Raw genomic sequence first — 251,597 nt, 5'->3', positions numbered from 1 at the left:
CTCTGCTGGGGCATGAGGAATGCTGCGGGAAGGCTGCTGCGTCCCGCGGGACCGCGGTGGCTTCTGGCTGGGGGTGGCAGCCCCGGGCCCCAGCGCAGAGCCGGCAGCACGCACGATCCATTTTTGTCCAGTGCAGCTGGGAGAGGAGTCGCCATCGTCATGGCCATATTGGGACAAATATTCTCTCACTGGCAGCGAAATGCCTGGAGGAGATGCTGGGCGGGAAGGGGCAGGGGGCTGGACTGTGGGGAGGGCCAGGGTGGCACTTTGGGGCTTCCCCCTGCTCCCCCCAGGGAGGTGGCAGGCGTCGGGGACAGCACGGCTGGCTGCCGTCGCACCTCATTTCTCCGGGGACTGCGTTTGCGACCCTGCTGCTGCCTTTGAGGGCATGTGGTGGGGGCTGCGGGGGTCCCCTGGGCAGCCCTGCACCGCACCCCACGGCACGGGAGCTCCATCCGCGAGGTGCGCCGAGCCGGGACCCGCTCGGACTCGGCGCTGGGGCTTCAGCAGGCACCTCCAGAGGTCCCTCCAAGCTCAGCCATGCACTGCCGGGCTGGCAGTGGCGCAGCAGTCGGGGGGAGCGGCGGGCCCGGGGGCTGCGCGGGGGCCTGTGCCCATCGCCGTGCCCGAGAGGCGAGGGGTGACGAGCCCCACGGGTGCTGGGCAGGGGTTGTGGGAGGGGAAAGGCGAAACGTACGGCTGCTGCCGCTGCCGTTGCTGGCACCAAGCGCTGTCGCTGACCCAAGGGGGGGTCACAGGACTCTGGGGGCTTCCCACAGCTGCTCCCCACCACCTTCCCCTTGCTGATTAATGCCACCAAACCGAGGGAAGGTTGGCGGTTTCCTTCTTGAAACATCAGAGAGGAGATGAGATCCTCAAATCCTCCCTGTTCCTTGATCCAGGAGAGTTAAACAAACGCCAGCTCACCCACTGAGACAGGGTTTCAACTCTCCCAAAAAAAAACCAACCCAAAGAGTCCAAACTTCAGTGAAGACACAATGAATTTATTAAAACCAGGAAAAAGCGATCCCAGTCTTCCCCCTCTGGGGTGGGACAAAGCTGGACAGTTTGGATTCGTGGCAACAGACCTGTTTTGTCAACACCTCGGTGCTGCTTTTGCCGATAGAGGTGTATGAAGCAGGGGAAGCTGCTGGTGGCCTGAGCCGGGCCCCTGGAAGGAGCTGCACTGAGGGACTCAGGCTGCCTGGCAATGTCGGTGCTGCATACGCCAGATTAGGTGAGCAGGCTGGTTCTTTCCACCTGGGCATTCTGGAGCGACTCCTGACCAGAGGGAAGCAGGTTTCTGACAGATGAGAAGTACCCACCAGTGACTCCATCTGCTGAATCGACTGGCACATCTCCTGGGTGCTGCTTGAGATCCACTGCCCTGGAAAAGCACGTGTTGGAGAATTCTTTGATTGGCCAAGAGATACAAGAGACAAATAAACCAGAAACTAAATAATTTCCTGAATTTTCTGGAGCCAAGAACTTCCAGCCAAAAGGGAGAAATGCAACAGTCGGTGAACCAGGGATGTTGGGGTTTGGTTTTCCTGAGCTAAACTTTTCCCCATCCAAAGCTCACAAACAGATCCTGGGACAACACTGAAACTTATCGAAACCAACTGAAACAACACTCCTCCTGCCCAGGGAGGCAAAAGCTGAACTTTTAGCCATACAAACTGGCATAGAGACTACAAGTGAGAAACAGAGTAAAGCCTCTGGCCACGGAGATATTATTACATCTCTGTAGTTGAAAATTTTACAGATCCCATCAGCTCTCCAAGCCAGGGGAGAAGTTCTCCCCCCTCAGATCCCACGTAGTCCCTGACAATGCAGCAATAACACTTTCAAACAGCTGGGTGTGAGCCTTGTCTCTGACTAAGCAGGTAACACACCTGAACTGCCACCAAGATGGCCAAGCCCTCGCTGAGGACACTGCCAAACCAAACCCCTCAATCAGAATAATCACTATCTAAAACCAAAGAGCAGCTGGCTGTGTTCTGCTGAGCCAGCACAGCGACAGAGTGTGGCTTCTTGGGGGCTGCAGGGCTCTGGAGACTGAAGCAGCTCATCTGCTTTTCACCCCTCGTGCTACACAGAGAAAATATATTCTCCTGGGGAGAGGAATCCCAGAGATTCCTTTTTACACTGGAAACATTTGGTCTTTTTTTAATCTCCAAACTTCTCTTTCTTCTGTCCGCAAGCTGGTGCAGGCTTTTGTTGGAGCACGGCACTGGTGGGAAATTCTTCCTCAGCCTTGGCTGGATCTGCTGACTGGGAGCTGCTGGAGCCGGGGTAGAGCTTCCTGAACTGAGAGCAACTGGATAGGAATTTTTTCTGGAGCTTTCCAACTCAATAACCCTGTTTGCCTTCCTTTGCTTCAGCCCACTGTCAGCACATCGAGAGAGCTCGCCTTTCCTCAGGGCAGGGCACATTTTCTTCCTCCCCATCACTTTGTTCCAGGGGATCCTTCCTGGCCTCTGTTTTGTTTTGTTCCCTCCTGCTGCGCTCTGCACCTCACAGTCTGTGTCCCAGTTACTGCTTCCTTGCCCAGGTGTATCTGTTTGTACAGAAAGGTGGGAAACCTGAGGCTGCCTCTGTCGCGACAGAACCATGGATTCAACCCCCCTGGCACTTCTCCTGACCGCCTTCCTCAGCGGGGTTGGTAGAGGCCCCTCCTGTGGTTCAGGACAGTGTCTCTTCTGACTGCTCCCCCTAGAATGACACTTGGTGCAGCACACACAAAGGCGGTTACCACAGCTCTCTGTTCCCAAGCTGTATTTCGCCTCCTGCAAAGAGTTTTCCCTGCCACACACCACTGTGTGTGGGCTGACTTTCCCACCTGAAGCTATATTTAGGTCACCCAGAGATGTGCCATCCCCAGCCACCTGGTTCCACACAGGGGAGTCTCCGTGCTGCTCCCCCACTGCCATGCAGGGGGTCTGACACTGACCCAAGGAGCTACAACCCCTCCCTGCTTGGCAGCGCGAACAGTGTGTGTTCTGCTCAGCCAGAGCACGGCCTTGGCATGGGCCAGGGGAGGTCTGGGAAGAGTTATCTGCCACTTGAAGGGGGGCTCTGGCACTGGACATGACCTTGTGCAGCTCAGCTAAGGTGTTGGGGAGCTTCAGCAAGCCGAGTTCTTCACGCAGCTTCTGATGCTGATCGCTCAGCTGAGCTGGCAGGGACTCCAGACCCTCCTTCAGCAGCTGGACACTGGATTTCACATCCAAAAGCTCCATATCTTTCTGGGGAGACAGTGAGCAGAGCAGAAGCCAGACACAAGACATTAAAAGGTGCAATAACAGTATTCAAACAAGAAACTTTTAGGTACCGTGTGACAGTTTGATCCCTTAAGTTGGGTATTGACCCAAAGACCAGCAATTTCTATCTCCCTGTGTAATACCTGTTCTCAAACTGTCCCACTGAAGTGGGAGGTTTGGGATTGTAGTGCACCCCTAGCCCACTGTGTGCCTCCTCTCCTGGGAGTGCTGTCTTCTCACCTGCTGGTGGGATACAAAGGCAAGTGCCAGGTGAGGAAGCAGTGCTTCATGAGGGCACCATTGGGCTCCCCTCCCGCTGACGAGGGTTTCATCAGAGCTTCCAGCCCTTTTAACCAGCACTTGGGTGAGCGTTGGTCAGCATCTGGCCTAGAATTAGCATTTTAATATATCTTTCCCCCTTGCTTACACCAGAAGCAGTCTGCTTTGTAACCCACCATTCGAAGGCAATTTAATATTCAGTTAATATTTTGAAGAAGCAGGAGAAATTCAGCACAGAGGTTCGGAATAAAAGATTAATTTGGGCACTTACGGCTGCGAGCCTCCGCTCCATCTCCAGCAGCGCCTGCTCCACTTGGCTTTTATCTGTCAGAGCTTTCAGCACCGAGCCACAGTGACTTTGAAGAGCATCTTGCACTAAACAGGGAAATCAATAAAAACCACATTTGGTCTTTCATTTGTGAATGTGAATAAAGGACTGTCAATACTATTGCTGCTTCCTCCACGGCTTGGCATGAAATGCTTCACTGTCCGGCGCAGCCATAGTGATTCTCCCACTGAGATCTCCCCGGGCCCCAAGCGATGAACAATAGGGTGGATGTTTAATGCAAAGCACTTGAGATTTATAAGATGCTGAGTATGAGGCCAAACCTCATTTACTGTGCTCTATTAATACGGCAGCTGGAGATGAAAGGCTACGCGAAGCTGCGAAACTTGGTTGGCTCAATAGACGGAGGGCTGAGGCTTGGTTGCCTGCCAGCTTCACAACAGGTATGGCCAGGGGAGGGGGATTAAAATATATCTGGCCCTCCCCAGTGTAACTGATCCCCTCTTGTAACCAGCTGATGGTGAACAGGAGCTTGAATGTGTGCTGGGAAGAATAGCGCTACTGGTAATGGGAGGGAGATGCTGAGGTTCACGGCTAAGGAGCGCAGCCACAGGCAACATGGCAGAGGTGCACAGGAGGCTGGTAACCAAAAGAAAGCTGCCTGGAGGAGCAGCAGGAGGTTATAAAGGAGTGTGCAAAGAATGGGGACTTCCAGTTACTGGGAACAAGCTCTTGGCTTCAGTCACTCTGGTTGAAAAACTATAAAAACTCAGAATTTTTGCTGTAAAATTGGACAGTAACATCCACACACCCCACACCCCTCCAGTGGTTCGTGTAAGACCTGCTGCTGTGCCTAACACACCAGAGCACGGGCACACAGTCTGCAGAGTACGTGGAGATGAAAACCCCCCAGCAATTTTAAGAAGTCTTCCTTTAAAATAGTAAATCTAAGGCAGAGAAAGAGCTGTTGGCTAAACGTGCCCGGGTTCCTGGAAGGTGTGTACAGATGGTGTGGCTGGCTAGAACAAAACAGGATGCAAAACACTCCTGATAAAACAGAGTGTTGCCAAGCCAGTGGGCCAGGATAAACTCCAGAGTCCTGGAGTAGCACCGTGTGCCCGAGAAAAAGTGAGAATTAAGCCTCCATTCCAACAAGTGGCTGCAAGAGCTCTGCCATCAATTAATCCTCTTTTGCTACAGATCCAACACATTTGATTGACTTTGGTGTCAGTGGAGCCGAGATCCTGGCTGAAGCTGTTCCTGCACGTGGAGTATTTATCTCAGCTCTTCAATGCAGCACCTCTTGCCCCAGAGAGGTGTGCTCACAGGCTGCGGTGCCGCACAGCACTTGGGATCTCTCCTCCTCCTGCCCTGCTATTTTCATTAAGCTTGCAGGGACTTAATTATCTCAGTGAGGTGTGCCCTTCTGTCAAATTCTAGATGGAATCGGTCAAAGAGTTAAAAACTATGAGGGAGAGACAGGCAGAGAGTGATGGTGCAGGCTTTGTTTCTGTAAAAACCAGGGAGGTTTTGCAAAGTTTGGGATGGAAGAAAGGAAAAAGATCTGAGCAATTATGGGCTTACTAGTTTGTTCTCATATTGTGCAAGGTTTAAAATAGACCTTAAAGGAAAGAGTACTCAGAGACATGGAGGGAAATGGAATAAAATGGAACAGGATTTTATAAAAGGCGGATTGTGCCTGACTAATGTAATAGGCTAGGATAAGGTAGATGACGTTAAAAGGCAAGGCAGTGCCCTTTCTGTAGATTCAAACAAAGCAAATCAGTGGAAGTTGTCATCCAGTATGAAAAAAGCTGAGAACAAGTAGGTGGATGAGCCTCAATTAAAGGAAAAACATCAGAGGGGTGGCATGAGGGGACAAGGCAGCTCCCGAGGGAGTTCCTCCCCAAGACCAGCTCACAGATCGCCGTAGTCACGGGGTGCAAAAGCCAGGGGGCATTTCTGTAATTAGCAGGTGACACAAAGACACAAATGTCAGCACCAGGGGCTACAGGTGAGATGGCAGCACAGCGTGTGGCGGTGTGCGGGGGCTCTGACTGACGGGAACTGCTGAGTCCCTTGGGGTGGCTGGAAGCCTGTGCACAGCCGTAGCCATCTACGTCCAAGGGAAAAATGAGATTGAACTGGGACGCGTGCAGAGAAAAGCTACAAGATAATTAAGTGCTTAGATGATAATCTCCTCTTATGAAAGGAGATTGAAAGCGTTTGGCTTATTCAGCCACGCAAACCAGAGGTGTCTGGTGGCACAGGGCTGGAGGTGCTGCTTAGGTGACGCTTGAGGGACAGGGTACTGGCTAAGAGCTGGTTCCCAGCAGGGAACTCCTCTGCCAGGCTGTATTTTTGTCATTGTCTGATTTCCTCTGAAGGAGCGATGCTTGGGCACAGCACACACTGCTGTCTGCAAGAAGGAACCCTGCCATTGCCTCAGCTGTCCGTCTTCCTCACACACCACTGTGTTAAACCACCTCCCAGACCTTGGCTTGGGGGCATTTCTCTGTTTCTTCAGGATGCCCAGCCTTTGCCTTGCTCTGCGTAGGAGCATGGCTGATCTCTGAGGATTATCTGCACATGATTTCAACTAACAGGCTCTCTGCTGTTGCAGGCAGTTTGGTTGTCCTCTCTCTCTCACTGCTGTTTTTAAGCTTTCAGTCTTTTGCTCTGACAGATTCAGACGTCTTTACACAAACCACGGGGGGAAAGCCACAGCTTGCAGGGTGTGTTTGTAACGGTGGAGTGGATGTTTGAGGGAGCAAACCCTTTGGGACTCTACATCTCCCTGGTTAGATCTAAGGGCTACCTGCAATCCAAAAGCAGGTTTCACATCACTTCCTCACTTTCCATCTCCACATAGTGAGGAGAGAGGAAGGCCGGCATCAGGAAGCTTACCTCAGCTTGCAGCTCTTCCCCATATGCTTAATTTTAGTTGGGAATTATTTTTAAAACTTTCTGATTCCCCTAGCCTGTCTGTTCTTCTACAACATGGTATCCTCAGCCTAAAAATAGCACTGCATCCACTGGGCTTGTGATCTGCACATACGTTTGACTCAGCACAGCGTGCTGCAGGCAGGCAACCAACAGCCAGCCTTTTGAACGCGTTTGGTTTGTAGGTGTAGGAGTATTCTGCAGGAAAAAAACAACCCTGGGTACAGGGGAGGGGCATTCACCTTCCCTCTCTGGCTTCCATGCCAGAGGAGTGTTCAGACTTGTCAAACACTATTAAACAAAATAACAATGGGAGTTAATCTAGAGTTAAAACCAAAAAAGGCATCGAGGTGGCCAAACATGATCAGACCAAGGACCCCGTCAGTGGAGCCTCTTGTCTTTGAAAATGATGAAGAATGGCTGCTTCAGAGAAAGTTTTCTTCAGATAAACCCCAGAGCAGATAGTTACTGAATAACCTGATCACAGAGGGGAAATCGTTACTCGGCTAATGGGTGGATTATGCACAGACTTGTGCCTGTCTTAACAAACCAGTTTTTGCCCCCTGGAACACCACTGTGGTTTGATTTGCTGTGCCGTTGTCTCTGGATGCTACTTATTTATAGTAATAACATATGGAATGTGAAACCTGGCACGAGATGAAAGGCTGCAGGGCCTCAGGGTAGGTGCTAGGTGGGCCTGCCAAGTGGGCTGCTCTGCCACCCTGTGCTGCAGAGGGTTCCCCACAAATCAGCCCGCACTGGGGTGCAGCCACAGCTGCAAACTGCAGCCTGAGCAGCTGAGGGAGGGAGTGGCAGCCTCCCAGTGCAGGAATATTAATCAGTGAATGCTTCTGATGCCAGCCTGTCACTGTGTACACAGCCCGTCCTGAGACTGGCACTGACAGAGCAGAGGCTTTAAATAACGCTTCGGAGGAAGGCTGGTTCCTCCATGCCTGGGTTTGGTAGGGGAGATAAAAGCTGGTGAGGCACGAGCTCAGCAGAGTGCTGAGATTTCTCCCTGGGCAGTAACTGAGCTGTGCCACCAGGTGAGACATTCAGGACATCGGACATATGCTGAGCAGGCAGTTGGCAGAAGATATTTGTGGGGGGTGGATCGTGGGATGAGCTGTCTCTGATCTCAGCCTGCGCTACGTCAGATAGTGCCCGAAACCCTGAAGTGTGACAGTGAGGGGGTTTCAGTATTCACCACAACAACCACACATCCTCTCACCATCCATGCTGAGGTGTTCTGGAGCCTGGTAAAGCCCTCACCTCAACAACTTCCAATGCCAGTTACCCCATGGCTCGTGAGCAGCTGCATGGAGCAGCACATTTCCTGTATCCATTTTAAATCTTTTGACTTTTTGGTCCCTACAAATGTAGAATGTAAAGGGGACAGCCTGGGTCTCGCAGTCTGGACCATACTGTTCACAGCAAACAAGCTTGAATCCCACCATTACAAACACAGCGAGTTCCCCAAGAAGCCTTGCCAGCAACAACCAGCCCTCGGGACTCTCAAAGCAAGTCATGTTTGAAAACTGCCCACCAGGAACTAGATTTTGTCAGAGAATTGCATCAGCTGGTACCTCTGTAAGGGGCATATTACACATTATTTTGTCACCCTTGCTGGCAGGACCGTTAGAGGATCGCCTGTGGTTTGCTGGCTGGGAATATGCTCCTCATCTGCAATGAAGGCAAGGTGGTGCGGAGGATACGGCTGTTGTGAGTTGTCACAGCTGGAACTACCAGATAGCAGCAAAGCTAAGCAGTTCAGAGAGGGCTGAGCTGTGAAAATCAGGATTTCTATTAAAAAAATGAGAAAGTTTTGATGGAGGTGTGGGTAGAGAAATAAAAATGAGAAAAATGTAAGTAGAAACAAGTTGCAGGAGCTGAAACCAGATGGGGAGAGCAAATGATGATCAGGCAAGAGAGAACCTCTATATAAGGTGTAAGAATGCAGGACATAGGATCTGCCTGCCCCTTTACATCTCTGCTCAGCATCCCGAGATGTGTGTGAGGAGCAGAGCAGCTGTGCCTCTGTGGAAGCTGCTCAGGCAAATGTTCTCTCACCTCCAGTGCCAGACACAGCCCCATCCACTCTGTGCAAGCACATATGGGCAGCCCTCAGAAGAGAACATTTTTTAAAATCATACTCCACAGAGCATGCCAGCCCAACAGCACTTGGGAATGCTTTGGAAATATGTTTTGAAAAATATTTTCTGTTTTGTTCTCGCCCGGTGGCTACGCAGCCCCTGCCAAATGTGCTTGCCACCCGCTGCTGGAAATGAGGCCTGTGATATGCCTTATAAGCTTTTAATGAAGACAGACTCCATTTCAAGTTCCACCTTCCTTTGCTTTTCAGAGCTGTTTGCATGTCCTGGTGCACTGCTTCACTCTTTGAAGAGAGCCTCTTCGCCTCCTGCATTCCTCTCCTACATGTGAAAGCCTCCACTCCCAATGACTTCACACATCTCTACCATGTCACCCCCATCCCAAGGTCCTGTGTGGTCAGCCACTGGCATTCAGTACTTTATCAGCTCTGAATTTAGCCCTTTGTCCCCTGAGTTTAGGAATTTCAAACCAGTTTTTCAAGTAAATTGCCTCAGTTGGGATCTTTTCAAGGCACTAGTACAGGTATTTATTTAGTGGGAACTTAATTATCCATCACTGTGATACCAGTCAAATGGCAGTGTTTATCAGCAATTAACCAGTGATAGATGAACCTCCCAGAAATATAAAAAGAACAACATTGTGGAGTGTGTGATGATTTTCATTATATATTCAACATTCTGCAGCATGATACATTACAGAAAGTGCCAATTTTTCTTTTCAATTGCTTTGAAAATCTAGCAGCAGGCACCTCTGGGAGGTTTCTCATTTAATTCAAGGCACATTTATTTAAAAAGGGTATGGAGAAGAAACAGGACAGCTGAGCAAACGGTATGGAATGAAGAGGGGGAATCGTGAACAACAGATTTGATTTGCAGTGCCATGAAAACGATTTCTGTGTGTGAGGTATATGAAATTAGACAAAGTTCTGCTGCAGAGTGGACAAGCTGAGGCACTGAAGTAATTAGGAGATGGGCAGAGGTGTATGTAATAGGATGCTTGTTGTACTGGCCAAAGCAGACAGATTCTTGCTTATGTTGAGGGCCCACCAAAAGTACTTGCCAAGCACAGCAAGGGAGTGTTCTTAGTATAACAAGGCTGGTATTTTGAACATACAGGCTATCACAGCCTCCAGCACAATATGCCAGACACAGCTCTCCTTGTCTGAGAGGGGTGTGTTGACTCAAAGGGTCATGCTGTCAACGCTGTGCTTTGTGGAAACCTCGTTTTATCACACAGTAAATATTACAGTGCTTTTGTGAAGGCCTGTTACCTTGAACTAAGGTATAAGGCACTTCACATTTCTTGTATGTATTGGATCTGGCCTCTTCTTCTGGCACGAAGCAGGGCAAGGACAGAGCAGAGTCCTGACAGGGCATTGATAAAAAATAATGCCAGCTTTAAAAATTACCACATTCTCAAAGGTTCAGATCTACACCAAATTAGAAACAATTTCTCTGAAGCACTTTCCCTCAGTAAAGGCTGCTGTGACTATCTGCTTCAGAGATGGAGCTGTTCAAAAGTATTTTACATTGTTGGCCTTTTTGGGAGGTCACTTTTTCATGACAATGGTGTGCTTCTCTGTGTGCTGCTTCCTTAAGGAATGTGCTGTACTACCTTTGCTCCTATCTAAAATACAATCACTTCAAGCACAGAGGAGAGACAGAAGACTTCATACTAGGAGATGCAAATCTGAGAAAGCCCCAAAAACTGAAACTGGATACTCAGGATATAAATATCTAAGTTATTTTTACTGTGTATTCCATTAGTGCATATATAGCCTAAAAGTGATCGTACTCCAGGCAAAACAAAACCATAGAGGTGCATTTATCCACACGTGCATGGCGTCTAACCACGCCACACTGGAGCTCTCTGACGCAGTACAAGAGAGCAAAGGAGGATATAACAGAGTGAGAGTGGAAAACCAGCCAAGTCCCCACCACGGGTCACTCTCATTTGCTTTTCTCCCTTAAGAAGAGCAGCTGTGGGAGGCAAAACTTGGCTGGTTCACCCCAGCTTGGAGACAACACGCTGGCGTTCAGCAGTTTGACTGTGCCCTCTGCTGTTAACAGCAGTTCAGAAAGGACTTACGTGTCTTGGAAAGGGTCTCCAGGTGAACCAGAATGGATTGGTTTCTTGAATCAATCATTTCTCCAAACTTGTCCAAGTATGCTTGAAGCTGCAAAAAACAAAGGTAAATGAGAAAATTAGTGCATTGCCCTTCCTTTGCTTGCAAAAACATGGCCCCAAATGCCACAGAACTGCAAGTCGTGCAGTGGAGCAGCCTGAAAATGGGATTTTATCTGTCACTTGAACCTATTTGCCCAGCTGTTGGTTGCAGCCCCAAAGGGGGTCTGAAAAGATATAGGAAACATTGCAAAAAGCTTAACACATTTTTAAACAGAGTTAGTAATCTATAAAAAAATTGCATTAGTAATAACTTTAATCAAACTAGGAAAGTGTTGGGGGAGAGGCCTTCACCTTCAGACAGTAAGACCACATTGACTTACCCCTGAGAATGAACTACTTTCTTCAGGCAGAATGAAAACAGACCTGATATTTGCAGACAGACATTACAGCCTGTTCTTGCTCCTGAGACGCAAAGAAATTCCACTGCTGACACTGAGGCAAGGTCCTAAGGCCCCTGGCCCCAGGGACGGGCCACAAAGACAATGGGGTACGCAAAAAACACCCCCAATCTTTGTTGAGATCATTTGAGTGCTCATGACAAACAGTGTCATCATTCAGACACAGTAAGTGAGAGAAGGTGAATGCTGTGCAGCAGCATTTCTAACTCTTCATTATTCTCCATTCTGAATTTGGATTAACTTACCCCTTGGAGCTTGTCTTTGATACTGGAAATATAGGTGCTTAAAACCTCACTAGAAGGAAAACCAAAACAAAAACAAGTATAAACCAGACATGTAAGTCACTGAAACAGGCAGAAATAGAAGAGATCACAGTAAACATGAGACATGGAATGCTGCAAGGCATAGGGTAGTGTGGAATGTAAGCCCAGAAAGGTGCTTACTTCAGGGGGCATAACCCTTTGAAGTCACCTCACTTGTTTTAGGAAAGCATGGATTCTGCTGTGTAGGGCAACAAAAATATGTAACACATGCACATGTATATCATATACATTAAATGATTGTTTTCTTTTAAAGCTCTCCTGGTTTTGGCCCAGCATCTGTGCCTCTCTCAACAGTTTTAACTGGCATTTCTGCACCTGTGCATTAGCTGCTGGGGTGCCACCACAGCAGTATCTGCTCCAGAAGGACCCGGCCTCGGCAGAGGTGACGTGCCAGTTGCTGGGGTACGTGGGTGTTGTATTTGAACTTAAATAACTGTGGGCGCAATATGGGAAAAGCTTCAGCAACGACAAAGCCCAAGCCAGGAAGAACAAACACTGCAAATCCTTTTCTCCTGAGATTATGCCTGTGGTTTCTGTTATCCATCCTTTTAAGCTGAGCGAGCCTATCGGGAGCCAGGCTCTATTCACCATTGCCCTATCAAACCAAAACGCAAGGACGGTTGCTAAGCGAAGTGATAACCTATTTCCTCTCTGAAGATTTGGGTCATTTAAAAATCAATCATTTTGGTAATCCAAATCACCACCACCAAAAAGGTGGAGGTCAGGTAGAGGCTAGTTATGAGCATTAGGCAGGGTTTCTGCCATCTTTCTAGCCTTATGGAAAGGAAGGCAGTACTTTTTTTAGTCAAACTCGCGTGGGATACGAATTGACAAACTCCACGTTTGTCTTTGTAAGGATGATAAAGCTATTTCTATAAACAGCTTTCTAAGCTGGGAGTGAGTCTGGAGTGTAGGAAGGAGCAGAATTCATTTAAAGAAGGAATACAGAATAATTAAGAGCTCTGCCTAACATTTCAAAGTATTTGTTAATTTTTCATAATTCCCTGACAAAAATCCTCCTCTTCTCCAACAGGCACTGGAGACTCACATTCTGCACTGGCAGGAGCACAGTGCCCAGTGCTGAAGGGAAAGAGATACACAGCCTGATTTGATCAAAGGCTTTTAACAAAAGCTTGTTTCACTCTGGATGCTACATTACAAAATGTACAGACCTAGGAATTATTTATTAGGTGCACTGGGGAGTTTGCCATCTTTCATTTTTGAGCTTAAAACTGTTAGCGTGTTCCTCAGAGTCCTTTAGGACCTACACCAATGTTTAATTCTTAACATCTGGCAAAGAGCAGATGTAAATTACAAGTGAAATCACACTTGTCTGTTACCAAAACCACAACATACTGAAATCTTGTATACAAGTAAAATTCTAGAGCTACATGCAGATTTATAAAGGTATAATCATTGCATCTTTCACTGCACTCATGTATGAGTCTCCTCATCTGTCCTAAATGTAAAGGCCATCCTTGGGGTCCCTTTAAATAGCCTACAATACTTTGAGAAACATGAGCTTTCACAGAGAATCTATACAGGAAAACCCTGCTGATTAGATAAAGACAAAGATAAATTCAGATTAAAGTTTTGTTGTTCCTTGTGGCTTATGGCTGTGTTACATAAATCACACTGCAAATAAACCCTATTCTCTTATTCTGTGACTTTTTCCAATCAGGGATTATATAAAACCTGAAAATATACTTTTCTTGGAGAAATACATCATGTGTGATTTTGAAGAGGGGAAGAAGGAGCTGCAGGGACTGGTAACCACCAGCACGGAAAAAAACTTCCAATAGATGTCTACATACCGATCATATTTGTCCTTTATTTTGTTCTTATTCACTTCAAAATTTTCCAAGATGCTTTTCACTCTTCCTGCACCAAAATTAAGTAAACCTTTTTCTTTTGTTTCTTCATCAAATAACTGTGGCTTTGTCTGGTATTTGGTAAAAATGCTGGGCTCGCTCTGTTGCACAAAAGAAAGAAAAATGTTGAAGTATAAAAATATTCAGAACATTAACTAGCAAAAAACATTTGTGTGCCAAGCACTTTTCAGACAGAGAATCCAGTGATTGGACGTGACAGATTATATTGGATGAGGTCATAAAGAATTTCGTGAGACTATGGCTCAATTAGTGTGCCTAGATAGATCGACTCCCTGTGGAACTGAGATCCAGCCCAAATTCCTCCAGACTCAGGCTTTTCTTTCACCTTAAGAATTTTCAATTGGCTGTGGTCATCAGGTGCACAGATTTTTTTCCTGTATGCTCAAGCATAGAGACTGTAAACTAACTCCAGTGTTCTTGGAATTGTGGACAGGTAAAGATGCCAGTGGGAGCTCCCTGTACACCAATCTAAAGAAAATCCTATTGAAGTTCCTGGTGGATGACATAATGTTGTTGCCAATTAGCAACATCACCAGACTGTAAATCAGTTTTTCACGTGCTTCAATAGACATTTTGGAACCAGAAACTTAATATGAAAGCTGTAAAGGCCTTCTTCATTCAGACTTCCCAGACACTACGTGACCAAAATGGAAAGGCCTCTTCCTTAAAATGTAAGAAACTACAAATTCCATGAAATTGTCTTCTTTCATCATGAAGAATTAACTGCTTTTTTGTGTCTGTGTCTGATGAGAAGTTACTGGAGTTAATGGACAAGATCTCCAGCAAAATATGAAGACAGCAGATAGGATCTGGAACTGAAGCACAGCCGAGGGCCACCGAGCTGCCACCACTTTCCTAATCTTTGCTCTCAGGTGCTTTTATTCAGATCTGGTGCTGTTTGTTAGCGGTGCAGGAACTATTTCAGTGAGGTAACATCAGAAACCATGTGCTGTAGGGAGCGTAGAAGCTCTTAATCCAAAACCACTCAAGCATCTGCCATAGCAACAACACAGCAAGGTAATGTCCAGCCAATGGAAGTAAATACTGGCTACCCCTGTCATTCCTGCAGAAAGCTAACGAAGAGAAAGCAGCACGGTGTTTTTCAAAGAAGGAATAGATGGAGTATTTTACTTTAGCTAGGTGGCCTAAAGATATAATTTTGCATTATTTTCATAGTTAAGCAATGCAATTAAAGAACACAACCCCTATCCCAATAGCAATGGTTATAAATATTAGGTTTTCAGCCAAGCAGGCTGCTCTTTTGCCCAGTCACAGTCCATATGTGTATGTATCAAGCTGTTAACTGCATTTCAGCAGTTACCAACACTTGCAAATGTTTCCACCTGATTTCAGCACTCTCTGAAGGGTGGCAACATGCCTGACCAAGGACGAGACTCACGTCCTGGGAGTTGTGCTGTCCCAGCTGTGTGCCCAGGTCCAGCGGTGCCGCTGCCAACTGCACGTTCTCTGGGCAGAACTGGGAGCTGAAGAGTAGCTGAGAATCGCTCAAGCTCGAGTAGTCACTAGGAGCGCTGCTCCGGATGGAAAACTTGTTAGGCCTGGAATGGGGCAGAGAGGGTTGTGAATGGGTCTGGAGCAATTAAACAGCCAAACACAATTCCTTACACGACAGGCTGAGACTGTTCAAGCATGGCCCAGCCCAACACCTTCATTTTCACTCTCCATTTAGAGAGTGAAATCTCCATTTTTATAAGTGCATAATGTTTAACAGCATGTGCTTTTGCTACACAAAGCCAACTGACTTACCTTAAACCCCTGCAGCCATACAAGCCCAGAGCAGTAGCTCTGCATGCCCCTTGTAAGGGTGAAGGTGTTTCTCCAGCATGTCCTGCTGACAGACCAAAACTAGGACTGGCCACCTAACTCAGTGCATCCTACCCACCTGGTTGGTCAGTCCTAGTTTCAGGGACACCTTGGGGTTTGCCCTGAGTAAGTGCTGTGTCTCCCCTTTTTCACTGCTCTGATTAATAATTTCTGTTATAAATCAGATCCTGCCTGGCTTATTTGAAAGCAGTTCCAACAGAGTAAACCTTTCTGAGTGATAGTTGACATTTCATGGGCATTTATTCTCCAGACGCCTTAAAGTCTGACACCCTGGAACAACAAATAAATAGGTAGCATATGGCTGGACAAATTGATCTGAATTGCTCAAAATATTTCAAACAAATAACAGGCTACTCTGAAGTTCTTGTTTCTCCTGAGTGTTGCCCAAATAAACATTTTCCAGCCAGCTTTGACTTTGTGCTCTGTTGCTCTATTTCTACTCCTCAGAGACACGGCTTCTGCTGCTTTATGGACTAGGATTGCGGCATGGCACCAGTTCCCCTCAGCCCAGGGTTTCTCCTTCTGTCAGAGACCAGCATCAATTACTTGCTGACAACGATGCAGACCTCTTTTAATTTTTCAGATTATCCCTATTCTAATGCTGTACATCCACAAGGTCTGTGGAAGTGCTTAGGCTCGTCCAAATGTACGAAAAGCTGGGCCAAATTTCTACTCTCGGTTCTTGCTGGTTTTTAAGCTGCCAAACAGAGAGATGTGTTGCTGCCCTTGGAACAGGGAATTACAGACCAAAATAAATGAAAGAGCTTCTCATGCAAAATTTTCCTCCCATATCAAATCATATAACTAAAGGAGAAGGAACAGGAGACTAATTAATGCGTATAACAAGAGATGATCACCCAACATTTATTAGCAGTGATGTGTTTGGTTAATCCCCAGTTTTGGAAGGAGCCCAAACATCACACACACAACAGGGAAGGGATTTAGTGGAAGTACTTGAACTGCTCAGTCTTCCCTTTTCATTATACAGTGGTGTTGGTGACAATATTGTATTAATACTTTTGGCTTTGAGCTCACTGAATATACTGAGCCTCAGGCAGAAATAGATGAGGTATGGGTTTCTGGAGTCTCAAAAAGCCTGATTAATCTGTCTGAATTCAAACCTTCTCCCTTGGTCTGTCTGCGGACCCCAAATCTACTAAGAAAGAAATCTGAATACAACTTTCACTAGCATTAGCTAAGCTTTGTTATTAAAAATAGAATAAAATTCTTCATCTCCAGCCAGCACGTCGGGGCGAGACGCACTCACACAGCCTGCTGTGATCCCAGAGGGGAGGACCCCTGCTTGCAATGGGAGTATCCCATCTCCTGCACCAGTTTTCTAAATTTTCCTTGCCTTCTAGCTGAAAAAAAACTCCCTTTTAGTTTTACTGTCCTGTCAACCCCCCTTTGAAAGTGTCCCATACAACTGGTGACTATCACATCCCATAATCAGCTCATTTTCTCAGTGCCTTCACATTACTTAATGCCCAAGATACAAGATGCCTGTGACAAAGAGCTTTGTGACTGGTATTTCAAGGAGTATCCAGCTGAGAGGACCTGACAAGCAGAAAGTCTTCCCAGGCTCTCTCTGCACTGACTACAGCCACAGGCTGCTCTGGAGCCTAACTCTTCTGCCTTAAGTCCACTGTCTCTCAGTGGCTGCTTTAGGAACGATGGCACTTCTGCCAATTAGAGGGGAGATGAAACAGTTGTCTCTCAAATACACTCATTCCCCAGGGTAACACATTTATTTCTCCTTTGCTTAACACTGCTGGCAATTAATTTACTAACAAGAGCATCTGGGCAAGACAACAGCCTGGCCACACTTGGCCCAGGCCTATCTGTGATGGCAAGATCAGACAACCATGATCAGATCACATCCATGATCAGGCAGCCCCAGCTCTTCTCACCACCTGAACATTCCCTACAGGATCACAGACTCACAGAATCACTGAGTTGGAAAAGACCTTCGAAGATCAGCAAGTCCAACCAACCCCATCCTAAGCTAAACCATATCCCTAAGTACTTCGTCTACCCTTTTTTAAACACATCCAGGGAAGGTGACTCAACACCCTCCCTGGGCAGCCTGTTCCAGGCCCTGACCCTGTTCCAGGCCCAGACTGTCTGAGCTGCAGGGGTACATGCTCCATCCTAAATATAAACCCTTCCTTATAAAGAGCAAGGAAACACCCTAGATATTTAATCTGAGTTAGAAGTCCCTTCTAGGTGATGCAATAGTTTATCTCAGGAATACTTTTAGCTTTCTGCTAACATGAGCTCTTCCCCAAATAATTGGTGCACTTGTGCCCATGGTGTTCCTATGGCATTTGCACTAGCACAGGTGTCCAGAGCAAAACCAGCTTTAGATGTGCAAGACGAGTACCATTGTAAGTTCTTGTCAGTGCCAAAAAAACACTAAATCACCCTCTGCTGAGCAATGGAACTGTTTCTTTTCCCCACCTAACTTTACACAAGGTATTGCAGTATTGGCACCTCCAGTGCTTTCTGTAATACGAGTGTGACCTAAAAAATCTGCAGCCGTCGGCATATCTGGAGAGTCAGCTGGTTCTCTGCGGTCTCAGTTTCCCCGCTGTCAGTGGGAATTCCCCCTCCACCAGAGAGGTTAGATCTCGTGGGAGTCTCTTGCATTTTTCTAAGTTTCAATTTCCACAACCATATGCAAACGTTCACCTTCGAATGAAAGGTTCTGCCTGGCCCCCAAACAGCTGTCAGACGAAACACACCGCGAGACACACGGCATGTGATAAATAGCCTCCTCTTCTTGTGCTGCCTGGATGTTTCTAGGGGCATCAACGGGCTCACAGTTCATAACTATAAATTGTCATAGGCCTAATCAGTCTTCTTTAAACTTGGTAATTTTTCCTCTGTTGTTTGGATCCCTCCTTATGTGCCAAGCCCAAGGCTTAAGGGGCAGCAGGAAAAGCAAACTGAGTCTTCTGTCATTTGCAAAATACCATTTTGCTGCTGTAAGTGATTTTATTTGGTTCTGTGATGCCGGCTGAACCGGTGCCAACATCCCTCTTCTTCCCAAGCGCTGTGGGTGAAGCTCACTTACACCTTCCTGACACATTTCTTCAAAGCAGGGTAAAGCCTCTTTCCCAGAGAAGAGATCTCTTTCCCCTGCTAGTAATCTTAACCAGGATCAGTGCCATGAAGTTCCTCTAACCCCAGTTCCCCTCCAGAAAATCTCCCAGCCCTTTCTGCTCCTCATTTAGTGACCAGGGCTGCACCACAACAAATCCAATCGAAATCCTGGGAGCTGCTGTTCACCTGCTCTTCCTCCTGGCTTTACTCTGTATCTATAGGAACTGTCTCCAGCTCTGCTATGCTGCTTTCATCATCACAATTTGCTGCCTGCCAATGTGTTCAGCAGAAGAGCAAGGATCTGCCTTGGCTTTGGGTGCAGGGGAATTTCAGCATCCAGGGGCCAGAAGGAGTTTAAATGGAGGGGTTTTAGCTGCTCCTGCAGCTCCCAGCCATTTCCCAGTTCTTCATTGGGAATGGCCACAGCATAAAATTCTTTGTCTGCTTTTGGGAACAGCAGGACCCACTTGCTGCAAATCATTTCCACCATATCCTAAAAGGGATTTCTACAAACAGATTTTGGCACTGGCCATAATGCATTAACCATAAAAATATCCTTCTTGGTTATTCAGCCTCAGCGCTGCCTCCAGTTACCGGATTGTTGCCTCAAAGTCCTTCTGGTCTTGTTTTAATTCCTCAGGGTCATTTTAACTTTCTATGAGCCACTCCATTATTCATTCAGCTGTGATTCAATACAGCCCAGACACTCCTCACCTTGGAAACCGTGTTAGCCCTTTGTGCTGAGCTGGTTGCAGGGGCTTGCAGGGTCTTTTCCTTAGGAGGAGATTGGGATTTCCATGGAGCAGCCCTGTTTGCTTACACAAAAACACATCCCTGACTGTATTAAGAATTTGACATCTGGAGAGAAGGGGGGTTGCCCTCACCCCCCCAGTCTGAAGCCGTCTTCCAGCCTTCACACAGCCCCAGTTCCTCATCCCTCCAAGGCTCAGGATTTTTACGGGTGCTCTCTTGGTCTTTTTCCTGTCTCCTTAATTTTCTGCCTATTCCTGGACCTTCAGGCAACCTCAAAATGTGTGGCCCTGCTTTGTGGGATGGAATTTCATGGGATAATGGATTGAATGAGGTTGTTAAATCTGGAAGTTTTTTCTCAACAACAGAAATAAGCCATAGAGATTGGTGGCCTGAGCAGACCTTAACTTAGAGTATCCCTTCTGAATGCTGCTTTAATATTTTCATCGTATATATACCAGCAGGCTTCCTGCTTCTGCTGTCTTTGGGAGTAGGTATATTTGTAGCTTTTATGCCTTCAGCAAGTTGCTGCTTTACTCATGAAACAAGAAAATTCTGGTAACTTCAATTTAAAAACATAATATATTGGTTCCTGTCTCTCTCTTTTTATTGCCTTTCATTTCTTGAACGGCCCCTTCTCATTTCCAGTACTCATTTTTGCCATGTCAGTCTATTACTGGTCCTCCTCCTGCCTGTTCTGATAGCTGGTATGCATTTGTTCTGAGCTTCAACATGAGGTCTAAATAATCTCTGTGCCTCAGGCAAGCATTTAACCCTTCCTGGCTGTCCAGTTTAATTTATCTTTAATGAGCTTCCTCATTACTACATTACTGTCTTTTTTTGGAAATTAAACAGTGGAGGGGGTTTTAGCTTCTGTTGAGCAATGTTGACTTGGGCTCACTGCTGTCACTCCGAGCGTAGCACTACAAGGGTAACAATCCTCTGACTGTGGGTCTGGTGCTCAGCTCAGTTCTGAGGCAAGATGCATCTCTTCCCTGAGGAGTTCCCTGTCTGAGGCAGGTGTTTCTGCTGTCTGAAAATGGCTTTTCAGCATCATGCCCCAGTGACACTTCCCCAGTCGATAAGAGGCTGATTGAAGCATCCCTGCTCTTGCGGCTGCTATTCTTACGCTCTCAGGGCTCTTTCTTCTCCTGCCCTTCTGGCTGGGCAGGCAGCAGTGCTGCTCTAACACAGGCACTTTCCCTAATTAAGTCTGGCACTTCAATCCACAAAAATTGTGCCATTTGTCCATAGACTTAAATTGGGTCTAAGTTTTCTCCTCCCTATAGCTGTCATTCTATCCACGTGACCCCCTCCCACCTCCTTAAATAATTGACACCCTGATATTGGTGTCCAACTCGATAATCTGCCTTCTCCTGGGTTTCTAGGATCTCTATTACACCAATATTCATACACAAGAACAGCAAAAACTGAGGTTTTGGTTCCCCCACCCTATTTCTCTGGCTGCTGGGGGTTACAAAGAAGCACCTATGTGTCTGGAGGGCATCGTGTCACTGGAGCTCTGTGTTTCCTGGGACCTGGTGGCAGCTGCTCTCAGAAGTAACACCCGGTCTCAAACTTGCAAATACTCCCAGTGTGATTCACACCCTGCCCAGATTATATGCTGATTTTATGTTTCATTTTTAAAGCTCCTTGAAAGACAGTATTCAGGGGATTAAACAGCATACCCTGCTGTGGTGGGAACGGGTTCTAGCAACACAAGTGAGACAGGAAAAAGTGATCAATACCCTTCCCCCTGTTTCAAATGCACTCACACACAGGTGCACTCCTGTAAGTAACTTTGTTCTTCTTTCAGAAAAAAAGTTAACTCTCCTCCTGAGAACCTTCTTCCCCTTCTTAACTCCTCCAAAATCCCAGCTGTATTTTCAGTAACTTTATGCCCAATTTGACCCTTTTGAACTCACAGAAAAAAAAATCAACCAAAAAACCAACTGGAATGCTGGGGAGTGGGTGTTAAAATCTTGCCTGTAGTCTCTTGCTGCATTAATACATGAGTTAAAAGGGAAGACTTTGTAGCTGACAGGACAGTTTGGAGGAGGAAGGAATTTGAGTGATGCCTTTCCAAACAGTCATTTGTACTTTGTCCTCTCATGTCCTTACCTATTGCACAATTCCACAGAATGTGTTAGATATTTTAAAAAATATATATTATATAATATAAAAATAGAATAATCTGTTATTATATGTAATATTATAACTTTTTAATATATATTGTCTAAATTTCCCCTCTTCAGCCTCTGACCAGAAAGAAACTCACAGGTCTGCAAACTACTTAAAAGCAACTTAGTGAAAACAAATTTTTTAAAAAAACCAATAAAATCTGCTGGTACCAAGAAGACAATAGAATTATTGTCTATGCATATTATAATGCATATTTATAAAGACAAACTCATGACAGATATAAACATGTTTTCCCCTGAATTAGCTCCCCTTTCCCCCCTGCATCTGTGCATAATTCAATTAATTCATATATATATGACAAGTATTTTTATAATGGGCAAGAAAACTACTATAATGTTTTCATCCATCATTGTGGTAACATCAGGCCAAAGAGACAGTATGACTAAAACTGTGGATTTGAACAACAGTTAGTTATGTAAGTGGGTTATTTAACTAACAGAGGCCCAGAGGACCAAATTCATCAGTTAGCTTCTACAGACTCACACAAGGGATAAATCTTGCTCTGTTTTTTTCACCATGTGATGCAGAAGGTGATACTCTGCCATAAAAAAAAAGCAGCCTGTCTTATGTGTTTGCTCTCCAGGTGCTTACATCCAAGTAATACTTCTTGTCTCACTACATACTGTGGATGGGGGGAGTTGTAGCTGCTCTTTGACTTCTGCTGGGAACAGAATAAGCCATGCGTATAAATGTGGGATATGGAATAATTTGAGAGTTACATAACGTGTGTAACAATATTGCAAATCACGATTCATTTTATCTACCCTCTGCACAAGGCGACAGGGAACATTTAACTTATCTAATTAGACGTGTTGTGTAAGACAGGCCACAGGACTTTCCCTGAACAAACCCGGAATAGACCAGAGAACAGCTCTCAGCCAACGGTGGTGTTTAAATTCCCAGCAATGGCGGATCTATCATGGTGCCTGGCAGGCTGGGAGCTATACAGGCTCAAACAGGATCACAAAGTTGGCTAATTAACCACGGTTAACCAGACCGTAATTAACCAGAACATAATTAACCATAAATCAATTCTAGACGTGTTTCGCCACATCGCTATCAAACATCCCAAGTGTTTAATTTTATGGGCAATTTCCTCTCTATCCATCCTCCCCACCCTGCGGCCCAGGCTTACCCGGTGGCAGTTGGTGTGTTCAACATCTCCTTGATGTTCCAGACGTTAACGTTCATGGCTTTTTTTCACAGCTGACCCCCTTGCTGGGAGCTCTTGTCCCTCACCATGGCCCCAGCACTCACAGCCTCTCCTACCCTGTGGCAGCCATGCCACCACGCTCCCCTGCAAGGATGGGGAAAAGGGAGAGAGACAGATAAGCCTCACTCAGGGGGGAGCGTCCCCCTGTGCCCCCTCACTGTGGGGAGACCCTGGCAGGGGGCATGGCCCTGCAGGCCAAGGGCAGGCCCAGCCAGCATGGCCACCCGTGGGCTGGGCCCAATGCCTCCCCATAGGCCCCGGGGTACAGCCACCTGCTGGGCCTACCAGTCCCATGGAGCCTCACGGGAGCCTCACGGCCCAGGGCCGGGGTTCTCCATGGTCACCTTGGGGCTGGGGGTCCCTGGATCTCACCCTGAAACTGCAGTCCCTGGGGTCAGCCCCAGCTGCAGGCTTCCCCTGGGCTGCCCATGGCAGGCACCCAGCCAGCCCCTCTGCCTGGAAGCAGCCCCCCAGGCACATGGGGGCTTGGAGCCTGGCATGCAGAGGACTGGTCCCTCAGGAGCACAGCAGCCATGGCGCCCTTTTATTTCATGACCAGAGGCTGTGTGGTCTCTCATGTAAATACCTCTTGCAGAAATGCAGTGACGGTTTAATTTCATTAGAAGTATGACAAAAATAACTCATCATCTAAACACTCCCCGGAGAAAGATTCTCAAGTATGGTTTTACTGGAATTTTTTTCCTTGTACTTCTGTATCCTCTGTCTTCAGGAATGAAAAACAGGCACTCTTACTTGCCTATTTTTTTTTTCTCTTTTAATTCAAACCAGTTTCAATACTGGTTAAAATGTTTGGTTGCTGGTTCTGAAGATACTCTGTAAGCACTAAACCACTGTAGAAATATGGTTGATATAAATTCATGTCTAGATTAGAGGAACTACCCACATTCCCCCTTACGCTTTTTTGGCTTTAGCATTGAAGGCAGCCTGGAGCTCAGAGGTGTCAAAACAATGGCTTTCTTGATGTATATATCTGGTTTCCTAATCAAATCCTACAGAAATAAAACTTTCACTTTAAAAAAATATATAATTCTGGATTTTTGCCCATAAAAAACTTCTTGGAGTTACTTTGCTGCATTGTTTTCGCTTGTCACTACAGCGCTAGGGCTGGTATAAATAGCTTAGATTTATCACGGTGGCTTGTTAACTCTCAGCTGCACAGTGAGCCTCTAATGGGTTGATTTTGTAGGACCAGAGCAAGGAATTTCAGTCTGGATCGTGTTCCTGCTTCAGGGATGGGATAATGGCCAGGCTGTCCAAGGCAGCCGTGGGTTGGAAGGCAAATCTTTCTCCAGAGAGCCATACTGATGGGAACATTAACGTTTATTGTGCTTATTGAGTAAATAAAAGCCTTGTTCCACTCCTGAACTGCCTACAGCTCCGTTATACAGCCCGGTGCACGGCACTGCTGTCAAAAGCTTGGCTATGCATCCAGGTCCTATATGGCCCTGCGTCATAAATGGTGATTTTTCATCATTTTAGTTCTTATAATTGGAAAGTTTACCCTGAACTCCCTTCAGAGAGACTGTAGAGCCCTGTACCCATTCACAGCACTTCCACTGCCCTCAGGAAAGGATTTGCTGGTGCTTTGCGCACCGTCAATGAGGCTCAGCACATTATTTTAGGTTATTGTACAGAGCTATTCCTATTTCTGGTCTGGCTTGGGCTTTCTGGTTTGAGTGTCTACCAAGTTTGTGGAATATGATGAATGAGATTTTTGTATTTCCATCTCTCCTGACAACGGAAATAAATTTCTATAAGGAAACACATTTTTTTAATTATAGGTCTGACAGCTACCTCCACTTCCAGTCTCCCCCATCCATAACACGCTCTGGGGAGATTAGCCACGCTGCCAGGCACTGGCTCGTAGCTCTCCTTATATCTGAAGTAACAGACTGTGCTTCTAGCATTAGGGAGTGTGGCCAGATACTTGAAGCCTTCCATTTAGCAAAAATTAGCAGAAACTGACAGGAGATAGACAGCAATATATTTGGTATGTCCCTCAACTTGTTTTTTTCTTCATTAGAAAATCACAGGAGCTCTTCAGTTGGCCTTCAAGGGCAGTCAGGACCATCATCCCTTTGCCTGAAGTTCTTTCCATCTAGCCTGAGATGTCCATGGTCATGTTCCTGGCTGCTCTCCTACCCCCTCATTTGCATGGGATCCTGCTCCTGTGCCCAACAGTGGAAAAAGAAAAGAATAAGAAATCCACACTTTTAGGAAAGGGATCATGGATTTTTGTTTGCCTTGGGTGGAAATGCCAAGCCAGACAGCACAGCAGTGGGTCAATGTGCTGGGCAGTTGTGTGCATGAGGCAAGGTGCGGCTGAGAAAGGGGCAAACCCCTTGCAGGACAGGGACCACCAGCCTCACTGTTGGAAATGCTGCAACACTGAGGGGCTCCCGAGCCATGACTTCCCCCTCCAGCATCTGCAGGTACTTGCAGCCAGCGTTGCCTTGAATTGCATAAATGCAACACTGGGCACCCCATCAGCAACAGGGAAAGCTGTGAAGTTGGCACACAGGTATGTCAATTTGCCAGTGACTCAGCGTCTGATTTATCCCATCCATGTAATGCTCTTGGGGGAAAAAGCTTATTAATCAGGCCTGTATTTCCAATGCAGCTCCATGATTTAGTGTCCCCTGTGACTAAAGTTTTGGTGACAGTGAAGTTATGATGTTCCTTGGTGAGTTCTGGAAAGGGTTGCTAGGCTGGGGGGAGGTACTTCCCCAGTCTGTCACCTCCTAGGACCCTGGGAAGGAAAAGCCCACCAGGTTGGGGAGTGCTGGGAAAATGGGGTGCTGCTGCAATATCCAGAGGAGAAGGCTGGAACCATATCGTGCAGAAGAAGGGGTCCCTCTGTCCAGTCCCCCGCAGCACAGCTGACCCTCTCTGGCTGTTGGCACATCCCCCTGGCTGCTGAGGTACGGCTCAATCACTAATTCGGGGCTCCCTGTTGATGCTGGCTCTGGCACAGCGGTGGTTTCTATGGAAACTCCAGAGGCAGATGCAGGGATGGCATCAGCTGAGGTACCACCAACCCAGGTACCCCAGGATATTCCTCCCAAACCGCAGGTAAACGGCCATAGGGCATGTCGGGATGGACCTCATGGTCACCGTGCCAGGAGGACAGTGGGGACAGGACACTGAAAACACCTCGTGAATGCTCTTCTTGAATCATTTTCAACTTTCCCCACACCATGATGCCCTCGGCAGATGGCAGAGCCTGCCCCAGTGATGTGCCAGATGCTGCCACACTCTGCCAAGACTCAGCCTTCCATCCCTGCGGCCCCACTACACACCTGAGGATCATGCCAGCTGTCTTCTCCAAAAGGTCAGACATCTCTGCTTGATATTTACCTGGACCTGCAAGATCTTTCTAATGTCATATCAGTGAAAGATCGAATCCCTTGCCTGTGCCTGTGCCTGCCACTCTCTGCTTTGGGGTGTGTGACTCTGCACAGCACAAAGATCGAGGCTCAGGCAAGTCCATGGCACCAGGCAGTTTCAGGAGGGGGTCACCTGCTCACCTGTGCACCCCTGAACGTCACCCACAAACACCACAGCACAAAGCTTACCTTTTCTTCCTGGTGCTGGTAGGTGGGAGGTATGGTGTTCCTGCCTGGGAGAGCTGGACACAGCTGTATGCGGCTCTCCCAGGCACCAGCCATGCTCCATCCTTTGACACAGGGCTGCAGTGCTGAATGGGATCCAGGAGCCCCAGCATCATCAGGCATCTCATTTTATTTCTCAGCATCCTGGCAGTCTTTGCTGTTCCCTGCCCTCTCTCGCACCCCAGCTCTCTCTGACAAAGCCCATCTCCTGCTGCTGCCTTCACCCCCCGCAGCCCCTTGGCTGAGGGCATCCGCTGCTCAGCTCAGCCTCTCCAAAAGGAGGGACAGATCCTTACATCACATCACCCTGGCAGCAGGGAAAGGACCAAGGTCCCTACCCCCCCAGCACCAGGACCTGCCTGGGAAGGGCTTAGCAGGCTCTCCTTTGGGAGGGGATTTTCCCCACGGGCTGTGGCACATCCCTGCCCTGAGCAGGATAACCAGGGGCAACGCGACTCCGGCAGGTTAAAATTCCACGTGTTTTATTTATTCGAGGTGCTACATCACCTCCTAGGCACTGAGCTACAGGGCACCTCTGTGCTACATGAGACATCGACTGGGTCTACGACGACACAGCACTCACTGCTACACATATGGCACGGACACGCCGTGGCACGGATGGGGCCGGAACGGGGCAGCGTAGCCAACAACAGTCCTGCCACTGCTGCTCCCCTCCGTGCCGGCAGCCGCGGCCCTCCCGCCAGGCAGGATCTTACCCTGGGCTCCACTGTCACAGTGGTGCAGGAGCCGAGAGGGGTTTCCGAAGCATGGAGAGCAACAGCAGCTGCTCCGGCACCTGGCGTCACCCCAGAGCCAGGTCACCCCCACGCACGGGCACGTGCACACCCTGTCCCCGTCTTCAGGCACTTGGTGCTCGGCCGGGGCTGGTCCCACTCAGGGTGCCTCGCGCAGGCACAGAGCCTCGACGGCGCCGCTGGGACCCTGGGCGACCCCACCGATGACGAAGAGCAGGCTAGGCGCCGGGCAGCTGGAGCAGGAGCAGCGGCCGGTGGGCATGGGGGGCAGTGGCTCCCACTTCTTCCGTGAGAGGCTGAACCCTTCCACTGAGTCCAATGGGCACGACTGGTTACCTGTGGGAGACGGCAAGGTTTCAGCCCCACCCCAGCTCTCCGTGCACCCCAGGCTCTGTCATTCCCGCTTCATGTGCCAGGGGTCCCCAAGCCTGTGGGGCTCTGTAATCCCAGAGGCAGGGGCAGAAGAGGAGGTGGGCTGTTGGCACCAATGCCAAACTATGAGGAGCTCTGCCCCTGTGCCAGCACCCCACAGCCATCACCCGGGGTTAAGGGAGGGCAGCTCCAGCCGCTTCAGGGATCCGTCCAGCACCACTCACCTTTCACATCCCCTCTGCGGCAAGAGGTCTGGCTGGCCCCAGGCGAGCTCAGCGGGGTCTGGCAGCCCTCACTGCAGGGCTGGGAGTGCTGTAGCTGGCGCTGGGCTCCCTGGGCAGCCCTCCCCGCTGCATCCCTGCTGCTGAGTGACAGTACTAACCTTTCCCCAGGTCTCTCGGGAGAAGGATTCAGCGCTGCAACTGTGCACGGCAGGGCTGAGCCGGCGTGGGCTGTGTGAGCCCAGCATGCTGCACATGGGCTGGGGAAAGCCTGGCCAGGTGGTGAAATGGGCAAGAGGTTGGGGGGACAGCCTGTGGGGCAGGGCAGTACAGTCCCCCCCAGCACATGGGTGACATAGGAGGGATGCAGCAGGCAGAGCTAAGGCCATGCAGTTGTGGAGGGTGTTGCAACAGTCCCGTGTTTTTGCACAGATGACCTCCTCGCCACCACATGGGTCACTGATGTGCCAGAAAGGATGGGAACATGGCCACATGCCTACCCCTGGCATTACCGAGGCCACCCACAGCCACCACTCTTCCTCCCAAGCAGCCAGCCACGAAGTCTGCTCTCTTCTCCCTCATGCGGATGGTGCGGCTTGACTTGCTCCACACACCTGGGGATGAGAGGGTGTCAGCATCCTCTACGTGGGGCAGACATCCCTGCACACCAAGGCCAGGAGACACACAGGCTAATGGCACCCCAGGAACGTAAGGCAACCTGCACCAAGGGGCTGATGCTCAGAGCCTAGATGAACTGTGTCCCTAGGCATGGACACCCCTCACCAAGACCCAGGGAGGCATCCCGTACCCACAAGGAAAGCTCCCCCCCCCACCCAGGGACATGGAGCTCACCCTGCGCGGGGTCAAACATCTCCACGGTGTTGACAAAGTGAGGACGGGAGTAGAAGTTGTGGGGTCCCGGCTGCTGCAGCCCCCCCAGGCTGAAGACAATGCCGTCAGCCATGGCGCAGGCGGCAAAGGCGCGGCGGCTGGGCATGCTGGGGTAGCGCGTCCAGCTCCTTGTCTCCAGGTCAAAGGCCTCGAAGGCGGTGACGGGCAGCTTGCCCTGCCGTCCCCCTGCACACAGACCAGACCCTGCGGCTGCCGGTGCCCCAAGCTGGCACCATCGGCGGGCTCAGCAAGCGGGATGGGGCCGGCTGGCTGCAGTGCCCGTGCGGGAGGGCAGCACATAGCCACCATGGAGTGCACCAGGTCACTCCCTGTCCCAAGGAGGCAGCGGAGGGAAAGGGCAGGGGCATGGGGGGATGCTCGGCTTGCCCCAGCAGCACCTACCCAGGACGAAGATCTTGTTGCCCTGCAGAAAAGCGGAGGCCCCGTAGCAGGGGGTGGGCATGGAGGGCAGGGGCTGCCAGTGGTCCTTTGCCGGCTCGTAGACACGGACCAGCGCCTGGGGAGAGGTGTCCGCACCCATTCCCCCCAGCGCATAGATGGCCCCATCTGTGAAAGAGGTGTTGGTGAGGTGGGGACAGCCGTGGGCAGTGCCATGTGCCTGGTGTACCCCCATGCTTTCCAGGGCAGGCAGCATGGGTGCTCCTGAGCCCCACAGCCAGCTGCTGCTCTGGGGTGGCCGGGGGATGATGAACACGGCCAGGCCTGAGGCCAGCAATGCCCCGACCCCACCGGGGCACCCTCGCCCCCTCTCCACCCCATCCATCAGGCACAGAGTGGAGCACAAGGCCATCTGCTGTAATTATTCTCGGCAGTACCATCTCCCTGGAGACACCATGGCAACACAGCCATGCTGCCAAATCCTGTTCCTGCTCCCAGTGTGGCCGACACCCCTGCCTGCTCCCTCTGCTGCCCTGCTGTCCCCTCTGCCCTGCCCACCCCGCTGCAGCCTGGGGCCATGCCATGCATCCCCACCCAAAGAGCAGGCATGGGCACCATGTGTGTCACCACCACCAGCCCCTAGCCCGCGGGCTGCCAGGCTGTGCCAAGACTTGAAGGCTGCTCAGCAAAGTTTGGGAAGGAATTACAACGTGCTCAGTGCAGAGCACGCTGAGCTGAGCTGCAGCAGGTTGCGCAGCCACCCTGTCATGGTTCCGAGCCAGGAAACACTCCCGTGTCTGGAGGGACTCTGCATCACCCAGCCTCGGGCTGTAATGGGACTTCTGGGGCTGGAGCATGACCGTGCCATTAAGTGACAAGTTCAACTGTTGGGTGAAACCCTCATGCTGCATCCCAAGCAGCAGCAGGATTCAAATCCCTCCTAAGCATCCCTGGCCCCTGCAATCCCCGGGCCTCACCTCTCTGCACAGCTGAGATGCCCATGGATGGCTGAGCCAGCGCCGCTTTCTTCTCCCACTTGCCCTCATCCACATGGTAAACCTCGACGGAGGCGAGGGGGCTCTGTGCCACATCCACACCGCCCACCACCAGGATCTGCTTGCCCAGGACAAGAGCAGCAGCACCGGCCCGTGGTGTGGGCAACGGTGGGAGCACGGTCCAGCGCTGGGCCGGGAGGTCGAGTACCTCAGCGGCACCCAGGGCTCGCCCGCCACCTCCACAACCGCCCAGCACGAAGAGCTGCCCGTCGCGGTGCGCGGCGCTGCAGTACACACGACGCGTGGGCATGGCGGGGAAGGCGGCCCACACGAAGGCGCCCGCGCCCGCCGCCATGGGCCGGCTCAGCCGCCCTGGGGGTCCCCGGTCCCTGACCCCGCCGTACCGCCCATCCGGCCTGGCTCCGTGCTGGCCCGGCTCTACCCACCACCTCCTGCGGGGAGAGCACCCAAGTCAGTACCTGGGCACCCACCACTCCCCCCAGCACCAGCAAGCCAGCTCCCCTTCGTGGTGCTACAGCCCCACTCCCCGCCCCCCCCTCCCCCCCCACCTGCACCCACAAGGGCTCCTGCACCCCCAAGCTGACCCCTCCGGATTCCCACCCACCGGGGCTCCCGCTCCCTAAGGATCCCGATGCACCCACGGGAACCCCGCGCCCCGGGGCTTTCAGCCCACAACCACGAGGGCTCCTGATCCCCCGGGCTCTCGGTACACGGCCCGTACCCCCCACCCGAAGCTCCCGGTGCACAGTCCAGACCCCCCGAGGCTCCGGCTCCCCGTGCGCATCCCACAACCACCGGGCTCCCGCGGCACAGCCCGCACCCACCGGGGCTCCCGACTCGCAACCCGCTCCCACCGGGGCTGACGGTGCACACACCGGACCACCCCCCCACCCCCCCGCTTCCCCGCGCAGCCCGCACCCACCGGAGCTCCGCTCCCCGCGTCTCCCGCTGCACACCCCGCGCCCCACCGGCACTCCCCGGGCTCCTGCCTGCACCCACCCCACCCCGGGGCTGCTGCTCCACCGGGCTCGGGCTCCTCGCACCGCCCCGTTACCGGGACCGGGTCAGGCACCAGGACCGCGCTCACCTCTCCGCTGCTCTCCCCGCCGCTCCGCGCCGCCGCCCGCACCGGGCCCGCCCGCTGCTGCTGGGGGCGGCGCCGCGCCCTCCCCGGCCCCCCCCCCTCCCCTCCGCCGGGCCCCGCTCCCCTCCGCCCGGCCCTCCCGGGGCCCTGGATGCTGCTGCCAGCCCGCCGTGCCCCCGCCACCTTTGCCCCGCCGCAGGAAGAGGGGCTGGAGACACCCCTGTGCTGCAGCCAGCGGTGGAGCCCCCGGCTCAGAGCCCCCCACGGCCGCACGCTGCCATGGCCAGAGCCTCCCCAGCACCAGGCTCGGGGGGCCGAGAAGCTGCTGTCCTGCCCCTGAGCTCTGCTGTCACCACCACAGGGGTGCCGGGGATGGAGGGTGAGCTCAGCCCCCCTCTGAACACAACCACACCGAGGTCTCAGCAGTGTTGGGAAGGTGTCTGTGGGTCCCCACCCACCTTGTCCACCTTCATCCTCACTTGGCTGAGCCCTGTGACAGAGCACCCCAGGAAAGCAGCTTTCCCCCTGGCAGCACAGGCAGAGCCAAGGGCAGGCAGGAGACCCACAACAGAAACAAGCTCCAAAGGTTTGCTTTAAACCCAGGCAGAAGCTAGCTCTGCCGGGGAGGACACCGCGGCACAAACGGCACTCGGGCGTGCCACCCGTAACACTGCGCTGACCCTGGCACCCGCCCCACACCAGCGCGAGGACAGGAAGAGAGGTGTGAACACTGTGTGGCTGCCTGCATTGCCCCTGCCCCAGCAGGCAGGTGGGTGGCTCCCCACGGTGCTGCTAAGGAAAGGAAAGCCATTTCCTCCCAGGATCCTGTCACACGAGCTCCCTGTGCACGGACGGTCTGGTAGGACCAAGCAGGTGCATCACACATTGGAGAGGGAGAACACAGCTCAAAGCAGGAGCCCAGCCCTGGACTTGGCCTGGGTGCAGCAGGAATCAGGGGGTGTTCCAGTCCAGAGCCCCTCGGCCCTGCGAGGTGGCGTCACTGTCCATCCCACTGCTGGCTTGGGATGTCTTTCTCTGTGCGGGCCAGGTAGCGGTCGTAGTTCTCCTCACACCTCCTCACGCAGCGCAGGAAATAGTCCTCATCGGCAATGGCCTCCAGCAGGTCGGTCTGCACCAGGCAAACGTCATACAGCTCTGAGGTGGGAGCACGCCTGGGGCTGCTGCTGCCCCTCTCCAAAAAAACCTGCAGGGAGAGAGCAGCGCACAGAACCACTCACACTCTTTGCAGTGCAAGGGTCGTGCCCGCCATGAGCGCAGAGCCTGGCAGTGGTGTACACACCCCAAAGTGCACCCTGCCCTCCTCCTTGGCCAGGCGCCTTCGCACCAGCTGTGGCTCGGCAGCAGAGGGCAGGGGCTTCTGTCTTCTCTGCAGAGGTAGAAGGTGATGTTTCTCCAGATTTCTCCTCCCTCCTACAAAGCCCCCTGCTCATCCCAACATGCAGTTGGGTGTCCCCTAAGAAACACAATGTGCCATGCAGCTGGAAGAAAACAGCTCTGTGGAAGAGCTGACCCCAGGAAAACCTCTGCCAACAGATCTTCTTTTGGCTGCCACAGCCTGTTGCACAGGAGGGAACTTCACTTTCTGATCTTTACCATGGCTCTGTTGAAGGCCACCTGGCAATCTGTCTCCATCCCAGCGCCACTCTGTCACTGACACAGGGCTAGCCCTGCAGAGCTGCTGATGCAGGAAGAGGGGAAGCTGGCGTCCAACCTCCTGATCCTGGCTGCAGGACAGCAAAGTCCTGGTAGCAGGGATGAGCTTTGCTGGCGAGATGCTCGGCTGCCACCCAGACCCCAGCAAGGTCAGCTGCCACCATCACTTGACCCTACCTGTCTGATCCCATACCGGGGAGCGCTGGGGCTGGCTGCATGGCTGCGCCCAGACAAACCCAGCAGCCTGACTGACCGGCTGTGCTGGCTACAGATGGCAAAAGAAAGAGCTCCTTGATGTGGGAAACAGCCTGAGGCTGAAATGCAGCAAGTGGAGCTGCGTGAGCCGTGCTCCAGCTGCTGCAGACACGCAGGCACCAGCTGCTGCGCACAGGGGCCTCAGGCTCTTAGCAGAGCGATCCACATTAATCCACCTGAATCAGGCACTGCACAGACCAAAGCCTGTTCCTGACAGGTCCGCTCTGGGCAGCGACAATTCCTGCCACCAGCTACAAACCTACAACCTGAGACCTTGTGCAGAAGGGAACAGCTGACGAGCATCCCATCCCTTGCTACTTCCCAACTGCCTGGCAAATGCTGCTGACCGCTCAGCAGCTTCCAAGGCTTCGCCCTCCCCGTGCTGCTCGCTCCTGGATGGAGACAAGCAGGGGTCCAGGCTCACTCATGGAGCTGCAGCTCTTGTTTGAGCATCAAGAGTTGTCCAACTGCCAGGCACGTTTCTGTCTGCATAAATGTCCCCTTTCCCAAGCGTGCTCCACCACAAACACTGCCCTTCCATCTCTGTACCTCAGTGTGCTGAGGCTGGCTGGCTTGCCGCCATTGCCGCTGCTGCCAGGAGCAGGGCTGACTCACCCAGCAGAGCTGAAGCACTCGGCAGTGAGCACAGGCAGCCAGCACCTGCTGTTCCCTGCTCACAGCCCATCTTGACCTCGGACACTGGTCGCGTGGGACGCAGTGACACTGTGCCTACACCTTGGTTCCCCCATGCAAAGGGGACCAAACGTGGTGCCTGACCTCATCGGGGACACCCCTCGGAGCAGGCAGCTGGCAACGGTGGGACCTTCAGCCGCCTACCTGGGGATGAACAATGGTGTCCGCGTCATCCAGACGGATGTTGTCGTCAATGAAAATGTGGTGAACATCCGGATCGTGGGGGTCGATCCACAGGGGCTTCCCACCCTGGGAAGAGAACTGATTTCTGGCCCACCTGGAACAGCAAGTGGGACAAGGAGCAGTCGGGTGAGGGAAAGTGTGACAGCTCTCCGGTAAAGGCAGGTAAGGGCGCGCTGCAGGCTCAGGGCAACCCTGTGAGCCAGGGAAGCAGGATGGAGACCATCCTGTTCCTCTGCCTGCTGCTGCCTCCCAGGAAAGAGAAGCATTTCATAGCAAGGTGGCAAATGAGGGGGTGTTTGGAGAAAAACAGGAGGTACATCAGGGGATGGGGACCTGAAGACAGACATGAGAGCCCCATCAGGCTGCCTGTAGGCAAAATGAGGAGCATGTCAATAACAAAGAACTCAACATTCAGAGCTATCCCAGACTGGGAGAAGCTTGGAGAATCCAATCCACCTCCTCAGTGCCCTGCTCTCACCAGTCAAAGTGGTCTTGGAAGCCTCCAATTCCCTCAAAGGAGCTGAAGTAGTCATAAAGTTTTCTTCCATCTTCCCGGGTGGCCAGCCGCTCTGATCCCCGCGTCAGCACCACCCCTCGCTTGCTGCAGCGTATCTGGCCAGGGGTGAGGTCCACTGGGAGCTGCAGGACCACAGAGAGCAGGAGAGGAGAAGTTTCCAAAGCAGGCAGGTTGTTTCACGCATTGGCAGAGACAACAAAGCAGCAGGGTGGAGACTCCCCACCACCACAGCGTGGGAGGACAGCTCTTGTCTGCCTGTTTTCACAAGACATCTCTCCTCTGCTGGGATGGAAATTAATGACCTCCTAACTGCACTTGCTCCCTGCCAACGCTCCAAGGAACAACTGAAGCACCTTCTGAAGTTTGTTCCCAGCGTTCCTGCCCAGCATGTTGCTGCAGGGAGAGAATGGCTGCCATGGGCTCTGAGCCAGGGAGTCCCACTCTGCTGCAGCAGCCCCTCGCTCTGTCCAACCCGGGACAGCCCAAGAGGAGACCCTTCCATGGGCACATGCTCGCCCCTGTCTAAGAGCTTCATCCCAAGAAGCCAGCCCCATTTCCTCTCCAAAAAGCCAGTGCTTTTAGAAGCGGGCTGGCTAAGGGGTTTGAGAGCAGCATGGCACGGGGGGCTCTGCGCAGGACCACCCTGGCTGCCCTTTTCCAGCACGCCTGGCCGTCAGGGTGCCACTCACCTCCACATCACACAGGGTGGGGAACTGGGGGTGCTGCCCAGCCAGGGCACAGCTGACGGCTCGGAGAGCTCGGGGCAGGTCAGTGCCGAAGGTCCTAAAGATGACGGCGAAGGCCCTCCCCTCCCGGTGCAGGGTGTCCAGGAGGCGGAAGAAGGAGGGCAGGATCAGGTGGTAGTGCTTGCTTTCTTCCCCCCGGACCGAGAAGACGTCGTTTCGCTGGCCCGGCCACTCCAGCAGCTGCAGGTGGCGGGCGTGGAGGCCGCGGAAGCAGCGGCCCGGCCCGGCCTCGGTGAAGGCAGGGTCCCGGCCGTGGCGGCTGTAGTAGCTGAGGACGCCGGGGCAGGGGGGGCGCAGGGAGGGCCGGTCGCTCGCCCACTGCCACTCGCCTGCAAGAGAGGAGGGTGCTCAGGGGCCGCTCCCGCCCGGCTCGGCCCGGCCCGGCCCGGCCCGCCCCACCCCTCCCGGCCCCAGTGCTCACCGGCGGCCCCGGCGCGGCCCCAGGTGACGGTGCTGAGGAAGGTGTTGAGCGCCGCCCGCGGGCCCTGGCCCGACACCGCGTCCGCGACCACCACCGTGTTGTTCAGGTCCACGTGTAGCACCAGCCGCCGCCGCCCACTCCCGCCGCTCATCGCCCCGGAACCGGCCCCGACACCGGAACCGGCCCCGGCGGCGCCGCCGTTACCTGGAAACGGCGCCGCTTCCGCCCGCGCCGCTTCCGCCGGCCGGCGCCCCCTGCCGGCAGGGGCCCGCGCCGCGGGGCACCGCCCGACACCGGCGCCCCAGACGCTGTTGCCATGGGCGACCGTGAGCGCGAGCGGAGGCCGGGGGCGGGGAGCGCGGCGGGGGGTCCGGGGGGGGGGGGGGCGTGACCCAGCCCGCGCCGTCTGGGGTGGGCGTGGCCCCGGTCCGCCGCCGAGGGCTGGAAGCGGAAGTGGACGGTGCTTCCGGCGCTCCGCGGGCGGCCATGTTGGACCGGCGGTAGCGACGAAGCGGCGGGTGCGGGTCTGGCGGCGGCCGGTAGGTTGGGGCCAGCGGTGCCCGGGCCCCGCGCTCCTGGGCGAGGGCGCTGTCGAGCCGCCCGGCGGGGCGCGCCCCCGGGCGCTGGAGGCGGAGCCGCGGCGCTGAGGACCCCGCCCCCCTGCCCCCCCCCCGCCCCCTCCCTCCCCGCCCCGGGCCCGGGAGCCGACGCGGGCCGAGCAGGGGGGGCCGCACCCGCTGTCTACACCAATCACCTCCCCGCAGCCCCATAGGGAGGGCGCCTGCCCCGGGCGGCTCTCCCCGCTCCGGGGCACCTCCGGCCGGTGGGCTGAGATAGCCCAGCCAGGGCTCCCGCCGGCCCCTCTTGGCCGGGCCGGGCCGGGCCTGGGGGGAGAGGGCGGCGTGTACGAGGGGAGCGAGGGACGGACCCTCGGGAAGGGCCATCTCCTTCACCGAGGCGTGGAGCAGGGGGCGAGGCAGAATCGGGGGCTGCCGGTCCCGGCGGCCTCCGCCGAGCTCTCCTTGGGTCTCCATGCCATCCTCTGTCCGCACAGTCTGGTCCAGCTCCACGTCCTGGCCCTGCTGGTGGCTGTCTTGCCCCTCCGGTGCAGCCGGGGCAGCCTTGCAGAGCCCAGAGGGCCGGGCCTTGAAACCCCTTGAAATCACTCCGGCATTGTGTGAGGGCCGTGCCAGCGCTTTAGTCAGGGTATGTCCCCCAGTAGTGTGTCAAGTGAGGGGGTACTTGCTCTTGGGTGGACAGACTGGGGCTGTGCCTGCTTGTGGCCAGCTTTGGCTCCTAGTACAACTTGAACTGCACCAAACAAGACCGAGTGAAGTGATGTTGAGAGGTTCTGCCCCTGACCAGATGTCACAGCCTCCCTGTTCAACGTCAAAATACCCCTTAAGGTGCCCTGGCTGTTCCTGGCCTTGCTGCAGACAGAAGACGAAGCGTTTTGCAGCCTGCTGAGTGCACGCTGTTACTTGTGCTTCTCCATTGGCTTCTCCCTCTCTACCTGATCAGGATTAAGCTTTACATCCTTGCTGCCTTCGCTGCTCCCGCTCCTTCCTTCACTTTGGAGGTGGCAAATCTCAGGGATCTCAGAGCGCTCCCCTGCCTGCCTCCCCCTCCTCCGTGGGAGATCCCCTGCTTACCGCAGAACAACTGCGCTGTCCTCCTCCAAATCCCTCTTCTGCCCTGACGTCTGCAGAACACTTGACTGAGATTAGGCTGTCATGTGGAGGCTCTTACTCCCCCCGCTGACCTGTGCTTCCCCTTCTGCGACGGCTTTTGGCTTGTGTCTTCTCTTCCCTGCTTGTGCAGCCAGCAGCAGCCAGCCCGGGGCCGGCATTCCCAGGCTCCGGCATTGCCGGTGAAAGCAGAGTTCCCTGAGGAACGTTGGACATGAGGAGCTCCTTGCTCTGTCTGCTCAGGCACTGACTTTTCCATCACAGCTTTCTTGGGCGCTGCCCTCTCCGGTAGTGTCTCTGACACCTTCTGCCTTTCCCTGAAAAGGGTTTTTCACTCAATCCTCCTCGTTATTTCGAGGGGATATCAATGAAGCTACAGATTTTGTAACTCCTCAGTGCAGCAGCCAGCTGCAGAGCTGGCCGGGGTCACCAGCTCAGCATGAGAGGATTGGAGTTCTCCCGGGTTCATCACAAAGTCCTGCCTGGACTGCTCTTTGGTGCCTTATTTTTTTTTTTTAATTATTTATTTAAAGCAATAATTAGTGCTTTTATCCCGGGCAGACAGCTGTGTAAACGCCCTGAGCATGATCCCAGTATTGTCCCTGGGGCCATTGTGTGCTTGGCCCGGGTGATGTGTGTTTCCTTCATGTTGCCCTGCTTGAATTTCCTGCTTCCTCTTCACTTGGCAGTGAATGCCCTTGGATCAACACCAGTTTGCTGTGACAGCAAGTTGCAGACCATTATTCAAACAAGAGAACAGCAAGGAGCGGTGTTGTCTTGCCCACAGTGGTTCAGCACCAGTGAAGCACGACTGAAGTAGCCTCCAGCTCTGCTGTCAGGTCTTTTGAGAGGATGATGCCATTTTGGCAGGGACTCAGAATCAATTTTTGAGCAGAGTCAATTAGGAAGCTGAAAAAAATGGAACGTGATGCTGGGATAGATTGGAGGTGCTCAGGCTGCTTACTGCTGAGGTGGCTGGATCGTGCACAGGGAGAGGGTTCATTGAAGGCCTGCTTTACTGAGGGAAAATGAGATTACCTGAGGTTACCCATAGCTGGGATATGTCAAACTCAAACTGGAAACAAGCTGCAGATTTTGCTAGGAAGATTGAAACCCTTTCACTGGAACCTTTCACCTTGGGATGGGTTGGTTGGGATTGCCTGAAACCTTTGTTTAGGTGTGAGGATAGTTCTGCCAGAGATATTTTAGTTTTACCCCAGGGATAAATCAGTGATGGGATTTTCTTGATGACGCTTCTAACTTGGGTTATGCCCAGAGTCTAGCGCAGTGTCTGTGAGTAGCTGAGACTGGGCTTAACGGTTCCAGCTCCCTGCTTAAAAATGCAAGATGACTTCAGTTGCTGTCAGCTAACTTATCTTCTCTCTCCTTTTGTGGTGTTGAGGGTTGTTTTTCCAGTAATTTGGACCTTTTTGGAGTGCCTGCTTGCCTAATGCCATGAATATTGCAGCGAACAATGTGGAAGAAAAAGCTGTCCATTCCTGGTCGAGAATTACTTCTGCAGGACAGAAAGTGCTGGAGGAAGCCCTGCGAGTGTTCAACCCCATGTCCAAGGACCTTTCGGACACAGAGACCCAGCTGGTGGCCTTCCTTCAGAGCCTGAAGGAGGAAGGCTACCAGCCCACCATCCTGAGGAGTAAGGATGTGTATGGGTACAGCTCCTGCACGGCAGACACGCCCGCTCAGGCAAAGGAGAGCTCCCCACACGGCTGTGCCACCGCCGCCGAGTCCGCCAAGAGCCCGGCCAGAAACACCGCGGCTCTGGCGAAGGTGTCTGCTTCGCCCACCAGCGTTTTGGTCAACTCTTCGCAAGTCTCTGCTCAGCCCATCCCTAAAGGGGATTCCACGAACCTCCTCTTGAGCTCCTTGAAGCAGAGGAGATCCGGCACATCCAGGGCTGCGGCGGTGGGCTTCCCGGCAGGCATGTATCCGGACGTGTATCCCGCCGTGAGACTGTCGGTGGTGCTGGAAGCTCTGGTGCCGCTGGAAACTACCGCCGCCTGTTTGGAGTCCAGCTGCACACGAGGGCGTCTCGGGATCTCGCGCTCGGACCTGAAACTCCTCAAGGCTTCGGGTCAGCCGAGGCGGTTTTCTGCCGGCAGGAACACTAAAGTGAGAGAAGGCAAAGGGTACAAGCGTTCGGTCAAGAAAGCACCGGATCCGGCCGCCCTCGCTTTAAATCGGCTGAAGGGACCAAAGGGCGGAGTGCTGCAGGAGAGCAACGCCTGCAAAGCCTCCGGGGTCCTCAACGGGAGAGTCACAGGCAGCTCATCCCAGGGCTGCACCGCAGCACCCCAGGCCAAGACCTTGAAAATCAAAGATAAGGAACCTCTGTTGGGAAAACCAGAGTGGAAGGACAGCAACAGTTACCGGGAGATCGTTGGGCAGAAGAGGAGAAGAACTATGGAGGCAAGAGAGGCACCGCAGAGGAAGAAAATAAATACCATTCCTGTCCGAAATAAATCCCGACGGGCTCAGACCACTTTGAACCTGCTGAAATTCCGGGCCATCAAGGTGGGCAACTCTTCTTCAGATGATGAAGTAAGGAGGAGAGCACAGAAGATTCTTAGGGTCAACCTGTCCCCTGTGATCCGAATTCAGCCCTTGTCCCACTCTCACAGCGTCCCCTGAGAGTTTCTTCACTCTGTCACTTATTTATTTTTGTAAGTAAATAAACAGGAGCCCGGCACCGGAATGTGGAGAAGTTTGAAGAGCAACTCTGGATCTCTGGTGCCGGGTGCCGATGTGTCGATTAACCTGCAGACGGAGCAGCCTGCCCTGGTGCTGTTTCTGCCTGTCTGCCACTGCTATGCAGAACTGACTGCAGAAATACAACAACCTCTTGGGGAATGTGGGACGGGGCCTCTCGCCTGCGGTGAGCCGAGCAGGGGAGAGGGCTGGCTTCCCACGGGCGCTCTTCAGAGCTGCCCGCGCTCTCGTGCTGGGCCAGAGCACGGGACTTTCTCATGACATAGATGCACTGTGATAGCACTCTTTTTTCAAGCTGTACATTTACTGGTTTTATTTTCATCAAATTTTATAACTTTATTATCTATATATCTATATATCCATATATGTGCATATGGCCCAGGAACTGTGGGAAAATGCACTTCTTCCATCCCTCTGGGATTGGGTTCAATAGCTTTTGTTCCCCCTCCCCTTCAGCCAGTCTTTTGTTGAAAGGTGCCAGGATTTCTTTGTGACTCAGTGTTGTGACAGTCTGTTCTGGGCTCTCTCTCGAGCAGCTCAGAGGCAGGCAGAGCTAGAGCCACTTGTTTGTCTCCAGAAAGGCCAAGCAATTTGGAGAACTGCCAGCTGATAGTTGACTATAGTTTTTAATCATATTTTCGGTATTACCTCTGCGTAAGAGTGGGGGAGTGTTACTGGGCTGCTGCCTGCAAGCCTGCCTGACGTCTGGAGGTGCCTCCTCCGTTTGCTGGTAGCAGCAGCTCTGAACTCACAGCAGGGTTTGCCTGCAAAGAGCCATTCCCTCCCAGCCCCCAGTGTTGCTCCAATCTCCTGTGCCCCGGGTGCAAATGCAGAACGTGAGCGTGGCTGCTAGAGCCAGAGGGCTGGAGCTGTTAATAAGAATTGCATCAAGAGACCTGCCTGCTGTGTAGCTGCTCTCCTGCTGCTGGGTGTTTCAGGAGCAGGTTCTGAGAGCTGGGAGAAGAGGCATGGGCTGTGTTGGAATGTGTTAGGTACATCTTCCCAGAGCTCAGTGGGGTTTTTGGGCCTGGATTAAAGCAGAAAGGCAGCAGGGTTGAGAGGATGTTTGCTGGCATTTAATCATGGAGTTTTTCTTTCTGTCAGTTTGTGGGGGTGAAGCAGTAGGAGGGGAGATCAGCACCGTGTTGCGACGGGTGACAGCTTTGCTGTGCAGTCTGGGATGTTGTGAGAAGGTGTGTGGCAGGTGTGAAAGCTCCCGGAGCGCAGGCTCTGCCTATCCCCAGGAGGCACTACGGGACCGCTGCAGATGGCCGTGTTAGCAGGGGCCGCTGGTGGATGGGAGCGGGGGCTGTGCGCTGGTGGAGGCCGGCTCTGCTCTCTGCAGGGAGGCGTCTGCGAGCTCCGGGAGGAGCACCACGGTGGAGCGGTCGGGGCTGTCACCGGTGATCTCGGTGGGACACTGCAAAAGCAGAACGGGGCAGCCCGGGCTGCAGCGGGAGCGGCGTCTGGCCGGGCAGGGGGCTGGCTCTGCGCTGCCGTACGGGCAGTGGGCGGGTAATCCACTCATTCCCTTACTAGCTCAAAACAACAGTTTCTGACCTAGTAATCTCTGTGGACATTGGCTCCCCTGGGAAGCCCTATCTCCTTACGTTTCAGCCCCTCCCTAGCACCTGGCTGGGTTTCAGTGCTTTGTAAAAAGGGTCAGTGTCTGATCCCCAGCTCAGAGAGGAAAACCGTGACTCAGAGAGGAGAGAGGAGGTTTGTGAGTGAGTGAGTGAGTAAGAGGACAGGGAGTCTGGGCATCCTGAGGCACAGCTGGTGTGCTCAGGTAGAGCAGGGTGGAGGTTCTCCCTTGGGGGATGATTGCAGGCTTGGAATCCCGTGCTGTGGTTCTGTGTGGTTTTAGGTGTGTATCTGAGCTGCTGTCAGAGATCACAGCTTGCAGTGTTTGAGACTGACCTGTGAATGCCGCTGGTTGGCTGCAGAGGAGGAGGAAATATTTTCTTCTGCTTCTGTGTTTTAAAACACCCTGGCAGAGAGTTCCCTGTCCTGACAAGATGCTGGATGAACAGGAACCCTCCATCACTGTTAACCAGCCAAAAATTGCTTTGTACCTTTTGTTCCCATCCCTCAGACCTTTCTCATTCCCACGCTCTCAAATGCCAGGTCTGGAAGTCTTGCGCTGGACTTTCTCTTTTTGGCTGTTTCCAGAGGAGGGCTCTGAACTGTGGCATTGCTGTGTGACAGGCTGCTCGGCGGCTTCCCCTCTTCCCAGCCCCATATAAGGGCACTGAGAGCTGTCTCTGGAGCCTCTTGCAGCACAGACATCCCAGCTGAGCGTCTGGCCTCCGGTGGGAAAAACAGCCCTGCATCACGAGGGCTGAATTTGGGTCGAGGTTGCTTTTTCTCTAGCCTGAGCTGAGTACCTGAGGCAAGCTTAGCAGGTCACGTCTCCCTCCTCTTCGTTGTCTTTTTTCCCCTCTGCTGCACTCTGCCTGCCTCCCTGCTCTGTCATCCCTTGTCTTTCACAGCTTGGGTCTTCGTTTTCCAAGGACTTGGCTCATCTTGTTGCTTAACACATCCAGCAGAACTAAACTGCCTTAGTGCTGCTGTGCCTTTCCAGGCACTCAGCTGTGTTCTGTGAATGCTTGGTGGCATTGCCTCACCCCGGTGTCCTTCCCAGGCCACCAGCAAGGGGTCTTCTGCTCCTCATGGAGAGGCAAGCATTAAGGAACGCTGCTGTGTCACTGAGGCTCCTGCCAGGGAAGTGAGTACCCTGCAGCTCTGTGCTCAGGGACTCGCCCATCATCAGTCCAGTCTGTCAGCCCCTCTGCAGGTCTCCAGCAGACTGTAGGGCCCCTGAGACGCAGGAGCTCAACTCCTGCCCTTCTCACATCTCCTCTAACCCCTTGCAGGCGGTTTGGGAATTTCACCAGAAGGATTGCAGCTTGTTACTCACAGAGGGGCTTTGCAGCCCCTGGTGCCAGTGTTGGCAGCTCCTGCCTGCCTGCAGTTTCCCAGGGAATCTGGTGCCTGCAGCCTGTTGGTGGTTGGCTCTGCCGTCCTTCGTCTCATGGCAGGGTGCGGGTGCTCCAGGCCTTCGGCACTGATGCGCAGGAGGCTGCAGAAGGGGCTGTGCTGTGGAAGGGTTTGGTCAAACCATATCTAAGACCTGATCTAACTAGAGATCTCCCTCTGACGTCCCTCCCACCCTGTGCTGTTCTGTGACAGTGGAGGAACACTTGCCTTCCGGGGATCTTTGCAGCCGCAGCAGGCAGGGCACAGAGTCGCGTGGCCTCTGCTGAGCGCGCTGTGTGCGGCTCGTTCAGGCCTGTTCCTGTATTAGTCACTTTGAATTCATCCAAGTGCCTAACCTGGCCTGTGCTGTTCCTGGGCCCCAGGACAGCCGAGAGCTTTGAAGGCTGGTAGGAATGCTTTTACCTCATGGGTTTGTGCCACTGTCACTTCTAGAAATGATTCAGCCAGCTGTCAGAGGGCTGATCTTCCGGCTGATTTTGTGGAAATCATTCCTGCCTTTATTCAGCTGCCAAGAAGAGAGAGTTTATGCTTCACCTCCACCAGACAAGGTCCTTGAGCTTCCTGCGCGCTTCAGATATCCGTCAGCGAGGTCCGTGGGGAGAGCAGCTTGTCCCACAGGCAGCTGAAGGGGAAGCTGACATCAAACACCAGTTGCAACCACATTGTTAATTGATAGAGAAATGTTTTGAATCTCATGTCCACTGTGATCATGTTTCACCTTCTGCCACTACATTCAGCTGGAGAAGTTTCTCCTTGGCCTCTTCCCTGCAAGCCATGTAGCGTGGTGCTTCCGAACTCTTTGCCTCCCCCCCCACCTTGCCCCGCAGAGCCAGCTGCCATAGTGATCCTTGTACAGAATTTCTTAAGCACTTTTCTGGAGAATAAGAAGGGATTATTTTGTTACTCCTGTTTTGTAGCCCACTAGTGGTATTTGGGTATGAGGAGTGCTGCGAGCACTCATGTAGTTGGGTACCTGTCACCTGTGCTGTGTTCACGGCCAGACCTTGCCAGCGTGTTTGGGGGTACAGCCTCTCCAGCTGCTCTCCCCCTTGGGTCTGAGTTCCCTGCCCTGTGTAGGAGCTGGGCCTTTGGCCACAGCACAAGGGACACGTGGGGATGGAGGGCAGGTTTGTCTCTGCTGCGGATGGACAGTGGCACGAGCTTGTCAGGTTTAGGTGGGAGGATCCTTGTTGGAGCTGTGGTTGGCAGGGTTGTTGCTGAGCTGTGTGGAGCATCTGCTGCTCAGGCAGGTTGGCAGTTTCTGTGTCAGGCTTCGTAACAGCACTGGCCCATTTGCTCCCAGGGCTGTTCTGGGACATCTCACACCTCCTTGACACTACTGCAGCCCATGGCGTTGCGAGCTGGGTGGGCTGGCACAATCCGTGGAGAGGGGCAGCAGGGCAGGGCCAGCCCCGAGTGAGCCCTGTCTGTGGATGTAGATTTGACACTGCTGGCGCTTGCACCTCGGCCAGCTGCTGCCTCCAAAGCTGGGGTGCTGAGGCCAGACCCCTCACTCTGCTTAGGATGACTGAGGAGGTCTAGTGAAGCAGCAAGAAGCTGGGGTGAGGGGAAACCAAAGACGTCGGTGCCTGGCTGGCCAGCTGCTGCGGCAGATCCACCCACCGGGGACGTGGCTCTGTGGCGTACCAGTAGCACTTCCTCCATCCCTGCCCATCTGACAGAGCCCATCCTGCCCCTCTGACAGCGCTACATAGGCAGTGGTGCCACAGGCTCTGTGCCACGGTGAGGGGCTGGTTTCCAGCCTTCACCAGTTGCACAAACTGGCTTTGCCCAGGTGGCTAGAGGGGGGGATACAAGCTGCTCCCTAGCCCTCCCTGTGCATGCAGCCTTGTACCCTCTGGATGCCCTCACAGGGGGTAGTACTTCCTCTTCGGGCATCTGAAATACCTTTCCCTGCGGGGAGGATTAGGCCTTGCCCCAGGGAGTCCCCTAAAGGCCTTATTACGGTCTGGGACTCTCCTTGTTGTCTTAATTAGCCCTTTCTGTTCCTGTGCTCCAGGCAGCCCCTGTGAGAGTCTGGTGATGCACACAGGCACAGCCAGCCATGTGGTGCTGCTGTCAAAGAGAAAGCGCTGCAGAGCCACCCCTGGAAATACCTCCTCTCCTGCCTCTGCTCCCCTGCCCTGCCCAGGCCTGGGACGGGACAAAACCAAGCCTTGTGTTGGCATTTATGGCAGGGAAGGGGTGGCACGTGATGCTGTTCCCTCCCAATTCCCAGTGCAGCACTCCCCAGGAGTGGCATTTCCCGAACAGAGGCACAGCAGCCGCTCTGAGGGATGCGAGGGCTCTGGCTGGGCACTGCTAGCCCCTGAATGTTTGTCTCTGCCAAACATCTGCTCTGGCTGGGCCTGGCACTGCCAGCTCTGCCATGGGCATCCCCCAGTGTTCCAGGGGGACGGTTGGGCAGCAGCGACTGCAGCCCACGGGAGGGCGAGTAACACCCTTTTGTACAATGAATTTACAACTGACCATCTTGTTCTTGAGTGAACTTTATACTGTTTCATTTGTTTGTGTAGAATGTTTCCGAAGCTCTATTAATATTTAATGTTTAATATGAGGCTGGGCTGCTCCACACTCCGTGTTGTATATTTTGGAATGGCATTGTTTAGTGAAAAGGCAGTGTTAGCATTATTCCACTCTTCGGAGGGAACGGGACAAAAACCAGACTGTCTCTTTTATTATTTTTTTTTCCTTAAATGAAGTGAACTTTTTGTTATGAAGTCCTAGCAGGTGTCCAGCCCTTCAGTAAAATGGTGCTCAGAACCGCTCAGTGTGTCCAGCTTTTCTTCGGGCCCCGACACGCCGCTCCTGCCAGCCCAGCTCAGTGGAATGGCATCTCTTGTGTGTCCCACCGCTGCGTGGGGCACGCTCTGCTGACCACCACCACCTCTTCGCCTCAGTTCCCCCCAGTGAGGTTTGGACTTAAGCAAGCCTCCTTAAAGAATGCCTGGCTCGGGATGGGAAATGCTCCAGATGAGTGCCACTGGTGCTAAACTGGTATAAACTGGATTAAATCTGCATTCCAGGTTAGTTCCTAGAAACATGCTGGGTTGATGCTGCACTGGCAGGTGCTCTGCCAACTCCTGCTGCCTGCCCACCCTCCGTCTGCTCCCCGGTGCTCCCGTTCTGCAGCTGGCACCGTGAGGCCGCCTGATTCAGCAGCGGTGGTGTTCTGCCCGGCTGTGATCCCGATCCGGTGTGTGCTGTGGGGCTGTCGGCACACTGACCCACGGTAACGGTGGTGGGACCGTGGGCACAGGCAGACACCGGCTCCAGTGCCGGCACCCCTTCCCCAATAAGGGTTAAGTGGTGCTCCCACTGCAGAGGGTGTTGAGGAAGCGTCGGCCACCCACTGAGCCACTGAGCGCACTGAAGTCTGTCCAAGCCGGACTGGCCAGGCGTGAGAGGCTCTGCTGGGGTTTGGGGGGGCCCTCCCCTGCATGCCCCAAAGCTGTGAGCAGTGCTGGCTCCCACTGCTGCCCCTCTGAGCCTCTCTGCTCACAGCAGTGAAAGTGTTTTGATGGCTGTGGGAAGCTGCTGGTGGAGGAGAGGCTGTGGGCACCAAAGGGAACGGGGGCTGCTCCGCAGCTTTGGAACGCTGGTGCTAGAGGGCTGTGGCAGAGCTGCCGACACATCTCCGGTCAGCGGAGCTGCCCCCAGGCATGTCATCTCCCTGGGCAGACATGGGCCACCCCCACGCATTCAGCTGGGGGGCAGCTGAGGGGTCTGCAGCTTGGCTGGGGAGTCTGAGCAGCCTTCGCAGAGCCAGGAGGTGCCTGAACTCGGGCTGGGACACCTCACTTGGCCCTCAGATCTGGCTGAGGAGCCGTCCCTCCCGCTTTCCTCTTGCTTTTCAAGGCCTGAGATCCTGTTACAGTGGTTCCTGTCAGGCCACTGAGGATCTCCTGGGAGCAGACAAGGTTTGCTTGGCAAGATCCCTTCGATCCCGGCACAGTAGCTGGCTAGTGCTAATGGCTCTTTATCACTCATCTCCTGCCAGCTCTCCTAGCCCAGGAGGTGTCTGGCTGCCAGAGCCTGGCTGGGGACATCCCTGCCCTTTCTCCAGGTTTCCCAGTACCCGCAGCATCCCTCACCCTGCTGAGATGCGTGGGACCAGCCTGTGCTGTGTCAGGGTGACCCTGGGGACACAGGTTTGGGCCGGAATGGCCGGCAGCCTGGGACCTGCTGCTTGGTCTGCCCATGACCTTGCTTGCCGGCGGGCGGCCAGAGCACAGCCTTGGCGTGGGGACCATGCGGCTCCTCTTCCTTCCTTCGGCCTCGGATAATAAAAGGCACCATCCTTGTGTGACAGCGAGGTCTCTGCCCAGCCTGGCCCCGGTACGTGACCGTGTTCCCTGCAGAGCTCCAGTACTGCCAGCTCAGCACCTGGCCTGGCTGGTCCGAAGGATCCCAGGCAGCACCGATCGGCACGGGGTGAGTGGGGCCCTGGATCAGGGCATGGTGATGCGGCAGTGCCAGCACGGGGGGGGGTGGAGCAGGATCCATCTGGCACGGGTGCCGGTGAAGCACGGCCGGTTGCCATGCTGCCCCAGGGTCCCCGTTCCGCTGCTGGAGACGTGCCCTGAATCGGCACAGACGGGCCCACGCGGAGCAGGGCAAGTCCCAGCCAGGCTGCCTGTCCCCCCACGTGCCGCATGAGCGGGCATGGCAGCCCTGTGGTGACGCTGTGCCAGCTCCTGGCCAGCCCAGGCACGAGCCACGGCTGCTGTGCCATGCGTGGGCCACCGCCGGCTCCTACCTGGCCTCTCCCTCACCTCGGTTGAAGCTGGGTGCAGGCAGGTCCCTCCCCTCCCCTGGCACGGCTGCGGAGGAGGAGACAGGCGCCGGCCGCCCTCTTCCAGGAACAGCAGCCGAGCCCAGCGGAGCCCAACGGGCTGAGCCAAACGACTCTGCAGCCCGCTCGGGCCACGGGCCACCCACCCAGCCCCACAGGCCCCACAGGCACAGGTAGGAGCCGCATGCCTGCGGGTAGCCCAGGGGCACCGCACAGCCCTGGGGCACAGCCTGGTGCCGGCAGCCCTACAAGGTGGCACACAAGGAAGGGGCGTGGGGTCCCTCGGGAGAGCCGTGCTGCGTCGCCCCGCGCCCACAGTGCACTTCCCGGGGCTGGTGCGTGCTGGACTTTGCCCAGGGAGCCATAGTGGTGGGGAGGGCCGTGTCCGTCGGGAGGGATGTGCCCAGCTGCCAGCACCATTGCTGTGCCCGGGCAAACTCCCGGCATGGGCAGATGCCCGGCACGGTTCCACAGTGCAACCCTACTGGGCATCCCCAGGTGGGGCAAAAAGCAGTGCCATGGTACCCCCCACCCCCTCCCCCCCAGTGCTGCTGCGCTGGCTGGTTCCTGGAGCGTCGGGCACCCATCCTGCCACGCTGCCCCGCATGCCGCGTTCCTGCCGTGCCGTGCCGGGAGCCTGGGGAACGCGGCGCCGGTGCCTCGCCGGCCCACGAGGCACCCTTTTGTTCGCCGTGCTGCCCGGGGCCCGGGGCGTGCCGTGGCTGCCGACGCCTGGCCGGCCTGGCCTCTACGGGCGGGCGGGCGGCGGGGGCCTCCAGGCAGAAGGAATCGGCAGTGACATTCCCGTAGCTTGGAGACCGCCGTCCCTTTCAGCGGGCAGCCCATTTGAATAAGAATCGTGCGCGGGGAAAGGGGAGGGGGGGGGGACCCGCCGGCCGCCGCCATCCCATCGCCGCCCTCGCCCCGGCTCATTTCTGTGCGCCCAGCCCCGCATGGTCAGTGGGACCCTGCGCTGCCCTCGCCCCCCCGGCCTCGGCACCGCCAGCCCGCTGGACGCCGCAGGACAGCAGGTATGGGGGGCTCGGGCACCCCCTCGCCAGCACACGGCCCCGCGTCGCCTCGCCCACCGCTTTGGCGCGGCTTCGAGTGGGGTCGGTGGCAGGGCAGAGTCGTGGTTTCCCCCCTCCCCCGCCACTCTGAGCCCCCCTGTCCCTGGCCGGCTCCTGCGCGGGGACAGGAAAGATGTTTTCTGGGCAGCGCTGGGGTCAGGCTTTGATCCAGCCCTTGGGAGGCTGGAAGCGGGCGGTACCGGGAGAGAAGGAAGCACAAAAGACAGCTCCAGCCTAAATTTAACAGCGGGACCCCAGCCAGCGGCAGGGATGCTTCGCCCAGGCGGCTCCGGTGCTCCTGGCTCCCCTCCCCAGCTAGCCCTGCCCTGGCGCTGGGACCCCCCAGGGACACCACTGACACCCGGAGGGACGGATCCGCCCCGAGCAGGGGAGGATGGGGCTCGGTACAAACCGTGCAGAGTCTGGGGGTGCATGGCACGGCCGTGTGCTCGGGTCTGTCTGCTGCAGAGCCCCTGGGGCACAGCCATAGGGGTGGGCACTGGGTCCCACTCCCAGGAACTTTGGGACCCAGCTGCCCCATCTGACCCTGCTTCCCAGCGCTGTTCTGGGGGTGCGCTGCCGTGCCCAAGCTGGGTGGGGGCACCCCGGGGTGCAAGGCTGTGCCCAAACCCAGCTGCACTCCGCCCCATACTGTACCCCATGTGTCTGTCTCCCCCCAGGCAGAGCCCACGGCTACTCATGGACCTTCTGGTGCTTGGTCTCCTCCTGGGTAAGCACTGGCCTTAGTGGGGCACCCTGTGCACTCATGGGGCTGCAGTGGTCCCGGGACCCCAGCCCAGATGGAGGGTGCCGGGTGCTGGAGGCAGTAGCGATGGCGATGCTCCCCGGCCAGCTGCAGCCACAAATCCCAGCAGGGAATCCGGGCTGCGCTGAGCCCTGGTGGGATTAGTGAGCGCCTGACCTGGCTCCCAGCTCTCCCCAGCACTGCCTGGCCCCCCAGGGGCATGGGCAGCCCCCCCCTTGCCTGGCCTCTCTGGCCCTGCGGCCACCAGCCCCCTGCTCACCCCCGCTGCCTGCCTGGCCCTGCTCCCTGCCCCCCGGTCACGAGGCCTCGGCACCGCTGCCAGCACCTTTCCGGGTCACGGAGCTTTGTGCTGCATCAGTGGGTCGGGATGCAGGGATGGGATGGCTGGGGGTGGGGTGGGTGCCGTCTGGGGTGCGTGGGGAGACAGGGGGTGCCTCAGGGCCCTGTCTGGTGGAACCCCCCAGCCTGTGCCCTTGTGCTCCCTGCAGCGGGGGTGCCAGCAGCAGGGTGCTGGCAGGAGCCTGACCCAAACCACAGCTGCACCCATGGCAGCTGCTACCCTGCCACGGGGAACCTGCTGGTGGGGCGAGCCCCCCGCCTGAGTGCCACCTCCACCTGTGGGCTGGACGGGCCCCAGGAATACTGCATCGTCAGCCACCTCCAGGTGAGCCCGCACGGCCCCGGCATGGCCCTGGCACAGCCAGGCACCGGTGTAGGCTATAGAGCTCCCCACCCCTGACGGTGCTGCCCATTGGCACAGGACTCAGAGAAATGCTTCACCTGCGACTCGCGGGACCCGTCGCTGCCTGAGAGCCACCGCATCGAGAATGTCATTTACCTGAGCGGCCCCTCTGGCCAGCGGACCTGGTGGCAGTCGGAGAACGGTGAGGCAGGAGCGGGAGCAGGGCTGCCCCCATATGTGTGTGCCCTGGGGCTGTACGGCTTGGGGGGGCCCTACCCCATCCTCGGCCATCACCCCTCCGTACCCCACAGGCATGGAGCATGTCAGCATCCGCCTGGACCTGGAGGGCGAGTTCCACTTCACCCACCTTATCATGAAGTTCAAGGTGGGTCCTGGCACGTGGGTGCCCCAGGATGGGGTGGGAAAGGATGGGACAGACCCATGGGGGCTGTGGGGCCGGCCCCCATCCCAACTGGGTGTTCCACAGACCTTCCGCCCCGCGGCCATGCTGGTGGAGCGCTCGGCCGACTTCGGGCGCAGCTGGAAGGTCTATCGCTACTTCGCCTACAACTGCTCCAAGCTCTTCCCTGGTGTCCCCGTCCAGCCCTCAGGGCGGGTGGACGAGGTGCTGTGCGATCAGCGCTACTCCGAGATCGAGCCCTCCAGCCATGGGGAGGTACCTGGGGCCAGGGCAGCTCTGAGGGAGGGCTGGGGAGCTTGGGGGAGCTGGGCTCACCCACTCCTTCCTTCCCCACAGGTCATCTTCAAGGTGCTAGACCCCTCCATCCCTGTGGCAGATCCCTACAGCCCGGACATCCAGGGTGCGTGGCCAGGGGTGCCAGGGTCGTGGTGTCAGCAGGCTGTAGGGTGGGTGCTGATGGTGCCACCCCGCAATTCCCCCCCTCCCAGACCTGCTGCGCGTCACCAACCTGCGGGTGAACCTCACCAAGCTGCACACGCTGGGGGACAACCTGCTGGACACGCGGCGGGAGGTGCTGCACAAGTACTACTACGCTGTGGATGAGCTGGTGCTGCGTGGGAGCTGCTTCTGCCACGGCCATGCTGCCCACTGCGCCCCAGCACCGGGCGCCCCGGCGTCCGACGTCCCCGGCATGGTGAGGGGCACGTAACCGCTGGCGTGACGTGGGGTCCCTGGGGACCCGCTGGCCACGCTGAGCTGGGTGTTTCCTCACCAGATCCACGGGCGCTGTGTCTGCAAGCACCACACGCAGGGGCTGAACTGCGAGCGCTGCGAGGACTTCTACCACGACCTGCCCTGGCGCCCGGCCGAGGGCTCCAGCACCAACGCCTGCCGCCGTGAGTGCCCCACCCCAGCATCCCACTGTGCCAGGGGCCTTGGGGGTCCCACGGGACAGGCTGGGGCAATGAGGGTCCTGTGTATCATGTATGGGGGGTTCAGCACTCCAGGGACTCTGGCTTGGGGCTGGGGGTTGAGGGTCCTGCATGCCATGCTTTGGGGTTGGGGGTGCTGCACGCGGGGTTGGGGTTTTGGGGAGGTCGGGGTGGTGCAGGCTGTGATCTGGGGGGTATCCTGCTGGAGTGTGGGATTCCTGGGGGTGGTGCCTGCTGGGATTGGGGTGCTGGATGTTGTGCTGCGGTGCCGTCCCCACAGGGTGCGACTGCAACGAGCACTCGCGGCGGTGCCACTTCGACATGGCTGTCTTCCTGGCCACCGGCAACACCAGCGGGGCTGTGTGTGACGACTGCCAGCACAACACCATGGGCCGCCACTGCCACCTCTGCAAGCCCTTCTACTACCGGGACCCCCGCTCTGACATCCGCTCTCCCACTGCCTGCACCCGTGAGTGCCCCCAGGAGCCCAGCCCCACAGCTCCCAGTGCCACCAGCCTCAGCCCCATGGCTCCCAGTGCCCACGGTCTCTCTCTTGGCAGCATGCGACTGCGACCCGGCGGGCTCACTGGACGGAGGTGCCTGCGATGGGCACACGGACATGGCGCTGGGCATGATCGCAGGGCAGTGCCGCTGCAAGGAGAACGTGGCCGGTCCCCGCTGCGACCGCTGCCGGCACGGTGCCTATGGCCTCAGCCACGGCGACCCGCAGGGCTGCCAGCGTGAGCCGGGACCCAGGGATGGGCACGGGAGGATGTGGGGTGGCGGGATGGGGACAGAGGGATGATGGAGGGATGTGGGGTGGAGGGATGAGGATGGAGGGATGTGGGGTGGAGGGATGGGGATGGAGGGATGGGGATGGAAGGACCCGGGATGGGGAAGGAGGGACAGGAAGCCTATAGACTGCAATGCCACATGGCAGCCCCTCACATTTGGGGTACGTGCACGTGTGGGGGGCAGCATGCAGGTGTGACCCACGGGGCACGGTGGCGGGCAGCTCCCCCTGCGACCCCATCAGCGGAGACTGCTACTGCAAGCGCTTCGTGGCCGGGCGGTCCTGCAGCCAGTGCGTGGTGAGTGCCCAGCCAGCCCCACACCGTGTTCCCTGGCTGTTCCCAGCCCCATGACACCCTCCAGGGCTGCGCTGGCCCCACACCTGCCCCACACCCTCCCCCTCTCACTGCAGCCTGAGTTCTGGGGCCTGAGCTACGATGTGGGGGGCTGCCGGCCCTGCGCCTGTGACTTCGGGGGAGCCTACAGCAACCGGTGGGGCCAAGCACAGCACCCGGCGGGGCGTGGGGACCAGGGGGTGGGAGTGGGGCAGGAATGGGGGTCAAGTGTGGAGGGAGGGAGAGGGACATCGATGGACGGATGGGGACAAGGCTGTGGAGATACAGGGGGGCTTGGATGAAGGGAGGGATGGAGGGGAGATTCTGCATCCTCTGGGATGGAGGGATGGGGACAGGGATGGAGGGGGTTGTAGACAAGAACAGGGCCAGACAGAAGGATGGACAGAGGGATGGACCTTTCACCCCAGGTGCTCCATGGAGGATGGGGCTTGTCCCTGCCGTCCCCACCTCATGGGGCGGCAATGTGACCAGGTACAGCCCGGCTTCTTCTGTGCCCCACTTGACTACTACACCTATGAGGCCGAGCAGGCCACCGGCCATGGCCACAGCCACCCCCAGCTCCCGGTGAGTCCCCTGCATCCTCAGCCTGGGCTTGTGCACAGCTGTCACCATGCTCCATGCATGGCTGTCACCCTGTCCCGCATGTGGCTGTCACTGTGCCCTGTGCACTGCTGTCCCTGTGCATGGCCCCCCATCCCCACAGGGTGCCATCCGGGCAGAGGTGCCCCAGGACTGCCTGGAGTATGACACTGGGGAGCTGGGAGGGCGGAAGGGGCGCCTACGGCACCAGCGCAGCCCCCTCCATGTCTCCCAGCCCCGCACCCCTTCGCGCCGCAGCCGCCAGCAGCCCCCCAAGGTGAGCCCCAGGGTTGGGGGGGAGCAGGATGGGGCATGGAGCAGGGCATGGCAGGGTGCTGTGGGGTGGGGGTGACCGAGGGGGCAGAGCCAGGGGCTGGGGCTGAACTGTGCCGGTGCCCTGCCCAGCCGGACGTGGAGGAGGTTGTGCGGGACAGCACCGGGCACATGGTGACGTGGACGGGCTCGGGGTTTGCCCGGGTGCGGGACGGGGCCGGCCTGACCTTCCGCGTGGACAACGTGCCCTACCCCATGGACTACGAGCTGCTGTTGCGCTACGAGCCCGAGGTGAGCATGGCTGTGGTCAGGGGGCGGCGGCGGCACGGGTGGCGTGGCACAGCCCTGATGCCAGCTGGCCTGTCCCCACAGTCGACCGAGGACTGGGAGGCCGTGGTCAGCGTCAGCTCCCAGGTGTTGCCCACCAGCCCTCGCTGCGGGAACCTTCTGCCCTCCGAGCAGATGTACCGTGAGAGCCTGCCCCACAGCCAGAGGTGGGGACGGGCTGGGGGAGGGGATGAGGGTGGGGATGGGCTGGGGTGGGATAAGGGTGGTGATGGGGATAGGGTGGGGATGGGGACAGGGATCTGGACAGGACAGGGACAAGGACAGCCCTGCCACACTCCCGGAACCAAGGGATGGAAACAGGAGCACTCCTGACACCCAGGTGAGGGATGGGAATGGGGACAGGGACGAGGTGGGTGCTGCTGCTGTCCCCTGGCCGTCCCCATAGACCTGGGGTGCCTGTGCCCCAAAACCTGCCTCTGTACAGGTACGTGCTGCTGTCCCGGCCCTTCTGCTTTGAGCCCAGCGTCCCCTACGAGGTGACCATGCGGCTTCAGCGGGCTGGCGTCACCCAGCGCCATCCCGGTGCCTTCATCCTCATTGACTCGGTGAGGGGGGTCCCACTGCAGCCTGTGCCTGGGCCAGAAATAGGGTGATGGGCAGGGACAGGGGGCCATGGACTGGGGCAGGCAGTGACATTCACCTGGGTCTGTATGTGGGGCAAGGTGTGGATGGGATGGGGATGGGAATGGGAAGGGATGGGATAGGAAAGGGAAAGGGAAAAGGGATGGGGATGGAAAAGGAAAGGGGATGAAATGGGGATGGGGATGATATGAGGATGGAAGAGGGGATGGAACAAGGGAAGGGGGTTGTTTGGGATGGGGAAGGGTGTGGGGTGGAGGTAGGAATGGGGATGAGAAAGGAAATATCAGTGGGGCTGAGGATGTTGATGGAGTTGGTGCTGGTCTTTGGGATGTCGACAGAGATGGAGGTGGGGATATGGGTACTGGGGGGGCGGCAGTTTGGATAGGAGTATCAGCGGAGCTGGGGCTGTGGATGGTGCTGGGGTTGCCCCAGGGCAGATGGGTCCAGCCCAGGAGCAGGGGCCAGGTCTCATTGTCCCCATCTCCTCTCCCTCTCCCACTGCCTGGCACAGCTGGTGCTCCTGCCCCGGGTGTCAGAGCTGCCGGGCTTCCACGGTGCAGAGGCAGCAGCCGCGGCGCGCCGGGAGGAGCTGGAGCGGTACCAGTGCCTGGAGGCATTTCGCATGGCCCCCCCGTCTCCCCTGGCACAGGCCTGTGCCCGCCTGGTCTGCAGCGTCTCGGCCCTGCTGCACGGCGGGGCGCTGCGTGAGTGGGGGGCACCTGCCGCGCGCGGGGGACGTGCCTGGGGCAGTGGACGAGCTCGGAGCACGTCCGGTGCGGTGGGTTGGGATGGGGCTGTGCCCAGTGGAAGGTGGGCAGGGGCACCTGGTGCAGGCAGGATGGGGCTGTGCCCATGGCCTGTGGTGATGGGGCGCGGGCAGGGTGTGGGCAGGGTGAGGGCAGGATGTGGGCAGGGCAGCCCCAGCCTCACACCGGCTCTGCTGTCCCCAGCCTGCCAGTGCGACCCGCAGGGCTCCCGCAGCAGCGAGTGCCAGGCACAGGGAGGGCAGTGCCAGTGCAAGCCCCACGTCCTTGGCCGGCGCTGCGACCGCTGCGCCCCGGGCAGCTATGGCTTCGGGCCTCTGGGCTGCAGCTGTGAGTAGCTGGGCATCCCGCTGCCTGTCTGTCTGTCTGTCCGTCTGCTGTCAGACCTAGGTTCGCTGTCTGTCTGCCTGTTCACTTGTCTGTCTGTCTGTCCACGCATATGTCCGTCTCAGCCCTGTTGTCCTACAGCCTGTGGGTTGGGTCCCAGTTCCCCTTCAGTTCACCCCTACCTCTTTCCTCCCTCCATCCCTCCCTCTGTCCAAGCCCTGTGCTCCTGCCTAGGGTGGGCACCACTCTGCCTTGCACCCACCCATCTGTCTGTCCACCCATCCATCTGCCAACCTGTGTGGCCACATGAGCCGGCCAGTTCTGTAGCCCATGGGTTGGGCATGCCCTGGATGCTGTCTGTCCATCTGTCCATCTGTCCATCCCTGTGTTCCTGCACCCATGTCCCTGACCACAGCCATGCCATCCCCCAGCCTGTGCCTGCTCCCCAGAGGGCTCAGTGTCACCGCTCTGCGACGCAGTGAGCGGGCAGTGCCGGTGCCAGCCCGGTGCTGTGGGCCGGCAGTGTGACCAGTGCCAGCCAGGCTACTGGGGCTTCCCAGCCTGCCGGCCCTGCCAGTGCAACGGGCACGCCGAGGAGTGCGACCCCCGGACGGGCAGCTGCCTGCACTGCCGCGACCACACTGCTGGTCGGCACTGCGAGAGGTGAGCCTGGTTGGAGGGCATGGCAATGGGATATGAGATGGCATGGCATGGGATATGATGGGATGGATGAAATGAGGAGATGAGATGGAATGGGTTTGATAGGATGGGAGGGGATATGATGGGTTGAGGTTGGACGGGATAGTGGAGTGGGATGGGTGAGATGGGATATCGTGGCATGGCACGGCATGGCATGGCATGGGATGGGACTGACCCTTGGGGCACTCACCTCTCATCCTCACAGGTGCCAGGATGGTTACTATGGGGACCCAGTGCTAGGCTCGGGGCAGCAGTGCCGGCCCTGCCCCTGCCCCGGCTACCCCGGCACACGGCACTACCACGGCAGCGCCTGCCATGCTGACGAGGAGACTCACCAAATCATCTGCCTCTGCGCGCCCGGATACGCCGGTGAGGGGCAGGACAGGCACCATGCAGTGGGGACCCCCAGCACTGGGGCTGCGGGACCCCATCACCCATGACCTCCCCCATCACTGCAGGACCCCGCTGTGACCGCTGCTCCCCCGGCTACTTTGGGGCACCAGAAACAGAAGGGGGGGTGTGCCGGCCCTGCCAGTGCAACAACAACATCGATGCCAGCGACCCGGGGGCCTGTGACCCCCGCACGGGGCACTGCCTGCGCTGCCTGTACCACACCACCGGGCCCCGCTGTGCCCACTGCGAGCCTGGCTACTACGGCAATGCCCTGCAGCGCAGCTGCCGGCGTGAGTGGGGCTGGGGGCTGTGCCGGGGCTGGGGCCATGAGAGGCTTTGGGGATGTCGGGGGTGTGAAGTGATGCAAGAGCTCAAGGCGGGGCTGAGGATGGGGGGCTGCATCGTGATGTGGGGGGAATTGGGGTTGTGTAGGGGGGGTGGGATGGGCAGGTTTTGGGGTGCTTGGGGGTTTGGAGCTGGGTGGGGTGAGGGCCAGGTGAGGTTTGGGGCTCCTGGGGGGGCTGTTGGAAGGCTTTGGGGTTGTGCCTGAGGTAGGGGCTGGTCAGGGTGCAGGAATTTGGGTCAGGGTGTGGTTTTGGGACCCAGGGGGTTGGGGCCAAATGTGTGCTTGTGGCCAGGTGAGGGCTTTGGAGCGCTGGGGCCAGGCCCAAGGCATCACCACTTGGGCAGGGGGTATGAATGAATCCACTCCCTCCACGGCCACCCTGCTGTCTGCAGGCTGTGGCTGCGACCCACGGGGAACCCTGGCCTCCCACTGTGCTGCTGGCACCTGCACCTGTGACCGTGGCACAGGCGCCTGCGCCTGCCGGCCCAACGTGCTGGGCAAGAGCTGCGACCGCTGTGCACCCCACTTCTGGAGCCTGGGGGGGCCAGGGGGCTGTGAGCCCTGCGGCTGCCACCCTACACATGCCCTGCACCCTGCCTGTGATGCGGTAAGACCCCCGGCACCTGGACACCCCAGCCCCATGGCGTGGCTCTGCTGCGTTCCCGGCACCGAGTGAGCTACCGGCTGAACACACTGCTCTTGCTGCAGGTGACAGGGCAGTGCCAGTGCCGGCCAGGCTTTGGGGGCCGTGTCTGCTCCCAGTGCCAAGAGCATCACTGGGGAGACCCTGAACGGGAATGCCGAGGTGGGGCCACGTCCCAGGGACTCGAGGGGACAGGGGCTCTGGGGATGGGGGGTGTCCGGGGACATGGGGGTCCCAAGAAATGGGGTTTCTTGGGGAAACAGGTGGTCAAGGAGGGACCCTGGGTGCATGGTGGGACTCTATGGAAATGGTGGGACCCTAGGGACATGGTGGGACCCTAGGGATGTGGTGGGAGTCTGGGGACATGGTTCAACTCTCAACAAGAGGGTCTCTGGGGACTCACTCAAGACATCTTGGGGACATGGTGAGATCATGGGGAGTGATGGGGCCTTTCGTGCATGGGCAACCATGGGCCTGTAGTGGGATACTGAGGACATGATGGGCACCTGGGGACATGGGGGACCCCAGAGGCACAGTGGGATGCTGGGGACATAGAAGACCCAGGGGACATGGTAGCATTGTGGAGATATAGTAGACCTTGGGTACATGGTGAGACCCTGGAGATGCGGGGGGACACAGTGGGATGCTGGAGACATGGTGACACTTGGGCCATGGTGGCACTCTGGGGACATGAGGGTCCCTGGGGAGGCTGGGACATGTACTGCCTGTCTCTGCAGCCTGTGAGTGCGAGCCGCTGGGCGCCGAGAGCCCGCAGTGTGAGCCGGCCAGCGGGCAGTGCCAGTGCCGGCCGGGATTCGGGGGGCTGCGCTGCGACCGCTGCCAGCGTGGCTACCAGGAGGCCTTCCCCCGCTGCTCACCCTGCCACCCCTGCTTCGGGCGCTGGGATCCAGCCCTGGGCAGCCTGCAAGACGGGTTGCGGCGCCTGGGGGAGCAGGCGCGGGCGCTGCGGGAGGGGGGATCCGTGCCCCCGCTCAGCCCCCGCCGCCTGCGGGCACTGGAGGAGGTGCTGGGACGTGTGGAGCAGCTGCTGCGCGAAGCGGGCAGCCCCGGTGGCTCCCTCCTCAATGAGCTGCCCGGGTGGCTGGACAGCACCAGGTAAGTGTGGCATAGTGGGCTGGGGAGGGGGAGCCCCCTTTTGTCCGGCAAAAAGTCTTGAGACCCTTCTTCCCACCCCCCCCAAAGGATGGAGCTGGACGACTTCTGGAAGCAGCTCCAAGAACTGGAGCAACATCTGGATCAGCTGGCACAGACAGATGTGCGGCACCGTGACCGGCTAACCAGGCTGAGCCAGGAGCTAGGGAGTCTCAACCGAACTGCCTCCCACCTCCAAACCCTCCTCAGCACCGTGACGGCGGCTGGATTCCGTGGTAAGAGCACTCAGTGAGGACTGGGACGGAGGGGGGTCGGTGGCCACCATCCCAGCCAAACCCTGATGCCGGTGTCCGCAGAGTCTTACCACAGCATCCTGGCATCGGCGGAGGACTCGCGGCGGGCAGAGGTGGTGGCCAACAGCACGGCCAGCCAGCTGACCGGGGCACAGGCCACACGGCGGGCGGCCGAGCGGCTGCTGCGGCAGCGGGGCAACGCGTTCCGCCGGGGCACAGCCGCGGCACGGAAATCCTTGCGGGAGGTGCAGAAACGGGTGATGGGACTCAGCGTGGCCAGAATCAATGAGAAGGTGAGAGCAGGGCCGGTGGTGGTGGTGAAATAGGGGTATGGAGGGGGACGTGGGGGGCTCCCCCTATTATGGGGTGTTGAGCTGCCATGTCCACCATTGGCATCACCGCAGATCTGTGGGGTGCCTGGGGACCGGAGCTGCGAGGAAGCACCTTGCGGAGGAGCCTTGTGCCGGGATGGCGTGGGGACGCGACACTGCGGCGGCGTGGGCTGTGCTGGGGCACTGCCAGTCTCAGCTCAAGCTGTGAGCAGCGCCCAGAACGCCTCCCAGCAGCTGGAGGTGGCACTGGGGCAGCTGGGTGTTGTGGCGCAGAAGGTAGGGGTGGTGGCTCCATGGCACTTTCTGGTGTCCCCTGGTGTCCCCCTCGCACGGCCTGCTTCTGCCCTTGCCATGCCTCCTCGCATGTCCCTTTGCACCTCCTGCTCATACCTTTTCCATGCCCCTTCTGTGTCCCTTTCCATGGTGCCCTTGCCATCCCCGTTTGCATGTCCCTTTGCACGTGCCCTTTTGTTGTTGTGTGACCCAGTCGGCAGCTGAAACAACCCCATGGCCCTTGGCTCACCCCTCAGCAGTGGGATGGGGGGGAGAATCACAGGGAAAACCAAGGTAAAACTCATGGGTTGAGATAGACAGTTAAATACAACGGAAGAAGATAATAGCAGTAGTAGTAATACTAACAGTAGTAGTAGAATATAGAAAGCAAGTGACGCACACACAATTGCTCACCACCCAAGGCCGATGCTCAGCTAGCTCCTGAGCCGTGCCACCTCCCAGCCAACCCCCCAGGTATGTATGGAGCATGATGTCATATGGTGTGGAATATCCCCTTGGCTGGCTGGGTCAGCTGTCCTGGCCGTGCCCCCTCCCAATTCCTCGGGTGCCCCCGCTTTCACATTGGCAGGGCAGTAGGAGAAGCTGAAAAGTCCTTGAGCGCTTGGCAGCACCTAAACCATCAGTGTGTTATCGGCACGATTCTCATCCTAAGTCCCAATGGCAGCCCTGAACCAGCTGCCAGGAAGAAAATTAACCCAGTCCCAGCAGAAAGCAGGACACTTTTCCATGCCATTTTCCCTTCCCCTTCCATGGCCCCCTTACGCTCTTCCCATGCCCCTTTGCCTGTCCCTTTGCACATCCTGCTCGTGCCCTTTCCATGCCCTTAAGCACGTCCCTCCCTCCTCCTCCTCTTACGCCCCCTTGCAGATGCCCCCTCTACTGCTCATGTGCCCCCTCCGGCTGCTGCTGCACCCCCTTGCACACCCCTTCCATGCCCCCTGCATGCTGTCACACACCCCTTTGTGTCCCCGTGCGTGTCCCCTCGTACCCCCTGCCCCTTCCCCGAGGCCGCCCCGTGCCCCCCGCTCAGCCCCGTGCCCCCCAGATGCAGGAGGTGCAGGAGTTGGCGCGGGGGGCACGGAGCCGGGCGGAGGAGGTGCTGGGGCGCTCGCAGGCCGCCCGCAGCCGCGCGGAGAAGGCGACAGCCCAGCTGCGGGACTTCATCCGCCGCATCAAGGCCTTCCTGGCAGGTAGCGCCAGCGGCGCGTGGGCACGGCGGGCACGGCAGGGGTCAGCGCACCCACCCTGCGCCCACCCTGATCCCATGTCCCTGCAGAGGAGGGAGCCGACCCTGGCAGCATCGAGCTGGTGGCCCAGCAGGTGCTGAACATCTCCCTGCCCAGCAGCCCCAGCCGGATCCAGGAGCTGCTGCGAGAGATGCAGGAGAGCATCGGCCAGCTGAAGGGAGTGGACATGGTGCTCAACAGCACGGCGCAGGGGCTGGCCACGGCGCGGGGGCTGCTGGTGCAGGGACAGAATGCCAGGTGAGTGGTGGGTGATGTGCCAGGGTAGGCAAGGGGTCGGGATCTGTCCCCCGGTGCTGGCAGGGGGTAGAGCTGTCGGTGCCACTGCAGAGAGCGAGCAGAGGGCGTGAGGGATGATCTGGCTGGGACGCAGCAGGCGCTGGAGGTGGCGAGGGCACAGGCGACAGCGGCGGGGACTGCCCTACAGAGTGCCAGGGATACCATCCAGGCTGCTGAGAGCAGAGCCAAGGAGGTGAGTGGCACTGGGATGGTGGAGAGATATTGGGGCTGGAGGAGCGTGGACAATCCACCAGCACACAGCTGGGGCGTGGGAATGGGGCTTGGAGACATGCTGGGGGCAAGGGGGTTGGTGCTGTGGGGGCACTGGGAGCAATGGGTCAGTGCTGCAGTGGGCAAGGCTGGTACCATGGGTACGCCAAAAGATAGTGAGGCTGGTGCCAGGGGGGACACGGAGAGCGTGGGGCGGGTGCCATGGGTTCACAGGCTGGCGGGGCTGGTGCTGTGGGTGTGGTGGGTCGCGGTGCACGCCCGCAGCCGGTGCCCGTGCCTGCCCAGGCGGAGCGCAGGCTGCAGGCGCTGGAGGGGAAGGAGTCGCGGGTGCAGCGGCGGCTGCAGGAGCTGGCGCAGCGCGTCACCGCGCTGCAGGAGCGGGGCCGGGATGCTCGCCGCATGGTCCAGCAAGCCAAGGAAGGGGCGCAGCGTGCCACTGCCGACTCAGGGACACTCAGCCAGGTGAGCTCTGGCCCTGCCCGGCCATAGCATGGCACCAAGGGTGCCAGGGAGAGGGGGCTCAGCCTCACCGTGCCCTTGTGCCACCAGAGCCTGGCGCAGGTGATGCAGCGCTACACGGTGCTGAAGGGCCGGGTGAGCGGGATGTCTGGGGTGTCCGGTGGGACCATGCAGCGTGTGACACAGCTGGCAGCAGAGGCCCAGGCCCTCCTGGACAAAGCCAACAGCAGCAAGAAGAAGCTGGAAGGTGAGAGGGGAAAGCCTGTGCTGGCGGGGGGCATTCCCCATCACCCCGACCCCGCTCGGTGCCCATCCCCCTGGGCACGTCCTGCCTGGTGCCTCAAAGGCGACACAGGCTTTGGGGGACCCCGTGTGGGGCTGCACCCCAACCTTGCCTCCGCCCCGCAGAGCTGGAACAGCACTTCGGGGCCAACGAGCAGGTGATGGCGGCGAAGGTGACGCGACTTCAGGCTTTGGAGCAGCAGGTCTGGGGGCTGCTGGAGGAGATCCGGGAGAGAGCCAACGCTTACGCCACCTGCTAGGGACCGCCGGCGGGCTCGGGGGCTGGGATCCGGGGACCGGTCCTGCCCCGCAGCCTCCCCGGTCCCCGCAGCCGAGGGGTCCCGTCCCCTCCGCGGGTGTACGTAGCGCGGTTGCGCCTGCACAATAAAGTCCTGAGCAGCGGCTGCCTGTGTCCGGTACCGGCGCACCCACCCGCGGCCCGCCGGCCGCGCTGCCCGCGCTCCCCGCTCCGGCCGGGATCCGCCCCGCGCTTTCCGCGCAGCCCCGAGCACTGCGCCCGCCGCCCAGCTCGGGGGAAAGGGGGGGGCCGGGAGGGACCGGGGCCGGGGCCGGGAACGGGAACGGGAACCGGAGGGCCGGGACGGGAACGGGACGGGACGGGAACGGGACGGGACAGGATCGCCGGGCACCTGCCGAGCGCCCCCTCTGCGCCCCGTCTGCGCCCCCTCTGCACCCCACTTACGCCCCACTTGCGCCCCCGCGATGCGGAGCCCCGGCGCCCTCCTGCTGCTGCCGCTGCTGGCGGGTGAGTCTGCCCCCCCCCAACTCCAACGCCCCAGCATCGGGGGCCGGGGGGGCCGGGGGCCGTCCCGGCTCCGCCGCCCCGTTTCCGGGTGGCCGCGGAAGGGGCTCCGGGAGACGGCGGGTGGAGACCCCCCTCCCGAGCCCCCCTCAGAACCCTCAGCCTCCCGCTGCCCTGCAGGGTTGGGGGGGAGCTCGGTCCCCGACGCCCCCCAGGGTTGTGCCCGCGGCAGCTGCTACCCGGCCACCGGGGACCTGCTGGTGGGGCGAGCCCCCCGGCTGAGTGCCACCTCCACCTGCGGGCTGCGCCGGCCCCAGCCCTACTGCATCGTCAGCCACCTCCAGGTGAGGGGAACCGGGACGGGGCAGGGATGGAAGGGACTGCGTGGGGAGGGGGACACACAGGGCCGAGCCCCCTACTTTGCAGGAGGAGAAGAAGTGCTTCATCTGTGACTCGCGGCGGCCCTACGACCCCCGCGCCAATGCCAACAGCCACCGCATCGAGAACGTGGTCACCACATTTGCCCCCCGCCCCAAAAAAGCCTGGTGGCAGTCAGAGAACGGTGAGCATCGGGCAGGCGGGGGTAGTGAGTTGTCCCAGGGGGTTCTCCTTCCCTTCCTCCCACGCCGAGGAAGTGTGACTCAGCCGGCCGCCGTGGACGCGCCCCTGGACCATGGCCGAGTCAGGGGGATGAGCCCATGGGACCCACGGGTGGGTGCTCACTGCCATCACATGTGCCATCCTCAGGCGTGGAGCATGTCAGTATCCAGTTGGACCTGGAGGCTGAGTTTCACTTCACCCACCTCATCATGACCTTCAAGGTGGGTCCTGGCATGCAAAAAGGGATGGGGTGGGATGGTTCAGGATGGGATGGGGCCTGCTGGGGATGTGGGGCTGGTCCCCCATCCCATCTGGGTGTCCCGCAGACCTTCCGCCCCGCGGCCATGCTGGTGGAGCGCTCGGCCGACTTCGGGCGCAGCTGGAAGGTCTATCGCTACTTCGCCTACGACTGCGCCGCCTCCTTCCCCCACGTCCCCCGTGGGCCCCCACGCCGCATCGATGACGTCGTCTGCGAGTCCCGCTACTCTGACATCGAGCCCTCCACTGAGGGGGAGGTGAGGCCCTGGCAGTGCTGTGGGAGGGTGGAGGGACCCTGGCTGTCCCCTCACAGCCCTGCTGTTGCCCTCCCAGGTGATCTACCGGGTGCTGGACCCCGCCATCCCCATCCGGGACCCCTACAGCCCCACCATCCAGAGTGAGTTGCCTGCCCCTGGCTCCCGCCTGGCTGCTCTATTTTGAGTGCAGCTATTTTGGCTGCTCTCTCCCTGCTCCGAGCCCCACGGCAGGGTCAGGGTTGGATCCGGGGTCTTGGGACCCTCCTGCACCCTGCCCCATGCAAACAGCTCAAGGCTGGGCTGTACTGGGAGAGAGCGGAAGGGAATGGCCATGCCAGCGCCGAGCCCAGTGCCAAGCAGTGACTGAGGTGTGGGATGGGGTCAGGGATGGGGCAGAGGAACCCAGCCAGGCGCAGGATGTAGCGGGTTAATCACCCAGGGCTAAATTTAGGCTGGGAGCAGGAGGGGAGGAATCTGCAGGGCAGGGCTGCTGGGAAGCTGCATTCCCGGGGGAGCCATCCTGTCCTGCCAGGGACCCCAGGCTGCACCCACCAGGCACAGCTGTCCACAGGGCACAGCCCCAGCCGCGGGCACCCAGAAAGGAGCCCTGAGCCCAGGGCACTGCTGGGGGCACAGCTTGGATCTGCTTGGGGGTCCTGCAGAGCCCCAGCCCATGCATAGCACCGGTGAGAGCCGTGCACAGCCTGACTGTGCACAACCACACTCGTGGGAGCTACCTACTGCCCGGCCTGACTATGTGCAACCACGAGCAGGCGAGCCAAACCACGCACGGCCCCATGCCAGCGAACTGTGCCACCAAAAGCTGGCCATAGCCAAGCCTGGAGGTGTGCAGCGCTGCACGGGCACCCTGTGCCACACACAGCCCATCCCGGCTGTGCAGGGGTGAGCTGAGCTCTGCCAAAGCCGCCCACAGCCCCCATGGCCGTGCCAAGCCTCCCGGCACCAGCTGGCAGAGTCAAGCCACACATGGGCAAGCCCAGCTGCCCTATGCCCACGCCAGTCTTGTCCCTCACCCCAGACCTTCTGCGCGTCACCAACCTGCGGGTGAACCTCACCAAGCTGCACACGCTGGGGGACAACCTGCTGGACACGCGGCGGGAGATCCAGGAGAAGTACTACTATGCGCTCTACGAGCTGGTGCTGCGTGGGAACTGCTTCTGCTACGGGCACGCCTCAGAGTGCGCCCCGCTCAGCGGGGTCCCTGCCTCCACCGATGGCATGGTAGGGGTCAGCCAGCGTGGTGTGGTCTGCCCAAGGCAGGGGGCTGCGCTGCCCGGTCCTGCAGCCCCTCATTGTGGCATCCTGGCAGGTGCACGGGCGCTGTGTCTGCAAGCACCACACGCAGGGGCTGAACTGCGAGCGCTGTGAGGACTTCTACCACGACCTGCCCTGGCGCCCGGCCGAGGGCTCCAGCACCAACGCCTGCCGCCGTGAGTGCCCCACGCCAGCATCCCACTGTGCCAGGGGCCTTGGGGGTCCCATGGGGTGGGTTGGGGGTCCTGCATATCGTGTATGGAGGGTTCAGCACCCTGGGGACTGTGGCTTGGGGCTGGGGGTTGAGGGTCCTGCATGCCATGCTTTGGGGTTGGGGGTGCTGTATGTGGAACTGGGGTTTTGGGGGGGTCAGGGCGGTGCAGGCTGTGATCTGGGGGGTATCCTGCTGGGGTGTGGGATTCCTGGGGGTGGTGCCCGCTGGGATTGGGGTGCTGGATGTTGTGCTGCGGTGCCGTCCCCACAGGGTGCGACTGCAACGAGCACTCGCGGCAGTGCCACTTCGACATGGCTGTCTTCCTGGCCACCGGCAACACCAGCGGGGCTGTGTGTGACGGCTGCCAGCACAACACCATGGGCCGCCGCTGCCACCTCTGCAAGCCCTTCTACTACAAGGATCCCGGCAAGGACCTGCGGGACCCCGCGGTGTGCCGAGGTCAGTGCTGGGGGGGTGCGTGGTGTGGGGTTGGGCTGGGGAAGTCGGGGTGCTGACCCTGCCTGTGCCCCCAGCCTGTGACTGCGACCCTGAGGGCTCTCTGAACGGAGGCCTGTGCGACGGTGCTGATGACCCGGCCCGGGGGCTGATCGCCGGGCAGTGCCGCTGCAAGGAGCACGTGGCCGGTCCCCGATGTGACCGCTGCAAACCCGGCTTCTTCGGTCTCAGCGCCTCCAACCCACAGGGCTGCCAGCGTAGGTACCGGGGCGGCACACACCGGGGTTGGGCACATAGTTTGGCTCCGCTGGACGCCGCTGGCTTTCCATGCAGGGTGCCAGTGTGACCCCCGTGGCACGGTGACCGAAGGTAGCCGGTGTGACCCCATCAGTGGCGACTGCTTCTGCAAGCGGCTGGTGACTGGGCACAACTGTGACAAGTGCCTGGTGAGTGGGGCTGTGCTGGGAGCTGTGCACCGTGCTTGGGGCTGTGCATGGAGCTCGGGGCTGTGTGTGGAGCTCGGGGCCATGGCACGGCACACTAGTGCTCCCTGACACCCTTGCCCTCTGCAGCCTGAGCACTGGGGGCTGAGCCATGACCTCCCCGGCTGCCGACCCTGCGGCTGCGACGTGGGAGGTGCCCGTGACAACCTGTGAGTCTTTGTGGGGATGCAGGAGGCGAGGGGTGTCCCTGCTGGCATTGGGGCTGATGGTCTTGCTGGGGTACCAGGTGTGCTGCAGAGACGGGGCAGTGCCAATGCCGCAGCCACCTGGTGGGACGGCAGTGTGGCCAGGTGGAGCCTGGCTTCTACCGCATCAACCTGGACCATTACACCTACGAGGCTGAGGATGCTCGGCTGCATCAGGTGAGGGATGAAGGTGTCCCTGGGGGGATCATCAGGCAGAGCAGGGCACTGGGTGGCTCTTTGCAGGGTCCCCATCCCCCAGGGCACCACTTTGCCTCACTGGGGCAGTGGGGCAGAGTGGCACCTGATGGACAAGGTAATATTTGGGGTTCTGTCTCATACCCCTCTTCACCCCAGGGCTCGGTGGTGGAGCGTGAGTCCCGCATGGACCACCCAGCTTCGTGGACTGGGACAGGCTTTGCCCGTGTGCTGGAAGGTGGCTGGGTGGAGTTTCATGTGAGCAACATTCCTTTCTCCACCGAGTACGATGTGATCATCCGCTATGAGCCCCAGGTAAGCACAAGATGGTGACACCAGTGATGGGCTGTATCTCCAGATTGGGAGGTGGGGGGGGAGCACACCAGACTTTTTGGTACAGTCCCTCCTCTGCCTGCAGCGTCCGGAGCCCTGGCAGGAGGTGAGGGTGAGGGTGCTGCGCCCCAGCCCCGTCTCCGCCAGCAGCCCTTGCGGAAACACCATCCCAGCTGATGACCAGCTCTCCACCAGCCTCCCCTCTGGTGCCAGGTGAGTGCCTCCCCAGGACCGGGCTGTTCTAGAGCTCATGGGTGACACCCGGCTACCTGTGCTTTGCTTTGCCCCCCTAGATACGTGGTGCTGCCCCAGCCCATCTGCCTGGAGCAGGGTGTCTCCTACATCATCCGCCTGGAGCTGGGCTGTGCCACTGCTCAGCAGGATCCCACTGCCAGCGTGCTCATTGATTCGGTGAGAGGTGGCTGGGCAGTGGGGCAGAGGGACACCAGCCCTTTTTGAGGGCAGCATGTGGCCATCAGGGTCATGGGGAGAGATGGGTATGCTGTCCCACTGAATCACCTCCCTGCAGCTCGTGCTCCTGCCCCGTTACTCCTCCATGGAGATGTTCATCGCCGGCGACCCTGGCTCCGTGGAGCGCCGGGAGACCTTTGAGCGGTACCGCTGCGCCCAGACCTTCCACGCCGCGGGGCCCTCGCCTGTGGCCGAGCCCTGTTCCAGCCTCCTGCACAGCCTCTCGGCCATCCTGCACAATGGGGCACTGCGTGAGTGTGGCCCTGCGCCCCATCCCGCCCCCAGCGCCCCGTCCCACGCCTGGCCGCCATTGCTCACCCTGCTCTCTGCCCGCAGCCTGCCTCTGTGACCCCCAGGGCTCGCTCAGTGCCGAGTGCCAGCCCCAGGGCGGGCAGTGCCGGTGCAAACCCAATGTGGCGGGGCGGCGCTGCCACCGCTGCTCCCCGGGAACCTTTGGCTTTGGGCCCAGTGGGTGCCGAGGTGAGTGCCACAGGGCTGCATCACCCCGGTGTGGTGAGGAGCCTGGGCACCCCCGGGCTGGGGGATGCTGAGGAGGGATGCTCCTGCGTGCTGGGGGCAGACACCATGGGTGCTGTGCCTTTCAGCCTGCCAGTGCAGCAGCGAAGGGTCGGTGAGCACCGTCTGTGACAGCAGCACAGGGCAGTGTGCCTGCCGCGAGGGTGCCCATGGCCAGCGCTGCGACCGCTGCCAGCCCGGCTACTGGGGCTTCCCAGCCTGCCGGCCCTGCCAGTGCAACGGGCACGCCGAGGAGTGCGACCCCCGGACGGGCAGCTGCCTGCACTGCCGCGACCACACGGATGGAGAGAGGTGCCAGCGGTAAGCAGGGCATATGCCCAAATCGGGGTAGGGTGCTGCTGGCAGCCCCAGTCCCTGCTGACCTCCTGCCTGCAGATGCACGGCTGGGCACTTTGGGAACCCGGCGCTGGGCTCCGGGCAGCACTGTCGTCCCTGCCCCTGCCCTGAGGGGCCCAGCAACCCCCGCCACTTCGCTGCCTCCTGCTACCAGGACAGCCGCTCCCGGCAGGTTGTCTGCCACTGCAGCCCTGGATACACAGGTCAGCTTGGGCACAGCACACCATGCCCCCCTCGGTGGTTGTCTGTTCCCGGGCAGCACCCAATGCCCTGTGCTGGCAGGTCCCCGCTGCGATGAGTGTGCCCCCGGGTACTACGGGGACCCGCTGCAGCCCGGTGGGCGCTGCCTGCCCTGCCAGTGCCACAACAACATTGACACGACGGACCCGGAGGCGTGTGACCGACGGACGGGTCAATGCCTGCGCTGCCTCTACAACACAGCGGGGCCACACTGTGCTGAGTGCCAGCCTGGCTACTATGGAGATGCCACACGGCACAGCTGCAGGCGTGAGTACCCACAGCCACGCTGAGACCGGCCTCCATGGCCTCCATGGCCCAGCACATCCCTGGGGACTGTGGGTGCCCTTGCTCTGGACTGTCTGCTCTGCCCAGCCCTGGCACTGTGGCCCCATCCCCCTCATTATCTCCATGCCCAGCTTGCCCCAACCCATCTGCATCTTCATCTCCTGACCCCATTGCCATCCCAGCCCCACTGTCACCCTGGCCCTGTTGCCATCCCATCCCTGGCAGTGGTCTCCATGCTGTTTCCATTTCACTGCCATGCTCTCCCTACTCCATCCCTGCCCAATCTCTGCCTCCATCCTGCCTCCACCCTCACCTATTGCCATCCCCATCCCATCTCTGTCTGTATCCCTGTGCCATCCACTACCTCCATTCGAATCTCATCCACAGCTCATCCCTGTCCACCATACCCTCCTGACACCCCCACCCCTGTCCCTGCTCAGCACCAGTCTGGTTCCAGGTTGCTCCTGCAACATGCTGGGCACTGACGCCAGCACCTGTGGGCCCCACCATTGCCAGTGTGATGGGCGTAGCGGGCAGTGCCGCTGCCTGCCCCACGTGGAAGGCCAGAGCTGTGACCGCTGCAGCCCCAACTTCTGGAACCTGGGCAGTGGGCAGGGCTGCCAGCCCTGTGCCTGCCACCCCCAGCATGCCCTGACACCTGCCTGCAACCAGGTAAGGCAGGGACGAGGCACGGGGGGGGGCTGGGCTGGGGCTGGGGGATGCTGCAGCTGTGCCAGCCTTGGCCACGCCGTCTCTTTCAGTTCACAGGGCAGTGTTCGTGCCGGCCGGGTTTCGGGGGCCGGACCTGTGCCGATTGCCAGGAGCATCACTGGGGCGACCCGCGACAGCAGTGCCGAGGTAAGGGCTGGTGCTGGCAGGGAGCCCGCAGCGAGCCCTGCAGCGCCCTGACCCTGCTGTTCCCACAGCCTGTGACTGCGACCCCCGCGGCGTCGCCAGCACCCAGTGCCACCGCAGCAGCGGCCACTGCAACTGCCGGCCCGGCATCTCAGGCGTCCGCTGCGACCAGTGTGCCCGAGGCTTCAGCGGCGCCTTCCCTGCCTGCCAGCCCTGCCACCCCTGCTTTGGGGACTGGGACCGGGTGGTGCAGGACCTGGCTGCCCGCACCCGGTCGCTGGCACAGCGGGCCAGCCTCCTGCAGCACACTGGCGCTGCTGGTGCCTTCCAGGGCACCTTCCGGCGGCTGGAGGAGAGCCTGGCTACCGTGCGTGATGCTGTGGCTGCCCGCAATGCCACCGCCGCCACTGCTGCCCACCTGACACAAGCCACGGAGGGGCTGCGGTGAGCACCCTGGAGTGAGGCACAGCTCCCAGGGTGGCCCCAGGGCTGGGTTGTGACCCCCGTCTGTTGCAGGCGGCAGATTGAGGAGGCAACGGAGAGGCTGACGCGGCTGGAGGGAGAGCTGACAGCCACCCAGGATGCCAACTTCAATGCCAGCCACATGCTGAGTGCGGTGGACCGGGGCTCCCGTGCGCTCAACCACAGCCTGCAGGACCTGGAGCGGCGGCTGCACACCCTCAAGACCTCCAATTTCCTGGGTGAGCCACACTGCAGAGCCAGGCTGGGGCAGCGGGGCTGTAGGCAGAGCTCTGACGTTGCCCCTGCTCCCCCCCTCCAGGTGCCTACGACAGCATCCGCCAGTCCCACAGGGAGTCGTGGGATGCCGAGCGCTGGGCAGACGCCTCCACCCGAGCTGTGCCCAGCCCTGTCAGCACCTCCATGGCCACCCGACGTCTTGCTGAGCAGCTCCTGACCAGCCGACGGGACGAATTCAATCGCCAAAACGCGGCCAGCCGGCGGGCGCTGATGGACCTGGCGGAGAGGGCACAGGCACTGAGCCTGCACCCACTCAATGAGAAGGTGGGATGCGTGGAGGGGACCAGGGGAATGGTGCCTGGAACTGCCCCGAGCCCATGCTGCCTTGCAGGTCTGTGGTGCGGCGGGCAACGTGCCCTGCGCCGAGAGCCCCTGCGGAGGAGCTGGGTGCCGGGATGAGACCGGGGCACGGCGCTGCGGTGGTCTGAGCTGCAGTGGGGCCGTGTCCACGGCAGACAGTGCGCTGGACCGGGCACGTCATGCCCAGGAGGAGCTGCAGCGGGCCACTGGCGATGTGGCCCAGCTCTCCCACAAGGTCTGTGGCACACGGGCGCTGGTGCGAGTGGGCAGCACGGCTGCGACTGCCAGCCCTCACACCCTGGGAATGGTGCTGAGGGTCTCTGCTCCTGCCCAGGTGGCTGAGGCCAAGGGGAAGGCAGATGAAGCCCGGCTGCGGGCACAGGCAGCCTTGGACAAGGCAAACCAGACCAGGGCTCGCGTGGAGAGCTCCAACAAGGAGCTGCGGGAGCTCATCAGCAACATCAAGGCCTTCCTGAGCCGTGAGTGCCGGCGTGCCGGGGGGGCTGGCTGCCCCTGCCCGGCACTGCATGGCTCAACACCTGCACTGCACCTGCACCTCACTGCACTGACCCCGCGCCGCGCTGCATGGTCCCCTCGCTGTGTGGGGCAGCACCACGCTGCCCCAGCACCACACCGTACAGCCCCTGCCCCACGCTGCATCACAGGACCCTCGCTTTGCCCTCCCCCAAACATCCTGTGCCCTCCCCAATCATCCCCTGCCCCACGCCCCCTCCTTATGGCTCCCCCCCACCCCTGCCCTCCAAGCACCCCTCGGTCCGCCTGTCCCCTCCACCCCGGGGTGCTGCAGGGCCAGACTGACAGTTCCTGCCTGCAGAGGAGGGGGCTGACCCTGAGAGCATCGAGGTGGTTGCCAGTCGGGTGCTGGAGCTGTCGCTCCCTGCTGCGCCGGCCCAGATCCACCGCCTGGCTGAGGAGATCAAGGCACGGGTGCACAGCCTGGTCAGCGTGGATGCCATCCTGGAGCAGACGGCTGGCGATGTGCACCAGGCTGGGCAGCTGCTGCAGGATGCCCAGCGAGCCAGGTAAACCTGGGGCCATGGGGATGCAGCTCACCTGGGGAGCCCCAGCCCGGGGGCTGGCACTGAGGCCATGCCGCCCTGGCTTCAGGTCACAGGCGGAAGGGGTGCGGGGCACAGCCGAGGCAGTGCGGCAGGCGCTGGAGGAAGCACAGCAAGCCCAGGGCATGGCTGCACAGGCGCTGCAGCACGCCGCCAGTGACATCCAGCACAGCGAGAGGACCCTCGGCACAGTGAGCACCCCATCCCCCATGCCCACAGGGACAGGCAGAGCCCCCTTCCCGCTCTGCAGGCACCCACATGCCTGCCCCCCTTGCCATCGGTCCCCAGATGCAGGCGCAGACGGTGAGTGCTGAGCAGCAGCTGTCGGGCGCCATGGGGCGGATTGGGCTCCTGGATGGACAGATGGACGCCCTGAAGGTAAAACGTGCCAACAACAGCCTGGCAGCCACGCGTGCCCAGGAGGCAGCTGGCATTGCACGGGACCGAGCTGGCGAGGCCAAGCAGGTGAGTTGGCAGAGGGTGGGTGGTGGGCAGCGGTGGGGGTACAGGGGTTCTGCAACCAGCCTTGTTGCCCGGCAGATGCTGGAGGGGCCACTGCGGGACCGGTACCGGATGGCACAGGAGTTGGTGCAGCACCGGGCGCAGGGTGCGCAGCAGGCGGGCAGCCGAGCACAGCGACTGCGTGACGAGGCTGCTGGGCTGCTGCAGGATGCCCAGGGCAAGCTGCAGCGGCTGCGAGGTGAGGCCCCCCAGGGATGGAGCTCAGGGGACAGTGGTGGCAGGGAGTGGGGGGGGCTAGGCTGACCGCTGTCTCCTTGTCCCCTCAGTGCTGGAGGAGGCGTACGAGCGGAACGAGCGGGTGCTGGATGCCAAGGCGGCACAGCTGGGTGGGCTGGAGGCCAGGATGAGGGAGGTGCTGGCCACCATCAACCAGCAGGTCCAGATCTACAACACGTGCCAGTGATGCCCCTCGGGTCACCCCCGAGCCCCCTCCCCACCCCCCCCTCCCCCGGCCTCTCCTCCCCGCCCCCGCGCCGGGGCACCCCCCGTGTGAATAAAGCTGCAGAGCAAAGCCCGCCTCGCCTCCGCCCCGCGCCCTGGGCACCCACATCCACACAGGTGTCCCCAGGGCGGCCTCCCGGAGCCCCGGGGCTGGGAGATGCCGGTTTGCCCGCCCCGGGCTCGGCACAGCGCGCTGCGGGGCTGGGGGGCGGCCACGGGGCTGGGACACGCCGCGCGGGGCGGGGGGGGGAAGGGGGGGGCACCGGGGAGGCGATGGGCCCGTGACGCCCGGCGAGGCGCGGGGCTGGGCGGGGCCGGGCGGCGTTGTCATGGGAACGCCCCGGCGGTGCCGGGCCGAGCCGCGCCCTCGCCCGCCCTCGGTTAGGGGCGGATGGCGCCGCGGTGACGTCACGGCGGGCGCCGTTGCCATGGAGCCGCCGGGCCGGGAGAGGGTGGGAGCGAATCGGCGGTCGGGGCGCGTCTGGCGTCACGTGACCGCTCCCCCCACCCCCGGTTCCATCGTGCTCCCGCGTCACGTGGGCTCGGCCGCCGGCTTCCGGAAGTGCGTCACGGGCTCGGGCCTGTCTTCTGAGTCGGCCCGCTCGGAACTTCGGCTCGAAACAAAACAGACCGGGAGCGGCGGGCGGGGCCGTGAGTGCGGGACGGGCCGGGGCGGGGCCCCGCGGGGCGGGAGGGGGGGCGGCCGGCCGGGGGCAGTGCGCGGTGAGGACCGGAGCTGCAGCGGCGGGCAGGGCCCGGGGGCGGCGAGAGGCCGGGATGCGGCTCGGGGGCGGGGGGCGAGGCGCCGTGGCGGCCCGAGAGGGGCCTGAGGCGAGAGGACGCGAGGGGTGCTGGGCCAGGCCGATCGCGGCAGCCTCTGGCGGGGGCTGCGGGACTGGGCCGCCGGCAGGGACCCAACGCGCTGCCTGCGGGGCGGGGGCGCGGTCTGGGCCCGGCGCCTTCGGGCGGGTGGGCAGAGGCACCGTTCCCCGTCCCTTTCCCCTCTCCCGACGCGCAGGAGAGGCTGGGGCCCGGCATCGGCTGCTGTCTGCTTGGTCGTCTTCCCCAGAGACTCGTCAGGGCCCGGGTGAGCTGGGCCCGCCGGGCTCTGCAGGCAGCACACCTGTACGGGCTCGGTGCTGTCACCGTGCTTTGGTGAGACGGTGGTTTCCTCACGGGTTGGAAATGGTACATGTAGCAGCACGGGGCAGGGCCTGTCTCCTATGCATCTGGCAGTCCGGGAAGCTGTAGTAAGGGGCGAGTGTGGGTCTTGGGAGTTCTTGTCCCTCGTGGAGGGGGCAAGGAGCGGAAGGTGACAGAAGCACTGGTGTTTCTGCCAGCTGCGTTTGGGATGCAGAGGAACCACAACTCTGTGGAGGGATGAGGCTGGGTGTTGGCCAGGCTCCTCCACAGCTACCCCAGTAAAGGCCTTTAGGAACTGAGGGATCCTTTCCTGCCAAGTGCTCCATGTGCCCCAAACACAGAGGACAAATTGCATCCTGCTGCACTCCTTCTGCTGTCATTCCCTGAGTGTTCACACTCAGCCCAGTCTGGTGCTGCCGTGGAAAGGAGTGTCCCTTCTACCCAATCTCTTGCTCCCATTCTCAAGTTCTCTGTTTTCCTCTAGCCATTGGAAGCCTTTGTGTATCCCCAGCATGAACTGGGTTGGGGAGCTGCTCTAGGGTAAGGCAAACTTGGCAGAAAGCAGTTTTGCTCTGCCTGGCATCTTGATCTGGGACGTGATGCAGCCACGTGGGCGCTTGCACTGGCACAATGGCTGGGAGAGCAGAGGGCAAGGAAGCACCTCCTTTCCCGGCAGTGTGTCCAGGCTTTCCTGGCTCAGAGAAGGATTGAGAAAGGTTTTGTATGAGCACCCAACCCATCAGGTGTGCAGTGGCTCCTACAGTGCCAGTGCTAATGGTGCCAAAACCTGTGTGTCCCTGCACACCTGGGGCTGAATGTGTTGTCTGGATGTGTGTTTCCTGGTGGCAGAGGGCAAAAAAAATGTCTCAGGGATTAATATAGGTGAATGGGAATAACCTGAGTTTTGTTCCACCAAAACTCCACAGTGGCCTCGGGCTGGCATCAGTCTGGCAGCTGGAACTGGGCAGAGCCCCAGCCCCGCTCAGCTTCTGTCTGTTGTTAGGAAATAACTGTCAGCAAAGCCCCTGAGGGAGCCAAGCCCTCAGCGAGGAGCAGGCTTCTGGAGCAGTGACAGCAGCCACATGACCCTGGCTCTTCCCCTCACCCCTTTTTGGGAGGATGATGATTCTTTCTCAGCCTTCCAGAACCCCTCTTGGAGCTTGCTGCCCCCCTGCCTGGCAGTTACCCTATGCCACACCTTTGGAGCTGCAGGAAGGAGGTGATGGAGCTTGGCTGGACCCTGTGCGAAGCAGTCGCTGGTTTTCATCTCCCACTTCTCCTGGGGTTTTCACCCTAAAGGCAAAAGAAATCGAGCAAAACCCACTTCCCTGTGTTTGGTGAGCCCAGGTTGGCTTTCACAGTGCCAGGCAGTGCCCGCAGCCGACCTGTGCTGGTGTTGTGTGGGGACTGAGCGCTGGTGTGTGGCTGGCAGCAGCAGCCTGCCCGCCTCAGAGGCCCAGTCCTGTGAACCGCCGCTGCGAGGGCCCGTTGCCCTTCCCTCTGCAGCCAGAGGCGCTGCTGCTTCCCGGGGAGACCCAGCGTGTGTAGGAGCTTGGGGATGGCACTGCTCCCCTCCCACACTCTTGTAGCTCTCTGGGGCTGATGCTGAGCCGTGCGCAGTGTCTCCATCTCCAGATCGTTTTGGCTCCCTCGGCCACGGGTGGTGGGAGTTGCCTGTGCCAGGCAGTCAGGGCAGGCTGAGTGCTCCAGCTTCTCCCTTGGCTCCGGTGGCTCTTGGTTACGAGAGTGGGTTGGCCTTGAAGAGAAATGATTTGGGCGCAGCGCCTGGTTGTGGGGCCGGCTTTGCCAGAGCTGAAGGCAGGCGGGACCGCTTTGCTCTCTGGGTTCCCTTTGCAGCTTGTGGCTATGACTCCACCTTTGTGGCTACTCCTTGCCCCGAGCGTTCCTTGCACACAAACACCCTGGCAAAGCGGGGAGGGCAGCAAAGAGCTGTCAGTGTGCTTCCTCTGATCACTGCTGCTCCTGGAGCTGCCTCCTGCCCCAGCCGTGCCCAGGTGGAACCACGAGATCTGCGCTCGGTACACAGGTGGGGGCAGGATAGGATAGGGTGTTCTTGAGGGCACGGCTTGTCTCCTGCTGAAGGTGTGTCAGACCAAGGTTCTGTGGGGCTCTGCCATGAGCTCTGTGTCCTCAGATGTGAGTGGGGCTTCAGGATGAGGGAGAAAGTGTAAATGGGCACACTGGGAGCTGCTGCAGGCTGCCAGCACCTAGGGTTGGGCAGGATCCATGCTCCTGACACTGCCCCCCAGCAGCAAAGCCCTGCGGGTGGGTGAGTAACTGTGGCCAGGGAATGCAGCCAGGCCAGCAAGGGAGAAAGCTGTCCCAGCTCTCTACTGTCACTTCCTCACCGGAGCCGCCTTGAGCAGGACTGTTTTCAGCGGGCTGTTCCAGCTGTCCTCTGCCGACACTGCAAACACCCAGAGCAAAACTGGAGAGCGAAACTGAGACCAGCCCTTGAGCCAGCAGCTCCCCGACGCCGCGGGGGAGCCAACTCCCTGGGAGGCCATGTCTGCGGGGGCAGGGGCGAGCGCCTGCCTGCCCTGCCCTCTCCCTGGGGTAGGAGGAGCAGAGGTGTCCTGTTTCCAGGCCAGGCCCCGCTGGCGCTGTCTGTAAACTGGATGGGAGATGAATATGCAAGGTGCAGTTGTGCTGGTTAAGCTCCCAGCTGGTGGGCGGAGGGGGAGGAACTCTCCTCTTGCCAGGGAGCTCTGCGCTCGTCTGTCACAGGAGCCTGTCCTGGGCCTGCTCCTGCTTCTCCCCTTTCTTCCTTCTTAGGGCGTTACTTGCTCCCGTTCACGCCCTTTTACGTCGGGTGCTGTTTGAAATAGCTGTCACCCCGAGCTATCGGGCGAGCTGCCCCAGTTGACCCCGGAGACTGTTTTACAGACCAGGGCCTCTGCCTGTCCTCACCCTGGGCTCTGCCCCAGGGTGTTTTTAGTCCCGGCGGCTCCTCCAGGCTGGTGTTGCTGTCATGGGAGCCGTGAGCGTGACAATTGCTTTCCAGGTTTTTAATGTGTGCCATATACAGAAGACCCCTGGTTGTATCTTGGGAGCTCTGACAAGCCCATGCTTTTGGCAGTAAGCATTGTAACAGCTGTGATGAGGTAGGTTTCCTCACCAAGCACTGCGTGGGGCTTCCCAAAAAAGCTGCAGTGAAGGTTGTGTGAGGGTACTGGGCCTGGTGCTGGGGCAGAGAGCAGATCCTGATGCTGTCAGGCCTTCTCCATCCACTCCTCCTGCCACATTCGCTCTCTCCTCTCTTTAGGCCACTAGTTCCTTGCCAGAGAGTTTGACCACAGAGAGTCGCCAAGATAGCTGGGCCAGGAAGAAAACGTCGCACCCCTGACCCAGACTCCATTACCGACCCCGGCGGGCCGTTTGTGTCCTCCAAACGGCTGAAAATGTCCAGCAGCACCAATGCCCCTGGCCAGAGGAGAGTGTCTCGGGGCTTGGATGATGCCACCAACAAGAAGAAGCAGAAGGATCGAGCCAACCAGGAGAGCAAGGAAGGTGAGAGCCCCTTGGCAGCGCTGCAGCAAGCAGGCCCGTGGCTTCTCAGCCCTGCAGGGTGGGAGCCTTGCAGCCATCTGCTGCGGGATAAGCAGATTTAACTAATCGCTTCCTGCAGCTGATGTGGGATCCTCTTCGGCACAGTGTCCTCCCTGGACCTGTAACCTCCTTCCTTCAGGCACCACTTAGCCCTGGGAGGAAGGTTTGGCTGGTGGCCTTGTTAACTTAAGCCTGGAGTTGGCCTTAGTGGTTGTTCCTAGACTCTGCTTTTGGCTGGGGCTGAGCTGCCCCGATCCAGATGGAGAGGGCCTGAATCCTGCTCCAGTGCTCCCACAGCTGGAGGCGGTGCTGCTTCCCACTGGTGTGCTGAGGCCAGGAGCTGCAGGGCAGCAACCGGGTACTGTCCGTGCCAGCCGAGCCTGGGGCCTGCACGTGGGGCTGGGCTTTAGCTTCTGTGTCAGGGCAGGGTGTGGCACGAGCCAGGGTGAGAGGCAGGAGCGTGGAGTAACTCACTCTGCAGCCGCTGTGCACCCGAGGATGAAAGCGATGCTTCGTGTGCTGGGAAGGCCTGTGGGCAGGATGGAGTTCTTGTAGCTCTGGAAAACGGCTTGATTTCTGTGCCTGCTCTTGTAACCTCAAAATCACAGGGTGTTTTATAGGCCAAGGTAGATGAGTGCTAGCTGAGGCCTGTGCTGGAGAGGCTGGCTGCAGTCCCCAGCGTGAAACTCTTTGGTGCAAAGAACTCAGCGCTGCGCCTTCTCTGGTGTGGGAGGTGTGCTGTGTTTCTGGTAAGGCCTGGCACCTCTGTGCCTTCTGACACGTGAGGGGGGCTCCTGCCTTACCAAGGGCTGCAGTGTGGCTGTGCTGCTTCTGTCCCTTCTGTGCAGGGGTGGCGAGGGGCAAGCTGTAGATCCTTCAGGCGTTGGCACCGTGACACTTTTCTCACCACCGGTCCCAGTGACTGCTCCTGTGGTCAGCAGAGGTTTCCTACTGGTTTGTAACCAGTCAAAGGAGGCTGTATCAGCCCTCTGAGCACTCCAGGGTGGAGACCACAGCTCCTGTCGCTGCTGTTTCTCTGCCCCAGGACAAAGTGCTGTCACTTTGAGCCCCTTGCCTGGCAGAGGTCACTGCCCCATGGGGGTGGAGCGGGCCCTGAGATGCTTCTGTCTGTTGGAGGTAATCCTGCAGGGAGCAGGGATTAGGTGTCAGGTTGGTTTGGTTGTGTTCTCCATCCTGATCTAGAAGGGGGTTTTGGCTGTGGATGTTGGCAGCTTGCGCAGGAATGGGAATGTTAAAGTGCAGCTGGGCTGCGTGGCTCTCCCGTTACAGCAGAATTGGCCTGAGCACGCCCAAACATCAGGTTCATCCTGTGAGACCGAGACAGGACTCCTCTGTATGGCTGGAGGCTGAGGGCCTGGTGTGCTAAGCAGGGGTTACCACAAGCTCCTCGCTGAGACATGCCTCGGAGCATGGTGCAGCGCTGTGCTGCTCCCACCGTGGTGTTGGTTAGACTGGGTTATGGTGGTGTGGTGCAGAGCAGCTGTCCTGGAGGGATGGGCTTGCTGTGGTGCTGCTGGGAGGGCTTCAGGGAAGGGAGAGGTGTGAGGAAGCCAAGGAGGAAAATGTGCAGCACTCACAGGCTAAAAAGCCCGGGTGGAGGCTCAGAGAAGGAAGACAGTGTGTGACACTTTGGGTGACAGTGTGTGACACTTTGGGTACCAGTGTGCTCTGAGGTGACGGAATGACAGACCTGCCTGCGCTTTGCTTCTCTGCCCAGCAGTGTCTCTCCCTGAGCTCAGGCAGGCTGAGACCGCCCAGGAGAAGGACTCAGAGGAGGGTAAGTCGAGGTGTGCACCAGCTGTCCGTGCATGGCCATGGAGTGCCCTTGTGAGGGATCTGAAACTCTCACCTTGTCGTTGTCCCGTGCTCCAGCGCTGAGCAGATCTAACCTGAGTGCTCATTGCCACAGCGTTTGCCTTAATGGGATGAGGCCTTCCCAGGGGCACGTGGCTGGGAAGGGCTGTCTGTAGGGAAGAGGCCCTGGGCATGTGGCTGGCTGCTTCTGACTCGGGAGTCACACAGCCCTGGGACACCTTGCTGCTGTTTCTGAGCCTGGAGCCATGCTGGGCCGGGAAGATCCCGAGCCATGTCACCCAGCAGGCACTGTTGGCTGGTTTCTGCCTTGACCCAGCCCTGCTTTGAGGACACAGTAGCACATCCTTGTGCCACAGGGGGTAGAACAAACCCGACTGAAATCTCTGTATTGCCCTGAAGACTTCAGGACACCACAGGGCCTGACCTGGAGCCTGGCAGGCATGCCAGGATGGAGGTTCTGCCAGCAGCAGAGTGACACTGCTGCACTGTTTTTCTCCTTGGGTGCAGTGTTCTTGCATGGCTGGTGGCCCTGCCTGTGTTTCAGCTGTGTTAGCAGCGCTCACCGGGCAGGAGCACAGTGCTTTGGGGACTGCAGCTGGGCTGCTTAGTTTGCATATGCAAAGGGGAAGTGGCAACTTCTGATTGTGGTCAGAGTCCACTCGAATCCCCCAGAGTAACTCTGTGGCTTTCCTCCTTCCCTGGGAAAGCAGCAATTACTTTGTAGTTGGCAGGAACCATCCCTTCTTCCCAGCCACCGGTGCTGCACGTGATGGGGGCCAAGAACAGCGCTGCCTTTCTGATCTCTCTGGGTCCCACTGGGGTTTACCTGCCCTGCTGTGACACGTGCTCTTGTTGTGGCCTGTCTGATGGGAGCAGGTTGCGAGTGTCCCACTGAATTTGGCATGGTCTGTGTGCCCCTGCGTTCACCTCCTGGGGCTTACGCTGCTTCCCTCCCTCCTCCTGTAGAACTGCTGCTGGACTGGAAGCAGAATGCTGATGAGATCATTGTCAAACTGAACTTGGGCAGTGGAGCTCTGAAGGTGGAGGATGTAGATGCTGCTTTCACCGACACGGATTGTGTGGTCAAACTACCAGGTATGGGGCGTAGAGCGAGGGCTACAGGCGTTCGTCCACAGCGCTTGGTGCAGCTCTGGGCTGGATGTGGGGTGGAAAGGCAGGCAGAAAACCTTTCCTTCAGAGGCAGTGCCCTGCTGTCAGCTGGCATGGCTTCAGCCGGTGGGCAGGGCTGATACACAAGAGCAGTGTAAAAGAAGAAGGGTGTAGAGCTGAGGAGGGCAGGAGCTGGCTTCTGCGCCAAGTGAACAAGTGCACACCGCTGTGCTGGTGCTGTGCTGCCTGATGACTGAGTCGGCCCTGGGTATCCCTTGGAAAAGCGACTGTGTCCCTGGGGGCAGAGAGGCCCAGGGCCTTCCCTCTGGGAAGGAAGCCAGCCAGATGTACAAAGCAAATCCAGGGAAGCTGGCGTTGATCTGAAGGCTCCTGGGGTATGGTGGCAGCCTGCCTGCAGACTCCTTGGCTCTGGATGAGTGCTCCCGTGATCCTTGGTGCAGGTGAAAAGAGGCTGTAGGTTAGGTGACAGCTCCTTGGAGCATTGCCTGAGGTGCCTGTTCCCCTATGCTTGCAGATGGGCGCCAGTGGAGCTGTCAGTTCTATGAGGAGATTGAGGGCTCCTGCAGCAAGGTCCAGTGCAAGAAGGGCAACTTTCTACAGCTTGTGCTTCAGAAGAAGATCCCGCTGCATACCTGGTCTTCGCTTCTGGTAAGGAGGGGAGGACCTGCCTTTTGAGGGAGCTTATAGAGCCCGGGGGAGCTGGGGCAAGGGTTTTACTCCCTGTTCTGCTCAGGGAGCAATGTAGGGCACATCCTGCATCCACTTGCTGCCTGAGGGCAGTGAGCCAGCTGTGTCTGTCCTGGGGCGGTGTGACCATTCCCCTGCTCCTGGCTGCCATGGAGCCTCCAGAGCACAGCCCTAGTGTGTTCTGGGAGCGGGGAGTGCGGATGAGGAGCTGGCAAAGAGTGTGAGAGGTGGTGCTGCCTGGATACTTCCCCACTGTGCTGTACTGCTTTTCACAGAAGAGAAGGAAAGACGGATCTAAAGAGCTGGCCAAAGGGACCACATGCTGGGAGAACGGGAAGGAAAAGGCTGCTTCTGCAGAGCTGGCTCCTGAAGAGCCGAAGGCTGAAGGTGCAGAGCCTCCCAGGTCCCGACGGGAACCCTCCAACCCCAAGCGTGCTCCGGGAAGAAGCGAGGCCCTGGGAGGAAAAAGCCCAGCCAGCCCAGGGACACAGAGTGGCCCCAGTGCCAAGCGGGCTGTATACCTCAAAGTGGCTCCCACTGAGGAGGAGCCCAGCGCCAGGGTCACTGGGAGCGTGGAGCCCAGCAAAGGGCACAGCGGGAGGGCGGGCAGCCGCCGCAACGGTAGAGCCAACCAGATGGATGTGCCCACAGCCCTCACGGACCTGGCACCGCCACTGGAGAAGGTACCTGGGGACCCAGCAGAATGGGGCATCCCTGCTCCCTCTGCCCCTGCACAGAAGCACATCCTTGCTGATGAGATGGGTCCTGGCGGGTGATGCTGGGGGCTGGTGTGGGCCTGGGTGTGGTGGAGGAGAGGGTGACTCTGGGCTCAGCATGCACTCTGGTCCCAATGAGGCTGAGCAGGGGATGTATGGAGGAGTTGGGCAGTGCTGGGCTGTGCCTGCCCAGCTGGTAGGACTCACAGCCGGTGAGCCAGGGCAGCTCGGGGTGCTGGGGTCTGTGGTTTACCATGTCTCTCTGTCTTGAAAGGCTGTGGTTTTGGCCAAGGAGACTGTGCCTGTGGAGGTGCCACCTCTTGCGACTACCACGGAGGTGTTCCCCCATCGCATTGCAACCTGCATGGAGAAGAGAGTCCTGCAGCCAGGCAGCCCTGCTGAGGCCTTGAGGCGCCGAGACTGCACCCCTGTCCTTGGAGAGAGCTCTAAGGCTGTCCCAGTGGCCACCCCTCCCCTGGGAAGAGATGGTGAGAAGAGGGACTGGTCCAAGGATGATGTGGCTCTGGAAGCAGCAGCTGATGGTGAGTGGCTGGAGCCTGAGAGTTGGCTTGGATAGGAAGGTCCATCTCCTCAGGACCTCTCCTGGGCCAGCCTGTGGCACTGCCTTGGTGTTCAAGGAAGGTAATACCTCTCTCCATGGTTTTCCTCATTCAGAGCCGGAGCCTTTTGTGAGCCTGACCTTTGTCAAGAATGACTCATATGAGAAAGGAAATGACCTGGTGGTGGTACATGTCTACGTGAAGGAGATCCACAAGGAAACATCCAAGGTGTTGTTCCGGGAGCAGGACTTCACGTTGGTGTTCCAGACGAGGTACGCGCGTGCCTCGCTCAGGATGGTGCCAGGCTGCTGCACAGCTCCTGGCTGTGGCTGTGCTACTTGTTCCTTCACCTCTTCTCACTCGCTTCCAATTCCCTTGCAGTGACACAAACTTCCTCCGCCTCCATCCTGGCTGTGGGCCCAACACAGTGTTCCGGTGGCAGGTGAAGCTCAGGTACGGCTCCTGTCGTGCCAGCCTGCAGCAGGGCTGAGAGAGGAGCTGAGAGTGCAGAGCTGGGGCAGGGGCCAGTCCTGGCTGGCGGGGTCTGTGCAGGGCATGCTCCTTCCTGCACCTGGGGGTGCCCCTCACACCATACAGCGCTGCTGTCCCAAGGCCAGGCTGCCTTACCTCACCTGGTGGCATGCAGGGGAGGAAATCCTAGTGCCTCCTTGCCTGCAGCCTTTCCCCAGTTGTTGTAGAGCCACATCAGCCTGTGTGCATTTTGGGCAGGATGCCTGGTGTGAGGGGGAATGTGGAGCAAAACAGAACGGACCTGCCAGGAAGAGGGCCCTCTGTGCTCAGTGTGACCAGGCTTGAGGCTTTGGTGGGATGGGGGCACCTCTGACTTGCTGTGCTTCTTGCAGGAACCTTATTGAGCCAGACCAGTGCACGTACACCTTCACGGTGTCTCGCATCGACGTCTGCCTGAAGAAACGTCACAGCCAGCGCTGGGGAGGGCTGGAGGCTCCAGCCACACGAGGTCTGCACCCTGCCTTCTCCTTGCTTTGCCTGTGGCCGCACCCCAGTGGGGTGTGGTACCTCCTCACCGCTGGCAGTGGTCAGATGGTGCCAGGATCCTCTGGGGTAGGATTATGGGGAAGGAGAAGGGCTGAGCAGGTGAAGGTGGGAGGGGTGTGGGCCAAGGTGAGCCAAGCACAGGGGAAAGGGGGCTGCCGTTCCCCTTGCTCACAGGGAAGAGGGGCAGGAGAGAGCCTGTGTGTGAGCAAGGACTGAGCAGCTCAGTCCTGCCGTGGGCAGCGCGTGGTGCTGCTAACCACAGGCCCACCCTTCCCCCTTTTTAAGGTGCAGTGGGTGGTGCAAAGGTTGCCATGCCTACAGGCCCTACCCCTCTGGACAAGAACCCCCCAGGCAGTAACCAGCACCCCCTGTCCAGTAAGGAGGAGGCCCGAGCCAATGACAAAGAGAAGCCACGCGTGGAAGATGGAGGTCTGGATGGTGTGGCAGCCCGTACAGCCTCAGAGCATGTGGCAGTGAAGCAAGAGCCGCACATACCTTCAGTGAGTGGGGACGCACTGGATTTGACCCGGGTCGGGGGGAAAGAGGAGCCCACTTGTGCCTCTTTTGGTACCCCACCTCCTTGGTGTTCCTCTGGGAGCCAGTAGACTGTCCTGGAGGGGAGGCAGTGTTGCTCAGCCACAGCTGGCAGGACTGGGGGCTGCGGTTGGCCTGTCTGTCCCACTACTGGTGGGAGATGGCATGATGACTCCAGCCCAGGCATGCTGGAGAGATGTCTTGGGCTTTTGGGTTCCCCTGGTAGTCCCAGAGAGGCCCCCTGAGCGCAGCATCCTCACACCCACCTTCTCCTTCGGCAGCCCAAACCAACATGCATGGTGCCGCCAATGACACACAGCCCTGTGAGCACCGAGAGCGTGGAGGATGATGAGGATGAGGACGAGAAGAAGAAGGTGTGCCTGCCTGGCTTCACAGGGCTGGTGAACCTGGGCAACACCTGCTTTATGAACAGCGTCATCCAGTCCCTATCCAACACCCGGGAGCTGCGCGACTATTTCCATGGTAAGCCCCGGTGGGAGCCCGGCAGCACCCCGCTGCCCGATGGCGCAGCCGGCGGCCACGCTCTGTCTCCTCATCTGTTACAGATCGGTCCTTTGAGTCAGAGATCAACTGCAACAACCCGCTGGGGACGGGCGGACGCCTGGCCATCGGCTTCGCCATGCTGCTGCGAGCGCTGTGGAAGGGCACCCACCATGCCTTCCAGCCCTCTAAACTGAAGGTAGGGCCACAGGCACCAGCACTGTGCAGGAGCTGCACTGAGTCCCCAGCACTCTTTTCCTGTCTGCCCTTCCAGTGTCACTAAGAGCTCAGGGGAGTGTGGGTGGGTGCAGCCAGGCTTTGTGCATGGGGTGGGCGGTGCTGTCAGGGGGCTTCTGGCCAGCACTGAGGACTGTGCTCCCCCAGGCAATCGTGGCCAGCAAGGCCAGCCAGTTCACTGGCTATGCCCAGCATGATGCTCAGGAGTTCATGGCCTTCCTGCTCGATGGCCTGCACGAGGACCTCAACCGTATCCAGAACAAACCCTACACAGAGACCGTTGACTCGGATGGGAGACCTGACGAGGTGAGGATGTCCCTCTGCAGAGCCATCAGGGGAGCAGCCCTGGCCTGGCTGGTTCTGTGTGGTGTTGAGCCCTTTCCCCTCACAGGTTGTAGCTGAGGAGGCCTGGCAGCGGCACAAGATGAGAAATGACTCTTTCATCGTGGACCTCTTCCAGGGCCAGTACAAATCCAAGCTGGTGTGCCCAGTGTGTTCCAAGGTAAGGCAGCCCTGAAGGCTCTGTCTCTGTCCTGGCTGTGCAGCGGCGCACTCCTGACTCAGAGAGCACGTGTCACGGGGCACGGCTGGATCCTGAGTCCGCTGGGGCTGTCACGCTGATCTCAGCCACGAGCACTTCCCGCCACTGAGTGTTCTGTCACGTCTGCAGGTGTCCATCACCTTTGACCCCTTCCTGTACCTCCCCGTGCCCCTCCCGCAGAAGCAGAAGGTGCTGACTGTCTACTACTTCGCAAAGGAGCCGCACAAGAAACCCATCAAGGTGAAGGACACCACCTACTCTGGGAAGGCAGCCTGAGAGGGTTTCTGCAGGTGCCCCAGCAGGTGGCTGAGTGCCAGCAGGCTGGGCCTTGTGCTAAGGAGGAGCCTGTGCGCCTTGGTGTGCTCTGACTGATGTGGTGCTTTCGCTTTCTTGGTGGCAGTTCCTCGTGAGTATCAGCAAGGAGAACTCCAGCGCCATGGAGGTACTCGACTCCGTAGCCCACAGCGTACGGGTGAAGCCAGAGAACCTGCGCCTGGCAGAGGTGAGAGGTCAGGGTGGGAAGCCAGTGGTGGGCTGGTCATCTGGGTGTCCCAGCTCCTGCAGTGGGAAATAGAGCCACCGACAGTTGCTTGTCCATATCCAGCATCTCCGTGGGGTGCATTTTGCCTGTGGTCAGCAGTGTCATTCGCAGGGTACTTACTGCAGGGCAGATCCCTGCTCAGCAGGGCTAGGCTGCCCCAGTGAGGCAAGGGATGCCCATCCTGCCTGGTGGGGTAGTGAGCTGAGCACAGCAACAGCATCCCTGTGGTGCTGCTACCCCTGCAGCTTGCTGTGGGGCTGAGGTCTGCGGCTGTCTCAGGAGAGGAAGCACGGGGCAGCCCTCGCACAGCCCCACTCTGCTACTTCCCTGGCAGGTGATCAAGAATCGCTTCCACCGCATGTTCCTGCCGTCCAACTCGCTGGACGCAGTCTCCCCCACAGACCTGCTGCTCTGCTTCGAGGTGCTGTCCCCAGAGCTGGCCAAGGAGAGGGTGGTAGAGCTGCAGGTCCAGCAGGTAAGGGGATATTGGGACTACTGGGATGCACACGGGGAGGCTGAGCCTGCCGGTGAGGCTGAGCAGGAGTGGGAGAGCTGCAGGCAAGGGTGTCTGGCTGCAGCAAGCACGGGTGCCGACCGAGACTCCCTTGTCCTGCCTGGCCACCCTTCCCCACCCAATGGGTCCTTTCTGCTGCAGCGTCCACAGGTGCCGAGTGGCCCTGTGGCCAAGTGTGCGGCCTGCCAGAAGAAGCAGCTGCCAGAGGATGAGAAGCTCAGGCGCTGCACGAGGTGCTATCGAGTCGGTTACTGCAACGTGTGAGTTGGCTGGGTGCCTGGCAGGGAGGGAGGGTCTCCAGCCCTTCGGGACAGGATGGGAGGGCACAGCTGGATGGGGATGGGCCTGGTTTTTGGGATGGAGCTGGCTTGCAGCGCTCCCCTTCCTCCAACACACACCTACAGCCTTGCCGTGCTTCTGCCCAGGGTGGTCACCAACGCTGGGTTCACCCGGGGCTGTATGTGTTGCAGGGCGTGTCAGAAAACACACTGGCCAGACCACAAGGCTTTGTGCCGCCCCGAGAACATCGGTTTCCCCTTCCTCATCAGCGTGCCAGAGTCCCGTCTCACCTATGCCCGCCTGGCCCAACTGCTGGAGGGCTACGCGAGGTGAGGATCTAGGGAAGGGAGGTGCCCCCACCCTGGAACTGAGCACAGCCCTGTCCCTGGCCAGCTCTGACTGCCACCTCCATGCCCAGGTACTCCGTCAGCGTGTTCCAGCCTCCGTTCCAGATGGGCCGGATGTCTCCAGAGCACGGGCTGCAGCCTCTGCTCCCGGACAAGCTGGAGCCCCTGGGCAAGAGCAGCTGTGCAGCAGCCACCTCTGCCCCTGAGCTGGGGGATGGGGACAGAGCTTCCAGCCTCCCCCAGGAACCCCCGCTGTCTCCAGCTGTGCCTGAGCTGCACCCAGAGCTGGGGGACACCGGCACTGTCCGAAGCAAGGTCCTGGCTGCGAGGAGTTCCCTATTGAGCTTGGATTCAGGCTTCTCCGAGCACATGGAGTCGCAGAGCGACAGCTGTTGTGAGAAGGAGCCATCCTATGAAAGAGCCCTCAAGCCAGAAGGTAAGAGGTGCTGTGGTGCTAACAGTGTCTGTGCCAGGAGCCTGGGCAGCACCAAGATGAAATGGGAGCAATTCGTCCTCCACGTGACCTCACAACAGCATCCGTTCTCCCTTGTGAGCTTGGTCTCAACACCTCAGGCACACCGTGAGGCCCTGGGAGCTGTCTCCTGGTAGTGCTGCCCCAACTGAAGCACCTGCCTTGCCCTGGCAGCACCTGCAGGGCAGGGGCTGGGGTGTTTGGTCGTGGGAGAGGTGGGAAGGCAGAAGCCTCGAGTCCCATGGGAGTGCAGAGCCCAGCGTGGGCTTAAAGCCCCTTGGGGCCGTGAGCGCAGCGCTCCCCTCACTCTGACTCAGCGGCACGGGAGCCGCCTCTCGCGCTCGGCTGCCTGGCTGTCACGTTTCCAGACACTCGTCTCAGGATGGCAGCAATGTGCAGTGAAGGGGCAAGGCAGGCAGAGGAGCACAGCTTGCCAGGGGCAGCCGCCTGCTAAAAATAGTCAAGGACACGGAGCACGTGGTTGTGTCCCTGCAAGGCCTTAGCATGTGAGGTGGGGGTGGGGGCACTGCAAATTCTTGGCCCCTACGCAGGGCAGACAGGCAGTGCCACCATAGATCTGTCCCTGCTTGTCCACAGCTGCCATCCCTGGGTACCAACACACTCCAGACTCGCTGAGTGCCCGTGCTACGCAGTTCTACATCAACAAGATCGATGCTGCCAACCGAGAGCACAAGCTAGAAGATAAAGGTGAGCCCAGAGTGCCATGAAGTGCCACCTTCATCCCTCACAGCCTCTGGCAAGGTGGTGGATCTGCCTGCCCAGCATGCGAGATGCTGCCTGGCACGAGGTGAACCGGGTTGTGACCATGACCCCAGGCTGGACAGTGGAAGCTGCATCTGGCGTAGGGGAGGGCAGGGCTGTGCTGCACAGAGCTGCTGCCTGGAGGCTCTTGTGGGGCATGACATTCTTGCTCTCCTCAGCAAGCAGTCTGACTCTCTTCAGACTGCTACATCTGCAGAGGGTCTGTGATCTCTGGGTCACCTTGTGGGATGCTGGTTACATAGGTGCTGCTGAGGGGGGGCTATGCCAGTCTTGCCCCGCTGGCTGTGGGGCTCTGATGCCCTGGGGTGATGAACCGTGCTGTGGGCATGGGGGTGCACCATAGGGGCACTTGTTCTCTCCTGGCAGCACCACGTGGCTGCTGTGCTGAGCCAGAATAGGTGAGACTGCTCCTAGTCCCGGCAAGACGGTCTGGCCTGGCCCAGCGGGGCAGGTGTGCGAGGTGTGTACCCCTTCACAGGTGACACTCCCCTGGAGCTGACAGACGACTGCTCCCTTGCCCTGGTGTGGAAGAACAATGAGCGCCTCAAGGAGTTTGTGTTGGTGGAGTCCAAGGACCTGGAGTGTGTGGAGGACCCAGGCTCAGCCAGCGAAGCGGCCCGTGCTGGCCACTTCACCCTGGAGCAGTGCCTCAATCTCTTCACCAAGCCTGAAGTCCTGGCCCCAGAGGAAGCATGGTGAGGAGGGGGGTGGGGTGGGTGCCAGCCCATGGGCTCAAGTGGCAGCGGGGGTTTCCCAGGACCTGCCTGGGCCTGCATGCTGTTTCTTCTGGGGGCCAGGAGCGTTGTTGAGCTGACGTCTGTGGGCTGGGAAGGGAGGCCAAAAGCCGGCAAGGAGCAGTGCCAGCGCTCAGCAGGGCTGTGCTGGCCCACCCCTGATGAGGATGGCTGCATCCCCTCTGCCAGTCCCACACATGGGGTCCTCGGGGCTGGGCTGTGAGACCTGGGGCTCCCTCCACACTGGTAATGAGCACCCTTTTCCCCCAGGTACTGCCCCAAGTGCAAGCAGCACCGTGAAGCCTCCAAGCAGCTGATGCTATGGCGCCTGCCCAACGTCCTCATCATCCAGCTCAAGCGCTTCTCCTTCCGCAGCTTTATTTGGAGGGACAAGATCAACGATATGGTGGACTTCCCTGTCCGGTGAGAGCTTGGCGGACAAAGTGCCTGGGTTGGCACTGCCCTCCGTCTGGCCTTTCCCTGCCTAACCCTCACCATCCCCACTCTCCCTGTGTCTCTCCCCAGGAGCCTGGACCTGAGCAAGTTCTGCATCGGCCGGAAGGGCGAGCAGCAGCTCCCCATGTATGACCTGTACGCTGTGATCAACCACTATGGAGGCATGATTGGGGGGCACTACACAGCGTACGCCCGCCTGCCCAACGACAAGAACAGCCAGCGCAGTGACGTGGGTGAGGATCTGCCGGCCTCGCCGTCCCCCTCTCCTGCCGCCGTGGCCCATCTCCTTGCTTAATTAACCCTTCTCTCCTCTCAGGCTGGCGGCTCTTCGATGACAGCACAGTCACCACTGTGGATGAGAGCCAGGTGGTAACCAGATACGCGTATGTCCTCTTCTACCGCCGGAGGAACTCTCCTGTGGAGAGACCCCTGCCAGGGCACCCCCCAGACCACCGAGCCGAGCACACCCCTTCTGCCGAAGCTGCTGCCAGCCAGGTGAGAGCTTGTGTCTCTTCTGGCACTGTTGGAGCCACAGACTTTTAAAAACGTGCCCACAGGTAGGGCCTGGCCCACCTCTGCCAGCACCCCTGAGGCCTGGAGCAGCTGCAGTGTGGGACCTGCCCCTCTGACACCCAAGAGATTGCACCAGGCAGGTGCTAGGGCCTGTCTTCCCCTGTTCTGGCTGTGAGCTTGGGATGGTCCCTGCCCTGAGGGGCTACAGGAGGGTTGTGGTTGGTGTGGGGGGTGGTGGTGGGAAGGCACCGAGGAGGCAGGAGGGGCCCCTTCCAGGTCTGCACTGGAGGAAGTCTGGGAGCTGGCTGCGGCAGGAGCATGAAGTGCTGCCTTCCTCTGCCGCTCTCGAGGCAGTGTGGGGGATGCTTTCTGCTGGGGCCCAGCTCGGGGCTGAGCTAGGTGCAAAAAAGGCAAATGCCAGCACTGTGCCAGAGGCCTGGCAGCCTTTTCTGGGTGCTGAAGAGAAACCTGCCAGAGCCAGCTCTGATGCTGGGCTGCCCCAGCGGGGTGGGCCAGCTGGCAGGGCACTTCTGGCAGGTATCTGCAGGGAATGGTGGGGCTGGTCTTCATGTGAACATTGGGAAGGAAGGCCCAGGATGGGGTACGGTGCACCAAACCAGCCCCTCTTTGTGGCTGTGCTGCACCCCTTCCCTCCTGCTCTGCGCCTGGTCTGAGGATGACTGTGACCCCGTCTCTGGCACAGCTGCACGCCTGTGTCCCACTGGGCCCTCCGGGTCTGGTCTCAGCCCGCCTGGCTTGCACAGCTGGTGAGGTGTCCTAGCTCTGCCCTCTTGCCTGGGGACAGGAGCCGCCTGTCTCTGGGACCAGGGCACATCTGGCATCTTGGTGTCCACCTGCCCAGGCTGTTTGGGTCCTGGGGGGCTGTGCACCTCCCGGAGCAGCCCCGCTCCCCAAGGGCAGCTTGAGAAAGGCTGCGCTGCTCATCCTACAACAGCGATGGGAGCCTTCGTCGGTCCCCACAGCTCTGGGATCACTGTGTGCCCCACAGCACTGGGGTTCATCAGGTCCCCCTGGGACTCTGCAGCCCCCTAACAACACCAGATCCCCTGCAGCAGTGGGGCTTGCTGGATCCCACCAGTGCTCAGCGGGTCCCTGAGGGCCTTGGACCACCCCCACCCTCCTGGGCACTGGGTGCCCTCCAGAATTGGTGCCCAACCCCAGGCGATCGCTGGCACAGAAAAGGGCCGAGCTGTGATTGGCTGCTGTGGATAGTCCTCCTCGATGCTGGGCTACGATTGAGGGCTGGAGCATCCCCACCCACTGAAGCAGACCCGTGACTGGCTGTGCTGCAACCACTCCTCCTGCTCCAGCTGGCTCTGGACTGGCTGTCATCTGAAAGATCCTGTTGGGATCCGAAAAGCTGGGCTGCCATTGGCTGCTGCCTGCTCCCTCGCCGTCCGGACCCACCACTGCCAGACCATCGATCCAGCCACCAGCTCTGCTGCTCCCCTCGAAGACACCCTGCGCTCCGTCCTGCAGAGCCGCCCGCTGTGCCCCATGCACCGGACCCCCCGAAAGAGCCGCGGGGGCGGGCGCGACCGTGCCGGTGCTGCATGGGGAGGCGGGCTGGCTGGGCGCTGGGCTGGGCTCGCAGGCAGCCACCTGCCCCGGGGGATGGCGAGGGGTGTTGCCCATTGTGTTCTGCAAGTGCTGACGCAGGTTTCCACATCGCAGGCTTCTCTGATCTGGCAGGAACTGGAGGCTGAAGATCCAGAACTGCACCTCGAGGCACCCCAAAGGCCTGCAAGAAACTCCTGGAGGCCCCGTGGCCAGAAGCGGAGTCCGGGCACCCCCCAGCACCCAGATGAAGGCTGCGTCAGATACTTCGTCCTGGCCACCACGGCCGCGATTGTCGCGCTCTTCCTGAACGTCTTCTACCCACTCATTTACCAGACCCGCTGGAGATAGGCACAGGCACACGGCCAGCTGGGGGAGCAGGGCTGCTCGGGCACACGCCGTCCTAGGATGCTACGTGAGGAAGACGTCGGGACAGATCGCCAGGAAGGACTTGCCGAGGGAAGCGTGGGGCTGTTGGCTCCTGCCTGTCTGCTCTGGCATCTCCTGTGCCAGCTGGCAGGGCTGTCTGGCCAGCCCGCTGCCTTGCCAAGGTGCTGCCCAGAACCAGGAGCCCCTCAGCCTGCCCTTGCTGCTTGCTGGGAGCGGAGTGGACCTTGTGGGTTTCTGCTGCTCAGGAAGGGACAGTGCTGCTGCAGTGGGGCTGGGGCCTGGGAAACTCCTGGAGATATCAACTGCCTCTGGCTCCTGGGAAAGAAGCGGAGACCTGCCTGCAGGCTGCAGCAAGGGCAGGATGCCCTGACACGGGTTGTGGTCCAGCTGCCTCTCCCTGCTGTGCTGTCGCCAGATCCTTGTGCTGTTCAGGGCTGGTGTGATCCATGGTGGCTCCTGGGCCAGCCTGGTGCCTCCTGCTGAGCCTCCTGGTGCTGGCTGCCTGCGCATGGGGCCCTGTGCATGCTGTACCCCCCACGTGCTGGGGCCGAATGGGCTTGTGGGGGAGCCAGAGGCTCAGCCCTGCCCCACCTCTTCTGCGGCCAGCTGTTGGGGAACCTGGCAGACTGAGCTGGGGGGTCTATGATGAACACCCCCCTCTATGGGCCACCGGCTCCCGGGAGCAGCGCTGTGAGGCACAAGCTGTCCACTGCTGGCTGTGGCAGGGGTGGCCAGGTCTCTGCTAGGGCAGTGTGGTGCCATGGCTGGTTTGCGAGGGCATCGGCTCCCTGTGCCGCAGGAGAGGCATGGGGCCGGGCAGCGCAGGGAGCACCTCGCTGTGTTAATAAAGCCAGGTTTTCCAACGAGACACAGCATTGCTGTCCTGTGTGCTGGGACCCCCACACCAGGGCAGGGACTCGCCCGGAGCCTGCTCTAGCAGAGGGCAGGTGCCAGTGACCTTCCTGTGCCTGAGGCAGCTGTTTGCAGAGTCTCTCTGGCCCAGCCAGCACAGGGACGTGCCCTGGGCTCTGCTGAGGGCCTGGCCCACCCTGTGCGGCAGCTGGCTCGGGGGAGCTCTGTTTGCCCGTGCCAGGGGGGTGCGGGGGGGGCAGGTACCCTGGGCTCCTGCTCCTCAGCTGTGGGGCAGCAGCCCCAGGGGCTGCGTGTAGGGTGTGAGGAGCCTGGCAGCGTGTGGTCCCGTGGGTCCTGGGCACGGGCTGCGGCTCCAGCGGTGTCTGACATTGAGACGTGTTGCCCTTGGCTGAGTGTGGCTCAGACTGCTGTGGCGTGTTTGGGTGAGAGAAGTGACTTCAGAGCCCTGTGACTTCCTTTTCCGTCTCCGCTGTTGTCCCACCAGCTGTGTCCTTGGCTGGCTCAGGAAGGATGCATGGCAGGGAAGGGGGTCGCCTGTGTTTCTGGCTGGGGTTTGAGCTGGACAGCGGGGAGCCCAAGGCTCCCACACCACACACCTCGGTCCCCCACCCCTCTTGTGTGTCGCGGTGTCTTCCCTGCCCAGCGGTTCCTAGTCAGGGAGCCTGGCGGGGCTGTGCTGCGGTCATGAGGTGCCTGTCCTGGAACAGTCGCCTCATTGTCTGCAGCCCTGGGGCTCGGCGGCTTCCCCCGCTCACCCACAGCACTGGCCTCGTGGGGCTGAGTCAGCACCCGGCGCCGGTGGGGTGACCTCTGCTCTGGCTGGTGCTGGTGCCCCAGGCTTGGGGCCCATAAGCCGCTGCCTCCACCTGCCTGCCTTTCTCCCTGGAGGTGGGTGGCCGGCAGCGAGACCCGGGCTGGGCGCTCTTAGCCCTGGAAATCCCCTCGGGTCCTGTGCCATTCCTCAGCCCCTGGCAGGCGCTGGCAGCCTGCCCCGTGGCTTGCTGCTGCCGCTGCCTGGGCTGGCTGAGTGCCCGTGCCAGGGCGCGGGGCTCTGCTCAGACCGGCCCGGGCTGTGGCAGCCCCGGGGCCACGAGTGCCGGAGCGGGGAGAGGCAGCAGTGCGGGGCTGGGCTGGGTGCTGCACCCTGCCTCTCCGGGGGGCAGGTGGTTGCTGCAGCCAGGGGCCCTGGGCACACTGCCTTCCCCCCTGCCCCACTGCCCCACAGTTTCGGCTTGGCACTTACTACTGCTGTGTGGGGCCCCTACCCTGAGGGTCTACACCTTCCCCCTCCTGAGCAGGGAGGGAGAGGAGGGGTGAGCAGGACAGCGGTCACCTTCTCACGCCTGCCTTCTGCTTGCAGGGACTGCCCCCGGTGCCGTTTGGATCCAGCCTGGCCCCCGAAGGAGCCCCGGCGCTGGCCGCGGAAGGCCTCCCAGAGCACTTTGCCAGCCCCGCCGAGCGCCCGGCCCCCTCCTACAGCAGCATGGAAGAAGTCGACTAGGGCGTCGTGGGGCACCTGTCCTGGGGGGGTGCGGGCCGGGCCGGGCACCAGGGGGTGGGGGGGCTGGGGGGGTGGTGTCAGCGTTTGTCCCATGTTCATTAAACTTGCTCAACTCCACTTGCCTCTGCTGCCTGCTGTCCCCTGGTCAGCCCCCACAGGACATGGCGTGCATGGACCTTGGGGTCCTTTGCACACCGCTGCCCCAGGCTCCCGTCTGGCCCCTTGAGTTGATGGGGTACCTGGTGCCCCCGCCATGTCCCCTGGCACTCGGTGCACCCTACAGTTCGCTGTCACCACAGGGGGTCTAGGGGTGCCCACTATCCCCCTGCTGTCCCCAGTGCTGAGCACTTCTGGGGCCCCTGTTGATGAGTATGTCCTACAGCTGCGGGGAGACAGCCAGTCCCCCCGGTGCACCCTGGTGACTGCTGTGCCGTGTTGCCCGGTCTTTCCCGGTACAGCCCTGCCATTCCCGGTGCTGTCCTGCCGCCACAGTGCCTGGTGCCCCTCTGTGTGCCCTGACGCGAGTGGGGCGGGACTGCAAGCCCCCGTGTCCCGCAGTGAGCCCTGGTACCGATGTGGCAGGACCGGAGCCTCTTTGCCCCAGTGCCCGGTGTCCCCTGGTGCGCCACATCACCCGGTGTCCCCTGGTGCCGGTGCGTCAGGACTGCAAGTCCCGGTGCCGTGTGGCCCGGTGTGGGCTGGCGTGGCAGAACTGTAAGTCCCGCTGCTCGGCTGCCTCCCGCTGTGCCATGCGGCCTAGTGTCTCCCTAGCGCCCGGTATCCCGCCGGGACTCCCCGTTCCCCGCCGCGCGCCCCCCTGTCCCGTTACCCCCGCCTCGCCCCGGTGCCGGTTGGTGCCGGTTGCGGCGGGACTTCAAGTCCCGTCAAGCCGCGGGCGGGCGGCGCGTCCAATGGGGCTCGGGGGGCGGCGCGGCCGGTCGCTGCCTCCGCCGCCGCCCGGTGCCGCGGCGCAGAGAGCCCCGGAGCGGCCGCGCGGCGCCGGCCCCGCAGCCCGGCTCTGAGCCGCCCGCCCGGCCCGGCCCCCCCCGCCGCGCCCCGCCGCCCTCAATGAGGTTCTTCCGACTCACCTTCAAGTGCTTCGTGGATTGCTTCTGAGCCCCCCCCCCCCCGCCCCCCCACGGCCACGGAGCCGCCCCCGACCCGCCCCCGCTCCCCGGCCCCCCGCGACATGCCCCCCGTCCCCACCGACACGGCCGCCCCGCAGCCGCCCGCCGCCCCGCGAAGCGACGCCAACGCCACCGCCGCCGCTGCCCCCCCCGCGGGCTCCGGTAAGCGGGGAGCGCTGGGGAGGGATGAAGTTGGAGATGGGGATGAAGGAGGAAGGGAAGAGGGAAGAGGGAAGGGGAAGGGGAAGGAAGGGAGGGGGGGGGAGCGCCCACGGCCACTCGCGACCACGGCGCGCCCCCTCCCGCCGCCGCGGGGTGAGTCACCGCTCTGCATTGTGACGTCACGCGACGGCCTGACATCTGACGTCACGCCCCCACGCGCGGAGTGGGGCTCGAGGGGGGGGGAGGCGGGAAAGGCGCGGGGGGACCGTATGTATGTCTTCTCCCCTCCCCTTCCCCCCCCCCCGCGCTTTTCCCGCCCCCCCCCTTCCTCTCGCGCGCGCCCCCATGGGCGCGCGTGACGGCAGCGTGGGTTCCCCCCCCACCCCCCCCCGTGTCTCGGCAGCGGGCCGCGGGGAAGCGGAGGGCACGGAGCCTCCCCCAGCGGGCGAGGAGCGGGCAGTGACGGCACCGCTGGTGGGACCCCCCGGCCCCCCGAAAGCGGCCGCCCCCGAGCGGGAGACATGGACCCGGCAGATGGATTTCATCATGTCCTGCGTGGGTTTCGCCGTGGGGCTGGGCAACGTCTGGCGCTTCCCCTACCTGTGCTACAAGAACGGCGGAGGTGAGCCCCGTTCCTGCCCCGCGGCGGAGGGGCGCGGGGGGGGGTTGTGGGGGGGCACCTCACGGCACGCGGGAGCACCCCGTTTCCCACTCGATAGCGCGTGTGGGGGGGTCCCCCTGCGGTGCGCCAGCTCACCCCGCGCTCCGCCGGGGCACGGGGCCGCCCCACGGGTGCCCGCTGTCACCCTCCGGGGTGGGGGTCCGCGGGGAGCCCCCCGGCACCTGTCCGCCCTGACCTACATCGGCGGCACGGCGAGGGGAGGGCGCCCAGGCGCTTCTGCCATTCGCTGCGGCCCGGGCGGGCGGCGCGGGGAGCGAAGGGGGGGCCCGGGGGGGCCCGGGGGGGGCGGCGGCGGTGGCTGAGCCGGCCCCGTGTCCTGTCCAACACCACCCCCACCCCCGCTTCCCCGGTCCCAGGCGTCTTCCTCATCCCCTACCTGCTCATCGTCTTCGTGGGCGGCATCCCCGTCTTCTTCCTGGAGGTGGCCCTGGGGCAGTTCATGAAGCAGGGGGGCATCGCCGCCTGGAACATCGCCCCCCTCTTCAAGGGTAACGCCGCGCCCTGCCCGCGCCCTGCCTGTGGCCTCTCGCACCCTGCCCGCGGCCCCTGGCACCCCGCACCCTGCCCGGGGGCCCCGGTGACCTGCACGGGGCTGGCAGCACCCTTGCCGGCACCCTGCCCGGGGCACCTGCAGCTCCCTGGGGCCGGCGGCACCCTGCCCACGCCCTGCCCGCTCCCGTGCACCTTGCCCGCATCCCACTGCTACTCCGCACCCCAGCCAAGGGTGGCAGCGGGCTGTGCCTGCGCCCTACCCCTCCCCACCTGCCCCACGTCTCCCTGCCTACGTGCTGCCGGCTTCCCTGCCCGCTCCCGGCTTCCCGGGGGGCTGCCGCATCCCCTCAGGGGCGTCCTGCCGGCTTCCCTGCGCTGCACCCCACCGGGTCCCCCCTGCGCTGCACCCCGCCAGGTCCCTCCTGTCCTGGGCCATACTGCTGGCTGCCCCCCTGCCCTGTGCTGCCTGGGGTTGCCTGTCCCCACTGCCTCCCCCTGCCCCCACAGCATCTCCGCGTGCCCTTGGGGCTGCAGCTCCCTGCATCTCTATCCCATCCTGTCCCCATCCCATCCTGTTCCTGTCCCGTCCCCATCCCGTCCTGTCCCCATCCTGTCCCTGCCAGCTCCCCTGTCCTGCGCCCAGGCTGTTGGCTCCCTGCATCCCCACCAGCACGCCCTGACCTGGGGTGCCGGCTCCCCAACCCCGTTGGCACCTCTGGGGGTTGCCAGGCGCCCGTGGGTGCCCGCAGGCTCTGACGTCCCCATGCCACAGGTCTGGGCCTGGCCTCCATGGTGATCGTCTTCTTCTGCAACTCCTACTACATCATGATCCTGGTGTGGGGGCTCTTTTACCTGGTGCACTCGCTGACGGACACCCTGCCCTGGGCCACCTGCGGCCACTCTTGGAACACGGAGCAGTGCGCTGAGCTCTTCCACCTGGAGCTCTGTCGCAACGGCAGCGCCAACGCCAGCGCTGGGACCTTCAACTTCAGCTGCACCGACCTTGCCAACAAGCGCTCGCCCGTCATTGAGTTTTGGGAGTGAGTGTGGGGGCTGGCAGGGTCTCACCTGGGGCTGGGGAGGGGGGGTGGGTCGTGCCGGTGCTCAGCACAACCGCGCTCTGCAGGAACAAGGTGCTGCGGATCTCTGGGGACCTCAGCGAGCCAGGGGAGATGAACTGGCAGATGATCCTCTGCTTGGTCACCACCTGGGTTGTCGTCTATTTCTGCATCTGGAAGGGTGTCAAGTCGACTGGAAAGGTGACGCGGGGGGGTAGAGGAGTGGGGAGCGTCCGGGCCACCGGCATGTGGGGATGGGACTGCAGCACGTGACACTGCTGGCTGCTGCCCTCCTGTGCTGCAGCTCACACGGGTGCAGGACATCCTGTCCCACATCTGTCTGGGAGGTGCCATCAGCTGCTGGGGACATCCCTGGGTCCTGCTGTCCCTGCTGGGACACCAGCAGCAGGGGATGGGAGCCCTAGCTTTGCCCCGTGCTCCAGCCTTGTGGGGGGCTCACTGGTACCTGCTCCCCTGCAGATCGTCTACTTCACTGCGCTCTTCCCCTACGTGGTCCTCATCCTGCTGCTGGTCCATGGGGTGACGCTGCCTGGGGCGCTGGGTGGCATCATCTACTACCTAAAACCCGACTGGTCCAAGCTGGCAGAGGCACAGGTGAGGGTGGCAGAGAGGACAGGAGGGGGGTGAGTGAAGCAGGGGGGCATCCCCCAGCTGTCCTGCCCCCCTGCCTTATGCCCCCCCACCCCGTGCTCCAGGTCTGGATCGATGCTGGCACCCAGATCTTCTTCTCCTACGCCATCGGGCTGGGTGCCCTGACCGCGCTGGGCAGCTACAACCGCTTCCACAACAACTGCTACAGGTAGGGCCATGCTGGCTGCAGGATGTCCCACCACTGTGTTTCCCGGCATCCCCCTGGTGCCCCCTGGCACCCCCTGACCCACTCTGCCCGCAGGGACGCCTACATCCTGGCCGTGATCAACAGCTCCACCAGCTTCTTCGCTGGCTTCGTTGTCTTCTCCGTGCTGGGCTTCATGGCCTCCGAGCAAGGCGTGGACATCTCCAAGGTGGCTGAGTCCGGTGAGTGCCAGGCGCCGGGTGCCCGTTGGCACTGTGCCCCCCTCTGGGGCGGCACCGCTGACCGGACCCTGCTTTTCTGCAGGCCCTGGGCTGGCTTTCATCGCCTACCCCAAAGCCGTGACGCTGATGCCCTTGTCCCCGCTCTGGGCCACGCTCTTCTTCTTCATGCTCCTCGTGCTGGGGCTGGACAGCCAGGTGTGGTGACAGGCCAGGGGATGGGGAAGAGGAGGGTGGGGAGTGGCACGTCCCCGCTGAGCCCCGCTCTCTGCCACAGTTTGTCGGTGTGGAGGGTTTCATCACGGGCATCCTGGACCTGTTCCCCCAGCCGGGGGCCGGCTCGCTGCGCCGCGAGCTCACTGCCGCGCTCTGCTGCGTCGTCTGCTGCCTCATCGACCTCTCCATGGTCACGCAGGTGGGGGATGCGGGGGGACACCAGCACCTTGTCCCTGGGGGTGTCACTTCCCACACAACAGCACGGGGTGGGAGCTCCCTAGGGTCGCCACCGCCGTGGCGCCGGGGGCTGCCCATCAGCATGGGGCGTGCTGTGGGGGCACAGGGTGCCTGTCCCAGCTGGGACAGTGCCCGCACCTGCCCGTGCCGGTGTTGGGGTGGTGGCACTGCCCCGGTGACGTGCGGTGCCGTCCCGGCAGGGCGGTATGTACGTGTTCCAGCTCTTTGACTACTACTCGGCCAGCGGGATCACGCTGCTGTGGCAGGCTTTCTGGGAGTGCGTGGTCATTGCCTGGGTCTACGGTGAGGCCGGGGGACACGGGCCGGGATGGGGAGGGGAGGGGGGACAGATGGATACACGGGTGCCCCCCGGGGCCTGGCTGACGCCCCCCCCCCCCTCTCTCCCCGCAGGCGCCGACCGCTTCATGGACGACGTGGCCCGTATGATCGGGTACCGGCCCCTGCCCTTCATGAAGTGGTGCTGGGCCGTGGTGACGCCGCTGGTCTGCGTGGTGAGACACGGGGACGCGGGACGCGGCGTGCCCGGTGCCGCGGGTACCGAGCTCCCTCCGCTGGCTGCGGCGGGCACGGCGGCCGCGGGGAGCCCCGAGCCGTGCGGTGACACGCGTGGGGACAGGGGTGTCTGCCTGGGGCCCTGCGGGACGTGACCACCCCTCCTTCCCCCTCCCCTCTTCTCTCCCCCCTCCCGCCCCAGGGCATCTTCGTGTTCCACGTGGTGAACTACAAGCCGCTGACCTACAACAAGACCTACGTGTACCCGTGGTGGGGGGACGCCATCGGCTGGGTGCTGGCCCTCTCGTCCATGCTCTGCATCCCCTGCACCGTCCTCTACAAGCTCCTGCGCTGCAAAGGGTCCCTGCGCGAGGTGAGGGCGGTGTGGCGGGGGGTCTCCTGCCTCTGTCCCCAGCCCATCGCAGCCATCCCTGTCCCTGTTCTCCTCTCACTCCTGTCCCTGTCCCATCCCCATTCCCATCCAAGTGCTGTCTGCACTGCCACCTCTGTCCCAACCCCAGCCAAATCCGGTCCCTGTCCCCATCTCTGTCCCAGCCCCAGCCAAATCTGGTCCCTGTCCCCATCTCTGTCCCAACCCCGGCCAAATCCGGTCCCTGTCCCCATCTCCGTCCCAGCCCCAGCCAAATCTGGTCCCTGTCTTCATCACTTTCTCACACCCAACCTCACCTGAATCCCATCCTTGCTCACATCACTCAGTCCTATCCCCATCCAAATCCCATCCCTGTCACTCTCACTCCCAGCCACTCCTGTCCCTGTCCCCATCACTGTCCTGCTCTAAATCCCATTTCAGTCCCTTTGCCATCCCAGTCTCAACCCATCCTTATTCCTGTACACATTGCTCTCACTCCCATCCTAATCCTGTCCCTGTCACTGTCTCACTCCCAACCTCACCCAAATCCCATCCTTGCTGACATCACTGTCTTAATCCCGGCAGCATCTCAGTCCCAGCCCTGTCCCCATCTCATCCCTGTCCCCATGCTCTCCCTCTCAATGCCATTTCAATTCCTTCCCCATCCCAATTTTACCTCCATCCCCATCCAAATCCCATCCCCATCCCCACCTTGATCCCATCCCTATGCGCTGAGGGGGTTGCACCATGCCAAGTCCAGGGCAACCCCCGGTGCTGCCGTCCCTGTGCGCTGACCCAGTGTCCCCGCAGCGCTGGCAGCTCCTGACCACTCCAATCTGGGGCCACCATCACTTGGAGTACCTGACGCCCGAGGCAGAAGCCAAGCTGCTGGCCCCCGAGCCCCCCAAGGAGAAGGCGACGCTCTTCGAGACTGTGATCTGAGCGTGGGGAGGGTCGTGCTGCTCCCGCCCGCCATAGCAATAATGCCAGCACTGCCTCCCACCCACGCTGTCCTGCGCCCCCCGTGCCGCCCCGGCCCGCCGGCCTCGCCGCAGGGGGAGGGAGGGTGCACGACGGCGAGGTGAGGGGGGTTGCTGGGGGCCGCAGGGCTGGGGCGGCCATGGGGAGCAGGAGGGGTCCCTGGCACGGGGGAGGGTGGCAGCCCCGGGGGGCCGGCGGGAAGGCTGTGGGTTGGGGGTGGGGAGCGAACAGGACAGCCCTTCCCTGGACCCCGCCTGCGGCCCCCGTGGCCCCCCACTCACTAACCGCTTCCTGTAGCATTTGTCTGGTGTAATCCCCGACCGCCCCGACATCTGGCAATAAACTGGGAGACCCTGGCAACCCTGGCACTGCAAGCAGAGGAAGGGGGGCACCGGCAGTGGGCGACTGGGGGAGTGAGATTAACGTGGTACCTGCCTGTCTGGGAGCAGGGGCGAGGCTTGGCCTGCCCCAGACCCCACGAGCTGCCCAAGCCTGGCCCCGGTGGGCTGCCAGGGTGGGAGTGCGCATGCCCTGTGTGTGGTACTGGCAGCTTCTGGGGGTCCAGCTCCGATCTGAGCAGTGGGGGCTCACGTAGTACCCTGAGGAAGCCCCTAGCATGCTATGCTCAGGGTGGCTGCCAGCTGTCCCCGTGTCCTGGCTGGGCAGCAGCATCCCGCTGTGCCCAGCGCTGGCACCCGTCACCTCGGGAAGTTTGTGGCCATTGTGTCTGTGGCCACAGACACAAGGGGGGGAGAGGGGCCACCCCCTGCCGCGGCCATCCTTGGGCACGGGGCTGGGGCAGCGGCACCATGGTGGTGGGCTATGTCCTGTGCCCAAGAGCACCGGGGTGCTGGAGGGGCTTGTCTCAGGGCGCTGGCTTGCCCCACCACGATACTCTCTCACCCCACCGGGGCGAAGCCGGCAGTTCCTGCCCCACCGGCAACACACGCTGTAATTAGCGCAGGCAGGGCGGAAGCATCAGTGATAATTGGTGGTGACTCGTTAGCACTGGAGCGCCACGAGCTCGGGGTGCAGCAAGACTTTCCGGCAGGGTGGGTCTGCGGGGATGGATGGCATCCCCAGCCGCCGGGTGCACTGAGGCCATGCGGGGCCTGGCTGGCTCCCCGCTGCCAGAGCGGGGGCTGGGGCTGGGCGCGGGTGTGGGGGCGAGCACCGTCATCGCCTTCGCTTCGTGCCGCAGCACGCCCCGGCCCTGCCACCCCCTCGTAAAAGGCACGTCCGCAGGCCGGCGTCGGGGCGCTGCCGGGCACAGGCGGTGAGAGCGTGAGGACCAGCCAGAGGTGGGCAAAGGGGAGCAGAAGGCAGGGGAGGAAAGTGGGTGCTGGGGACAGGGGGGGCCTGTTCGCTGGCTGGGCTTTCCCCGGAGCTTCCCTGTGGCATTGACAACCCCACGCCAGGGGACTTGACAGGCGCCGAGCCCTGGCAGGGGCGAGCGCCTGCGGCACCATGAACCGGATCACGGTGTACGAGCGTGCCGACTTCGAGGGGCTGAGCCGGGAATTCACCTGCGACGTGCCCGACCTGCACGAGCTGGATTTTGGGAACTGCATCGCCTCCCTGAAGGTGGTGGGGCAGCCCTGGATTGCCTACACGGGCCCCAAGTACGAGGGGGAACCCTACGCCTTTGAGGAGGGCGAGTACCCGTCCGTGGGGCGGCCCAACAGCTTCTCAGCTCTGCGCCTGGTGCACCACGACCTGGGGGACCCCCAGATCACCCTCTATGAGCACCCCAACTTCCAAGGTGCCTGCAAGGTGGTGACGGAGGAGACCAACTTGGCGTACGGGTACTTCAACGACCGGGTGGCCTCCCACGTGGTGCAGCGAGGCGTCTGGCTGCTCTACCAGCACCCCGGCCGGGGTGGTTGGCACTGCCTGGCGTGGCCTGGCGAGCGTCTCGCCGACTACAAACCCGAGCTGAACTTCCAGGCTCGGTTGTCCCACCTGCGCCCGCTGCGGCCTGGGCAGCCCCTGGTCTCGGCACGTCTCCTCTGGGAGCAGAAGCGGGTGGAGGCAGAACGGGAGGTGCTGGTGGATGAGGTTGAAGGGGTGAACGAGACGGAGTCGGAGCAGGTGCTGGCGGCCAGCAGCAGCCGGGAGTACAGCACCACGCTCTGGCAGAGCTTCCACTTCAGCAACGCCACCAGCCTCAAAGCTGGGCTCTCCTTCACGCTGACTGTGGAAGCCTCTAACGTCTTCACGGTTCAAAAGGGACGCAGCGAATCCAGCACCCGCCGGGACCGTGTGGAGGTGCAGCTGCCAGCCAAGATCCCCCCGCGCACGGCGCTCAGCATCCAGGTGCTGCGGAAGGAGGTGACGCTCTCCGTCCCGGTCCTGCTCACCATCACCCAGAACGAAGCCGTTCGTACGGAGATGGGCGAGTACCGCAGCGTCTCCGGCACCAACATCAGCGCCCGGTATAGCTTGAAGCCTCTGCCGGCTGCAGGCAGGGAGCAGGCAGCCACTGAGGGGACGGAGACAGCGCCGAGCAAGGGGATGGAGCTGTAGCTGTAGCCAGGCACTGGCTCTGTCCCCCCGCTGTTGTGGGACCCCCGAGGACACCGGCGCTGCCTCTCCGACCCGACCATGGAGGAGCTGGGACCTGTCTCGCCTGGCTGCGCCGGGTGGCCGCGGCTGTCGGGATCTGCCGGTGCCTCCAGCACGGCAGAGCCAATAAACCCCCTTCCCCAACCTCCCGGGTCTGTTGCTGCTGGGGCCGGGGGGGTGGGAGTGGGCTGCGGGGACACACTGGACTGGGAGAGCCGGCGGTACCAGGCTGGGGAAGCTGGAGAATACTGGGAAGAGCCAGGGGAGCTGCGGATACCCCAGGGCTGGGGTTAGGAGCGGCGCCTTGTCCTCCCCGCCTGGGCTAAGGGGGGTAAAGACCCCGGGGTAAACAGGGCTGGGGATTGGACGGGAGACCGGGCTGGGTCTATATACGGGGCTGAGGCACACGGAGTAGGGAAGTGGGGAGCACTGGGCTGGGGCAGGAGGGGCGCTGGGTTGGTGCGGCCGGAGTGGGACAGTGGGGCGGGGGGGGATACCGGGCTGTGGCAGCACCGCGACCCCCGCCGGGGACACGGGAAGGGCCGCCGGGCTCACGGGGAGACACGGGAGCCGGTCTGAGCGAGCTACGGCTGCGGGGCGAGGACAAAGGGCCGCGGGGCGGGGGGCTCCCGGCGGGGCGGGACCTGGGGCGGGGCGCCGCAGCCCCCAGGCCCCGCCCCGCCCCTCGGCTCTGGCCCCGCCCCCCACGTGGCTCCCACCGCCGCCGGGCTCTTTAAATGATGCAACCGACCGCGGGCTTGGCCCCGCCCCCTGAGCGGCTATTCGCGGAGCCTGCGCCGAGCTCCCCCACCCCATTGGCCGAGGCGGGCCCCTCTCATAGTCGATAGGCTTGTCCTGCGACGCCGGCACGCCCTCCCCGCTGCGATTGGCTGGGCTTGTCCCCGCCCCCCTGGCGGGCGGTCGCGGCGGCAGCAGCATGGCGGCGGCGGCGGCGGCGGGGGTCATGGCGGCGGCGGCGGATGAGGAGGCGGAGGCGTTGGGGCTCTTCACCGGCATCGGCCTCAGCGAAGCCAAAGCGCGGGAGACGCTGCGCAACGGGGCGCTGAGCGCGCTGCTCCGCCAAGCCGTCCTGCAGGTGTGCCCGCTGCCCCGCCCCCGCTCCCGCTTCCCCGTGAGACGGCGCCGCGACCCCCGACAGCCGCCCCCGCCCCATCAGCCCCTCCCGGCCCCACCTGCTCCCGGCCCCGCCGAGCGGTGTCCGCCTTCGGCACACTCGGGCCGCCCCGCCCCTCCCCTCCACTCCCCTCCCCCCTCCCTCTTCCCCCCCCCCCTCCCCGCCCCGTCCCGGGGCCGCCGGTTCACCGGGGCTCAGCCCCGGGCTGGCCCTGACGCTTCCCCGGGGCGGCGGCAGGCTCGGAGCGCGCTGGGCCCGGCTCTGGACAAAGCCACCGGAACGCTACTGTACAACGCGGCCGCCCGGCTCAGGGACCCGAAGCACCTCGGCTTCCTCGTCGGCTACATCACCCGCAGGGAGATCCTCACCGACCTGCAGCTCAGCGGTACCGTGAGGCCCCGGGACCCCCCCTCCCCCCCCCTACCTCTTAGCCCCGGCGGGGAGGGCAGCGCCCAGCTCCTAACCCTCCCCTCCGCCCGCAGCCGCCCTGGAATACGTGCGGAGCCACCCCCTGGAGCCCCTGGACGCGGCGGACTTTGAGCAGGCCTGCGGCGTGGGGGTGTGCATCACCCCGGAGCAGATCGAGGAGGCGGTGAGCTGCGGGCGGGTGGGTGGGTGGGCTGGCAAGAGCCCGGTGCCGTGCTCCGTGCCCGCCTCGCTCACCTCTGTGTCGCCGTCCCGCTCCCCAGGTGGAGGCTGTGATCGGCGAGCACCGGGCCCAGCTGCTGGCCGAGCGCTACCGCTTCAATATGGGGCTGCTGATGGGTGAGTGTGGGGCAGCGGGGTGGCTGCTGCCTGGCAGCCCTGCCCCCCTGGGTCTGGAGAGACAGCCCTTCGCTGTGGGCCGTGCCCCTCGCCCACTGGGGTGCCCTGTCCGCAGGAGAGGCGCGTAGCCGGCTGCGGTGGGCGGATGGGAAGACTGTCAAGAACGAGGTGGATCTGCAGGTGGGTGTGAAGGCAGCGGCTCGGGTGCTGCTGGGGGTTGGTGCCGTGCCTGGCGTGGGACCTGCTGGCCTGTCCCATGGTGGGGCCTGATGCTGGGGACAGGGTAGGTGCAGGCAAGGTGAGGGTGACAGCTGGACAGGGCCACCTCCAGGCTTTGGGGCACTTTTCCTGTTCTTCTCTCCTTTCCTCAGGTGCTGCATTTGCTGGGGCCAAAGACAGAAGCTGACCTGGAAAAGAAACCAAAGGTGAGGAGGAGGGGGAGGCTGGGAATGGGGATGGTATTTCCCTGTTGTGTGTCCAGCAGGATCCCAAATTGCTGCTCTGGGCCCTCCACAAGTCTGAGAGAGTGCTGGGGCAGCAGCCTGGGCCAGGGGGGAAGGTGGGTGCCGGGGCTGGGCACTCAGGGTGCTGTGCTGGTCCCTGCAGGCTGCAAAGGTCCGGCTGGCCCCGGCAGAGAAACAGAAGGTGGCTGTGGTGGAGAATGGTAAGAGACAGTCCTCCTGCAGCAGCTTCCCTAGCCCGACAGCTCATGGCCAGGACCTGCCTCTGAGCTGGGCCCTGGGAGCTGCGGTCGGGCCCCTGCTCAGCCCTGTCTCTCTGCAGGTGAGGTGGGCACTGAGACACGGTCGCTGCTGGAGCAGCTGCGAGGAGAAGCCCTCAAGTTCCACAAGCCCGGTGAGTGAGCGGGGGCCCTGCCGTGTGCAGGGCTGCTCCACCAGCTCTCCGTCCTGTGGGTGACTGGCCCAGCCCTGGATCCTTCCCCACTGGCTGCCGGGCTTGGCTCAGCTCGGGTGGTGCTGCAACCCTGAGCATCCTCTGCCTGCAGGAGAGAACTACAAGACCGAGGGCTATGTGGTGACGCCCAACACCATGGCTCTGCTGAAGCAGCACCTGGCAGTCACGGGTGGGCAGGTGAGGCCACGTCCCCCAGCCCGGTGGTTCCCTGCGAGGGTGGCACTACTGGGCCAGGCTCCAGACGGGTGGGTGGAGTGGCTGGGGGGGGCACACAGCTTACTGGGGCACAGCTGAAGGCAGCACCCATTTGGCACGGAGGCTCTTTGGGATGACAGTGGACTCGCAGCAGTGCCCTTGCTGTTGAGGAGGGGGAGAGTCTCCTGCCCAAGGACAGAGGCGTTCCCTTTCCCCTTCGCAGGTGCGGACACGGTTCCCTCCTGAGCCCAACGGGATCTTGCACATTGGCCATGCCAAGGCCATCAACTTCAACTTTGGCTATGCCAAGGTGAGAAGCACCAAGCTGCGCTGGCAGCTCTCCCCAGCCCCTGCCTCCCCATCTGCTTGGCCACTGGCCTGTCCCTGTGGTCTCTCAAGGAGCGGGTGCTCATTGTCCCCCCTCCTCCCCAGGCTAATGGTGGCATATGCTTCCTGCGCTATGACGACACCAACCCTGAGAAGGAGGAGGAGAAGTACTTCACAGCCATCCGGGAGATGGTGGAGTGGCTGGGTACAACTCGGGCCGGGGAGAGCAGGATCAGGCCAGGCGCTGCGGGGGACATCCCTGGACACGGGTCCTGCTGCTGGGCCCTGGGGGTGCCTCCAACCCGCTGTTTCCCCCATCCCCACAGGCTACCAGCCCTATGCTGTCACTCATGCGTCGGATTACTTTGACCAGCTTTACACCTGGGCTCTGGAGCTCATCCGCAGGTGAGCGTGCTGGGGTGGGGTGGGTGTCCCCTGTCAAAGCTGGGGCTGTCCCTCGCCCCGGGGATGGGCCACTCACGTCCTGTGACGGTGTTTTCCCTGTTTAGGGGCCAGGCATACGTCTGCCATCAGAAGGTTGAGGAGATCAAGGGCCACAACCCACCGCCCTCACCGTGGCGGGACCGGCCTGCTGAGGAGTCACTCCTGCTCTTTGAGGTACACCTGGCTGGGGGCAGGCACCCCGTGCCTGTGGGGTTTGGGTGGGTGGCTCAGCTGACAGCTTCCCCCTGTTCCACAGGACATGCGAAAGGGCAAGTTTGGGGAGGGGGAGGCCACGCTGCGGATGAAGCTGGTGATGGAGGATGGGAAGATGGACCCTGTTGCCTACCGTGTCAAGTTCACTCCGCACCACCGCACTGGGGACAAGTGGTAGGGAGGGTGTACGGTGTCCTGGCATGTGTGGCAGGGGTGGGTCAGCATCTCCTGGGAGTGGGGAGGTGTCGGGAGGGGAGCAGCACCACGCTCTGCCCCAGGGCTGACTGCATCTTGCCTTGCAGGTGCATCTACCCCACGTATGACTACACACACTGCCTCTGCGACTCCATCGAGCACATCACCCACTCCCTCTGCACCAAGGAGTTCCAGGCCAGGTGAGCACCGTGCACAACCCTTCCCAGAGCTGAGCCACAACTGGCAGGGCAGCTCTGTGTGGAGCAGCTCATCGCATCCCGACTGCTGCCAAAGTGCCAGGGGACAGTGTGTCCGTGGGGCTGTGGCAGGCAGGAGGCTGAGCCGGGCTGCCCCTGTGCCTGCTTTGCAGGCGCTCCTCCTACTTCTGGCTGTGCAACGCGCTGGATGTTTACTGCCCCGTGCAGTGGGAGTACGGGCGCCTGAACCTGCTCTACACCGTCGTCTCCAAGAGGAAGATCATCCGGCTGGTGGAGACGGGCGCCGTGAGGTAGGAATGGGGCCAGCAGCCAGGGTGGGTCTCACCCCTGGGCACGCTCGGCTGTCACACGTCACGGTGTTTTCTCAGGGACTGGGATGACCCACGGCTCTTCACGCTGACAGCCCTGCGCCGGCGAGGCTTCCCCCCTGAGGCCATCAACAACTTCTGTGCCCGGGTAAGTGCTGGGGGCAGGATGGGAGGGGGTAGGTCTGTGCGTCCCCTTGGCCAGCGCGGTGATGACAGGCTGCGCCCCAGGTCGGTGTGACGGTGGCCCAGGCAACGATGGAACCGCATCTGCTGGAGGCGTGTGCGCGGGAGGTGCTGAATGAGCAGGCCCCACGTGCCATGGCTGTCCTGGAGCCCCTCAGGGTCACCATCACCAACTTCCCTGCCCCGAAGGTGAGACTGGTGTAGGGTGGGTAGGGGGAATGGGGGTCCCTAGGGTTAGTATTCACCCCCTCCTCCTCCTCAGGCACTCGAAGTCCTCGTGCCCAACTTTCCAGCTGATGAGAGCCGGGGTTTCCATAAAGTACCCTTCCAGCCCACCATCTACATCGAGGAGACAGACTTCAGGGAGGTGAGTTGGACCCACAGGACCTGTTCCCCTTGCTCCTGGGAGCTGCAGCTTGGGCTGCATGAGCCTGGCAGCTGTGGGAGGAGCACTAGTGCTACATGGGGCAGAGGTGGGTGTCAGGCACCCCAGTGCAACTCCCAAATGTGATAGCAGCTCTGCCGGGCATGGGGGAAATGCCTGCTGCCCTTGTCCCAGCCAGGGTATGTCTGACAGTGCTGGGGAACATCCAGCAGCAACATGAGAATTCAAACAGCCCCAGGTCCCCCCGATTCCCTGGGATGGCAGGAGTGTGTGTGTGGGGGGGTGTGCGGTCATGAGGAGAGCACCATGCTGGAGTTGGGACCCACTGCCTGTGCTGGGACCCCTTGTGCAGCCATGAACTCTCGTGCAGGAGACAGACAAAGGCTACAAGCGCCTGGCCCCTGGGCAGCCGGTGGGGCTACGCCACGCTGGTTATGTCATCACCGTCCAGAACATCATCAAGGTGGGTGCCACTGGGCACTGGTGACACACGGTTGGGCCGTGGGATGCCAGGTTGTGGCTGTGCCTTGCACCAGGCTGGGTGCAGGCTGTCTGCATGGCAGCTCCCTGCCAGCCCCGTGCCTTGTGTGGTGGGAAACAGGGGTCCCCTGAGCTGGGGGGCCAGCAGTTCAGCCCCAGGGCTGCCCTGTGAGGTGAGGCCTGATTGCTGCCTGGTGCCTTGTCTCATCTCCTCTTGCCCAGGATGCCAGCGGGCGCGTGATTGAGCTGGAGGTGACCTGCACCAAGTCGGATGTGGCAGAGAAGCCCAAAGCCTTCATCCATTGGGTGTCGGAGCCGCTGGCATGTGAAGTGCGGCTCTACGAGCGGCTGTGAGTATAGGGCTGCCTGCGGAGCTGCGGGTGGAAGCTCAGCAGTGCTGGGGTAGCAGCGTGGCCCTGCACCTCCAGGCTCTGCTGGGGTCTGCCTGGCTCCTCGGCGGGGAAGATGCTGCTGTGGTGACCCACGGCTTTGGGGTGAGACTGTTTCGTGACAGGTTTTTGCACAAAAATCCTGAGGACCCGTCGGAGGTGCCCGGTGGCTTCCTGAGTGACCTCAACCCTGTAAGCAGCAGCAGGAGCTGGGGCTATGGGCTTGGGGGAGCTGGGCACTTCCTGCACATATGCTGCAGTCACCCAATTCCATGCACTCCCTCCCCCTCCCTCTGTCATGTCCCGCTGGGAAGAAGGGCTGGGGGGTGGAGCAGGGCTGGGGAGGGGCACAGAGGGGCTGGAGGTGCTGACTGAGCTGTCTCCCCCTGTCAGGACTCCCTGCGTGTGGTACACAATGCCCTGGTTGACAGCTCTGTCCTCTCTGCTCGGCCCTTTGACAAGTTCCAGTTCGAGCGGCTGGGCTACTTCTCCGTGGATCCTGACAGCAAGGAGGGGAAGGTGAGCCCTGGGGGCCGTGCAGTGGGGCTCCCCCAGCCAGCCCTGGGGCTCTGAGCTGACCCTCTGCCTGTCTCCAGCTGGTGTTCAACCGGACTGTGACGCTGAAGGAGGACCCTGGCAAGGCCTGAAGGATCCGCTGCCGCCGCCCCACGATGATGCTGCATCCCCAGGGATCCCTGCGCACCCCCAGCGCCGCCGTGCCTTGGTGCAGCCCCCCCTGGGGCGCCCCACAGCATCGCCTCAATAAACAGAGCATCCCAGCCCTGGCCCCGTGCTGTCCCTGCCTCCTGTCCTACCGCTCAGCCTTGCTGGGGGGGGGGCGGTGTTTGGGGTGGGACCCTCCTGTTCCTGGGGGCTCTGGGTCTGTTCCTGCCCCCCGTGCAGGGCCGGTACACCCCCCCCACACCCCCCCACCACAGGAGCTGCAGCTTCTCCGAGGCTGGGCTGGGGTTGAGGGTGTCGGAGTGGGGTGTTGGAGGGTCCCCTGGCTCCGTAGCGGCCGCGGCAGGTGCGGGCAGGAGCGAGGGTGTGCGCGCTGTGTACAAACACCGCCCCGGTACCGTCCCCTGTTAAGGTGGACTCGAGTGGGGCGGCCCCCGTCCGGCCCCGGGCTGGGGGTCAGGGGCGGCCCCGCCGGACCAGCGTGGCCTCCCTTCCCTGAGCCGCGGGACGGGGTCCGGGGTCCTGCCCTGGGAGTGGGGGGCTTCAGCCTGGCGCCACGGGCCACCTTAAGCAGCAGCGGGGCCGGGGAGGGCGCGCCGAGCACATGGGCACGTTAAAGCAGCCCCGGCTCGGCCCCGCCGCGCAGGGAGCGCTCGGCCCCCGCGCTGCCCCCCGAGGCTCAGCAGGGCGCGGCGCGGTCCCCGCCGGTACCGGCTGCGGAGGCCTCGGCGCCCTACTCGGGGAGCGCCGGCATCAGGGTCTCGCCCACCCGTGGGGCGGCGGGGACCGGGCCCCTGGTGCTGCGTGGGGCTGGCAGCCGCCCCCTCCCGCCCCGCCCGGCGTGGAGCAGCGAAGCGGTTGCGAGGGGACCCCCCCCCCTCGGCCGGCGGTGCCCCACGGCCACGCACGCCGCCGGCAGCCCGAGCCCCGCGGCCGGGAGCTGCTCCCGCAGCCGCCGCTGCCCCTCGGCTCCCGCCCCGGCCCCCGCGCAGCCCCGGGCCCGATGTGTGGCGTCTGTACCCGCCCCCCCCCCCGCACGGCGGAGGGCGCCCCCCGGCGGCCGCCCCCCGTGCCCTCCCCGCCCGGGGCGCGGCCCCTTTAAGGTGCGGGGCGGGGCCGAGTGCCGAGTTCTCGCGGGACTTGGGGGGCGCGCTCTCGCGAGGCCGGGGCCGTGCGTTGATTGGCTGCGGGGGGTTGAATGTAAGATGGCGCCCAGGGAGCTGTGAGGGGAAAAGACTCGGGGCCGAGGCGGCGGCGGCGCGAGGTGACGGCGGCAGCGGGGCCGGGGTGAGGCGGGGCCGGGACGCGCCGCGGCGCGGTGGGGCCGCCGGGCTGAGCCGAGCCGGGACACGCGCGGCGCTGGGGCCGAGGCCGGGCCGGGCGGGGCCTCCCGTCGGGCGCAGGGGGAGGCGGCGGCGGCGGCGGTTCCGGGGGCGGCGCGGGCCCGGCGGGGAGGGGGAGGGGGAGGGGGAGGGGGCGGCCCCGCCTGCAGGGCGCGCGCGGCCTGCCTGTGCGCGCGCAGGGCGCGCACCCTGCGCACCCCCTCACCTATTCCCCCCCCCCCCCCATCCAGCCAGCACCGGGCGCGCCCCCGCCGCCCCTTTCCCCCCCCCTTCCCCCCCTCCCCGCCTCCTCCCGCCGTGGGGCGGCCCTTTCCCCGCGCGGGCACGGGCGGCGGCAGCGCGCGCCGGAAGGTGCGGCCTCCGCCTCTGCGCGGCCCTCGGCGGCCGCCGTCCCCGGCGAAGCCCCCAACATGGCTCCCGCGGCGGGAGACGGGGGTTGAGGCGGCGAGTGGGGTGGGGGGGGCTTGGCGTTGCTGCGCGGCGCCTCCCGCGGGCCCGGGCGCCCCGCCGGGGAACAAAGGCAGCGGGGAGCGGCCCGGGCCAGCGCCAGGCTCCCCGCACCAGCCTGCCGCTGGAGGCCGAGCGGCCGCCGATGATCTCAGGGGCTAAATATGGAGCTTGGTGTCGTCTGGGGTGGGTGGCGGGGCGGTGTGTGTGTGTCGTTCCCGTCTGTCCTGGGCCTCGGGGCCGCTCGGCCGGGAACACCTGCGGGGGGGGGGTGGGGGGAGAGCAGGGGGGGCACCTCTGGATACGGTCACTGCTGCTGCCTTGTTCTAAGTTCTGTCTTCCAGTAACTCCGGTGCCACCGGCGGCGCCGCGCCTGTCGCCGCACGGTGCGAGCGCTCTGCGCCCTGTGGCAGATGTGCTCACACGCTCGTCCCTAGTAGCGCTTACCAGGCTGAGGGATGCAGTGGTTAGGAATTGGGTACCTCACAATTCTTCTGTAGGAGCCCTTAGCTGCGTGGACCATCACAGAATCCTTCTTTCCTGATTGATTTGTTTGGTTTTTTTTCTCCCCCTCCTGTTTTGTTTTTTTTTTTAAATGGAACACATATTAAAATTGAAATGGCTTTAATAAAGAAAGAGGAACTGGGGATGGAAAGGGCTTCTTTGTTCTGTCTTCTCCAGAACGTTACAAGTCTAAGAGCTCAGGACAAGAGCAGCAGAAAATACATGCAACATGGTGACTGGTGAGTCCAGATTGTCCACATGCTGCAAGTTGTGTGTGTGTTTGCAGTAACCTTGGTCTAAGTTTTATGAACTAACCGTATGTGCTCATGGTCTTCAAAGAGTTTCTTGAACATATTTCCTGGGGGAAAAAGGAAAAAAAAAAAAGGCAGTTGTGCTGAACAGGGAGGATTTGCCTCCTATTATTGAGAAAAAAAACCCCCAGCACCTTACTGCCTGGATGCTCTTTCTTTCGTTGGGGAATGCAGTGTTAAAAAGACGCTGCAGAGATCTGGTGAAGATGGTGTTTGCTGTTCCTGCTGCCTGCCTACAGGATGCATGAAATGAGTAAATGATGTTTTAATAACTAAGGGTGAAAGTGGCGACCGCAGCAGCAAGTGGTGTGTGTTGCCCTGCAAAAGCCCCTTGAGTGCACACTTGAGCCTTGAAGAGGCTTTCTGTCATCAGTGCAGGTGGGTTTAGTTTTAATTAGCAGAATTCCTGTGAGTCCAGCGTTACTTTCCTGCGTCTTCATCTCGACCTGGTACCCCTGCTGCTGTGTAGGGTTCTGTGAAGTGCAGTTTTGAGGAGTCCCAGTAGTTTGAGTTAAACAACCCCAAGGAACCTGCGAGCTGTCAGGAACAGCACTGGGAGGAATTCAGCCCGGCCTGCACTGTAACCTGTGGTGTTTTTAGCTCCTTTCTGATTGCCAGAGTTGGGAGAGCTGTAGAGAAAACCAAAGGAAGGATCCTGCTGCCCTTCTGGAGCAGGAGCAGATGCTAGATGGCATGGTGGGCTTCTGATCTGTGGTTGGGACTCCAAGGGGTGCGGTGGCTCAGGTGGGTGTTTCACTGTATTGGGTATGAGTGGTGCTCAGTGAGGTAACTTCAAGCAAATAGAAGAGAAGATTTTTACTATTTTCTCTTTCCCCCCATGCTAGAAGAAAGGAGAAGAGAGCTTCCTTGTGACAGGGGAAGATTCACTAGTAGGGGAATACTGGCCTAGTAGGTTCTTGAGTTTGATGCTTGCTAGAAAGGTCTAATTAAGATGGAGCAGTTGAGCAGGGTTAGGGATCTTAGGAATTCATGCTGTGTTTGTTCTGTGCTGGTGGTCAGAAGAGGTAGGTGATGATTTGGTGGTGGACTGTTTCTTGATCTTTGGGCCTGCTGCTGCTTATGCATCTGGGTTTCTGGTGGCTTCTGGTCTCTGCTGCACAGGAGCACAGTATACTTGTGAGCAGCTCTTGACAGAAGGGTTGGAGTTCCAGAAATACAAGTGAGGGCCAGCAGATAGCTGCTGTTAAAACAGTGGCCCTGTGACCTCCCCAGTCTCTCCCTTGACAAGACTAACAGGAGGTCACTAGCTGCTCACCGAGCCATTTCGGCATAACAAGCACCAATGCAGGAGCAAGGAAGGAGGAGGGAGCCTTTGCTAAGAGGTGAGCCCATTCTGTTCAGCAGCAGCCAGCTGTCAGAGAGCACCTGTAGAGCTGACATCTGGGTTGGAAGCGTGGGATCCTTGAGGCTTATTCTCAGAAGGCTCTCCCCTCTGGAAGCTGTGTCTGCACCTTAAAGTGGGCATGCAAAATGGTGGTGCTCTTCTGAAAGCCTCTCTGCAGTACTGGAGTCAAATACTTGCAAGTTCCAGGTAGAAAATTGGGACAAGTTAATTGCTTAAAATCTGTTTTCCAGCTTCCAAGTATGTGATCAGCATCTTTGCTTAGACGGAAGATGTGTTTGTGCCTGGTGTAGGTCCTGTCTGAGTCACTGAGGGTGCATTCATAAGGTTGTTTGTTCTCCATTGTTTCCACCTTGGACGTGTGGTCACCTGGGAAAGGGTTATCACTGTGTCCTGTAGAGATGTAGAGTGTTGCCTGAGCAGTCAGACCTGCCGCCCTTCCGTGGGGAAAGGTGAGTGTTGAGCTTCCAGGGGCACCTGGTTTGTGCTTGGGTGGCTTCTGGAGGAAACCTCACTAAGCAAGTAGCCGTAACTGGTTCTGTCCCACACGGCTCGGAACGTGTCAGGTCAGGATCCCTGCAAGGCAGGAGAGCTGTGCTTCTCTCCAGCTCTGAGTTCTGTGGGGCCTTCTGTGTGCTGATTTTGAGTTGTATTTCCTATGTGAACACTGTTAGCTGGTGCTTTTACTGAACACTGGTGCATGTCTTGAAGAGTTTTTTTCAACAGGAATCTCATTCAGCAGCAAATGTTGCTTAATAACTCTAGAAAACTGTAGGTACAGCGCCAGCTGCCTCCTGTGTTGCCCTTACCTTTGATACTGGTTCTCTCTCCTGTGAGCCTGGTTCAATGCACTAGCCATGAACCTCCTCCATGTAAACAACCACCTCTGTGTGTTTAGACTGCTGTCACGTAACAGTCAAGCGTGGCTAGAATTTGCTCTAGCTCACACTGGTTTTGCTGGGAGTTGGAATCAAACTTGTGGAATACGCTTGGTGCCACTGAGAGCTTTGAACCAGCTCCCACTTTGACACTGGCTGTCGCTATCTTAGGTCCAACCATGTGTTTCTGTCATGGTTCCACTTTGCAAAATGATGGTGAAAAGATATATATGGTTCTGCTTTTCATACCTGCTCTCTTCAGAGCTGCAGTCATGGTGTATGTGTGGTGATGTTTGTCCCCTCTTCTGCCTTTCTGCACTGGGTCTGGTAGTACTGAACCACTGCTTCCAGGCCTAATCCTGTGCTGTTTCACATCTTTTTACAACCTTCTCAGTATCTGGTGGTGTTAATAGCTCAAATCTATTTATTTTTTATTGAGACTAATTAGTGCCTGAAAAACAACCAATATACTTGCTGTAGAAACAATTTGTGGGTTTAAACAAGATAAGTCAGTAAGAGAAGAATGCTGTCAGTGTATACCCTAGAGCTTTCTAATGTTCTCAGGTGGAGTCCTCTCTTTTGGTGGTTTTGCTTTTGGTTTTGGGTGGGTTTTGTTGGTTTGGTTTTTTTTTTTCTCTTGCTCTCACTTCCTCCATGATCATCTGCTTTCTTTTTCTGTTTCTCTTGGCTTCATACATGGCATGTTTCATGTTAACCTTTTCCTATGTTGAAAGGACATCAAGAACCGACGCTGCTGTTGCCTTTGTCACTTCCAGAGCTGCTCTTCTCCATGCGTGCAGTTCCCCATTTGAGGAATCTCTGGATTCTAGCACTCTCCTTTTGCTTGCTGTGTTCGAATCAATAAGGCTGTCCTAGTCCAAATAGCAGCCAGCTGAATGCTGCATCTGATGCTCTTCCGTTGTGCTTCCCATTAGCTGCCTAGAATAGAACTGCATGGCCTGATAAAACAAACTGCTCGGCTCTCCCATCTCCGTGGCTGTAAAGCAGGGCCAGGGATATTGATTTCTGAGCTTCTCTCACTAATGCTGCATGCTGCAAACTAATGAAATGTGTGACTTGGTTTTTGTCTCTTCTGGGACTCGCCTGGTCTGGGTGAGGTATAAAGCTAGGAGGTTTTACAGTGAGCTCTTTGCATAGTACCACCCTTACACCTGGTTATCATTCAGACTTCCCTGAGCTGCTGAGGGTTAACTGGAGAAATGTGTGGTAGCACAAGATGCCTCTAAAGCCAAAGCATCTGTCTCGGGCATCTGGCTGTGCATGTGTGCTAGTCTTCATCTGGTACTCTGTATGAGAAATGAGCTGCTGAAGTTGGGAATATCCTTGCGCCAGCGGAGTGCAGTAGTTAAGACTTTAACTTTCTCTTTCCTTAAGGAACCCTGAGGACCTTGCAATATGAATAATTCTCTGGAGAACACCATTTCCTTTGAAGAATACATCCGTGTGAAGGCGCGAACGATCCCCCAGCACAGGATGAAGGAGTTTCTGGACTCCCTTGCTTCCAAGGGGCCAGAGGCTCTGCAGGAGTTTCAGCAGACGGCCACCACCACAATGGTGTATCAGCAGGGTGGCAACTGCATTTACACAGACAGCACAGAGGTGGCTGGGTCTTTGCTTGAACTTGCTTGTCCTGTGACAACCAGTGTCCAGCAGCAAACTCAGCCAGAGCAGCAGATACAGGTTCAGCAACCCCAGCAAGTCCAGGTAAGTGTCTTAAATCATCCCTAAATGTGTATTTGATTTGTCAGCCCATGGAGTAGTGTTCAGAGCCAGCTACTGCCTAACCTGAAACCACAGGCAAGCAGTTAAGAAGTAGAGCCAATTAACTTTATATAGAACAGCACAGCTTCCCTTTCATTTAAGGAATTTGGTAGTAAATTTCTCTCTTGACTGTGCCTCCATTGAGCCCGCTGTAGGAGGAGTAACACACATAGCAATGTAGTGGTGTAACCTATTGGAGAAATGGTTGACAGTTCTGGCATGTGCACAGCTCCCTGAAGCCTTGTGCTCTGTCTGAAGCTGCTATAAATACCACCCCCCCTCTGCTGGGCTAGCTTTATCTGGTGGCTTGGGGTGTCTAACTTCTCTTCAGGTTGTGGGGTTTTTTTGATGAGATGAGTATTCTTTAAAATTATCTTGCTTGAGCATTCTGAAAGTTGTAGTTCTTGAGCTGGCTGTGAAGTCAGGGGGAAATGTAGGGGAGTCAGCTTACAATAGGAATCGAGGGGAGATACCTTTTAGGAAAGGAGCTCTCAAAGATGTGTATGTGTCAAGGTGGATTATCCCTTTGCACAGTGGAAGGATTTTTCTTGTTTGGTTGGGGTTAGGTTTTTTTGCTTGCTTTCTGTTGGGTTTTTAATAGGTATTTGAATAATTTTTGTTAAGTATTAAATGAGCAAATCCAGCACCGGGGTGGGGAATAGCCCCAAACATACAAATTAGGATAACTGATTTGGTCCTCAAACACATTCCATAACTTGAAGCGTTTCGAGGTGGCAGGACATTCACTGAGGGTTCCCTATGACATGTCTCCAAACACCTGAACTCTGTCTACAGCTGTAATTCCAGTACACTCCCAGTACGAATCTTTCTGCCTTCTCTAGCAGGAAGGTGAAGTTGTGAGCTCTCCTGTCTTGCAACAAATGAGGTTATGGAGTGACAAATGACTGGAGATAAGGTAGTGTGAACTTGCTGCAGTGCAGTAGACTTGTGCTAACAGCTCACTTGTGTGCTTTTTATCCTACAGCAAAGGCAAAGTTGCCTCTCTCCCTGGGTAACTCCAATCTCTCTGAGTAAATGAATGCTTAACTGGGACTTCTGTAACCTGTTGCCCTACAGTAACTTGTGTCGCAAGGCTTTTGAAGAATAAAAGCCTCTACTCTCAGAGACATGACTTGGATCTCTGTGTGAGTCTATTAAAACTGATCCAGGGTGCTTGTGGTTCTGCCAGCTAGTACATTTTTGGGAGAAGTTTCATTTTTCAGTAGAAGAACTAGAGGGGTTGGCTTTTTTGGGTGCTTCAGCCTTAAATGTGTGGAAGGACCCCAAACCAATTGTAAAAGGCAGAAGTAATCACTTCTCTTTTATTTTTTCCTTTTAAACTGCTGCTGCCTCCTTTCAGAACTACCTCTCAGGTCAGGCTTGACCACCACAAGTCTTCTAGTAAGAGAGAGAGAGAGGGAGGTAGCATATCACACGCTCCAGAGAAAAATAATCTCCTGACCTTCTTGAAAATAACCATAGAGCTGCTGCCAGAGACCTGTTCCTGTTTTTTAACCTGAGTGGCTTGTGCCATGAATGTGAAAAATACCTGATGAAAGCCAAGATTTCAGCAACTTTCCTAAAAATTGTCTACTCTCTCCCCCTTGTTTTTGATGTGACTTTGCTTTAAACTACCTGCTTTCACATCCATTGGTACAGATGATAATTAGTGTTTGTCTTGCCTACCCTGCTACTTACTCATTTTAGGATGTTACAAGCCCCCAGAACACTTAGGTGGCACATCTGGCACTAGTTAGGGCTGCAGCTTTCATGCATCACCTGGATTAATGGGAATTTAAACAGCTAGCTCAGAATTATCTTGAAGTTTTTTTGCAAGGCTGAAGTGGAGAGGAATGTCTTTACCCTTTTGAAAAAGTGTTTTTTTCTCTCTCTCAAGATTTCTTAGAGAAGTGATTGCTGTTAAACCTGTAATTTAGTGTTCACCTGTCTCAAGCCTGTCACCCTGGCAGCAGTAGCAAAGCATGGTGTCTGAACAAAGCTGGATTCTGTTGTGACTCTGCAGTGCCCCTGATCTACCTGGTTCCCTTTGCTGAAATACTGCTTGTGTTGTGTTGTGAGCAGTTTGGGTCATCCACTGAAGCCTCTTAGCTTTTGATCAAACTTATGTCATCCCAGTATTGACTTGATAATCTGTTTACTTCTTGTTAATCCAATTGCAAATCAGTGGAAGACCCTTTGAATGACTATCCTTGCATCTGGCAGCGTGACAGTGGTGCAGAAGGTGACTAATAATATGACCAGTCAGGTGACCTCACAGTTGCAATTACTGATGACATCCTTATGGTCATAAAGCTAGAGAGAGACACTGCTCAGATTTCATCCTTGGTTTTACTTGCTGTGAGCTACCAAAGACAGTGCATGACTGCTCGCTGCTTTTCCTTATCCTGGCAAAATATATTCCCTCTTTGAAGAAGTTGCCACTTCAGGGTTTTCTTGCCTAAAAGGTTCAACAAATTATTGCCAAATGTTTATTTTAAAGGTTGAGTGGAAGCAACTGTTGGGCTGTGTACTGATCGGTGCTACAGTTCCAGTGTCTTGGAGCTTCCTGCAGGCTCGCTATCACAGTGGTGCCATTAGCCATCCTAAAGAGTTTAGTATGTCAAGTTGTTGTACCCTGTGTTGCATCTGGGGGGTGACTGGGTTGGGCTGTGTTTTGCTCCAGTCAAGAAGAATTTAGTCAGCTCTGTGGGGAAGATCCTCATGTTTGTGTGTTTTAGTAAGGCAGGGCTTGATAGCAGGGTGGGAAGAGCTGCTTGGACAGGGCTTGAGGGGAGGGCTCTGCAGGTGAGCGGTACCACAGACCTGTGTAGGAAATTATAAATGCCTGGGTACAATGTCTTTCAGTTAAGGTTTTGTTTCTAATTGCTTGGTTCCTTATGTATTTGCTGTTCAGTCTTCCCCCAGTCCTATTCTCTGACTTCTTGACCGCTGTGGGAAGCTGGGCATTGTTAACAACCCAAGGCAGGGAAAGGTGCCCTGAGTAGCTCTGCAGAAACTCTTCTCTCTGGCTTTGCAGAATACATCTTGCCTACACTTCTGATGGATACAGCTTCCCCCTGCCCCAGTCCTGGTTCTGAAATTTAGACTGGAAGTACGGCTCTTGGAAAAGCATCCCAGTAAGATGCTCGTAGCAGCTAGTATTAATTAGCATTGTCTAGGGCTGAACATGCTGCTTCACTCTTGACTGTAACCATTCTTCAGTGTTTTGGGGGTAGCACCTTTTTGTATATGGAAGTAGGTTCCTCTTGGAGAGTTGAGCTGATTTTGTTTTCCTTGTTTCACATGTTTTAACTGTCTTAGGCCTAAATCCTGCCCCACTGTACAGCCTGACTACATAATATTGATATTTTAACTGTTCAAACACATGCAAGGCCTAATTTGGCCCGTGGAATTCTCTCTCTGATGTTGATGAATGAGCAGAGGAGCGAGAATTTGTCTGGCTGTTGTTCTGAAAAGCTGACTTGTACACTCCCTGTAGACCTTGTTTACTCAGATAGATAGGAAAGGACTTCCTGTAAAGTAGTTGAATAACAAGTTCCAACATTTCCTGCAACTTCAGTAAACTGGAGTGTGTTTCAGATCTGGTTTGTACTTGTATGTATGCTTTGTGGCGTAACGTTAGGAGGGATTCTGTACTGCAGTGTTGGGTTTTAATGCTGGAGTCGCTTTAGCTTGGGCTGTTGTTGAGGGAAGTGTTATTTTAAGGCTTCATTCCTTAAATTGGGCTAAAAAGTAACGATGACATTGCTCTTCTCTCACCTCAATAACTTTTTGTCCAAGTGTTTGACCTCTGTCAGCTTGCTCAGGTGTGGAAGTTTGAGGTCACCTACATTACTTCTGGGGAGGATTTGGAGCATGCTTCTCACAGCAAGTTTGCCACCTGCCCTCAGCTACCTCCTGTAGGTTTGGAGCCTGTCATTTGGGATTCTCTTCTGATGAAACCAAGCTATACAATGCAGTCGTCTTGTGCCTGGTGTTTGTCTTGCTTGGCTAGTGGGCAAGACTAGACCTAAGTTCAAAAAACTATTTCAAAATATATGATGTGGGCATGTTAGTAGGTCTTCAGTCTTGCTCTGAAAGTCTGCTCTTGCTAGTGTAAACGGAGCTTCAGAAACCAAGGTGTGTTTATGGAGGGGCATTGAAGAGCCTCTCAGCTGCTCTGGGGCAAGGTAGATGTCTGAGAATCTATGCAGGCAGGAGTTGTCTCCATGCATGCCTGTTTGGAGTTAGGTTTTAGGAATGAATAGGTGGCCTAGTCAGTCTGCAGATGGGGTTTTCTTTGCTTGAGAGTTCCTTCAACATAACTGTTTTAGTACTGCATTCTGCAGCCTGATTCCTTCTTGGGCAGAGGATCCTCACGGGGCAGGCATGTTGTGAATACTATTCGGAGGTTTGTTGGAGTTAGTCTGTCAACCATGAAGGAAAGAATCAAACTTTTGGAAACCAGACTTCAGCTGTTCTCATGCTCAAGGAGTCACTTATTTTGTCTTTGCATGTGCTCAGTTCTAGACAGAATATGTTTTGAGTTTAATAAGACAGAAGATTTCTTTAAGGGAATCTTAGAAATGCAGTTCTGCCCTCCTGTTACGATGCAGGGCTGACTTCTAATGCTTTGATTCTCTACTCAGCTGGTGCTTGGTCCAACTTCTTGCTACTTCATGGTGAAAAGGCATTTCTCTGTGTGATGGTAGCCCGCTGGGCAGTGATTCTTTTCATGCTGTTAGATCCAAACTTCTGGCAATGAACAGTTTTTTTCAGTACTGGTAACTTGGCATCTTCTTCTCATGCACTACTATAACCCAGGAATTCCCAGCATAACATGTTCTCCCTTTAATCTTCAGCATAAGGTGAAGATTTAAAATCCTCTGTGTTGGTCTTGGCCTGCAAATTTAAAGCATTCCTCTTCGTACAGTCTTTTTAAAGTCAACCACTGCTGATGCTTAGTGTAATTCTTTGTCTGTTTGTTCTCAGATACAAGTTAGACAATGAGGCCAATGTAAGAAGCTCTGGTCTCAGATGGAGTTGAAGTCTGTAAATGTCCAATGAATGCTTGTAGCACTCCTGGGTACAACCTACTCGAAAATAGGGAGGGATCTACTGCAAAATATGGTTGTTAAAAATGGATGTATAATTCACAAGGGATGTATAATGCACAGTAGGTAGAGCTCCCATGTCCTTTTAAATAGGTACTCTCTGTGGTCAGAAGCATGATGCTTACAGCATGCAGAACGTCCAGTGGTTCTGGAGTCTGACTTCTTCATATTATTTGAGTCTGGAGTCATTCTTTGGCTGTTAACAATAACTCTGTGAGCTCTAAAGCAGGAGCAAGACGTCCTGGTTACAGGGGTTAGTATTTAGTCCTGGGGAGTCTCAGGCTGTGACTCCTCATCTGCTGAAAGTGATGGAAGTTGCTTGTCACTTCTAGAGCTCGGTCTCTAAAATATGTGTGGGTCAAAGCTGCTCCAGGCAAGTCTAGGCTGGATGTTAGGAAGCATTTCTTTACCAAGAGGGTGGTCAGACACTGGCACAGAGTTCCTAGAGAAGTGGTCAATGCCCTAAACCTGTTGGTGTTTGAGGCATTTGGACAGTGCCCTTAATAACACGCTTTAAATTGTGGTCAGGCAGTTGGACAAGATGATCACTGTAGGTCTCCTCCAGCTGAAGGAGTCTAGTCTATAAAAGCCTAAGGTAGAAGATGCTGTCTTGTTGGGTCTGTTGTTGGACTGCATCCCTTTTGCTGACAGTGCCTCTTGCTTAAATGTGTTCCATTACCTTTCTAATTGCACTTGTGTGATAAAATTGTTTCAGCAGAGGAGCAGGCTTCCAATTCTTAGTGACAGTGAAAAGAAATACAGTCCTTACCTACAGTTCCAGTTCCTGCTGTAACATATAATGTGGAATTTTGGAAAGAAGGTGGGGGTGTTCAGGGGTCAGCCTACACAGATTCTGAAAACACGCTGCAGAAGTACAGGATAAATGACACATTTACCTTGGAGACATGATTTGTAATCCTAGCAGAGAAAGCAGGTGTTTCTTGTGTGAAACTGGAAATACATCACGGCAGGAATGTAGTTTAGTTTATCCAGTCTTTGGCCATGCACATAATTTTTTTAATAAGGACTTAAATTAATACTAAGCACTATGCTAGTGATTTTGCAGTCTGATATTTTGGAGAGTACTTGCCTTATGTTTAATTGAAGCTGGCTTTCTTAAACTGGACTTTTAACTGGAATCTGTGCTTGGGTCTGTTTGCCCAAGGCAGTACTTGTGCAGTACCACGAGTATCAAATAGAACTGAAGCAGCATCCCATAGGTGACTTCATCTTTTTCAATTAACTGCCTGATCAGATCTCTCATCGATGCAGCTTTTTAAACTGTCATATGACACAAGGTCATATATTTCTTGTTACTGTGCAGAAAAGTATTACAGAAGGCCCACGTCACCTGGAATACAGTATGCTGCATACAGCTCCCAGCAGGAACCTGTAAAATGCCTTACTCTTCCTGGAAATAGAGTTAATCCTTAACAGGAGATGACATCTAAAACTGGTCCACAAGTGCTGCATTTTGCTACCACGCTTTTTTTTTTTTGTCCCTTAGCAACTCTTAATCCTTAACATTTGTGTAAGGCTACTTAGCTGTGATGCTGGGAAGTGAGACTTGGTGTGTCTGCGCAACGCAGAGCTGCGTGGTAGCTCTCTTTGGTTTGTCAGGCTGGGGAGAGCGGTGTCTCTGTGCAAATGCTATGTTAGTGTGACTGACTCTAGAAGGTGAGGTAGAAAAGAGTGAGAGAACAGGACTGGGAAGACAGTTCTGCAACTAAATAAATCTGTGTTGGCTTCAAACCTCGTACGGCCCTCGTAGGTGGCACTAATAAAGCTCTGCAGCTCTCAGTTGGATTTGAAAGGAGAGGTTGAGTAATTAATTCTCTCCCTTAAAATACAGTGTGTTAAGGAAACCTGGAGAAGCAGATGATTGTGGGAATCTGGGATATCACTTCTAGGACAAGGCAAATTCAACAAGTTTGATGTGTAAATGTGGGGTTGAAGTGTCTGGGGGAGGAGAGCAGACCTCCCTTGGTGCCCTGGGAGTGAAGATACCACCTGGGTAGGGTTCAGGTACTGGAACGTGAAGTTGTTGAGACCCGAACTGTGCGTTGGGGGCTACCTCTGACTCTTAGCTTTAAGTCTGCTCCTGGACTACATAGTGTGACAGACCTTGGACAGAGGAGCAGTGATGTGAGAGGGTATGACTACTCTTTAACTCCATGAAATAAAAGGAACTGTGTTTGAATCCAAGTCTTAACATATTTTGTCCACGGTATTCAGCATTGTGTAAGTGCATGAGCTGAAAAATACAACTGAGTAATTTGGACAATAAATGGAGTAAGTAAATAATGAAAAAAGAATTGGTTTTAATTATTGGTGCCAAAGAAGTACTTCTGAAGTTTCAAAATGTTGTCTCTTAACACGTGTCAGAGATTCAAGTTGGACTTGAGCTTTTTGTGTTGACACCTGCTTGTGTAGTGTCACCATTAGTGATTGCTTTCAAAATAATATTTCTGAGCTTTACGTGGAAAGAGCCAAGTGCTGGTTTCAGCTTACCCATATTTCTTACTGCCTGTCACTGGCAAGTGATCCTGTGGCTGTTTTGGGCCTGGGGTTGAAAGCACTAAAACAATCTTCAGAGCATAGTAAGAAAGAGGCAAGCTGATGCATTTTATAGCAAGATACTCATTACAATTCTGATATTAAGTTTGTGACCTTAAAGTCTTGCTAGTGCAGGGCCTGTGCTGGAGTGACATTTTAGCAATGCAGCTAGTTCTGAAGACTGCTTGGCTTCCAGGGATGCAATCTGTTGGCTTGAGCCCACAGAGCTTTAAGGATGGAGATGCAGCTCACGCGCTGTTCTGTGTGCTGAGACGTGTGATCATGTGCAACGCTGAGCAAACACATCACGTACTGTGTCGCTGTTACCAGCCAGGCACTTCCAGAGTATCTCTGCTTCCTTTTCCTCAGATCTTTACTAGTGGATTTGACTGTGGAATTACAAAAGACCTGGAGTGTAGGCCTCTGGTGATGGGCCATCTCTGGTGGTGGGCCCCTCTTGAATCCCTGGCACTTGCTGATCTCTAACTGGTGAATTGGTGTCGTTGCAGGTTCAGGTCCAAGTCCAGCAGTCACTGCAGCAGGTCTCCGCCCAGCAGCTCTCTCCACAGCTCACTGTCCATCAGGCTTCGGAGCAACCGATACAGGTCCAAGTACAGATCCAAGGCCAGGCACAGCAGCAGGCATCCCAGACAATACAGAGTCAGTCTCTTCAGAGCCCCAGCCCGTCTCAGCTGCAGGCAGCTCAAATCCAAGTGCAGCATGTGCAGACTGCCCAGCAGATCCAGGCTGCGGAGATACAGGAGGAACACATACAACACCAGCAGATCCAGGCCCAGCTTGTGGCCGGACAGGCCATTACTGGTGGCCAGCAGATACAGATCCAAACAGTTGGGGCACTGTCACCTCCACCTTCTCAGCAAGGGTCTCCACGAGAGGGAGAGCGGCGGATCAGCACTGCCAGTGTCCTCCAGCCAGTGAAGAAACGTAAAGTGGATATGCCTATTACTGTATCGTATGCTATTTCAGGGCAGCCAGTTGCCACAGTGCTGGCCATCCCTCAGGGCCAGCAGCAGAGTTATGTCTCTTTAAGACCAGACTTGTTAACAGTGGACAGCGCCCATCTATACAGTGCCACTGGGACCATTACTAGCCCCACTGGAGAGACTTGGACCATCCCTGTTTATTCTGCTCAGCCACGAGGTGACCTTCAGCAGCAAAACATAACCCACATCGCCATCCCTCAGGAGGCCTACAACGCCGTCCACGTCAGCGGCTCGCCAACCACACTGGCTACTGTGAAGCTGGAAGATGACAAGGATAAGATGGTGGGAAGTACTTCGGTAGTGAAGAACTCTCATGAGGAAGTGGTGCAGACTCTTGCTAATTCGCTCTTTCCAGCACAGTTTATGAATGGCAACATCCACATTCCAGTGGCAGTGCAGGCTGTGGCGGGGACGTACCAGAACACAGCGCAGACAGTGCACATATGGGACCCGCAGCAGCAACAGCAGCAGCCTGCATCCCAAGAGCAGGGTCAGCAGCAACAGCAGCTACAAGTCACTTGCTCGGTGAGTTAAAACAGCTTCTCAGTCCGTGGTTAGCAACTTGTGAATGTCGTGGGGAGGGAGGATGTCAGCAGACAGCTGATATAGAAAGTGGAGATGTATCTGGCCTAGTAACCTCAGGAGGACGTAGGGCTTTAGACTCCTGATACGTGTGGGACTGCAATGTGTTCATGTTGGTACATAACTGTAGGATTCAAAACTTCCGAAAAGAAAGCAGTCTGAATCCTTGCAGTGTAAACTAAGAGATACTCATGGTGAATAGACGTGTGCTCGTTGCTAGCTGCTTCACAGGAGGTATTCTGAGGTGTGCGGTCTTAGGAGTTGCAGCAGACAGGCAGGGATGATGCAGTGAAGCAAGGGGTGCTGGCACACCAGTCATCAGTTACTTTGTGTGATGCAGCCTATGGAGTCCACAGCAGATCCAGTGCACAGGTAGTGTCAACACCTGACCAGTGAGCAAACCTCACAGATGAGATGTACCTCTCTGTAACACCACGTCCTGCTTCTGGTAAATGCCTGTTGTGTAAGAGCACAGTAATTAGCAGTGGCAAATGAGCATCTTTTCATAGCGCTTGGCCAGCATGCCAGCCAATTTTGCTGCTGGTTTTTTTTTTTTTAAAGGCTTTGTTGAAAACTTTAAGCCATCGATTACTTTCAACTGGCTTTTAAAACTTGAATAAACAGGGCTATTAATGACCTCTCTTACATGGGCAAATAGATTTAATTTATCTTTTATTACCAGAAAGTGAAAAGCGATTGATCTTTCAGAGCCTGTTTTTGCTGAATGGAATGAGGGCAAAAATACCCAATAGCTAGCATAAATGTTCTTTCCAGTTTCTGAACAGCACTGTTGGCTTTATAAAGGTGTATATGCCCTCTACTTCATCAGTAAGCACCAAGACAAGGAGGATTACTGTCTGTAGTCATGTCTGGTTGTTTCTGAGTTGCTGTGGAGTAAAGCCTGCCAGGGCCTTCACTGAAAAGGGACCCAGATATCTCTAGATAACGTTCAGGTGCCAGATGCCCTCTCTTATAAAGCTTTACTTTAAGCTACAACATACAGGTTGTGTAATGCTCAAGGGTTTGTTTGGTTGGGGTTGCACTGGTGTTCTGTTTTGACATGTTCAAAGAGCCTTCTATAGCTCGTGTTTTCCCTGTATCGGTACTTCAGAGATCACTTGATGGCTTTCAGCTACTTGAACAAACTGCAGTGACAGAACTGCTTGCCTCTCTGCTAAACAGGATTTTTAGACTTATTCTAGGGTCTTTTAAGAGCATGAGCCACATTCTTGGGATCCTTTCCCAGGTATTAACTCCATAACTTCTTTAATTTTTCTTTTTTTTTTTTTTTTAAAGCTTCTACTAATTCTGTGTGTTTCTGTGCACAGTGGTCTGCAATTCTTGGGTATCAAGACAGCTTCACAGTTCTCTGGAGCACTGGGTGTTGCATAAGCTCCTAAATACAGAGGCAGGTTCCAGGAGGGATGAATTCCTCCTCTCCAGGGGCAATAAAGCCACTATTAGGCGAACTCAAACTTCAGGGGGTTGTCCCTCTCAACTGTGAACCTGAGAAGGAATTTGCTTGCTTGCTTGCCCCACACTGTCCTCTGGCATTGTGCTGCTGTAGGATCTGGGCATGCTGCAGATGTTTTGCTCTATTTGTGATAAGTGTAAGTCACTTAAGCAGCTGCCAGCTCAGCCTGTGTTCCTGCCTTAATGCTGGGTAAGGTGTCTGTGGGTCAGGGCAGAAGATTGCCACTTCCAGAGGGTGGTTGGCTCCAGAAAGCTTTCTGGGGAGAAATGGGGCAGAGAGGGGAACCCCAGTCCAACTCCTGTGAAGACCTGGTGTCAGTCCACCCTTGGGCTCCTGGCCTCTTTGAACAGGGGCTTGTTCCACAACTTAAACTTTGTTACCATCTTGGTAAAAGCTGGGTCCTTTCAGTCAGTGCCCCTCTGCAGCTGTGGTAGATGCTCCTGGTGATGCAGGGGCTGATAAGCAAACAGCTTTCAAGAGCTAATGCAAAATTTAAAAAAGAAAACCCAACCAGAAGCAGTCAGGAAAGCTCCAGTCTGAGGCTCTTGCAGGCTTTGCCTCTTCAGCTGTTTTTTTTTTTTTTGTTGTACTAAGTAAGGTACAGGTATTACTAAAGCCTCTCTGCTATTTTCATTATGGTCTCTAGTACTCTCAGAGCAGCTTTCACTGGTGACTGACACTTGGCAGTATCAAAGGAAAAGTTACTTCATTATAACAAAGCCTTGCTTTTTGGGATGGCTCTTCAGGTGAAAGGAAAAGTTTTGATGTAAGAATTGCTCTCTCTGTAACATTCAGGGTGCTAAGGAGAATTTGACTAAGGGCTGTGAAGCTTCAGGTTAATCTCCTCAGTTGAGGTAGCTGTGAGGCTTTCCTGCCATGGGATTGGGAAGCTGTAGTGAAGAATGCAGCATGAGTGTAGCTGGAGGGCTCACTGATCCTTCTGGATAGGTGCCATTGGTTATCTGTAAAATGTTTGTGTTTGAGGTGGTAAATCTTGATGACTTAAGGTTTGCTGCAATGTAAACTTCCACAGGGGCTGGAGAGCCCTTCAGGTCTGTAGTAGGTCATACAGTAGCTCTTCACAGAACAGCAGCTAGTCCTCATTAGCAGGTTTTGGTAGTTTGGTAGCGTTGCAGTGCAACTGAATGAATGTTCTGGTGCTGGTTGTCTAGTCTGTTACTGCTCTGTACCTCTTGTGTATGAATTAATCTTAGCAGCTGTTGATAGTAAGAGCAGAGCATATCTATTCTGCCTGCCTGTTATGTACTGAATGATGAGGAGAGCCTGCCCTTGATGGGCAGGGATGGTGTTGGCATACAGCATGCCATCGTGCCCAGAACCTTGCTCAGGGCAGTCAGGGTTTGGAGCAGCACTGGTTAGTAAAGCTGATGGCACCTTGCTGTCCTTCCCTGCCAGGGGCTGGTAGTTTTTATAGCTGCTGTGCCTCAAGGCTGTGTCTGTGAGAGGCCTTGGGCCACTCTTCTTTTTGTGTGAAGATGGACTTTAGTGGTGGTTCAAAGTGAAGTTTGTTGAGGCCAAGAAGAACATTGGAGCAAATAGTGCTTGGGAAGTGATAGCCACCCATTTCAGTGTTTGAGGGGAGACCAGGAATCTGTTGTTGAGAGGACTTTAGCCCTGTGAAAGTCCTTACCTTTGAACACACCAGCTAGCTGCTTTATGGTTTTACAGCAAGAACCAGCTCATGGCTGTTTGGTCTCCTGTGATGTTCTGCAGGACTTCCAGATGCATCAAACTGCAGGTTGTGTGGATTTGCTAAAGGGGTTACAGATAAGTCCAGCCAAACTAAAAATGTGCTTGGAGGTATGAATACTCTTCCATGGGCAGCAGTTCCAGTTAGACAACAAAAAAATGAGTTCCTTGGATAGTTTTCTTGTTAGGAATGTTGCAAAAGGCTGGTATCCTGGGGCTGAGGTAGTGTGGCATTGGGTTTTGTCAAACTCTTGCTGTCAAAGTGTGTGTATCAACCCAAATGTTTTCTTTCATAGGCTCAAACTGTTCAGGTTGCTGAAGTTGAACCACAGCCACAGGCACAGACTTCACCTGAACTTCTACTTCCAAACTCTCTGAAGCCAGAAGAAGGGCTTGAAGTGTGGAAAAGCTGGGCACAGACCAAGAATGCAGAGCTGGAAAAAGAAGCACAGAATAGGCTAGCACCTATTGGAAGTATGTGTCGTGACAGCACGGCCTTTCTTTCCTTTCAAGCAGGATTAGGAGTGACTAAAACATTGGCTGTTTACACTCTGGAAAACACCTTTGTATAATCAGCAATTGCTTTTAAATTTAAACTTTGCCTTACTCTCTGATACTAATGGCCACGTTCTCCCACTGCCACAGGACGTGTTCCAAGGGAGGTATTAGCTGTGTGCTGAGCCAACCTCAGCACCTAGGCTGGTAGCAGTAGGACAGGGTGCTGTGTGACTGCGCTGTGTGGACAAACAACAGGGCTGTGAATGCCAGCCAAGCTGGGACAGCAGTCATGGAGTTGCTGTTTTCCTGTTGCTGCAGGGCAGTATTTTGCTGTGGACGTGGTAAAAGGCGGCAATAGTCATGCAGTTGGCAGGGCAGAGAGTCTTCCTGTCAGATTCTTGCCTGTTTATCTTTTAGTAGATCTGACAGCTTAAGATCTTGATTTATTTCAGCTTGCTTTATTATACTGGGAGAATGAGGTAGTACTGGGCCTGTCAGATATAATGGGAAAGCTGGAGATGGGGTGGAAATCGTTCCTGAAACATTGGGAAATAATATGGCTTTATGGCTTAAATAATATGGCTTTGTTTTGCTTTTCCAGGGCGTCAGCTGCTGAGGTTCCAGGAAGATCTCATCTCTTCAGCTGTGGCTGAGCTGAATTATGGTCTATGCTTAATGACACGAGAAGCTCGAAACGGTGATGGCGAACCCTATGATCCAGATGTGCTCTACTACATCTTCCTCTGTATTCAGAAGGTATGGGGGAGAGAGCTGTACATGCAGCAGAGCTTGTGCACATTGTCAGCACATATAGGGAGGATTCTCTGTTATAAAAACAAGGAGACTGTGGCTTCGATTAAGCTTCCCAACAGTTTCATCTTAAAACCTCTTCTTGCTTAAAATAAATAATAAACAATCAGATTGGACTACATGGAATTAGTGTGCAGCAGTGCTTTATCTGACAGGGTTTAGTTTGTGAAGGATTGTTAATAACAGAATTCCATATCACCGTGAGAATGATGCAGCCTTCTAGTGTTTTTTGGCGGGGGAGGAGTGTTGGATGATGTTTGAGGAGGTTGACAACGTCAACACTTGATGTAGTTGAAGATTTAACAGGCAAGAACTTAACTTTGTCATGTGGGAGGTCTGGACTGGTAATAGAAGCGTGCTTTCTGGGAAAGCTGGAGGAACAGAGCTATGGTGTGGTAGGAGAACTGAACATCTCTTTCCGTAACCTGGAAAAGGAATGTCCAAAGGACAGTCATGTGAAATAACTTGCAGTGAACAGAGCTGAAATAAAAGTTGAAATCCAGCCAGCTTTACTTTCAAAGATGGATTTTCCTTCTGTCTCTGCATTCCCATGATGATAATCAACATTACCTACCCGGTACTGACCTTGGTGCAAGGGTCCTCGCTCTTCTAAGGAGAATATATTAGCCTTCAGTGCTGTGCTGTAAAGTGCTTGACTAGATGGGTATGTGGGCTCTCAGGATAAGCTCTGGTCTGAGGAATATACTTGCTACCACTGTACTGGACTGTGTTGCTCATCTCTTTCAGTATCTCTTTGAAAATGGCCGAGTAGATGACATCTTCTCGGATCTCTACTATATTCGGTTCACTGAATGGCTGCATGAAGTTCTCAAGGATGTACAGCCCCGTGTTTCCCCTCTTGGTAAGAACTTAAAGACTTTCCAGAGCTTGGAATGCTTAAACTGAACTACACCATGAGTGTTGTCGGGATAGAAACCTTTCTGAAGTACTTAATGTCCCTAGGACAGCTCATACTGGTCAGGGAGAAAGATGCTATGTCTGCATGTGAGGGTTAACTCACATGTCAGGCTCTGGCCCTGAATGTTGCTGAGGATTGTTTGTCTATTGCTTGTCACCTGTCAGGAGGCAGATTGTTGGGACTTTGTAGTGTCATGAGATTGACTGACTGGGAAGCCAGCTGATACTTGATCTGAATCGCACTTCCTCATCTGAAGTACTAATACATCTTGCCTCTAATATGTATTGTCACTTTGGGAGATAATGCAACACTGTCATGTTGCCATGTAGCCAGATGGATACTGTCTGCAGGACCAACTAAGTGTCAAATTAAAAAAAAGCATGATTAGACCTTCAAATGTTGCAATTGAATGCAGCTCATCTCAGCCCGATGTTCAGAAGACAAAGGCAGGGTGGGGGAGCAGTTCCAAAAGAGCCAGATTTTGACAGAGTTGCATTATTGGAGCTGGATTAAGAGCTGTGTTTTCAGAGCACAGAAACCTGGTTTCTAATTGTTTTGTTGCCTTTGATCTGCTTAGACATCAGTGAAGGAGCTATTGCTTGTGTTCAGAAAAGTAGCTGACGTTACAGGCTGGATGGCTAAGTAGCACCGTGAGCTTGGGAATCCTTTTGTTTTCACTCTGGCTGTTTGATCTGTGCTTTGTCATTCCACAAGCCCTGGAGTTCATACTGCTGTCTGTTGCCCTGTGTGTATGTGGAGTATAGTATTTCTCTTCTCCACAAAGAAGAAAAAAATATCTGAGAATCAAAGGATTACTCATGTGTCCAAATACATCACTTGGCACTGTGCGCTGACTAAAGCTGCGTGCAGGGCCAAGAGCTGATTTGTTACACTGGCCTGCCTGCTCTCACATATTATTGGATTAGGAGCATCTGCATTGGAGTCAAGCCATTAATTAAAAGCTGTTTTAAGTGTGTATTTATTTCTCCCTGGGCTGGGATGTATAGGCGTGCTGCAGAAGCACACTCTCCACAGCTAGAGCTTGACGTATGTATAGAGTTTCTAACTGTACCTGCTATTTAAATCGTTATTTGCACAGCAGTGAATCTGGACATTGGTGAGGATCTCTTCCTCCTCCTTCCCTTAAGATATTTATGTTCTCTAATACCTACAGACTATAAAATGCTGCCTGTATTCCTGCTGTGACTGTCTCCTGGCATGATGCTGACTTCTGTTGTTGCAGGTTATGTCCTCTCCAGTCACGTAACAGAAGAGATGCTGTGGGAGTGTAAGCAGCTAGGAGCTCACTCCCCTTCCACCTTGCTCACCACACTGATGTTTTTTAACACAAAGTAAGTACTTAAGTCTTTGGGAGTCTTGGGCAATAAAAGAGCTTTGAACACTGTGACAGGGTTGGTAGGAAGCTGCTGCACCGGATTAGGGTGAAATCGTGAACTTTGAGTGGCTGCACACAGAGCCCTCTGGCAGCCCATTCAGGCAAAGAAGATGAAGTACAATAAGGAAAGAAGCTTGCAGAGAGGAAACTGATCTTGTGGCTGTGGCATGCTTTGCTGCTGGAACAGTCTTTAACTTGGTGTTGGTTTGAGCTTCAGCTGTCTTATGACAACTACCTTGTTGTTGTGACCATATCCTTCACTTGTCTCTGAATGTCCTGTGTTCTCTTCTTGCTGCTCAGATACTTCCTGTTGAAAACAGTAGACCAGCACATGAAGCTGGCCTTCTCCAAGGTGTTGAGGCAGACCAAGAAGAACCCTTCTAATCCCAAGGATAAAAGCACGAGTATCCGCTATCTGAAGGCTTCTGGCGTACACCAGACAGGACAGAAAGGTAGTGTCTGGAAGTCTTCTTTGGGAGTATTTATTTATTGGGCTTGAAGGAAGTGCATGAACCTGGAGGTGTTTGCAGGTAGTGCCACAAGAACTCAAGGCTCTGCCAGTTACCTTCAGCCTGGCAGCACAAGTTCTCTGTACCTTGTCAGAAAGCATAGCACCTTCTGCTAATAAGCCTTGAGACATACCTTACTTGAGGATGCATTAAGAGCTAAGGATAACTTTTTTGTTACTTTGGGGTTTTGTTTTTCATGGGCAAAGGAGCTCTTCTCTGAGAGGGCTTCTCTTACCCTGACTCACATGAACCCATATAGAATCCATACATAATGACAGTCTGTCCTCTTAAAAACACAGGCTCAGGATTTAGCTGTGGCACTGCTATCTTAGTAAGTGAGACTTCCCTCATTTGGGGCACAGGTAGATGAGAAATAGGCTGTGATCTTCAGTAGCCTTGGGATAAATCAAGCTCTCCAAATAAAGCTTGGAGCATTTCTAACCAGGTGCCTGCGCCCTGGAAGAGCCGTACGCCTCTTGCCAGCTCTGGCATGGTGACAGGGCGCTTGGGAGCGCTGAGGCTGTACGGCACTGCTCAGTTTGCTGTACTTGGTGTCTGACAGACTTCTGGGGGGCTGGTTTGTAGTTACAGATGACATGTATGCAGAGCAGACTGAGAATCCAGAGAACCCCCTGAGGTGTCCGATAAAGCTGTATGACTTCTACCTCTTCAAATGGTGAGAGCTCTTGTCCGTGTTTATGGTTGCCTGTCTTCTCTGTTAAGCTGCATCTTGTGGCTGGCCTAGTTTTCTGGGCTGTGTTTATTGCTGGCACAGTTTCTACACTTGCATAAATGTACTTAAATGGGGAGGGGTGTTGATGTGAGAGGGTGGGATTTACTCTTGATGGCACAGAAGTTGAAGTTCTGTGGTATTTAAAGAGACAGATCCTGATTTGTGAACTGGCTGCTCCTAGTCTCGTACTCTGGAGGGTTGTGTGTTGCCACGAGCTCGCTGTTCTGCCTGCGACTCGTGGACTAGACATCCACTGCTCAAGATGAGTTTAAGGTCCTATTCAAATCAGCTTCTGAACAAAAATGAGGGCTTCATGTGGAGGTTGGAGGGAACCTCAAAGGACCTGCCTCTAAATTATGATGTTGATAATTAATGTAAACATTCCTCTGCACAGATGGGTCTGCAGCTAGCCTGGATGTGGAAATAGCCCATCCTTGCTTTGTTCTGAAAGACCCCTCCCTAGGCCATGTGTGTGCTAAACACAGCAATGTGAAATAAAAATTACTACTTGTAGTCATCACCATGGCTTTTTTTTAACCTTGGAATGGCCAAAAAAACTTCAGGACCGCTCTTGCCCCTAGATGTAAGGCCGTACCTTCATCAGCCAGATGTTCACTGTCAGGATTTGTGAAGCTGGGGCAAGGACAGTGGTGGTCTCTCCTTCCCAGGACATCCTGTTAGTCTGGTTATTTCTGATCTTCCTCACACAGCCCCCAGAGTGTGAAAGGCCGGAATGACACGTTTTACTTGACACCGGAGCCAGTGGTGGCCCCCAACAGCCCCATCTGGTATTCCATCCAGCCGATCAGCAGAGAGCAGATGGAGCAGATGCTCACCCGGATCCTGGTGATACGAGAGATTCAGGAAGCTATTGCCGTGGCTAACGCCAGCACCATGCACTAAGGCATCCTTCTTGGCTCAGAACGGGTGGGGCGGGGCGACGGGGGAGGGACAAGCAAAGGTAAATTGTACAGACTTTTACACTAAAGGAGATGCCTAAGTTTTTGGGTTTTTTTTTTTTTATTGGTGTAGTTATGAAGCCCTTTTAGGCTTCTTCTCTTTAAAAGAATCTAAAGGAAAACCTACCCATTGTGTATCCTACCCAACACACCAAACTGTTGGAACCGTTGGAGGCTGCATATTCCCTGCGAGCTGGGAGCTGTGGAAAGCTGCTGGTTGACTCTGGTGTTTTTTTATGATGTAGAAAACATGAACTACAGGATTGGCCTGGATGGCTGGGGCCTCTGTCTCCTTGGAGCACGTGCAGCCTAGAGGGCACAGAATGATGGATGGACCTGCTCAGCCAGTGGAGGAGAGGCAGGCATCTTCTTTTCTTGTGCTTGGACGTTAATTTGCTGTTGTCTTGGAAGGAAGAGGAGAGAGTGAACTGCAATTGTGATTTATACAAAAACAAACCAACGATTTCTATTCAGACCTTTAAATGACATTTTTAGATGTTAAAAGTACAAACTTTACCACACTCTTCTTTTTTGGCCTAACATTGAGGCCTTAAACCTTGAGGCTCCTGTGCCTGATGGAATTCTTGTAACATACACTTGTGTATCATATAAAGATACCACCCTGTTTCTCTTATGTATTCTTACTCTAGTTGTTTATTAAGAATGACGAGCACGTCTTTTCAACATGCCATTGAACAATGTGTCTTTATTTGGGGAAGAGTGAGCTGTGAGGGTGGGGGGGGTCATTATACAAAGATCAGTATGCAAACTGGTTGTTCTCATCCCTAATTGTGCTTTCCAGCTCGACTCTGCTGGACTTCTTTCACCCCTACAAATTAGGAAGGTAGAAGGGAATTAACTTCTGTGGAAGGACCCGAATGTCTGCTTGCTGATGGAAGCTCAGTGTCAGGCTAGGAACATGGGATCTGTGAGACCGGATCGGATTGTCAGTCTGTCCTCACTGTTCTGTGGCCAGCCTGTGAGGCTTCACCCCGAGGCAAATTTCCCTCTCCCCACCTTTACAAACGCATCACGCCGCCGGCATGCTGGAGGGGAGTTGGAGGGAAAAGGCCTTCCAGGAGCAGCACGTGGCTTACTCCTGCCATTTAACATTTCACTGTTTTTAACAGCTGTGTAGCTTCTGGCATCGTTCATGATCATAAACCCCAGCCCTGTAGCCTTGCCTTGCTGCATCTTAAGTGTCGCTGTATTTTATATCATTAACAAATAGTCTGCTCTTTCGAAGCCAGCGGGTAGCCAACCGTGCTTGAAATGGGAGATCGCTCTAGCCAGGCTTGTTATTTGTGCCACCAGTTTCTTGGATGCAGAGAGAGAACTCTGCTTCTTGTCTTCCCCGCTTCTCCATCTCATGCCCCTTCCTTGTTCCAAAATATATAGGTATATATTTAAACATATATTACAGTAAAAGAACTTAAACTTGTGTACAGGCAAGCAGTTTTTCTGAAGCTTCTGTTGACCAGCACCTGTCTGTATTGAGAAGGAAGGACTGCCCTTTCTGTCAGCTCTGCAGGGTGTAACTCTGCACACAGGGTGAGAGTAGCCATAATGTTCCCTGCCTTTGTGCTCTTGGATCAGTGTTGAGGTGTGTGGTCTTAGAGACTTCAAGCCTGTGATGTTTCGTGTTGACGTTGGTGTTCATGAGAAAGCAGATGTGCTCGAGTTGGTTGTCAGTACGAGCAGTTTGTTCCCTGTGTAGGACTCTGCTCAAGGGCCGAGGGTGAGAAGCAACATGCTGTTGTTTGCCTGTACTCTAAAGTAGACTCCCAGCTCATTGTCTGCCCTCAGAGCTGTTCCAGGGGAAAATAGCCTGGGTTGAGTGCCCAGATCCCAGAGGGTAAGCTGGGGAGAAGGTGCCCAGGAGGTGCATGGTGCTGGACACTAATGCCTTCAGTCAGTTCAGCTGCTGGGAGCCAGCAGTTGCCTCCTGGTAGGGTGGCTGTTGGGATTGCAAATATGCTTCAGCTGTCAGCAGCCTGCAATCCCTTTGCTGCATCTTAGTGACTGTAAAGTCCATCTCTGGCCCTAATTTAAGCGTTTAAGGACATGGTTGGGGCAAGCTCCTGCTCTTTCAAGCAGCTGGGTGTGCTCGTTGCTCAGGGTGTCTGACAGGTCTGCAGAGTGGGTTTCCCATTTGTTGGAGCAGCTTGTCCAGTCTCTTGAACAGACTTGTTCATGGGAAAGAAACTGGAGGCACCTGTGCTCGAGCCCCGGCTCTGCGATAGGGCATGGGAAGCCAGCTCCAGCCTGTGCCTCAGCCTGAGCCTGCTGCTTTGTCTCCATTGGAAATGCAGTGGGTGTGGAAGTGATCTGCCAGGTACCCAGCGTACAAGTCACTTCATTAGGGGGCTTTGGGAGTTGCCTCTTAACTCTCAAAATTGCCAGAAGCTGGAATAACAGGATAGGATTTCAGGGCAGTTGCAGGTTAGGAGTGAACAGATACTTCAGCTGAGCTGTCTGGGGAAACAGGAATTCCATTTAAAATTCTAGACTGTGTGCTTTCCTTACTACCCTTAACTGCAGGATGAGTAGAAGTCTTTGTAGTGGAAGAGTCCTTAAGTACACTCCTTAAGAGCAGGGGAACTCGGCACATGGTGAGCTGTGGAGATCTTGTGGTGATTGGTTTAGTCCTGGCAGACTGAAACGTTCCCATTTTTCCTCATTGTTTGGACAGACATAGGAGAGGGACTGACAGACGTGGAAGTGGACCGCTGTCCTGTTCTGTATTGTCTCATCAGAATGTCCACCGTGTCAACTTCATTCCCTATTTTTAGAGACAATCGATATACTGTGACTTAAGGATTATTTTCCTGGACCTGGCTTTCTAGTCTGGCTCTCTGGAGCTAGTTTCAAAGGTACAGTATTTCTAGAATATAAATACTATGTTCTTTGGTAGCCAAGAACATGATCTGCTCCCTTTTAGGGGCTCGTAGGAAGACGTGCACAGAGTAGCACAGACGAGTGCTGTGGCTTAGGGTTGCTATCCATGTTCTGGGAGATGTTCCCAGTCAAAGGTTGTAAAATAGCTTTTTAACACTTTCCTATAACCAGCTTGACCGCTGCTTAAAGGGCATCGTTCCCCCTCGGCTCTGAGCGTGCCAAACTGCTAGCTCCTGTATGTGTGTGTATATATTAAATGAGAACTCTCCGTGCCCTCTGCCTTGTACCAGACAGGCCAAAAAAAATTGCATCGATCTCTCAATAAATAAAGCTGAGAAAAGTCAAGCTAGAGACCCTGCGTTGTTGGTTTCGAACTGTGCCCATCTTGTCTCTGTGCTATGAAAGGACCCATAGAAAGCAGAGCGTGACTGACTGTTGTGAAGCACCTCTCATTCTGACATGAGGCTCCTGTATTGTCCTGTCTTCTGACACTAATAGAGTTGCTTTCCTGAAGAAACTTGTAGCCTCTCACACACTTGTCCATGGCACCATTAGCTTTTCATTTACTTTCCAAGAGTTCAAGTGTTTCCTCTAAGTGATAATGGCTGAAGCAGCAGAGAGCAGACTGGAGAGTGGCTCCTCACTCCTGTCTAGAGGGGTGAGGAAAGGGAACAGTCTGAGTAACTGAGTAGGGCTCTCAGCTGTTGGCTGCTTCACCCCTGGAGATCTGGATTTCAGATGGGAGACAAGGTCTGAAGTAGTTCCTGAACCGTTCTGCTTTGGACTGATGAAATAAAAAGAGCTAATCTGATCCCTAAATAAGAATCTTCTTCTGCACTGTTGCTCCTTGGGCAGCAATAAAGTCAGTCTTGTTCTCAGCTGTGATAGGGCTGCTGAGCAGATCAGGCCATCTTCAAGCCTCCTATGCCAGGACAAGAACGGATCCAAGAGCGGTAGGAAAGAGCCCTCTGAGCGTGGGTGGGGCAGAGGACTTGCTCATCCTCTTGTTGGGCTGAGTGCTGCTAGACACTGGTCGGCTCTGCAGAGTCCAACCAAACCGTTCTCATCCAAGTTTGACAGTGACTGACTTGCAATTAGTGTTTGGACTCTTAAATCACTGTTAAAGTGGGATATAAACTGTCTTCCACCCTGTATGGGGTTCTTCTCCCCATCATCTTGCTGGAGCTGCTCCTCTCAAATACTACAGGGGACAAACCTTATCCTGATGTTTCAGCCTGTTCTGTTTCACTGGTGCCAATGCAAAGGCAAGAGCCCTTCTTGGCTCGAGCATCTTCCTACCTTAAGGAGCATCTCAAATCTTCTTCCAAAAATCTTGCTGCCGTGCTGCCCCGAAATCTCTGAAGCAATTGCCATGTCCCCTACTTGTCAGTTCCCTTTGTCACACGTGGCTGAGGCTTGGCTGTCAGCACCACGGTCCCCTTCCCTGTGCAGCCTCATGCATGGCAGCCACGTTTGCCTGCTTCTCCGTTCTTGTTTGAGCTCATCAGACTGGGGAGGCAGATTGAACCCACTTACAGCAGCAATAAACCGTGTCTAGAACACGAGAGGGAACTGCAGGAGAGAACAAGGTGGAGGGGATGTCTCGGAAAGGCAGGGTCCCACTGCAGCCCAGAGCCTCGCTTGATAATGAGTGTGCAGCCTATATGCAAAATACATCTTGTCTCTCCCTCCCGTGTTGACCCTGGTCTAAACAGCACATGTGATTGGCATCCTGCAAAGTGACCTTCAGAACTCTCCAGTAGCTTTGCCCCCGTGAGTAACTCACACTACAAATCATTTTAAAGAGATGCACTCAACTATTTTTTTAATTTAATTTTACTCTTATATTCTCTGCTCTTTGTAATCTGCTTGGAAATAAAATGTTTTTCCCTGCAGCCTTTGTTGGAGTCTGTTTGAGAACCGTTAAACTCTGCCTGCTGCTGCTGCTGGAACAGAAGCCAGCTTGCCTGTCCCCGCCGTGCCCGTGCTCTAGCCTAACAGCTGAGGCTGGTGTGTGCCTCCCAGGTGGGCTTAGCAAACCTTTGTTAGCGCTGGCCTGACTGAAGATAAAGGATGGAGAGCCCTGTCACTGATCTTGCTCTGGCACGATGCCTCCCGTTCCCATCCTGTGCCGGGGAGCGCGTATCCTTAGCAGGCGGCGTTCTTCTTCGGGAGGCTTGTGTTCCTGAGCTCGGCCTCTGGGATGAGGTGTCTTTGTGCCTTCGCTGGTTACTCCCTTCCTGTGAAGGACAGGGCTTTCCTTACAGCTCTGTAGCCCGAGCAAAGTGCAAACAACGGGCAATGGGGTGAAATGCACTCCCAGCTGAAAACTGACCCAAGGATTACGTAACAGCGTGACAGCGGGGTGTAAGCGTGGTCTTTTATTGTGCTCTGCCAGGGGAGGAGAACTGAAACCCAGTGAGGGCTGGAGCACAGCGTGAGGCCAAGCACCAACATGTAGCTGTAGGAAGGAGATGGCGTCGATGTTGGCATTTGCCGTTGCAGTAACGGGATTGCGACCAATCTCTTGGCTGAAGGCTGTCAGTGGCACTGCGGGTCCTTGTTGCTGGCTCTTAGCTATGCAAGTGCCTTTTCCTTGCTGTCTGTGGGCCCCTGGAAGCCGCCTGTACTGTTCCTCACAGCAAAGGGACCATCCCTGCGCTGAGGCACCCACCTTCCTTCCCTGACAGAAACAAACCCACCATCTGACAGGAAACAACCGTGGCTTTTAGAAGCTGCAGCCTCTGTCCTGTGCAGGTTGCGGCTGTCGGGACCAAACAAGCTCCCTGAGACTCCTGCTTCAGTCTGCAGTAGGGTTCACTCTTTGTTGTGGTTTTTTTTCCCCCTTGTGTAAAAGTCAACGTTAGCATCTCCTAAAGCCCAGCTTAACAGGCCTGTCTTGAAACTCTCCGCTCTCTTTTGGAGACCCTTACTCAGACCAAAAGACTTTAAATCCAAACTAGAGCCTCCAGCCTGACTGACAAAGCTCTTGGCCTGTAAGGGCTGCCTGCTTCCCAGTGTTTCAGGAGACCCGAAGCCTGTGGTCACGCTTCCCGTGCCCTGTAGTGACACGAGTGACACTTGGGTTTTTCTTACAGCTTCTGGCTGATCTTTGGACAGGGGATTTAACGACTGCAGCATGACAGCTGCAGGTACAGGGCCATGGTTCATCGCTCCCTGAGCTCGGGGTGCCTGGGAGAGCCCGTTATGTAAGAGTCGGGTGAGAAGGGGCCAGACCAGCTGTATCACCTGGTGTCCCTGGGCTGCCCCGCGCGCAGAGCCGGGGAGCGGAGCCGCGGGGGGAGCTGCGGGCCGGGGCCCCGGCCCGCAGCTCCCCCCGCGGCTCCGCTCCCGCGGCGGGGAGAGGCCCGCCCCGAACCCGGTGTGTCACCGGCTCGGTGCGGCCTCGCCCCCCCCCACCCCCACTCTTCTCCGCCGTGTGTGTGTGTGGGGGGGTGTGTCCCAGCCGGGTGCCCGAGGGGGGCGGAGCCGCGCTCTCTCCGGGAAGGCGCCGCCTGAGCCTTCGCGGCCGCCGTCGGGGCGCGCGTGCGCTGGTGGGGGGGGAGGGGAGGGGAGGGGGCGGCGCGGCGGGCACGCGGCGGCGGCGGGCCGGCGCCATGGCGGACTACCTCATCAGCGGCGGCACCGGCTACGTGCCCGACGACGGGCTGACGGCGCAGCAGCTCTTCAGCTGCGGCGATGGGCTCACCTACAAGTGAGTGGGGCGGGGGGCGGGGGCGTGTGGGTGGTCGCGGGCTGCCATGGGGGTGGTCGCTGACCCGTCTCCGTTATCCCCCCAGTGACTTCCTCATCCTCCCGGGGTACATCGACTTCACGGCGGACCAGGTGGTGAGTGGCTGGGGAGCGGGGCTGGGGCCAGGGGAACGGGCGAGGGGTCGGGGGAGCTGGGCTGGGGCAGCAGGAGAGGGGCCGGGGTCAGGGGAACGGGTGAGGGGTCGGGGGAGCTGGGCCGGGGCAGCAGGAGAGGGGCCGGGGTCAGGGGAGGGGTCGGGAGAGCTGGGCCGGGGCAGCAGGAGAGGGGCCGGGGTCAGGGGAGCGGGCGAGGGGTTGGGGGAGCTGGGCCGGGGTAGCGGGAGAAGGGGCCGGGGTGAGGGAGCGGGGCTGGATCCGGGGCAGGTGGAGCGGTGCTGGGGGTCAGGGAGCGGGATAGGGGCCGCCGCCGCTCAGCCGCCTCCCCGGCAGGACCTGACCTCGGCGCTGACCAAGAGGATCACCCTGAAAACGCCGCTGGTCTCCTCCCCGATGGACACGGTCACCGAGGCCGGCATGGCCATCGCCATGGCGGTGAGTGCGGCCCCGCGGGGCGGGCACCGTCTGCCCCGCCGCCCTCTCCACCCCATCCCCTCCGCCGCCGCTGCCGGGATGGCAGCACACGTGGGCAGGCTCAGGAGTCCCCCAACGCTCCGGAGAGCTTCCTGCAGCATCCGCCTTCCCCCTGCATCCCGGCACCCCTAAGCTGGCGGCAGGGGAGCAGTGGGCAGTCGAGCACCCCCTTTGTCCCTACTCCCCCCACCCCTGCTTTTCCCGAGGGCAGCCCGGCCGCTCCCTGCCCGGCAGAGCTCAGGGCGAAGGGCTGGGCGGGTTTCGCAGCGATTAGAGCCGCCTCTGTGTTCCCAGCTGACAGGGGGAATTGGGTTCATCCACCACAACTGCACCCCGGAGTTCCAGGCCAACGAAGTGCGGAAGGTGAAGGTGAGTGGCCGGAGCCGCAGCGCTGAACCGCACTCATGGGGCACCTCGTGGCCCTGGGCAGTGGGTGTTGGGTGCTGCTGGGGTGTGGTGACAGGACACTGCTGAAGCCTGCTGGATATTGGGTGTTTCGGAGCAGCAGCGCTGCCGGGGGCTCCTGCAGGGTCTCCTTGTGTCTTGGGCCTGGAATTTGAGGCTTCGTGGTGTGGGAGAGTTCCCCATAAGTTCAGGAAGGAGGTTAGCTTGGGAGCTTTTGGGAATCTAACGGTACTTGGGTGAGCCTTGGTGCTGGTTTGGGGTCACGCCATCGCTGAGCACGCCGCCGGGCTGGGTGGTTGCAGACCTTACTGCAGCAACACCGGGCACGTGCTCTGCGTCCCCTCGGCCTGGAGGTGCCACTTATCCTGGCTGCTCAATCTGCTTCTCCTCAGAAATACGAGCAGGGATTCATCACAGACCCCGTGGTGCTGAGCCCCAACGACCGGGTGCGAGACGTCTTCGAGGCAAAAGCTCGTCACGGATTCTGTGGGATTCCCATCACGGACAATGGGAAGATGGGGGGCAAGCTGGTTGGGATCATCTCATCTCGAGATATTGACTTCCTGAAGGAGTCAGAGCATGACTTGCCCCTTGGCGAGGTGAGAAGGGCATGTGAGCACCCGATGCACGCGAGCGGTGTGTTGGGAAGCCGTGTGGCTTGTGATAAGGAGATGGGTGTGTGTGTGTGTGGCTGTGAGGATGCTGTGCCAGCGAGAGGGAGCGGCCCCGTGTCAGCTCTGCTGGTCTGCCTTTAACTGTATTTCCAAGGGAGAGCCTCTTGCTCATTCACTCTCTCTCTGCAGTGCCTGCAGCATTGATCCAAGAGTGGCTGTGCTGTTAGCCATTGGCGTCAGTCCTCCTGTGGGGTTGTCTTTCCATGTTGTGGAAGGTGTCCTCTCTACAGCTGGTGCTCTCCCATGGTTCTGTCATTACTTCCCAGTGTCCTGGCTGCTGCTGCTGCTGCAGTCCCACGCAGTGAGCTGGCACCGGCTGGGGCTGTGGCAGCTGCGCTGTGCCCCACGAGCCCTCCATGTGCCGCTCTTCCTTTTCTGGGCTGCCCTTCCCTATGAGCCTCAGCGAGGCCACTTGCTCTTTAAAATAACCCCCCGAACTTGGAGATGGGCAGTTCAGCCTTTATAATGCTGTGCTGTCAATCCCTCCTGGTACTGGAGAAGGATCCCTGCAGTGCCAGTGTTGATTCCCATTAGCTCTGGCATTCCTGTTACACGAGCCGCGTAACCGTAGCTCTGCAGCGCTGTCAGGTTACAGCCAGCCTCTGCTCTTGACTCATGGCTATTTTTAGCTCTTGCTGACCAAACCTGGTGTCACATGCTCATCCCTCTTTGGTTTGAAGTCCCCTATAAATACCTGTAAAAAGAATCTCAAACCGGGAGGGCGTTGTAAAAATGCGTGTGGCCCTTGGGAGCGATGCTGGCCCCTTCAGAGGAGCCAGAGAAGAGTCTCCTCTCCTCCTTTCTGTGGTGCTGCTGAGCTGGAAGCTCGCTGCCAGGAGCCCTTGGTGCTTGCCTCTGCCTGCAGGCAGGACCAAGGGAGCAAATGGCCTCCTGTGTCTCTCCTGCTCACTGTCCAGCAGCTGTCTTGCTGAGCCATTCGTGGCCATCCAGTTAAGCCACACAGGGCTGCTGTAGCTCAGGAAGCCCGTGGGTCCCACAGGCCTAGTTTGAATGTGTCTGTGGTTCCTTGGGCTTTTCCTGAGATGTGGGTTCTGGCACAGGCAGGGGTTTGGGTGGATGCAGGTGGAGTGAACCTGATGCAAAACGCCTGTTCTTGTCTTGTAAGCACTGTATGTTCCCTCTTCATGGTGTGCAGCTAGTCTGCCTTCCCTGAGTGTTCAGAGAGGTTCCCTCTTAGCTTTGCTTGGCCTTCTTGAGTAATCCTTTGTGAATATCCCACGGGAACTGTCTGATCACAGAATGCTGTGGGTGGGAAGAGACCTGGAGGTCTTGTCAAGCCTTCTGCTGGAGGTGTGTCCAGCTGGGGCAGCTTACATGGGGCTGTTTCTGCATCTCCGAGGATGGAAAGCCTCCCTGGGCTGTTCCCCAGTGTTTGAGTGCTGCTGTGGTGAAAGCCTTTCTCTGCATAGCACATCAGATGTTCCCCTGTGCCGGGTTGTGCCCGTTGCCCCCTGGCTGTGTTTTGGTGCTTGTTTGTGGACGGTGAGCGTGGGTGAGTGCGGCTGTTTGGATTGAAGTGACCCCTTTGTCCCGCTGACCTTGCCAGCAGTAGGTGGGTTATTCTGAGCAGAGCCCTTCCAGAGCCTGTGTGCTGGGCATTGCTGCCTGGAAACGAGCTTGGGGGTAACGTTTCTGCCAGGACAACATGGGACTCTGGAAGCATCTCCAGCCCTTATTTGCCTGCGTTCTATTAAAAGGGAAAGCTGTTTTGGGTGGCATCCCAAACAAGGGTCATCTGATAGTCATCCCTTGCTCCTTGGTGCTCTCCCTCAGCTTGCTGAGGCCCTCTGCCATCTTCTTTTTTCACTACACCCATGGCTTTGGGGGCTGACGGCCTCTGCTTGCATGGGGACAGCACTGTGTGTTTCTGGAGGCGCGTTGCTGTGCTGTGTGGGCTCCTTTGTCTGCAGAGCCCTCCCACGCGGCCGCTGCGGAGCGTTTCCCGTGGGCAGAGGGGTTTGGTATTTCCAGATCAGTGCGAAGGCGTTCCTTGTGACTTTTATTTTCTCTCTCCCACTAGATTATGACGAAGCGGGAGGATCTTGTTGTGGCCCCGGCTGGTGTCATGTTGAAAGAAGCCAATGAAATCCTGCAAAGGAGTAAAAAAGGTACCTGGAGCGAGGGGGAGCTGTGGGAGCGCCGGGCTGGGAGCAGCGGTGGGTGAACGCGGGCACGCGCCCGCGCACGGGTGGAACATGGGAGCGCTGTGTTCCAGCAGGAGGGGAGGGCAGGGAGGGGAGAGTGCCCACAGCCCTCTGCCAGGGTACAGAGCTCACATGCGTTCATCTCCAATCTGAGCGAAGCTGAGGGATTCTTGGCAGCCCGGGAGCTGCCCGGCTGTCCAGCCACGCGTCTTCAGTTTCCAATCCCAGCATTCGCATTTTGGAGCTTGGTTCAGCTCTGTTTGGGTTTGGTAGTTTGACTTTTAGCAGTGTTGTGGGTCGTGTTGTTGAAAAAGATGTGCTTTTTCTTTGGTCAGTGTGGGAATACCGAGTCCTCCTCCAGTCCTGCAGTAACCCGTTACTGGGTTACTCTGTTAACTGCCTGATGTTAAGGGGTGGCCGGCTCTGAGCTGCCCTTCTGACCCAGAAGCTTTTGGGCACAGTGTCACTGCCTGTATCTTGCTTTGTTTGCTGAGCTAGGGCTGCTGGCACCCACAGCCAACCAGGATCTGGTAACACACCCCTTTGAGTCTCCACCATGTCCTCCTGATGCTCCTGGTCTGCACCTCTCCGGGCTCACGTCTGTCTCCTGCAGGAATCTGCAGTGATGTTCTTTCTGTTTGCTTCCAGGCAAGCTGCCCATCGTTAACGAAGACGACGAGCTGGTGGCCATAATTGCCCGCACCGATCTCAAGAAGAACCGGGACTACCCTCTGGCTTCTAAGGATTTCAAGAAGCAGCTGCTCTGTGGCGCCGCTATCGGGACCCACGAAGATGACAAGTACCGGCTGGACCTCCTGGTGCAGGCTGGCGTGGATGCCGTGGTGCTGGTGAGCCAGCTGTGGGCGTTGCCTTGCCCTGGGGGGGCTTGGGTGGGCTAAGGATCACCTTTGAACCAGTCTCTCTGGTTGTGGGGCAGCAGCATGGCGCTTACCATCTTCGTTACAGGACCTGTTCTGTTAGAACGTGGCTGTTTGTTGACCTCTCAGTCTTGTTCAGGTTGAAGCCCTAAAATAAAAGGGGTTCCTCTTGCCCGGGAGCTTAACTCATCTCCAGGGAGCACGTGGGGTGCACCAAAGCCCTGAAGCTGAGAATAGAAATGCTGTCATTTAACTCTGAAACTTCTAGAAATGCTTCCAGCAGTCTGCTGCTGTCACCTCTGACATTCCTAACTCGTTTGGAATATTTGACTTCTAATGGTTTCCCTTCAGCTCTTTCGTGTCCGTTACTGGGTTACTCTGTTAACTGCCTGATGTTAAGGGGTGGCTGGCTCCGAGCTGCCCTTCTGACCCAGAAGCTTTTGGGCACAGTGTCACTGCCTGTATCTGCACGTTGTTTTCCTCATCGATCGTTGGAGGCCATGGTGGAGCAGCTGGAAATGTTTAACAGACACTGTGAGCTGTGGGGTCACAGAGACTGGCAGGGCCTGAGCAGTCGGTGGTCAACATCTGGTATTTCAGCTCCTCTGCTGTGCAGGGGGGAGAGATGCATCCCCCTGCCAGCCCTGTTTGGGTTTCACAGGGAACGTGTACTGCTTCACCTGCTGTCTGAGACGGGGCTGGTGGTAGAGCCAGATGGTCCTTAGGTGCAGCCAGATGTGCTGCTTGTTGCCTCTGGTAGAAACCGCAGGATTTAAACTAAGGATTTCACCAGAGTCCTTAGGATAAACCACCTTGCCTTGGCAGCAGCTTCTCCTCTGGTTCTGTGCTCAGTTTGGGGAGTCACTTTGCCCACTTTGCCAGCTTAGCAGGGACCTCAGTGAGTCAGGTGAAGACCCGGGGCTCCTCTGGAGCTCCATTTGTAACGTTTTGGAGAGATTCTGGTTGAAATTGGTTTCTTTCTCTTGCAGGATTCCTCTCAGGGGAACTCCATCTTCCAGATCAACATGATAAAGTACATAAAGGAGAAATACCCCAATCTACAAGTTATTGGAGGAAACGGTAGGCGTGTATTGGAGGCTGCTCTTGTCCTCAAACTGCGTTTGCTTCTTAGACACAGAGGGAGTTGCAGGGATGGGGATGAAGTGGTTATCTTGGGAAATGCCTGTGAACCTTAAGGTGGTTTCAGGCTTGTGGGGCAGAGCATGACCACTCTGCAGACATGGGGCAGAGCAGGACCACTCTGCAGACATGGGGCAGTACCCTGCTCTGCTCTGGAGCCTTTGCTCTGCAGCAGAGCCCGCTACAGCCTTCTGTAGCCTGTTAATCCTTTGCCTCTTTTACACACCAGCTTAATGTTTTGGCTAACAATAATAACAAGTATTGCTCAATTTGGATATCTGATGGAGGAGTTTTTCCCTGCCTCTGGGCAACAGCTGGTGTGGTACTGGTGCAGTACTGGTGCTGTTAGTCTGTGCTCTGCCCTCCCTACCTGGCCTAAAGAGCGCTTGGCACCACACAGTGAGCTCTGCTCCCTCAGCCCGTGGGTGTGAGCGTGCTGCAGCTTGCAGGGCCAGTGTCTTCTCACCTGCTGGGGACAGCTGGGGCAGGAACTCGCTGCAGCTCTTGGGGTGGAGAGCCAGGCCTGGCGCTGGCACAGTGCCCTGGGTGGGGGGTGTCTGCAGCCACGGGGGAAGCGCCGGGGCAGAGCAGCGTCGTGTGCAAATCTGCTTGTCTCTCTTCAAACCAGTTTCTGCTCCCCACAGTTGTGACTGCTGCTCAGGCCAAGAACCTCATTGACGCAGGGGTCGATGCCCTGAGAGTCGGGATGGGCAGTGGCTCCATCTGCATCACACAGGAAGGTGAGAGAGATCGGCTGTCTCTTAAGTGAGCCGGAGACATCTGTTTAATAGAGGTTCCCTGCTGAAAAAGCAGCACAGCTGGGATGGATTTCCCCCCACTGTAAGGGCAGTGTCCAGCAGCAAGCCACCTTTCACCCCCCTCTGTCCGTTCTCATCACCCAGGTCACACCTCTGGGGTGGCAGCAGCAGCAAAGGCACTTCCCAGTACTGACCGAGACCGAGTAGAGCCGGTGTGGCATGTGGGGCTTTGCCCAAGGAGCTGCTGGCTTGGTGTGGGATGGGGTTGGTGGGCAGCTCTGCGGGGAGAGGGGCTTACTGGATCCCCAGTGCCGAGGGGTGAAGTGCACCAGGCTGGCTGCTCTCCCCCTTCCTGCCAGCAGCAGTGTGCGTGGTGCTTTGACTATTGGTCTGCCGGGCTCGGCGCCTTTCTGCAGCTTCCAGGAAGAAATGGGATTTCTGGCCGTTGTCTCTGCAGTTAGCAGGGGGTTGTGTGGGGCAGAGACCGTGTCATCCTTAGGGAAAAGGCTGCCAGTGGCATCCCCAGGGCCTGGGGAACAGCTGCCCTAAGGGTGGGCTCAGTCCTCGTGTTTTGAGCCTGGCAGGTGAGGTGCAGAGGTGGGGCAGGGCTGCAGCCCAGCAGCACAGCCCCTGCTCTGCTTTTGCTCCTTGGTCCTTGCGGTGGGAGGCAGCCAAGGGGCAGCCATGGCTGATGGTGCTGCACCAGCTCCGCTGATCCCAGCGTGGAGCTTCGGATCGGCCCTGACACCGGCTGCGCTCCTGCTTTCCCTGCCACGGGGGTGCTGGCTGTGTGGGGTTCCTACTCGGGGTGACCTTTCTAGGGACGTGGTGGTGTCCTTGGGCTGAGGCATCTGTAGCCAGAGCAGAACCGGGAGGCATGTGTCCTACTCTGGCTCTGTGGCAGAGGAGCTGCTGAGGTGGTGGGGTGACATCTCCAGAGGGTGCCTCTTGTGGCTGCTGTGGGAGGTCAGGTGCTGGTTTTGGGGAAGGAGCAGAGGTAGAATGTGGCGCTTCACAGGGGATGTAACTGCAAAACTCTAACTGCAGCTCCCCAGGTTTTTGGCCGTTGTAGGACAAGAACTCTGGCTCTTTGGGGTAGGGGGGTCACCTCTGTGGATGGGTGCTGGTGTAGGGTGAGCATGTGCCGTGCACAGCTGGGCCTGGCTGGCTTGGATCTGGCCACTGGCTTGGCTCGGGCTAGGAAGGGTTTGCTAGGTCAGCTCTGTCCCACACCGTAAGCTCTGCCTGGTAGCAGGTCACTGCTGGGGTCCTTTGTTCTGCTGCTGTTCTTCTGTCTCTAAAATGTGTGTGTTTGTTTTTGTTTAGCTGCTCCAAAGATCCCTCCAGACCTAAAGTCCCACAGCCCCAAATGCCCTTCTACTGTCACGGGCACCTATAGTAAGTCACTTGCCCTGTTCCCGACCCTAATTACGTGTCTTGAAGCAGGACCCTGATTTGGCTGCACATGGCCCTACTGCTTGTTTGAGAATAATTTAGCTGTAGATGCACTTGGGGTTTTGTGGCTTTGGATACTGGTTTTGAATTGGAAATGGAAGCTGAGAAGCCTTTCTGAATTCCTAAAGCAGGGTCTGAATTGTCAGAGCTGAGGGGGGCACTCAGGCTTGCCCACCCTCCACTCCAAAATCCAGTTCAGGAGCCTGACCGAGCTTTCTGGCTGCATCTGGTGGATCTCTAGCTGGGCACGGGCTGTCAGATCCAGCCAGGAGGTGATCCCTGAGCAGTCCCCCATCCTGCTCTAAGTCTGGCCCCAGTTGTGGGGAAGTTGTGCACTGGCTGAGCTTCGCTTGGAGCTCCTCCCCTGGGGTTCGAGGGACTGAACTGCCTGTGGTCACTGTGGCAGCTGTACCAGAGCCACATCTTTCCCCACTGAGGCCTGATCCTCGTGGGGAGAGAAAAGGCTCTTCAGCAGGGTGCAGCTTAGTCTGCTCCAGACTCCTCCGATGCCGCTGCGTCACGCAGCTGCCCAAGGTGAGCCTTGGGTTGTGCCTTTTCTCCTAGTTTTTGGGTTGGTTTCTGTTGAAGATCCTGGAAGGTTTTCTCTAGCAGATGATCTCGTAGGGCCACCCTCTGCTGATACCCTAAACCAGACAAACCCTGGCCCCGAGCACGCAGCGTGTGTGCTCTGAACCCTGCTTTGGGAGCCTGCGCTGAGAGGCTGTGGCGCGGGGCACTGGGACAGTCGGATGTGCGATGCTCCCAGGGGCCCTGAGCCAAGCTCTTCCTTAAAGGGCTGGTCTCCGTGGTCACTGAGGGTTCCACAGGTCCTGTGCTGTCTGTGGCATGATCCCATAAACCCTCCAAAGTCAGGTGCTGTTCCTTGCAGTGCTCTGCAGCTGCAGCGTGGCCTTGAGCAGTGCAGTACCCGGCGAGACCATCTCTTTAAGAATAACAGCATACATGTTACAGCTGGCAGACTCTCCCTGGCTGGCTGAGCCCGAGCTTAACGCCGAGTTTTGGTCGATTCAGATCAGTTCTTTCATGATCTCAGCCTGGAGTCTGGCTTCCCTTCCCCAGCAGCAGCTGCTGAGCCCTGGGAGCGGAGCAGCTCCAGGTTCCCGGCCTCGGCAAACCTCTGCCAGGGATGTGTGCTGCCAGTGCCGCTGCCAGGCGGGCTAAACCACTCCTGGAGTTCATGCTCTGAAGTACTAACCCTGCATGCTCATAATCCCACCTGGTGTATTGGACTAACTGTGACTGGAGCAAAGGCTTCCTGTTGATGGTGGGGAAGGGGAGTCTCCCTTGGAGAAGCCGATCTGGGCGTACTTGCATGCCTGCAGCTGGCAGATGTGTTATGAGACGTGCCCTGTGCTGGTTTTCCCCTCGCACAGCAGGAAACCTCTCACTGCTGGTGACCAGGAAGGGCAGGTAAATCCAAGGCTGACGACTCCCTTCCCATGGGGCAGCTAAACTTGACAGAACCCTTGCTGCATTGCAGGGCAGGAGCATAAATGATTTCCCAAAAGCTGTCAAATCATCCTGCCCGTTTCCTTCCCACTGCTGCATGTGTGTGTGTGTGTGTGTGTGCAGGTGTGTACATATATATCTCTATACATATATATATACACACACACACCCCCAGCTCTCTACCAGCTGCCTTTCCATGCAAGAATCACATCCTAGAGCTGCTGTGTACACGAAGAAGGGGTCTGGCACTGCTAGGAGGGAGTGAGTGAGTGGTGGGACGTGGCTACATGCCAGGGATGCTCTGGAGAGGGGCTTTTGGAATCTGCTCCGCTTCCTTCCCCAGCTCCCCCCATGTCTGCTGTGCACCGAGATGAGCCGTGAGTCTCGGCTGATCCCAGGTGTTTGGTCAGAGACCCCCCCCCAGTCCCAAGTTCTCACACAGCTTTTTGGAGTCAAAGGCTGCAAGGATGCCCCAGCAGGCTTCCTCTCAGGCATCCGCTTCTCTTGCAACTCAGCCTAGGGAAGGAGCATCCAGAGACTCGTGCGTTCCCGAGTGCTGGAGCATGTGTGTGCTGGAGAAGCCTGGAGGGGCTGCTGGGGAGGGAAACGTGCTGCCCTGTGGGAGCTGACCCCATTCCCTGCTCTCTCCTGCAGTGCTGGCGTGCGGCCGCCCCCAGGCCACAGCGGTGTACAAGGTGTCCGAGTACGCCAGGAGATTCGGCGTCCCCGTGATCGCGGACGGAGGGATCCAGACGGTTGGGCACATCGCCAAGGCCCTCGCGCTCGGGGCCTCCACGGGTGAGCTGTGCTTCAGGCCCCTCACAGGGAGCCTCCTAGGAAGGGTTTCCCGTGGCATTTCATTCTGGGCACGAGGATATATGCCTGTGGGTGTCTGGGGGCAGGGAGGGGTCCAGCATGGTGCTGTGCCCAGGGACCCCGAGGGGCTTTAGGGCCTCCCTGCTGCTGACGTGCTGCCCTTGATCTCTCATGCCAGTGATGATGGGCTCTCTACTGGCTGCCACCACGGAGGCCCCAGGGGAGTACTTCTTCTCGGATGGAATTAGGCTGAAGAAGTACCGCGGCATGGGCTCGCTGGATGCCATGGACAAGAACTTGGGCAGCCAGAACCGGTATTTCAGGTAAGAGGTGGCGCTTTGGGGCAGGGGATCAAGTTTTGGGGCTTCTTGGCTTCACATACTTCCTTGACTCGTGTTCCCATGCAGTGAGACAGACAAGATCAAAGTGGCCCAGGGGGTCTCCGGTGCGGTGCAGGACAAGGGCTCTATCCACAAGTTCATTCCATACCTGATTGCTGGGATCCAGCATTCCTGCCAGGATATTGGTGCCAAGAGCCTGACACAAGTCCGGTGAGTGCTTCTCCTAGCTCGTGCTCTGGTGGTGCCAGTTGGAGCCCCTGGGCAAGCTGTACCTGCTGTGCTGTGTTCAGCATGGCCTTGCTCTAACCCTTCCCCTCGTCTCCAGTGGGCACTGTCACAGACTGACAGTCTTGGAGCTGCAGAAACAGCACCTCCTGTGATCTGTTCTGCTGGCTGGGTGGGAAATGTTGGGGTTACCTTAACTCTGCCTGGCTTTTGGGAGCACAGCGAAGACTGTTCTGGCCACAGCTGGAGGAGCTGGTGTCCCTCCTCCCGGCCGTGCCAGGGGAGTGTGTGCCAAAGGGCTGCCTTCCCTGGCCTCTGGCTGGCACCTGACAGTGTCCTTCCCCCTCAGAGCCATGATGTACTCGGGAGAGCTCAAGTTTGAGAAGAGGACAACATCTGCCCAGGTGGAAGGAGGCGTGCATGGTCTCCACTCGTAAGTGCTGCTGCCAGGAGCCCCGTCTCCCTGGGGTGGGCTTTGCTGGGGGGGGTGTAGTTAAGTGCTGCTGGCCTGTGCCTCAGCTGGCGAGCTACCACGCTGCTGGTTCACTTCCTACTGTGCAGCTGGGCTGAACCAGGGCCTGTTTGCAGCTGGGGCCAGCTGCTCCCTGCCCCACCGTGGTTCAGCAGGCCAGGAGCTGTTCCCAGCTGTGCCTTCGTCCTCCCACGGGTCAGTTAAAGGGCTCTTGGCTTTGCACTCCCCTCTCAGGTACGAGAAGCGCCTCTTCTGAAGGAGATCCATCCGTGTCTTGTCATCGTGCCACTCAGGCCTGTGCCACCCACCGTGGGAGCTGCTCTTGCTGCAGAAGTGCCATTACTCTGTGGGCTCCCTGTGTCCCTTGGCTGCTTCATCACCATCTGAGGGTTCCCCCCGCCCCCCAGGACTGATCCTGGGCTGCCTTGCACATGTTGTCCGTGTTTTACAATAAAAGAGGAAAAGATGTGCAGCTGTGCCAGCCCCAAGCCCCTGGTCCTGTTCTGCCCTGGTGCCCTCTGAGGAGCAAGTGATGGCCCCAGAAGGGGTGTAGCCTGTGAGGGGGGCTGGCAAGGGGACAGCCCCTTCTGGGGCAGAGTGGGGTGTTTAAAACATCCCTTCCAGGAGCAGAAAGTGGCTGTTACAGGGGTGGTGGCAGCTGCTGGGAGCTGCCTGGTGCAGCAGCAGCCAGGCCAGTGCAGACCCTGTGCTCAGGCCAGCTGCTGCAGGGGCTTCTGTGAGCACTTGCACACCCACCTACACCCCCCCCCAGGGCTGTGCTGCGTCTGCTTACACACATCAGGCCCTTGTACCTGTAGCCCCCTGTGCTTGGTGCTCATTCCTCTGCCTTCTCTCTCCTGTTCTTTCCCCAAAACCTCCCGTACCATGCCCCAAGCCAGCTGCCCAGCCCCTCAGGTGGTTGGTGCTGGGGTACAGATCCCTTGCTCAGACTTCCTGTACTGCCTGCAGGGCTGTGGGTAGGGCCCTGGTGAGAGCGCTTGGGGCTTATAAAGGTGCTGGGCTTCACAGTCCTGCACACCTGAGCCCTGTGCCCCTCCCCTGCACAGCCAGGCTTCCTTTGCTTTTAACACAAAAACCCCCATGCTGCAGCACAGCACCAGCAAGTGAGATTACACGTGCTCAAACCAGAGCCTTGAGACATGTAATAGCAGCCGTTCATTAATGTGCCTGGCTCATTAAGCAGAGCTAGCCTGCAGTCTGCCTCAGGGCTGGGGACTGCTGCCACATCACAGAATCACAGAATTGTAGGGGTTGGAAGGGACCTCGAGAGATCATTGGGTCCAACCCCCTTGCCAAAGCAGCGCCCTAGCTCATGTTGCACAGACAGGTGTCCAGCCAGGTCTTGAATATCTCCAGAGATGGAGACTCCACCACCTCCCTGGGCAGCCTGTCCCAGGGCTCTGTCACCCTCACTGTGAAAAAGTTCTTCTGTATGTTGGTGTGGAACTTCCTGTGCTCCAACTTGTAGCCATTGCCCCTTGTCCTGTCTCCACAGACCACTGAAAAGGGGCTGGCTGATTCCCCCTGCATCCTGTGCTTAAGATACTTACAGACATTAAATAGATTGCCCCATAGTCTTCTCTTCTCTAAGCCTGAGCAGTTCAGAGTAGAGGGGGAGGATCACCTCCTTCGACCTGCTGGTCACACTCCTCCTGATGCCCCCAGGATCCTTCCTCCTTGGGCCCATGGAGGTGACAGGGTTTAGGAAACAAGGCTGGAGGAGGTTTGTGTATCCCCTGGCCTGTCCCCAGGAGCAGCACCCACAACCATGAACCAGTGCAAAAGGGGATAGGGGGTGTGGGCACTGGGACAGACAGCACCCTTGTGTCCCCTCCTTGAGCTGTGACCCGCAGGGAGACAGGTATGCACCTGCTGCTGAACTGAGACCGACTGCAGTGCCAGGTGCCACAGGGACACGGGTGCTGTGGGACAGGGACAAACCCCCTCCCCACGAGTACTGACTCACAGCCACGCCCCCCAGCCCCCAGCCTCCTCTGCAGGGGCAGTGAGCACGCACAGCCTGCTGACGCGTTACAGCCCCGCGCTGCTGCGCATCAACCAACACACACCTGTCTTGTACTTCTCATTTACGTGTATTTTCCTTCTGGAGCCCCACACGTGCCCGGGGGTGTGCAGCTCACGCTGCCCCAGGGTGATGGCTTCCTGCTGCCAAGGCACAGGGCTGCCAGCAACGCTCAGGCCTCTCACTGTGCCCTGCGGCACCCAACCCAGCACGGAACAAGGGAGCTGGGAAGCCAGGGCCTTCGGGGGCTTCCAAGCCCACCCGTGTCACAGCACCCTCCTGTGTGCAGGAGCCGGCACCCAGCCATGGCCGGGCTCCGATGGGTTAGTCCAAGGAGTTCCTCTGCCTGGAGTGGTGACGGCTGGGGCTGGAGGCAGGGGAGAGGAACTGCTGCTCAGCCGGTGGTGGGCAGCACCTACACCCCCATGTAGGTGCCCCGCGGGGGGATGAGCCCAGCAGCTGCCACACGCTTTTCACTTGTTAGGAAGTTGAAGGTTGCACACGCGTTTGGCTGTGAAACACAAGAGGGAGGGAGTGAAGCCCCAGGCAGGGGAAGCAGCTCCCCCTCCCACATCACGTCCTCCCTCCCGCCTGTACCCGGGCAGGCAGAAGCCCTGGGGGGAGGGGGGGGCTCCCCATGGCCACCACCCTCCCCTTCACTGGGGTGGCTCCCCGTGCACGCCCCTCCTCACCGTGTCCTGAACCTCCACAGCGATCCCGCACTCGCGCATCTGCTTCAGCACGGCGGGGTGGAGCCGCTCCACTCGGTCTCCCGTGCCCAGCACCAGGATCTCTGCAAGCGGGACACGACCCCGGGCAAGGGTAGGCAGAGCCGAGCCGCACTCGGGCTGCCCCGGCCCGGGCCCGCCCTCCCTGCGGGAAACAACAGCCCCCCCCACCCCCCCTTCCTCGGCCGCCCCGACAGGAGCCCGAATGAGGAGGAGGAGGAGGCGGCCTGTCCCGCTGTGCCCCCCCTGCCCCCCGCTCCGTACCTATGTGTGGCTCCAGCAGCCGGAACAGCGACAGACTCTCAAGCGAGATGTCCTTGTAGGAGCCGACCTGCGGGGGCACCGAGGGCGCTGAGCGGGACAGGACCCCCCCCCACGCCGCCCCCAGCCCCTCTCCCAGCCGGGCACTCACGTTCCACTGGAGGATGGTGCGGGGCAGGATGGCGCAGGGCCCCACCACCAGGTCCCCGCTGACGGTGAAGCCGCGGTTGGTGTAGCCCTCGATGAAAAAGGCGTCGGGGGACTCGGGCTGCAGCACCGTCAGCCGCGTCCGCTGGTACATCTCGTCGTCCGCCGGCGTCAGGCGGTGAGCCCGGCTGGGCGCCCTGCGGGGACGGGCAGCGGCTCGGACGCGTGGGGCCCGCGGCTCCTCCCCGCGGCCGCGCGGGAACCCCCCGCGCCCCGCCGCAGGGCCACGGGCCCGTCCCGGTACCGGTACCGGTGTCCGTACCTGCCCAGCGTCCGCCGCACCGCCGGGCCCAACCGCCTCAGAGCCGCCGCCGCCGCCATGGCCACGCCGCCGGAAGCGCCGAGCGCGACGCCGCGGCCCCTGCTCGGGGCCGGCAGGGGCGTGTCCGTGCCGGGGCTCCCGCCTCCCGCCGGGGGAGGGACACACGCACCAGCCGCCCCCGCCCACACGGGCCCGGGCCCGCCCCGACCTGGTGCGCCCGGGGCGGGCTGCGGCCAGCGCCGGAGCGAAACCGAAAGCGGTGTCGGGGCGGGGAGGGGCACAGCGGGTGTGGGGCGCCGGGGGCAGCAGGGGCTGAGCTGCCCCGGCGGCGCGGAGAGGTGGTGGTGCGGGGGGGGTGGGTGCGTGAGTCTCGCCCGGGGCACCCCGATCCCCGCCGCCGGGAGGGCCGCGGACCGGCCCGGGCTGCTGCGCCGGAGGCTGCGGGGCGCGGAGGTGAGAGGGGGAGCGGGTGGCTCCCGGTGTCGAGTCCCCCCGCCATCCCAGGGGCGGCCGGGCCGGGCCGGGCGGCGGGAGGGAGCGGGACCGGGACTCGGCTGCGCTCCCGTCCCGCAGCTGCGGGGTGCCCGCACACAGTCCCGCTGGTGCCCCGGGATTGCCCCGGCTTCCCTTGCCGTGCCCGCGGCAGGGCTCTGCCCTGGTCCTGTGTCCCGGGCACAGTGTGCCCCGCTGCGGGACGGCTCTGCCAGCCGGGCTGAGCCTTCCCCCGGTCTGCAGCTGTGGCTTCCCTGCCCCCAGCGCCGCAGGCTGCCAGTTCCTCTTCCCCCTCTCCTCCGTGCCACACTCGGTGCGGCCGGTGGCAGTGGACCGGGGGGCTTCAGGGGTGCCCGGGGCATGAGAGTGGCATCCCCGACCCTTGTGCCACTCACCCAGGGCCAGTCAGAGCCCCAACCCTGCGGGGCTTACCGGGAAGTTTCCCGGTGTCGGCGACAGGACCCATCCCGCCAGTGTGCCATGTCCCACCTGGGTGGGGAGGCATCAGGCATCCCCAGCACCCCACAGACAGGTGCCCTCGGTCGAGGGCAGGGTCCCCCTTGGTGAGCACAGCATGAGCACGCATGGAGCCAGTGGGGTTCCCCACACGGTTTCACTTCCCCCATGGCGGGTGCCCAAGGGTTTCCTCACCAAGGGCCGGGCAGTGCGGCAGCGGCGCTGGCAGCAGCAGGTCTGTGCCATGCTGCTGCTGGACGCAGGTGCTGGGGCGGGTGCCCTCCCTCGGGGACGGCTCGGGTTTCCGGGCCCCAACGGGGGCTGCCGGGCTGGCACCAGATGCTCCAGCCCCACCGGGGCTTTGTTCGGAGCAGTTTCCTTTTGGCTCAGCCGCACCACCCTCCTCCCTTGGCACCTGGCCTGCGGCGCAGGGGGAGCCTGCGGCACAACCCCAGCCTCTGCTGGCACCCCCAGCCACGACTGGCCTGGCTACAGCTCCCACGCAGCTCCTCTGCCCCGGTCGGTCCCTGGCGGTAAGTCACCCTTCTCCCCATCTCGGCCTGCCGGCTGCCCCGGGGTTGGGGTGGCATGGCGGTGTCCCCTGGGCCCGTCCCTCCATGGCGCCGGTGCAGGCAACGGAATCCCAAAAGCAGCTGTCCCCGCTGCGCCCAGCTGCCCTGGGGTTTCGTTACCCGCGCTCCCGCCCCTGCCTCACCCCACGCACCCCTCACCCTGTGGCTATGCCGGGCCAAGCACAAGGAAAGACTCCAGTGCCTCCATGGGGCCAGGGTTGCGTGTGGGGGCCCTACTGGGAGAAGGGAGGGTGTGGGGATGCAGGATCAAAGGGGCCCAGCCTCACGGCTCAGTTCCCCCACGCTGGAGCTGGAGGGGGGGCTTTCCAGCAGTCACTAAAAATAGCAGCTTGCTTCCTGGGGACTAACCACTGGGGCGAGCGTGCCGAGCAGCAGCCCCGGTTGCCTGCCGCAGCGTGGATGTGGCCAGCGGCAGCAAGGCAGCGCTGATCACAAGATGCTGCCTGAGCTTCCTGCCACCACCAGCCCACGCCAGGCTCTCCCCAGTGCTCCCAGCACCCCGGGGTCGGGTTGGGGCGAGTGGTGCCCGGGCAGGATCTGTCCCCCAGAGAGAGAGAGAGAGAGACGGCTTTGAAATGACACGATCACTCCCGCTGAGCAGGCAGCCAGAGAGCCATCGGGGATGTCGTGTCTGTCCAAAGCTCTTTCGGCGCCACCGGAAAGGGAGCCCTGATGCTCTGGAGAGGGGGATAGATCCAGCCCAGACCTCTCTGAGCAGCAACACAAGGCCTGAGTTGGCACCGGTCCCTGCAGCTGGCCAGGAAGCGCTCCTGGGCAGCTCCTGCCCTGCGGACAGTCAGCAGTTGGTCTGGTGTGAGCAGCAATTCTCAGATCACCTCTTGGCTGTGGGTGGTGCAGGGAGCACCCCACCGGGGCTGCCCCCAACCTGGAGGACGCGGCCCTGCTCCTGCTGCGGGGCTGTGGAGCTCAAGCTGGCCGCGGGCTGCAGCCCCAGGGCTCCAGAGCTGCCCGCAGAGCCCCGACACAAGCTGCTGTGTTCTGGCAGAGCCCACACAATGGCCGTGCTGCCGGGAGCTACCTTCACCCCGTCCCCACCCCCCCCCCGTGCACACAAACCCTGGAGGAACCGGTTTGGGCCCTGCGGGCAGAGCAGCCCGCCCCCCCCTCCCCCGGCCCCGCAGGGAGGGAAGGGCCGGGAGGGACGTCCCTAGCTTCTCAGAGGGATTTCGGTGCTTTCTGGATCCCTGCTCCCCAGCCAGTGGGCTGGTGGCACGGGGTGCGTGCCAGGCCCTTGCCCCGTCCCCAGGTTGGAGCCGGCTCTGACCGCAGCCTCAGAGGGGAGCAGCAGCCCTCGCTCGCTGCCCGCCCGCCCCATTCGGGGACCCAGGCAGCGGCGTGAGCCCCTGCTCTGTAAATAAAACGCCTGAGGCGCGGCTGCTAACAGAGGCGCTCGGCGCTGCGGATGATACAACCGCAACCACAACGGTGCGATGCGCTTCCACCCGCCTCCTCGCGGGGCCGGGGAGCGAGCGGGACGCCGTGCTGGGCGGGAGGGCAGCTCCTCGCCCACCCTGGAGCAGCCAGGGCTGGGGCAGCGAGCAGGCCGGGAGGGCAGCACGGTGAGGCAGGGAGCCCCGGTGCTTCCTCACCCTTCAGCGCGCAGAGCCCAGCTGCCATAGCCAGCCGCACCTTGCGGGAACTGCCGGGGCTCCTCCTCCCGCCCGTGCCCGCGCCCCTGCCCCGCCGAGCCCCATGGGGGACGCAGCTCGCAGCCAGGGCTACCGCACGCCCTCCGGTCCGCCCCAAGGCTGCCCAGCCTGCTGGAGAGCCCCGAACCGCCGCAAGGCTCCCACCCAGCAGTCCGGGGCTGTGCTGGGCTGTGCTGGGCTGAGCCGCCCCGGGGCGTCCCCGTGTCCTCCGCAGCGGCCGCCCGGGTCTGCCTAACGCTGCCGCAGCCACAGCGCCCCGCGCCCGACCCTGCCGGCGATCAGCCCCGCGGCCTCCCCTCAGGCCGCCGCCACTGGAGCCGGAGAGGGGGGTTGTCCCGCCCCCGCCCGAGGCCTCTGCGGGGAGTGGCAGCCCCCGGGCACGCACGGCCCCGGCCGCTCCTCCCGGCCCGCCACACCCATCATGGAGGCGCCGCGCCCGTTACCCCAAGATGGCCGCCCCGCCCGCCCGCGCCCAAGATGGCCGCCAGGGAGCGCTGCGCGCCGCGCCCAACATGGCGGCCACCTGCGAGCGCTGGGGAGGACGGGCGGGCCCGTGATGTCACTTCCAGCCTGTGGCGGCGGAAGCGGCGGCCGTGCCCGCATGGAGACGGACCTGGGCCAGGGCCGGCCGGCGGTAGCGGCGACGCTGCGGGCACTGAACGAGGCCCTGGGGCGGCCCGCGGCGCTCTGGGTGAAGGAGACCGGCGCCCGCAACCTGCGGCACCGCGACTTCCTGGCGCCGCGGGCCGCGCTGAGCGCCGCCTTCCCCGGCGGGCAGGTATGCCGGGGCCGCGGGACGGGGCGAGGGGCAGGAGGGGCGGGCAGGACACCCACTCCGCGCCTCTCCCGCCCGGCAGGTGCCCGATGACGCGGTGGCCGGCGTGACGTCACTCAGAGGCCCGGGAGTGCTGGCTGTGCGGGGCTGCCAGGAGACCCCGGCGGGGCTGGCGGTGCAGCTGCGGCGCCCCGAGGCTTTCCGGCGCTTGCTGGCGGCCCCTCCCGGCCCGGCCCCCGCGGCGGCGGCGGCAGCACCGGGCTGCGTGGTGCTGCACTGCCCGGCGCTGCGCGGCCCCGGCGCCCTGCGGCCCCGCCACCTCCGCCCGCTCCTGCTGGCCGACCTGCTGGCGCAGCTGCTGCGCGCACAGGGGTGGGTGAGCGACCGCCCGGCTCCCGCCTGCCCGCCCGGCCCCGCGCTGCCAGCGCTCGCCTCTCGCTCTCTCTCTCTCGCAGGGTCGGCGTCCGCCTGGTGCCAGCCCTGCCCGAAGGGAGCAGCCGGGAGATCGTGCGGCAGCTCCGTGTCGACTGGCCCGAAGGCCGCGGCAGCTCGGACCTTGCCGGCGCCGTCTCGGCCTTGGAGCGGGCGCTGGGCTGCTGCCCCTGCGCTGCCTCCTGCGGGCGGGGGCCGGGCGGGGCCGTCGCTGAGGTGCGCCTGAAGAGCTTCGTGCAGCAGCAGGGCCTGGCGGGCTATGACCCCAACCTCGATGTCCTCCTCGGTGAGCCCCGTGTCGCTGTCGAGGGGGCGATCAGCTGCCCCCGGGCCTGTTCTCGTCCTCCCCCCCAACCGCTTTCAGGCGGTGCTGGGGCAGGGGTAGGTCCAAATGCCATCTCTCGCTCCCTGCCCGCAGCGCAGCCAGGCCGGGGTGGATCAGGGGTGCAGGATGGCGGGGGCAGGAGGCTGGCGGGCTCTGGCATCCCGCTCTGAGTGTCTTTCCCTCTTTCAGTGACAGAGGAGAAGCTGCGGTGCCTGGCTGAGCTGCAGGACGCCGTTCGGGAGTGCACAGTGAGTCTCCCTGTGGCGCTGCGTGTGCCTCCCGCTTTCCAGGCATGGGTCTCCCTTTGTTGTGTGATGCTGTTTTGAGCTCCTGCTGCAGGCCACGGGCCAGGGGAGCAGCTGCAGCATCGTGCATGTGGTGAGCTGCGAGGAGGAATTCCAGCAGCAGCAGCTGGATCTGCTATGGAGGATTTTGGATTCAGGAGCCCACACGGCTTGGCAGGTGAGGAACCTCCCACCCCCCTCACTGTGGCCCCCATCACCCTGTGCTGGCCAGCCTCCGTCAGTCCCCGCAGCAAATGCTGAGTTCCAGCCTTGCTCTCTGCCCCCAGCAAAGGTTCCCTTTCCCTTGCTGGCCCCTCTGGACCCTTGTCCAGGTGGTGGAGCAGCCTCTCTGCCCTTGGGATTTCGGAGCTGAAGAAGGAGGGGCAGGAGAAGGCTGCAGAGACACAGCCAGGACAGGGCTGGTTTTAGCCTGGCTCTCCCGTGCTGTGTCTTGGTGAAGCTTCAGAGCCTTTGACCCCAGCCCTGTCTCCCCCTCTGTCTCTCAGAAACACCTTGTCTGTGGGCCAGTGAAGGTGACAAACCCCTCGTCGCCCATCGAGGCATCGCAGTACATCCAGTAAGTTGACGGGTAGCAAGGCACGTGCTGTGCTGTTCACCTGCCAAGGCTCCCCACACCGCCTGCCTGTGGGCACCCACACTGCTGCACTGAGCAAGCTGGTGGCATGTGGAGAATTCCATCCAGTCCCTCAGTTTGGCTTTTCCATGGCCTTGGGGCTGCTTTGAGAGGACTGGAGGCCACGGGACCTTCCCCAATTTCACTGGCCTTCTCCAGCTCCTGGGGAGCTCCCGCTTGGCTGGGATGCCCCAAGCAGCCCAGAGGCTGGGAGAACCTTGGGGTGCGCTCTGGGGCTTTCAGCCCAGCAGTGGCAGATGTGTCCCGTGTTCCTCCCAGGCTCCGAAAGCGCCAGATGTATGAAGCCTCCGTGATGAAATACGGGGAGCTTGCGCAAGGTGAGGGTTTGCTTTGTGGCTCCACATGGATGCTGGGGGTGACGGTACGTGGGAACGGAGCCGGCCCCGTGTGACAGCACCTGCGTTGTGTGTTCTCCACAGATGAGGCCTGGACTGAGGTGATCGACGCCCTCACAGTGGCTGCCATCAGGTTTGAGATGCTGAGCACCGCTCACCGGAGCCAGGTAGGGCAGCGGTTTGTGCGGAGCCAGCTGTGGGAACAGCGGGGCACCGAGCAGCTGGGACTGGACTTCTCCTTGCCCTCAGATCACCCTGGACCTGGAGGACAGCAGCATCTCTACCAAGGGAACCAAGAGCGGCGCCTTCGTGATGTACAACTGTGCCCGGCTGGCCACGCTCTTCGACACCTTCAAGCGGGCTGTGGAGCAGGGTGAGTGCCAGCCCCGCCACCCGCTCCCAGGCTGCTCCTCTCCCTTGCCCAAGTCCACACAGGCTTCTCCAGGCACAGCAGCAGTGTCCCACCTCCTTTCCAGGCACATACCCGCCTCCACCACCAGCATCAGAACTGAACTTCTCCTGCCTCCGGGAAGAGGTGAGCCCTGAGAGGGGGAACATGGGACCCTGCACGCCCTCAGCTCCTGTGAAGGGTGCTGCCATCCTGGGGGATCTGTCCCTCTCCCAGGGGGCTCTGCCCCTCGCCAACATATGTAATTCTTTCACAGGGTGAATGGCTGCTGCTCTTCAACTACCTCCTGCCCTTCCCTGAAGTCCTGCAGCAGGCAGCACAGCTGTCTGCCCCCACCCAGGGGATCCGGATCACAGCCAACACAGAGATAGTAAGTACCATGTGCCAGAACACCCACAGGTGATGCTCCAACTATCCCAATCCAGGGCAGTGCTCTGTGGGCAGGGTGCTGCCCAGCAGTAAGTGAGGCAGGAGCAAGGCCCTGCAACACTCCTGGTGCTGCTCCTGCTGTGCTTGGGTTGGGGAAGGACCCCAGCCTGGCCAGTCCCTGCTGTGCCAGCTCCAGCTCTGTCTGCAGGTGTGCAAGTTCCTGGTCCAGCTCAGCATGGATTTCAGCTCCTACTACAACCGGGTCCATGTCCTGGGGGTGAGTCAGACAGCCTGGGCCTGGACTGTGGTTGTGGGTCAGCTGCATGGGGATCAGGCTCCGGGGTGCCAGCAGTGTCCCTAAGGCCTCCCTGTTGAGGGGCAATATGTGCACCAGCCCCAAATCACTACCCTTCTCTCCACAGGAGCCGTTCCCACACCTCTTTGACCAGATGTTTGCTCGCCTCCAGCTGCTGGGAGCAGTGAGGGACGTGTTCCACAGCGCGCTGGCGACCCTGCACCTCCCTCCTCTCAGCCAGATCTGAGGCAGCACTGCAGAGCCATGTCGCAGTACGCAGGCACCAGGACAAGGGGCCACGAGGGGAAGGAGGACAGGGCATGTCCCCCTCTGGCAGGACGAGGGGCTGCCCCATGGAAGGCTGGGAGTTGGGCCATACCTCAGCCCCATGCAGATAATGCCTGTGGGTCTGGCTACAGGCACCCCACTGCTGTGCCCAGCGTGGGAGGTGGGTGCTCCTGCCACATCCACCCCAGAAGGGAGGATGGATGCCTGTGGCACCCTGCAAGCTGGGTTGGGGAATACAGGGGGAGGCAGCTCCAGGGACGAGTCACCACACTTGTGTCCCTCAAAACCATTTATTCAAGGTTGCTCCATGCTGGCAGGGAGCTCCTGTGGCTCGGGGCTCCTGGGGGGCCCTGGGCCAGGCCCCGATACCGGGGCACAATACACTTGTTGCTGGACGAACGCTGTGTGTGTGTCTGACCCCAGCAGAGCACCTTGCTCCTCTGGGGCTTGTGTGTCCTTCCCCATGGTTGGGGTGTGGGGAGCTGAAGGGCTGCTCTGGGGAGATGGGGGGGTACACCCAGGCTGGCACAGCGCCTCTGTGCTGTTGGGGAGCACCAGTGTGCCCCCTTATGTCCGCAGTGCCCAGCACTGCAGGGTCAGTGCTGTCATGTAGGACAGTGACTCAGGGAGCACAAAGCTGCAGTGTGCCACACCAGTGCCTGACTGGTCTTGGCCTCAAGCTCCTGGAGCTTGGCATGGTGCTCAGCACTGTCCTGAGCCAGCTCTTCCCTGGGAGCAGGGCTGGAAAGCCTGCACGGGGTCCCTCACCCCTCAGGGAGGAGGAACTTCTCCTGGGCATCCTCATTTACCTCCGGGACTCCACTCCTCACTTACTGCCTGGGGCTCATGCAGGAGGGGTCACCTCTGCCTTGTCCCCCCCCCGAGCACCCCAGCTGAGGCCGTGCTATCCCCGAGGGGGCCAAATGCACCCCTCTCCCTCAGGAGGTGACACAGCAGCATGCAGGCTGAGACAGGGGCTGTAGCAATGGGCAGAGCCCCCTGCCCAGGAAGGTGGGCAGCAGGTTGTACTGCCCAGTTACTGGGGGTGCTCAGGGGGGGCTGTGCCACACAGCATCTCCAGCCCCTGCCCGCAGAGCACGCAGTAGTAGCGCAGCTCACCCCCAGCCTCAGCCACCTCCCAGCAGTCCAGCTCGGCCAGGTCAGGCACGTGGAAGAAGGTGGTGCTGAGGGCATCCAGCCCGCCCGGGCCCCGGCGCCACAGCGTCAGGCGCTGGTCCACCGAGGCAGAGAGCAGCAGGTCCGGCCGCAGCACCCGGATCCCAGTCACGTGGGCAGCGTGGGCGCAGGGCCTGGCCACCCGCTCCAGCACCTGCAGGGCCCCGCTCAGGGACACCTCCAGCAGGCACACGTGGATGGAGCCGTCGTCGCTGCCGCTGGCCACCAGGTACCGTCCCTCTGGCGTCTCCTGGATGTGGAGGCTGTTCACGCCGCAGCTGTGGGCTGTGAGGGTGAGCAGGGGAGCGCCCAGGTCTGGGAAAACAGGCTTGGTCAGAAGAGGGATAGTCACCTCAGCCAGCGGAAGCAGAGGAGCCACCAGCTGTGGTCCCCCCCGTGGGGACAAAGCAGAGCTGCCAGCAGCTGCACCCACCCAGGGGCTGCATCTCTCCCTCTGCTTGGTGCAGGGCGTCCCTTGCTTCCGTGATGGTGCCGGTGATGTCCCAAAAGGCGATGCCGCCGTCAGTGGCTGCGCTGCACAGGAGGTGCCGCCTAGAAGGGAGGTGTTGGGGGAGCCTTTGGCCACAGCCCTGTGACAGACAGGCAGCCCCAAGGTCCCCAGCGAGACCCAGGGAACAGAACATCCCTGCAGGCCCATCTCTCCTCTCCCTCCACCGAGCTGCTGGGCTGCCATCCCTGTAGAGACAAATGCTTCTCCCCACTGGCTGCAGGAAGGCATCCAGGGCTCACCTCTCCCCTGCTGCTCGTGCATGCAGGAACGTCTCCACCTTCAGTACACAGCGCTGGTGATGAAACGACTCTGCCACCAGCACCAGCTTCCGGGCAGCCTCCAGCAGCCCAAAGACCCTGCATGGGACCAGAGAGCAGTTGGCTGTGGAAAAGCCCTCTCTTCCCACCACGTGCCATCCTGCTCCAGCTCAGGGCTGGCCACATCTGTGGCAGAAGCCTGCCCTGTGGAGCCTGCTCTGCTCCCATCAGCAGCCTCAGCTCCATTCTCCCTGCTAAGCCCCACAACAGCTCCTCACCGAACCGATCCATCGCTGCATGCGGCAGCCAGGAACTTCCAGGGTGTCGGCACCTGTCCGGTGCTGGTCCCAGGCACGACCGAGAGGGACATGTACCTACAGCAAACAGGCAATGCTCACTGACACCTGGGGAGGTGGGTGGCCCAGTAGAACAGCCTGAGTCCAGCACAGGATGGAGCTCTGAGCACTCAGAGGAGGCAGGAGGAAGGACCAAGCCTTTCCCTAAGCCCAGAAGCCCCTTGAGGCCCAGCCCCTGGGCACAGGACACCAGGGATGTGTCCAGCTAAGTTGGCTCCTTCTGCCTCAGCTGAGCCTGCAGCCCCATGGAGTGGACATCCCAGCAGAGACCAGTGCTGTTCCAGCACCCTCCCAGGCCACAGTCACCACTAACCCCGCCTCAGATAGTCCCTGAGCATCACCTTGTCTCCGGGTCCATCTTGACAAGCTTGTGCCTGTTCTTCTTCCGCTCCCAGTGCTCATCCAGCCGGTGAGAGGCCACATGGATGACCTGGCAGACCACGGCGCTCTCGGAGGCCGGGTCCCCAGCACACAGCAGCCGGTAGCACTCAATCTGCGCCCGGCCGCCCGCAGAGAAGAGCAGGGTGGACAAGCCTTCCTCACCAGGTCCCACAGGGCCAGCCAGGGCCAGCGCCCTCACGCTGGAGATGTGATCGCTGAGCCGGGCAAGGGGCACGGCTGCCCGTGTGCGCTCACTGAGTGCCAGGACACAGGCCGTAGTGTCCTCACTGCCTGTGACAAAGATGTTAAGGGTGCCGTGGCCAGGCACCCCCACCGCCCCCAGGCGCCGCACGCAAGTGACCTCCCGCCCGTGCAGGGACGCCAGGAGCACCTGCTGCTCGCCGGGCTCGGTCTCACGGCGGTACAGCATCACATCCCCACACTTGATAAAGGCGAAGGCCTCCTCCGAGGGGCTGCTGCAGTAGCTCCAGGAGCGGTGCCCCCCGCCGCAGGGGATGCAGTGAAGGTTCTCGCCGGTCTTGCTGCTCCACACCACAAAGTTGTCCGCGTGGAAGCCCAGCACGAGCAGGTCCCCGTCCGGGGTGAAGCGCAGCTCCTCGATCCACTGCAGCCCTTTGCAGGGCCTGTGCTTCCGCAGCACCTCCAGCTGCTGGCCCTGCAGCCGGAGCTGCCGGTAGATGCCGTCCCGGCCAGTGCTGTAAATGTAGTCCCCGTGGCAAGTCACCGAGGTAACCCCTGTCTTCCCATGGAGCCCGAAGAGCACGAACAGCGGGGCCTCGAGGGGAAGAGCCCCTCCGCGTGCTGAGCAAGAGGGCTCCAAGCTGCTGCCAGAGTCCTCGTCAGCTGGGCTGGTGCTGCCGTTGGCGATGCCAGTGCTTTGTGCAGCCCGCTCTGGGGAGCTGCTGCACGGGAAGAGGAGGAGGGAGCCCCGGCGGTCCCCGCAGACCAGGAGCCCTCCCTGGGGCGGGAAGGCCGCGGAGGTGTGCCAGCGCTGCTTGCAGGGCGGCAGCAGGTACCGTCCCATGAGCCGCACCCAGGGCGCCCGCCCGGGCCGGTGGGTGACGTCCAGCCAGAGCATCTCCCCCTCGGGGCCGGAGGCCAGGAGGGCGACGCAGGCGGGGGGCAGCCCGGGGCGGGGGGCCCAGCTCAGCCCACGGACGGCCCCCTCGAACGGCTTCTGCTCGGCGGCGGCCCCGGGGCTGCCCAGAGCGAAGAGGAGGAGGTGCCCGTCGCCGCCGGCCAGGGCGCAGAGCGCCTCGGCGCCGCCGAGCAGGGGGGTGACCGCCAGCACCCCGCGGGGCCGGCCGGCGGCGGGGGGCAGCACCGGCACCCAGCGCCCCGCCGCCGCCGCCTCGCAGACCGCCAGCCCGCCCGCCTCGCCCAGCGCCAGCACCCGCCGCGGCCCCGCCAACACCACGGACCGCGGCCGCTCCGGGGCCCCCAGAGCCTTCAGCGCCGGAGCCGCCCGCCGGGGCCGCCAGAGCCGGACGCCGCCGTCGTCGCCGCCCGTGGCGAGGCAGCCGCCGGCGGGGCGCAGGGCCAGGGCGCGCAGGGCTCCGCGGTGGCCCCGCCGCGCCCGCCGCACGCCGCCGCCGCCGTCCCACTCCAGGCAGGCGCCGTCCTCCCCCGCGCTGACCGGGCGCGGCCCCCGCAGCGCCACGGCGGCCACCCGCGCCCCGTGCCCGTAGCACACCAGCAGGCAGGAGCCGTCCCCGTTATCCCCGTTATCCCCGCCGCCCAGCTCGCCCACGGCCCAAAGCCGCACGCTGCGGTCCTCGGAGGCGGAGGCCAGCAACCCCCGCGGCGCCGCGTAGCACAGCGCCAGCACCGCCCCTCGATGCCCGCGCAGCCTTCGCCGCGGGGTCGCGGCCGCCGCCGCCCGCCACACCGCCACGGTGCCCGTCGCCGTGCCGGCCGCCAGCGCCAGGCGCTCCCAGCACGCCCCGGCCAGCGCGGCGCAGCGCAGCGCCCCAGCCCCGCCGCAGCTCGCCCGCCGCAGCCAGCACCCGCCGCCCCGCCACTCGTACAGCGCCACGGCCCCGCCGCCCAGCGCCAGCGCCAGCCGCCCGCCCGCCGCCCACCGCGCCTCCCACACCCGCGCCCCCAGCTCCCGCGCCGCCCCGCCGCCGCACGCCGCCAGCCGCGCCCCGCCGCCCGGCCCGCCCCGCCGCACGGCCAGCACCGCCAGCCAGCGCCCGCCGAAGGCCGCCACCCGCACCACCGCCCCGCCGGCGGGGCCGGGGCCGGGCTCGGCCCGCAGCCCCTGCACGCTGGTCTCACGCAGCACGATCCGCCGGCCCGCCGCCGCCGCCCCGCCGCCGCCGCTCAGCTGGAACGCCGCCACCTCCGGGCCCGTGCCTGCGGGACAGCGCGTCAGCCGCCAGCCCGGGATCAGACCCCCGGTCCCCAGCCCTCGGCCCCGTCCCGGCGCTCACCCGCCAGCAGCACATCCCCCGCGAACTCCAGCGCCGTCACCGGCGCCGCCAGCGCCACCGACTCCATCTTGGCGGTGCCGGTGCCGCCGCCGCCGCGGCCGCTCATTGGCCGAGCCCCTCGCGCCGCCGCTCCCCCCGCCGCTCATTGGCCCGGGCCCCGCCGCCCCGCCCCCTAGAGCACGCGGAGCCGGCGCCCGTCTCTCCACGCTTTATTGGCGCGCGACGCGGCCCCGCCGCGCACGTGGCCCGCGGCCCCGCCCCCCCGGCCAGCGCGGGAAAAGGCCACGTGCGCGCGGCCGGGCCCTCCGCGCCCACACACCCCACACACACCCCCACACCCCCCCAACACCCCCACCCCCGGGCCCTACAGCTCCAGGTGCACCCCGCTGTACGCCTTGTCCACTGTCCACTCGCCCGGCGCTCCGGGCCCGGCCCCCGCGTAGCGCTCCATCTCCTGCTGGAACTGCAGCTGCCGCCGGCGGTTGGGATCCACGTTGATCCAGTTGTTGGCGATCCACTTGGTGCCCTGGGTCACCAGGCAGCCCCCGTGCAGGGCGAAGTCGTCCAGCTCCCCCACCCAGCCTGCGGAGGGAAGAGCCCTGTCAGGGGGTAGCAGCGAGGAGCACTGCGGCACGGCGCGGCCAGGCGTGGCTGGGGCCGCATGGGGAGGGGCGGCCAGCGAACCCTGACACCAGCTGTCCCGCCCGTGGTGCCGGCTTGGATTTTAGTTGGGACATCTTAGAGGAGGGGGCTCCTCCAGCACCCCTCCACGGGAGCGCTGGCCCACCCCGGCACCTACAAGGGGTTCACCACCAGGACAAGACTCCCTGAGTGCAGCACACCCAGTGTCTCCGCTCAGCACAAGGGGCTCTCACACTCCACACCACGGGTGCTGCGTTTCTTAACTCCTCACCAAAGGGGGAGCTGGCATGGAAGGAAACGGGGTGGGGGGGCTGCTGCTGGAAGGCCCATGGAAGTCAGAGTCTCACGGCTACGGCAGACATGGCTTTCCAGCAGTTCTCCACAGCCCTCTTTTACAGAGGTCCCATGGTTTTCCTTGTGGCAGACTTGTATCAGCAGCCGCCTTCCATTTAGGAACAATCTGCTCATAAAAACACCACGGGGCTCTTCTTACGGGAGAGCGACGCCCTTTGTATTATCAGCCAGCAGCCCCAACGCTGCCCCTGTGACCTCTCCTCTGTGAATTTTCTAGAGATGGAAACATGGGATGCTCCCAGGGGACCTGGGACACTATACTCCCCGTGCTGCTCAAAATCTGCCTTTGAAACACTCCGGAGTCACACTCAGCAGCAGCCTGGGAGATTCATGTCAATCCCCCAGCCTGGCTGTCAGGGAAAACCACGCTCTGTGAGATAAACCAGCCCCACAAACATGTATCATCAGGCCAGGCTGAGCTGTAGCGCAGGAGGCAGCCCCAAGCATGGCAGAGCTTTGTATGGCGCTCAGGGAGTGTGTGTCATGCCTCCCTGTGCTGTGGAGCCCCATGGCCATGCCTTTGTCTACCTCCCTTCCCCAGCCCCCTTGGGCAACACCACATCAGTGAAGCATTTTGAATTGCAGACCAAGTTCCAGCAGGAGTTGGAGCTCGCACAGCGGGGCGGCAGGCAGCTGGCATGGCTCGCGCAGCCAAGGGCTTTGTTTGCGAGCTACTCCCGGCCCCCAAAGACATCAGGAGCCACTGACCTCCTGCCTGGAAACAAAGGCCTTTCAGAGCCAGGAAGCTCCGACCCAGCTGGTGACAAGCAGACTCCACAGTTCCCACTAGCAGGCAGCTACCGCCCTTTGGCTCTTCTGAGTTCCCAGCCACCACCAGAAGGCGATGGCTGTCACCTCCTGCAGCCCTGCCCCTCCCAAGAGCCGAGTCCTAAAACGAGCCTGTACCTTCTCCGTCTGACAGGTAGTTGTACCAGAAGACGGCGGTGCCTTGCTGAGGTTTCACTCTCAGATTGCCCTTGTCGCAGTTTTTCCGAGTGTCCCGCAGGTCAACGTCGTTCTGGATCAGAGACTGGCAAGAAGCCACAGAGAAGGTGTCGCAAACGGGGCTGGAACGAAGCGCACGCACTGGGCTGCCGCTGCTGACAGAGGTCATCCTGCCCTTAACGCCCCACAGGGACAGCTCAGGGCTGATGCTGGGCAGGGCAAGGCTTTCACAACCCACCCGGAGCAGCAGGTTTCAGACCCACGGAGGTCTGTGAGCTGTTCCTGAGTGGCCACCCATTCCTTAACACATTGCCTGACGGGAGCACAAGGTACCTGCCAAGACTTTGGTCTGAGGAAACCTGCCCAGACACAAGCCAGCAGGACCCACATTATGGCAGCAAGGCCAGGAGATCATCCTTCACCCCTCAGAGTGGGCAGAGCTGCAGCTGCCAAAGCCCTGTGCCTCTTCCCTCATTCTAGCTACAAAGGCCACCAACCTCACGCCCCCTCCTCTGCAGCCACAGCGAATAAAGACATTCAAAGAAGGACCCAAAATCCCCAGGGGTAACATGCAGGTGAGATTCATTTACCATCTCTTCGTACGTCCTGTTATCAGCTATAGGGAAGACAGTTTCTCCTCCCCCGGTCACGTTGTTCAGGTAGAACAGCACGGTCACATACCTGCAAGATGGAGTGGCTGTCAGGGGACACCTGACAGATGCAGAGGGGCTGTCCGTACCCTGCCCCTCCACCACACCTACATCTTGGTTCCTCCAAGACATCTCAGGATACTCCATTTACATCATCAGCTTGTCTCCACGGACAGGACAAGGACAACAAAGAAAATCCAGCAAGGGTGAGTTTCTGACCTCTGGTGGGGATGTCCCAGTGGCTCTGCAGAACACCACTCTGCCCTCCTTACGTAGACCCACAGCATTCGCTTGCTTTCCCCCTCAACCCCCTTCATGCCAGCCATCTCCAGAGCTGGTTTGTGAGCCCACAACCTGAGCACCAAGCCCCATGAAGAGGGGAGGTGAAACAGCTTCTCTAGCACCTTCCAGGCCGTGTCAAGGCCGACCTTACCGGCACGAGGTCTCAAAGGGAGCGCTTTCATTGGCGACCAGCTTGGTGTGGCTGCAGGCAGTCTCGGGGAAGACGGGGCCACTGTCCATGTGGGCATGGTAGTGCCCTCCCTGGTCGTATCGCACAACCTGGAGGGGCTCGCTGTGCTCCACAATCTCAGGGGGCAAGCGGGTCAGGCGCATTACCCTGGGGAAGAGGAGAGCAGAGCAGGTGAGGGGGAAGCACCATCACCCTGGGTCAGTCTCTACTTCCCAAGCTCCAACCAAATCCAGAGAAAGATAGCCCCCTTCCCCAGCAGACCGGAGAGACGGGTGGGCTGCAGCAAGCATGCCAGGAGGTAACCGGGTCCGTACAGATCTGTGGGGGCATCAGCTCAGGAAGTCCTCATCAAGGTTACTTAATCCCCCCCCCCAAACCGAAGGGCGCATCTCCAGCAGGACTGCTCTCAGGAAGACTTTGCTTGCTCAGCAGGATCCCTTCTGTGTGTGTCCCTGGAGCCTTCGTGTGCCATCTCATCACTTCTCTGGACTCCTGCACACCACCTACAGACCTCAGGGACAGTTAGCAAAGCACAGGGCCCCTGCTGAGAGCAAACCAAAGACTAGCTCTAGGAATGTTCTTGCCACCTAACTCACCTTTCCCTGTTGCTTTTTCAGCAGCCTCCCCCCCCAGGGCAGAGGGGAAGTGATCAGTGATCAAGGAGACCGGAGCCCTCCTGCTCTGGGATTTTTCCGCTGCTACATCTGAGATCATCCCCAAGGCAAGCAGGTACCTCTTGAGACCTGCCAAAGAACACTCAGAGCTCTGAGAATTCAGACCAGCAAAGCCCTCGGGGCAGGCAAAAGGGGAACGGCAGCACCCCTGGCATGATGAGGAAGCCCCTCCAGGCACTGCATGGTCACAAGGAGGACTGTAAGAGCCTCCTTCAGCGCTCTGTCTTCACATCCTCGGAACAGCGGCCAACCCAAGAGCGTAAAAGCAGCACACTGAGGCTGGCTGGCACAGAGAAGGTGGCAGCCACAGTCTGCTCTAATCAAGGCAATATGCGATCCCATTCAATCTCCTGCTGGAATGCACTGAAGAAAAGGAGAGGCCAGCAGCCATTCTCAAGCCTGGGGACAGATTTTACCCACCCATGTTCTGGGTGAGGACCAGCACCACAAGAACAAGAGAGTCTCCAGCCAATTATCTGAAACTCATCAGAGCTAAATGATTTGGCATGCTGGGTTTCAATGTGTCCCAGTACCAAACCTGAGAGGAAGGGCAGGGTAAGAAGTTCTCCCGTCTGCTGGGAGCTGCACTGCCACAGGTGTGCTCGGATGATTAAACTAACTCAGCTCACTCGAGGTGAAGTCATACTTGTTACAAAGTCAGCTCTGAGCAGCTAAGAGAGGTTTCAGTGAGATGCATGAGTAACTAAGGCAAATGACAGTGACCACTGGCACCCAGACAGCACTGGAAAGGGGCAGCTTCTCCTAGCAAGCTCATTTACTAATTAGAATGAATTATTTCATATAATGCCAAGTTTTCTTGGCTTTGTAGGGCTGTTCCCAAAAGCCAACGGAGATGCTGAAAGGTTTGATTTTTTTTTGTCTCTTTCCTTTTCCACAGCACTATACAAATTCTCACTCTACCAAAAACCTCCTCTCCCCATTTCGTGTCCGTGACCACTGCTCTTCATACTCCAAAACACTTTTCAGGCAATTAGGAAGTGTCAATATTAATTAGCAAGTCTGCCACTGGATCTCCTGGCACAGTTGGTCCTTGTGCCTACCCAAACCCAGCTGCCCAGCCCTTACCTTTGCCGTATGGCTCTCATGACCTGGTGTGCCCCCTCGCCCTGGTACAGCCAGGTGTGCTGGCTGTTGCGCACCAGGTCACTCATCTTCACTTTCTGGCTTCCCATGTACTTGTGGAAGTCACGGATATTCAATTGTTTGAACTCCTCCAAGCTCAGCACACCTATGGGAAGAGAGGAAAAGCCGGCTGACTGGTGCAGGTGACAGTTCTTGGGGTCCTGTACTTGGGGAAATCAGCAGCTGAGGGCACTGCTGAAACTGCTCTGCCCACCACGGACTGCACCCCACTACTGCTGCCTTATAGACCCCAGCAATGCTGTCACCTGCAGCTGAGCAGAGGGTATACAGCAACCTGCTAGAATCACAGAGATCCCAGACCAGTTTGGGTTGGGAGGGACCTCAAAACCCATCTAGTTCCAACTTCTCCACCAGGGACACCTTCCGCAAGCCTAGGGTGCCCAAAGCCCCATCCAACCCAGCTTTGAACCTTGTCAGGGATCCAGGGGCAGCCACAGCTTCTCTGGGCACGCTGTGCCAGGGCCTCCCCACCCTCACAGGGATGAATTTCTTCCTGATGTCTAATCTAAACCTCCCCTCCTTCAACTTAAGGCCCTTTCCCCTCATCCTCTCACTAGAATAGCTGCAATGCGGGGTCAGAACGGGGACAGGCAAAATACTATTCTGAACTTTTGAAAAAGCTCCTAAACCACACAAACCCATCCATCAAAAGAGAGAAGTTACAGTGCTAACATGCAGTGCCACAGCTGGAAAGCCTGTGCCACCTGCTGCCCTGGGACTCGTCACTCTGGTATTTAAGCAGACAACTTTCAGATCGGGGCAGGACGCCTCAGACCACATTTTCCACAAAGCCTTGCAGGGTAATTTCAAAAAGCTGAACCCAAACCAAGCAGCCTGTTCTTCTGCATGTGTGTAACTGCAGAGTGTGAGTGAGGAACACAGCAGGGTTTGGTCTCACCCAAGTCGAAATTACAGAAAAACACAAGGTAAAAAGTGGTTTCTACTGGACCAAGAATTTCTTGTTTGGACTGATTTAGACTCAGCAAGGGGTGTGCTTCTGCCTTTGTCACCTTCAGGAAAATCCTTGCATTTGTTTTTCCCTTCTTCTGGAGAAGGAGGAAGCCTTGCACTGGGAACCTTGTCTCTGGGACCAGAGCATGTGGAGCACTGCAGCGCTGCCCAGCAGCCAGCACACATCGCAGGCTATGAGTGGAGCCTGCTTGAGCAGTGCCAGCTCTGCTCCCTGGGCACAGCACCCTCCAGCAGGAGGAAGGACCCATCGCCAGGGTCAGCCTGGGACAGTTCCTCTGATGCCAGTGGTCGTGACCGAATTATTTCCAGTGTCCCCTTGTCCCCACTTCCCCTTACTCCATGAGGGCTTTGATGACGCAGTGCCACATCCAGGTTGTGACCTGGTCTCTCAGCATCACGTACCCATTTAACAAGGGAAGCGGCTCTCTGGAAGCAAGGTCCTGCCAGGAGCAGTGTAACAGGACCTTCTGTTTGTTAATGTGTGGAACAGTGGAAAAGCCACCCAGTCATACATGCCTACCCCTGCCAAGAATGCCACTGGTCCGGAGGAGCAGGGGCACAGGGCGCCCTCCGGATATTTAGACATTCACATGCTTCCAGTCCAAAGCAGGTCCTCCTGGGCAGCTCTCAATGCCAGGTCACTAGGAGACAGCATACAGAGCCTGTGCATTCACTTAATTTGATTAGGAAATGGAGAGTTGCTTAATTGAGGCCACTCTAATTAGAGCAGTAGGGGTTAGAGTGCAATTCCGGACCAGCAGGAGCCCTTGGGAGACCAGGGCTAGGAGGAGCAGAAGTGGCCTTGTGGAATACAGAGTGTTTGCAGCAGCAGAGCTGGGGTGGGGGGGTCAGCAACAAAGGCTAAGCAACAAGACCACCCTCACCTCTGCTTATTCTGCCCTCCCCTGCCAGGGATGCAGAAGTCTCCCTGAAAACAGGGAGGGAGTGGAGGGTGCACGTTAAAACCCACAGCCCAGGTAACAAGAGCTACAGAGTCAGCACCAGAGAGGTCTCTTGGACCCTGTAGGTCCCTTTACAGCACAGCATGAATAAAGGAAGGTCTGAGAGCAGCGAAGGAGTGCAGACATGTGTGCTGCTCCTACTTCCACAAGATGCAAGCCCAGACAGTGGGACTGGACTGGTGATGAGGGGGCAGGAGTGCTGCCATGAAAGGTTTACACTGATTTTACCTTTCTGCCAAGGTCTCTAAAGCAGGAGTAGTTTCCTTTGAAGATGACAGCTAGAGAAACAGGCCTGGGTAGGGACAGGGTTGTTGCTCTGCTCTGCACAGCTGTGCTGAGGGCAAAGGGGTTCCCATGGAGCTGCTCTTACCATTGCCGTCGGGATCGGCCTTGACTGCAGTGTACATCTCCCGGATGTTTTCGGGGGTCATCCACCTGCCATTCCCAAGCCGGGTGTGGGTCAACACCTGAAAGTCATAAATGGATCAACACCAGGCACTGGTTCCTTGTGCTCAGGAAACCCCATGGGTTCCCTGCTTGAGGCTCGGCGGGCTCTCGTCTGCAGAGCATTGGCCAGCCAGGCGTCAGCACGTCTCTGGAGAAGGAAGACCGGAGCGGGAGTCATCTGGCAGCCACACACACTGTGCAGCTGATGAATGCCATTATTTCCAGTCTAGATCATGGCACATGAGTGCTGGGACTTGCTTAACCAGGCAAGAGGTGGAGGGGGCACAGCTCCTTCTGCTGAAGGGAAAGCAAAGCTACTGATGATAGAAGTGTACTGATGAATGCTTTTACTTGTCCAAGTCAAAGGCTTGGAACAGGGAGCTTCCTTTCCATGAGGACAGAGAGATGCAGTATGCCAGAGAGCTCTCAGCAGGCTCTGGCCTCCTTGCAGCCTTGCCTGGGGCTGTCACTGGCACAGGTCCCCACACACCACACTTGCTGCCCACAGACAGTTGCGGCCCAGCCCCACCTGGGGTAGGATGTCCTGGAGCTGCCAGTGCCTGCCCTGATTCACCCTGCTGCATGGGACAAGGGTGCTGAAGGGCTGTGGATGAGGTTCTTGTTATCCCCCTTGGGTCATTAATGGGGGTGGCTTTGCTGATGGACAGTTGAGCGCAGCCCATCCCCACACACAGCGATTCCTACACCACAAACTCCCTTCCCTGGGACACCCAGACAGAGGAATCCCACAGCACAAGGAACGTTTTACCCAGCATAATGAAAACACACAGGCCTGCTGCTACCTCCTAACAGTGTGACATGTGCTTCACATCTCCCCTCCATGCCTAGAGCCAGCACAAACCTCGAGACATAAACCTAAGCAAATACTGATCAGTATTTACTGGGGTTTGGCTCTTCCCAAAGCCTGTGAGCAATCAAGAGGCCATCTGAGGAGGGGACCTGCCAGAGGGTCCCAGAGCAAAGCTCCCCCCGGTCTATTCCACACTCTACCTCTTTGAGCTGCAGCTGCCCATCCTGATTGTGGTCCAGCAGATTGAAAATGTCCATCTGGCTGATTTCTATCATTTCCATGGCTTCCTCATAGTCATCTGTTGGTAGGATCTGGCTCTTCTGCAGCCCCTTCAGCTGTGCCAGATGGACGATAAGCTTGCACTCCTCCTCTGTCAGGAAGTCAGGGATTTCTGCAGAAAAAGTGTGAGCAGCAACAGAGACTGAGGAGCTGTTACAGTGGGACCCCACACTGATGGCAGGCCACCCAGAAGATTTAAAAGAAAAAGCGGGGGGGGGGGGAAATGGAATTTAGAAACTACTTAGTTTTGTGACATTCAAACACATCCCCCCTCCTACCAGAAGAGCTCTCGAAGAGCATACACCCCACACCTGAGCTGTTGGGGGGTGGGTATTTTTACAGCAGCAGTTCCTAAATGTTTGGATCCCGGGGTCAAGCCCTTAAACTCTCTCGCCGATACCACACCGGACAAAGGAGGAGAGAACAAACACGTGCGTATCACTGTGTATTATCACTTCAAAGGTGACGTGTGGATCACAGTCTGGGAACTACACAAGGGGGGCCAGAATTCTGTGGCGATGGCTGGGGTTTCGGGCGCCTGCGCTCTCACCTGGAGGGAGCAGCCCTTTGCACCAAATGCCTGATGGGGAACTCGGCACAGTGCTCTGCTGCGAAACACAAACAGCAAGGAGACAACTTCCACACTTATCCCCACTCATTCCCACTCATTCCCTTGATCCCCCACTAAAAATGGTTGTTGGATGCAGTATTAAAGGGGAAGACTCTGCGTATGGTGGATGCCACACTCCACGCTCGGCTAGCATCCTGCTGTCAGCAGCTTTTCTTTGCAGCGTGACACCAGCAGCAATCAGGCACTACCAGGATCCCAAGGGAGAGTGATCCTACAAGCCCAGGAGGTTTCTGGCTGCGTGATGCGCTGAGCTCACACTTGCCAAGTGCTGCCAAGGTCCCATCCCAAAGCACAGTTATATTGTGGCCCCGCAGGCTGAGAAGATCCTTCTGGCTGATGTCTGTCACTGCTTATGGGGATCTTGTTACCAGCTGCTGAGACTTGAATAAGGAGAGAAAACCCACCAAAGCGAGACAGGTTTAACTGCTCCTAGGCCCAGGGTCCTGCTTGCCAAATCACAGCCCCTACAGCTGCTGCAGGTATGGGCCAAGGACACGTTACACCTCCGCTACAGCAGCAATCCTTAAAGCACAGGGGCAGGGGGGGAGATTTAATTACTTCCATGACCTTAAATCAACCCTATCGACTCAAACTGTCAATGAGCAGTTGGCCTCTCGCTAAGTACAGACCCGAACTAACCCTGGAGAAAACGAGATGTTCCTGGGAAGCCCCAGAAACACAGTGCAGCCGGCTGTATCAGTAACACCCTCTGAGGAAACAATTTCTGCCACAGGCAGCGCAGGGTCCTTGTGCCAGAGGATGCTCCGGAGCTGGACCTTCCGCTGCCCGGTTTGAACCCCGTGGCACGGCACCAGGCCCGAATGAACCGTGCAGGCTGGCAAGCAACGCCCCCGGTATTTCCAGTTCCCCAAACTGGGCTACAATAACGACAGCTTTCTGGAATCTTAATTACGTGTTGGAGGAAGGACAATCCTGCTCTTCAGCGGTAGTGACAGGATTTCGTAACGAAGTGAAGATGCTGTTAGCCGGAAAGCGCGGCCTGTCACGCAGGCTGCAAGGTGAGGGGCCTTCCAGCTAAGCGCTGCCAATCCCATCTGCAAACAACCTGGCTCCACGGCTGTAAATTAGTTCCTCTCTACCCCCAGCTCTCCCAAACGGTTAACTTCAGGCTGTGAGACCATCCTATCTCTCGGGCTGCTCAACAATAGATCCGGCTAAACAAATGCCTCCTAATTGACTTTGAGCAACACTTGATTGCTTTTACAAAAAACAAAAGAGAGGAAAACATTGGGGTTTATGAAATAATGACTAATCCTGGAGCAAGAGAAAGGGGATGGGTAGGAGCACTGGTGTCAAACAGAGATTCAATCTTGGCTGAAAGAGCCCCAAGACACATGGGCCAAGACATTCATCCCTTCCCAACTGCCCTCATTTCCACACCTGCTGATCTAAGCCAAACCCCTGCTAAAATCCAAACAATCGGGGCCGCTGGCAAATGAAAATTAGAGCATTGTCTTCCCCATGAGGGCTCTGAAAGGGCTGCACTTAATGAGGATGGACTGACAGAGAGGTGGCTCGTAGGCTATAAAAGGCGTCCTGCAGTCAGGAGCAGCTCAGTCCAGGGTGCACAGCCCATTCTCCTGCTTCCAGCTCCCTCCGAGCATGGTGACGGCCCGTGGCAGGCACCACTCCTCCAGGTTGGGTGGCCCATGGCTGCTGGGCCTCCTGGTGCGCCTGCTGTTGTGGGGGTCTCCGGGAGCCTGGGCGAGCTACCTGAGGAGATCCTCCAGCTGCACACCCATTCCACAGCGCATGGCCTTGTGCTATGACATCGGCTACTCCCAGATGAGGATTCCCAACCTGCTGGAGCACGAGACCATGACAGAAGTGATCCAGCAGTCTGCCAGCTGGCTGCCCTTGCTGGCCAGGGAGTGCCACCCAGACGCTAGGATCTTCCTCTGCTCCCTCTTCGCACCAATCTGCTTGGACAGGTAAGATGTTTTTACACGTTATTTCAGTTGTAGCGAGGAACACTCCCCAAGATCACAACTGCATTTGCCTCCCCAGTGACAATGCATGCAAAGTGACCAGCGCAGCCCCAAGCAGCTGTGGGGCTCTGCTCCAAGCTGGGCGGTTGATTATCCAGCAGGGACCTTCCCTCTGAAAGCAAAACGTGAGCATTTCATCTCACAGAATATTATGTTCTCTCCTCTGGATTTTCCTGCTCTCCAACCCCAGGCACTGCTGGTGTTGCCCCTGGCCACCCCCTTCACACCCTACAGTAGCTGCCGGCACCCGCTGGCATCACCTTCCAGCTCCCCTGCAGCCCCTTCCCAACTGCTGCCCTGACCACACTGGGGCTTCCTCAGCCCAACTGCCAGCCCCAGAGAGAAATCCTCAGTTTTGAGGAGCAGCCATCAGATAGCTGCTAAGAAAATCCGGTATCCAAATAGCCACCTGTAAAGGTAAGCAGCCTTTGCACTACAAGGGAAGATCCCTGAGGAGGAGGATGGGCTTCTGGCAGCAGCCTGTATCCACCAGCCTCATCCCTCCCGTCCTCAGAGATCCGGCGTTTGCTTCCTGGGCACAAATGTTCAAAACACATCAAAGCCCACAAAACCAGCCCTGCTAGCGTGACCACAGCCCCGTGCCGCAGCCAGGGCTCGACCCTCAGCCTGCTGCCCGGCGTGTGGAGGTGCTGCAATCCCCATCCCCTCCCCAGGCTCATCTACCCCTGCCGCAGCCTGTGCGAAGCCGTCAAGAGGAGCTGCGCACCCGTCATGGCTTGTTACGGCTACCCCTGGCCCGAAATCCTGAACTGCAGCAAGTTTCCTGCAGAACACGAACTGTGCATCGCAGCAGTCTCCACGGAGGAGAATTCCTCAAGCAGGAGAAGTAAGGCTTTTGTTTTTTAAACTCCTTCTTCCTATCTTTTCCCATACATAAGGCTGAAAGCTCGTAAGGACGCCTTGTTTCTATTCCTAATATTTCTGGGTTTAGGCTACACTTAGAAAGAATAAATTCGAGTTTTGTTCTCTCTGGAAACTCCGCCGTGTCTAGAAAATTAGCGTGAAGTTGACTGCAGCTTGTTCCCCTGCCTGCTGTATTCATTAGCTCCCTGGGTGCCATCAGACCTCTCGGGGGTTTGGGGCAGGGGGAAGCAATTGCTGTAAAAGCCATTTGCTCAGGCACAGCGTGAGAGCTGGTGGTGTGCAGGCTCCAGGCGTCGAGCCGCGCTTCCAGCGGTGCTGTGGGGGCTGCAGCCCTCATCTTACAGCTCTGCCCGGGGTTTAAATAAACATCCAAGAAGAAATGTTTTGCAAACCGCCTCTTGAAGCATTAGGAAAGACCACAAAGAGGCAAGAGCTTCTGCAGGGTGTGAGTTACACAAGAAAATATTCTTTTGAGACTGGGAGATGAAATGAAACACCCAGACACTGGTGATTGCTGTGGGGGGGTACATTTCAGGCCCTGAGGGATGCCTTGTTTCAGCATTGCTGGACTATATTGACGACTTTACGGTTTCATTTAACTCAGAGATCTTCGTTAAGCATTTTCACAGCTGCTTTAACATGCAGCTACACACACAAGCCTAAACAAAGTGTGACAAGCAGCAACTGCCCCAGCCACAGAAAGAAGAGCTTAACAATTCCCAGCCTGGCAGTCTGAGCCCTCTCTCCAGGGACAGGGTAGCTTGGGAGGAAGCGTCACCCAGAAACAACAAACCACCTCTCACAGACCCCAGAATCGCATTATGCCTTTTCCAGTGAAGCCTGATAAGGGTGTTATAACCAAATCTCTGTTACAGCAGTGCCCCGAGCCAGCTGCAAGGACTGCGAGCTTGAGGAGGCCAGCACTGCCAGGGAGATCCTGGAAAACCTCTGTGCTGATGATTTTGGTGAGTGACACCCCCCGCCCTTCTCTCCGTGGCTGCTGTTCCCTCCAGCAGCCAAGCAGTGGTACACACAAAAAATGTCTTTGCTGTAACAAACTGACTTGGAGGAATCCCTAGAAAAATCCAGGGATTTTGGGGTCCAAACTCACCTGTTACACAGCAGGAGGGCCCAGCTCCAGGCAGCACTGAAGGTGAAGGCCTGCTTTATGTCTATAGGCTCTGGTTTGGTTTTGGTCTTTGGCAACTAAATACAAGCACTACTCTGCCTTTCCCTCCAAGACCTGTGTTTCAGTTGATGCCCATAAAAACCTGTAGCAAATCCCACGTTAGCTATTTCAGGTGTCAGTACCATTGTTCTGGTACCGCAGCTCTCCCTCTCCTAGCCCAAGCAGGTGGCAGCACTGGCTCTGCTAAATCAGGCAGCAGTAAGTTTTCAAGGAATTGTTCTGAATTCAGGCACAAAACCTTCATGGGAAAAAATAAATAGAAGGTCAGGGAATTTGTGTGAGAGCAGGACTCTGATGCACCCACTTGCTTGTGCCTCTGCAGTGGTGCTGATCTGCCTTCAGCTCCCTTGTGAGACGAGCACAGTGAGAATGGTGTTCAGTGTTGGAATTTAACCTCAGATGAGAACTTTCACAAGTTCACTGCAATTACAAGAGCCTGGATGGATGAACCAGACTGCAGGAACAGCCAGAGGGCCCTGCGCTGGCTGTGTGTTCAAGTAGGTAAGAGCTATGAAACGTAAAGAGAACTTACAGCTCTTTTTCCAACCCCCACAGCAGTGAAAATCCGAATCCTGAGGAAGAACACAACCACCACCATCTCGGACTTCGACCTGGATCCCTCCAGGGTGGAGGTGCTGAAGCACGGCCCGCTCCTCAGAACCGAAATCCCCGCCAGGCTCCAGCAGTGGCTGGACATAGACGCTACCTGTGTCCACAACATCATGAGGGGCACCCACGCAGGGGTCTTCGTCGTAAGCGGTGAAGTACAGAGTGACAAAGTGGTGGTGAACAAGGCCTACGCCTGGCAGAAGAACAGGAACCTGCACCAGGCGGTGCGGAGGTGGAAGCATCACCGCTGCCCTGAGCAGCCTGGCCGGAAGGTCTGAAAAAATACGTGAGCTGAATTCCAACAGTAAGAAACTGCTCCCTTCCCTATGGCTAGAAAACTCCTTTCCCTGGCAGGCGGTGTTTTGGAGATGTACAGACAGTATTTTCAGGTTATTCAGAGCATTCACAGCCCACAGACAGGGCCACGCTGCAGATCCCCGGTGTAGAGAGGCAGAGCTGAAGATTTAACACTCTTCTCTCAAGGCTCTGCAGATCCAGGACTTGTGATTGACAGTTTTGCCTAGGATCCAACGTCACAACAAAGCTGAAATGAACTCTGCAGGTGAGCACAAATTAGAAGAGACCTTTAACAACAGTTCCTCCTCGTTCTCATCATCAGAGTTGACAATCACTTCAGCTTCGTTATTTGACCTCAAGACACTGATGCTGTCCAAGTGCCCACTTGCTCTTGGTCCAGAGAGATTACAAGGTCTCCCTGACTGCAGAGATGCTTTTTTATGTAATAGAGCAAATACCTGACTTTTGAACTATCCAAGGTAAATTAAAGGGGAGAGGAACCACCCAGGTGATGCCTGGCTCCTTAAATGAATGCTCAGCTCTGCTCTTGAGTGGTCACTCATGCTGTACTAAGAGCTGATGAACATCTGCACAGATAAAAGGAAAGAGCCATTCTGGATCAGGAAGGGCAGAGAGCAAAGACAGTGGAGGGTTTCTGCGTAAGAGGAAAAATAAACTTTAAATATCAGAAGTTCAGTTTGGATCAGAAGATTCTGGTAACTGGGGAACTGTGGAAGATACGACAAGAGCCTGGAGCAGTCAGAGTGGGAGATCAGCTGGTTAAACCTCTGCCTTGGTGTGCAAAAGCAGCTCTGCTTGGGATGCAGAGATGAGCCCCAGCCACAGCACAGCAGGAGAGACTTGTGGTTCTGATACGGGGTGGGGGGAGAAACGTTACGCATCTGTCTGGGCTTCCCCCTGCGCAGAGAGAGGACAGGAGAGGTGGCAAAACCTCAGTCTCACCAAGTCTCAGTGCAGTTCACACTCCCACCCAAGCAGGCAGGGACTGTAATTCCCTGCAGGGATAACACAGCTTGAGCTCTGCACTCCAGACCACGGAGCAGAGACAGGCAATTCCCCAAACGAGAAAGCAGGTCGGATTTCTGCTGCCTAACAAAGCACTGTCTGCGGAAAGTTTTCTACACTGGATTAAAGCGGGGACTGAAATTAAGGGGAGAAAGGTCTTGTGGGAGAAAGGCATTCCTGCCTTGTTCATGACAGCTGCAGTCTCAGTTGTGGAGAACCACCGGGTTTGCTGGAGGCACATTGCCTCCCTGTGCTCGTAAAGCACACCAGCAAGCCAGGACGAGATCTCTTTGGATTTAGCGTGGGCTGAGACGAGCGCTCAGCCGCTCACACTGAAACGCAGCGGCGCCCTGACGCTTGTGCAGCCATTACTTCTGCTCCCCGAGGCTCCGAAGAAAACCACAGTCAGATTCCCTCTTGTCATTGCTCCTCACTGCCTCGTCTCGCAAACTGCCACCCAAGTCACAGCACCCACTGCCAGGTGGTCCCTGCAGCAGCAGCATCCTCTGAACAGACTGCGTTTGGAAAACACAACAGAACACATAAAAGCTCTGAAGGTTGAAAAGGCTTTGTCTGATATTTGTTTTCCATTAATAGGATTATTTGATTGCTAGTGTTTCCTAACTAAAAAGTGCACAGATGGTCTTGACTTACAAGCTTTAGGAATGACGTCTCAGAGCCGGAGGGGGAAAAAATAGGGCAGGGACTTTTTCATAGCTCGGTGGAATACTCTTGGGTTCAATGTGGATGACTTACCCACATTTAAAAAACAAACCACAAGTTACCCTGTGGTGCCCAGCCCTGCCCTCCGAAGCACAGAGCTCACATTAAATCACTTAACGAGCCGTCTGCTGCTGTAGCCCCACTACAGCCTGCTCTGCTCAAAGCAAAGCTCACAGGCCAGCCACGTATTCCCCTGATTTGGCTGTTGCCTGCTGCAACACTTTAAGCAAAATCCCCCAAAATTTAAGAGTTTTTTTCTAGCAGCTTCTGGGGCCAACACAACTGAGTTAAATACACACTTCCACTAATTTAAACAAGAGAGATGCAAAATATTATTCTCTTTTTTTTTTTCTTTAAATAACTTGATTTAGATTGGTCCTGTTTGCATAGATAGAGCAGTCTCTGGAAGTCTTTTAAAAGTCAGAGCTGGCTCCTGGCAGGTTGACCCAGGAGATAAGAGCCGTCTTGTGACCTGTGGTTTCTAAATAAGGGACTCTCTATCGGAGGACAAAGGAGAACAGACTCGAGTGGCATCTCCAATGTGGAATGTCCATCGCTGTCTGTCACACCCTCCCCAGGGAGCAATGCTTCCCTTGGAAGAAGTTAAAAAGTCCTGGGATTAGTGCTGCCAGGACCAACCTGCCTTTTATCAACCTCAGCACCTTCCTGGCAGGCCAGGATCAGCTCTTTTACTTGAAGTGATACCGGTAGGGCAGCGAAGGGGGAAACGAGTGTTCCTGAGTGAAAACCAGAGCCCCTGGCTGTGGTTCTGGCAGTGACATGTTCTGTGACTGCTGAGGTTATCAGCTCCAGTTTGGTGTGTCTGTTGCCAGAGCATCAGACAGAAATGTACTTAAAAATTCAGGAGCCATGAGCACCACCTATGTAGAAACGACAGAAGAACTTTGTCTATTTCTTCCAGATACTTGCAGCATTAAAGGAGTTTAATAAGACACCTCTCTGATTTACAGCCAGGCTTTCAGTGTATAGAACCTACTTGGAAGCAAAAAACCCCTCTCTGTACAGTGAGGAAGCATCTAAAAGACTCTCAGTGCTGTCTTTTCCCAGACAACAGGTTTTGTCTGACTTTGTAGTAGGAATTTTGTAATCAAATCTGTCCCAAAAAATTAATTTGTATATTCTCAGTGGATTCCAGAACACAGAGTTCTGTTAGTGAGACTTTACCAGTCACAGCAAAAACCACAGACAGGTAGAGAAGGTTTTGAAGTACCTGAAAGCAGGATGCTGCACGGTTGTGTATCAGAGAGGCCAGAAATAAAGATAAATCTAGAACAGGATGCAAAATGGTGGAAGACACGAAATCCATCAGTTTTTCTGTTCCTCGTTTCCTCAGCACTGAAGCACCGACACTAAATCGCTTTATCATCATTTATTACCAAAACTTTGGGGATCCCTTGTCCCTCCCTAACACTGAGCAGCTTCTTCAAGGTCCTCTCCAGCGCCGTGCTGTCTGTTCGCGGAATTTTAAAGGGAACCTGCAAAACCTGGAAAGGTTAATCTTCCAAATTCTTCTAACTGGGCCACCCGGACCAAATCACCTCTAAATGATTCACTGGAATCCTTCAAACACACCCCCCCCTCCCCCCCCCCTCCCCCTGCTCCCACGCTCTAACGCAGCCCCAGGAAAAGCAGCGCAGGGAGGACAAGCGAACACACCAACATCACATCCCCCGGGTGGGTGCGAGACAGACCCCCGGCGGCTGTCAGCCGGCGCCCGTCCCCCCCCCCCCACGTCCCCGCCGGCAGCGGCGGGGGAACAGCCCAGACCTGCCAACCGGGACCCACGGGCACCGCTCCACGGCCCCGGGTGACGCGGCCGGACTGTCACCCCACGAGCCGGCTCCGGAGGAGGCTCCGAGCCCAGGGCCGGCGTGTCTGGGGGCCGGCGGCAGCGCGGGCCGGTGTCCGCCGCTGGCCCATCGGCGGGGCCGGGATGCGGCGGGGCCGGTACTCACCGAAGAGGAGCGGCTTGAGGCTGAGGGTGCGCACGGCGTGGGCCCTGCCGGGCACCAGCTCCACCCGCTGCGTGTGGCCCACCTGCGGGGAGAGCAGCGGTGAGCGGCGGCGCGGCCCCGGCCCCGGTCCCGGCCCCCCCGGCGCGGCCTTGCCTTGATGCCTTCGAGGCGCGGGAGGGCGCGAGCGGGAGGCGGCGGCGACGGCGGCGGCGGCGGCGGGGGGGGGGCGGCGGGCGACCCGCCGGTCTCGCCGGCGCTGAGGTGCACGAAGAGCAGCAGCCCCAGCACGTTCAGGACGTATAGGTGGGCGAAGACCATGAGCACGAGGAAGTAGGGCCGCGAGCAGACGGGCCGCGGGCGGCCCCCGGGCGGGCCGGGCAGCGGGGGACCCTCAGCCCGCGCTGCCGCCGCAGCCGCCGCCGCCGCAGCCATCGCGCCGGCCCCCCCCCCCCGCCAGCCCGGCCCGGCCCGCCAGGCCTCGCGCGTCACCACGGCAACCGCCCGGCGCGCTGCGTCACCGCGCCGCGGGGGCGGGGCTGAGGCGGGGCGCGCGGCGCGGGCGGGAAGCCGCCGCTCGGGGGTCGGCGGGCGCTGCCCCCTCCCGCCCGCCCGCGGAAGGGCCGGGTCGCTGCCGGGCTGGGGGCTGTGTGTGACATGCTAATAGCCGCCTCCCGGCGGGTTCCCGCCGCCCTCGCCCCTCTCTCCAGCGCCTGCGAAGAAAATCGAGGAGCGGCTCCTGCTCCTGGCCCCTGCCAGGGCTCCGCCGCGGCCCCCCCGCCGGCCCAGGTCCCCGCCTGAGGCAGCCCGGGGCTGCGAAAGGAACGCGCAGAGCGAGCGCCGCGTTTAGAAATAAAGTTCGACATTTTATTTAAAAATAAAGTTCTGGGGTTGTTTTTTTTTTCATGTCACCTTTTTAAAATGCCTGAAATTTAAAGAGCTTGAGGCCGCGGCCCATTGCCCTGCCCCGCCGAGCAGAGCATCTCGCCCAGCCCAGAGCGGCTCACGGCACCAGGCGAAAACCTTCCGTTACAGCCCGGCGAGCATCAGAGCTGAGGCAGCCGGGGCGGTAACACAGCGAGGCTGGAAGAGGAGCGCGGTGGATGCCAGGGTGGAGAGGGGTCGGGCCGGCCTGGAGACGGGAAACTAGCGCAAAGTGCGTGTGAGGGGAGGAGGAACAAGTATTCGGCAGCTGGAGCAGTAACGCGCCCCAGGGAGGGTTGTACAGGGGATTAACACCTGCCGAGCCACCTTCTGCTTGCCTGTATTCATCCAACCCCAATTCTCAATAGGACTGCGAATAGAGGGAGGAAAAACTGTCCTTGGCTTTTGGCTCTGGGAAGTTTCCTGCCTCCCAAGGTGTATCAGCCCCTTTACACAAAAAGCCAGGAGTCCCTGTGCTCCCCAGGCTTGGCTCTGGTGTGTGACACCAACACAGACATCACTCTGCCTGGATGCAAAAGCAAGTCAGGCCTGTTGTTTCCCCAGCGCACAGAAACAGGATCTGTGCGTGCAAACCGCCTTCAGGAAGGGTGTTTCGTTTGCTTTTACAATAAACAACTGCTGACAAAGCTCTTGTTTCAGGGAATTTTAAAGAATGGAGGGGGGGGCATCAGACACTGCGCAATATTTGTAACTGTCCCCCAGCCAAGCATCTGTCTGCTCAGTAAACTTGGCCACAGTTACACAGTCTAGTTTGTCTACAAACAAGGATTCAGAGGAAAGCATTTTGTGGGGGCATGAGAGAGGGAGGGAGACAAAACCCTGTTTTCATATAGCTCAGAGCTGGACAATTATGTAACACAAGTGAGAACTCTTTGGGATTAGGAACGTCCTCGTACCTGTTCTGCAGAGGTTAGGCAGTACAAGAGTTACCGTGTAGACAAGAAGAACCTAATTAGTACATTGCACATTCGATTTTTAAAGAACACTTTAAACACTGGTTCTGCCTCTTGTAAACTGCTGGGTCTCAGCAAGCTTCCCCCACACTATCCCTTCCCCCAGGTCTGGTGTGCCCAGACTTTTGACAAAGGGGAGAGGAAAGGACTGAGCTCTTGGATGGCTCACCAGGAGGGCACCAAGGGGCTGCTGCTGGGAGCAGGAGGGAATGAAGTCAGGAGACAGTGGCTAGAACAGGGATCTGTCCATGGCTATGGCTCCAGCCAGAGAAGACAGAGCAGGAACACAAGGAGCCATGGTGACAGAGATCCCTTGCACAGTAAGCAGCGCTGCTCCCACAACCAGACTCCCTCTCTGCCCCTGCCCAGCTCCAGCCACCTTCCTGTAACCCTGCTCTACCCTCAGCTGCTTCTGTTGTAACCTCTGCTTCCCTGCCAGCAGCTCCACGGCTGCATGTTCCCCAGTTCCCTGAAGATGCATCCCACACCAGGGAAGGGAGGGAAGAAGGGAAAGACGTCTCAGTTTGAAAATTTCCACTGTGTACAGCAAGCACAGCCACAGGATCAGCTTGTATAACAGCTACTCCTTTTACACAGATGCACTGCTCTTGTTAAAATCCATCTGTCCAATGCTATGTGCTGCAAATACTTGGCTCACAGGTGATAGGTACATGAAAAAAGTCTCAAGCACCAGAGTTCCCTTGTTCTGACATGCAGGAATTCAACACTTCTCCCCACCCCCAGTTTAATCTTTGTCATGTGATGTTATATAAGAGCAACAGGGATGCAAAGGCAACTCTTCCACGTACAGCATGAAAGAGAATCCCGTGAGCTCCCCACAGAGGGGAAGGTTTCCTCAAATCAGAGACTCCAGCTCCACCTCAGTGGCTGCAGACATGTTCCTGGTGCAGGTGACATACACACCTAGGAAATCTGAGCACAGGGCCTGTGTCCTGTAGCAACCAGGCAAGCACCAGCACTGAAGTTCCCTTTTTCATGTGAACCCCTACTAAGATGAACTAGGTTTTCATATTTTTATTTTAGTGTATATTTTACATTAGAAAAAAGAATGTTAATAAAAAAGCTCCACATGCTCCTAACAATCCATTTTTTCTGATAAGTCCCCACCAGTATCAATACTAATATACAAATAAATTAATTTTGCTAGTTAATTTTCTGCCTGGCTTGGTGCAGGCTCTGCACAAGCAGCACACCTGTATTCAAGTGCCCGTCCACCTTGCCAACATGTGCCAGGGAGCATGCTGTCTGTAATCCTTCCTCCTCATCACGTAGCAGTATTTAGTCTCACCTTGATGGATGGGATTGAGTTCTCTCAGCCATGTTACCCAGCAGGCACAAATAACCTTCTCCAGGCCTCATGGCGCTGTTATAACATGGATTGTTGCACTCTGCTAAAGCCCCAAGCCTTGAGTAACAACTGTATGCTGCTACTCCCTCATCACTCACTTTGGCAATACAACACCCTCCCCACAAAAAAAAAAAAACAAAAAACAACCCAAATAAAGCAAAAATCTACATGGAAGACCTAAAATTCATCAAATGCAGAATCTGACCTGACTCAAGGCATATCCCCCAGTATTCACCTGGGTCTCTCCCCTGCAGTTCCTCTGCTTGTTTTGTTTGTGTAGCAGGATTTTGCACAGCTGATTTACAGGGAGAGAGATGTCACATGTCATCACGCCACATCACGGCCTCTGCTGGTACTGTCGGGTCAGACACAGCAGGAGCCACTCTTAACACCAGCCACTCTCCTCGTGCAATGCCAACTCTATGGTGCCCTGGGGTTGAAGGAACATCAGGAAACCTAGCTGAGATGTTTTGTAACCTCCTTCAGTGCCTAGGAGGATTTTTTTGGGTCAGAGGAAGAGGAGGAAGGGGGAGGGAAGCCCATTAAATTTACAAGCAGATTAAGGAAAAACACTCCACTGCCAATTTATTTTTAAAAAGGGTTGTGTGTTATTCTAAGGTTTGTCTGTATAATTGTACAACCGTTGAAAATTACATAAATTGTAATGATCTAATACTATTAACAGCCATTCAGAGAAAAACTCCCTCCCCTTCTGAAACCATCAAGGGCAGGAGGGAAATGTCCCAGGAAATATGCCAATCTGAGCTCTGGCCTCTAGCCTGGCAGAAACAGAAACAGAAAGATAAGAGAACAAACTGGACTAAGATGTGGTGTTTGCATGTGTCTGACTTGCAAGGGGAGGGGTGGCTTTGTCCTTGGCCATGTTCTCCCAGAGGCAGTGCCTGTTTATCCCAGTGAAGCTGCCATCACTTCACTCGCTGCTCTCACCCCTGCACTTTGTCACTTCCTCCTGGTTTATGTGTCATGGAAGTCTTTCAGCAGGGTCCTCCGTCTCTGCTCTGCTATGTGCATCTGGTTCTCTAAGTCCTGGTAAAACACAAGGTAGAAGCTGTTAGCACAGAATCCCTGGAGAAGAGCTCGTTTTCTTTAGGGAGAGATTAAGCTGCTGCCTGAGAAGCGCCAACCTCCACCTCTCACACACACCCTGGATCACAAGATCACAGATCTCTTTGACTTGGGCTCCCTCTGCAGTTACTCCTGCTCTGTCTAAAGAGCTACATACACACCTAAGGAAACTGCTCTTCCCCAGAGCTCTGTCGGTCCTGTTCTGGTTTGCAGGACTCCCTGCAGCCCTCCCTCCTCTCCCACAGGGCAGTGAGCACTCCACTTCCACAACATCTGCTGGCTAAAGGTGAGGCTCTGGCTCTGCTCTCTCAGAACCCTCACCTGACCGCCTCAGCGCTCCAGCAGCCGTGTTAAGCCCCACAAAATGTGCCCAAGCAAGCAGAACGCTCACCCCTCTGTCGTAGCTGTCTGCTCGCTCCACCTTCCATGAGAGATTTTCAATTTCAGCTTCCAGCTGGGCCTGCTGGTATTCAAACTGCAGAGAGCAAAGTTAGAGACAGCAACAAGAAACTAGTTTAGGGGAGCAGTTTCATAGCACGCTTGATGAGCAGACAAATGTGTTCTGCTGATAACTGCTGGCAGAGCAGGTCTGTGCCTCCTCCTTATCCACCTTCAGCTAGACAGCATCACCTCTTCCAGGGGTTTCTTGTGGAAGCATTCCCCAAGCTGCATCATTCCAGTCAGCTTAAAAACACTGCAAGTGCCAAACACCTCCCAAATCACTTATTATTTGTCCTGTCCTTACCTCAACCTCAGGACTATGTATTTCAGACACTGCCAAGCTCTGGAATTCAGCCCAACATGCTGTCAGCTACACCACAAAAAGCTATAAAAAAAAGAGCAAAACTTCTTACCAGTTTCTTTCTGGGACCAGACTCCATGTAGTAGGCATATGGATATGTGTACTGCAGGGTGTAGCGACACTGTCAGGGAGTGGGAGGAAGAGAGAAAAAAGGACAAGAGCCTCAGTCTTGGAAGTTAGCACTGTCACATTTGTGTGACCACTACTGGCTAAGAAGCTACCTTCTGACAAGGACAACTGGACATTTCATGATGGCATTTCCTACACCTTCCTTGGAAGAACTTGTAGAGCTTCACAGAAGTCACTTCTAGATGATTTTTTGCTAGTTCATGTCCTAGACCAGAGGGGTACTGTTCCAAATACCCACACCCCCTAAATTCCCTTCCTCACTTGGCACTGTGTATCTAGCACCCAGGTGTGTATTCTCCTCTGTGCCAAACAAGACACAACGACCCACCTTTGCAAGTAGTTTTGCAGCATTTTGTAGGTATTGCCAGTCTATCCATGTTCCCAAGTTGTTCATAACTCTTTCTTGGATTTTCTCCTGGATTCGTTGGTACGTCTGTGCCTCCAGCTGTAGGCTTTTATTGTGATTCTCCCACTGCAAGGGGTGGGGAAATAGGGAAAGAAAAAACAGCATGAGACCAGAGTACTGCTGCTGTAAAAGCACAAGCTCTAGCAAGCAGAGATTGAAGTGGGGCAGGAGTCCAGCAAGGCAAGACATGCTGTGGGAAAGAACAGCAAGGCAGCACCTCCAGTAGCAAGTGGCAGAGGCTACACACAACAGACTGAGAGCAGCAAAGAGCAGGGAGCAAACCCAGCTCCTCAGAGTGGGAATGCCCTCCGGTTGCACAAGGACCTTGTGTCTAACAAGATGGAAAATAAGGGTGATTCCCCTACTGGAAGGGTTTCTACAGAAAGGTTGAAAGTTAAAATTGTGATTTAACACAGGCTCAGTGGACTCCAACATCCACGTGCATGTGGTAAACATGGCTAATTCCCAATGCCTGTTTGGTCTGGAGAGCCAGGAGCAAACACACTTACGTGACAACAGGACTTGGGTTACAGTGTGAAGAATAAACTCATTTTACTGGGGAAACTGGAATGCAGCAGCATTGAACCTCTACCACGTTCTCTTCTAGAGATGCTGCTCTAGAATTGCCCTGTATGGCCAGGCGCGTCGAGCCTGCTGTGTGGACAGAGATGCTCTGACTGCAGCTTTTAAAGAGGCAATTACTTGAGATTTTAGGAGAACTTTGCTACAGCCAATGGAGCTTTGAACATGGCAGAGTTTGTTTAGTCTTTGTCTCTATAAAGACATACTGCAAGAAACTGAAGTTCCCCGATCCTGGAAGGAAATGACTGGAGCAGTATCTCAGCCTGCAGGAAGATGGTACAGTGGCACACAGGTAACACCGATTTTCTCTAGCACAAGGAAATACAGGAGTGACTGATTTGCTTTGGGTATGACACTACTGGTTTTTGGGTGGGACCCACGGGGCAGGATTTTTAGTGAAAAACAACAGGGTCTGAAAATTCTGCACAGATTCTCTTTGGGCAGTTTCTTGCACGGAGATTGCTGGCAATGACCTTTGCACCAGGCAGGGAGCATTAAAAGGCTACAGCAGCTCTGGCCAAGGAGATGTCTCCTACCCTCTCAAAATAGAACAAGTACTTCTTAAGGGCCTCCCTGGCCTGTGCTTGCTGACTCTGGTTTACAATATCAGGATTCTCTTTGTACCGACTGCATTCGTAGTACTCGCTGCCGTGAGTCTTCCAGTCTCCCAGACACATCCAGCAGAAGTCTGCAGAAAACAGTGAAAAACCCACTGTGATGCACAGAAAAAAACCCCAACTTACGAGAAAGAGAAGCTTCAGGAGACACAGCCCATCTGCTTTCAGATATTTCTGCTAAGCCAAGAAACATACATTTTGTATCATCTTGCATAACGGAACACAACAGTGAGCCAAAAATACCAGCCTGTCTTGAAGATACTCACTGCACAGCCTCCAGTGCAACTATGGAAAGTAAATCTTCAAGTGCTGCATCCTGCACACCAAGACAAGGGGCAGAACCCTACTTGTGCTCTGCCCAGGCTGTCACTCTCGATTAAAGAGGAGGCAGGCTGCAGTCTGGTTTGTGAGTTGCACCCTCCCCACCACTGGCACACGGCCCCATGCAGACCTCTGGCTGAATAAAATACGAGCCAGCAAATCCAAAAGTGAACTAACTCATGCCAAAGAAAGCCTGCCCTCAGTTCTCTCCAGGATGGCACTGCCTGGGTAACCTCAGGTATCAGTGGTTTATGACACTTGAAGCCACTGAATTGGGAAGAAAGCAGAGGAAAGAGCAATAGCAAAACCCGTGTGACAGTTTCATGATTTCAGTGAGGCAGTGAGTGTTCTGCTGGAAAGGAAAAAAAGATGGAGATTAAGTTGCTACAATAGGAATCACTTCTGTGTTACTAGAATAGGAATTACAAGAGGAATTACTTCTGTGTTATAACAAGAGACTGAAACGTGTGTTTCCAGAGTTCACCAGTCTTCTCCAGTGCTAGTCACCGCGGTACCTTGGCACTCGCCTGCTCACCCCTGTCAGAGTTCCATCAAAGCACGTCCCGTGCTGCAGAGGACCCCAAAGCAAAGGAAACCAGAGAGGACAGTCATCTTTAATCACCTTCCAAATAAGGTTCTGGCATTATAGTATTTCCTAATGGCACACTTAACTTAGAAGGCTGAATTTGAAACTATCTTGCTGCAGGGCAACAGAAATGAATTCTGTCACAAAAAGTGCAAGGACAGCCTGTCGTTTTGTAGGACCACACAACAGGACAAAGACACTCAGGCTGCTAATTGTACAGGGGTGGACTGGGAAGGCCAATGGGTAATGTAACGCAGAACAGTTCACAGCTCCTGCAGTTTCATCTGGGTGAAGCTCATTATTTCCATCACTAAGCAGAAGGACTTAAGCTGATCTAAGTAAATGGCTCGGTTCTGGCAGTATTTTCAGCTGATGACAAATACCATTACATGGAAAGCACTCAATACTCTCCTCTGAGATGGATTCCACTGTTAGTATTATGGCAGAGATGGAGACTTCTCTATACAATGGACGTGACAGGGAGGGGGAGCCAAACCAGCACTGAATCAGAACCCAGATCACTGCCCCAGTGGTGATGGGGGGGGGTATCACACACAACCCTGTAGTGAATACCCTGTTTGCCTTTTACTAGGGGGATAAATATTTTAGTCAATATTCACAAATGTCTTCACCTCACAAAAAAGAGAAGGGAACATTACCACTAACAAACTCTGCAGAGAAAACTGTTTCCAAATCCTACTTACCATGCTTGCATTTGGAGCATTGCTGAAAAAGAAGAGACAGGAGGCACTGGTTAGTGGAAAGCAGAGAAAAAGTAATTCTGCTTAGAACAAGGAAGGTCTGACATGTTCAGGGAACTGCTCACCATGTGATTGCAGCCTCCATTCTTTTCAATACAGATATTGCACTTGGGACACTGGGGAAACAGAAACATTTGTTAGATCCAACTATGCCTCTAGCAGCCTTCTAGAGAATGACAACACCCAAAACTTGCATGACTATTCCCCTCCTGCCTTCTTTAAAAAAATATGTATATGTAGATGGGGACATTAACACACACCCCCCATGCCTCCCACAGATTCCCCACAGCTCCATTTAAAAGGGAAGCCGAGAGGCAAAGCCAGGGAGTTACACTGCAGCACTGCTCAGGAAAACAACTTTGCTGTTGTTACTCCTTTTAAGACCAAAGGTCTCAGAGTTACCATTTAGCAGTTCCTCACACGGGGGGGCATAATTAGTTCAATAGCTTCCAGAGCTTAGACCACAAGCTCTGCATCCTGCCTTCAGCAGCCACTACCAGATGACAGCTTCACTAGCTGCAGAGAGAATGTGGCTGACCAGTGAGAGGTGTGTACTGTGCTCCACCAGCCCTCACTGATGCCCTGGGTGTCCAGTGCAGTTACATTCTGAGTTGTGCAGGTACAAAGAAAGAAGCGAGTTTTGCTGGCTTTTATAGAGAGAACTGAACATCTCTAGGCTAAGTACCTACTTTCCTAACACAACTGAAGCTTGTGGCTGATTAGCACTGTCACTGGCTACGGGAGAACAAATGCCAGCTAAGAACTGCTCTGAAGTCAGGCCACAAAATCCCCGACACACATTAGAAGTTCCAGTCCGCAGGCGGCTAACCTAGAGGAGAAAGGTGCTGCATCTGTTAACTTTTAAAGGCAATTCTACAGGTAGCCTAGAGTGCACAACATATAACACTATTTCTTTTTCTTGGGTCTAAATCTACTAGAAGCATTTCAATGCCTAGTTTACAGACTTCTACCCCGTTTTGCTGTCCTTGTCAAATCAAGCCTTTATTTCCCTCACCTTCCAGTTCACAGTACTCCACAGAGTTGTTCAGGTTTAAACACCGTTAATACTGTAGCTGGTCCTGTCTCCACACTCACTACACACTCGCCTTCCATTTTAAATACATCTTCACTGATCATTTCAAAGCAGCTACGATTCTTTTGCCAATGAGGGGGCACAGGGGCAGCACACCTGGTTGCCAGAGGCATTCACATCAGCTCTTGGAGTAAGGACTACCACATCCTTACTGCAGGAGGGCAGCTGGACTTCCAACACAAAGCATTCCCAAAGCTTTCATTTGTGTTCTATCACAGTCCCCAGGGAGCAGAGAACCTGCAGTCTCAAAAATCTTGGTTCCCAGGCAGAGCTAGAAGATGAGAAAAAACCCCACCCCATGGAAGTGGGGTTCACTTACATCTTTAGTGTGAGCACTGATGTAGTTGGCTGTTTCGGAATCGTCTGCACACTTGGTGAGCCATTTCCGAATGGTAGCGCAGTCTGTGGGGGCGTGGTACATCTGCCGACACTTAAAGCTTCATGGGGAGGGGAAGAGAGAAGACGACAAAAAACAGGACATTGATTTCCAGAAGACACCTCAGCAGCCCTGCAAACTCTCTTTCCTCTGCTCCCATATATGCTTAAAGTCAGGGAAAGGAATATGAGTGCTCCTGTTCAACAGGAATGTACTCTTGCATGAGCCTCAAAGCAAACCAGACACTCTGGGAGTCCAAATACTTGTAATAAACTTAAAACCTCAGTACCAGCAGGTAGCAGTGACACTTCCACATCCATTATCAGATTCTCTATGTCTATACCCAAAATCCATAACCTTACCAAATATGAGAATGGGACATTTAACCTCTTTGAGCCCTGCACTCCCTGGTTCACAGGACACCAGACTCCCAAGGAGTTTAGAGAGTGAGGGGGATGGCTGACCACTTGGGGAATTCAGACCCCAAGTGTCCAGTTACTCAAGTTAACTCAAGTTACAAAACAGCTCTAGCAACGCATTTGAGATGCTTCTACACACTGAACCTGTTGGCAAACAAACTCAGTAGCTCTGAGGACAGCACACACTTTCCCCATGACCTTTAACCTTCTCTGATTCTTACCAGAAGACTTCATTGCAACGATTGCACTGCACTCGCCGGGCTTTTGGCTCTTGTACCTGTATGACCATAGGGCAATCTGCACCAGGACACAGCTGCAGCTGGTAATGGCTCTGTGAACATACCGTGGTGGTAGGATCAGCAGTGGGTGCAGAAGAGCATTATCTATTCAAGTTTAACCACCCCTATCCTCAAAAACATACAAAGCAGTTATTTCTTGTGGAAAGAGAGTGAAAACTGTCACCAGGTCTTGGCAATCAAGCAGATAAACCTCTTCCACATTAGGAAAGGGAGCATTAGTTGTTTACAGCTTCTCAAGGCCCCACCAAGACACAGAACAAACAACTTCACTCATCATTGAGCTCTTTCCCCACCCTCTCCTTATGCCCCAGAATGTATTTGGCTGCTCTCCTGTGGGGGTTGTTCTCTCCCAGATCGTCTCACATTGAAGAGAGGAGACACTACTCTTTCCTACTGCTTTGCTGCTCTTGAGCATCCCCAGTCTGTTCCCAGCTACCAGAATACTCATGCACATTTAACAATTGCTGCTTTAATTTAAAAATACCCCTCACATAAAATGTTACCAAGCCCAATTAAGTTGGGCTGCATGAAGATGAAAGACTTATTTTTCAGAACCTAAAATATCAATGCAAGAGCAAGGACTTTAAAACTCAGACTGAAGCCTGAAGTTCTCAGCTGCAACATTCTGAGAATTCTGAAGCACCAGCCAAGGAGTTACTGTGTGACCTTCCAGCAGAATTTACTTTGGCAACCTGCTAGAGCATTTTGTCAGCGAGGCTATCCTACAGGAGCAGCCACATCATGTTTATTGGGGACAATTTTGCTGCAGTTACTGCAGTTCTAATCAAAGATGCAAGACACTTCAAACAAAATTTCTGCAAGTCATCAGTGAACTGACCCAGGGTATTTTAAACCTGAAAACAGCCCCAATACCTCCACATAGTCCCTGAAGAGGTAGCGCCTGTATTTGTCTTTCAGCTCTTCACTAGGCAGCAACGGAAACACAAAATCTTCTGGTGTGCGGAGTAGGCAGTCCTGAGCCATGCAGGAGACCCCTGAGAGGGGAAAGGAACATTTTAGCACGGTGCAAGGAGCACTTTAGCACAGTACTGAGGAGAGAATGCACAGAGAGAGTGTTCAACACAGTTTCCTAGGTGCCATCTGTTGTTGTGGCAAGAGGGACACAACTGTGAAACAAATCTATCAGGGCTGCTGAAAAGCTGAAGCCCAACTGTCTTCACAGAAAGATGACAGGGCACATGTGCATCCAGAACCAACAAGTGCTTCAACCTGTATTCACAAGGTCAGATACTTGAAAGTAGAAACTCGCATGTTACTGTCACGCCAGCATGAAAGACAGGCTAGGAAAAGCCCAAAGCAGCTCTTGGCAACTACTGGCTTCCACCCAATATAAAGGGAACAGATGTTCACGTCCACAAGCACTCCAGGGGCACCCCAACAATACATCACGAGATGCACCCTCAAAATGCAGCAGATCTGCAGTTTCTGACTTGCTACAGTTGTGCTCCTGAGATCACAGGGGGAGAAAAGCAGCAAGTGGGTCTATGGGCTGGCATGTTTTATTAGACAGGGTTAGCACTCTCCTGGTGGTATGCCAGCACTAACCAGGGATTCAGGTAAGACTTTCAGTTTGAGTTAAGTTTGTCACAGATACTCATTCCACGCTCTGTTTTCTCATCACTGAGGTGCTTTAGAGCAGTTCAGCCAGTCACCATCAGAACAGCCCACGTGACCAACACAGACCCAGTACCATACCCGGCCGTGAACTCACCGACTCCGACACCGTCCTTGACGAGCACTGTACAATGCTGCTCCCAGCAGCTGCGACAGAACTGGTGCTGACAAGCCAGGGAGAGCAGGTTCTCCTTCCGGACAAACTGCATGCACACCGCGCAGTGATGGGAGGAATGTACCATTGCCTGGCAGAGAGACAAGTCAGCATTACAGTGAGAGCATCCCGGCTCTCCCAGAGCATTCTCACCTCCTCCAGAAGCACCTGCATCTCAACAACAGCCTCAGGTGAGCACCAGGACAGAATGAGCTGGTGGGTTGGGGTGCTGCACTGCGTCAGCCTCATGAACCTCTTTAACATCAGGGAGCTCAACAGATAGTCACCAAGCAGCCCCTGCCTCTGATCCAGTGCTACCCAGAGCTCACCTTGACTTTTCTGGTTTTTACTCCTGAAAAATGAGGGCATGAGGACTGTGCCAGTCCTTCCCTGAATTTACTGATATGGTTTCTTAGCTGGGTTGGACTCCATCACTGTTCCACAGGCCCTGGAGAGCGGCTGTAGCTGGAAGCAGGTTTCACGGTGCCATTTACTGGACAGTGATTTTGGGTAAGAGGGGGGCAACTGAAGGTGCACAGCTTATTACAGTGGGCAGGAGGAGTTCACAGACCATCACATCTCAGACCTCTCACCTTCTGCCTATGCCATATTTTGCAAAGCAGGCATCATCCCTTCAGCTGAAAAGGATTAGAGGGTTTGTTTCAAGTCAGCCATAGTTCTGCTATTGCTTCACCAAACCACTGGGAAGCAGTCTGGATCTCCCCTCGGGTAGCGCAGAGCTAATCCCCAGACAACAGATCTAACCTCTAACACCTCTCAGCTCACCCTCAGGACCCAAAGAACCAGGTCTAGCACACAAAACTACTACCAGCTTTGTAGAGCCTGGCTTTTGTGTTCCTATTTCCTTTTTTTCTGAGCAGTCATATAATCACTTTTCATACACTTAAACCTCTGCTGCTCCGAGAAGCCTGTGCAAGACAGCTGCCAGCTTCCATGCCCAGCTCTGCATGCCAGGAGCAAGGAGCAGCAGCAGCACCACGCTCTGCAGCCACATGACCAGCAGAGTTTGTTCTACAGCATGACCACACACAAAAGGCAATAAAGCGACTTTGTTCTAAGCAGCCTCCTCACTTATGGACCAGAACAAGATTCACTAAGTCTGCAACTTAGACTGTCTGCATCAACTGCTCCGCTTGCGCAGCGAGCGCTGCCTCAAACCTCTGTAAGCTGTCCCTCTGAGCTCCCCACTAACCCATCTCCCAACAAGGTGGGTTACTCCACAGTATAACCATCACCCCCAAAAATATCATCATCCTGCATGTGGAGCTGAAGCACAGAGCAACTTGTCCTACACAGCCACTGCAATGAATTGCCCACTGAACCACGTCTGTCAAGACTTCAACTAACCTTTGCACAGTAGTATCTTTCTTTCCAACTTGCAATCACCACTGCAGCAGGCAGCATGTAGGTGACAGCTGATAGGAGATTCAGACAAGTCTCAAAATGCACAGACTAATTTGCAGGGATGTCAAATAACAAAGATTTTATTTTTTCCCTGGACTCCAGGCCAATAATTTATTTTGAGTCCATGAAACTCACTCCAGTCAGCTGTTTTAGCATTTTCACTCTCTGCTAGTTACAAGTCAGCTCAGATGCCAAATCAGGCTGTTAAAATTTCCCCTCCCCCCCAACCCAAAGAGCGTTTCTCATATACAATACTTTATCACTCAAAATCTGACACATGGAAACGTGCTCCTGGGAAACTGTGGATTGTACCAAGACACCCACTGTGAATGAAGCCTGTAAACATGCAACAAGATTCTATTTAAGGGTTGAGGGAGAAGGCATCTAAAGACCTGTATAGGGCTGGCTGCAAAACACAGGCTGGTGGTTCAAATATCACTACTGACTGGCTCAGCAGCAACACCACTGGGAGATTTGGCTTAAGCATCCCTGAGCAGAGCAGTACAGCACACAGCCATCTCAGGGGGAAAAGAAAAAAGAAAGAAGGAAATAAAGATCTGTTCCAACCACAGACAAGCTCTGTTCACTCTGTGCAGCCAGAGCTTCCCTTGAGTGTCTTTTACAGAGACAGCAGGATTGGAAGAAGCAGTCAAACCCATGCACTCTGCTCCTTCTGCTGTGTACCATCACTCATGCCCCAAAAAAATGAGCTGAATTTTCTGGAATACCACTTGCAAGGCAATAGCAAGGCTGCTGTTTAAATGTTAAGACATCTCTTGAATGCATTCTCATTTAAAAAGTAAACCCAGCATGGAGTTAGGGTGTTGGACCTGAGTTTGCAAGGGTTAATACAGGACAGAGTATGCCATTAGTAATGCAATCCTCTGATGAGGTGGGTCAGAGGTGTCTGCCAAGGGAACAGACCAAAATAGTTAGCATACTTACATGTTTGGATGAGGTGGGCTGAACTCGTGCTTCTACTAGCAACTGGGCAGCATTTGACTTGTGCCTGAAAAGGCAAGTGAAGAATGATCAAATCAATTTCTGAATACATTTTGCTTTGTTGAATCAATCCCTCTCAGCTGAATAATAAGCTCTGTGCAAATGGTAGGGTAGGTTTCAACAAGGAGAGTGGAAGTGTGTCCTCTGTGAGGTTCCTCCACTTAACGAGCTGAACTCTCATCAATGAAACTTTGTGAGTTTCTTCAAAATCAGAAACGGGAACAATACTTCTCCCAGTAACACATTAACATTTCTCTCACATTCATTGATGAATATTTTTCTACAATTCTCTCCCTCCCCCCCCAAATAAGTATTTTTGAAGCTAAGATTTTTCTATCCACACTCCTAGATCAGTCCTAAGGTACTGCCCATTATAACACACTCCAGCAAGGCTCCTGTCTCTTATTCCTTTGTAAAATCAAGCTATCCTGGTCAGGTCTTACTCTGACTCCAGTCTGTTATCTAGTTAAGTATTAACTTAGTGACAGATTATCACCTCTTAGGCACATGAAGCTGTCTATCAGCAGCTTTAGGATTGAACATGTTTTGCTGTTTGTGATTTCCATTGCAGAGCAATGCTCATGTCTCAGTAAATTGAGAAATAGCAGCATCACTGCTGTGACTGTGCTGTAAATCCTCCCTCCCTGATAGCATTTTATAGTTGTATCAGGCAGCTTTCATTTGAAAAATGAGTTTGAGGACCAGATCAACTGGAGAACAAGTTGCAAAGTCATAGGTTTAGAAGTTAAACCCTCCCCCAAAGTTCCTCCTGCTTAAATCTTGTTAACCTGCAGAAACCCCCTGAGCTGCCATGCAGGCATCTCACCCTCCACATTCCCTGGAGAAAAGCTTTCACAGGATGCACGGTAACATACAAGCCAGTTACCAAAGATGCCACAACAATACCCATACATGAGATGCATTTCCCATATGTTCTCTGGATGAAGTTTGCTGGCTACAGGGCCAAAAATGGCATGGCAGAGTGAGTCAGACTGATAGGCTCTCTATTTTCAGACAATGTTCAGTTCTGAGCCAGTATTTTCTGGAGGGGCTGCCAGACAGCAGTGCCTCCGGACACGCTTCCCGAGTCCGAACCCTCCTTCTGAAATCAGCTGGAGGACTTTGTTACAGTCACACTGACCAAGCAAGACAGGGGTTGCACTTCTCACTTCTGCTCTCCAAATGCTTGTCAGCTTGGGGGAAAAAAACCCCAAAAATCACTGCTGTTCAGAAGGATCAAAAGCTTCAATGTGAGTGTACTACCCAAGACTCCACCAGCACAGGTTCAGTGCTCCCTTGTGATTTAGGGCTCATATGTGCAAAACAGAACACAGGTTATTTTTATATTTGTTAAAATAAATAAATATGGATGCATCCCTCTCAATCTGTTACCTCCAAGTTTAAGCTGAATGGATTCCCAGCATGGCAATAATTCCTCAGACTGAAAGACATTTGCCACCACTACCCTCTCTCTGTTTACACATTTCTTACAAGCAATGTAGCTTCAACACAACAGTGGTTTAGCTCTGCTCCCTGGAATGGACTGTGTGGCCTGCTTTCAGGCTCAAAGACACTTGTGAGAAAGATACCTATGGACCACCCTCAGCATTCCTGCAAAACAAGGGGGAAAAGCACTGAGCACAGGAGAGATAAGAACATTTACACTTACCTTTCCAAAATCTCTGAGATTTGCCAGTGGAAACTAACTAATATTAGCTTTGCAACAGAATGCGATACCTAGGTGGAAAATAAAAATAATTAAAAAAAAAGTCAAGTTAAGCATATTTTGAGGCCATACCTCTTAGGACTATGACAATCTTCTAAGACAAATAAATCTTACAAGCTCAGCACAATATCCCAGTGAGATTCAATTCCCATTGAACTACCAGACATAACGTTCCCAACTAGTGTATCTGCAATGTAGGGTTAGTTTGGGTACATCTGATTGGCTTAATTGTTCATGGAAGCCCCACATCCAGTCCTGATTGTGGTTGGCACTTGAGAGACCCGGATGACTCAGAGACTGGGATCAGGGTCCTTGCTAAGGGTGCAAAGTAGCACCACAGGGCAGAGAGAGATACAGATTAATGAGCTAGAGAGGCAGGAACAAGCAGCAAATGCAGACAAGTTGTGACAGCAAAGGGTAAGGGGAAAAACAATCAAAACACTTCACTGCAGAGGAGAAAGTTACATGCTGGGCTGGAATAGGAAGATGGAAAGCTACTGTGACAGTGACTATTTCCATGCAGATTTGCTTATGTTATGTAGACCCCTGGCAGATCTGTGCTAGCCTGAGCATCCTCCAGAATACTGCAACACATGTAAAGTTTGCTTATATCCTTGTAATATGGCAAGTTACTCTTTGCTTCTGTGTGTTAGCTTACTTCAGAAAGCAGGCTGGTCTGGCGGCCAAAAAGGCTTGCACCCACTGAAAGACAGGTATCTACTGAGCTGCTGGACCTTCAACCTGCCTCTTGACCCCTGCACACCTTTATCAGGCTTAGGGAGTTCAAACAAAGCAGGTCTCTTGCAAACAAGACACTTCTTCCAGGTGTATTCAGAAGGCTCACGACCCCTGCTGCTCCTCTGGTCACTAAGAAGGACCTGGGCAAGCCTGGAATACATATTCTGCATTTAAACACCCTCTGGCCCTAAAGGGCTCTACCTCCCACACTCCAAGACAAGCCATCCATAGCATGTCCCTCTACTAAGAGAACAGAACTGGTTCTGTCCCAGCTGCAGGAAGTGCTCCATTTTTGCCAACCCCTGAAGATGCTGTCAGTCCCACTCATCAGCTGAAAAGCTGTCATCCTTCCTGAATCCCGCTACAGGTGAATCACAGGATCCTATGTACTGCTGATAGAGATACACAGCAACCCCAACACAACCCTGGAAGGAAAAACCTAGAGCTGCTCCTTCCACAAATCAGACAGGCCCTGCACACACATGGGCAGCATATTCATCACTCTTCTAAACCTCCCCAAAGAGGTGCAGCTTCACAACACAACTGGCCTATTACTGCCACTCGATACTACACTGGCATTTGTCGGCACCAGACAGTTGGTTCAGGGAGCTAAACCAGGGCAGCACCAACACACACTGCAGCTGGGGGGTTTTAAACAGCTCCCATCCACCTCTACTTCCCCATTTGCTCACTTTGCTGGCCACTAAGAAATCCCAATAATGAAAGAATCATTTTCAACCTTCAAATAATCCTTTTTTTTTTCTTTTCTAGAAGAACTGAAACATTCCCTCATGCTGTGCAAGGTCTGGTTTGTGTCACGTTCCTCAACTTCACCAGCGATGTGAGCCTCAGAAAACAAAGGCTGCCCGGGCGGTGCTGCCCTCCCTCCCAGCACAGCAGCCTGTGATTAGATGAAGCGTGGCACACAGGGCTGCTGCTGACAGCACACACAGTCTGCTCCGGCATGGAGGGGTGAAGTGCCACTGCGAGCCTCATGTGGGTTGTTATATTAAGCCCCTCAGCCTGGCAGACCCAGACAGACACCTCTGACTTGCTGGTAACAAAGGAAGACACCTGCATTTCACGTCTGTAAAACAAACAAGCATCAGGAGTGAATGTGGTTTCCTGCGAATGCAAACCACACGCTAATGTTCTCTGGCAGCGATGAAGTTATTTCTCAGCAGCAGTAAGGAAGAATCACCATCCCAGTGAAACAAAACCCCCACCGAGCCACCAGACTTCAGTGGGAAGTTCATCTGTAGCGTATGAAAATGAGTATTTTTCAGTTTGATTTTCAGGGCCTGAGGTGTAGACTCGGTTGCAGAATCATGACTCCATGAACTCGCTTGTTCCCAGAGGAGGAACCAAGTACACTCAGGAATGAAGATGTAGAGGGAGAGAGAAATACAAATACCTGCTTACACATTTCTGACATCTAGCAAACTTCCCTAACAGAATCCAATGCTTTTGAGTCAAATTGTCAGGCAACATCTGGAATTAATGCTCCAGAAAGATGCCAAATTAAGCTTCCGTGACCATTCCTGTTTTGCTCCAACTGTGAGCACAGGCTGGACCAGCTGCAGTGGTCATTTCATTACTTTTATCATAAAAGCACACAAGAATAAAATGTTTTCAATTCATAAAGCCAGGTTCATGACATGAGTCCACTTTCATAGAAGCCCTGAAGCAGAAAAATTTTTGATACTACCAGCTTGGAGCCCACATAACCTTGCAGACAAGGAGTCCCAGATGCAGCCAACTGCAGCAGCGTACCCACAGTCTGCTTGGCATGAAACACTAGTTCTTATGTTTAAAAGACATACAACATTCTACCTGTAGGAAGGAGGGGTGGGAGAGGAGCAGATAGGTGATGAGGCTGAGGTTGGGCCTGTTTGAGTGGAGTGTCCCTACACAATAATCAACGCCCTGCTCACCAACAGCAAGACCAGTAATTCAGAAGGCAAATGTGAATACCAGCAGGGCCAACCTTACCAGAGAGATTCAAGAAAATAAGCATGCAAAGAAAACCAAGTGTTTAACAAAAGCTTGCTTCTATTGATTAGCAGTGCTCCCCAGCCTCTTCAATGACTGCACATTCACCACGCCTGAAGGATTGTACAAAGTCAGCCAGTTCTTCCACAGTAACACCCCAGAATAATTGAGGTATTTCTTTGTAAGTAGGAGCCAAAACATGCTGAGCAGAGGAAAATACCACTGCAATCAGAAGTTTGTTCCATATGTATGTAACTCTTTACCTTACAGTACCAGAGGAGCAATGTATAGAAGCTAATACCCATGGCTGAACCATCCAGTTAGCAACCATTGATGTCCCCTCCCTAGACATCCACTGCAGCCTCACAGCTCAGGAAATAAGCCTTGGCTGCTCTTTGGGCACACTGTCCAATGCAGAACTTACTGGACAGTCAGAAGTTTCACACAATGAAAGATCTCAAACTTATAAAGGGTTTCAGAAAGAGCTTTGATTCAATCCCCAATCAGTCACTGTGTGCCACAAGAATCCCAGGCTATCCAAGAACAATAATGCTTTGCCTCAGACAGAAACCAAATAAAATAAGGTGCCTTTGATAAAGTGCCAGCTTCCTTTACACTTTCCTATTCTCGTTTCAGAATACAAAGACCCAAAAAAGACAGTGAGCTAGCCCACTCAGTGTCTTGTTGGCAGCAGATTCCTCCTGTAAAACACTTCCACAGAGCACAGTGCAGAAGGCAATTCGTATTCTAGATGCCGCACTTGTATTTCAGTTTTGTCTGCAGCTGATAAACTGTGCCAGCACTTCTACGTAACTTGACTTCCCCAGAAGTTCAGAAGATAAAAAGCTGAAAGCAATAGTCATGCTAAAAAGTTTCTCTCTTTCCCTTATTCTCATTTCCCTGTTTTCTCACCATCAGACCAAAGATCAGCTCAGTCCAAATCTGAACCGGGAAAGTGTCCAGCTGAAGACCATGCTGCTTTCTTCACAACGGGGTGGAAAAGCTGAAGAGAGGGGAGGATCTCATCTGATCTGCCATTTCTAGTTTCACCTTAAAACAGGAACTTGGTCGCCTCAGAAGCTTCTTCCAAACCTCGGTCATCTTAACTCTGGGTTCCCAGTGCCAGAAGGCTGCTGATTGCCAGAAATGGGCACCAAGCACGAGTGTTTATGACTGCACTGGAAAAGCAGCACAGCATCCGTGCACACAGGAAGGGTGCCAAGAGGAAGCTGCTCTGCCTAAGAGAGAGACTCCACAGGAGTTGTGCAAAGAAAAAGGCTGAAAAATGTACACAGAGCTGGACAAATGAGATTCTGGAAGAAGAACAAAGCAGCGGTGTCATCACATTAAACACACACCTTTTCACTGCCTGGAAGAAAGCACAGAAATAATAGTAGAATAATAATAAAAATATTATCTCCTGGGTTCTTTGCTCCCCAAGAAAAATAACGTCCTCACACTTCTGAAGTACCAGACTCTAGGACAAGACAACATCAAAAGAACTTGCACAGAAGCTCTGCAGGTACCTTGCTGGGTTTGGAGAGCTCTGAGACAACTATCAGCTCACTCCCCTAGATAAGCTATGTTATTTGAAGAGCTGAAGTTTCATCTCTCTACAGCAGAAAAACGTGTCACTTTGACAGCTGCTAATTCAGCCCGAAATGTTTCCTAAAAGCTAAAAAACCATCATCTTTTGTAGAGCTTATATTTTACAGAAATTGCTCATGCATATTTATGTGGCATGCATCTCTCAGGAGTTCATTTCACTTTTCTCCAAGGGATGGCCTATTTTTTTGGGGGTGTGTTTTAATCCTCACTTTTGCAGAGATACAGTACCAGGAATTTAAATCAAGAACCATCCCATGATTCTCAGACAGATTCAATTCAGAACAAGTTGGAGCTATGATGATCTGGTTGGAGCTGACATTCTGTGGCTCTGCACCAAGATGACAATTCATGTTAGATCAGGGTTGCACTGAAATGTCTGGTTGAGATGAACACAAACCTGGTAAAAAGAAATGCCTTCCATCTCTTGCTTCCCTTAGTCAAAGGGGGTTTTATACCAATAGATTTAAGCAAATAGGATTAATCTTGAGAAGCATTTCTTTAAAGCCACAAATAGTTTTTGTTAGTTCTACAAGGAAAGGATGAATTTGGGAAGATATCCTGTCTTGCATCAAAACACCTAAAAACACACAGAGCAAGAGCCTCCAACTGTTGCTGTTAGTGAGCAACCATGGACAAAATAGAGACTGAACTGAGTTCATGGTAGAGAATAGTAACACCTTAGAAAGCAGCCATACTTTGTATTGGATAACTTTGCTGAAGAAAAAAAACCCCTTCTGACATCTTTACTTATAGACACTGAGGTGATAAAGTGGCCCACAGATGGGAAAAAAATACTATTTTATACTCATTTCTCATGTGGAAAGTAGATCTGATGCCCTCTATGTCCCACCAGAGAAACTAAATGACTGCCTTGGTTTCACTGGAGGATTTCTCGGAAAACTACAGAAATACTAGGAATTAAGAAATAAAAAGATGACAAAGAACCTTTTTTTGGACTTCATTTCCCCCTTTGCTTTGATGTAACCCTTTTGTAAGCAGATGCCAAAATGCAATCCTGGTAGAAAACCGTGAGGTTGCAGGGTGTCAGGCTGTGATTGACATCACCTGCCATAAACACCCCAAAAGTCTTCAAAGCCTTGTAGCAAAGTCCTCCGTCTCCGTTAGGGGTTTCTGAGCATTAGAAGGCTGTTTTCAAAACTGAAGTCAAATTAATTTAACTCAGAAGAAAAAAGACAAAGTTACAACAAAATCAGATACCCTGTTGTTTTGGGTTTTTTTCCTGGGTTCAGTCAAGCTTAAAAAGAAGTGGTAAAATCCCTCCATCTCTAGGTTTCACTCACAGGACTGCTTGCAATTTGTCTGACGTTTCAGCCCCTCTTCTGATTACAAGCTGCACTGGGGAATGAAATGCAGTTTAGAGTTGGAAGCTGCAATGTGGATACCACAGAAAGGCCTTGACAAACAGCTCTATGCAAGCTGCTTCATCACAGGGTTTCAGCCTGTACCCCATCACTCATCCTCCAGCATGCAGAGACCTAGTGTCAGTCCATAAGATGAGAAGGATATTTCGGAGGCAGATTGCAATTTGGGAGTGACAAATACTGCCAGAGCTACACACCCAGCTCATAGAGCTGTTGGTGCACAACCTAGCTGGCCACCTACTGAAGAAAGGGGATCTTGGGTTAAATTCTAACTCCTTCTCTGCACTTCCACGTTGCTTTAATCCATCCGCTCTCCTACACAGGACAGCAACAATTTCAGCTGCAGCTGCCAACAAGCAGGATCAGGAGGACTCAGCTAGGAAATCTCAACACACGCATTTCTCAAGCTGTTGGGCTATTCTTCCTGAGGAGATTCGGAAATAAATTAAAGAGAAGCAAAAAAAAAAAGAGAAAGACTTAAACAAGATGGGATGCCAGAAGGCATTATTACAAAATAGCTATGAGACTTCTTCTTTGAAAGATGTAGAGCAAAAGAAATGCAGCAAGAAAGCTGTAAGACAGCACATGGGTAGACAATTGACACTAGACTCCCCAGCTGTACTCACTGGAAGTATTTTTTCCACTGTAATGTAGCATCTGAGAGCATCAGCACCCAGTGTACACTGCCAAAACCCCCAGCAACGTGTCCCATTGCTGCACTGGGCTCAGCCCCTGCCCCAGGCTCAGCCTCTGCCCCAGAGATTTCCTAGCAAAACACAGTAGTAAACAAGTCTCTGTGGCTGACAAAGGAGGATGCAGAGGATGTATAGGGGAGAAGCAAAGGGCAGGTAATAAACCAAATTCACATCATCATGTCCAGTGGCTCAGGACACGGGGCAGCCAACCCAAACTGGAAAGCACTGGTGCACAGACACCACCACAGCAGCACGCACAGGCAGAGCGTGGGGCTTAGGCACCTTTGCAGTGAGTAATCCCTGTGCAGTCCCAAACAGCATAGCCCTTTACTCAACAATCCCAGCTCCTAAGGGCATTTTTTTTTTTGCTTTTGTGATAATAAAAGATGATGATGAGGAACATCTGCTTTGCAAAAGCACACAACGTAGCTCATTTCTGCTGCACCATCCTTAATAGGCACAGCACACAAATTTGGCTGCTTCACACCATTCCTGTGCTCGTGCTGTCCAGCTCTAAGCTTCCAACATGAAAGTCACTGAAAGATCCTTTTGGCATTTTCAATGACTTCTGTCTTGCCTCTACCTCCCACCAAGATCATACTCATCAACAGCTGTGAACAGATTCCTCTTATTTTTTTTTGCTCACTGCAGAGTCACACTGGCTGTAAGATACACTTAAGGCGTGAATCACGAAGAAATGTGTGGGCTATAATCACCCTCCACATTTGTGGCTCATTTTTCCAACCAAGCTGAGAATTTCTGCAGTCCTAGGCCACAAGGAACAAAACTGATTTCTCTCCTCAAATGACTTCACGTCACAAGGTTGCAAGGCATGGGCTCTCCAAGAGCTCTCTTATCTTACTGACCAGAAGTCTACAAAAACTTGTAATGCTTAAAAAAAATATCACCCCCAAAACCCAACAACAAACCAACCTTTAGGATTGAAAATAAAATACACACTGAAGACTGTTATGGATGTTTTCATGCTCTCTTGGTGTTTAACACCCTACTAAAACACAGGCATTGTCAACCTGCTAGGCAGCTTTTGCACAGCAGAACTGATCCAGGGTCTTTGTTTGGGAACAAAAAGCAGCTAAAGGACAAAGATACATCTCAAACATGTGTGCTCCTGAGGGTTATAGCTTCAGGCTGGATCCCTGCATAATGTTGGCTTGATATTAAAACACAGAAACGGTACAGATCTAAACCTGCATGTCCTGACTAATCTAGGGTTTACAGGTACTGCAAAACAGCACGTTATCATTGTCAAACAGCACCACAGAGGTTCTGTGGAGGAGTCAAATTTGCCTATCAGGGTCTGCCATTTATAATAAATGATCTTTAAATATTTGCTAACTGCTTACTAATATTTACCAATGTTGGTTCTTAAGGACACCAACACTGAACACAAATTTTCCAAACTCTTGTTCACAGGTACAGGCATTTTAATGTTCCAAGGGGCTTTAATACCTCCCCCATACTCGAGGTACGTACCTACAGCTAGTCTTTGATGACTGCAAGGTTCATGAAGTTGTTGCTGCATCAAGAAGGATGACCCTGCAATGCTGCAGGTCTGTTCAGAGCAGCATCCCATCGCACACACTGGGGATACAGGGAGGGACGCACGCCAGCGCCTTCACACCTGGCTCCACACAGACTGTACGTGACCGTACTGACCTTCTGTGAGCCCAGCTCCTTGGGGCAGTGCTGCTCACACAGGCCTCCTCCCCATCTCCACACACACCACTCTGGATCTGCTGAGGGTGGTATCTGAAAAGGACCACTGCCAGCACTCACCAAGCAGCTCTACAACTGCCCACTCTGCGTGTGTGGAACGGTTTCAGCAGGCTGGGGTTTTATGAGCAAATGCTAATTTGGTTGCATTGAAGAAGTGACATCAATAAGGTGAGCAAGAATACATGGAAAACTGGTTTATCTCTGGATGAATAGATTGAGCACTAGGTCACAACACCAAATAACTATTGCATCTACCAAGTTTTACTCTTCACAGGGCTAAACCAACACGTTGCAAGCTGTTATTTCAAGGAGCAAGGGAAGCAAGCTTTTTGCTGTCTGGTAAATATTATCAGATACTGAGAAGGAGCAGAAGAAAAAGTTCTCCAGTTTTATAATTCCTTTGGTCTTAGTGGAAAGACAACACCACTATCAACTGCCTGGAAAAAACAATACAATTGTCTTTCCTTGTATGCACAGAACTACCTTAGCTTCCTCCTGACTGATAATCAGCTTCTAAAAAGATCTAAAGGCATGGGACTTCGGTTTGGGTTTTTGTTTTTTCATATCCTGTAATTACAACTGTTTTACCTGGTGGTAAAGACCAGCAGTTTAAAGGATTTGGTAAAAACTAGAAAGATCCATCTCGCCACTGAAACAGAAACTACTGCCAGTTATCTGGAACATCAGCAGATATTCCAGACTCGTAGAGACACCCTCAGCAAAGCCAGGAAGCATCATTCACTAACAAAAATAGTGTGACATCATCACACACTTAATTGCTCCCCAGCAACAAGGTCAACTTTGTTTGTATAACTGTTAAGTATCACACGGTTTGCGTGCATGCACTGCTCCTGCCAGGGTCCCGAGGTGATGATTTGACAGTTACCTTGAAAACAAACTTATTGTGAGACAATTCTAATTCATTACTTCTTAAAGATATTGGATTTTACGATTTTTTTTTTCCTTTTTAAAAGAACTGTTGTAAATTCCTTTGCTGGTCTGTAGGTGATAGATGCCATCCTGGTTTCAAGAGTGTTCTTACCAAGTGTTCTTATCAAGTGTTGACTGTTGGTCAAGTGACCTTTCGAGGAATTAAAGGTGATCTGCTTCAAATCACAGCCCTTTTGGGTCAGAGAATCAGAGTTTAGAGTAATATTCATTTGATATTCTGGCATGTTTCAACAGAGAGCCCCCTGTCCTAATTTTTAGTCCTAAATTTAGTGAGCTCTCCACAAACAGACCTCCAGATTAAAAGCACTAACCAAGGAGCAAGTATTTCATCTTTTTCCTGGAAAGCAAGGATCTGCTCACAGTTCTTATAAAAACCAAGATAAGAAGGAAGTTTCAGAGCACTGCTTACAAAATCCCTCTAGCTTCAGTAGCTTCTGGAATAATGACAGTTGTAAGCTGCACAGTTGGCACACAGCACAATGGGTACTATCGACTGCTACCTCGTTTCTACTCACGTTTCTGTACAGAATTCCTCTGAGCTAAAAAACGAGGAGAAATCAAGGTCCAAGTTTCCTCTAACAATAAGGGATACATGAGCATGCATCTACCTCCATGCTGGGTTTCATACTTAATCAGACTTAAGACTTTAACCAATTTTTGTCTATATCTGATGTAGGCAAACACATGTTTGTTGAAGAGGCTCTCTCTTCTGAGGTCACATTCAACCTTTTAAACACATGAAAGGTGCTGACACCTGATGTGAATTTAGCCAGCCAATGCAAGGTTCCTTCAGTTGTCTGGGAGGACAAGGTCAGCTGTAACTCATGAGGAATGAAAAAGGTCGTCAAGAGGGTTTCCAAGGAAGATCACCCTTTACCTCGACACTTAAGAAAACAGGAGTTGAACAATCAGCCTGAAATAACTGAGTAAAACAGTTTTTAAAAGTATGAAAGGTTAACAAGCAGAGCACATGAAATATTCATTGAGATAGTTACTAGCTATTAACAGTACAGATTGCAGGTATGAGGACATAAAACTCTGAATACCTGTTTCTGGTCTTAAAAAGATGTAGACAACATGCCACAAAGAAGAAAAAAAATCATGCTCAATACACCTCCCCTCCCAATGTGACCTTCAGAAAATGAATCACCTAATGACAATATACAGTGGCAGAACATTCAAACAAGGCTTTAAGCCCATTTATTGAGTTTGTATTTCTTTGCTTTAGGGAGCTGTATTAGCCTATTCATTTCTCATGATAGCAAATTGCTCGGATACCATTTCAGGATTTGCCTTCAACACTGCACCTCCTGAAAACAGTCTTTAATTTACCTTCATTTTTCCCTGTCAGAGGCCAATCACTCTGCCTTAAATATGAGCTAATGCTGAAAACCACTACCTAACCACGAGCTGTCACATGGGGAAGGAGCTGAAATCACCAAAATGAATTAGCTCCAAAAGAACAAATCACCAGTGTCCAAAAATCCCAACATGCTATGAAAGGTATTCTTCAAAAGAAATAAAGAGTTTTGGAGCTCAAGCAAGTTACAGGAAAGAAGTTAACACAGTTCTCAGAAAGCCTGTCCTGTTTATGCATAGCTATTAAGTCAATGGAAAATAATGATAACAGTTCAACATGTTCTATTCAATTTCCTTCATCTCTGTGCTTTTAATTCAACGCAAATTCTTTCCACTCCACTTTGTCTCAGAAAAAACTAACAAAATGACAAGTTTTTTTGGGAGGAAAGAGGGGAAGGAAGAAACAAGAGAGGTTCAAGTATTGTAGAAAGGATGCCAGGAAACAAAAAAGCACATGCTGCAGATCCACAACAGACTTCCAAGAAAAGTGCAATTCTTGTACTACTGCTGCTAGCGAACAGAGTTACTGTGGCACTTCCAAGAGCTGAAGGCTTAGAACACAGCTTACAAGATCACAGGTTTTCAGGTTTCCATCCAAATTTATTTTTATCCTGTCGTGCACAAACCAAAATGTGTAGCACTTCATTTTTGAGCAAACACTCAGGCAGGTTCTTGACACAAAAGGAAGTGAAAATGCTCCTATGAAAACCTATCCAGCATGGGTTTTTATATGCTGCTGTCACCTGTCCTGCTTTCAGGAGTTGGAGAGAACGAGCACTACAAAACCTGTTACAAAGCAGATACACTGGTAACTTCAACCCAGCATCAACACCCAGAGCTTAGGAAACTGCATTCCTCTGACCTGCAGCAGGCCCAGAGCACATTGGCGAGGCAGAGGAGGAACCTCCTCTTATGACTGGTGTGCAACTGATCACTGTAGTGCAGAAAGAGAAATAAAACTTCACAAAAGTCTTATTGAGCATAATACCACGGAGCTGACTTGAAGTGTGACTCTTTTGTGATGAATTAGTCACTACAAGAGCTGGCAAGTTCATTGTACTTTAATTGCTGTCACTGCAACAGTAGGGTTAATACCTGGCATGACAGCTCATCTATCTCTTTGAAAGTCTATGATTATTCTCTCAGAACCAACAAAGAAAGGTGTTTTTGTTAGAATTACAGAATTTTAGCATGTCTTCCTCTCTGTCAGTTATCTTAAAACACAGATGTACCAATCTGCACCATTTCAGATTTGGTTTGTTTCTTTTCTATATAGCCTCTGTGCATTGTGCTTAGGCAGAGTTAGACCTCAGGAATTTTAAGTCACAAACCTCAGCTCTGTAGAAAAAATAAAATTGTAAGAATTACAATTCAGTAAGGACAATTCTTCAGGTCTCAGAATCAGGATGCAACAGTCCTAAGCATTCAGTTCTGAACTGGGGAATTCAGTACCATTTCTCCAACCCCCCGTAACAGAGACATCACCACAGCTTTTAGTTCAAATTGTGTGCTTGGCAGTTACCTTTTCAAGCACAGCCTTAATCTACACCTGTGTTAGAGCAGAAACCTCTTCTCACCTTTAACGTGGCAGCCAAGCTGGCCATGTGTTCATTCAGAGTGCTCTCCGACTCCTTGTAGGTCAGGCAGGTGAACTGATATTCCTCTGGATCAAAGGCATCTGCTCCCTGCTGCTCCACATCGTTAGCTACCCCATCATAATAATCCTCAATATCCCCAGGATCCTCATCCTCTTCCTCCTCCTCGCAATTAGGGTCGTAATCCTCTTCATTACTGTCAGAGCCCTGGCTGTTCATGTCCACGGACATCTTAATGCCCTGTCAAACTGCAGGCCAGGAAAGCGATTGCAGCTTCTTTCTCTCCTCCAGACTTTATCGTTCTTTTGATTTCATCTGAGCTGTGTCTCCTATGGGAGGGGGGAAAAAAAACACATTTATTTTGCTCTGTTGCCTAAGACATGGTAAGAGGCCACGTCAACATCCCGTCGGTGATCCAACAGCCAGGCACAGGCCGACCCAAAGGCAAGGAGAACATTCTGCTGTGCAAGGTCCCTAGTTTGCATCCACTGTGACTCCTCCTGCAAAGCCAAACCTGCTCTTACAGCCAAGGTCTAAAGCCCCAGAGACTGGCTTCTTACCTTCACCCTAGCACCCAGGGCAGGCCCTGAGGCTTTCGACATTTGGAAAGCGGCTCCATAACCTTCACTTCAGACCTTCTCAGAGGTACAACTAGATCTACAACTTAAAGTTTTTACTGACAGCCTGAAGCCCTGCAGAAAAGCATCAGAGCTGTTTCACCCACAGGAACCCTTAACTACGAGCACAGGAGTTAGAAAGACAACCCGTGATACCCTGTACAAGTCCATATTGCTTCAAAAATACAGCCCTGAAGTGGGACTTTGGAAAAACAAGACAAGCAAACAGATCTCTTGTATACAGTACAACCTCAAAAGAAATGGTGAAGTCAGTTAATCCCTTTAAGTAGGTTCTGCTGGATGTGAAGTGTCTTGGGCCTTACATATGAAAGAATAAAATGATCTCATTTTATTACCTTAATAATATACACTTACTACCTTCTGAATGTAGAAACTGATGCTCAAGTGTCGACAGCTGCTATTCATGAAGCATCAGAACAGTCAATTTATTTTTTTTCAGATTCTCACTTGTATCAGAAAATTCACATATTTGACTTTGCTTATCAGAACTACAGACCTTCTGCTTGTGTAACTAAACCAGCATGAATTCGAGTTCTAAGCAGCTCAGCAGTACAGCATGTATCAACCTTGAATTAGGATCATCTCAGTCACCAATTTCCATTTAAACACAGAATTTTGTTTCAAGAGAGAATATATTAAACACAAAAGGCTGAAACACAATGCTGCAACTAAGTTTAACATATAAAAACATGTACATAAAATCAAAGCTATAGTTCCCACAAGCAGCATGCATTTTGTTTCTTACATGCTTGCATTTTGCACTACTATGTTGTTAGCTCTGTTACTAAAATATATTCCCACAGTATCATAATTTGAGGCTGCCAGGGAAACCATAATCAAGCTTTGAGAATCCCGACTGTAGAGCACAGGAAATCTCAACCACAAATTTCCATTACTCTTCCTCAGGCTGGTTGTCTCCTACTTCCAATAACCTGACCAGGCAGCACAGAATAACCAGGAAGAGATGTGATGCACAATTAATTTGAGGGTCTGCAGTGATTTCAGCAGACACAAACCTCTAGTGAAACAGGATGAAGGCCAGGAGCTAATTATATTATCCCCTGAATTCTGGTCTTTGTTCCTTTCATCTGCCTCTTGATTTCTTAGCCATCCACAACACAAGTAGCACTTCAGTGGAAGAGAGGCACTGCCCCTCTATATGTGAAGGAGACAGACATGAGATGTAATTTGACAGACATGACAAACCTACATTGTCCCTCCCTCTACCTTGTTTAGAGCTAACGATTCAGTTCTGGGCTTAATCGGTGTCGACACTGACTTCTTCCATGAAAGCAGCAATGGATCTTTACCTGTTAAACCTTATGTTAAAAGAATAGCTTATTTTAGATTCTGAAACTGTTGTGAGCATTCCTGCAGTGACACTAACAGCCTGGTGTGCAACAGCTTTGTTCAGCCGACCTCAGAGCATCACAAAACCTCAGCACGTTTCAGCGGTCAGGAAACTTCGCAAACTCACTCAGATCATCCCACACTCTGGAGAGAGGAAAAAAAACCAACCCAAAAGACTGGGTTCATTTGCTCTGTCAACACACACTGAGTCCCATCCAAACAAGATGTTTTTAGGTATCTGAGTAGAAGGATGGGCCTGCCTGGTACCTCAGCAGTTACGTAGCAGTCGCTGGGGTGGAGGCTCAGCAGAGCACAGAGCTGTTTCTCTGTGCCACTAACACACTTATTTGGACAACCAGAGGAACTGTTTGTACAGGGAAATGGGGTATTTCAAGCAGAAAACAGGCTGCAGACTGGATGACTGCTGTGACTGCTGCCACAGCACTGTCAGAAAGAGCTCACTTCCCACACAACTGAACGTCACACAGGTGTGCACAGAGAGGAAGACCAAGGCACGAGCTCTGTGGACAAAGCAAGGAACGAGGAGCAGCACTCCCTTCACCCAATGCCTGGCCTAATGCCCTTATGACCCAGTGATGAGCTCCCTGAATACAAACCAAGACACAGCTAATTCTTAAAAGCACTACTCTTCAAGGCAGTAAAGATGTTAATCCCCCCCCCCCCCCAAAAGAGGGTCAAAAAACTAAAGAGCATTTAGATTAAGTAGTTATCATAATCCCAAAAATTAAATCATAAAATTTTAAACCATATTCAGATCGCTTTCCTACCCAAGGGAGGATGAGGCCATCCCTTTACCAACCTCATCCAAGATACTCCCTCATCTTCTCTAGCACTGACACAATTTCATCCCCTCTCTTCCTCCACCCTCCCTGCAGGAGCTCGGAAACACACCCACCCCTACACTCCGCTGCGTCTCAGCTCCCACAGAGATGCCCTCTTACTGACTCCCCCTCTGCAGCACCGTTCTTAATAGCAGGGTCTCTTGAAGAAAAATGCCTTCAAATATGCCACCATCAGTCTCTCTCTGACCTCACCATCCTCAGACACAGTAAATTGGATTATCCCACCTCACACTTGCCCTACACTATCACCTGCTTCTGCAGCAGCTCTCTAGTAAATGCTTTGTAGGGTACTCCTGCTTTTCCTGCTGGTGTTTCACAGCCGTTTGAGATGGCTTTGTCTTCTCTCACCTCTTTATTGATAATGTTGAAATGAATTAAGTCTAACTCAAGTCTGCCTCCCAAGCTACTTCTCCCTGCAAACTCCAAACGGGCTGGCTCTCTTTCCTCTGCAGCCATCCACCACCCCGACCCCACGCTCCCTATCAGTGTTAATAGCACCTTTATCCACGTCACTCAAACCTGTAATCCACTGATCATCCCCAGTCGCCTCTTCACACGTGCAGCTTGCACACCTCGCCGGTCCCTTCTCCACCGAGTTTTCCAATAGGATTTTTTTCATCCCATGAGTGAGAAACTAGAAACAACACCCCCCCACCCACCCTTTTCCACCACAGATGACTCTGCAGAGACCTCCCTGCAGCCATATCACACATCCCCCGTGAATCTGCATGCTCTCCTCCCACTTCCCAGCCTTTGTTCAGGCTATCACAACTGCCTCGTCCTTCCCAACTCCCCTAACCCGCTCCTTTCCTGCCATTTCTAACCCACCATCACTTTTAACAAGTTATCTGAGGCGTACCCGAAACGAGCCGTCCTTCCGCGGTAACTCCGGGCTCGGGCAGTGAGGAGCCCGGTCCGTTTAAAGCACCTCAAGCTCCGTTTCTTTTGTAAGGCGTTCGAGACCGAGCCCCGAGCTCGTCCCGCACGGCCCCGAAGGCTGCTCGCTCAGAGGGAGGAAAACCCAGGGAAACCGAAAGGGGGGGGGGGAAGAGCCCTGACGGCGGCGGGGCGAGCGGGGAGCCGCCCCCCCCCCCCCCAGCCGCAGCCCACCCCCGAGAGCTCACGGTCTCCTCTGCTCCTCCCGGGCAGCCCGACCTCGGCCCCGGCCCCGAGCGCCAAACTGAGCCGAAGTTCGGGAGAAGCGGCACCGCGTCCCTCACGCCGGGGCTCGCTCCGCCCCGGGACCTGCCGCACCGGACGGGCCGCCTCCCGCTGACGGACGGGGGCCCGGCAGGCGGCAGTGGCGGCGCTCACCGGGCGCCCCCTGCTCCCCGCCGCCGCGGCGCCGCACAGGCCGCTCCGCCGGGGGTCTCCCACCGCCTCCCCCCCTCCCCGCAGCGCGGCCCGGTCCCCTCCCCCCTCCCCCCAACACTTACCGGGCGCCGGGGAGCGCGGCCGGACGGGGGAGGCAGGGAGCGGCGCCCTGGGCTCCTCCTGCCGGGCCGCCACTGCCTGCGCGCCGGAAGCACCGGCCTCCGCGTGGCGTCACTTCCGCCGGGCGGGGCCGCAGCAGCCGCCGCCGCCGGGCCGGGTCGGGCCGGGCCGAGGGGGAGGGGAAACAACGGAGCCGCCGGGGGCGGGAGGGGGAACACGGGGCCAGCGGCGCGGGGCTGCCGTAAGGTGCCAGCTCAGCACTCTCACGAGGCGCCGGCGGCCCGGCCCCAAGCGCTGCCAGCGCTCAATGACCGCGCCCGGCAGCGCGGCGGGGGAAGAGCCCGCCGCCGCCCCCGCGCCGCCGCGGGCGGGAGCCGCCACTCTCCCGGCCTGCCCCGCGCTCGCCTCCCCCAGTATCCCGGCGTGCCGCGCGGCCGGGCACTGGGGTAAAGGTCGCGGGGCGGAGGGGGCGGCACTGGCTCGGCGGGGACGCAGCGCCCCGGCCCCGATCTTCACCCGCCGCCGCCATGGCGGAGCAGCCGCAGCCCATCAGCCCCGTGAAGAACTTCTTCGCTGGCGGCTTCGGGGGCGTCTGCCTGGTGTTCGTAGGACACCCGCTGGACACCATCAAGGTGAGGCGGCGGAGAAGCCCGGGACCCGGTGCCGTCCGGTCCGGGGCTGGGCTGGGGGAGGGGGGGGGGAAGAACTACACTTCCCGGCGAGCACCGCGCGGAGAGCAGCAAAGCCCCTGGGCGGGGAGGCGGACAGCGCAGGGGGAGCCGCGGGAAGACAACACTTCCCGGCAGGCCCCGCGGGGAGGCGGTGCTTGGCGGGCCTCCGTGTGGCCGGGCGCCCCCTGCTGGCGCGGCGGCCTCCCGCGTCCTGCCAGCGGCCGCCGGGTCCCGTCAGCCGCCGGTTCCTTGTGAAACTCCGCACAAAACCTCCCGTCTTCCCGGCCGTCCCGGTCACCCCCGAGCCGCGGCGGGACCCTGAGCACCCCTGGGCTACCGGGAGGCCGGGGGTCAGCTCGGGGCCCCGAAGGAGCGTGTGTCGGGGAGCTGGTGTAGCACATAGGTGCTGAGGCGGGGTTGTTAGCCCAGCGCCACCCCAGCGGCTAATTAGTTAAACACATCAGCTACCAAACGAATTAAAAGCTCAATCTCTTCTGCAAAGGGCCAAAACGAGCTTAATCTTTCCACCAAGCCTGGGCACAAAGCTTACAGTGTGATACTCAGGTAGAGCTGCTCTCTGACCCGAGTTCCCATGGTGATATTTAATAAAACAACATTTTCCTGGGGCTTTTTGTGTGGGTTTTTTTAGATTAAACCAGTGTTTTCCTATCCTGTCTCACTAGGTCCGGCTGCAAACCCAGCCTAAGCCACAGCCTGGTCAGACTCCTCTCTATTCTGGGACCTTCGACTGCTTCAGAAAGACTCTTGTTGGAGAGGTACTGTGTTAGCCTGTCATCCGCCTGCCAGGAGTGGAACCGTGTGGGAATGTTGTCTCCCAGGGACTGTACAATGCCAGGGGTTATCAGCTGAATTGGTTCTAATTAAAACTTTTAAGCAGACTGCAAAACTTGGAGAATACTTAGTGTCCACGTGCTCCGGGTCTGCACCTTGTATTTTAGATAAGAAATGCTTTTAGTTCAAAATGGTGTGATATTGATGTCTGAAGTTACAGACCTGAGTGACTGTTGGCAGTTGTCTGCTGGCTTTGTTGGGGTAGTGGTGGAATCTTGCTGCCTTTGGTATTTGGAGTTGTCTGGGGAAATCCAAAAATAGGTGATGACTTTTGTTGATAGAAACAGAAAGTGTTCCTTTCTTCTATGACGTGCTATAACTGTGAGAATGCAGAGGAGCATTAATAAATAGATTATAAATATTATAAATATTCTTTTTTTTTTGGTGAACAGAGGGTCAATTATAGTAGTTTCATTTAATCTTCTTCAGAAGGCAGCCAGTGGTTTTCACTCCTGAATCAGACATACCGCATGATTGGACTATAGTCAGGTTTGTTTTTAGAAAGGCATGCAGCCTTGGTTCAAAGACTACGTGACATAGAATCCATTTTTCTGCTTCCTGTGTTTCCCCAGCAGCTCTTTACCATTTAGAAACAATGTCTGTGAAGCCAAACTTTTTCCTTACTAGTTTGAAGTCTCAATTTCTAACCGCTGGGTCTGTTAGGTAACTCTCTGTTCAATGGAAGATCTGCCTCATATCTGAAATGGTACTTTCATTATGATATTAAGAGTTTGTTAATATGACCAAAGGCAATCTCGCTTCCCCAGTCTCTCCCACAAAGTGCTGAAATGCTTTGCTAGTTCTGAATCCCTTGTGGTTTTTTTTAACACCCCTGCTGAAGTGAGGACGTCAGAGCCGAACCATAATAACAGCCTTGTGATGTGAAGTTCAAAAGTAACGCTGCCTCTCTACTCCCACTCAATACTCATCAGTTTCTACAAAGAAATGTATTAAACCTCTCTGCCAAGGCCTTTTGTTTCACTCTGCCTGTGGGAAGGTTGAGCAGGAGTGTCTGATCGTTGTCAGGCAGATACAATTTCATTACAGAGTCAGTTGGCGTACAGGCACATACTGGGATACGCTGATTTATTTGAGGGGGGAGGAAGGGGTGGATGGGCTAGTAGATATTTAATTTGGCATCTAGCCTTTACCTGGAAAGATAACTCTCCTTTTTATTGGAAAAAATTCAGTTCAGAGGCAAGATAAATTAAATAAAGGCTTCTGCTGGGGTCTGTATTAGCATTTTCCATCTGCATGAAAGGAAACACCAGGAATGTGGAGTTAGTTCTATGATGCAAAAGTTTTAACTTGAGGAAAGAGAGGGGGAAAAATAATTGAGTTTGTGTGGGGAGTAGTGTAGTTCAGGCTGGTCTCTTTGGCTCTTCCTCTGCCTAAAGAATGAATTTGATTCAGTGTTCTCAGGCTCAGTGTCAGGATTTTACATCGCTGCTTTTGATGACTTTATTAATAAAACACTTGTGCATTTTTCTGTGTACCTGAGAGATGAATTTTGACATGGTTTATTAGGACTACTGCTTAGGTGGCTTTTAACATATCCTGAGAGATAAGTACAGGTTGAACAGCACTGGAACAGCAGGGTGTAAGTGGTGCCCCTCTTTTCCAGGACAGTTTCCCTCAGCAGGCCCTGAGCCTCAGCTGGACATGTACAATTGCAAATGAACAAAAGGCCCCATTATTCCCCTGATTAATTTGACTGACTGATGCTATCCTGTGCTTCTCAGTGAGTTAAAATGTGTGCAAAGTCTATGCAAAGCCAAGTAATTCTTGTGATAATGTTTCTTACAGGGAGTCCGAGGCTTATACAGAGGAATGGCAGCTCCTATTGTTGGAGTGACACCCATGTTTGCTGTGTGCTTCTTTGGATTTGGCTTGGGAAAAAGACTCCAGCAGAGGAAACCTGATGACGTTCTGACGTGAGTTTCTGACTTAATCAGACAGTTGGGAAAGGCACCCTGAGGCTCCCACAGCCTGCTGTATTGTGGTACATCAGGTTGTGGTGTAAATTTGTCTCTTCTCCTAGTTATAAATATAGTTCTAAAAAAAAAATAAAATAAAATAATAAAGCACTGGTGTGTTTCAGTGCTTCTGGAAGCGTGGGACTGATGGCACAGGCTAAAAACAGACGGCATGTGGGCAGGTGCCATGCAATTCCCCTTCTACGCAAGAGTGAGCCATTAAGGAGCAATTCTGGTGTAGATGAATGCTGGGAGAGTTACCTAATGATTGCCTGCCAACAGTTCCACTATTAACAGACTGTAGGAGAGAGAGGTGCATGGTCAAGCAAACCTGACAGTGTTCACAGTCCTGATTCTCTCTTCCCTGTTAGGTGTGAGTCTTGCTGTGCCCTTACATTAGGCTACAATAATAGCCACAGAAATGTTTTATTATTAGCTTCTGAAAAAAAAAAAGGTGTTTATGAGCACCCTCCTCTTGGGCATGGCTAACCTGGCAAAGAGGTGGGAAGCTAAGAAACTTGGTGTGGCTTTCTAAAAGGCTAACTGACACATCAAGAAAGCCCCTTAACGTCCCTGAGTTGTGGTTTGCAGCTCTGGAGGAACAGGACTGTAGCTTAGCAACATTTTATCCTATTACTTGTGCAACACGTAGGAGCTGAGTCGGAAAGCAGGAGTCCCTTGTGTTGAGCCAAGCCTGGTGGGGTGGGGAGGTGTGGCTCCTGCTGGAGCTTTGCCTGCACAGGGGCAGCCCAGGTGGTGTGAGCGCATCTGGCTGCGCCGCTGCCGTGACATTGAGCACGCCCCGGGCTGCTCGGAGGGAAGCGGTGTCGAGATGCTGTAAACCTCTGGTTTGCAGCAGTAGTTTCCTCATGCAGACAAGGCTGAAGAGTAGATGAGTGGAACAATAAGGAGTGGAGAATACAAGGAAGCAAATGGGCTGTGGGCTTATTTCCAGCAGCCTTATCACCTCGGTGCCTTGTGTTTTATACACATCGTACGATAGGGAAGTTTTAAGGAGCAAGCTGGAGCAGGGCAGCATGGTTTTCTTTACACAGATCTCCTCCCTAGAACAGCTGTGGGAGTGAAAGAATGAAAGACAACAAATAGATGGCAGAACTGTCATTGTGCCCAACTGTGCTGGACCTTGGGTGCAGACTTTACATAGTGAGATGCCGCGTGCCTGGGACGTGAGACCCACAAAGAAAGGTCAGACTCTTAGCACCATGGCTGTGGCTCTAGAGGCAGGCAGGATGACAGTGGTTCCCTGTGTTGATTTTATTTTCAAAGGGAAGTTTTGGAAGGAAGGAGATGGAGAGAAACTTGAGGAGTGTGTTCGGTTTTTCCTGAGGATGAATAATCCTGAAGTGAGTTGGAAAACTCAAAGCTTAGTTTGAGCAGGAGGTGAGTGGTAAGGGAGGTCTGAATGGTCTGGAAGATTTAGTAGGAATTTAAGAGTAAGGAAATTGGAAAAGCTGAATAGAATGCCATCTTTTTGGCAAGTGGAGAGAGGTGGGAGGTGTGGAATTTAATTAAATGGAGATTCTGGGTCATCTTTCCAGGGAACGTAGCAGGCTGTTGGATGTAGAAACAAGCTCGTGGTGAAGAAACTCAGTCTGTTAAGGGGATTTCTCTCATGGAGACTTTGCCACTTGAAAGCAGGTGCAGAACATGTGGGATGATGGCAGGTTGGTAGGACAGACTGGATGATGGCAGAGGCTGAAGGAGTGAGGGACTGAGAGCTGCACAAGCATGAGTATGTGAGGAAGCTGGGGTCACAGAGAAGAGTCTTCCAGACTGGAGGAGGAAGGGACTGTTGAGTATAAAAACCAACGGGGAATGCTGTAGGCAAAATGCAGGTGCAAGGAATATTGGCAAATACAATGCATGTGAAGAGCTGAATTCTGGTTGCTGTGGGAACCAGGGCTTTGACTCCTAGGGATCTTAAATGTTTAGCTCTAATTATGCATTGATGAGGCACTTCTGCACTGTTAAAAGCAGTGGATGCATTTCTAGTTCCACTGCCGGCCCCGCGCGGGGCAGCGTGATCTGGTGCTACAGGGGTCTTTCTGCCCTTCGTTTCCTGTGTACTGTGTTGTGTTAGGGTCTCTTCTCTTTCCTCGGGGCAGATACCCTCAGCTGTTTGCTGCTGGCATGTTGTCAGGAGTGTTCACAACAGTAATCATGGCTCCAGGAGAGAGAATCAAGTGCCTTTTACAGGTAAGGCGTTGGATGGTGGTGATGGGAATTCAATTCCAGGGGTCTTGTCTTTTCCATGCCAGGAGCTTCTTTGGTTAGTGTGTTTTCTCTGTTCTGGGATTTGACAGGACTGAGACAACTGTTAATTAGTACAACTGTGTTGCAAAGAAGCATTACACAAGCTGCTTGTGACAGCATAAGCTCATACAACGTCCATTGCTCTGCCCATTTTACACAAGCCTCATACTGTGTGGCATTAACACGAGGCATTGGCAGATGCCTTGGGCCACTTCAGACTATGGAAAAGTCCCACTTTTCAAAATAAACCTTTTATTTTAAAAAACATAAACCTACTAGGTGTAAGACTCTTCCTAGTGTAAAGAGTTTCTGTTACATTGACAGGTTCCCAACACGTAAACTAAGGAATGCCTTTCAAAATACGTGAGTTATCTAACGTTTGGGTGACTGTTATTTCTACACCACCTCCTCCAGGGTGTTTTAAGCATTGCTGAAAGATGGAAATCTGAAAAATCCCATCTTTAGCAGAGAGGTGGGAAGCTTTGCTTGTTTCTGACTACGCTGAACTCCGTCAGTGTGGTGATGAGGGGGTCACACGTTAGTTCTGACAGACGTGGTACTGTCACACAACACATACACACTGTTTGGGTTTCACTGCGCTATTTGAAGGGTACTTTTTCTCAGTGCAAGTGTAGAATTACCAAACTGGCTTCACTTGTTTCAAACTTAGGGAAAAATTAAGGGTGAGTCCAGCCACTGCATGGAATGGTGAACATACCTCAGCCTGGACCGGAGGGCGCTGCTTGAGGCAGTGACCCAGAAGCATCATGCAAAGGCAGGCCTGTGGAATGAGGATGCGCTCTTTCCTCTCTGGAAACGTGCATGTGGCTTCCTAACCCTTAGCCAAGTGCTTGCTCACCATTCAGTAAACCTTCACTAGTCAGAAACAACCACTTTAACCCTGCAGATCCAGGCAGCGACAGGCGAAACTAAATACAGCGGCTCCTTGGACTGTGCGAAGCAGCTGTACCGTGAGGCGGGGATCCGTGGCGTGTACAAGGGGACGGTGCTCACCCTCATGAGAGGTAACTGATGGAGACGTTCTGATGCTCCTGGGTGGGGTTCTTGAAGACAAAGAGGACTGGCCTAGCATCCTGATCTTACTGTCTCTTTAGCCAACTGGAGATGCTGTGTCATGCTCTGGTTTTTTTTTTGCTTGTGGTCCTCAGAGCTACTCCAGTGGCTCAGAGGGACTGAGAATAAACACAAGATTCTCAGAGAGAGAGAGAGGGAGAGAATAGATGACAAGGATCAGAGGGATATAGGAAGTAATTAAGATCTGAGAAGCCAAGAGGAATGAGAAGCTTCGGGAGAGGAGCAGAGAGAACAAAGAGAAAAGAAAAATACAGTAATGGGTTTTTTTTTTTTTTTCTTTCTTTAATTATTCCTCCTTGGGAGAAAGATAGTGGCTGCCTGTGACTGCTACTGTGTAATGCTGGCTGCTTTAAAAGATGTGATTACAGCAGTTATGCTTTCTACATGCCCGAGTGTGGGCTATTTTGGACTGGGATGTCATGACCCCTCACAACAACAACAAACTCATCGTGACAGACACTGAATCCTTTATGTGTTTCAGTACTTTCTCCTTTCAGAAGCATTATATTGTTCCCTTGGGCAGTGTTTTCCAAGGATAACCTACATTTCAGTGTTTTGATATCTCAGTTCAGAAATGTGTTCTATTCTCTGCTTCTCATAGTAGTGTCTCAGCTAGCAATGTGACTCTGGCAGTGTCCCTAGCTGGTTCTCCAGTTTAGGCATGAGCTAAGAGCAGGCTGTGGGAGTACCTTAAATTGCAACAACTGCAAAAGAAATCCCAACAAAACAAAATAGAATCATCAGAACAAATAGTGTCAAAACTCTTGAAGCACCTGAACTGCTCTGATCTGCTCTGTGGCAATTAAGAAAGCTTAGAGCTGCCCATCATTAGCTTCATGGCCAAGGGGCAGGGTACAGCCTGATTTGAAAGGCTGTTGGCAGAAGTGCTGGGGAACAGATATTTTCCCAGTTCTTGCCTTGAGCACCAGCTGTCCCTGGGAAAGTTCAGGCTCCTCTGTCTAGAGCAACAGAAGGTTGGATTTTGTTTGTAGAGGAGGTTCAGAAAAGGAATCAGAATGTACTTAGTGGTGTTGCTGAGCTGGCATGGGGCTGCTTTGCCTCTGGGCTTCATCTCCTTTCCTGCTACTCACAGTCTTTGTTGTTTACTCACCAGACGTCCCAGCCAGTGGAATGTACTTCATGACGTACGAGTGGCTGAAGAACGTGCTGACCCCTGAGGGGAAGAGGTTAGTGAAATCTCACAGTCATCGTTTTCTGGGCTTCCCAGACACTGCTGATTGATCTCCCCAGTTCTGAAGAGATGTAGAGTAGCAGCCTCAAAACAAATTTGAAAAAAAAAATAAAAATGCCCATCTTGTGACTTGAGCTGTTTTGGGCAGGGGTTAACTGACAGTTAAACTGCTACTCTGGGTTTCTCTTGGATTCTCACCTTGGATCTTAGTAGCCAAGTAGAGAATACTTCAGTCTCTTCACTTCCACCCCTGCATGTGCACAGAGCAGAGGTGTATTGTAGGGGGTGTTTGGGGAGATTTTTTTAAAGATTGACAAACAAGTTAGTGCATTTTGCCCACAGGACTCTGATTCTTGTCCATCTTGCTCAGATACCACACTGTGTCTGCAGTATTGTGCTGCCTTCTGGCTGCCAGCCAGGCTGCCTCTTTGGTTATCACCTGAGTCAAAACAACTGAGATTTTACTTTTTCCTTTTTTTTTTTCCCCTCTTTTTCCCCCCCACCCCAATCCTGCCACAGTGTGAGTGACCTCAGTGCACCTAGGATCCTCTTTGCTGGGGGCCTGGCTGGCATCTTCAACTGGGCAGTTGCCATTCCACCAGACGTGCTGAAATCCCGTTTCCAGACCGGTGAGTTGCTTGTCACAGCTTCACCCAGCATGGGGCCTCCTGGGGATGGGCTGGGCAGCCATGGAAGATGCTGTCTGAGCGTGGCACTGGGGAGGCAGCACATCCTGAGCACTGCTTGAGAGGAGCACATGAAAAACCCCCTGTGTGGTACTAGCTTTTTAATTGGTTTCCTCACAAATTTTTGGCAAGCCAGGCTGCAGGTCTCTGATTCTCCCTCCCTGCTGATAGAATGATCCTGATTTGAGATACTTGTTTTGAAGCCTCAGTGTAGAGGTCATAATAGCAGAACAGCTTGTTAAGTCTTTTCCATTTCAAATGTGATTCTTTGAGAGGTTTTGTTGTTTCATGGCACAGCTGTGTAAATCGTAGCCTGTGCTATCTGAAGTGTCTGGTAACTGGGCATGCCTTGCTGGGAGCATTGCTTTCAGGCCAGCAGATCTGCTCTGCAGTGTGTGTGGCCTTCCTACAGTGAGGATGGCCCCAGGCCTCGAGCTTCAGTGAAGCTGGACAGGTTTTTTTGTTGCTTTTCTGGGAGTCCCAGTCAGGGCCTGTTTTAAGGCTCCTCATATCCTCTGTCTCTGCACTCAGCTCTCTGTGGGACAGTAACCATGATCATGATAGGAAACTTGTGTTCTTTGTCTCTGAATAATGCCTGCTCTGGCTGTTTGACATCATACCAGGGGCTGAGAGTGACAAATATCACAGCTTTGCAGCCATATTCTGCTGAGCCAGTCCCAATGCTGCTGTACAGCTGCTGGTTCTGTTGAACTGGGCTGGTTTGTGGAGTTAGTGGTTTGTTCAGAGGGCTGGCAGAGGCAGTGCTTTCCAGAAAAGTGTCAGGAGAAGGAAGAATTTGTTCTTTGAGTAAAATCAGTTTTAAAAAACACCTCAGCAAATCTGTGTAACATCAGCATTAAAACAGCCTGTGCTTTTCACTTGAATTCTGTTGCTTTTCTTGGCCTGGGCATGTGATGGGATCATTTTCTGTTTCTTATAAACAAACTTCATCCATCTTTGGATCTGACCATCCTGTTTCCTAATTGCAGCTCTTGGGAGAGCTGTGATCAGCGACACAAGGAACAGCTCAGACGTCCAACCCTGACAAAACTTATTCTCCTTTCTTCCCTGCCCCCCAATGTCTTGATTAGGTAAATTCTTTGTGCTGACAGTGAACCTTCTGTTTACTGACTCTTTAGAAAGGTGGCTTTTCTTTATATTGCTTGCTTTTGACTGAAACAGATAATTTTTCCCCCATGTTTACACAGCATTTTGCTTCAGCAGCACTTGGGTTCTGGTGTCACTGGGTGACACAGCAGTTTGAACCTGTTGGAAACCCTGGGCTGTTGTTACATGTGCCACGTTCTTCAGCACTGGTGACTGTCACACCTCTGTAGCTCATGTGCTCTGTGTCCCTCCCAGCTCCTCCAGGGAAATACGCGAACGGCTTTAGAGATGTGCTGAGAGAACTGATCAGAGAGGAAGGAGTTGCATCTCTCTACAAGGGCTTCACAGCTGTGATGATCAGGGCATTTCCAGCTAATGCAGTGAGTAACCTGTGATCCCAGATGTGCTTTGGGGACCTGGCTGGGCACGGTGAATGTTTGTGTTCTGTACAGGGGGTGACTGGCTGCTTCTCCTGTACCATTTCAGTGAGATTTTGTCACTGTGTACTTCTGGCTGTTGGTGTCAGGTTCTAAAAATGTACCTTAATCTGGGGGGAACACCAAGCAGACCTTCCTGTCACACTTTGTATGATAGCTCTTTCTTAACTCCTCCTGATAGTGGTTCTTGTCTGATTGTACATCCACCAGTAGAAGACAGAAATGGGTGGCTAAATTTGGACTGGCTTCCCCTTCAGTAGATAATGAGCCTAACAGAGTAGAAGTTTTGTCTTTGTGTGGAGGGATGTAGTAGAATTCTTGCCTCTGTTCTAAGACCCGTTTTTATTGTTCTCCTCCCTCCACATCAGTCATGTCAGGTGTTTATAGTGCTGCATTTCAAACCCCCTCTCTGGAAGAGGTTTTTGGAACCCTTATTTTGTGCTGTATGTTCCCTCTTTTCCAGGCATGTTTTCTTGGCTTTGAAGTTGCCATGAAGTTTCTGAACTGGGTTGCACCAGGTTTATGAAGACGAGAAGTCTTTGGATATTAGAGAGAAGAAGAGAGTGCAAGTCTGCCTCAAAGGAATAAATGAATGATCACTTGTGGTTTCAGGAATGATTGCTTGCCTAATACCTTCTTGCCTTCCTCACGTTCTTTAGGTGGTGCTATGTGCTGTTCAGAAACACAAGCTGTAGCTGGGAGGTGGAGTTGATGAGGAGTTGGAGGTGCTACACCTGATTCTGAGCCGATGTACCACAGCAGTAAGGCTGCTAACAGACAGCTGTCACTATTACACACACTACCTTAAGTACTTCCTCATGGAAGAGGGAGACACTTCCTAAGATGTAATTCTTTGTTTACTGAAGAAACATGTAGCTATTAATGCTGAAAAAACTTCCTTACATCCTTAAAATAATTGTTTGGCAATGTGTACTTAACTCTCAGGGCATGAGTTAGCAGCTGCACGCAGTAGTATCTACAAGCCATGTCAGACAGTGTTCTCATCTCTTATGGTTCTTCAGTTGTGACTATCTCTGTGTGGACAGTGGTTCTAGTAACAGCAAACACAGAACTGAGCAGGGGAGGGCAGAGCTGTGTTTCAGGGGGTTGAGAGGTGTTACAGGTATGGTACTGGGTCTTACATACTGCTCTTTACCGTGGAACTAGGAGGAGAAATGAATTACACAACGTTTGTACTGAGCTTTACTGAGGCAGCCAGTGGGGAAATGTATTTGATTAATGGGAACTTTCTCTGGAATCCCTCTCTGTCCCTCAGAAGGTAGCTCAAATGGGATTGTACACACAGTTCATGGCACTGCATGATGTATTTGTCACGTGCTGTGTCCTGGGGTACAATCCCTGACCTGAGAAAATTTAACAGGACTTCTGAGAGCTCACTCTCTCTGACACGAGGGGGATACGTGAAGGAGACACTGGCTCTGCAGTCTTGCCTAACTTTACTCTTGCTCCTGTTCCTTGGTTTTCTCTTAATATTACTATAATTAATCACGTTTTCATTTGAGAAATGACTAATGCTAAGAAGCAAAATGCAACTTTAATTTCTTTTGGTTTTGATGCAGTGTTACTGGAACTCAATAAAGCTATCTGCTGCTGCTTGGCTAGTGTGTGTGCTTTGGTCCCCTCACTTTTTGCATGGTCATGCATGGTTGGTTTTGCAGAAGTTCTCCAATTTCTCATTCTGAGATGAGACTGGGAAGCAAGTTGTGCTGTGCCATCTTTATCTGTTAACTCTGCATCTCTTGGGCTCCTGGCCGTCTGACCTGAGCCGTGGAAAGGAATGTTATGCACTTCACATTTGTCTTTCCAGTCCTGTTGGGTGCTGTGTTGCAGCTGCACCTTTTTCACTCTGAAGCCAGACACTAAATAACACATCTTGCTTCTGGGAAGTACTTTTATGTTTTCCAGGGAGAAGCCTGAACTAGACAGAGGGGGGAGCTTAGGGAAAGCCTCTGTCCTGATGCCCCATGAGAAAGGCTGAGAGTTTGGCATGGCCTGTTGGCTCCTACCATTAGGAGACAATCTTCACCTTGGCTTTCCTGCATGTGTCCCCCCCCCCCATAGAAACCTTGAACCTCACTTCACAATTTTTTGGAAGGAGCAGAAGGGAACCTGCCTTCCCTGGAGTCCAGCTCTTGTTTTTTACTGGGAGGGGGGGGGGCAGCCCCTGGTGTGATAAAATCTCGGCTGCTGGGAGCTGTCCCATGTCCTTGGTGCCACCTCACCTGGCACAGACCTTCCTGGGCCTTGCTGCTCATTAACCTGCTGCTGCTCCTGCTCCCCCAAGTCACTGCAGTGACTGACTGCTTGATGAAAGCCCAGAGCATGAGCTGGTTCAGAGGAGTGGTCAAAGGATGCTGATCTCTCAGCTGGTTTTAAAGTTGCCTCGAGGTTTACTGAGGCTAAATCCAACCTGGTGTCAAGAGGACCAGTCTGCTTTTACAGCTCTCTGCTTCCTGACCACCCAGTGCTCTCCTGTACTGCTCTGGCTCCCTAGCTGCCCTGGCCACCTTTCTGGCTCCTGTGCTTGGGCTGTGATGCCCAGAAAGGAGGAACTTTCACCTTTCAGAAGTGCTGTAAAGCTACTTATTTTCCTCCCTTTTCACTTAACGTGTTCCAGAAATGCTGACGCTTCTTGGGAGGGACAGACACCCAGAGACCCTGCACCTCCTCTCTTAAAATTCCAGACGCTGATGCTTAACGCTGCCTATTCCAGCTGCCCTGTAACGCGTCCTGTGCAGCTCCTAACCCCGCGGGGAGGTAGGAGGCGCATCACTGGAGTGCTCACTGGGTTTATGATGCGCTGCCCAGCAGATGGCTGTCTGGGGCTGTCAGCAAGACGGACAAACCCGCAGGTCCCCAGGCAAGGTCAGACGCAAGGAAACCAGCACCCCAGCTGCTGCTGGCAGCCCCCCGCGTCCCTTCGTAGCCCCCGCAGCGTTCCGAGTCCGGCTGCAAACGTCTCCGTCAGGACAGACAGGCAGCGGGAAGGTACGAGCTGCTTCTCCCTGCCGAGGATGCTCGGATCCTCCGGGCTTGGTGCTGAGCTGCACGTTGCAGTGAGCGCTCCCTCCCGGCCCGGCCCTGCGGTCGGGAGTGCTGCAGCCTGCCAAAAACATGGGATTCTTGGAAAACAAATCAGGGCGCAGCCGTGCCCTGGGCTCCCGTGCTGGGGTGAGGAGCGCAGCTCTTCCAGCGGGGCAGCGTGGAGCCGTCTCCGTCTGCGCGCTGGCCTCTAGCTTGGGGCTCCAGCATCACCTCGGTGTGCCTGGCACCAGCTCTGGCCTCCCAGGCTTTAAGCAGCATCTGCTCAGGAAGACAGAAATCCCCTATGCTCCCTAGTAGCTCACAGTTACTACTGACAGCTGAAGTATCTCCATCTGCCAAGCTATATCCCTTTTGATGCTTCTCTTTTAAAAAGCCAGTTTGGAGCTCTTTATTTTCCCCAATTCCAATTACCCAATTTACCTTCTCCCTAACCTGAAGCTTTTGCAGAGCTTTGTAGTTTGCATGGTAAGATTCTGGCTGTTTAACGTGCTTGATCTCATTCGGTGTTCTTAGGTAAGTAAAATATGGAAGAAGATAAGAAGGAATGAGCTGCTTTCCAAAAACAGTGGTGGGGGGAAAACTGATCAGACACATCTCTGTTCAAAACCTGAAACCCCTGGCCCCCTGGAAAGGTTTAAAAAGCTGCTCATGTCCCCAGTTTCTGCTACACAGAACTCGCCCAATCCCTGCCCCTGGTGTGCACAGCCTCAGAACAAGAGAGGGGCTTTACCACAGGCAGAGTTTCCTGCATGCTGAGGACTCTCCTGCGTTCAGCAGCTCAGATCTGCATTCCAAGGTTATTCCCTAACTGCCTGGCTTCTTGTGGGAATCAAGGCAGCAGATACACCGGTTAACGGTGCGCAGCAGCAGCTGGGAAGCTGCCTCTCCTGCAAAGGCATTTCTCTTCATGCTTTTTATGCTGATGTTTTTTCCTACATCAAAATCCACGCAGAGTTCCACAAAATCCTTGTTCTGTACATCTTCTGGCCCTCCCTGCTTTGATGCAGCGGTGATTCACGGTGCCTGGGAGCCTTCCAGAAGCAATCCAGGATACATAAATCTTCCCTGCTCTCATTTCTCTGCCCATTGTGTGCAGGTGGCTTTTGTGTACACTCAGCTTCGCTATCCTGACAGGCCCTTGGACTACCCCTGGCACGTCAGGCTTGATCAAATTTGGCTAATTAAAGGAAGCTGCCTGTGGGAGGGTTACTACAGGCTCTGGTTGGGAAAGAACATTGCATGGTAGATCTTACAAATGGTGATTACTCTTCTTAAGAGTATGATGGGCAAAACGCTGACTAGTGCTGGGGGGGTCTGCCCACAGGAGGATGGGCTGCCCATGTACCTTCCCTCGTGCACAGCCTGAGGAAAGTGGCTTTTGCCACTATATGGTTCACAGAGGAGCTGAGGGCTGAGGTCAGAGGGCATCTCTGAAGATGGGCCAGTCCAGCCCCTCTGCTCAAAGTAGGGGCTGCTAGAGAAGGCTGCCCAGGACTGTGTCCAGTTGGGTTTTTAACATCTCCAAGGACAGAACCTCCACAGCTTCTTGGCATGACATGCTCCAGTGTGCAGTCACCTTCCCAGCAAAATGAGTTCTCTCTTATGTTTAAGTGGAAATGCCTGTATTTCAGTTAGTGTCCTGTCACTGGACACCACTGAAAAGAGTCTGGGTCCCATCTTCTTCTAAAATCCATCCTGTACCAGCTCTCTTGGTTTCTCCTTGTATTGCAGGTGCTTTGATCCTTTCATCATCTTTGTGCTGCTTCACTGGACTGCTCTGGTATATATATGTCTCTCTTCTACTGGAGACTTCATGATGCTGGTACCCACCTTGGAGCCTGGCAGTTTGGCCACTTTTCAGTCCACTGACCCAATTTCTACCCCATCAAGTAGCCCAGGGGGATGTCGTGTGAGACATCAAAATCCTTGCCATGGCCAACGTAAACCATCTCTACTGTTCTCCCCTCCTCCACAGAACCATTCAGCTCACCCTTGATGACTTTCCTGTCCCCACCAAAGCGATCCCAGCAGGAAAACTCTCAGAACCCAGTGGCTGGCGTTCTGGAGCTGTCCTTGAGCAAGTGACTTTTCACCGTGGCCAGTGGAGCCCCTTGCAGCCCGGCCAGGAACGCACCTCCCACGCGCAGCGCGGGATCGTCCTCCTCATGATGTCTGGTCTCCAGTTGGAAGAGTGACTGTGCTGCCTGCTTGGTACAGGCCAGGGACAAAACCCACCCGCTGAGCCGGCGGCACGAAGCCCTGAGCGCTGTGGCACCGCGCCGCTGCCACCGAAGGGCTGCCATAGCGCTGCCCAACTGCTCCCCTTGGGAAAGGGGCCCAGCTGCCCTGGCAGCTGTTTGCTGGGGACTTTTGCTCCTGACCGGGTGACAGGCAGGGAGACGCCTGCCTTCCACCCGGGGCTTCCCAGGGGAGGGCTGGAGGGATTACTGGGATTCCTGCCTTTCCCTGCTCTCCGGGATGCATTTCGGGGGACCGGGCTGCGTGCGGCTGTGCCTCATTCATAACCGCAGGCTGAGCGCCTGCCCCCTGTCTCTGCCTGCTCTGGCTTACGCTGCGCTTTGTCCTGCTGCACCCTGCCTGGGGAAAGCTCCCAGTGAAGGAGGTGGAATGGGCTCCCTGATGCTGGAAGCTTGAAATAGGAAACCATTCCTAATTCAGGGAGATTTGTGTATAAACCCCCAGGACGTTTTCCATTACCTCAGCCTGTTAGAACAGTCCTGCAAGTGTCTCTCAGGCCTGGGGAAATGTCAGCCTGACATAGAAATCAGTCAGGAATTTTTGCCAACGTGTTTCTCTGAAGTCAGGCAGTTGAGTTAAGCAGGTTGCCACGCAGAGGTTCTCCCTAGGAGAGAAGCCTGGCCATAACGGTCAGTATCAAAGCTGCAGTGCTGGGCTACAGATAAGCTTCACTTCCCTTTGCAGGTGACTGAACGGGGTTTGCTGAAGTACAGGACACTGTACTACTACACTGTTACTAACCCACAGCGCTGCCGAGTGGGAGCCTGTGAGGTTTCTCCCTGCAGAGAGAGAGAGAGACGAATTCCTTTCTTCATCTGAGACCTGAGCTCAGGCTTCTCTGGCAGCACCGCTGCTGCCTGGGTCTCAGAGGAGTTGCACTAAAGCTCTGGTTACCAAAGTAAATTTTGAGCTGCCTGGTTATAGATTCCCCTGTGCTGAAACCCTAGCAGCAGCAGCAGCAGCGTTCCTCCTCGGTCCTGTTTCCTGTTTCCTAATAGTTATTTATTGCTGGCAGCTGCTCACTCCTTCCTCCCTCCACTCATACCATCAAAAAAGTTCTAAACTCCAACTTAGCCTTGAATACTTGTCCTGGCAGAGTGAAGGCTCAGTTCTCTGCCCCTTCCCACATTGAATCCTGACACAGATTGCAGCAGAACCATCTGAAATGTTGGAAAGGTGTAAAATTACAGTGATTCCCCCTGCTAAGCCCATGTGATTCAGAAAAGCTCCTGACTGCCTGCATAGACAAATCCTAAAAAAATACTTCCCTCTGAAACATAATCCCCCCTCTCACCCCCATCCCCACCCCCCACCCCCTCAACCCTCCCTGCTCACCCTTGACTCCCTATCAATCACTGCCAGGCAATTAGCTGCTCTGTTCAGGAGCCAAAGTTCAGGAACTGGCAGCCGATGGCAGGAGATCACTCGGCTGGGGGGAACTCGCTGTTCTCCCAGCCTGGCCACCCATTCCCCAGCAGCAGCAGGCATGCTTAGCTGCACGGCATGGCTGGCTTCTGCTGGGTGGTTGAACCCTGGTTCTACAGCAGAGGTTTCTTCTGGAAAGAAGCCTGAAGCTGCTCCAGGCAGGAGGTTGGAGCAGGGTCTGCTCCTGCTCTGGGAAACGGGCTGGTATCTGCTGCTGCTGAGATGGAGAAGGTGTGTGGATGGAGACCTCCGGGTAACCTGCTGGTCTCTGTCCTTGCCCACCACCCCAGCAGCTCCAGGTGGAGGAAGCTGAGCTGTCCCAGCTCCCCCCTGCCTCTGTTCAGCAAAAGCTGTGTCTGGACAGCAAAGTTCCATTTCTCCCATTTCCATTTCTCTCCATTTCTTTTACCTGACAGGAGGTTGTAGAGAGGTGGGGGATGGTCTCTTCAGCCAGGTGACAGGAGATAGGACAAGGGGAAATGGCACAAAGCTGTGCCAGGGCAGGTTCAGATTAGATGTTAGGAAAAAAATTTTCACTCAAAGAGTTGTCAGGGCCTGGAACAGGCTGCCCAGGGAGGGGGTTGAGTCACCATCCCTGGATGTGTTTAAAAAAAGGGTAGATGAGATACTTAGGGATATAGTTTAGCATAGGACAGGAACAGTTGGACTTTATGATCTTAAAGGTCTTTTCCAACTTCGCAGTTCTGTGATTCTGTGATTCCCATGCTGGGGAGGTGCCTGGAGGTGGTTCTGCTTCTGCCAGAGGCACCATGGATGAGGCATGGTGACACGGCGCGGTTGTGAAATGCCTGTCTCTTCTGAGATGAGCAATTCCTTGTGACACCGATGAGTTCTTGCATGTGCTGATGATAAATCATTGGGATTTTCCCCATTTTCCCACCTGTGTGTCCAGCTCAGGGATGAAGCACCCCTCTGACCCATGTGCTGTTTGTCCCAAAGGCACAGAGTCACCCCTGGCATTTGCAGAGCAGCAGGATAGTCTGTGTACCCTCCTTTCCCATCGGTGCAGTCTGAACACATTTCTTTAAGATGCCTGCAAATAAAAGGGAAAGTTGTCTTTTAACTTTTGGTTCCTAATCACCTGGAGCTTGTTAAGGCTGAGGCCACTCCTGGAAAACATGCAAGCACCTTGTGTCACTAAGAACTGCCTTAATCAGACAGACAGTCCCAAAATTCTGCCCCCAGCCAGGCGAACAGGAGGTGCAGAGCGCTGGCTCTACCCCCCAGGGTGCTGCTGCACCCACTGGGAGTTACTGGGCTGGAGACTCTCCACACCCTTGCACGTGGGAGCTCTACCCACCTTGGATTTTCTGTATAACAGCTTTCTGGCCACCCTCCCGGTGTGGGGCTCTGCAATACCTGTTCAATCATGCACTACACTGGGAGAGGGTGGCAGAACCACGCGCTCACTGGCACTGCTTAAACCTTGTCCTGTGAGGAGGAAGAACAAATTGTTTCCCCTTCATCCCGGAGATGATTTGTGGTTTTCCACACCCTTCTCCTCTGGGTCCTTTTCCAAGCTGATGTCTTATTGAACCGCACCTTGTTCAAAGCCACGATCCCCCTGCCCTCCTTTCTTGTATTCCTTCTGTTTCTACATGCTGTCAGTTTATGAAACTATGATAGTTTCTCTACAGCCACACTGATATTTTCTCTTTTACTCTCTAGTATTTTCCCCTGGGCACTGGCACAGTCGGTTAATTAAAATGGATATTGATTTCTAAATATGCGGAAAAGTTTCTTTATTGAGTAGCTGGCCGACAGTCTGTCTTCTTAGTGTGTCTTTTATAGGTTCTTTTATAATTAAAACCCTTTGGTCCATCATTTCTGGTAACTTTGAATTATCTGGGAGGGGGGGGGGAGAAAAACCCCAAGCAACCAGCCAAACTGTACAGAATTCACAGAGGATGCTTTGCTGAAGGTGGTGTACACACCACTAAGGGATGGGGGGGTTAATTTAATTCCTGTAGCCTAGCAACATTTACACCAGGAACTAACAAGAACTGTTTTGCTGAGCACAAGCCTGCCCAGCCTCTTCTTTCTCCCCACTCCGTTGGTAGTGATGGTGATGCTGAGAGCACCCAGCCCCTTGTATGGAGTATCACTGTCTTCCTTCGTGCCCCTTTTGCACACACTTCAGCTCACCTGCTAAAGCTCTGCCTAGAATGAGGTAAGACCTTGAGGTGAGATGTCCGAGGAAGATGCTCCTCTTGGTTTTTAGGGCTGGTTTTAGCTGTTGAAGGAGCTGTTTATCATGTTAGTCACACGGCTGTGGTAGAGCCTCTGCAGTGTGTGACTGCTGGGAAGCTTGAAATCTGTCACACGCTCGCTCCCAAGTCTTTTCTACAGGAAGGACTCTGGCAGCTGCGTGTCACTCCTTGAAATTCACCACAGTTCAGCTGCTGAGGGGAGGATCCTCCCAAGATCACTGGTCTCCTGGGATGCCCGTGCTCAGGAGTGTCATGGCTAGCAGCAGGGACAGCCTCACCCTCCCGACCGTGGTGATTGATGAATCCAACTGTGTTACCTACACCAGAATAGCAGGTTCATTAACTCATCGATTCACAGAACATATGGCCAAAGAGTCATCACCTAGTGACCCCCAGCCCGCAGGCAGCTTTGCCAGAGCTCTGCCTGCATCATTTAATGATGGAGAGAACGAGGGTGAAGGTTCACTTGGAGGGGACCCTGTGACAAGTTCTGTCCCAGCCCTTCAGAACCTTTTCTGTGTCAAATGACAACAGAAACCTCGGTTGGGCTGTGTGAGGCGGCACCAGGAAGGACTGTGGGTCCCTCAGGGGTTGGACCTGGCAGCTGCCCAGCCTCTGCCCAGCCAGTCTGGTCTCGGTGGGTTCAAACCCAGGTAAGAGATTGCAGCTTGTGCGGGTGGAGACGGGGACACGTTGGGATCCAGCAGCGATAGCTGGCTCTGGCAGCACATGATGCTTGCTAAGGCACCACAGACAGCTCTGATAGGACTGGAGGGGGTTCATATTTTGAGGAAAATGAGTCTCCTTTTCACACAGGAGCTCGCTGCATGCAGGATGCCAACCCGAGTGCCTCTCAGACAGTTTTAGATACTTGGTAGAATCCAGGTGGGAAGCCACCATCTCCCTGCTCTTGCCAGGCTGTACGCCTGGCTTGGGCTTTCTTTTCTGGGATATCTTCTTCTGTTGTTCTTTATACATTTAACTGATGTAACAGTTGATACATTGTTACATTTTGTTGTTTTGTTTTACTTCAGAGTATCTCAAATATAAAGAAAGGCATGTTTAACAAGTAAACAACACAAGCAGTACACACATTTCACTACAACATGTGACTGTCTTAGTGAAAACACTGCTGGTCCTGAATTCCTGTATATTAAAACCAATGGTTCTTACCTCTTGATTTTACTTTTCATAAGATACCAGATTTTTCTGTCATAGTTCATTAAATTCAACTTGATTCTAAAAATATATAATTTAAATTTCTGATCTTAAGAATTTATTTACTATTTAATGTTTTACTTATTCCCAATGACTCTTTTTTTTCTTCCCCACGACCTTCTTCACTTAAATAATCCCTTCAGTGACTTCTTTTAATCAACAAACAAATAAATAAAGAAGTCTCCACTTTCTGAAAGGACAGAGCAGTCATCTTTAATTTCTCCAGCTTGTTCCAGTGACCAGAGCATGCATTTCCAGAAGAGTGTTCCCTGACACTTCATCTGGCAATCCAATCCTGCTTCTAAGGTTTGGTCATGATTTCTCCTCCTGCTCCAGCAGCTTCTGCCTCATCGGTTTCAATATGAATTTAGAGGTGAATGAGAAATCTGTGACTCTAGATATGTCATAAGTAAAATTCAATCTCATTTCCCTGAGGGCAGTTCTTCTCCACAGTCTGGGAGCTTGAATTGCTGATACAGTGAGTGCTCACTGCCTTCTGTTTTACCTTCTTCTTTACCTTTACTTCCTCTGTTTTACCTTCTTTATTGGGTCTTTTCCTGTAAAAATATATATACTGGTCAAAATTCCAACAACAGTGTGACCTTTCCCAGAGTACCAGCCTCTTTTAAAGTGCCTTTTAAACTATTTGCCTTTGGGAGCAGAAGCTGGACCCTGTGACAGGGATAACTGGGAAGCAAATGTGTCCTTTAATATGAGATACTACCACTTCTTATTCTCACATAGAGCTTCAGCCTGAAAAGATGCTAATAAAGAGCACACGGCTTCCCTGTGCTCAAGTTGCAGAAGCCAGCTGCTGGGGCAGGGCTTTGATGTCTGGTGCTTGATCAAATCCTTTCCCAAAGTCAGGTAACAGAACTAGATTTCTAGTTTTGTCGGTTTTACCTTCATTGTTTAGGTCTTTGATCTTCAAATATCTCAGTTTAAAGGCAACTAATAGTGATTTGTGGTTTTTTTTACGAATCTTCAGAGGTGCTGCTTGTGATGGAGACAGTCCCTGTGAGGCAGGGGGCTGCCCCATCCCTGGGGATCTGAGTGGGATGGCGGCAGCCAAGGAGGATGTCAGGAGCTGCGGGATGCTGAGCAGCAGAGCCTGATGGAGCTTCTGCATCCGTATTGCACTTGGCCCAGCCGACCCCTGACCAGACCCTGACCACAGCCAGGATCTTGGCCTGGTGGCCACCCCTGGCAGATCCCAGCTCCCCTTCCCTGGGGAAGCTGCTGGTCCTCTCTGCGCCTGGAGACACTCCCACTCTGGGCACACAGCCCCAGCCCCTATTTTGCTCATTGCTGGAGCTCTGGAGGAGGATCCTTTCCTTTAATCACCAAGCTCATCACCTCTGTATTTTTCTGCCATGAGAGCGGGCTCTTCCCATTAAAGCAGCCTTCCCACAGCTTGCTCTCTGAGCACCAGCACTGTCACTGCTGCACTCCACACTCACTGACTCCCAAGAAATCTTCCCATATAACCTTTTGGTTATTCCTCATACATTCAGACCCTCTGTTTTAGCTGCACTTCTGCTACTGAAAGAACATTTTCCATTCTTTTGTCCTTTTTTCCCCTCCACTTTCCACTCCTCTTGGGTTTCATATTTGCCATAGCTTTTTTTCCAGCAGCTAATTTCCATCTGCTCTCTCTGGGCTATTCCTCTCTGTGTCTGAGACTTGGATTTTGACCCCGAGCAAGTGGAATGCATTTCCCCCTCGCTTAAAGCCTCTCTGTAGGTAAAAACAGTTTTGCAAACTGAAGATTTAAATCAGCATTCCTTCCTGTACCAGGTTTCCCTCCTTTTGAGCGCTGCTTTGATTTCCACAGTGCTGCTTTGAAAGTTCTGCAGAAAGGTCTGGAGGAAAGAGCAGTTCATTCCTTTTGAGATAAACTCTTATCTTTTGTATAATTTAATATCTCTGCAACTAAGTGGAAAGTTTCCCTGCCAGTCTCTGGGCCTGTTACCGAGCCCAGGAAGCCAGAGTAACACCTTATCAGCTCCTGGGACAGCTCAGGTTAAACAACTTGGCAATTAAAGTGTTCCCATATCACAATCTTTTTCGTCCTTCCTCATTTCAGGCAATTTCATCAATCAGCTGTCTTCTCACAGGCAGCCCTCGCCCTGGGAGTCGGGTGGGTTGACTCACCCTTCTCTGCTCCTTCCAGACCTTTCTTGTCTTTGCTGTTAGGGTTTCATTTCAGCCCAAGGTCAAGCAAAACCATAAGCCTGAAACACCAAGACAGCCCCTTCCAAAGTAAGCCCTTTCCAGTAAGGAATTTTTTGGGTTTTCAGAATTCTCTGGCAGCAAATCCTTTGTAACCCCGTGCTGAGCTGTATAGGGGTTGATAGGTTTGGGGTGTAAATGAGGCACGTTTACCTTGCAATACAAAGCTAAACAGAGACCAAGCAGCTAAAACAGCTGAAGGGAAGGGGGAAAAAAAAGGCCTGTTTCTGAGCTGAGCATCATTTTGATGCCGCATCCTCAAGTCTGGTGACTGCAGGAGCGTGTTTTGCGATGAGGAGAAATCAGACAGCTCTCGGGGGTGGGGGGGAAGTGAAGCAAGCATGGTGCAACTGATCTGCCAAAGGCACAAAGCACACCCAGAGGAGACACCGAGCTCCCGGCTTTGATCAGGTTTGGGTACCTGCAGCGTTGTGTGTAACGGCCGAGACCCTTCACGTGGGAGACAGCACAGTGGGAAGCTGCTGTCAAATGGGAACTGCGGAGCAATCGGGGCAGAACCGCTTCGGATCTGCTCTGGGATGCTCTCTGCTGTCAGAAAACACCGCACTCCTGCTTGCCTTTCTCTTGAAGAGTTCAGATACTCAGAGGCAGGGAGGAGATTGAGGGAGATGGGTCATAATTACATTCTCCTTTCTCCTATCATTAAATAGGAACAAAGGAGCAGTGGTAGCACATATGCCCTGCACCGAGTTACCCCCCCAGAACAGAGCTGAACTTGGTGGGCAAGCTCCCTGCCTCAGCAGCACGTTAAAGATCACAGAGGTGACAAGAGAAATAAACCCCACAAAACCTGAAGCAGGACCCGACCAAGCACAGCCAGGCAGGAGTCTTGATTAATAATTCAGCACGATTCTTTGAGCACTAAATGGTCTTTTAGGTTTCCCTAAGCCGTGCTACAGATCTAGGCTGAAGCTTTTTCAACAGGTTGGCGTTAGCTGTGACTCAGAAAAGCTCTAAGAGGTGTGAAGGATGAGAGGAACCAGGCTTTTTTTTCTGCACGTTGCCTCTAGTTTCTTGCTGACTGCAAATTAAACCTCAAGGAACTGACATCACTGCTGTGCACTTGAAAGGGCAACACACACCTCCACCTCCCAACTACAGATGCCGTGGAGCATCCGTGCAGAGACTGAGCAACTCTGAGGTGACATCAGCATCCGAAACTCCTGGGTTTGGGATCCATTCCTGGCTGTCAGGATTTTTTTCACTTTCTCAGCATGCTGAAGTGAACAAAAGACAAGCCCCTTCCCCAGGGCAGTTGGAATCGGAGCATAGGGTGGAATGTGGCTGATTAATAACTCCAAGAGGAGGGAGCACCCGGTACCATGCTGCTTTCCATGCCCCAGCCCTCTCTGCAGATGTTTCTGGAGAGCACTGCCCAGCTGTGGTGGGGAGATCCAGACACCCACTGACGTGTCTGTCTGAAACAGTGCCAGGGACAACGCTGGCTGAGGGACTGCTGACAGACCCCTGGCTGAAGGTAGGCAGTAAAAGATGTTGATGGAGACAGCAAGACATGCATTTGACACAGGGGAGGAGAAGGAGGATGGAGAAGCTCATAGAAAAGCAGAGTGGTGGAAATGATGAGCCAGGAAAGCAGCAGGGTGCTGGGCACAAGTGAAAGGAGATTGCATCCACAGAAGCCAGGAAAAGAGCTGGAGTGGTTGAGCCACAGTATAAAGGAGGGACTGGATCTGTGATTCAGCTGGGAGAGGGTGAGGAAAGGTTGGACCTTCCCTTGACGTGAAAGGAAAATGTGACTCTCAAGGCTACTGATGCGATTACCAGAGTCATTGAGGAGAAGGACCAAGAGGTCAGGGAAAGCAGCATCCTTTCAAGGCTAAATGATGCACAACTGCACCCTGTGAGAAGCGTTTCTCACAGTTCAGGAATCTTTTGTAAGCGCAGCTAACCACAGCTTTGATGGTGGGAAGAGAGACAGCTGATGTCTTATGGAAAACACACAAAGAACGGCTCGGAGGGAGCAAGGCCAGAATCAGAAACACAAGGACACATCACGTAGCAGGGCTGGAGCTGTCAGCACAGGCAACGTTTACTTGAAAGCAGGGATGCTGACAAGCCTAGGGCTGAGGCATGGCGTCAGGTCTCCAGAGGCAAAGGGTAAAACTCGACCCCTGCAGCAGGCTCTGCGCTCTGCAAGGGTCGGTGTTGGGCTGAGAGGAAAGCAAGGCGCAGCCAGCACACAGAACCAGGACACCCAGGCTTGTGTTCAAGAGATGCTATTTATTTATTCCAGGGATAATTACAGTAGGCAACCGGCTTCTTCATGCAAGAGTGTGAAGGGAGAAAAGGATCCTACAAGAAGAGTGAACAAATGACAAGGAAATTACCTGTCCTCTCGTGTAAATTCTTCTGTCCTTTACCATCCTCCTGCTTCTCCGATTGCTTTTGAGGTGTCGTCACAGAATCACAAGGTTGGAAAAGACCTTTAAGATTACTGAGTCCAACTGTTCCTGTCCTATGCTAAATCATATCCCTAAGTGTCTCATCTATCCCTTTTTTAAACACATCCAGGGATGGTGACTCAACCCCCTCCCTGGGCAGCCTGTTCCAGGCCCTGACAACTCTTTGAGTGAAAATTTTTTCCATAACATCTGTCTGACCTTGCCCTGGCACAACTTGAGGCCATTTCCCCTTGTCCTATCTCCTGTCATTTGGCTGAAGAGACCATCACCCACCTCTCTACAACCTCCTGTCAGGTAGTTGTAGGCAGTGAGACGGTCTCCCCTCAGCCTCCTCTTCTCCTGGCTGAACACCCCCAGCTCCCTCAGCCGTTCCTCATGTGTTTTGCCCTCCAGCCCCTTCCCCAGCCTGGTTGCCCTTCTCTGGACTCGCTCGAGGACCTCAATGTCCTTCTTGTGGTGAGGAGCCCAGAGCTGGACACAGCACTCGAGGTGCAGCCTCACCAGTGCCGAGTACAGGAGCAAGTATCAGATAACCGGTGTCCACGCACCCAGCTCGGAAGGCCTTCCTCTTGCTCACAGTTACCCAGGTGGCTCTGGTGGAGTCATGGGAGGAGCTTGGTGCAGCTTTCCATGAACACAGTGGTGATAAAGGGTCTATGGGCCCTTGAAAACTTGGTCAGCGTTTCCCCCCGGGTCTGGTCTGGTCGCTGGGCCCCCAGCAGGCACACAAGTGGGAGGCATTTGCCCATGTAAATTGATCTTTAATCCTCTGCCTACCCAGTGCTGGGTGCTGTGTGTGACACGGCACAGTGAAGCACTGGGCTGTCCTACAATGGGTGTACATGTTTTGGTCCATTCATACACGCGTTGTCTAACAAGAGGCGACTGTTTCTGGTGTCGCAGCCTGTTTGCAGGTCCTGATTTTACAAACCCAGCACGGAGGCCTCAGACCTGCTCCCGTCAGCTAATCCCCTCCTTCTGCCCCCCTCTCTCCCACCAGTCCAGTTTAACACGCCGAATGGGAAGCTCCTTTGGCCGTAACCTTGTCACATTCTCTGCAAAGAACCTCTCCAAATCCAGACCCGGGACGTGAGAGCGTGGTCCTACACCCGTTAGGTCATCTACCTCATTTGTGTCGCCTGAAGGCTTGGGCTGCCCCACTTTTTGGGGGGCAACTGATTTGAGATAATTTGATCTACCGGGCGTCTGCCCGCTCAATGTCGCCGAGGCAACGCGGTCCCTGGGGATGTGTTGCCATGGCTACGAGATGCTCCAGGCTCCAGCCGCTGCCTCCTTCCATTGACACCACAGAGGGGGGAATTTGGGGTTGCTGGAAGCACTGGGTACTACTGGGACTGAAACGTCGGGGGGGCTGAAGGATGGTGGCAAGGGCAGAGGCAAATGTTTATCTGTAACTGTGGCCATAAAGCAGTTGCACGTTAGGGGCTCGGGCTGCTGCTGCTGCAGCTTTGGCAGTGCCCACACAAACACACTGCACAGGATGAAATTATTTATGTCCCATTCCTTTATTGCTCATGATCACATGCTTTGATTTATAGTTAAATTATGAATAATCTAAGCAGGATATGCTGTAATGATGGTTTCACTCCTATGCCGGGGGTATTGATTCAGCAGGTTCCTTCGATAGAGGCTCCGGCAGTCGGGGTAATGGAACGAGTATTTTTAACAACAGAGCAGTGAAAGGAGGAACAGGGAAAATATTTGACCATCCATAGAAACTGCTGAGAGCAACTTTTCCAGAGAGCGTGGGAGATATTGTATCACTCTCCTCTGACCTTCCCAGAAAAACGTTAAAGGCTGCTCTAACTCTTTTACCAGAAGTTTCCTATTGCTCCAAGGCAAAGATTTATTGTCTGTACATCAGTAGGTTAGTGAGGACAGGACCCCGCTATGTCAGGTATCACCAAACCAAGAGAGAGAGAGCTCTTCCTGAGCTTATCAGGCACCGAGGGAAGGCTGGAAACAGGTGCATTGTAAAGGCACTGCTGAGAAACGATGGAGTCCACAGGCCCTTGGAGCTGCAGAGTCATTCCTGGACAGGACCTGTTCCCTGTGTGCATCCTTGGATCCATCCTACTCTTCTCCTAAAGCTGTAACACACGTATACTAAGGCAACAAATCTTGTTATGCTTTCATAATTTATTTATTTTTTTAAGTAAGTGCCTTTGAAAACAGAATCTATCAATGGAAACGCTCAAAATACAAACCCACAAGGAGCTTTTACCGAAGGCTTTTCCTACCTCATTCCAGGAACCAGCATGGTGGGACCGTGTTTCGAGCGCAGCTCCTGGGTGCTCTGCCCCAGCATAAGCATGCTCAAGATTTTGCAAAAGTGTAACAGCAAATCTTTTGTAAAACCTTGGAATTCCTACAGTATAAATAAATAAATAGGGAAATAACATTGTAAAAGTAGATTAAAAGCAGTTCTTCATTAAATAGCTTTTAGGGATATAATGGATTGTAATGAAGAGGCTTCCATTATTCAAAAAGACTGTTGCTTAATTAAAGAAAATTAGAATAATGCCTGACTACAGAAGTACAATAATATTTGAGTATTTATTGGTTCACAATTGCTTGTATGAGCTGAGGAAAGATAATAGAGATTGAAAGTATTTTGCATTTAAGTTGCCGCAGGGTAACTTGAAAAGGGATAATATTTTCGAACCGCGAGGCAGTGGAAGGGTTTCTGGAGCCACTGGAACACAGAAATCCTCAGGTATCACACAAAACCCTCAGGTATCACACCAGATGTGAAGCGTAGGGAGACTCCTGTGCTTCCACCACCAGCCTCACCTCCTGGCTGAGCTGGCAGTGTCAGCAAGAGGTGTTAATAACTTATGTGTGGGAAAAAATCCTGAAAGACCCAGAGATAAACATTGCCAGCACGGCTGGGAGGAGTCCAAGGATCTTTCTGTACGGACACTAGATGTCAATGGAGAGACACTTCAAACCAAAAGGCATTCTCTAAACCCAGGTTCTTCTCCTCCTCTTCTTCTAATACAACTCTTTTGGGCTGATAGCCCTGGAAATTAAAGTCACAGGAAAAACTCAGGAGAGGCACTGTGTGTGGAATGCCCATCCGACTGCTTTCTGAGACAGACGTGACTTTAGTCATAGCTGAAGGCAGCAAGCATCTCTCAGCACTAAAACCCAATTACTTTTCCACTGAGACTGACAACGAGGGATCTGACCATGGTGAGGTGGCTTTATAATCCTCTGTCCCAGATGCTGAGACCTCCCATTTACTTGTGTGCAGGCATCCAAGCTGCACTCAAACACCACATATTTTTATCAAACTTAAGCACCTATATGAGGCTGGGGAAAAAAAAATAGCCTAGAAGTAAGAAGTTTCACGTCCTCCCCTGAGATGCAGAATCCTCTATCAGCTTTTTTATAATGCTGAAGCTTGTGAAGAATGACAGAAAAATGCAGTGGGAACTGCATACTGATGTTCTCTGCAGACTGGCTGTCCGAGCTCCATGCTGGGCCATACATTTAATTACAAGCACAAACAGCTCTAAGAGAGCTCCCAGAAGGGTTTTCAGAGCCAAACAGAAAATGTTGGGGATTTGGTGGGTAAAGCTGGTTTATCACTGTTGTAGTTTACATTTAATACTGCAAATTTAGCACTGGGAATTGGCAAACATGCTGTGCCAAGCTGGAGGGACTGGTAAAACGAATGCTTCCCATGGCACCCATGTATTACTGCCCTGAGTATGGCAGTTCTGGGGGAGGGGGGCGGATCTGTGGGCACCAAAGGGCAGTGGCAGGGATATGAACACTAGGAACAGTGAAACAGCTCAACGGCTTTCTTCTTGTGGTTACCATAAAACGAGGCCAAAGAGCAAAGATGTAGTGACTCCTGACTGGGCAAGGGATCAAGTGCTGCAGGAGGAGGGAGAGCGAGACACGAGCTCGATCAGGAAGGAAGCTGGAGGTGCCCGGCCAGGGGGGATTAGCAATATGAGGTGAGGGATGAGATGATGCTTTTGGAGTAAACCTCAGAGGTAAAGTTTTGGGAATGGTGATGGCCATCTGATAAAAAGCTACTGAAGATGCTGTGTGGTGAATGGGGCGATGCCCAGGTGTGAGGACAGGTTAGTAGCATTCCATGGACAAAATGAACAGCCCATGGACAAATGTGACAGTGGAAGATGTGAAAACAGGAGCTTTTGGGACAGCAACGGAGCGGTATGTGTCTGAAGGGCTCCGTGGCAGGTGGCAGGTAGAGGCAGGTTGGGATCACATATGGAAATGCTGAAAGCCTGAACTGCATCAGCAGCAACCTGGGATGACGGGAGTGGGGGGAGGGAGGGACAAGTGTGTACATACAGTAAAAGACAATCCCAGGCTTGCCAAACAAAGGCTCGAGGAAGAAATAAGTCTCCGAGCTCCTTGTGGGACACACCCCTTAACTCCAACAGCCTTTTGTTTGGACAGGGTCTGCTGGAAAACGCAGGGTGAGATTGATACTTCACATCAGATGAAGCTTTGAACAACGCGCAGGCAGGTCCATTTGCTGCCTTCTCTTCAAAGACAACAATCTAAAAGCCTTGTACCTTTACTGACCATCAGTGCCCGTGCTGCAGCCCTGATGCAGCCATTCTGGGTATCCAGTGAGTGCCTGGCACCACAGGACATGCAGTAAGGTCTATTCCCACCAGCTCCCTCTCCTCAGAAATCACCCGGCCTCACCAGAGATGGTCTTCATGTAGCACTGCCAGTGCTGGGTCCAGAAAATAAAGTGCAGCCAACATGGGTATGGTTCTCACTTTGTATTCAAGAGAACCAAACGATCAGCTAAGTTCTGACACGAATATCCCCTCCTTACACATCGCAGTGCAGGGGCTGAGGGCTTCTCTGACATGGAAACCATCAACTTTACCCAGGGTAGGTTAAACACCGTGGTCATCCCACATGTCTTATGTTGCAGACACTACTTTCATCTAGGTTCAGACACATGGCAAGCTCTAAGTATGACACAGATGACAAAAGAGAAGATAGTTCTTTTTGCATCGAGATAACAGCTATGGCAAATGTTTTACAAAACCTGGTATGTTAAAACTGCTGTTTTCTGCTGTCTGAAAAACTGTAATTGATGCCAATAGAATGTGTTCATAAACTAAGTTATGCCAATGAAAATCTGGACATCTATGCCCATGTTTCTCCTAGCTTCGATACTTGGAGGTTTATCAATGAATGCAGCAAAGCATCTTTCTGAGAATTATTTGGGAAATATATTTGAGGGACTAAAGGTAGTGGCAAAGCAGTGTTTCAGCTGGCACCAGTATTGATGTGCCAGTATTCAAAATGCTGATGTTTTTTCTCCTGCCTTTGTATTAGTGCTGGACAGTCCTGTGTCACTGATCAAAATAACCAGTATTCAAGCTACTCACTCTAAAAGCCAATGAGGAAAACAGACACTGAACCTTGCTACTGCTACAAACAAACCAGCTTGTCAGAGAACTGAAGCTTTGCTTTCTGGGCTTTAGCACTTTCCTAAGAACAAAACCAAACAGAAACAGGAGAAGTGGTTTTATCCCATGTGATGTGTTGAAGGATCTCTGCATCCTGGTAGCTAAGCCCAGGATCAGTGTCTTTTGTCAGCATTACTTCCCCTGCTAAAACCCAGACTCAGAGGTTTTGTGTATGTTCTTGCTGAGGTTTAACCCCAGCGGGTAGGGAAGCACCAGGCAGCCGCTCGCTCCCCCCTCACCCCCCGTGGGGTGGGGAGGAGAAGGG

General features: G+C 55.7%; 18 protein-coding genes across 28 annotated transcripts; 12 read left to right on the top strand and 6 right to left on the bottom strand.

Moving 5' to 3' along the window:
• Window positions 1-26,901: 26,901 nt before the first annotated feature.
• Window positions 26,902-31,196, bottom strand: KLHDC8B (kelch domain containing 8B). 4 transcript variants are annotated; one of them, XM_084269493.1, is made up of 7 exons: window positions 31,172-31,196; window positions 30,046-30,515; window positions 29,072-29,236; window positions 28,631-28,855; window positions 28,279-28,392; window positions 27,940-28,049; window positions 26,902-27,521 (listed from the first exon to the last, which is right to left on the bottom strand). In XM_084269493.1, the coding sequence occupies exons 2-7, from the start codon at window positions 30,416-30,418 to the stop codon at window positions 27,249-27,251; spliced, it is 1,260 nt and encodes a 419-aa protein (XP_084125619.1). In that variant the 5' UTR covers window positions 30,419-30,515; window positions 31,172-31,196; the 3' UTR covers window positions 26,902-27,248. The 4 variants fall into 4 exon arrangements, with proteins under 4 accessions (XP_084125619.1, XP_084125620.1, XP_084125621.1 ...); XM_084269494.1 differs by having other exon boundaries at window positions 28,291-28,392; XM_084269495.1 differs by lacking the exon at window positions 27,940-28,049.
• Window positions 31,197-31,835: 639 nt separating this feature from the next.
• LOC311196054 (uncharacterized protein) lies at window positions 31,836-35,808 on the bottom strand (the record flags this gene model as incomplete). Its single annotated transcript, XM_084269549.1, has 5 exons — window positions 31,836-32,372; window positions 33,935-34,067; window positions 34,452-34,612; window positions 35,180-35,565; window positions 35,658-35,808. The coding sequence occupies 5 exons, from the start codon at window positions 35,806-35,808 to the stop codon at window positions 32,166-32,168; spliced, it is 1,038 nt and encodes a 345-aa protein (XP_084125675.1). The 3' UTR covers window positions 31,836-32,165.
• Window positions 35,809-38,762: 2,954 nt separating this feature from the next.
• On the top strand, window positions 38,763-40,113 carry CCDC71 (coiled-coil domain containing 71). The gene has a single exon (XM_084269751.1). It carries the CDS (start codon window positions 38,801-38,803, stop codon window positions 39,992-39,994), a length of 1,194 nt encoding a protein of 397 aa, XP_084125877.1. The 5' UTR covers window positions 38,763-38,800; the 3' UTR covers window positions 39,995-40,113.
• LOC311196053 (laminin subunit beta-2-like) lies at window positions 40,058-62,786 on the top strand (the record flags this gene model as incomplete). Its single annotated transcript, XM_084269548.1, is given in 42 exon segments — window positions 40,058-40,238; window positions 41,177-41,276; window positions 41,418-41,587; window positions 46,226-46,325; window positions 47,890-47,918; window positions 47,921-48,061; window positions 48,435-48,683; window positions 48,850-48,919; window positions 49,639-49,688; window positions 50,213-50,388; window positions 50,485-50,608; window positions 50,718-50,791; window positions 50,894-51,082; window positions 51,164-51,227; window positions 51,316-51,521; window positions 51,603-51,723; window positions 52,040-52,228; window positions 52,320-52,499; window positions 52,738-52,850; window positions 52,964-53,043; window positions 53,315-53,471; window positions 53,611-53,763; window positions 53,892-54,050; window positions 54,132-54,253; window positions 54,532-54,652; window positions 55,201-55,393; window positions 55,640-55,783; window positions 56,212-56,443; window positions 56,685-56,848; window positions 56,938-57,162; window positions 57,611-57,825; window positions 57,927-58,023; window positions 58,599-58,977; window positions 59,065-59,249; window positions 59,331-59,560; window positions 59,672-59,875; window positions 60,939-61,083; window positions 61,170-61,377; window positions 61,468-61,609; window positions 61,933-62,109; window positions 62,197-62,353; window positions 62,515-62,786. Coding segments are annotated over 42 exon segments (6,549 nt in total). The 3' UTR covers window positions 62,649-62,786.
• A 191-nt stretch (window positions 62,787-62,977) lies between these two features.
• LAMB2 (laminin subunit beta 2) lies at window positions 62,978-73,313 on the top strand. Its single transcript, XM_084269606.1, has 33 exons — window positions 62,978-63,154; window positions 63,332-63,495; window positions 63,578-63,713; window positions 63,899-63,972; window positions 64,078-64,266; window positions 64,343-64,406; window positions 65,306-65,508; window positions 65,597-65,717; window positions 66,026-66,214; window positions 66,289-66,468; window positions 66,545-66,657; window positions 66,784-66,863; window positions 66,941-67,076; window positions 67,254-67,409; window positions 67,513-67,640; window positions 67,721-67,838; window positions 67,957-68,149; window positions 68,235-68,378; window positions 68,504-68,735; window positions 68,811-68,974; window positions 69,054-69,278; window positions 69,754-69,968; window positions 70,058-70,154; window positions 70,223-70,595; window positions 70,668-70,852; window positions 70,933-71,174; window positions 71,242-71,445; window positions 71,545-71,689; window positions 72,046-72,253; window positions 72,339-72,480; window positions 72,578-72,754; window positions 72,830-72,989; window positions 73,078-73,313. The coding sequence occupies exons 1-33, from the start codon at window positions 63,112-63,114 to the stop codon at window positions 73,212-73,214; spliced, it is 5,337 nt and encodes a 1,778-aa protein (XP_084125732.1). The 5' UTR covers window positions 62,978-63,111; the 3' UTR covers window positions 73,215-73,313.
• Window positions 73,314-77,703: 4,390 nt separating this feature from the next.
• On the top strand, window positions 77,704-94,753 carry USP19 (ubiquitin specific peptidase 19). 2 transcript variants are annotated; one of them, XM_084269608.1, is made up of 26 exons: window positions 77,704-77,926; window positions 79,707-79,763; window positions 80,768-80,896; window positions 81,447-81,580; window positions 81,895-82,302; window positions 82,610-82,877; window positions 83,011-83,167; window positions 83,277-83,348; window positions 83,759-83,874; window positions 84,198-84,412; window positions 84,728-84,929; window positions 85,013-85,146; window positions 85,332-85,490; window positions 85,576-85,686; window positions 85,855-85,965; window positions 86,126-86,227; window positions 86,601-86,741; window positions 86,922-87,040; window positions 87,251-87,388; window positions 87,478-87,842; window positions 88,476-88,586; window positions 89,140-89,356; window positions 89,666-89,818; window positions 89,921-90,084; window positions 90,168-90,346; window positions 92,060-93,391. In XM_084269608.1, exons 1-26 carry the CDS (start codon window positions 77,818-77,820, stop codon window positions 92,291-92,293), a joined length of 4,305 nt encoding a protein of 1,434 aa, XP_084125734.1. In that variant the 5' UTR covers window positions 77,704-77,817; the 3' UTR covers window positions 92,294-93,391. The 2 variants fall into 2 exon arrangements, with proteins under 2 accessions (XP_084125734.1, XP_084125733.1); XM_084269607.1 differs by lacking the exons at window positions 77,704-77,926; window positions 79,707-79,763; window positions 80,768-80,896; window positions 81,447-81,580; window positions 92,060-93,391 and adding an exon at window positions 94,566-94,753 and having other exon boundaries at window positions 82,147-82,302.
• Window positions 94,754-95,701: 948 nt separating this feature from the next.
• Window positions 95,702-101,930, top strand: SLC6A8 (solute carrier family 6 member 8). The gene is made up of 14 exons (XM_084269667.1): window positions 95,702-95,995; window positions 96,399-96,617; window positions 97,034-97,165; window positions 97,942-98,209; window positions 98,296-98,428; window positions 98,708-98,842; window positions 98,944-99,047; window positions 99,141-99,265; window positions 99,348-99,460; window positions 99,540-99,677; window positions 99,916-100,018; window positions 100,127-100,227; window positions 100,431-100,601; window positions 101,409-101,930. Exons 1-14 carry the CDS (start codon window positions 95,896-95,898, stop codon window positions 101,538-101,540), a joined length of 1,974 nt encoding a protein of 657 aa, XP_084125793.1. The 5' UTR covers window positions 95,702-95,895; the 3' UTR covers window positions 101,541-101,930.
• A 1,092-nt stretch (window positions 101,931-103,022) lies between these two features.
• LOC311196296 (epidermal differentiation-specific protein-like) lies at window positions 103,023-104,125 on the top strand. Its single transcript, XM_084269832.1, has one exon. It carries the CDS (start codon window positions 103,047-103,049, stop codon window positions 104,103-104,105), a length of 1,059 nt encoding a protein of 352 aa, XP_084125958.1. The 5' UTR covers window positions 103,023-103,046; the 3' UTR covers window positions 104,106-104,125.
• Window positions 104,126-105,081: 956 nt separating this feature from the next.
• On the top strand, window positions 105,082-111,081 carry QARS1 (glutaminyl-tRNA synthetase 1; the record flags this gene model as incomplete). The annotated part of the gene is made up of 24 exons (XM_084269736.1): window positions 105,082-105,240; window positions 105,517-105,664; window positions 105,762-105,871; window positions 105,969-106,044; window positions 106,160-106,224; window positions 106,416-106,469; window positions 106,651-106,708; window positions 106,828-106,899; window positions 107,051-107,136; window positions 107,378-107,464; window positions 107,587-107,686; window positions 107,808-107,886; window positions 107,991-108,099; window positions 108,182-108,312; window positions 108,441-108,533; window positions 108,704-108,841; window positions 108,920-109,007; window positions 109,088-109,231; window positions 109,305-109,409; window positions 109,798-109,890; window positions 110,130-110,257; window positions 110,422-110,488; window positions 110,690-110,815; window positions 110,893-111,081. The coding sequence occupies 24 exons, from the start codon at window positions 105,082-105,084 to the stop codon at window positions 110,941-110,943; spliced, it is 2,367 nt and encodes a 788-aa protein (XP_084125862.1). The 3' UTR covers window positions 110,944-111,081.
• A 1,132-nt stretch (window positions 111,082-112,213) lies between these two features.
• Window positions 112,214-135,829, top strand: QRICH1 (glutamine rich 1). Of its 3 annotated transcripts, XM_084269592.1 has the most exons (11): window positions 112,652-112,671; window positions 113,449-113,510; window positions 117,219-117,548; window positions 125,785-126,804; window positions 130,342-130,519; window positions 131,145-131,299; window positions 132,101-132,215; window positions 133,516-133,624; window positions 133,969-134,120; window positions 134,763-134,853; window positions 135,621-135,829. In XM_084269592.1, exons 3-11 carry the CDS (start codon window positions 117,240-117,242, stop codon window positions 135,811-135,813), a joined length of 2,322 nt encoding a protein of 773 aa, XP_084125718.1. In that variant the 5' UTR covers window positions 112,652-112,671; window positions 113,449-113,510; window positions 117,219-117,239; the 3' UTR covers window positions 135,814-135,829. The 3 variants fall into 3 exon arrangements, with proteins under 3 accessions (XP_084125716.1, XP_084125718.1, XP_084125717.1); XM_084269590.1 differs by lacking the exons at window positions 112,652-112,671; window positions 113,449-113,510 and adding an exon at window positions 112,214-112,264; XM_084269591.1 differs by lacking the exon at window positions 112,652-112,671 and having other exon boundaries at window positions 113,377-113,510.
• Window positions 135,830-142,335: 6,506 nt separating this feature from the next.
• IMPDH2 (inosine monophosphate dehydrogenase 2) lies at window positions 142,336-154,415 on the top strand. Of its 2 annotated transcripts, XM_084269421.1 has the most exons (15): window positions 142,336-142,482; window positions 142,568-142,616; window positions 142,971-143,072; window positions 143,406-143,480; window positions 143,909-144,115; window positions 146,232-146,319; window positions 147,004-147,203; window positions 148,223-148,313; window positions 149,018-149,113; window positions 150,458-150,529; window positions 152,711-152,854; window positions 153,051-153,195; window positions 153,280-153,423; window positions 153,788-153,871; window positions 154,145-154,415. In XM_084269421.1, exons 1-15 carry the CDS (start codon window positions 142,385-142,387, stop codon window positions 154,164-154,166), a joined length of 1,617 nt encoding a protein of 538 aa, XP_084125547.1. In that variant the 5' UTR covers window positions 142,336-142,384; the 3' UTR covers window positions 154,167-154,415. The 2 variants fall into 2 exon arrangements, with proteins under 2 accessions (XP_084125547.1, XP_084125548.1); XM_084269422.1 differs by lacking the exon at window positions 150,458-150,529 and having other exon boundaries at window positions 154,145-154,414.
• A 1,590-nt stretch (window positions 154,416-156,005) lies between these two features.
• On the bottom strand, window positions 156,006-157,677 carry NDUFAF3 (NADH:ubiquinone oxidoreductase complex assembly factor 3). The gene is made up of 5 exons (XM_084269624.1): window positions 157,413-157,677; window positions 157,095-157,287; window positions 156,947-157,013; window positions 156,647-156,747; window positions 156,006-156,465 (listed from the first exon to the last, which is right to left on the bottom strand). The coding sequence occupies exons 1-5, from the start codon at window positions 157,469-157,471 to the stop codon at window positions 156,370-156,372; spliced, it is 516 nt and encodes a 171-aa protein (XP_084125750.1). The 5' UTR covers window positions 157,472-157,677; the 3' UTR covers window positions 156,006-156,369.
• Window positions 157,678-161,203: 3,526 nt separating this feature from the next.
• Window positions 161,204-165,568, top strand: DALRD3 (DALR anticodon binding domain containing 3). The gene is made up of 13 exons (XM_084269491.1): window positions 161,204-161,401; window positions 161,481-161,770; window positions 161,854-162,116; window positions 162,345-162,403; window positions 162,495-162,617; window positions 162,946-163,016; window positions 163,353-163,411; window positions 163,514-163,596; window positions 163,679-163,802; window positions 163,906-163,964; window positions 164,095-164,208; window positions 164,416-164,484; window positions 164,630-165,568. The coding sequence occupies exons 1-13, from the start codon at window positions 161,225-161,227 to the stop codon at window positions 164,747-164,749; spliced, it is 1,611 nt and encodes a 536-aa protein (XP_084125617.1). The 5' UTR covers window positions 161,204-161,224; the 3' UTR covers window positions 164,750-165,568.
• A 106-nt stretch (window positions 165,569-165,674) lies between these two features.
• WDR6 (WD repeat domain 6) lies at window positions 165,675-169,994 on the bottom strand (the record flags this gene model as incomplete). Its single annotated transcript, XM_084269647.1, has 6 exons — window positions 165,675-166,281; window positions 166,400-166,518; window positions 166,717-166,833; window positions 167,013-167,108; window positions 167,432-169,850; window positions 169,928-169,994. The coding sequence occupies 6 exons, from the start codon at window positions 169,992-169,994 to the stop codon at window positions 165,827-165,829; spliced, it is 3,273 nt and encodes a 1,090-aa protein (XP_084125773.1). The 3' UTR covers window positions 165,675-165,826.
• Window positions 169,995-170,289: 295 nt separating this feature from the next.
• P4HTM (prolyl 4-hydroxylase, transmembrane) lies at window positions 170,290-188,076 on the bottom strand (the record flags this gene model as incomplete). Of its 2 annotated transcripts, none has more annotated exons than XM_084269681.1 (9): window positions 170,290-170,509; window positions 171,830-171,953; window positions 172,459-172,549; window positions 172,952-173,137; window positions 174,751-174,913; window positions 177,133-177,229; window positions 178,221-178,411; window positions 187,645-187,726; window positions 187,798-188,076. In XM_084269681.1, the coding sequence occupies 9 exons, from the start codon at window positions 188,074-188,076 to the stop codon at window positions 170,292-170,294; spliced, it is 1,431 nt and encodes a 476-aa protein (XP_084125807.1). In that variant the 3' UTR covers window positions 170,290-170,291. The 2 variants fall into 2 exon arrangements, 1 of the variants encoding a protein (XP_084125807.1); XR_014617564.1 differs by having other exon boundaries at window positions 170,375-170,509; window positions 171,830-171,990.
• On the top strand, window positions 180,554-183,900 carry LOC311196318 (secreted frizzled-related protein 2-like; the record flags this gene model as incomplete). Its single annotated transcript, XM_084269859.1, has 4 exons — window positions 180,554-180,882; window positions 181,614-181,786; window positions 182,700-182,789; window positions 183,569-183,900. The coding sequence occupies 4 exons, from the start codon at window positions 180,554-180,556 to the stop codon at window positions 183,898-183,900; spliced, it is 924 nt and encodes a 307-aa protein (XP_084125985.1).
• Window positions 188,077-190,565: 2,489 nt separating the features above from the next.
• Window positions 190,566-220,730, bottom strand: ARIH2 (ariadne RBR E3 ubiquitin protein ligase 2). Of its 3 annotated transcripts, none has more exons than XM_084269620.1 (16): window positions 220,672-220,730; window positions 216,367-216,713; window positions 204,271-204,338; window positions 202,545-202,608; window positions 200,118-200,265; window positions 199,259-199,380; window positions 198,308-198,417; window positions 197,611-197,728; window positions 196,264-196,314; window positions 196,142-196,163; window positions 194,450-194,601; window positions 193,254-193,397; window positions 192,849-192,917; window positions 192,386-192,469; window positions 191,857-191,955; window positions 190,566-191,338 (listed from the first exon to the last, which is right to left on the bottom strand). In XM_084269620.1, exons 2-15 carry the CDS (start codon window positions 216,613-216,615, stop codon window positions 191,884-191,886), a joined length of 1,473 nt encoding a protein of 490 aa, XP_084125746.1. In that variant the 5' UTR covers window positions 216,616-216,713; window positions 220,672-220,730; the 3' UTR covers window positions 190,566-191,338; window positions 191,857-191,883. The 3 variants fall into 3 exon arrangements, with proteins under 3 accessions (XP_084125746.1, XP_084125745.1, XP_084125744.1); XM_084269619.1 differs by lacking the exon at window positions 190,566-191,338 and adding an exon at window positions 191,387-191,687; XM_084269618.1 differs by lacking the exon at window positions 190,566-191,338 and having other exon boundaries at window positions 191,387-191,955.
• Window positions 220,731-220,900: 170 nt separating this feature from the next.
• On the top strand, window positions 220,901-232,581 carry SLC25A20 (solute carrier family 25 member 20). Its single transcript, XM_084269740.1, has 9 exons — window positions 220,901-221,301; window positions 222,024-222,116; window positions 223,999-224,126; window positions 226,295-226,385; window positions 227,350-227,467; window positions 228,652-228,724; window positions 229,249-229,358; window positions 230,778-230,902; window positions 231,423-232,581. Exons 1-9 carry the CDS (start codon window positions 221,197-221,199, stop codon window positions 231,483-231,485), a joined length of 906 nt encoding a protein of 301 aa, XP_084125866.1. The 5' UTR covers window positions 220,901-221,196; the 3' UTR covers window positions 231,486-232,581.
• Window positions 232,582-251,597: the final 19,016 nt, after the last annotated feature.

Source organism: Gallinula chloropus (assembly GCF_964237585.1).
Source record: "Gallinula chloropus genome assembly, chromosome: 12".
Lineage (NCBI taxonomy): Eukaryota > Metazoa > Chordata > Aves > Gruiformes > Rallidae > Gallinula > Gallinula chloropus.
Note: the sequence above shows the minus strand (reverse complement) of the source record. Positions and strands in the feature narration are given on the sequence as shown.

Bases quoted from the DNA above. Each gene is read 5' to 3' on its own strand.
- ARIH2 (XM_084269620.1), bottom strand. From the start codon at position 216,615: ATGTCCGTGGACATGAACAGCCAGGGCTCTGACAGTAATGAAGAGGAT. The intron at 196,164-196,263 runs GTGAGCAGTTCC...CTTCTTTTTCAG, and splicing joins ATGGAGGCTGCAATCACATG to CAATGCTCCAAATGCAAGCA. The intron at 192,470-192,848 runs GTAAGAAGTTTT...TGCTCTCTGCAG, and splicing joins CTGGTCCCAGAAAGAAACTG to TTTGAATACCAGCAGGCCCA.
- DALRD3 (XM_084269491.1), top strand. From the start codon at position 161,225: ATGGAGACGGACCTGGGCCAGGGCCGGCCGGCGGTAGCGGCGACGCTG. The intron at 162,618-162,945 runs GTGAGGAACCTC...TCTGTCTCTCAG, and splicing joins GAGCCCACACGGCTTGGCAG to AAACACCTTGTCTGTGGGCC. The intron at 163,412-163,513 runs GTGAGGGTTTGC...TGTTCTCCACAG, and splicing joins ATACGGGGAGCTTGCGCAAG to ATGAGGCCTGGACTGAGGTG.
- KLHDC8B (XM_084269493.1), bottom strand. From the start codon at position 30,418: ATGGCGGCGGGCGCGGGCGCCTTCGTGTGGGCCGCCTTCCCCGCCATG. The intron at 29,237-30,045 runs GTGAGGCCCGGG...CCTCTTTCACAG, and splicing joins CATCTCAGCTGTGCAGAGAG to ATGGGGCCATCTATGCGCTG. The intron at 28,856-29,071 runs GTAGGTGCTGCT...GTCTGTGTGCAG, and splicing joins CAACAAGATCTTCGTCCTGG to GGGGACGGCAGGGCAAGCTG.
- NDUFAF3 (XM_084269624.1), bottom strand. From the start codon at position 157,471: ATGGCGGCGGCGGCGGCTCTGAGGCGGTTGGGCCCGGCGGTGCGGCGG. The intron at 156,748-156,946 runs GTACGGAGCGGG...TCCCGCTTGCAG, and splicing joins GCTGCTGGAGCCACACATAG to AGATCCTGGTGCTGGGCACG. The intron at 156,466-156,646 runs GTGAGGAGGGGC...TGTGTTTCACAG, and splicing joins CTGTGGAGGTTCAGGACACG to CCAAACGCGTGTGCAACCTT.
- SLC6A8 (XM_084269667.1), top strand. From the start codon at position 95,896: ATGCCCCCCGTCCCCACCGACACGGCCGCCCCGCAGCCGCCCGCCGCC. The intron at 95,996-96,398 runs GTAAGCGGGGAG...GTGTCTCGGCAG, and splicing joins TGCCCCCCCCGCGGGCTCCG to CGGGCCGCGGGGAAGCGGAG. The intron at 98,843-98,943 runs GTGAGGGTGGCA...CCCGTGCTCCAG, and splicing joins CCAAGCTGGCAGAGGCACAG to GTCTGGATCGATGCTGGCAC.
- QRICH1 (XM_084269590.1), top strand. From the start codon at position 117,240: ATGAATAATTCTCTGGAGAACACCATTTCCTTTGAAGAATACATCCGT. The intron at 134,121-134,762 runs GTAGTGTCTGGA...GCTGGTTTGTAG, and splicing joins ACACCAGACAGGACAGAAAG to TTACAGATGACATGTATGCA. The intron at 134,854-135,620 runs GTGAGAGCTCTT...TTCCTCACACAG, and splicing joins GACTTCTACCTCTTCAAATG to CCCCCAGAGTGTGAAAGGCC.
- SLC25A20 (XM_084269740.1), top strand. From the start codon at position 221,197: ATGGCGGAGCAGCCGCAGCCCATCAGCCCCGTGAAGAACTTCTTCGCT. The intron at 227,468-228,651 runs GTAACTGATGGA...TTTACTCACCAG, and splicing joins GGTGCTCACCCTCATGAGAG to ACGTCCCAGCCAGTGGAATG. The intron at 228,725-229,248 runs GTTAGTGAAATC...ATCCTGCCACAG, and splicing joins CTGACCCCTGAGGGGAAGAG to TGTGAGTGACCTCAGTGCAC.
- LOC311196296 (XM_084269832.1), top strand. From the start codon at position 103,047: ATGAACCGGATCACGGTGTACGAGCGTGCCGACTTCGAGGGGCTGAGC.
- IMPDH2 (XM_084269421.1), top strand. From the start codon at position 142,385: ATGGCGGACTACCTCATCAGCGGCGGCACCGGCTACGTGCCCGACGAC. The intron at 149,114-150,457 runs GTGAGAGAGATC...GTTTTTGTTTAG, and splicing joins CATCTGCATCACACAGGAAG to CTGCTCCAAAGATCCCTCCA. The intron at 153,872-154,144 runs GTAAGTGCTGCT...CTCCCCTCTCAG, and splicing joins GGCGTGCATGGTCTCCACTC to GTACGAGAAGCGCCTCTTCT.
- LAMB2 (XM_084269606.1), top strand. From the start codon at position 63,112: ATGCGGAGCCCCGGCGCCCTCCTGCTGCTGCCGCTGCTGGCGG. The intron at 66,215-66,288 runs GTCAGTGCTGGG...CTGTGCCCCCAG, and splicing joins GGACCCCGCGGTGTGCCGAG to CCTGTGACTGCGACCCTGAG. The intron at 72,481-72,577 runs GTGAGCACCCCA...ATCGGTCCCCAG, and splicing joins GCGAGAGGACCCTCGGCACA to ATGCAGGCGCAGACGGTGAG.
- USP19 (XM_084269608.1), top strand. From the start codon at position 77,818: ATGTCCAGCAGCACCAATGCCCCTGGCCAGAGGAGAGTGTCTCGGGGC. The intron at 80,897-81,446 runs GTATGGGGCGTA...CTATGCTTGCAG, and splicing joins TTGTGTGGTCAAACTACCAG to ATGGGCGCCAGTGGAGCTGT. The intron at 83,875-84,197 runs GTCTGCACCCTG...CCCCTTTTTAAG, and splicing joins GGAGGCTCCAGCCACACGAG to GTGCAGTGGGTGGTGCAAAG.
- CCDC71 (XM_084269751.1), top strand. From the start codon at position 38,801: ATGAATATTGCAGCGAACAATGTGGAAGAAAAAGCTGTCCATTCCTGG.